The following is a 288,358-nucleotide window of genomic DNA, read 5'->3' as shown; positions in this document are numbered from 1 at the left end:
GAGGTGGCAAAACTGTTTGGATCCAAATCCAGTCTTCAGTGACTTAACTACATTTCCCTGTAGCTTGCCACACTTTCAAGAATAGCCCGTAGTTTCACCTTTTGTCAGTAGATGGAGATATTTCTGCACAGGTAGATGTCAGGAGTGTGTTAGACCTATAAAACTGAAAACTAAAAGTCTAAATGAGTGTACTTGAAATAAATGGAGTTAGAGAATTAGAATCTATCAAAGGTGACACTGGCTTTTAATGAAAATCCATATTTTAGGATAAACTTTCTTATATAAACTATGTTACACATGTCCTACTTGTGTTATAGGAGTAGATACAAAAATTCTTTTTATTAGAATTGCAAACATAAGTAGCTAATTTCAGTTTTTTAAAAAAATTTTTATTATGTTAATCACCATACATAACATCATTAGTTTTTGATGTAGTGTTCCATGATTCATTGTTTGTGCGTAACACCCAGTGCTCCATGCAGAACGTGCCCTCTTTAATACCCATCACCAGGCTAACCCATCCCCCCACCCCCCTCCCCTCTAGAACCCTCAGTTTGTTTTTCAGAGTCCATCTTCTCTCATGGTTCAACTCCCCCTCCGACTTACTCCCCTTCATTCTTCCCCTCCTGCTATCTTCTTCTTTTTTTTTTCTTAACATATATTGCATTATTTGTTTCAGAGGTACAGATCTGTGATTCAACAGTCTTGCACAATTCACAGCGCTCACCATAGCACATACCCTCCCCAATGTCTATCACCCAGCCACCCCATCCCTCCCACCCCCCCCACTCCAGCAACCCTCAGTTTGTTTCCTGAGATTAAGAATAATTCCTCATATCAGTGAGGTCATATGATACATGTCTTTCTCTGATTGACTTATTTCACTCAGCATAACACCCTCCAGTTCCATCCACGTTGTCGCAAATGGCAAGATCTCATTCCTTTTGATGACTGCATAATATTCCATTGTATATATATACACCACATCTTTATCCGTTCATCTGTCGATTGTCATCTTGGCTCTTTCCACAGTTTGGCTATTGTGGACATTGCTGCTATAAACATCGGGGTGCACCTACCCCTTCGGATCCCTACATTTGTATCTTTGGGGTAAATACCCAGTAGTGCAATTGCTGGATCGTATGGTAGCTCTATTTTCAACTTTTTGAGGAACCTCCATACTGTTTTCCAGAGGGGTTGCACCAGCTTGCATTCCCACCAACAGTGTAGGAGGGTTCCCCTTTCTCCGCATCCCCGCCAACATCTGTCGTTTCCTGATTTGTTAATTTTAGCCATTCTGACTGGTGTGAGGTGGTATCTCATTGAGGTTTTGATTTGGATTTCCCCGATGCCGAGTGATGTTGAGCACTTTTTCATGTGGCTGTTGGCCATTTGGATGTCTTCTTTGGAAAAATGTCTGTTTGTGTCTTCTGCCCATTTCTTGATTGGATTATTTGCTCTTTGGATGTTGAGTTCGATAAGTTCTTTATAGATTTTGGATACTAGCCCTTTATCTGATATGTCATTTGCAAATATCTTCTCCCATTCTGTCGGTTGTCTTGGTTTTGTTGGGCTTTTTATCTTGATGAAGTCCCAGTAGTTCATTTTTGTCCTTGCTTCCCTGGCCTTTGGCGATGTTTCTAGGAAGAAGTTGCTGCGGCTGAGGTCGAAGAGGTTGCTGCCTGTGTTCTCCTTTAGGATTTTGATGGACTCCTGTCTCACATTTAGGTCTTTCAACCATTTTGAGTCTATTTTTGTGTGTGGTGTAAGGAAATGGTCCAGTTTCATTTTCTGCATGTGGGTGTCCAATTTTCCCAACACCATTTGTTGAAGAGACTGTCTTTTTTCCATTGAACATTCTTTCCTGCTTTGTCAAAGATTAGTTGACCATAGAATTGAGGGTCCATTTCTGGGGTCTCTGTTCTGTTCCATTGGTCTATGTGTCTGTTTTTGTGTCAGTACCATACTGTCTTGATGATGACAGCTTTGTAGTAGAGCTGGAAGTCCGGAATTGTGATGCCGCCAGCTTTGCTTTTCTTTTTCAACATTCCTCTGGCTATTCGGGGTCTCTTCTGGTTCCATACAAATTTTAGGATTATTTGTTCCATTTCTTTGAAAAAAGTGGATGGTATTTTGATGGGGATTGCATTGAATGTGTAGATTGCTCTAGGTAGCATTGATATCTTCACAACATTTGTTCTTCCAATCCATGAGCATGGAACTTTTTTCCATTTCTTTGTGTCTTCCTCAGTTTCTTTCATGAGTATTTTATAGTTTTCTGAGTACAGATCCTTTGCCTCTTTGGTTAGATTTATTCCTAGGTATCTTATGGTTTTGGGTGCTATTGTAAATGGGATCGACTCCTTAATTTCTCTTTCTTCTGTCTTGTTGGTGTATAGGAATGCCACTGATTTCTGTGCATTGATTTTATATCCTGCCACTTTACTGAATTCCTGTATGAGTTCTAGCAGTTTTGGGGTGGAGTCTTTTGGATTATCCACATAAAGTATCATATCATTGGCAAACAGTGAGAGTTTGACTTCTTCTTTGCCGATTTGGATGCCTTTGATTTCTTTTTGTTGTCTGATTGCTGTGGCTAGGACTTCTAATACTATGTTGAATAGCAGTGGTGATAGTGGACATCCCTGCCGCATTCCTGACCTTAGGGGGAAAGCTCTCAGTTTTTCCCCATTGAGAATGATATTCGCTGTAGGGTTTTCATAGATGGCTTTTATGATATTGAGGTATGTACCCTCTATCCCTATACTCTGAAGAGTTTTGATCAAGAAAGGATGCTGTACTTTGTCATTCTCTGCATCGATTGAGAGGATCATATGATTCTTGTTCTTTCTTTTGTTAATGTATTGTATCACGTTGATTTGCAGATGTTGAACCAGCCTTGCAGCCCAGGGATAAATCCTACTTGGTCGTGGTGAATAATCCTTTTAATGTACTGTTGGATCCTATTGGCTAGTATTTTGGTGAGAATTTTTGCATCCATGTTCATCAAGGATATTGGTCTGTAATTCTCCTTTTTGATGGGGTCTTTGGTTTTGGGATCAAGGTAATGGTGGCCTCATAAAACGAGTTTGGAAGTTTTCCTTCCATTTCTATTTTTTTTTTTAAAGTTGATCAGTTATTGTTTTTTAAAGATTTTTATTTATTTATTTGAGAGAGAGAGAATGAGAGAGAGCACGAGAGGGAAGAGAGTCAGAGGGAGCAGCAGACTCCCTGCCGAGCAGGGAGCCCGATGTGGGACTCGATCCTGGGACTCCAGGATCATGACCTGAGCCGAAGGCAGTCGTTCAACCAACTGAGCCACCCAGGCGCCCTTCCATTTCTATTTGTTGGAACAGTTGCAGAAGAATAGGTATTAATTCTTCTTTAAATGTTTGGTAGAATTCCCTTGGGAAGCCATCTGGCCCTGGGCTTTTGTTTGTTGGGAGATTTTTAATGACTGCTTCAATTTCCTTAGTGGTTATAGGTCTGTTCAGGTTTTCTGTTTCTTTCTGGTTCAGTTTTGGTAGTTGATACACCTCTAGGAATGCATCCATTTCTTCCAGGTTATCTAATTTGCTGGCAAATAGTTGCTCATAATATGTTCTTATAATTGTATTTCTTTGGTGTTGGTTGTGATCTCTCTTCTTTCATTCATGATTTTGTTGGTTTGGGTCATTTCTCTTTGCTTTTTGATAAGTCTGGCCAGGGGTTTATCATCTTGTTAATTCTTTCAAAGAACCAGCTCCTAGTTTCGTTGATCTGTTCTGTTCTTTTGGTTTCTGTTTCATTGATTTCTGCTCTGATCTTTATTATTTCTCTTCTCCTGCTGGGTTTAGGCTTTATTTGCTGTTTTTTCTCTAGCTCCTTTAGGTGTAGGGTTAGGTTGTGTCTTTGAGACCTTTCTTGTTTATTGAGAAAGGCTTGTATTGGTATATACTTTCCTCTTAGGACTGCCTTTGCTGTATCCCAAAGATTTTGAACAGTTGTGTTTTCATTTTCGTTTGTTTCCATGAATTTTTTAAATTCTTCTTTAATTTCCTGGTTGACCCATTCATTCTTTAGTAGGATGCTCTTTAGCCTCCATGTATTTGAGTTCTTTCCGACTTTCCTCTTGTGATTGAGTTCTCGTTTCAAAGCATTGTGGTCTGAAAATATGCAGGGAATGATCCCAATCTTTTGGTGCCGGTTGAGACCTGATTTGTGACCTAGGATGTGATCAATTCTGGAGAATGTTCCATGGGCACTAGAGAAGAATGTGTATTCCGTTGCTTTGGGATGGAATGTTCTGAATATGTCTGTGAAGTCCATTTGGTCCAGTGTGTCATTTAAAGTCTTTATTTCCTTGTTGATCTTTTGCTTAGATGATCTGTCCATTTCAGTCAGGGGGGTGTTAAAGTCCCCCACTATTATTGTATTGTTGTCAATGTGTTTCTTTGCTTTTGTTACTAATTGCCTTACATAATTGGCTGCTCCCATGTTAGGGGCATAGATACTTAAAATTGTTAGATCTTCTTGTTGGATAGACCCTTTAAGTAGGATATAGTGTCCTTCCTCATCTCTTATTACAATCTTTGGTTTAAAATCTAATTTGTCTGATATAAGGATTGCCACCCCAGCTTTCTTTTGGTGTCCATTAGCATGGTAAATGGTTTTCCACCCCCTCACTTTCAATCTGGGGGTATCTTTGGGTCTAAAATGAGTCTCTTACAGACAGCATATTGATGGGTCTTGTTTTTTTATCCAATCTGATAGCCTGTGTCTTTTGATTGGGGCATTTAACCCATTTACATTCAGGGTAACTATTGAAAGGTATGAATTTAGTGCCATTGTATTGCCTGTAAGGTGACTGTTATTGTATATTGTCTGTGTTCCTTTCTGGTCTATGCTGCTTTTAGGCTGTCTCTTTGTTTAGAGGACCCCTTTCAATATTTCTTGGAGGGCTGGTTTCGTGTTTGCAAATTCCTTTAGTTTTTGTCCTGGAAGCTTTTTATCTCTCCTTCTATTTTCAATGACAGCCTAGCTGGATATAGTATTCTTGGCTGCATATTTTTCTCGTTTAGTGCTCTAAAGATATCATGCCCTTCCTTTCTGGCCTGCCAGGTCTCTGTGGATAGGTCTGTTGCCAATCTAATGTTTCTTCCATTGTAGGTTACATCTACATCTACATCTCTTCTCCTGAGCTGCTTTCAGGATTTTCTCTTTGTCTCTGAGACTCGTAAGTTTTACTATTAGATGTCGGGGTGTTGACCTATTTTTATTGATTTTGAGAGGGGTTCTCTTTGCCTCCTGGATTTTGAGGCCTGTTTCCTTCCCCAAGTTAGGGAAGTTCTCTGCTATAATTTGCTCCAATATACCTTCTGCCCCTCTCTCTCTTACTTCTTCTTCTGGGATCCCAATTATTCTGATGTTGTTTCATCTTATGGTATCACTTATCTCTCGAATTCTGCCCCCGTGATCCAGTAGTTGTTTATCTCTTTTTCTCAGCTTCTTTATTTTCCATCATTTGGTCTTCTATACCACTGATTCTCTCTTCTGCCTCATTTATCCTAGCATTTAGCACCCCCGTTTTTGATTGCACCTCATTAATAGCCTTTTAGATTTTGACTTGGTTAGATTTTAGTTCTTTTATTTCTCCAGAAAGCATTTCTCTAATAACTTCCATGCTTTTTTCAAGCCCAGCTAGTATCTTTAAAATCATCGTTCTTAACTCTAGGTCTGACATCATACTAATGTCCATATTGAGTAGGTCCGTGGCAGTCGGTACTACTTGTTCTTTTTGTTGAGGTGATTTTTTTCTGTCCTGTCATTTTGTCCAGAGGAGAATAGATGAATGAGAGAACAAAATGCTAACAGGGTAACAACGTCCCCAGAAAATATACTCTAAACAAATCTGAAAAGACTTGAAGCTGGGGGAAAAGAAAGGGAAAGAAAGAAAAAAGAAAAAAAAAAAGATAAAAACAAAAACATAACAAAACAAAAAAACAGAATATGATCAGATATGATCAGGCTGGTGCATAGATCAGTGCCACACACTAGAGTTGGGGTGTATTTTGGTCTGTTAGAAGAAAGTGCCTCCTAAAATTTTAAAGAAAGAGAAACTTATATATGTACGAAAATAAGGGTTGATAGGATGAAGGGATGGAATATGACTGTAAAGATGAAAATTATAAAAAATTTTATAAAAGGAATTGATAAGTTGTTTGAAAAAAGAAAGAGGATTTAAAAAAAGGAGAGAATGTGATCAGGCAGGAGACTAGAACAAAGTCATACACTAGAGATTTAGGGTATATTTTGATCTGTTAGAAGAAACTGTATCTCAAAATTTTAAAGAGAGAATAACTTATATATATGCCAAAAAGAAGGGTAACTACTATGAAGGGATAGAATATGACTCTAAAAATGAAAAATAAAATTTTTTTAAAAGGATTGATAAGATGGTTGAAAAAGGGAAAAATAAAACTAAAAAAAAGTTAAAAATTAAATTAAAAAATTAATTTTTTTAACTTTGAGAGACTAAAGAATCATGGTAAAAAAGCCATGAATTCTATGTGCAGTATTCCCCTAGCTCTGGAGTTCGACCGTTCTCCTTGATGGGTAAACTTGGTCTTGGCTAGCTGTTCTTGCTGATCTTCTGGGGGAGGGGCCGTTGCTGTGGTTCCCAAATGTCTTTGCTGGAGGGGGAGTTGCCCCAACGTAGCGGGTCTGGGCTAAGTCATCTGCTCAGGTTTGCTCTCGTGAGCTTTTGTTCCCTGCAAGCTTTCTGTACAGCTTTGGAGGACAAGAGTGAAAATGGCGGCTTCCCACTCTCCCCCCCACCCACCCCAGGAGCCGAGACCCACTCGGGGTCCCGCTCCTCAGCCCCCAGAGAAAAGCAGTCAGTCATTCCCGTCTCCCCGGTGTCGGGCTGCACTCCGTGCTCACCCGGCCTGTGCCGGAGCGTTTCTATCTCTGGCACCTGACTGGGTGTGGAGTCTCCAAACCCAGCAGATCCTTGCGGTTTGCTCCTGCGGCGTTCCTCCCGGAGGGAGTAGGGGGGAAGAAGGGGAGTCTCCCCGGATCTGCCGCTTGTTGGGTCCCTGCTGGAGAAGCAGGGGCCCGACTGTGTCGCGGATCACAGTTTATGGTAACCCCGAGCTGAGGGCCCGCACCTCGGCTCCGTCTCTGCAGCCGGCTTCCCCGCTCCGATACCTGGGAGCTCTGCTGCACTCAGGCACCCCCGGTTTTTCTGTGACCCCGAGGGTCTTGAGACCACACTGTCCGCGAGGGTACCCCCCCACCCCCCGCTTAGCCACTGGAGCGACGTCCCTCAGCGGAGAGGACTTCTAAAAGTTCCGATTTTGTGCTCCGCGGCTCTATCACTTGCCAGAAGCGGCTGTAGGAGGCCCCCTCCCCTGTCGTCTATCCTCCCGAATATCGCCTCGGATTCGCTTCTCCGCACGTCCTACCTTACAGTAAGTGGTCGCTTCTCTGTTCAGAGAGTTGTTGCTATTCTTTTCTTCGATCTCCTATTGAGAATGGTTTGATCCCTATCCAGCTGAATTTCTGAGACCAGATGAAATCCAGGTCTCCTACTCCTCCGCCATCTTGCTCTGCCCTAATTCTTCCATTTTTATATGTGATCTTATGTCATCTGCCTTTAAATCTAACTATTTCTCTAGTGAAGAAAGTTAAGTTACTGATTGGTCAGATTATTCAGAGTCCTATGAATTTACTAAAAAACTTGAAATTTTTTAAATTTAATTTTGGGAATTTTGTAAAGGAATAAGGATGAGAAAAAAATTTTTTTAATTTAAGAAAAGTGAGATGGCATTTGATACATGTGATACATTCAAAATACCCTGAAGTAATACTTGATACATAGTATACATTCAGTATTTGTGAATTAAAGAATGATTGAGGGGGCACTTGGGTGGCTCAGTCGGTTTAAGAGTCCAACTCTTGATTTTGGGTCAGGTCATGATCTCAGGGTGGTGAGATCAAGCCTTGCATCTGGCTCTGCACTCAGTGGGGAGTCTGCTTGGGATTCTCTCTTTCCCTCTGCCCCTCCCCACTGCACTCTGTTGTGCTCAAGCTCTCTCTCTCTCTCTAAAATAAATGTTTTTTTAAAAAAAGAATGAGGAAATTGAAAAACTTACCTGGTCTTTAGGACTTCATTTGAAACAAATAATAGGATCTCTCTTTGTGATGTCATTTCGAATTAACTGACATGTTATCTTAGTAATTTTGACAGAATTTATAAAGATACAGGACTGAAGTATTCATTCAAGTTACTATTTGACTTCGTGAATAGAACTCTTACCAGAACTCTGCAAAATTTTTTTTTTTTATTTTTATTTTGGGGGCACCTGCGTGGCTCAGTTGGTTAAGTGTCTGACTCTTAGTTTCAGGTTGGATCATGATCTAAGGGTTGTGAGATTGAGCCCTGCGTCAGGCTCCATGCTGGGTGTGGAACCTGCTTAAGATTCTCGCTCCCTCTCTCAGAAAAAAAAAGGGGGGGGGGAGAAAAAAGATTTTATTTTTAAGTAATCTCTATACCCAACAGGGGCTGGAGCTTACAACCTGGAGATCAGGAATCACATACTCTACTGACTGAGCCAGTAGTTGAGCCAGGCACCCCCAAAATTTACTTCTCAACAAAGTAAAGATTTGTCTGATGCTCACTGCAAAAAGATCTGTTTTTGTAGCATCACCTAAGAAAATTCACATATATAACTAGTGTCAATGTTAGGGAGATAATTAATTTTTCAGAGTTCTACAGTTCTAACTACTACTCAGATCCCAACTTTGTAAGTATTCTGAACCAATGATAGTGAAATGAGAATCTTTATCTTACGAATTTTTTTCTTAAATCTCATGAAATCTTAAATTTTAAATCTTTTTTTTTCTTAAATCTTACTAAGAGAATAGTAATAGATTTTTGAGGAAACAATTGGTACAACTATTCCAGTTCTATAGAAATGAGACTAGTTGAACCAGAAGTCCTTTGTAATGAATTATGAATCCTTCTAGAGGCGCCTGGCTGGCTCAGTCAGTGGAACATGTGACTCTTGATCTTGGGGTTGTGAGTTTGAGCCCCACGTTGGGTGTATAGGTTACCTTAAAAAAAGAAAACACAGATACGAATTCTTCTGTATATTTTCTCTTTTTTAGTTTTGAATTTTTCTTTTTTCTTTAAAGATTTTATTTATTTGAGAGAGAGACTGAGAGGGGGGAGGGTCAGAGGAAGAAGTAGACTGCCTGCTAAGCAGGGAGCCTGATGTGGGACTTGGTCCTTGGACTCTAGGATCATGACCTGAGCCAAAGGCAGTCACTTAACCAACTTGAGCCACCCAGGTGCCTGAAATTTTCTTTTTTCTTTTAGGTAGGTAAGAAAGCTTAGGTAGGAAACCAATCTTTTTAGTACTTAAAAATGGCATTGGTGATGACATTTCAAATTTCTTCTGATTTCCAGTTTGGTTAACTTTTTTTTTTTTTTAAGATTTTATTTATTTGTTTGAGAGAGGAGACTGAGGTGGCAGGGGGAAGAGCATGGGAGAGAGCGAGTGTGTGCATGAGCAGGGGGAGATGCAAACAGAGAGGGAGAAGCAGACTCCCCACTGAGCAGGGAACCTGATGCGGGGCTCAATCCCGGGACCCTGGGATCATGACCTGAGCCGAAGGCAGATGCCTAAACAACTGAGCCACCCAGGCACCCCCCAGTCCTTAACTTTCAGCAGTTGAAGGACCCAATCAAGTTGTTAGCTGATGATTAAAGATAGTTTTCATAAAAAAATAGAGATGTCAAGTAATGCCATTATTTTCCAGAAAGTTAAAAAAAAAAAAAAGATAGGTTATTGTGGTTTTTTTTTTTTTTTTAAATATAACTCAGGCCAGGGATTGATTTAGTACGTAATAGATAGCTACTATCTTTAGAAGGATTATAATGCAAGACTCTGAGTTGGCTGCTTGGTAGCCTGGTAAGTATATTTATGCACTTTCTTTTGCCATAGGAGAATCATGATACAGGGCAAAAATCTGTAGGGCTGTAAGGCTAATTATGTTAACTTCAAGAAGAATGTGACTTATTAGACTTTCTGTGGGTTATGACATAGCTTTTTCAGATCTCTTAAATATATGAAAGCTGGTCTCTATCAGGAAAATTCTTCCTTATTGTTTGCCAAATTCTCTCCCCCAATTAGTTGAACTAATTATCATATTTGCTATAAAGACTTGTTAGAATTGCTACACAAAAGATTACTGCAAAACTTAGAGTCCTAAAACACAAAGGATAATTTTATTATCTTTCACGGTTTCTGTGGGTCAGGAGTTTGGGAAGGGTGGTTTTGGCTCAGAGTCTGTTGTGTTTTATTCAGATGGTGTTTGAAACTGGAATAGCTGGGGGCAGGCTGGGCATTTACCTCTCTTCAGGTCATCAGAGAGCCTCTCCATGTGGCCTGTCTACATGGGCTAGTTGATGGCAGTTCTAGGGCAGTTATACGGCCAGTATGACTGACTCGGGGCACCAGCAGTTGTTGCCTGAGGATCGTCCGAGGAACAAGGTGAAAGCTATGTCCTCTTTTCTGGAGTAATCTAGGAAGTCCTTGCTACATATTATTGGTTACAAGCAAGTTAGTTCATTACAAGCTCTTCTAGATTCCAGGGGAAAGAACATAAACCTTATCTGTTGATGGAAAAAGTATCAAAGAATTTGCAGCCATTAAATAATTGTCAGAGGTGGCAGTTGTGGCAGCCGCTGCTGCTAGTTCTGTTGTTTTGTGGGTTGGACTACATATTCTTTGGTATCCTAATCTAATAGAGACCATTTTTCAGTTTTTATAATTTATTTTATGTTCTGTCTTTGAAGTTTACGAGAATTTTATTAGAGTACTTAACAAGTGGCATACAAGTTTTCAACAGCTTCTAGAAGAGTTATGATAATTTGTTTTTAAAGTATAAAAATCCAGGGGTGCCTGGCTGGCTCAGTAGGTAGAGCATGGGACTCTTGATCTTGGGGTTGTGAGTTCGAGCCCCATGTTGGGTGTAGAGACTACTCTAAAATTGAAAAAAAGTATAAAAATCCATAAATTTTGGTAAATTATAAAAAAGATACTCGGAAACAAAAAGGCTGGTGAAAAGAAAGAAGGCAAATACTGTTTGAAGGAAATAATTTATGCAAATAATAAAAATTCTTTGATTCTCTGGAATGATTTTTATATTGAAAAAATATAGTTCAGGGCTAAAAATCAAATAATTTTAGTGTTCTCCCATCAGATCTGTGTTGTTTTTCTTTAACCCTTTTTAAATCCATTCTCCACAGAGCAGCTTCATATGTTTAAAAAAAAAAAAATGAATTGGGTAATTTTGCTCCCTTCAAATTCTTCAGTGGCTTTCCATTATGCTTTGAATGAAGTGGACATTATTTGCACATGATCCTGTATAATCTATCCCCTGGTGTCTTTCCTTTGTTCATTATGTTATAGTCACATTGATTTTTATTTTCATTTCTTGAAAAGGTCAGTCAGTCTCTTTCCTATCTTAGGGACTTCATGTGTATTTTTTTTTGTGGGGTTGGGAGGTGGGGATCTTTTTTATCTTGTTGCTCCTGATTTTTCTGTGTCAGTTTATCACCCCAAAGAATTCCTACTCTGTCTAAAAGTAGCTTCCAGCCTCATTGTCTATCACAATGTCCTGTTAACTTCAGAGGCCTTAATACAATTCATTTTTATATTCATTTATTTACATGTTTATTGTCTTTTAAAAAGTCCTTGTAATTTTAGACTAGTTTTAGATTTACAGAAAAATTGGAAAGATAGGACAGAGAGTTCCTGTATATTCCATACCCAGTTTCCCCTATTATTAACTAATCTTATATTAGTATGGTTCCTTCATCACAATTAATGAACCAATAATGATATATTATCACCATTATTATTATTTTAATTTAAATTTTGTTAACATATAGTGCAGTATTGGTTTCTGGAGTAGAATTCAGTGATTCATCACTTATATACAACACCCAGTGCTCATCACAAGTGCCTTCTTCAGTACCCATCACCCATCTAGACCATCCCCCACTCACCTCCATCAACCCTCAGTTCTCTGTCGCTAAGAGTCACTTGTGCCTTGAATGATACATTATTTTTTTAACTAAAATCCATACTTCACTCAAGTTTTCTTAGATTTTACCTAATGTTCCTCATTGTCTTTCATTTTTACTAGTTTGGGAGCTCCTGCAGGCAGGGACTGTGTGTGTTTCATTCACCTAGGGTAATACTAAGTAAACACTTGGGAGGTACTCTAAATATTTCTTGAAAGAATGACTATTAGATGTCTCAGAGTTTATAGACTAACATCTTTCCCATTTGCTGATGGACATCATGTGTGTCTTTCTCAGTTCCTTGACTAGTTTGCAAGATCCAAGTCTCCAAGGTGGTACTAGAAACCATATCTTGTTATATCTAATTTGCTATATAGAGGGGTGAGTTTACTGGGAAACTCACGAAGCTGGTGAAATTCATGAAACTGATAAAGCTTAACTTCCAGGATTCTATCTGAGGGCCTGGGAGGGACCATAGCAATGAGTTCACATGGTCACTTTAAAAAATCTTTTATTGGTATATAGTATATACATGCAAGAATGCAAAGATTATAAGCATCCAGCTTAAGACTTCTCACAAACTTAACACACCTAAATAATCAGCACCCAGATCAAGAAACAGAACATTTCCTGTACATTATCACATACTTACGAAGAATTTGCAAATATCCTAACCACCATCAGTTAAGATTGCTGTTTCTTTTTTCACTGACTTCCCCTCTATCACACTTGTCCTCATGTTGGTGGCACTGGAATGGCTGTAGCATTTTGGGCATCTGGTTATGGGGAAACTGACATTGGGGATACATTTAATTGGGTTTTAGCAGGATATGTTTATTTGGTTCATAGTCCATGTATTGTCAAGGTATTGTTAGCCATCCAGTATAGGGAGAGCTTCTAGGAGTACTACACATTATGTTAACTCACCTGGCATTGTGACATAAATGCGCAGAACTAAAAATAGTAGAGTAATATGGATGTGTCCCATGGTACCTGGCACCTGAAGTATGTGGTTAGTGGAGGAAAAGCAGGGTTTGATGCCAAAAGCCAATCTGTGAAAATTCTTCCAAATCTTAAAGCTTCATATGAAAAAGACTTAAGAGTTTTCCCAAGTTTGACCACAATCCTAAAAGTTTACATAACATTACCAATAATGGACCTGTACTAAAAGAAACTTTTCGAAGCCAACAATAACAACAAAAACAACAAGAAAAATACATTCAATTATGCTAGAGAAAGGACTAAATTATTTTTCTGTTGTCTCTATAGAAATGACATTATAAAACTCGTGAGAAGGTGCGGTACTGGCATAAACGTTGACCGATCAATGGAATAGAATCGAGAGTCCAGAAATAAATTCATATACCTGTGGTCAGTTGATCTTTGACAAGGGTGCCAAGACCATTCAGTGGGGAAAGGTTAGTCTTTTCAACAAATGCTATTGGAAACAACTGGATATCCATATGGAAAAGAATGAAGTCGAACTGCCACCTCACACTGTATATAAAAATTAACTCAAAATGGATTAACGACCTAGTTTAACAACTAAAACCATGAAAACTTTTAGATGGAAACACAAGACCTTGAATAGGAAATGATACCAAAAAGCATGGTAACCACAGGAAAAACAAATTGGACTTCATTGAAACTTTTGTGTCCCTTTGGCAAGGACTCTCATATACTGTTGGTGGGAATTGAAAATGGTTCAGCTCCTGTGGCAAAAAGTTTGGCGGTTCCTCAAAAAGTTCAACATGGAATTACCATTTGACTCAGCAGTTCCATTCCTAGGTATATAAGATAATTGAAAACCTAGGTTCACACGAAAACTTATACAGGAATGTTCATAGCAGTGTTATTCGTAATAGCCAAAACAGTTGGGTGGGAACAACCCAGATGTCCATTAACTGATTAATAGAGAAACAAAATTTGGTGTATCTGTACAATGGAATATCATTCATCCATAAAAGGGAATGAAGTACTAATAAATGCTATAATATCACTGAACCTCAAAAATATGCTGTGTGAAAGAAGCCAGACATAGAGGGTCACATGTTGTATGATTCCAGTTGGCAAATCTATAGAGACATAAAGTAGATTAGTGGTTGCCTAGGTATGGAGTTTCTTTTTGCAGTGATGGGAAAGTTCTGGAATTAGCAGTGGTGGTTGTACAGCATTAGAAATATACAGAAAAAATGAATTACACAGTTTAAATTTCTGTATTCATTTTTTGCAGCTTTAATCTCAATAAAACAAATGGCAAAAATTCTGTTATATGGGAAGAGATAAAGTATGCAGCAGGAACACTAGGACAAAAGGTATCATAGGGCTGTGTCATTTAACAAAAACATTATTTTCTGTTTTGATGTATTTGTCAGCTTGTTAAAATTTTTATTTTCCCATTCTCAATTGACTTATCTGCTTTCGTACCTCATTTTATATTCGTAAAGTGGGACCCTCAAACTATATAAACTCCGGGCTTTGCAAAACCTGGATGCACCCTAGTATATGTATTAGCATCAAATAATCATTCAAGAACCATTGTCTTTTTTTTGAGTAAAGATTTTATTTGTCAGAGAGAGCGAGCAAGCAAGCGACAGGCAGAGGGAGAAGCAGGCTCCCTGCTGAGCGAGGAGCCCGATGCGGGACTCCATCCCAGGACTCTGGGATCATGACCTGAGCCTAAGGCAGACGCTTAACCCAATGAGCCACACAGGCGTTCTGAACTATTGTCTTTTTAAGCATGGGGGACTGAACAAACGTTTATTTCTGTTCTCTCCCCAAACCCCATTTCATGGGAGTAAAGGGATAAAAACAACATATCCCTACAAGAGCAAAAAGAACAGAAGAGACAGCACATAGTGATGTGAAAAAATTTCAGGAAGCTGGAAGGTGGTTGGAGTAGGTAATTTAGCTAGGAAAGTAGAATATAAAGTATCTGCAGACGGGTATACCAGATTTCTTGCAGTATTCCAGCTAGTTCATGTCGCAGATCTCTAGAAAAGCCTCAGGAATTGGAGGCACTCTGTATCTCTGAGGCTGCAGGTGGGATGTGAGGCAGCAAATGGGAAATGGTTTAGTCCATAAATGGTTCTGTATGTACTTCATCCCAGGCAGCCAGGTGACTGGTCGTCCTCAGCCCTCACAAATAGTGTCTTACTTTGTGGAGAAAGTAAACCAAACTGGTTCTGTCCCAGGGATACCTGACACTGTGGAAGGTGGGGGAGAAGTCCTCTCCTGAAAGTGAGGGGACTGGCAACACCTTCAACGGTGAAACTCCCAGCCCCCTTACACTGCTCATCTCCAAGAACACTAGCAGCCAGTTGTATCTTTTATCCTTTATGCGGAAATCTCTTCTGGAAAAAATTGGACAGCTCCAGAGAAAACACGAATACTAAGTCTCTCCGTGGAACAGCTAGGTCACCCTGCCAGACACCCTACAGTGAAAGCATTAGTTGCCAGTAGGGGGAGGGAGGTCTCACCACTCAGTCCTTAAAGTTTTAATTTCACATGAAGAATTAAACATGGCACTGACTTCTCAACAGCAATATCAACTGTGAAAAGAGTTGAGCAATGCCTTCGGTATTCTGAGGAAAGATGATTTGCAGCCTAGAACTCAAATTTGTTCCATCACGTATGAAGGCAGACTAAAGCTATTTGGCGTGCCAGATCTAAAAAAAAAAAAAAAAATCCCGTCCACTTACCCCTTCTTAAGAAGATACCGATAGATATGCCACCAAAGTGAGGGAGCGTGCTATGAAGGAGGAAGATACCTTTATAAGGCAGAGGGAGGCAAAAGAAAGTCCTAGGGCTGTAAACCTCACGTCAAGGGTAGGAGACTCTGCCTTGAAATTGTATGCAACATCTTGTGTATTTTTTCTTGAGAGAGGGTCTATACTGGGACCCTTGTTTATAAATGACCAAATGCATTGCCAGCCATGAACATTATCACTTTTTTAGTGTTTTAACAATTCTGTAGGTGAGAGAGATGGTATGTTTAAAAATTTTTGAGTTTGAAAGTCTTTTTTTAAACTTTTAAAAAGAGATGTATTTATTAGAGAAAGAGTGTGCAAGCATGTGTGCGTGTGCGCCCTCGAGGGGCAGGGGTTGCGGGAGCAGAGGGGGAGAGAGAGAGAGAAAAACTTAGGCCGATTCTGCACCGAGTGCGCAGCCCATCTGCGGAGCCCACCGCGGGGCTGTATCTCACGGCCCTGACACCATGACCTGAGCCGAAATCAGGAATCAGATGCTTAACTGACTGTGCCACCCAGGCGCCCTTGAAAGTCTTTTTTATTAGTCAAGTTGATCACTTTTACTGTCAGAACTGGTTTTTTTTTTCTGCTTTTGTCAATTATATTGTGGCTTTATTGCTAAAATACTTGGTAATAGAAACTCAAGTTTTAAAACTGGCTGAGAACCAAGTAATTACCTTAACCTGTGATATGTAGATCTTTAAGAAGTCTGTGGATTGGTTTCGGGTGAGTACTGTGAATCCCTTGGGTTGTATGTAAAATTGTTTACGTGGACGCTTTTTTTTTTCCTGGCATCGGGTCCAGTTTCATATTATAAAAAGTATCTTAGAGAGGTTAAGTGACTTAATCAGCAGTGGTCTTCTGACTCCTGTTTTGGTGTGCATTCCCCTGTTATGTCATGCTGTCTGCAGAGTTCTGAATTAGTGTACTTTAAAAGTTTTTAACTTTGCTATATAGTGAGAGGGGGAAAGTTCAAAGTTGCCTTGGAGTGGGTAGTTAGCTTGAACTATGAAGAAGACGACTTGGTACTTTTTCTGCTCTTGTGATTGACTTGAGGTGAGTGGTTACCCGGTTTTTGTCTATTTTGTATATGATTTAAAACTAAAAAAAAATGAATTAGCTAAATGTATATGCATGGCAAATTTAGCTTGTAGAAAAGATTATACAGTGAAAAGATTAATTTCCATCTGCTTCCTACTTTCTGAATGTGGCTTCCCCAGATGTAATCAGTTACCAGTTTTACCTACTTTGTAAATTGCCTACTGCTGAACTAGAGGATGCTTGCAGTTTTGTCCCCTTCTCTTAGTAACTTATGCTGCTATTCCTTTTGGGAACCTCTTTTGTCCGCTCTCAGTCCAAGTAATTGCAATGTGCTGAGCCCATCTCTGGACTCCAGCTGGTCTTATCTTCAGATAGAGAATATGAGCAAAAGCAGAGGATATAAAATACCAAGTTATATGTGTTGGAGTAGGGTAGGGAGGGGAAGAAAAGGAACACCTGAGATCAGATTGTACAGTGACTTAAATGATAGACTAAGGAGTCTGGATTTTATCCAGTAGGTAGTCAGAAGTTAATAAACATTTCCAAACAAGGGAGAAATTTTGGCTTTATAATTAATTCCCCGTTCCTCCCAACCCTGACTGTAAAGCCCTGCCTTTTCTGCTTTGGAATCTCTCTAGACCCATCCTTTCCTTTTCCATTCTTACTCATTCTACTACCATAAGTCAGTCTTTATTACATCAGACTGAGATTGTTGCTGTAGTTAAAAAAAACAAATGGTTTCTCTGCTTTGAGTCTTCTGTCCTGCAGTCCATTCTGGACATCACTATCAGATTCATCTTACCTAGAGCTTCACTTTGATCATGTCTTTTTCCTGCTCAGAAAACTTTAGTATCTTCCTGTTGTTGACAGGATAAGATCCAGTCTTCTTAGTCTTTCAAGCCATTCCAAAAAATAACCTAGTCTACCTTTTAAGCCTTACCTTTTTTCCTTCATTTAACCTAGGTTCTAGAGAACTTGGAATATTCCTTTTTACCCTCTCATTTATCTTGCCTCCTCCATTTTAAAATTTAGTCTTTCTTTCTTCCTCCTGGGTTATCTCTTCTCTAGTCTCATTTCTACTGATTAAAAAATCGTACCCATCCCTAGAGTTCAGTTAAAATTATACCTCTCTTGTACAGCCTCTTCAGATAATTGAGAAGGTAGTTTGAGTTCTTTCCTCTGAAATCTCAAAATTCTTTGCGTGCATTTAAGGCACTTGTTACTTAATGCTTTATACTGTGCTTGTTTGTCTTAACTGCCTTGCTAGATGATAGAATTTTGTTATAGTGTTTATTTTCCCCACACAGTGCTTCCATGCTTCCATATGCTTATGTGCTTGATAAATATTCTGTTAGATTTTCCTACTTTGGACTGCCTTTTGTGCTGATGTGTTTTGGTAGTTCAGTTTGGCACTAATTGTTTAGCACTAATTTGATAGTAGTTATGTTTCTTAGTCATGGTTTTCAACTAGACTATAAAATTCTTAAGGGCAGGAAATAGTCTAATCTGTACTTCAGAATCCTTTCATAATATATATATAATGTTTCTCGTTTTTTATTTTTTTATAAGATCTTATTTATTTGACAGAGAGAGACAGAGAGAGAGAGAGAGAGAACACAAACAGGGGAAGCGGGGGAGGGAGAAGCAGGCTTCCTGCAGAGCAGGGAGCCGGATGAAGGGCTTGATCCCAGGACCCTGGGATCATGACCTGAGCCGAAGGGAGCCGCCTAACGACTGAGCCACCCAGGTGCCCTCTATTCTGAATTTTTTAAATTGATTTGTAGAAGCTCTTTATATGTTCTGGATATTAATCCTTTGTTACACTTTGTTTTGTTTTTATTTCTTTTAAAACTTTGTTAATGGTAACTTTTGTCATACAGAAGTTTTTAAATGGTTGATTGTTGTGATGAGATTCATATTTAATATTCCATAAAGATTAAGTTAGTATGCTAGATTTTAACTTCTTAAGAAAAGTTTGATAAAAACTGATTATTGTTTCATTTTATTTTCTCGCTGTTATATTACATGGACACTTAAAAATCATACTTCTAAGTGTAAAGTTGTATACAGGCCTCCTTTTCCTAATTTTAAGTAATGACAGCAATTTAAATGGTTGGATTATGTCTGGTGATAGCCAAACTTTTTTTTTTTAAGATTTTATTTATTTATTTGACAGAGAGCAGACACAAGCAGGCAGAGTGGCAGGTGGAGGGAGAGGGAGAAGCAGACTCTCGGCTGAGCAGAGAGCCCCATGCAGGGCTCCATCCCAGGACCCTGGGATCATGACCTGAGCTGAAGGCAGATGCTTAACTGACTGAGCCACCCAGGTGCCCCCAAAATGACTTAACTTTTAAGGCAGTAGTTTCTGGATAGATTTTTTTTTTTAAACTTTTTTTCCCCACACAGTTGATTTCCTTTAGAATTGAGACATTTTCCTGAGAAATGAAAGCCTAGAAAACCTGTTTATTTTCTGTTAAAAAAAAAAGTGAAATCTTATATCACTTTGGGCTGAAGTCTCTTTTTTGATGTTTTAATAAGCATGTAATTACGGTACTTGAACAAGAGATTGATTCTAAGCATATATACAAATAGAATGTATGGTCTCCAACAGTTTTGAGCATATTTTCTGTAAGAATACTGTGGAGGAAGTTCTGTCCTGAATAAGTGATTAGTAAACTGATTCTAGCAATGTTTAACCCCTTTCAAAATATGAAATAATTAAAACTAAAAAATAATGACAAAAAATTTATCTCGACCAAGTAGACATTTTCCTAAAATGCAGGGTTATTTAACTATAGAAGACATGCTAAGTGATCACCCATTAATAGAATAAAATGGGAAAAGGTATTTTCATCATAATTGATGCAGGAACAGATTTTAACACCCACTTATGTTAAAAAATGCTTAGAAAATTAAGCTTAGAAGAAACTTTCTTGATAGTGGGTTACCTACTAAAATCATAAAGGAAAAATCATACTGAATGATCAAATGGTAGAAGTATTCTCTCTAGGATAAGGAATAAGTTCCGAAAGTCCAGTATTACTGCTTTTATTCATCACTGCATCATTGTAAGGAAATACTTACAAGACAAGAATAAATATAAGAATTAGAAAGGAAGATACAAAATCACAAATGGCAGGGGCATCTGAGTGGCACAGTCTCTTGGTTTCTGCCCAGGTTGTGATATCAGTGTTGCAAGATGGAGCCCCATGTTGGGCTCAGCGTGGAGTCTGCTTAAGTTTCTCCCTGTCCCTCTGTCCCTCCCTCCCACTCTCTCTCTCAAATAAATGAACCTTTTATTTTTTTTATTTTTTATTTTTTTAAAGATTTTATTTATTTATTTGAGAGAGAGAGAGAGAATGAGAGACAGAGAGCACGAGAGGGAAGAGGGTCAGAGGGAGAAGCAGACTCCCTGCTGAGCAGGGAGCCCGATGCGGGACTCGATCCCGGGACTCCAGGATCATGACCTGAGCCGAAGGCAGTCGCTTAACCAACTGAGCCACCCAGGCGCCCTAAATAAACCTTTTAAAAAAACAAAACAGAAATGGCATAAAAACGTAGGGCTAGAGACAATACCCTGCAATAATGACCACCATATTTAAGGGAAGAATAAAGGACGCAACAAGAGTTGCACTGAACGAATTTTTAAATTTAAATGTGATAAACCTATTTCTGCTACTTGATAGTTTGAAGTTTTTTTGTTTTCTTTAACCCTCAAAAGTTGTTTACCTCATTTGGGGAATAAAGCACCAATGAGTCTTTTTGTGTCTCTGATGGTCATTTTTAGTGTTAAACAGAGCAAACTGCAAATAATTTCTGAGATTACTTCAGGATGTCATTACACTTCCTTGGCAAAAAAAGCTTTCATATTGGTATTCACAGTAATTGGTGAATTTGTAGTTCTCAGTTGATTCTGAGGTAAATTATCCTCATTGTGCAAATTCATTCATTCTGTTGCCTGCTTTGTTAGAATAAGGCCCTGAATGTGGTATTACGGCTGTATGGATGGATGGAAGCATGGATGAGGCTATCTTTCCCTTCTGGAGATCAGTTATAGCTTCAGTGACAAAAATCATGTAAACAGATGTTTCATTTGTTCATATCCCAAATAACTCATTTGATATATGTGCGATTTGTATATAAGGGATGTATATCAAATATATTATGGGAAAATAGTGAAGTAATTGGGTCTGTTTTTGGACTTTCTATCCTATTCCGTCAGTCTGTTTATTAATGCACCAACGCCTATGTCTATTTATCTGTTAGTGGTTTTAATTATAGAGGCTTTGTAGTTTGTTTCAGTATCTGGTAGGACTGCTCTCCTCTACCTCATAGCTTTTCCTTTTCTCTGTTTTTCTAGCTATTTGTGATATTTTTCATATGTAATTAGGTATCTGTTTTTCCAGCTCCAGAAAAAAGTTGCTGCTATTTTTATTGGGATTTCATTAAATTAATAAATTAACATAGGGGCAGTATTTTAATGATGAGTGGAACTTTTTTTAAGATTGTATTTGTTTTGAGAGAGAGAGAGAGAGCACACACACAAACGTGAGCAGGGAGAGGGACAGAAGCAGCGGGAGAGAGAAAGTCCCAAGCAGACTCTATGCTGAGCACAGAGCCCAACTCGGGGCTCAATCTCATGACCTGAGCCAAAATCAAGAGTTAGAGGCTTAACTGACTGTGCCACTCAGGTGCCCCAATGAGTGAAAAATTCTAATCAATAATAAGGGATTTCATTTCATTGATTACATTTTTCAGAGATCAGAGAGTGTAATGTTTCTACTTTATAAACATTCTGGGGGTGCCTGGGTGGCTCAGTCAGTTGGTTAAGCATCCAACTCTTGGTTTCTGCTCAGGTCATGATCTCTGGGTCCTGAGATTGAGCTCCACGTGGGGCATCTTACTCAGTGGGGAGTCTGACTGGGATTTTCTCCCTCCCCCCTCCCTCCCCCTCTGCCCATCTCCCTGCTTGTGTGCGTGCTCTCTAAAATAAATAAATCTTAAAAAAATATATAAACATTCTGATTTTTTTGGGGAGAGTGGTCCTAATATGATCAGTTTCTATTATGGTTCTATGTGTATGTGTGCTTAATATCCCCTGTTATCAGGGTATTATATATAAAATCTGTCAGAACACACAATATTCGTATACTGTGCTTTTACATGTGTTCCTGTCTTTGTCTTCTTTGTAATTCTTTAAATAGATATAATAAAATGCTCATCCCCAATTCTTAAGTTACCTCAGTTATTACTTGGATGAAGCTCATCTTGCAGTTAGACTGCTCAGAAGTGTCCATGGATAGAATATTTCTTGAGTTCTTGTACATTTGAAAACAACTGTTTCTTAAGTCTTGATACTTGAAAGATCGTTTTGCTTGATGTGAAACCCTTGGCTCGCCCTTTCTTTCCTTAAATTTCTTGAAAATGCTTCTCCACTGTTGCCTTCCTATGTGTTGTTCTTGAGAAGTTTGGTATCAGCCTGTTTTCTTAGGAGTACTAATGTGATCTTGCCTGGAAGCTCTGGGGATTTCTCTTTGTCATTAAAGTCTAGTTTTACTAAGATAATGTCTCAGAATTTATTGCTTGAGTCTGTGTTCCCAGGGATACGATGGGCCCTTTTCAAGATGTAGATTTGCTTTCTCCAATTTCTGGAAAGTTGTTTTGTATTGTGACTTTAAATATTAAAAGTTCTAAAAATCTTTTATTATTTTGTTTTTCCACCCTAGAGACTCCCAATTATATGTGTATGTATTGGCCTTCTTTGTCTCCTTTCCATTTCAGTCTCTCTCTGCCTCCTTTTAACTCCTCTTTATTCTCTGGGTTGTCTTCTTGCCTTTCTTCAGTGATCCTTATTAGCTTTTCATTTGATTCTTTTCTCCCATGGACACTTTGTAATTTTTTTTTTTTTCATTTCTGCAGTGGTTTTATCTTTCTTCAATTTCTGTCCTGAGTTTGGTCAATTATTGTTGCTTTTTTCCTCCTCCTCCTCCTCCTCTTCCTGATTCTTTTCCGCCTTTCCTTTTCCTTCTTCCCTTTCTGCTCTTCGTTTTTGTACATCTCTGAACTTTTGTTTGAGCATATTTAATTCAACTAGGAGTGTTTGTCAAAGGGTTTTTTCCATCTTTTTTTTTTTATGGGGGACGGTTTTTAACAGCTGAAGTGTTTCCATTTTCTGTTTTTATAGTATTTTCTGCTTTTATAGTATCTTTGTATGGAGAATATAAAATTCTTCATAGTTTTTTTTCTAATCTCTTGGTAGTTGCCTGTGTTCTTCAGTTACCTCTAAATATAGTATTTAGCATAGTATTGAGAGCTGTGTACAGTGTTTTAAGCATTGAAGCCTCAGATTTGTAGAGATGAGAATTTTACTGATACCTATGATGCCTCTAATTGAATTTGTGAAATCATTCATGTTATGTGAACAACAAACTAAATGCAGGTAGTTGAGTCCTGGAATTTAGACTTTGACATACGGTGACTATGACACATTTAATGGTTATTCTTACGTTGTTTGGTAAATATGTGCTAAGGGGTTTATGTAGATGACTGTTTTTACTAGCTAATGCAAACATTTCACCTGGGATGGAATGATACTGGAGTGGGTGTGGAGGAGTCCGTGGAAAGGGCATTTCTTGCCTCTGCTTCTCTTTTTATACTGCACTTTCTCTTTGAAGTTGTTGTTCCCTCTCATTTTAAGGGATTCTGATCAACTCCCATCATCCTGGTTACAGAGGATCTCTTGTTAGGGATGCTGCCTTTTTTTGTAATAATAAATACCATGTACCTGTGTTGCCAAGTAAGGTTTCCCCTGCTTATCCAAAAGTACAGCATTGCAATGACACCTTTTGTAAGCTGAAATTGCATATAGCAAAGAAGTAATCACTTCTTTTGTAGAATCAAAAATCTTCAGATTTGGGCAACTTGGGTGGCTCAGTTAAGTGTCTGCCTTCAGCTCAGGTCATGATCCCAGGGTCCTGGGATCGAGTCCCACATCCGGCTCTTTGCTTAGCGGGGAGCCTGCTTCTCCCTCTCCCGCTGCCGCTCCCCTTGCTTGTGCTTTCTCTCTCTGTCAAATTAATAAATAAAGTATTTAAAATATTAAAAAAAAAGAAAGAAGATCTTCAGATTTCTTTTGGTTAGTGAAAACAGGTACTGATATAGGTCTGTCCTAAGAGCGAAGTGGCGTAAAGCAAACTTTCAGAGGGTGAGGGAAACCTGTATTAAGAAATTCTTTACCTAAATCTTCTCATCTAATTCTCAAAGTAATTCTATGAAGTAGGTGGGTACAAATATTATAACTATATCATCCTCAGAAAACACTGATGATTGTTAAGTCATTTGTACTTGTAAGGGCTTAAAGCTAGTAAGTGTGGGGGAGCTAGAATTTGAACACAGATGTGTTTTACTCAAGGTTCTGTGTTATACTGTCTTCCTAAACTTTAGACCTCTTGACAGGTCTGGAGGCCTTTGAAGTTTTCCCCCTCCCCTTCCCCAGGCAGTTCCTTTTTGTCTTTTCCCTTGAGCCAAAAAAAAAAAAAAAAAAAAAAAAAAAAAAAATGGGGGGGGGAGGGGGGACACAGAAGCATTTAAAACCTTTAGAACCAGGTTTTAGGTCAAATAGGCCCGGTGAGTGTTTCAAATTAAGAGATTTTTTTTTTTCTTTTTCCTGCCCATGTCTCTTTTTGACAGCTGACTGAGTGTAATCAATTGGGGATTCATTTCATTTAATTGGCGAACATTCCCTGGGAGGATTAATGTTAAGAGTGTGTTGGGACACAGTGACTTATTAACCATGTGGTGTGGATTACAGAGGACATTTTAGCCATCCCTCAGACATCTGAACTAATGGAGAAATTTGTGATCAATGTGTCAAAAGTAAATTAAGTTAAACTTCTGGAGATTGAAGTACCCCCCCCCCTTTTTAAGATTTTATTTATTGAGACAGAGAGCACAAGTTGGGGGAAGGGCAGCGGCAGCGGGGGAGGGAGCCCCGTGAGGGAACTCAATCCCAGGACCCTGAGATCACGACCTGAGCTGAAGGCAGATGCTTAACTGACTGAGCCACCCAGGCACTTCACCCTTTTCCACCTTTTTAAAAAGAGAGGCTTAGAACACCAGAGTGATGGCTGGCTAATGGACGATCTGAGAGGCAGTATATGATAGTGAAGTGCAACTTCGCAGGGTAGCTGTATGTTGATCTTCTCTAAACTTTCATTTTCTTCTGTAGAATGGGAATAGTATTAATCCAGAGAATTTAATGAGCTAATCCATGTAAGTGTTTAGCCCAGTGCCTGAGAAGTAGTAAACACTCAGTGAATATTAGTCATTGTGTAAATACTTTTTATACCCAATAAAGAGGGTATGAAAATGAGTTCAAAAGTAGAGTTTAGGATCTTGTCACATTTCACTGTTTTGTTGTTTGCGGGCAGGCATTGGTTAAATGCATTTTGTCTCATGAAACAGTAGATCGAGGAGCTGGTGTTTGAAGAAGACGTGTCAAGGTGTGTTCCTCATTCATCCAGGCCGGTTAATTTTCCTTTTGAGATCTGAAACTTGACCTGTCAAGTCCCCTTTTATACTTCTTTCCGAATTTAAATATCCATATGGGCCTCTCATATTAAAAAGTCTTACTTTTGCTCATTTCCTTTAGTTCTTGTATTCTTTTAAAAAGTTTGACTTTTAGATAAGAATAGTCTACTCTCATTACTGTTCACATTTTCACCTTTCATTATATGCTAGTACAGTCTTTGCTCAGCACTCTTCCGGAATTGCTCTTGGTGAGGAGACTGGTGCCCTCATTGATACAAGGAATGGAGACTTTTCTGTTTTAGCTTTCTTGACCTCACAAATTCATTTAAAGGAGGTAATGTTAAGGGTACCCTAGAGCTAGTTGAGTGCTGATGAAAGTAGGGCCTCTAGGGATGTTTAAGTTCTCTTCAGTCCTATCCAAGGAAAGCTCTTAGCTGGAGCCGTCAAGAAGTTTGTAAAAGCAGCTTGTTCTTCGTCAGTTTCAGCTGAGTGGCAAACTGGTTGATACTTACGGTTTTCTAAAGGACAGTTTAAAAAACCTATTTTGGGGGCACCTGGGTGGCTCAGTCAGTTAAGCGTCTGCCTTCGGCTCAGGTCATGATCCTGGGATCCTGGGATGGAGTCCTGCACTGAGCTCCCTGCTCAGTGGGGAGCCTGCTTCTCCCTCTCCCACTGCTGCTCCCCCTGCTTGTGCTCTCTCTCTTTGTCAAATAAATAAATCTTAAAAAAACCCAAGCCTTTTTGGGGTAAATTTGTTTGAACTCTGGATGGACCATCATTTATTTTTTCTCCCCCTTGTCCTAGAGCCTTTAAATAGAAATTTTTAGGTCTGATAGTATTAACAGACAGTTCTCCTGCCTTACTGCTTACACCAACCTGTTGTACCAGTTTGGGTGTGGTGGCAGGAACTCACGTCTTGTGTTTTGGCAGATTAGTTCTCTGCATGCTTGCAGAGTAACAGGTTCCCTTTCCCTTTCTTTTGTGACATTTAATTTGAGCAGGATCATATAATTTTAGAGATTCCCAATTGACTGATAATCTCTCAAATGAAGTGGTTTTCTCCTTGATGCAGACAGGACTTTCGAAGCCTCTTGTAAAAAAAAAAAAAAATTCTTCTAGGATCTTTGGTAACCTATTAATCTGCATTAACTTTATATTTCACAACCTAGGGGCGAAAGCAGATGATTATTTCCTCTAGTCACCTCAAGTGGCTAGTCTTTCCTGTCATTCATTGTCTCCGTTTGTAAAACCACCCTGTTCACTGAGCTCAGGTTTATAGCTAATCTTCATACATATTATGAGAGCATTTCTGGGTTCAGATGACGTATAGTTGAAATACAAGTAGTTTCACGTCTCTCAGCTTGAAACTTGTTTAAAATATTAAATAGCTTCTTCCAGGAATCTTTTGTGATGTCCCAGGTCGTTCTTTTAAACCTTACTAACACTAAGGGTTATTGTTTTTATAGGTTTTCTCTTCATCTTCTGGGTCTAAGCCTTTATTTTCACCACCAGGAGCCTATGTTTTAGGATAATTTTTTTCTTGCAGTCAGGTCACCAGATTCATTTCCTGTAGACTTTAGGTCAAAACTGTTGTCTCAAGGCAGCCTTCTTTGGTGGGTATTCTTCTAGGCTCTTCCTGTTGGAGGTTTCTGAATAGGCTTTCTTTGGTTCTGAATAGTTTACCTGTGTATTATCATGATCGTTTTTCCTGGCCTCTGTTCTCTTAGTTCTGTTTTTCTGTTTGCTTTCTGTCTCCTTTTGCTATGTTGTTTTTAAAATTCTATTAACGTTGCTCTTCTTAGCCTCTTTTCTTAAGATTGTTTGTCGTTCTTTCTAGCCTTTCTTTCTCCTGCTGTGTAACTAAAAAATCTTCTTTAAGATTCTGACCTAGGAAATCAGTCCCAGTCTCCAAGATTCTTTTTCAGGACCTCACTTGGTTCCTCTGGAAATTTGATCTATTTAGAAATTTGTGGCTTACTCTGGTCTGGTTGTCCCTTTAATTCTAGTGCAGTGAAAATTGCTCTAACTTAAGGATTCTTACATACTCTTTACAATTTATAATCATGTTTTGGGGAGGGATGAAGTTGCCACAGTAGATGAGAGGAGGCTATTTTCTCTTTAGATTTTATCCATAAGTAAGCAGCACAATGTGGTAGAAAGAGTATGAATTTTGAAGTGAAAAAAGAATTTGGGTTTTAAGTCTTCCTTTTCGCTGGTTTTTTTTTTTTTTTCCTTTTTTGTTAAGAGAGAGTGGGGGGGCGGGGGGGCGTGGAGAGGGAGAGGGAGAATCAGCATGGAGCTCCATCTCACAATCCTGAGATTGTGACCTGAGCTGAAATCAAGAGTCGGACGCTTAACTGACAGAGCCACCCAGGTGTCCCTGCGTGGTATTTTTGAGGCTCTGGTCATTTTTTTCCTCATCAATAAAATTATATCCATCTCCTACGATTGTTGTAGGACTAAAAGGACAGTTTCTATAAAATATGATACCTAGAAGATAGTATTTACATACCAAAGGTTTTTTTTTTCCTCCTTAAGGAGTAGACCTCAGTTAACTAACCTTATTGTGGTAATCATTTTGCAATATGTATAATCATCAGTTGTAGGGCCCCTGGATGGTGTAGTCGGCTGAGTGTCCGACTTGATTTCAGCTCAGGTCGTGATCTCAGGGTCTTGAGATTGAGCCCTGTGGTGCGCTCCAAGCTCAGCGTGGAGTCTGCTAAAATTTCTCTCTCCCTCTCCCTCTGCCCCTCTGTGTGTGTATGTGCTCTCTCTCTCTCAAATAAATAGATAAATCTTAAAAAGAAAATCATCAGTTGTGCACCTTAAATTTACACAGTGTTATGGGTCAATTATATCTTAATAAAGCTGGGGGGTAAAAAAAGAAACAGACCATTAAAGTAGTGAAGTCCAACATACTGAGACCATCATTCATTCAGTAAAGAAATATTTATTGAGCATTTGATCTGTGTCAGGCACTGTGGTAGGAGAAGAGGTGTTAAGACATCTTTGTTTCTAAGGTAGCTTACAGTGTGGTATTTCAGTTTATTTTGGTAAATGCTATGGTAGAGATAAACACAGTACCAGGAGAAGACTGAGAAAGAAAAATCAGACTTGGTCAGTAACTCAGTAGGTGTTAAGGATCACTTTCTGTTGGGAAATGATGATTGTCCTCAATTTTTAAGGATTATTAGGATTTAGCTACGTATATAAGCTGGGTAATAGTGAAGGAGGTATTCTATATTGATGGAGTATAGTGATATTAGGCTGGAGGAGATGGTGTTCAGGGACCAAATTATAAAGTACCATGTGTGCTAAAGTGTTTTGGCAAGCCCTTGAAGGATTTTAAGCAAGTAAGTGATACAGTATGAGGTCTGTTTTAGAAAGTTTACTCTGGAGGGTGTATAGATGATGGATAGAGATTAATTTCCAAGCTTTCTTGATGACTGTGTGGATTGGTGATGCTGTTAAACTTGAGGGGGAGAGGGAAAGATAAAATTTGATAGTGGGGAGAACCCTAGAAACCATTACCAAAGAGAAAAATAAAGACTATTAGAGATCCACATTGGAGCACCGAATGAAGAACTTTTATTGCTAAGCAGGGAACCTGATCTAGCACAAAGTCTAGGGAGGAGTGAGAGTCATTTGAGGAGTGAGAAATGAAGACCTTTTAAACCCAAAGACTATGAGACAGTCTCTGTTTCATATTAGGAAAGCAAAGTGCTGTTGGTAGGCTGGTGACATATGGATTTGTTGGTCAGATAAGCCATTGACTGGCCAGAAGTAATCTGTCTTGAGTGTATATGGATGTTCCTGTCTTGAGATTATGGTGTATAGCTAGCTGCCAATGCATAGGCTATCCTGTAAACATATGTTTTAACTGTACAAGGAACTAAACATAGTTAAACTCAGTCTCACTATGCCAAGACAACACAGTGATCACTTGGTATTTGATTTAAATCCCCAGAAAAAATACTAGAACAATAATTTTTTTTTTTTTTTAAAGAACAAATCATTCTATGTTTTCCTCCAGTATCTTGTTAAGAAGTTGTCTATATATGTAGTCATCAGCTTGATCTGTGGTTCTGGGGCAAGTTGTATATTTCTTGGAGTTGTCTGCTTCTGGAGTTATTTTAATAAATCCACTGGTCTGGATTGGTTTCACTGTGACACATGAACCCATGCATCAACACCTTAAAGCTTGACTGTTGTAGGGGTGCCTTGGTGGCTCAGTTGTTAAGCGTCTCCCTTTGGCTGAGGTCGTGGTCCCAGGGTCCTGGGATCGAGACCCGCATGGGGCTCCCTGCTCCGCGGGAAGCCTGCTTCTCCCTCTCCCACTCCCCCTGCTTGTGTTCCCTCTCTTGCTGTGTCTCCCTCTGTCAAATAAATAAATAAAATATTAAAAAAAAAAAAAAAGCTTGACTGTTGTAGCTGTTGACAGGAGGACTTGAAAAGGTCCCTTGAGGTGAGGTCCTTTCCAGAGGAAAGATCATTTACACTTACTGGGGATAAGACTGAGTAACTCAGGTTAATCTCTCACAGTGTTTAGCTAGATTTGCATGTAAGAGTACAGAATAAGTTTTTAGTGGATTTAGGGCCCAGTTGTGTTGGGCATATTGTAACGATTTCATATGGAGAAAGTCTGTATGAGCTCTGAGGAAACAATTGCATGGCCATTGATGCTTGTGGAAAAACTTTAGGCTAGGAAGAATGAAGGGTTTCTGAAACATTAGGGATAATATGAACAGTGGAGTTTCTATGTTAAGAGAAATACATTAAGGAGTTTCTGCTTAACTCCTCCAATGAAATGAATTCCTTGATCATTTGACAGGAAGGTAGGGGTTCCTCATGTTTCACTAAGCAGTGAACCTGCTTCAGTGCCTACATGTTCATTGGTTGCAGCATATCCTGTACGGGGAATGCCTTTGTCATTTTTAAGATAAGTCATTCCACAAACAGTATTAAATCAGAATTGACAAAAGCAGGTATCTGTAGGATCAGAGCTGGGCATAATTAGTTTTTGAATTATTGTTCAGCAATCATGTAGTTTCCCATTATCTGAGAAGGAATTGATGTTGCAAGAGTAAGTTTTGAATAGAGTTGAAGGGTGATATAAAAAGTGAACAAAAAGGGATTTCTTAAGAGGTAAAATGGTTGACAGAAATGTCAAATGTTGCTTAGAAGTAACAAGAATTGGGTAGCATGTGGGACCCATCAAATGCGTAGAGAAAGTGCCACCAAATGCAGACAGGGACAGTATGTCTTAGCAAGATAAGCAGTAGGCTTCTGGTGTGAACAGTGCTGTTAGATTACTAATGGAAGGAACTGAGGAAAGTTAGGTGTTTCATTAAGAGCTACTGTGAGGGGCGCCTGGGTGGCTCAGTCATTAAGCATCTGCCTTTGGCTCAGGTCATGATCCCGGGGTCCTGAGGTCCTGGGTTGGAGCCCTCCATCGGGCTCCCTGCTCTGCCGGGCGCCTGTGTCTCCCTCCTCCACTCCCCCTGCTTGTGTTCTCTCTCTCGCTGTGTCTCTCTCTGTCCAATAAATAAAATCTTAAAAAAAAAAAAAAAAAGACACTACTGTGATTCTAAGGATCACAGTTCCATTGATGCCCTGAGATCTTTAACAAATCTGTAGTCCTTTCCATTAGTTTTCTCAAGGGGCAGTCGGGGAATATTAAAAAAGACAACACATCTTTGTTCTGATAAAGGCTCAATATGAGATTTGTTCTTGATAATCACTTCAGGTTTAACTATTGGAGTGACTGAGGCAGAGTTTTGTAAGGATCAATTTGAACTCTTTTTTTTTTTTTTTTAAAGATTTTATTTATCCATTCATGAGAGACAGAGGGAGAGAGAGAGAGAGAGAGAAGCAGAGGGAGAAGCAGGCTCCCAAGGAGCAGGGAGCCCGATGCGGGACTCGATCCCAGGACCCTGGGATCATGACCTAAGCCGAAGGCAGATGCTTAACCATCTGAGCCACCCAGGCGCCCCAATTTGAACTCTTAATGGAGTCAGCAGCATATATTCTGCCTGTGTCAGTAAAATTCTTAGTTCCAAGAGTACAGGTATCATCTAACAGTGGGTTAGGAGAGGCCAGAAGGCACAAGACAACAAGAGTGTCTAGGGCTGTGATAATTTGGTTTTGTGCACCCTTTTCATTTGGGATCTCTAAATATATGCCTTCTGCAGAGCATTTAATTTGACAGTGCTATCTACAGAACAAGCCTCAACCTAGCAAATTATACAGGGCAGAGGTCATACTAATGGACTAATTAAAATTGGTAAAAGTTGGGAGACTGGGAAGATACTAGTTATTGGTGATACCATCACTATTATTCTTTTAGTACAGTGAGGAAAAGTAGGAAGGAATTTAAGGTAGAAACAGAAGACCCTATACCCACTAGGAATTTGTAGGTCTGTTCTTTTTAAGTTTATTTTTTAAATAATTTTTATTGTTATGTTAATCACCATACATTACATCATTAGTTTTTGATGTAGTGTTCCATGATTCATTGTTTGTGCATAACACCCAGTGCTCCACGCAGAATGTAGGTCTGTTCTTGAACAGAAAATTATCTTCATCTTGTCCGGTAACAGCAGACAATATAAATAGAGTATTATGGAGATTTTCAGAGGTATATCTGTACTGTATCTCTAATTTAGATTGTTGGATTCCTTTCTTGTTTTTTAAGGGACAGTGACTTTTCTAGTACCTGAATTTTTCATAGATGCAGCATCTCCCCCAGGACAGTTCTTTCTGTCATACGAGGGAAGGTTGGACTTTAAGTTGTTTAATTTAAAGGGACATGTGGGCCTCCCCTCCCCTTTCCATTGTTTCAGAGTTCTTTGATAATATTCTGTTGTAATTCACCTAAATAATCTGTTTGCCAATCTGGTTATTTTTGGTTTTAATCTGTTAAAGGGGTGAAAAGACCTTGTGGTGGTCTGCCTCCAGGTCTATATCAAAATATTTTCTAAAATTCTTAAAATCTTCTAATTATGAATGATTTTGCTTGTAATTTTAGATTTTGGTCCAATCTACTTTGGTAAGAAAGGCTTCTGGGATAGCCAGAAGCACTTTTCTGTGTCTTTAGCATTCTTTAAACTTTCTCCTGATTTGGGATATCTGATCTGCATTAGGATCCTACCTTGTTTTTTTGAATCATCTTTGACATTCTGTTGGGGAAATTAGTAGTCTGTACAAGCTTGTGAAGTTCTGGAAGGCCTGGGAGTATAAGTGTCTAAAAGTATTCTAAATTCCTCAGAGAACCTTTGGTTCTTAGTGGGTTTGGGGATTCCCTCAGGTACTAAAGTTTAAAAACAACAGCCTGACCTTCTTTTGAAGAGTGATAAATCCTTAATGGAAATTGCATGATTGTCTGTTCCTCACTATGTGGGTGCTCAGCAACAAGGGAGGAGATAGGATCATTATATTTAAGGGAGGAAGATATTACGGAAACCCATGATGATAAACTGAGAAAAGTATGAGGTCCTCATCTGAAGAATCAGAACATTGGGATTCTAGAACACTGGATAAAGGCTAAGCTTTCAAGGCAGGAAGTTAGGCACTGAGAATAAGCTGCCTTTTCTTTAGCTTTTGCCAGGGAATCCTTCAAGGAAGTTAGTTATGAGCTATTGAGGCATTTAGATGTCTTGGTGTACCAGTTTAGAAGGTAGACTATTGTCTTGGGGGTTTTGCCTCCTTTGGTTCTAAAGTATTGCAGAAGTATAAGTCATTACTGAAATCATGATTTCCCCAGAGTGGCTACTGCAATTATAAACTATCCATGGTGTAATTATACCATATTATTAGAAATGTATATGAACTTGGACTATAATGCATATACGTATACTTGGTTCTTTGAATTGACAGCCCCTACAACAAATATCAAAAAGGAGATTCCTTTACTATGTGGTAGACAAATGTATACACAGAGTACCTAGGCAGTTGAGAGGGAGCCAGTAGTCTAGTGCCTTGAATCTGGCCCAAACCATGAGTTTTCTGAGACACAGGTGGACTACAACAGACATACACAGAATGGATCTTCTCTCTGTGTCATTCAAGAAAGAGATTGAATTTCCTCTCCATCTCTACCCATGAGAAACCAGATGGCTCTGAGCCAGAATAAACAGAAACTTGTGGGACAGAACGGAACAAACTCAGAGCTGAAATCAGCTGAATCACTATCAGAAGGTGCCAAAACCCTGCTAAATCCAGGGCTCAGTAGGTTCTTAAGTGTCGGTGGTCTGTCAGCTTCACTGGTAGCTCAATCATATGATCTCTGTGGGACCTCCAAACTGTTAAAGAAAGCAATAACGACTCTTAGAGACCAAAGACTGAGCACTAAGTGAAAAAGCTTTATTGCCAAGCATGGAACCTGATCCAGCCAAGAGTTTAAGGAGGCTCTCAAGGATGAAGTTCAGGGCAGGAGAAATGGGGTTGGTAGGTTTTTTAAAGCCAGAAGACCATGAATTATCTTTATTTCATATTAGAAGAGCCAAATCTTTGAGTGTTACTACTGATTGGTTGGTGATATCTGCGTTTATTGGTTGGTAAGCACTGGACTGGCTGGAGATAGTCTGTAACATATGTGTGGTACAGAGTTATGTCTAGCTGCCTCTGTTTTGTACATAATATGTGTGAGGATATGTCATCCATCTGCTTCATTGGCATCAGCAGGCCAGGTGGCCAGGTCAGGGTTTATCAAGAGCTTAGTAGTTTATTGGATATGAGGGGATGGGTTTTAGGAGGGAGGTCTGGGTATGGTTCTATAGCTATATACTTTGAAATGTGGTCTAGTACAGAAAAGTACCAGCTTTAATGGGTCTTAATCTGTTCTTAACTTACGTAATAGTGTTCTAATTGTTGATGTACAGTAAACCACCCCAAAACTTAGTGACTTAAAACGACATTTATTTTATTTGAGAAACTGCAGTTTATACAGGGAGCGACAGGCTCAGTTTTTTTCTCTTTTACTCAGCATCAGCTGGGGTGGCTCAAAGGCTGGGACCTATGTTATCTGAAGATTCACTAATATTCACTGGCGGCTCAGCTGGCTGTCAGCTGGGACCTCAGCTGGAACTCTCACTGAAATTCCTACAAGTGGTCTCTCTATGTGGCCTAGCTCAGTTCCAGGCTGAGTACTCAGAGAACCAAATCACTTCCAAATATCATACATTGGGGTTAGGTTTCAACATACGAATTTTGGAAGGACACAAATACTCAGTCCATACCATACTTATTTTCCAACTATATCAAAATTATATACCTTAATTTCCATAAAAGAACACTTTACTAAAAATAAAACATCTGAGATTTTCCAATTGTGGGTATAAAGGTTTATGAACTACAAATAGTGAAGCGTTTTTTACAGCTTTTTGTTTTTTACAGATCTTATTACAGGGCCTGTCACATTTTAGTTGCTAAATAGATGCTCTTGAGGATACAAAAACCTAATAATCCTTTGAAACAAAACTACTAAAAATTCTGCCCTTGCAGGATAAGTGATAAAATAAGTGATATTCAAATCATTATGTAAAAGTGCTGTGTGTCTGAATTTTTCTAGTGGCCCAGAGAGCTTTCAGAGAATGAGTTTCTCAAGTTTTGTCCAGATATGGTGGATTTTATGCGTAGGTCTCAGTGGACAACTTCCTTTTTAGAGTGACTCTTCATAGCAGAAAATGTGTACATTAACTCTAATCTAGAGTTTTTTTTTTTTTAAGGAATGCAGGTATGTCTTTCATGTGATAATTAAGGTCTTAATCTGTTACTCCTGAATGTTTTTTTTCTGTTTAATTAAATCTAGATACAGATTTTGTCTATTTTAAAGATAAAATTTTGTCTATTTTTTGTGACAAAGAACCAGGTGCCCCAAGCCTGGCTCTTTTGAAAAAACAAACAAGATGAGGGAGGTTTTCCTGCTGCTTCCCCTGCTTGTGTTCTCTCCCTCTGACAAATAAAAAAATCTTTAAAAAAGCCCAACAAGATGAATGTGAAAAAATATTAGGTAAAACTTCCAACTGTACTAGAAAAATATAAGTGTATAAGATCCTTTGTTATTATTTTAATGAGTTTTTTTTTAAGATTTTATTTACTCATTTGAGACACAGAGATAGCATGAGCAGGGAGAGAGCAGAGGGAGAGGGAGAAGCTGGCTTCCCGCTGAGCCAGGAGCCCGATGTGGGGCTCAATCCCAGGACTCTGGGATCATGACCTAAGCTAAAGGCAGACGGTTAACCATCTGAGCCACGCAGGTGCCCCTTTAATGAGATTCTTAACCTAGAATTATCTCGAAGAGGATATGGATGACCTTCTAAATTTCCATAAACCATTTAAAGTGTGTGTGTGTGTGTGTGTGTGTGTGTGTGTGTGTGTATAAGTACATAGTTTTCATCAGATATTCATAGTAGCCCTTTACCACCACCATTTCATCCTTCAGAAGTTAAGAACCATTACTCTCTGTGGTTCTCAAAGTGTGGTGTAGAGACCAACAGCATCAGCACACCTGGGAACTTAGTCCTGGGACCCTACTCCGAACAACTGAATTAGAAACTCTGAAGGTGCACCTGTGCCCACCCCATCTATTTTTAATAAGCACTCCAGGTGATGTGATGCATGCTACAATTTGAGAACCATAACTTCAAGGTGATAGAGTAGATATACTCAAACAAATACTACAGTAGACCCCTTTGTCCCATTACTGTGTCAGGTGCAGTCTGGAAGCATATAATCCTGCGCCTGACCTATCATCATAGGCTTAACCCTATTTCACAATGCCTACATGATTCACCTGACTTCATCTCATCATGTAGGCATTTTATCACACTATCACAAGAAGAAGGGTGAGTACAGTACAATAAGATATTTTGAGAGAGAACACATCCACATAACCTTTATTACAGTTTATTATAATTGTTCTGTTTTATTTTTATTGTTAATTTCTTACTGTGTGTAATTGGTAAACTTTATCATAGATATGTGTGTATAAGAAAAAATCCTGTATATACAGGGTTGGGGACTGTCTACCACTTCAGGCATCCACTGGGGGTCTTGGAAATGTATCCCCTGTGGATAAATACGGACTATTGTAGTTTTATGTATGTTGGCCTATAATCTGTACTAATCTACACTAATGTTAATTTGCTGATCTGTTACAGAATAGAGATACCTGTTGAATACAAAATTCTGTATTATAAGCATGTTCATATGTTCTTGTCTGCATAGCAGTTTTTTGAACACAAATATTTTTCTTGAGATTTAAGATTAGAACTAACGTTTGAAAACATCTTGATAAAATGTTAATGACTTTTGGTGAAGCACATTTTGGTCTATAACAGTACTTTGGTAAGCACTGTGGATTACCTTTATCTTAAGACTTTTTTTAAAGATTTTATTTATTTACTTCGAGAGAAAGAGAAGAGAGAGCGCATGCGTATGAGTTGGGGGGGTGGGGAGAGGGGCAAGGGAGAAGCAGACTCCCCTCTGAGCAGGGAGCCTGATGCGGGGCTCCATCCCAGGACCCCGGGACCATGGACTGAGCTGAAGGCAGACACTTAACTGACTGAGCCACCCCAGGCACCCCCATCTTAAGACATTTTTGGTTGCAAGTAACAAGAAAACCCATTCAGACTAAAGTAAAAAGAGACATTATTGGAAGGACATAGTTTTGGCACCCAGATGGGAAAGTCCTGCCTGACTTTAGATGAGACAGGATCAAGGAAATGGAAAGCCTCAGGAACTGACACAGCTAATCCCAGTGGCCTACTAGGGGCATTTAGTACTCTTGTCTCTGAGTGCTTCCTAATTTTAGTAGCTCTGACTCCCAGTGCTAGTTTCACAGGAGAGTGGATCTGACTGGCTCATTGTGTCTGGTGGCTGCTCATCCAATCAGCTGTGGTCATTGGGTCAGGATCACACTACGAATACAGCCATGGATACCTCTGTGGTTTAGGCTGTAGCTGTAGATTACTCTTAGTTGAAGGTAGAATTTTGATATCCTGTTAAGGTGAAAGTAGGGCTACCTGACTTGCCTGTTAGTAGTGAGTAGCTTTCTTTTTCCTTATAATAACTGTCTTTAAAAAATAAGGCATTACAAATTATTTAGTGAATTTGGAGTTATATCGTAGATATAAAGTTGCTTAGTAGAATCATCCCATTATAATCATGGCTTATTTTTGCATGTGTTTGAATAGGGTGTGGGAACATGTCTTCACCTTATAATCAAACCATGTAAACATGAGACTGTATATGTTTAGTTTATGCTTTTTCTTTTTTACATACACTTATAAATCTGTAAAAATTGGTATATTACATAAAAACCTACATATTGGTAGGTTTCAGATGCTTTATTTTACATATATACTAGCTGAGTGTTTGAGGGGGCATTGTATATAAAAAAGTATGAGTAGATTTTTGGCAGTTTCATTGTCAGTAATTTTTCTTCTGCCACTGTTGGTAAGGATTTGGCATTATGCCTTTCATTTAAATTCTACAAAGTTAAACATGATCATTTGAATAGAACTTGGAGAGGCAGTATGGCAATATGCCATTATAGAAAGAATCTAGGAAATGTGATGCATTAGTCCTTTGCACTGGAAATTTTACTGGGAAATACTTAAACTTTTGGCTTGCAGTGGAATAAGAGGGAGGAACGGTGGAAAAAGGAAGCCTTTTGTTTACTGTAAAACAATGCAGTGAATTAGCCATAGTGATGTTAGAACAGGAGTCTAAACATGACACATCTAGGCAGATTCCATTGGAATGGGAAGTTATGTTGTGATTCAATCCTGAGCCCTCCTTTGGAGCTTCAGAATTTGTAAGACTTCAGTATTTGTGGTAGTTATTGAAGGCATACTTTGCACAATTTTCTAGGCTCTGGGGATGTAGTGGAGATCAAAATTAAGTTCTTGACCTCATGGAGTTTAATGTTCTAGTGGGGGGAACTAAAGGGTTAGTTGGCTTAACTGTTTATGTTTGAAAAATGTGGGTCTTTATGGATGTTTAAAACTGGTAATTCCCAGGGCTTCTTGGAGAAATGAATGATTCTAGGACAGGGGCAGGGAACACAGGATGAGCCTGGAGCATTTTCTAGAGTCAGAAAGGATGCAAGTGTACCCCGCTCCCCACAGTTAGGTGTGTATGTCAAAGGAACATGGGAACCAACTGAAAGAACTCCCAGTGGCCAAAGCTGGCATAGTTTGAGCAACAGAGTAAAGTAATACTGGATTATAACCCAAAGTATAAAATAAATATTTATGAGTCCATACTGGTATAAATAAATGATTGAATAACTAGATAAATGGAGGAGGATAGATAACGCTCCCATGCAAATTCCAAATAATTTATGTGGACATTCCACAGTTACGGAGGGGAAAAATAACTCCCTGGTTCTTTAGTGTGGGCAGCACATAGTGATTTCCTTCCAAAGAGTACAGTATGGAAAGGAGGATAAAAGAGTACCTTAGAGTCGAGAAACTCTACAAACACTCCTTCAGCCAGGTCAAGGTTAATATCAGTAGTGATAAGTCATCCTTGACATGATATCATGAGAATGACACCTTTACCGTGGATTTCCTCCCAACAGCTCATAAACCAGAATAATCATGAGAAATCAGACAGATTGACTTGAGGGGCATTCTACGAAATACCTGACCAGTATTCTCTAAACTGTCAAGGCCATGAATAATAAGTCTGAGAAACAATAACAAAGTCTGAGGAACTGTCATAGCCAAGGGAAGCCTAAAGAGACATGATGACTAAATGTAATATGGCTTCCTCAGTGGGATCTTGGAACAGAGTAAAGCCCTTATGTGAAAATTAAGGAAATCTGAATAAAATATGAACTTTAATAATAATTTATATTGGCTCATTAAATTGTGACAAATGTACCATACTAATGTAAGATGTTTTGGGTAATAGGGTAAATGGTTGTGGGGTATATGGGAACACTATACTATCTTTGTAACTTTTCTGTAAATTGAAATTATTCTAAAATAAGTTTATTAAATTTAGTAATTCCCTATCAACCCAGGAAATACCTCAAAAGCATGAAGTTATAAAGAAGTATTGTTATAAATCACAGTGCTTTTTTTATAGTTGCAGTCTTCCTTCCTGTTTGTATTAGTGGCTTGTATTTACAAATATGGTCTGTTTCAAAAACTAAGTATCTTTGGCACTTTGCTCTATTAGAGTAGATCATCAGGTATTTGACTACAGTTTTTAGAGACTGGAAGGATGCAGAATGAGAGCTTATCCTTGTTTGCACTGTTGTAGAAATAAGGTTAATATAATTGGTGATAATAAAAGGTGATAATATGCTTTTTTATTGTATATGAGAGAAGGTTCAGTGAGATTTTTTTATTTTTTAAAGATTTTATTTATTTATTTGAGAGACAGAGAACAAGATGTGGGGGAGGGAGAAGCAGACTCCCTGTTGAGCAGGGAGCCTGATGCAGGACTCAATCCCAGAACCCTGGGATCATGACCTGAGCCAAAGGCAGATGCTTAACTGACTGAGCCACCCAGGCGCCCCTGGTTTTTTTTGTTTTTGTTTTAAGATTTTAAAGCAATCTCTATACCCAGTGTGGGGCTTGAACTCAACCCTGAGAACAAAAGTCACATGTTCTACTGATTTAGCCAGCTCAATGAGCTCTGTTTTTAAGGGCTCCAATAGGTAGTTGGATAAGCAGAGTGTTTACAAATAGTTGAGGAGGCCACCGTGATTTGACTTGCTAGGTTAAGGAAAGCAAAGAGTGAATTTTATTATTTACCCTTTAGTTTGGTCATACCTTATCTTGGTTTTCTGAGGATTTTCATTGATTTCAAGAAGTATTTGAGTACATATTATGTTTAAGATATTATACATATAAACAGTAGGAGAGATAAAAATAAGTCATGGCTTTGTTTTTAAGAAATGTATAGTTTAGTGGGACATTGAAGGACAGATAAGATATCACGTGAATAACTTTAATACAAGCTTAGTGAGAAGGGACATACGAAATAGAGTCAAGGTGGTGGTGAAAGTTCATAGGAAGGGAGAGAGAAAATCAGATATTGAGAAAGGAGGAGATCAGAAAAGGTTTCACATGAAGATGAGATTTGAATGGATAAGATTTTGAAGGTAGGTGGTTAGGATAACAACACTTGAGATGGGAAGGATATTTTGAATGAAGGCAAGGCAGAAAAGTCCTGGGTTTATTTCAGGGGACGAGGCGGCTGATATTCTTAGTCTAGGGGTTAAGGAGAGGGAAGGCTAGTGTGAGTGAGCAATCTATAGAAAAAGAGAATAGAGCCTGGATTCAAAATGCCTGATAAGCTCATTTACTAGATGACAGGTTAGGGCAAGCCATAACCCTTAGTTGTAGTTTCCTTTTCTATGGATATTAGAACATAACTCACAAACTTTTGTAAGGATCAAGCAAGTGACACTGTATGGAAGTTTTTTTGGCATATTATAAAATACTCTAGATGTATTGTTTAAATGTGAACATCAAAAATGGAAATAGGTGGAGAGAGAGGTATGTGATACCCGATACAATTTGGCAACTGCTTTAGATATGAAGTGGTCAGGGAGAGATAAGAGACAATTGCTTTCTAGATGATTGGAAGCATGTGGTGCAGTTCACAGAACTGGGAAGGTCAGAAAGAAGAACAGCTGCTGGTTCAGGAGGAAAGCTGTTGGATTCAATTTTTTTTTTTTTTTAAGATTTTATTTATTTATTTATTTGACAGAGACACGGTGAGAGAGGGAACACAAGCAGGGGGAGTGGGAGAGGGAGAAGCAGGCTCCCCGTGGAGCAGGGAGCCCGATGCGGGGCTTGGTCCCAGGACCCTGGGATCATGACCTGAGCCGAAGGCAGACACTTAACGACTGAGCCACCCAGGCGCCCCTGTTGGATTCCATTTAGAATAAATAAAATTTGAAGTGCTGGTGAGGTTTTCAGGTGGGTATGTGGGGTTAGGCAGTTGGAAAGTGGGCTTGGAGCTTGAGAGAAGAGTGATGCTAGACATACACATTGAGACTCAATATTTACTGAAAGCTAAGTACATAAACTTTGTTACTGACTTCATATTTGTGTCCGCCCTCCCCAATTTTATATGTTGAAGCCCTAATTCCCAATTTGATGGTCTTTGAAGGGGGGGCATTTGGGAGGTAATTAAGTCATGAGGGTATAGCCCTCATGATTGGGATTAGTGTCCTTAAAGAGACTTAAGAAAGATGATCCTTCTCTTGGCCATGTCACCGTACAGCTAGAAGGTGGCTGTCTGCAAAACAGGACGACAGTCCTCACCAGACATCAGATCTGTTGGCACCTTGATCTTAGACTTCCCGGCCTTCAGAACTGTGCAAAGTAAATGTGTACGCCACCCAGTGTATGGGATTTGTTACAGCAGCCCAGGCTAAGGTTCCTCATCAGGTTATGAGAAGACCCCTTTCTTGCTCTTTAAAAAAAAAAAAAAAAAAAAAGCTTGCAACTTGATGGTTTAATTTTATTAGAAAGTTTAGAGTAGAAGGGACAATAATAGCTAATATGTATTGAACACTTGCTGTATGTGAGGTCCTGTTCCAAATACTTTATGTGTTTCAATTTATTTAATCTTTAAAATACCACTTCAGGGTGGCTCCTAGTATCCTCCTTTTTACAGGTAAGATATGAGGTAAAGAGGCATTAAGTAGTTGTTTGGGGTCACAAGTTAATAAGTAATAGCACCAGATTCAAACTCATATAGTGCTTATAGCTTTATACTATGCTGGCTCTATGAGTGTCTCTAGAAAAAGTTAAGTAAGAGAAACTTTGGAGTGGACAGAGTGATACAACCTTTTCCCAACATACAGACTAGTGTTCAGGCTTCATTGCACCTATATACTTGTATTTTATAATAAGATTTTCTTCTCTTGGTGTTCTGATGAAGAAGTAAATTACCACGTGGTTAAATTTAGACATAGCTATATCCATCACTTTGAGCGGCCCTCTGTTGTGTCTGTCTGAATGAAGGTGTCCAGTAGAGAGGAGGCAGTGGTCACATCTCCAGTGACACTAGCCAGGCGAGTGTTCAGTCTGCAGATAGCGTAGGAGGACCTTAAGTCATAGTGAATTTACTGACCTTATAAGAGGAGACAGTACTTTCATTTTCATCCCCAAATTTTGGAGAAAGGAATTTCATGGACGTAATGATTGAAGATATATAGCTGAAATGCTTCCAGAGAGTTTCTTACAATAATACCTTCTATCGTGCGCCTGTTATGTGCCGGGTGCCTAGACTACATGCTTTACATTTCTCAGTGTGCTGCTTGGCTTTAGCTGAACCTTACTTATTTTTTAACATGTGAACTTACACCAGAATTTAATTACTGTGTTTGTAAGAGAAGTTTTATTTTAAAATTACCTCACTATAAGGCAGATGTTTATAGTTGTGGCTAAAACAAGTACTATATCTGCATTTATTATGTCAAATAATTGTTTTTGTACTGAAGAAGTTAACAAGCCTGCACTTAAATTTTTTAAAAGCTTATTTGTATACCCTGATCTTGTTTCAGTTTTATTCGGTTAAAATATACTTTTTTAGGAAAATTTTTTGACCCAAATCTTTATATGTTTTAAGTTAAAAAAAAAACAAAACTGTAGTTACTTAAAAGTTGTTTGGTATGAGTGAGCTAGAAAGGTCACTTTTAACTGATTAACTTAACCCATTTTGCCTTTGTTGAAATATTTAAATGCTGATAGTTTAGGTTTTTGCGTGTGTGTGTGTGTGTGTGTGTGTGTGTGTGTGTGTTTTAGTAAGAATATTTACCTCATTGTGATAGAACCTGTATCTTTTAATATAGCCTCTAATATGCTAATTTAATCACCTGCCTGCCAGGTACTAAATATATTAAGTTAAACTTAGCAGCCCAGTTTGTTTTGTAACATGCATAAAACAAATGGCCTAAAATTATTAGATTAAATGGCACTTTGGCAAGATACTTAGTTAAAAACAGGTCTAATATGATTGTAGGGGTAAACTGTTACATCTATTGAAAGAGGGAGATTGCTCATTTTTTGCAGAAGGCCCTTTTGCATCCTAGGTTTCTGTTGACTATTTTGTGAACTTGTATCAGACCGATAATTGCTTTAACCAGTATGAGTTCCTTTATATAGGAAGAGCTAACCTGAGAGACTATGTTTCATTTTATGTATGATGGTTCAAATTTTGGATTCTGTAGTTAGTCTGTTTGAGTTGGCATCTCAACTCTAGTACTTACACTGTAAATCTCTGGCAAGTCTTTAATGCCTGAATCTCCGTTTCTTCATCTCTAAAATGTAGGTAGTAATACCACTTACTTCACAGAGTAGTAGATGTACATTTGCACATAGTATATATTCAGTAATGTTAGCCAGTCTTCTTATATTCCCTACTAAAATTACATTTTATTAAATGTATTATTTGTAAATGGACTTCTACTCTTAGCATTTAAAGAAATATTTTCTTGTCAATAAATATATTCACATAATTTTAATGGATGTGTAATAATATTTCAACATGGTACTTGTCATCCTTAACCGTTTCATTATTATGCACAGAGAGTTGTAGTTGATACTTCTCATTGCAACATTTTGTAATCTCTTGAATGTGAATTATGTATGCTCCCGTTTCAAGCAACAGTAACTAAAATATGTACGTATAAAAATTTGTGTATGAGTTTTCTGTAGAGCTTACATTTCATTTTCATTCCATGTGTAGGAGTTGAGGTAGTGGTTATTTCTTGGAGCAGAAAGATCTAAATTGCTGTCATGTGCCAGTGATCAGGAAGGGTGCATATTAGTAGACATTTTTAAAGCACTAGGCCGTCTTGTTGGAATATGTATAGGAATGTTATCCTGAACTTCAGTTTTATTTTACAATGATAATATAAGTTCAAAGAAAATCCAGAGAAATCTACTCTTTTCAAAAATAGTCTATGCAACTTTTGAGTTGCAGGAACAGTGTTATAAAATCTGTTTTCATGGGGCGACAGAAGACGGGATGTCTGAGTGGTTTTTTCTTTCTCTCAAGCAGTCTCATTCCAATCAGCAGTGTAATTGGAATGCAACTCCAATCTGGAGGAGGAAGGGGAATTTTTGGCAAGAAGATACTGAACAGTTGGGAGTTTTATTCAGATTAAGCATAGACAGCCATTCATTATGAGTACAACTCAGTAAGAACAGCAATACCATTCTGTTTCTACAGCTGGGATTTACTCTGATATTACTACATGGTGTGTTGCAATTGATAACTCTTATCCAACCATAAAAAGAAATTACTGACTGAAATGGTAATATTTATTTCATCTGCACTTCTGCAAATGGTTTTCTCCAATCACCTCAAATTGGTTGCCTCAAAGATACTAAAGGAGATTTTTGCAAAATTTAAAATAGTTTCTTGAGAAAACAACAACAAAAAAAGGTCATTAATGGCATAATATTTGAAGTATACTTGACCTGCAAGCTCTGAGGGCAAAGTACTATTTAAATACTAAGTACTATTTATTTATTTTTTTAAATTTTATTTATTTGAGAGAGAGAAAGAGCAAGCAAGCATACGAGCAGGGGCAGAGGGAGAGGGAGAAGCAGACTCCCCGCTGAGCAGGGAGCCCGATGCGGGGGCTCGATACCAGGACCCTGGGCTCGATACCAGGACCCTGGGAACACGACATGAGCCGAAGGCAGCCACTTAACCAACTGAGCCACCCAGGTGGCCCACTGAATACTATTTAAATACAAAGTATTTATCCCTGTGTCTGCAGAATCTGTTATAGTACTTGGCACAAAGTAGGTCCTTAGAAAATGGTGAAAGAGTGAATGATATAGGGGGACGCCTGAGTGGCTCAGTTGGTTAAGCGTCGGCCTTCAACTCAGGTCATGATCCCAGGGTCCTGGGATTGAGTCCTGCATTGGGCTCCTTGCTCAGCAGGGAGTCTGCTTCCCCCTCTGCCTGTGCTCCTCCCCTTGCTTGTGCTTGCTCAGTCTCTCAAATAAATAAATAAAATCTTAAAAAAACAAAAAACAATGATGAACTTAGAAGCCAATCCAGAACAAAGGTGGAAGGATAGTTCTGAGGAATGTTTTAAGGATATTTTGGAATGGTATTAGGAGGAGGGGAAATGTATGGAAGGACTTAATCATGTTTGTAAAGAGATCACTTTGGATCCATTGTGGAGAACTGATTGGAGAGTTGAGGCTTCAGGCAGGGGACTGATTGGCAGGCTGGTTGTAATGGCCTAGACTAGTTGATGGTGGCCTGGACAAAGGTGGGGTCATTGTTAATAGAAGTGGACGGATGAAGGCTATTTGAGAGGCAGAATTGATTAGAATTGTTATTTGCCAGGAGGTGGGGAGGGGGAAGAGTAGTGAAGGTTGCTGTTAAGATTTCTGACTGGAGCAGTGGAGTCAAAAGCAAGGTTATTTATTGAAAGAAAGTGAACTGGAAGAGCAGTTTTTGGGGAGGAGGAGATGATTTTATTTTGGGGGCATATTTAATTTAAGTTTAGGAGAGAGTTAAGATTGGGTCTTTATATTTAGGTGTCACCAGAATGGTAAAGGCCAGGGAGAATGTATGAAATGTAGCTCTTCATATTTATTTTTTGAGAGGGGAAGAAGAGCTTTGTCAGTCTGTTAGGCTGTGAATTTTCTCCTAGGAAAAATGTGTGTTCTTTCCCCAGAAAAGTACACATGCTGCATATGACAGTTTACGTATAATTCCAAGGTTTGCAAAGATGGGCTTCTGTGCTCCTCAGGTTATAGAGTAAAAGAAGAGGATCTAGGCCACAAATCCTGAAGAACCCCAATTTCCATGGATGGAATATAGGAAAAAGATCTAGCAAGGAAGATTTAGAATGCATTTTATGCCTGGTATAAAACCAGGTGAATGTGGTATTGAACAGAAACCAGAAGAAAAGAGGGGTTCCAGAGGAGGCAAATGCTCCTCAGGGGTCAAGTGTGATAATAATGAAAGATGTCCATTGGATGGATTTAGTAATTAATGTCCCTGGCGCTTTGGAGAAGCCATGTAGGGGCAATGGTGAGAGAGGAAAACAAATTGCAGTGAATTAAGGCATTAGTGGGAAGTGAAGAAGTGGAGTCATTCTAAATTTACTTTGTTCAGAGTATTTATTATGTATGGATATTGTACTTTGTCAGGTGCTTTTTCTGCATCTATTGAGATGATCATATGGTTTTTTATCCTTTCTCTTGTTAATGTGATTAATCATATTGATTGATTTGTGAATATTGAACTGCCCTTTGCATCCTGGGATAAATCCCACTTGATCGTGGTGAATGATTTTTTTTTTTAATGTATTGTTGGATTGGGTTTGCTAATATTTTGTTGGGGATTTTTGCATCTATGTTCATCAGAGATATCAGCCTATGGTGTTCTTTTTTTAAGTGTCTTTGGTTTTGGTATCAGGAGAATGCTGGCCTTGCAGAATGAATTTGGAAGCTTTCCTTTTGTTTTTTTGGAATAGTTTGAGAAGAACTTTTCTTTAAATGTTTGGTAGAATTCACCGGTGAAGCTGTCTGGTCCTGGATTTCTGTTTGTGTTGGAAGCTTTTTGATTATTATCGAAATTTGATTATTTTGATTGTTGTCAGTTTTATCAGTACTTGGTCTGTTCAGATTTTCTGTTTCTTCCTTATTCAGTTTTGGAAGGTTCTTTGTTTCTAGGAATTTATCCATTTCTTCTAGGTTGTCCAATTTGTTGGCATAACATTTTTCATAATAGTCTCTTATAATCCTTTGTATTCCTGCGGTGCTGGTTGTTATCTCTCCAGGATTTCTGATTTTATTTATTTGAGTCTTCTCTTTTTCTTGATGAATCTGGTTAAAGTTTTGTCCAGATAAAATAAAGTAAAATTTTGTTTATTTTAAAGAACTTGTTCCCAGTTTCGTTGAGCTTTTCTCGCGTCTTTCTTTTTTTTTCTTTTCTTTCTTTCTCTTTCTTTCTTTCTTTCTTTCTTTCTTTTTTTTTTCTTCTTCTTTCTTCTTTTTCTTCTTTCTTTTCTTTCTTTCTTTCGTTCTTTCGTTCTTTCGTTCTTTCGTTCTTTCTTTCTTTTTTCTCTTTCTTTCTTTCTTTCTCTCTCTCTCTCTCTCTTTCTTTCTTTCTATTTCATTGATTTCTGGTCTAAACTTTATTTCCTTCTTTTGACAGGCTTTGGACTTTGTTCCTCTTTTTCTAGCTCTTTTACGTGTAAAGTTAGGTTGTATGTTTATTTTTCTTGTTTCTTGAGGTAGGTCTGTATTGCTATAAACTTTCTTCTTAGAACAGCTTTTGCTGCATCCCAAAGATTGTGGACCATTGTGTTTTCATTTTCATTTGTCTCCATGTATTTTTTGATTTCCTCTTTGATTTAGAGGTTGACACATTCATTGTTTAGTAGCATGTTATTTAGCCTCCAAATATTTGTGTTCTTTACAGATTTTTTCTTGTGATTGATATCTGTTGTAGGAAAAAGTGCATATGATTTCAGTCCTTTTGAATTTATTGAGACCTGTTTTGTGATCTAACTTGTGATCTATCCTGGAGAATGTTCCATGTGTACTTGAAAAGAACATGTATTCGAATGGAATGTTCTGTATATACCTGTTAGGCCCATCTGGTCCTGAGGGAGAAAAAATTAAGAGCTTTTACTCTAAAATCAGGAATAAGACAAAGATGTCTACTCACCACCTTTATTCAGTATAGCACTGGAGGTCCTCCTAGCTGCAGCAATCAGACAAGAAAAAGAAATAAAAGGGTGCCTGGGTGGCTCAGTTGGTTAGGCGACTGCCTTCGGCTCAGGTCATGATCCTGGAGTCCTGGGATCGAGTCCCGCTTTGGGTTCCCTGCTCGGCGAGGAGCCTGCTTCTCCCTCTAACCCTCCCCCATCTCATGTACTCTCTCTCTCTCTCTCTCTCATTCTCACTCTCTCAAAAATAAATAAATAAATCTTTAAAAAAAAAGAAAAAAAGAAATAAAAGGCACCCAAATTGGTAAGGAGAAAGTAAAACTTTTGACTATTTGCAGATGACATGATAATATATATAGAAAATCTAAGGACTCCGCCAAAAACTACTAGAACTGATAAATGAATTCAGTAAAATTGCAGGATAAAAAACCAATATATAGAAATCTGTTGCATTTCTGCACACTAATAATGAAGTAGGAGAACGAGACATAAAACAATCCCATTTATAATTGCACCAAAAAGAATAAAATACCTATGAATCAACTTAACCAAGGCGGTGAAAGACCTGTACTCTAGAAACAGTAAAACACTGATGGAAGAAATTGAAAGTGACACAAATAAATGGAAAGATATTACATGTTCATGGATTGTAAGAACCAATATTGTTAAAATGTCCATACTACCCAAAGCAATCTACAGGTTTTATGCAGTCCCTATTTAAATACCAACAACATTTTTCACAGATCTAGAAGAAATAATACTAAAATTTGTGTGGAACCACAAGAGACCCTGAATAGTCAAAGCAATCTGGAGAAAGAAGAACAAAGCTGGAGGGGGTATCATAGTCCCAGATTTCAGGATAAATACACTACGAAGCTGTAGTAATCAGAATAGTATGGTACTGGCACAAGATAGACACATAGATAAAAGGAACAGAATAGAGAGCCCAGAAATAAACTCACACTGATAAGGTCAACTAATCTGTGACAAAGTAGGAAAAAATATATGGTGGGAAAAGGACAGTCTGTTCAACCAATGGTACTAGGAAAACTGGGCAGCCACGTGCAAAAGAATGAAACTGGACCGCTTTCTGATACCATACAGACCTAAATGTGAGACCAGAAACCATAAAACTCCTAGAAGAAAACATAAGCAGTAATTTTAACCTTGACAGTGGAAACATTTTTTCTAGATACGTCTCCTCAGGCAAGGGAAACAAAAGCAAAGTTAAATTTTTGGGAGTATACCAAAATAAAAAGCTTTTGCACGGCAACAGAAACTATCAACAAAACAAAAAGTCAACCTACTGAATGGGAGAAAATATTTGCAAATGATATGTTTGATAAGGGGTTAATATCCAAAATATATAAAGAACTTATACAACTCGACATGCAAAAAACACAGATAATTCTATTAAAAAATGGGCAGAGGACCCGAGTAGACATTTTTCCAAAGAAGACATGCAGATGGCCAGTAGATCCATGAAAAGATGCTTGATACCCCTGACCTTCAGGGAAATGTAAATGAAAACCATAATGAGATATCACCTCATACCTGTCAGAATGGCTGCAATCAGAAGGACAAGAAATAACAAGTGTCGGTGAGGATGTGGAGAGAAAGGGGTCTTCGTGCTCTGTTGGTAGAACGCAGCCATGGTGGGGGGGGGGGAGGACAGTGGTAGGAGGGTGGACACCAAGTGGAAGGAAGGCAAAAAGGATGAGTATCAAAACAGAAGTTTGTAGGGTTAGTGATAAGAAGTTGGGGAATTCACATATATTTTCTGTTTCTCTAAAGTAGCATGTGAAATCATTTCACTCTGGAATCATAGGCTGATGATTAAAAAAGCCATTACCTCGTCAGGACTGAAGATTATAATTTGGATTCATGTATGTGTTGTGTATGTATTGATCCTGAGTGTTCAGTTTATAGGGTGATAATCAAGGTTTAGGGAGAAGTTCTTCTAAATCCAGTTTGTGGTTTGGTACTCTTAGTTATGGCCCTTAGTTTTCATGATTGAGTTTTTATGTTTTTAAAAATAAAACTGTTTCTAAGACAGGGCCTAAGAAACTGACTAGTAAATCAGTATCTCGTGCTTACTTAATAATTTTATTCATTTGCCAATGGCATCTGTCTTCAAAATTATTTTTATTTGAACTTTCAAAGTGAATATATTTTGACTTATTGCTGAGGTTTGTTATGTTAAATGAACTTTATACACTAAACTTTAAATAGTTGTGATTAATTGAACAGACCATTTAAACCGAAGTGGGTAGAAATTAACCAAACATTACATTTACAGATATTTTATAAAATAGAAACATATGGAAATTGATGTTTTCCTCTCACTTGTAACAAGTTTGAATTAAAGAAGTTAAGTTTAGGGGCGCCTGGGTGGCTCAGTTGTTGAGCGGCTGCCTTCGGCTCAGGTCACGGTCTCGGGGTCCTGGGATCGAGCCCCGCGTCGGGCTCCCTGCTCCGCGGGAAGCCTGCTTCTCCCTCTCCCACTCCCCCTGCTTGTGTTCCTTCTCTTGCTGTGTCTGTCTCTGTCAAATAAAAAAATAAAATCTTAAAAAAAAAAAGTTTATGACTACATAAGCAGTAATTTTTAAGTTAACATATAATCACATACTATAAAATTCACCCCTTTAGAGTGTGCAATTCAATACTTTTAATATATTCACAAGGTTGTGCATCCATCACCATAAAAGTAGTAATTTAATGCAAGGTAATACAGAGAATGTGGATTTGGGATATCTGTCTCAATATTATTAACTTTCAGTTTTTGGTAGATACAGTAATCTGTCTTGTCATTGAGCTGATGATTTAGGAGAAGGTAATTTATCTCCTGTAAAATTCTGTAGAGTTAGATGAAGAGTATATAACAATGTTATTTAAAAAAAAAATCTCATCTATATCAAGAAAGTTCGAATTTATGATCAGTACAAAAGTATTTCATTTAAAAATATATTTATCAACCTAAGTTTACATATTTTCTTCTTAGAACTGTTTTCCCTTTCTCACCAGGCTACTCTGAGGTAAATCTTGAGGGAAGATTGATTGGAAGTCGATTCTTATTAGAATACCAGATTTATAAACTTTCTGGCCCTCAGCTGTTACTGTGATCATTGCTGAAGTTGCAACCACTGGTTCAGCTGTCTTTTGCTAGTCTTTAATAAAAATTTGTGATCATATTTCATACTTTGCTGTAGTTATTATTATTATTCACTGGTGTTTTCATTGTTTTAAAATGAATCTTTTGACAGTGCAGTCTTACCGTTTTAATTCTTTCCATGTATATTTTTTTGTTTCCTTTACAGTACTCTGTGCAAAAAACTTGGTGAAAAAGGATTTTTTCCGTAAGTAAATTAACTTTAAATCTTGTATGTTGTGTGTAGACTTTTTGGATAACACTTTCAGAATTGTCTGGCTAAGTGAGTTCTCTATTCAGAAATCTACTCAGTACTGTTTTATGAATGCTTTGGGTCAGAGCCTTTTGGCAACACTGTTTTTTGTTTTGTGGTTTTTTTTTTTAGAGGATTTTGTGCCTTTTTAGCTTTAGTCCCTTTCCTTGTATCCACTCCTCCCACGTATTTGTGTGAAACGTGTGTGGTAAGTGTGTATATGAGATGTGCGTGGAGAATACTGAAGGTGTGCATATACTACTAGGTTTCTAGAAAAGTATAGATTATTTTGTAAACACTTTTTTTTTCTTTTCTAACATTTTATAGGAAATTTTATTCAGGCAGTCATGATTCCTTGGAAAGTAGAGAAGTCATTCAGCCTGCTTGGAATTTCCAGAGTGTAGGAAAGAAATCTCTGCCACATTCAATCATAGATGCTCTTATGTCTCAGACTCCAAAGCAGACATTTGGTTCCCATATTTGCAGTCTCTTTGCCAATAAGTTGTCAATTTTTTTTTTTTTTTGGTGGCTTTATTTAGGATTAAGTTTTGTGAGGGAGGATTGGGAAGAACCCCTCACGTGTGTTTAGAATCTTTACCCTGTAATATCATATTTCATGATAGCTTTAAATTATTGAGTAAAGAAAATTTAAAAATATATAAGTGAGGAAAAATGATATAACTTTTGGTAAGGAACTATAAGCCAACAAAATTTTATATGTAAAATATTTGAAGTTATAAATGAGACATTTCATTAGATTTTAAAATTCAAGTTCTACCAGCCAGGAAAAACTAGCTGTAAGTGCTAATTTAATATGATATTACTTAATTTTCAGGGGTTTGATTAAAAGAATAAGCTCTTGATGCATTTTTTAAAATCGTACTTAATTCTTTTCACTTGAAATTTTCTTTTAAAATTTCCGGAGAGAACCAAAATTAAAGTTTGTAAAATAACATCTTATAAACCTTTATATAATTAGAAAATTTTCTGGTGTCTGTGTTTATATGGGAAAGGAGTTAAATAGGATAATTGGGGGCATAGTTAAAGTTTTAAGCAGTTCCAATTTATGTACTGTGTGCTCTCCACCCTACTACTGCATGTTGCAGTAGCAGAGGCCACTGGCCTGTCTTCATGCTGCCACCAAATAATATCTTCACAGGCTTTTGCTGAACTACTTATCTCATCCTTGTCACTAATAACCTAGTAACCAATGTATACTCTTTTACCCTTAAAGGTTGATTTGATGTAGAATTTATTCTAGTAGGACTGCAGAGTGGCAAATAGGATCAGATAGGCAAGTGACAAGGAAAAAAGGGAGGAAAGTGAGGAATGCATACTCTTAAAGTTGCTTCTGCACTCTCCAAGACATCTGCTCTGGTTTTAAAGATAAAATCTTCCATTTTGTCTCCCAGCCTTCCTTCCCAAGTTCATTCTTCCCTCCAGAGTCCCAAGATACAGCTTCTCCAGTAAAATATCCAAATAACCTTGTCTCAGTTTTCCTAGAAAATCTAGGGGAATCTTACTTTAATTTTTGATAAACCTCGGAGAGCCCATTGTTATCACTTATATGACCTTTATCTGCCCTTAACTTGTAGTTAGGAAAAAAAGGAGTTCCTTCTTGAACTCCTTCTCTTTTTCATTGGTGTACGCGTAAAAATTAATAAAAATTCTTAAGAGTTGTGAGTTTGCTCCAGGGATAAGAAAATTAGGGGAAACTATGTGATTATGATGGCTCTGGAAAGGGAAACAGGAAAGCCAATCGTGAGGCCTTCCGAAGGCACTCAGCCAGGGATGGACTATCTCCCGGGTTCACAGTGAGAACAGCCTCTGCTGTGGTAGATTTACATCTGTCTTTGATCCGCTTATAAGTTGAGGGTGGCCCACATTAATTCCAGAGAAGGAATTAGAGTACTTCTTAAATCTTTTAATGAAATTTGAGTGAGAATGTTTATTGATCAGAATGCAATTATCATTGATACCAAAATATAAAGTACTTGTTTGTAATGAGGTTTAAAGCATGTTGAATGAGAAAAGTAAATTTTAATATCAAGCATGACTATAGGCTGATGAAATATGTATGTGTGTATATATTTAATTATAGGAAAAAATACAAAGCCAAGTGTTGTAGAGTAATTTGTATAATTTGAGATAATACTATTTATTTTGGGTAACTACCCTTCCTGAGAAAAGTTTTGCTAATTCACTTTTTAGAATTGTTTGCAAGCTTATTGGCTTTAAAAAATAAGTTACTTCCCTTCCCCCAAAATTTTAGAAGGAAAAATTTCTCACATATAGGAACATGTAGAGAGTTTTATAGTGAATATCCAATCTAGATTCTCTTTGTCACATATATGTTTATCCATTATCTGTTTTTTAAAGACTGTTTTTTTAAAGATTTTTTTTATTTATTAGAGAGAGAGCGCGCAAGAGAGCACAAGTAGGGGGAGTGGGAGAGAGAGAAACAGACTCCCTGCTGAGCAGAGAGCCCGACGTAGGGCTTGATCCCAGGACCGTGAGATCATGACCTGAGCCAAGGGCAGACACTTAACAAACTGAGCCACCCAGGTGCCCCAAGAATATTTTCATTAGCGTATTTTTTTCTCTTTTATGCAACATTTAAATAAAAGATTTGTGTGTAAGCTACTGTGTTAAGGTGCTGTATATAAGGGCCAAATTGAAGTCACTCAGAACCAAGATGGTTGGTGAAAGATTTTTTTTTTCTTCCCCCAATCAAAAATAAAGCTTTAGGGGCACTTGGGTGGCTCATTTGGTTAAGTATTAGACTCTTGATCTCAGGGCTTGATCTCATGGTCATGAGTTCAAGCCCTGAGATTGGGCTCCATGCTGGGCATGGAGCCTACTTAAAAAAAACAACAACAACAACAACAAAAAACCCACAAAACTTTTTCTCTGGACAGTAGCACACTTCTAAGTGGAAATTTTTGTTTCATTATCATTTGCAGCCCAAGTACATTTGTGTAGCGAAAAAGTCTTGAGCTTTAGCTATTTTTATATGACTCAGAAATGATGGGGCTAATTGAGAAATTTTTTAAAAATACAGAAAATACCTTAGCCACTTTATGTTTACCACTAGGGGTCTCACTCACTTCAGAAAACTTGATAGCTTTTGATGACATCACAGTAACTTGGCTCTCAAGTTAAAGTTTTGTGGAGTAATAGAATCAGGTAAGTTGAAAGTTAGGTATTTTTATTGTTGTTAGGGTGTAGAGCTTGTATTTTGTATTATTTAACAGAAGAGAAACGTAGGAGGCTGGGACTGATAATTTCATACTTAAGGATTTGAAAGCCATACGTAGTGTTTTTGTGTGGAAAAGTTGTTTTCCTTAGTCCTTAATTCTATAACTAAACAAAATCTAAAAGGAAAGCTAGAAATGTGATTTTTGTTTTTGTTTTTGCTTACAAACATACTTATGTGTTTTTTTGAGATAGTAGAATCAAAAGAACAAGATAGAATGGAGTCCTTCAGGAGAAAATACTTAATGTTACTGAAGGCAGAGGGAAAAGTACTCTTCCATTAAACACAGTTAAAAATGATTAGGTATTAGGGGCGCCTGGGTGGCTCAGTCGTTAGGCGTCTGCCTTCAGTTCAGGTCATGATCCCAGAGTCCTGGGATCGAGCCTTGCGTTGGGCTCCCTGCTCAGCATGAAGCCTGATTCTCCCTCTCCCTCTCCTACTCCCCCTGCTTGTGTTCCCTCGCTCGCTCTCTCTGTCAAATAAGTAAATAAAATCTAAAAAAAAAAAAAAATGATTAGGTATTATTGAAATAATATGAGTAGCAGTAAACTTCAAGAATATAGTTAAATAGGGGCGCCTGGGTGGCTCTGTCAGTTAAGCGGCTGCCTTCGGCTCAGGTCATGATCCCAGGGTCCTGGGATTGAGCCCTGCATTGGGCTCCCTGCTCGGTGGGAAGCCTGCTTCTCCCTCTGCCTGCTGCTTCCTCTGTGCTCTCTCTTTGTGTCAAATAAATAAATAAGTAAATCTTAAAAATATATATATAGTTAAATATATCAGTACCCTAACTTCCAAGTATGTTCTTAAATACTTAACACTCGTAAATTTTGATCTTTTCTTATTTGAAGTTGACAGATCACAGAATCATAGAATTGGGGAACTGATGACACAGTTTCTGCCTGGCCTTGAGTCTTGGCACATTGGTATCTTGACTTAAAAAAAAATTAGATATCAAGGTGTACAAGTTCTTCACTTATCAAGACTTAACAACATTTTGTTCTAGTATTTTCAGCTGTCCATAGGAAATCTTTGCTATCCCAATATGTCTAATGCCTAAATTGTCATTTTTGTCTCTAACATTTTTAGTTTTACCTTGTAACTTTTCTTTTTCAAGATTTTTTTATTTTTTATTTGACAGAGAGTACAGGCAGGGGGAGTGGCAGGCAGAGGGAGTGGGAGAAGCAGGCTCCCCGCTGAGCAAGAAGCCCGATGTCGGGCTCAATCCCAGGACCATGACCCGAGCCGAAGGCAGATGCTTAACTGTCTGAGCCACCCAGGTGCCCCGACCTTCTAACTTTTCTTTCCCTGCAAAAGACCACTCTTCTCATTGTTACTTAGGGCTGAAAACTGTAGTGTCATTTTTTACTTTAGTTTCTTATAAACTCAGATCTTTCAGAGTAGCTTATTTCACTGTTACTTTCCTTTTCATGTGACTTCCCTAGTGCAGGGTCTACTCATCTTACTGTTCTTTTATCCTACTCTTTGGAACTTAGAACAGCTTCATAGATGTTCTCTATACCAGTCTTTCCTTCTTCCAGTCCACCCTGAATACCACTAGTGGGAAAATAGGACCATGTATTTACAGCCATGCTTAAGAACCTAGAGTGGCTCCCTGTTATCTATTTCAGTCATTTCCTGACTTTTAAGCCTCTCTTACCAGCAGTATTTACTTTTACACATTAGCACAGAAGATTTGGTTAGACTCCTCAGAGCCCTTCAAATATTGTCAATATTGCCATACCTTTCTTGGCAATCTTCCTGTTTGTCTTTAAAGCCCAAATGAGTCCCATCCCCTCAAGAAAACAAAACAAAAAAAACACACCTTGATTTACTGTTCAAACTTCAACTGTTCTGTTTTTCTGAGCTCTTACTTGTGCTCACTGTTGAACTGCATAGTAAGTGAGAGGTATAACATAGCATAGTGGTTAGGAGCATGAAATCGAGAATCAGATTGTATGTGCATGACTTTAAAAATCGAAACTTTAGACCCTGGCTCTGTCATATACTGTTTGTCCTTGGACTAGTTAATTAACCCTTTTTGCCTTAGTTTCCTCATCAGTAGAGATTATAGTAGTATTTACTGGATTATTGTGAAGAATAAGAGATTCAATATATGTAAAGCATTTAGAATAGTGCCTGACAGAGTATTAAAAGTGTTTTCTTTATAGTCAGTACAAACCCTTCTTTATTCTCAGGGTCCCCTCTCCCCAACAGCATTTTTTAAAAAAGATTTATTCACTTGAGAGAGAGCATGAGCTGGGGGAGGGGCAGAGGGTGAGAGAGAATCTCAAGCAGACTTCCCGCTAAGTGCGGAGCCTGATGCAGGGCTCAGTCTCAGAACCTTGAGATCATGACCTGAGCCGAAACCAAGAGTTGGAGGCTTAACCCGCTGAGCCACCCAGGCATGCCAACCCATCCCCCAGTCCTCATGGCATTCTTATCTCCCCAATTAGATAGAAAGATCTTTTAAGGCAGGGTATTAGATTTTTTATTTCAGTTTCTCATCACTCATGGTAGCTATTGAAGAAAACTTTTTGGCTAATTTGATTTCTCTGTAGCCCATGTTCTTGTGTGAAAACCTTTAATAAGCTGTTTCTTTAAATGCTACTAAGAGAGACCTTGGGAAGGCTCTAAGAGAGCCAGGAATGTTTTAAGCTCCCTTGGGTCAAAGGGCTGGTAGATGTATAAAAACTTCCACATTCTGAGGTAACCTCTAGGCTTTTGTAGTTTAAGCTGAGAATGTTTTGAGGTAGGAGCAAGAAAAAAACGTAGCTTTTGGTATTTAATATAGAATTAACTTTAATCTTAGTTTTAAAATGGACCACTTTAATTTATAGCTGAATGTTAAACTTTTTATAAAGAATGGGAATAATCTTTTGTAGTAAATAGTAAGCTTTATACAATTAATCTTCTATTTTCCATGTTATAATATTCTTTAATAAAAAAAAAATTCTTCCCCTTTTTTCACAGGACTTCCTGATCCATTTGCTAAGGTGGTGGTTGATGGATCTGGGCAATGCCATTCTACAGATACTGTGAAGAATACACTTGATCCAAAGTGGAATCAGCATTATGACCTGTAGGTTTAAATGATTCATTTGAAATGAAACCTAGAATCAGTATTATTTGATATAGTCTTCGAAAAGAATCACTGAAAATGATCAGAGTTTGATCTGTGGTATAATTTGGTCTTCACAGAGGGACACAAAACCTAATGGGAAGGTACTTTGGCTTATTGATAGCTGGTTTTGAAAGACTAAGTGCCCTTAATAAGCCTATGGAGAACAAAATGTATATGCAGTTTAGAGCAGCCCCACCCCATCTTTTTTCAGTTAAATAACGGTATTAATTTACTTTCCACCAGTTATGAGTATAAAACCAGAAGTCATAATTGGGATGCACTCATAGGCATTCTTTTTGCTTTTGTAGGGATGGTTTTATTTTAATCACAGTAGTATATGTAACTTCTAAAAAGGCACATAATACTGTAAGGCTTTTAATGGGAAAATGCAGTTTGCTGTCCCATTCTTATTCCTGATTCCCATTCTCAAGGTAACTACTTTGAGTACTTTGAATATTTATTCTGGTATTTTCTTGTATTTCTAGATATCATGCTTATTTTATACACCTCTCTATATGGGGTGGGGGTGGGAGGAGAGATGCAGAGAGATTCAGTGTCTACATACTTGTAGTTTTAGGTATTATTTTTACAGTTCCTACCGTACAAGAAAATTCAGCTTTTACAACTGATCTCTCTCATCTTACTCCCCCAACATCCATAACACCCCCATAGCCCTTCTTTCTCCCAGCCCCTAGTGTAGTTATGTGAACCTTTTTGGTTAAATCATTGTGCTGTATTTACATTACAATGGTCATGTAACTATTCATAATTGAGTCATGTGGCATGTAATGATTACATTTCCTTTCTTGACAACTTTTTTTTTCTGGAGTTCTAACTGTCTTACTTTGCCATTTGCTTAGTTTTCTGTCTCATTGGTTAATTCCCAAAGTCTCCCACAGGACTGAACATATCTTCATATATACAACCACATATACAACCACAAATTGGCTTTGTTTTCTTCTTCGAGATATCCCTCCTGAAACCTCTGTCTTTTTCCTCCAGTCTGGTCTGGTAGTCTAAACTGGTCTAAGACCTGCTGCACAGTTGTCTGGGAACTTGCCTTTATCATTACATTGGGGATTTCCTTTCTCTCTTCTAGGTTCAGTGACTTCCCATTTTTTGTTTATTCCCTGTTTTGGTGAAGTCTGTCTTTCATTGAGAAAGAGTACAAAGATAGGGAAAATTCCTTTGATATCTTATCCTGAGAATACTTTGTCTTCTCACTTGATTGTTTGAGTGTAAACTTCTAGGTAAGACATCACTCTCTTTCCAAATTGTGAATACAATGCTCCATTGTCTTCCAGGTGTAGATCAGCACTGCTGAATAGAAGTACAATGTGAGCCACAAACGGGAGCTTGTCTGCAATTTTAAATTTGCTAGAAACCACATTTATAAAAGCTAATAAAAAGGATTAGGCTTAATAAATATATTTTATTTAGTTCAGTATATCTAAAATATTCTTATTTCAACATGTAGTCAATATCAAATAATTGTTTTTTATAAATAGAATTAAAAAATAAATATTTTAAAACTAAGTCTTTGAGATCTTAGGGGAGTTTGTTTTGCACTTACAGAGTGCCTCAATTTGGACGAGCCTCCAGTACTCATTAATAGCTCCATGTGGCTGGTGGCTTCCGTTTTGAACAGTGCAGTTTTAGAGTATTGCTAATGGCATCCTGATTTTGGTCTTTCTTGATTATTGTTTTCTACTGGAAGATTTCAGGGTATTCTCTTTATGCCTGATACTACATTTTTTTTCTGATGGTCTTGGTATATGTTACATAGTGCTAGATACTTATTGGAAACTTTTAATCTGGATAATGAAACTCTTTAAAAATTTAATTTCAGTATTGTTAACATACAGTGTTATTAGTTTCAGGTGTACAATATAGTGATTCAGCAGTTCCATGTGTTACTCAGTGTTCATCAAGATAAGTGTATTCTTCGGGTGTCTGGATGGCTCAGTGGGTCAAGCATCTGACTCTTGATTTCAGCTCAGGTTATGATCTCAGGGTTTTGCGATTGAGCATCGCTTAAGATTTTCTCTCCTTCTCACTCTGCTCCCCTCCATCCCACTCCCTCCCTGACTCTCCCCCCACCTCCCAAAAAAGCTAAGTATACTCTTAATCTCCTTCCGCTTTTTCACGTGTCTTCCCCCCGCCCCATAACCATCTGAACCATCTCTGTGTTCTCTATAGTTAATCTGTTTTTTTGGTTTCTCTTTTTTCCCCCCTTTGTTCATTTGTTTTATTTCTTAAATTCCACATATGAATGAAATCATACGGTTTTTATCTTTCTCTGACTGGCTTATTTTGTAGCATTACACTCTCTAGAGCCGTCCATGTTGTTACAAATGGCAAAATTTCATTCTTTCTTATGGCTGAATAATATTCCATTCTTTATCTCTTCATGTCTCAGTGGACACTTGGGCTCCTTCCATAATTTGCCTATTGTAAATAATGCTGCAATAATCATAGGGGTACATATCCCTTTGAATTAGTATTTTCGTATTCTTTGGGTAAATACCCAGTAGTGTAATAACTAGATTGTAGGATAGTTCTAGTTTTATTTTATTTTATTTATTTATTATTTTTTGAGAGAGAGAGAGAGCGAGCGAGCCAGGGGAGGGGCAGAGGAAGAGAATCTCAAGCAGACTCCATGCTGAGGGTGGAGATGAACATGGGGCTCGATCTTATGACCCCAACTGAGATCACAACCTGAACCGAAATCAAGAGTCGGCTACTTAACTGACTGAGCCATCCAGGTGCCCCTCTATTTTTAATTTTTTAAAAAATTTTATTTATCATTTGAGAGAGAGAGCAAGTGCATGAGAGCAAGCAGGGGAGATGGAGAGGGACAAGCAGACTCCGCACTGAGTTCAGAGCCCAACATGGGGCTTGACCTCAGGACCTTGAGATCATGACCTGAGCTGAAATCAAGAGTCGGATGCTTAACCAAATTAGCCACCCAGGTGCCCCGCTATTTTTAATTTTTTGAGGAACTTCCATACCGTCTTCCATAGTGGCTGCACCAGTTTGCATTCCCACCAATGGTGCATGAGGGTTCCTTTTTCTCCACATCCTCACCAACACTTGTTATTTCTTGAGTTTTTGATTTTAGCCATTCTGACAGGTGTGAAGTGATATCTTATTGTGGTTTTGACTTGTATTTTCCTGACAATGAGTGTGAGCATCTTTTCATGTGTCTCTTGGCCATCTGTATGTCTTCTTTGGAGAAATGTCTGTTCATATCTTGTGTGTTTTTTAATTGGATTATTTGCGGTTGTTTGGTGTTAAGTTCTTTATATATATTGGATACTAACCCTTTACTGGATGTCATTTGCAAATATTTTCTCCCATTCAGTAGGTTGTCTTTTAGTTCTGATTGTCCTTTTCTGTGCAGAAGCTTTTTATTTTGATGTACTCCTAATAGTTTATTTTTGCCTTTGTTTCCCTTGCCTCTAGACATATCTAAAAAGATGGCTGATGTCAGAGAATTACTGCCTGTGGTCTCGTCTGGATACTTTTTAGTTATGGGACAGTTATTTATTTAGTGAGTAAATAATTAAAAGATCTTAATTTTTAAAAAATTATTTTTTTAAGATTTTATTCATTTACTTGACAGAGCACAAGCAGGGGCAGCGGCAGGCAGAGGCAGAGGGAGAAGCAGACTCCCCACTGAGCAGGGAGCCTGACACAGGCCTTGATCCCAGGACCCTAAGATCATCACCTGAGCCAAAGTCAGATGCTTAGCTGACTGAGCCACCCAGGCACCTTCTCTGTTTTAATAAACTATTTTTGTTTTAGTAAAAAATTAAAAACTGTGATGAAATGTCTGGGCTGTTTCCCCAACTTAATTTTCAAACATTCCTTTTTTAGGATTTATTTATTTATTTATTTGTCAGAGAGAGAGAGAGAGAGAGAGCACAAGCAGGGAGAGTGGCAGGCAGAAGGAGAGGGAGAAGCAGGCTCCCCTGCTCGAGCAGGGAGCCCGATGTGGGACTCGATCCCAGAACCCTGGGATCATGACCCGAGCCGAAAGCAGTTGCTTAACCGACTGAGCCACCCAGGAGCCCTCAAACATTCCTTTTATTGTAATTTCTGTTTTCACATTTTTAGTTTCCAAGATCGCTTTGTTTTTTTGACTATCTTTTTTTTCATAATTTCCTCTTATTTCTTGGATGCAATATCTTCTCTAATAAGAAGTGAGTTTTCTTCTGTTGTTTGTATTGCCTTTCTTTTGTCAGAATTCCTTTTTTTCTTTTAGTTTGATTTGGGTCTCTGTCTTTTTATATTTAAGGGGAGGCATTTAAATGTTGATTGGAAATTCTTTGCCCATGGGTAGAGCTGGTCTACTCACTAGGGTAATCAGGTGTGACTGTGACAATTCTCCCCTTTCCTGCTTGGGGGCTATATATTCTTGGATGCTAGTGTTCTTGGAGCTGAAGAGTGTAAGGATGCTAGGGAGTGTCTTCTGTTGCCTGTATTAACCTCTTCCTTATATGCCTGCTTTTATTTAATTAATTAATTAATTAATTTTTTAAAGATTTTATTTATTTGACAGAGAGAGACACAGCAAGAGAGGGAGCACAAGCAGGGGGAGTGGGAGAGGGAGAAGCAGGCTTCCTGCAGAGCAGGGAGCCCTATGCGGGGCTCGATCCCAGGAACTGGTATCATGACCTGAGCTGAAGGCAGACACTTAATGACTGAGCCACCCAGGCACCCCAGGATCCCTGCTTTTATTAAGGACTTTTATCTCCTTCCTCAGCTGTGCCTCGTGTCCCTCAGTAGAGAACTTTTCCGAGTATAAACCTTAGGTTTCTTCCTAGGGTTGAGGATGAACTGGATCAGGGAGGGGATTCAAGAGGGCCTTCCATTCCTTTTTAGTACTTTCACCAGTCCTTCTGTTTTAGCCACACCATTGCTGTCAGAGTATCTTGGGCTTAGAAGTTCAGGAATATTTCAGGGATTTGATGACCGTAATAGTCTTGTTTCTTATTTGTTCCTCCCTGAAACCAGGTGTAGGTTGCAGTTTTCTCCAGGTCGTTAATTCCATTATCACATGCTTTCTACACCACTACCATTTTGTCAGCGTATCTCATGTTATAAACATGTTGACTGCCTTGATATCCTCTTTTAAGTCTTTGGTCTTTTAAGCTTTGGACTGCACCCTTCATCAATTTCAGTTTTTCTTCAAAGTGTTCCACTTGACTTACCTATAAAAATGAATTTTAGATCTCCCATCAAACCCTTCTGCCTGACATCTTTCCTACTTACTTCAGACAGTTCTAGAACCACCCTAGAGTACCCACCTCAGTCAGGACTCTGGTCAGTTACTTAAATTTGACTTTCTAAACCACATGTGAACAAATGTCCTGTCTCTACTACTGAAACACTGAGATACCTAGAGACAACTCAGAATAAGGCTTCTGTGTATGCCCATCAGTGCTATGGCTCAGTAACTCCAAGTTAGTATGCAGATGAATTGGAACCAAAAAAGTAAGCGATAGAGAGAAGTGAGAGTACGCAGCTTCCGGCCTCCACCACTTGCTTGTGTGATCATTAGCTCAGTGTTTAACCCCTTGTGTGTCAGTTTCCATTGACTACAGCAACAATGCCTACTTTAGAAGACTGATAGGAAGAGTGAGACAGATAATACCTGTAAAGTGCTTAGACTAGTACCTGACAGGTAATTCTCAAATGTTAGAGGCTTTTAGTAAAAGTATTATATTAGGTCACACATTTTTTTCTATTACTTGATTTGACCTTCAGTGAATTTGAAATCACAGCTCTAATAAGCTACTATCTGTGTAACTAAGCTTTTGAGTTCTTAATCAGATTGTTTTAAGCCATGTCTTTAAGTTTCAGTGAGATTTAAATTCAGCCAGAGACCCAGGTGCAGTAGTGAACAAGATGTGGTCCTCCAGTGTCCAGCCAAGTGGTGTATCAGCACAAGTAAATAGGAAATTATAAACAGTGTGATAAGAAAATGGGGAAGTATAGGGTGCTCTGGAAATACAGAGAATTTCTTTATATGAATTTAGGAGTTAAGGACAGCTTCCTAGAAAAAGTGACATTTAGGCTTTGACCTTAAGTGGGAGTTTACTTGAAAAAGAAGTGGGCCGGCTCTAAGCAAAAGCAGTCTGTGTGAAGATCCAGAGGTGAATAAGATAATGACTTTGAAAACAGTTTGGAGGGGCAGCATTAGTGAATTCATGTAAGGGGAGTGTGGCATAGGACAAGCAAAGAGAGGTAAGCAGGAACCAGCTCACGAAGGTCCTTGAAAGCCTATGAGTAAATTTGAATCCTCTCCTAAAAGCAGTGGAGAGCAATGAAAGGGTTTTCAGTGGGGGGAATACTATAATCGGTTATATCCAGGAGTGGACACTTGGGCTATAATGTGAAAAATTGCTTAGAGGGGGGCAAGGATGTCCAGGAGACTAGTTCCTACACTGGAGTGTGGGGCAGCCTGATCAGGTGGAGGCTGGCGGAACAGGTGCTGAGAGGATCACCGAAGGCAGAACGAAAGAGAGAGAAGTTTACTGAATACACTGGGAGGGAGCAGTGGGCAGGACAGCAAAGTGTAGAGACTGTCCACCAGGAGGCAGTGGTGGGGGGCTGTAGTTCAAGGGGCGGGGTGAAGAAGTATGGGAACATAATGGAATTTTCCTTTTTTGGTACCTGTGCTGGTTGTAAGTAGCCCATTGGTCAGCTAAGGCCTATGGATATTTTGAGGTAGGTCTCTTAATGAGCTTGTTTGCATTCAGCCCGGTGGTCACCGTGGCCCCTTTGACCTTACTCACGTTTCCATTGCTCAAGCCTGTTGTTCAGAAGTAGCCTCTACATTCCCCCCCGCCCCCGAGATCGACAATGACAAATCTTTGGCATTTGGGCAGAGGTCTCCTCTTTAGTAGTTGCTTCATGCTGGACCTGGGGGAGGGGGTGTTCCTGCCTAAACTTGTCTGTTTGTCAGGGGTTCTGTGCAAGTTACAGACCAGAGCTTGGTATTATACTCATGTGCTAATAGGTAATTTGAGTGGGATTCTCTGGTGGTCAGGTCCATGGGATTTAGGGGGAGGGGACTCTGCCTGTTGGATCCAGCCCATAGAAATGATGACTTTATGTTAGAAAAGTGGTAATGTGAATGAAGAGATGTAGACTTTCTGATTATTTATAATATGGCCTTAAAAGTTAAAAAAAAAATTTATCCTTGAAGAAAATGAAATCACACTATACCCTATGCTCTGCTGGATTTGGCTCACAGGCTGTGGTTTGCTGACCTCTGCCTTAGACTCCTTGCTTTCCTAGCCTTGCTTCTAAGGTCTTTCTCAACACAGCAGCTAGGGTGATCTTGTTAAAACATATTTCAAATCTTGTTACTCCTCTGCTGCACATCTCCCATTGGTTTCCAGCCTTACTTGGAGTAAAGGCCAGAGTTCATACTATGGCTGACAAGGTCCTTTATGATTTGCCTTCTGTATTGGTTAGAGCAGACTAACTGATATAATATTCAACTCCAGATTTTCAGTGACTTCATACAGTAACAGTGTATTTTGTATAAAAGTTTCATTTGTCAGGGAGGCAATTCACTGTCTCAAAGTTGTTCAAGGACACAAACTGACGGAATCTCCCCTGTTTTCATAGTATGTGCCTAAGGTCTCTGGGCCTTGACAGCCAGCCACCTGACAGGATGCTTATGCCAGTGGTGGGCTAAGGGCATGAGGGGATCAATATTTTATCGTACTTGTACATCTGGCTTACCAGTTGGGAAAGTGATTTAATGTGATTTTTTTCTTTTAATGTTGGTTTGGGGTTATTTAGCTGTTTAATAATTGATTCTGGTCTAGAATTTTGACGTATCACGCAGGAGATACTTGCCAAGTTAGGTCTGTTAGGTATATTTAAAAATTCTAGTTCAGAGTTTTTCATTTGCAAGCAACAGAAATGAAATTCAAATTGGCTTAATTTTTAAAAAGGGAATGTATTGATTTGCATAATTAAAAGTCCAGGGGGTAGGCCTGCTTCAAAGCACAGCTGGATCCAAGTGTGGCTTTCCTGTTTCTCATTTAAAAGTTTTAGTTCTCACTTAAGTGGTTTTGGCGTTTTTATATATTAGGTGAATTTTTCTGATATTATTGCTTTACTGAATGACACTTTAAGATCAAGGTTGCTGGACCAAAAATTTGACCACTCAGAGGCAATGAAATAGGGTTAGGTTTCTACTGGTATAATTATGTTATTTTATTATATTTTTGCATGGGATGGCACCATGTGAACAATTGGCTGTGGTAGAGCTTTTACATACTTGCAGGTATATGCACAGACAAGTATAGTAACGCTTTTCCCTGCTCTGCTTGTCTGCAGGCAGTGAAGTGAAATCTGCAAGAGTCCTGCTCGCTCAAGGCCTGCATACAGGAAAGAAGCAGGGGAAAAGCGTTACAGTCAGCTTTTGTTCTACAGCAATTTAAAACATAACAGGTATGTCAGATTTTTGGTCTGTCAGCCTTGACGATGCCCCTTGAAAACTGACTGCTCTCTGAGATGATAGGTCATGTCATTGAAACGTTTTTAAAATGTGACTGATAAAAGTTCTTGTAACACTTTTGTTCTTGGAAAGAAATGTCAGAAACTCCTTTAGTGTTAATTGACACTAGCTACTAAAATAGTTTTTTACTAACAAAAATTGTTACCCAGCCTGAGAGTAGCAGATGTGATGAAGGATATATTAAAAATTCTTTTTAGATTTTACTTTTAAGATTTTTTTAAAAGTTTAAATTCAGTCCTGTGGGATTGATTGAACTCAAAACATATTTTGCATTATTTAGTCATACTCTGAAGCATTTGTGACTTTAGACTACAAAAGCAAAAGAAAAATCTCACACTAACTACTTGTAGTTGCCAAGTTACTCATTCAGTCATGTTATGTTTTAGGTATATTGGAAAGTCTGATTCAGTTACGATCAGTGTGTGGAATCACAAGAAGATCCATAAAAAACAAGGTGCTGGATTTCTTGGTTGTGTTCGACTTCTTTCCAATGCCATCAACCGCCTCAAAGACACTGGTTGTGAGTAGACACTAGTGCTTTTTAAAATTTAAAAAAAAAAAAAATATATATATATTTATGTGTGTGTGTATACACACACACATTTTTGGGGGGGAGGCAGGGATTCAGAAACTTAACTTCCTATGTGTGTTTGAAACATTGGTAAAAGTTCTTGGTTACATTTATTTTATGGACTTTATAAAAAGAATGAAACATTTAAAATATGTGAAACTTGAACTGAATCAGAGCTGATGCTTAGTATCCAGTGAATTTGTAAGTGTTAGGAAAGGTTTGATATCCAAGAGTAAAAAGAAGGGTGTCAAAGTATATATGCCTTTTTTTATTTCTTGGTACCCTTCTCTGGTGTTGGTGGATTTATGAGATAAAGTGAGTTTTATTTAGGTGATTGGAATGTTTAAAGGGGAATTATTAGTGAATAAGAGTGATATATAAAATAGGGTGAAAAAAATTAAAAGTTCTGGAAGGTAAGACATTGAGTGTAAGACAGCTGTATTAACTACTTAATTATAGCTTAGTTTTCCATCATCCCGGGCATTTATAAGATCAGGCCAACGTCAAGACATAAGAAATGATTTCCATATTGGATTGACAAGTTTAATTAGCATATGCATAATTCATGTAACCAGGTGACAAAGCATCTTTTGGGGGATTATTCCCATTGAGACATAGATGAAAATGTCTTTTTCAACAAATTTTTTTTGTTTCTACAGGATTCTTTTTTATATAATATAAAAAATATTGCTAGTCATTCATCATCATGGGATTTTAGCCCAGATGTCTCTGCTAAACAAAAATTCACATAGAATCTAGCTGAAGAAATTGATTAAAAAGAGCAAATTTATCTTTGAATATTAGATATTGAGATGACCCCTTTTAATGTAGTATGATATCATAGTCCAGATATATAAATACTGATCTGTTAAAAAGGGAGAAAATTGTGCCAGAAGTCCCGAGTTGGAGGAATTTAAAGGCACTTGAGAATTTCTTGTATTTCTGGGTTGACAGGGTGACCCAGCAGGAAATAGAGGACGTTGGGTTTGGTAAAGGTCTAGCATATAAAAACGAACTGTTTTATTACCCAACCCAGCAGGCACACTGAAGACTTACAGGCCATATGTACGACCTTATCTCTGCTTCAGTTTAGCCAACATATATTGAACCTTTAATGTGCCAGGTACTGTTCAAAACCCTGGTGATAAAAGGTGAAAAAGGCATGGATCCTGTCCTCTGAGAAGCAAGGGCAAGGGCCTGCTGGCAAAGGGAGGAGGACTCACTGGAGAGACTGAACAAGAGAAGAGGAATTGCTTTGCAGAAGTCCACTATGAAGTGGATTTAGCAGTGTCCGTTTATTTTGCGAAGGGAAAAATGTCTATTTTTGGCTGGATAACCAGGTGCTGTAGTTTTGGGACACAGAGTTTTCTTTCTGCTGCCGTGAGTGTTTCATTGCATTAATTTACTTGACTCTTTTGATGTGCCATAATATTTGATTTATCAAACATTTGTTGAGCACCCTGATACAGTGTGTGGAGTGGAAAATACAAAGACTAATGTGTTGTCTCCTCCTCTTATCAATTCACAACTTCTTTAAATAGACAAATGGCATATAGCTGTACAAGAATTCAGTTTTAAGTGCTATAATCAAAAGCAATGTGCTGTTGGATGACACTGTTCCTTATTATAACTGACCAGGTCAGTGTGATGTCTGTTCTATAGATGAGGCATAAGAGAGTAAATGAGTTGCCCCTAAATGCGTTAGTAGCCAAACAGACTCAAATCCTGATCTTACAGTTTATACTCAGGTTTTTATTAATATTTAGTTTGTGTGTGTGTATGGAGCTCATTTGAAATGGTTAGATAAAAAATAACAGTGATAATAACTAACATTTATTGAACACTTATATGCCAGGTACTGTGCTAAAAGTTTTACATAATTACCTAATTTGATCCTTAAAAAATATGAGGTAGATACTACAGTTGTACGTGAGAAAATCAAGATTCATGGATAAATTGCTTAAGAACAACTGCTATTAAGTGACAAGCCAAGACTCAGACAAAGTGGTCTGAAATCTTTGGAGAAAAAGTAATTGCATGTTGGTAATGTATACACCAGTGCCTTATGGTTTTTGAAATCTGAATTTATCAAAACTTTGTTACGACATTTATACTAATTACATACGTAGTTAGAGATTTTAAATATTTGTTTCATCTTTAAAACATTATTATTTAAATGATAGGCCTGATTGCCATTGGATTATGGAAATTTACCATCACTCTATAGAAGCTCTGATACCAGCTTATTTTTTAATTGCTTTTTTTTTGTTGATTTGAAATAGATCAGAGGTTGGATCTGTGCAAACTTGGGCCAAATGACAATGATACGGTTAGAGGACAGATAGTAGGTAAGTGTGGAATTTAAAGTCATGTGAAATTTTGGCATCATTCAGACTGACCTAAACTCTAAACATCTTTGAAATCCAAGTACACTAATGATAGCTTCATTGTATTGGCTTGAGTTAAATGAGTCACGTAAAATGTTTCAAACAGTGGCTCCATGTTCCAGGCTACCTTAATTTAAAGAATTAAGAACAAACAAAACCCCCAAACTATAAATAATGTTAAAAAAAAAAAAAGAGGCTCCTAATGTTGTGAAAAACTATTGATCCTTTAGGCATTCTTTTAAAGACATATTTTATGTGTGGTCTGAAAGTTTTCTAAAAATAATTTCTCAGCTGGTTTTTGAGTAAGAATGTTCTATTGAACTTTGTTTAAGCTTTACAGTTTTAAAATAAATAATCTGTGCTAATTGAAAAGAATAAGAGGAATGATAGAATACTGATTGGAAAAAGGGAGAGGTTGTAATCTTACTCATAAGGGACTCGTGGGCTATCTTGAATTGACTCAGAGGAAGGGCTTTATACAAAATTTCCTGAGACTCAAGAATTGATGGATTGAGCTTTGATGAAGATACATAGTATGTGGGGCGCCTCGGTGGCTCAGATGGTTGGACATCTGCCTTTGGCTTAGGTCATGATCTCCAGGTCCTGGAATTGAGCCCCACATTGGGCTCTCAGCTCCGTGGGAAATCTTCTCCCTCTTCCTTTGCCTCTCCCCTGCTGTGCTCTCTCTGTTTCTCTCAAATGAATTAAAAAAAAAAAAAAATCTTAAAAAAAAAAAAAAGATGCATAGTGTGGTAGGACACCAAGATGGGCTCCTTTGAGGCTTCTTAAAGAAGAAAACATAATTGGAATCTTACCAGTTCACTGTAGAGCAGAATTTAGGATAAGTTGATTGCTTTATGAACCTATCAGAGAGGTTTTAGTTACTGAAGTTACTTTTGAGGGGCTTCATTTCCCAAGGAAATGAATTGGGTTCATAGTGAATTGCTAGAGTAGCAATGTAACAAAGCCCTATGACAGTTATCATAGGGAAGTATCTACACTACAGCCTTATTGAGAATTCCTGTCATTCTTAGATTGAGAAGGGAGTAAAAAACTCAAAAATAAATGCTGGCATATAAGACCTTTAAATGTGATTGTTCTTACTTTATTTGATTTGCTATGTTATGTAATGTTTGCCAACTAATGTCCATTAGTAACAAGATAGTTTTACTAGATATAAATTGGCATTTCTAAAAACAGACTTTCCTTTGTCAGCAATTAGAAATAAACCTATGGAGTATACTATATAAAAAAGGAAAGCTTTACTTTAAAATGTGTGTGTGTTTAAATTTGAAGCTTTTGTGTGAATTTGGTTTTCATAGTAGACATATGTTGGATTCAAACATTATGCTTTAGGATCTGCCATTTAAAAACGGAATAAGTTAAAAAAAAAAACTAAGTTCCAGTTCTTGCTGAATTAGACCTTTACAAATAATCATGTATAGATGTATATAAAATCCTTTTGGGAAATGGAGAAAAGTACACTAGAATACTAACTTTAAAAAATATATATCCCTTTCTAATTTTATATACATTTATATGTGTATTTTTATGATTTTGGTTCACTGAATATAAAATTTTTGTTTTCTTTCACTTACTGTAACCATTATTAGTGTTTACAATTGATTTTAAAGGATGAGTTATATCAATATATCATAACTTAATTACTGGACTTTTAAGTTATTTTTTTGCTATTGTAACATTGAAACTTGTAAGCATTTTTGGACACTTGGCATTATCCTATTTTTGGAGTATTACCTGAAAGAAAAATCTTCCAAATTGAGATGACTGATTCAAGGTTATAAATCCTTTCTCTTGTTTTTGAATCTGTTACTCAATTCTTTGCATCTCTTGTGAGGTTTTTATTTTTTTGTTATAAAATCAAATCAAATTAAAATATAGACAGAGAACATAAGGAACATCCATAATATGCCATCATTGTGATTACCTTGATATATATACCTTTTCTGTTTTTTTTAAATGATATTACACTGTGCAGAATTTTAAATAACCTGTTTTAATTTGTCCTAAACATCTTTTGTTGTTGTTCATGTATACATTTCTGTAACATTTTTAATGTATGGCAGTCCATGGTGGACAAATAATTAATTTAGCTAGTTCATTATTGCTGGATATTTAGATTGTTTCTGATGTTTTAATGTTATGAACAGTGTTCTTATAAACATAGTATTTCTATGATTCATTTTATATATTGCTAGGTTTAGGCCATTTAAAAACACAAACCCACCTAAAAATTGCTTAGGTGTTTTGTAATATAGTAGTCTGGAGTTGAAGCTCATGAAATCCTTAATTTTGAGCCTTAATATTATTCTAAACAAAGCTAATGAGAAAACACATAGTGTTTACAGTGATTATATCTAGATAAGCATTTCACTTAGCTTTTCTGTGTAAGAACTGGTTAATACTGTTTTTTAGTACAATTTTCATATAACATTTTATGTTCACTGAGGAGAGAGGTTACAATGTTACCTATAAATGAAATTCATATAAAGGAGTAATGTGTTGAACTTTCTGATTTTTCAAAATTTTTGCAGAGCTGGAAAATTTCAGAATTTTGAGACTCTTCCTAGAATGAAGGGTGTTAAGATGTCATACTTTATATGTAGTAACTGATTAATTCTTTAAAAAGTTGGGTTATAGTCAGTCACATTTGCCTGTTCCTGTTTTATCTTTTGGGAGAATTGCCAAAAATAGAGTTAAGGAATATTAGAGCAGCAAGGAAGGACTTCAGACATATCAGTTAGTCTAACTTCCTCGTTATTTAGATTATCTAAACTTTAAGAATGTTAAGTGTTTTGTTGAAGGTCATTGTGCCAAACTAGATTTTAGAGCCTGGTCTAAAGCTTACATCTCTTGCTTCCAAATTTATAGTGGTAGTTTTATACCACACTAGATGATTATGTACTGTTTTAACTCATGGAATCTAAGTATTGCCTGATTGCCAAAATCCAGTGTTTTTTGTTTTTTTATTTTTTATTTATTTTAGAGGACACCTGGTAAGTGTCTGCTTTTGGTTCAGGTCATGATCCCAGAGTCCTGGGATCCAGGCCTGCATCAGGCTCCATGCTCAGTGGGGAGTCTGCTTCTCTCTGCCTCTCTCCCCCCACTCATGCTTGCTGTCTCCCTCTCATAAAAATAAAATCTTAAAAAAAAAACAACAACTTATTTTAGAGAGCAAGAGAGGGAGAGGGGGAGAGAATCTCAAGCAGATTTTGATCTCAGGACCCAAGATCACAACCTGAGTCCAAACCAAGAGTTGGACGTTTGACCAACTGTGCCACTCAGGTACCCCTGTTTGTTTTTTAAAGATGTGTCAAGAATTAAACCCAAATTGATGTGAACTTTTCCAGTTCCTCCGTGTGTGAATATACCTTTCGTGTGTTATGTCTCTTTTGAGTGTAGTAGAGGCCTTGCTTTGCCCCATTACAATGGGCAAAAAGGATTTAAACTCTTCTCCATGAACACAGTAAGGCATTGAAAATCATAAAATTGAATGTCACTCCTAAAGGGAAAAGTCTCATGGAAAAAGACATTACAGAATTTATTAAAAGCTAAAGAGGTCATTCTAAAGTATTAAAATAAGATAAGCTAGATGTCTTTTAAAGATATATATTTTAAATTGCAATAAATCTTTCTAGTTTTACGACTCTTAGTAATTTTTTTGTTGTCTTATAGTAAGTCTTCAGTCCAGAGACCGAATAGGCACAGGAGGACAAGTTGTGGACTGCAGTCGTTTATTTGATAATGATTTACCAGATGGGTAAGCTGAGATCATTAGAGAAATATGTTGATAACATCCTTCAAATAATGACAGATAAGTTGGTGTTTATTGTATACTTAACTTTAGAAATTTGCTGATCAGTTCCAGAATCTAGATTTTCCTTGTACTTGGAAAATTAGCAAGGAATCCTGTCAAGACAAATTTATAAAATAAACCATGAATTAGATATGTTAAATTTGGTTTTTAAGAGTTTTGACTAGGAGACAAATTGCTTGACAAATACAACTTTCCAATAAATATTATGTATTTAAAAGAACAACTTTTCTGGGTGATAGACTTTGGAGAGGGTATGTGCTATGGTGAGCGCTGTGAATTGTGCAAGACTGTTGAATCACAGACCTGTACCTCTGAAACAAATAATACATTATATGTTAAAAAAAAAAAAAAGGGGGAAGAATGAAGGGGGGTAATTGGAGGGGGAGACGAACCATGAGAGACTATGGACTCTGAGAAACAAACTGAGGGTTCTAGAGGGGAGGGGGGTGGGGAGATGGGTTGGCCAGGTGGTGGGTATTAAGGACGGCACGTTCTGCATGGAGCACTGGGTGTTATGTGCAAACAATGAATCATGGAACACTACATCAAAAACTGATGATGGAATGTATGGTGATTAACATAATAAAAAAAATAAAAAGTTTATCTCCAAAAAAACAACTTTTTTGTTTGTTATTCAAAACGATATATATACGTTATATAAGTGCTGAATTTGAGACATTACTCCATTTAGAGGGATGGGATAGAGATTTGTGGAGTAAAAATTTTAACAACATAGAAACATTTATTGAGCATGTGTGTGTCATGTACTGTTAAAAGCACTTTTTGTGATACATTAAATCATTTAATTCACATGTGTGTGATTCTGGAATTACACCATCTGGGTTCTAATCCTTACTCTTTACAAGCTTTATGAATTAGTTTATTTAACTTCTGTAAGCATTGGTTTATATTTATTTACTTACAGAAGAGGATCGTGATAATAGTATATATGCCATAAATTGTGAGAATTAAATGAAATCATTCATGTAAAGCACTTAGCACAATGTTTTGCACATACTAAGTGCTTAAATAATTAGCTACTATTATTACTCCTGCTGCTACTGTTGTCACCCTCATTCATTTCATAGATTAAAAACAGTGGGACTCAGAGGAGTTAAGTAAACTTGCCTTGAAGGCCGCATAGTGAATGGTAGAGCTGGAACGTAGACTTAAGCCTGGATTCCAAAGCTCATACTTTTGATCACTGCTCTCTGTTTGTTTGACACTAGTGCTGACACTTTTCTGACTTTATTTTTAACTTTCAAACTATGTTTAATTAACACCAGTGAGGTGTAGTTTATATACAGTAAGTTATTTAAAGTATATAATTGGTTGAGTTTTGATTTAAATTATTTTTGATAATGAAATTTTACATCCAAGCCAGGGTATTTGCTCATTTTGTTTAAACTCTTAAAAATCGCCATAATTTTTCATTTTAGCTCCTTGATATATATGTTAACTTCTATGGATGTGAGGTAGATTATGGTAATTTTGAATGGGAAGTTTAGTATGAAATAACTAATCAGTATTAAGAGATTACAGCAACGTGAGGCTTATTCTAAGCTTCCTCTACTTTATAGTACTTTTTCTTCCCCATTTGTTTTTATATCACATCATTTAAAAATTCCAATCTGGGCGGTGCCTGGGTGGTTCAGTTGGTTAAGCAACTGCCTTCGGCTCAGGTCATGGTCCTGGAGTCCTGGGATCGAGTCCCGCATCAATCCCGCATCAGGCTCCCTGCTCAGCAGGGAGTCTGCTTCTCTCTGTGACCCTCCCCCCTCTCATGTGCGCGCTCTCTCTCTCATTCTCTGTCTCTCAAATAAATAAAATCTTTTAAAAAAATAAATAAAAATTCCAGTTTGGTCTACATTTTATAATACAGTTGTACATGTATGTAATTTATAAATTAATTGATAAACACTACATTTTGTGCTTTAATTGTTATCACAGGGCAAAAGACCCCTTCAGCATCTCTTTATTTCCCATTTTTTATGGCTTCTACATCTCTGCCAGGGTTTTGGTGGAAATATTAACATTACTACATTTCTGTGGTCATTTGCCTATTTTTTTTGTTGTATATTACATGCATTAAAAAGTTACCGAGGAGGAAGTACCATTCTTTAAAAAAAAATAATTTGGGTAGGCTAAATGCTTTAAAAATTCTTTTGTATGCTTTTATGTTAATTTTAAAAATTAGGTGTGATTTTTAGTATGGTTTTTCTCCCCCACTAAATTCTGGAGAAATGAGTATAATTTAATTGAGTGTTGACGTTATTGAAGAATTCAGAGTTTGGCTGATGGAAAATATTAGTCACACCTCAGTGTAAATATTTTAGAAGGTTCAAAATTCCAGAAGATACATTGTACAGTTTTAAAATAAGCTGACAAAAATTCCGGTATTCTATTGATTTTTCAGTTGTCATTCCTGATTTATAATAGCAGATGTCTTCCTGGCTCATTTATTGTACTAGAAACATTCTGTATCCACCTTCCTATTGATGCCTTATCTCTCAATTTTTATTTAAGCTGGGAAGAAAGGCGAACTGCCTCTGGAAGAATTCAGTATCTAAACCACATAACAAGAACTACGCAATGGGAACGCCCAACACGGTAAGAACATACAAATGTCTTCCCGGGGTCTGTGCTTTTTGCTTTCTTGAATTCGTCACTTTCTGTTTATCTGTCAGCTTTACCAGATTTCCTTTCTTGGTTTATACTGCTCAAGATCAGTAGATCTTACAGCAAGTGCCAATATTATTTCCAAAAGTAATTCTCAAAAAAGATTGTTTAGCAGGTCATCCTGTTATTGTAGCTCTAGGGCCTGTGATGGTACTTAATAAATATTTATTAAATGAGTTAACTGAATAAATTGAGAAGTCATCTTATTTCTGGGACTCTTAAAAAATTTTTTTTGAGTCTGTTATTGAATGGCTGTAACAAAATATATATACTGGATCTTTATTTGTTTAGTCATGTCGGGGTATGATTACATTATTATATTGCATTCAGTAAGGTCTGTGATCAAGATAAGAACCAGATGCTCTGAGACCATATGGAGAACACCTAACTTAGAGGTGGGGGGGTAAGGGGATGTTAGAATCTGCAAAGGAAAACCCTGAAGGAGGAGAATTTCTGAACTAAATCTTGAAGAATGTTAGAATTTAACCAGGTAAGGGGAAGGTGATGAAAAGTATTCAGAGTAGTGGTAACAGCTATCATTCAGTTCACCAAATGGTTATATGCCAATTACTATGGTCAGCATTTACACTGTAACAGTGAACAAGGCAAAAGGGCCTTCATGGAGCTTAATGTATAAAGACATGGGGATGCAAGATAATTTTTGGAAACTCCAAGGAAGTACTTTTTAAAGTATTTTATTTATTTGGGGCACCTGGGTGGCTAAGTCTATTAAGCGTCTTCTTTCAGCTCAGGGCTAGCACCAGGTCCGGCTCCCTGCTCGGTGGGGAGCTTCTCCTTCTCTCTCTGCAGCCTCCCTGCTTATGCTCTCTCTTTTTCAGTCTCTCTCTCTCTCTGTCAAATCTTAAGAAAAAAGATTTTATTTATTTATATGAGAGAGAAAGCGTGTGCACGTGCCAGGGATGGGGGTGGAGGGGCAGAGGGAGAGGGAGAGACATTTTTATTGTATCTGAGCATAAATGAATGTGTACTTGTGTCAGTGCTTTAGTGAAGTCCCATTTCATTCTAACTCATTTAACTGATGAAACTGACTTTAATTTCCACATGTATAAAGTTGATTGTGGTTGTAAGTGTTAGTTTAAAAATTAACTCTTGATTATCCTCTTATATTTTGGATGACCTGTCAATATACCAGAAGTTTTTTGAAGAGTCACACCATCTTCTTTATTCATTCAGTAAATATTTATGGGCTACTCATATATATACACACATATATATATATATTCTAGGTGCAGGGGATATATATATAGGGAAACAAACTAGGTGGACTTTCTTCTCTCAGTAAATATTCTAGTAAGGGAAAACAAACGAGGGTACGGATAAAAATTGCTATGCTGGGAAAGTAAGGTGAAGTACTTACCAAATGCCTGGGTGATTACTTTTGAATTGAAGGTCTGGAAGGACCTCTCAGACATTTAAGCTTAAGCTATGATTTGAATGACAGAAAGGAGCCCTGCCTAGGGAGAGTAGGAGAAAAAAGCATTCTGGGTGGGAGGAAGAAGTCCTTTCCAGCCCTAAAGGTAAAACAGTGTTGGCAAGTCCAAGGAGCAGGAGGAATGTCAGTGTGGCAGAGGTGGAGTGGGAGAAAGGTGGGAAGTCGGGTCCGAGAGGTAGGCTGAGGCTAAGTCAAGTCTTGCTTTGTAAACTAGTGCTCACATCTACAAATATATGTGGATTTCATATAAAATATAATTCAAATCAGTATAAGATGATTTAAGTACATAATTGACAGTCTGCCTGTAACATGAGTTTGTTTGGTGTTTAGAGGCATCAAGCTTGCTTTTATTCAGAGTTTTTGAAATCATTATATTTGTATTGATCATTCCATTCTCTTGTGATTGTTCCTGCAGTACATACATTGTCTGGAGAACTCTACCTTTGGTATCTGAGTTGAGTAACTTTTCTTCCCCCTTACTTTTCAACAGACCAGCATCTGAATATTCAAGTCCCGGCAGACCTCTTAGCTGCTTTGTTGATGAGAACACTCCAATTAGTGGAACAAATGGTGCAACATGTGGACAGTCTTCAGATCCCAGGCTGGCCGAGAGGAGAGTCAGGTCACAGCGACATAGAAATTACATGAGCAGGACACATTTACATACTCCTCCAGACCTACCGGAAGGCTATGGTATGACTAGCAGAGGAAAAATAAAGTGTGGCTTACTCATTTCAGCTTGCTAAGAAAGCCAGAAAATCAGCTGTAAAGAAGTTATTAATCTGGGTTTAGGGATTCTACATGAAAATAAATGTGTAAAACCTCCCAATCTGAAGTGTCTTTGAAGTGGTAGAGGACTACCTACCTAACCAGCGGTTTGACTTGGGCTAGTCATTTAACCTCAGCCTTTTGCTCTTTTATAATGAAATGAGATGAATGATGCCTCTCCTTGTCTCAGAGGTCCCGTGAAGAGCATATGTAACAATGCGAGGGGACTTGCAAATAGGCACTCTATAAAGGTAAGATGGTATTGTTAGTGATCATGGTAATCTGAAGTCAGACCTGCGATGTATTTTCCAGACCTACATATTTAGAAATGCCATCAGAAATATGCTTTTGAAGTTATTTGTATCTTTGTATTGTCTATAATTTTGGATTATCTGCACGATATGGGTTATTATAAATGATTTAGTCACTTCTGTGTTTGTATAAAATTATTATAATCTTATATAATTTCTTAAATTGTAGAATTTCATGTGGAAGATGACTTGAATCTTCTAGTTGGATACAGAACTTTCTAAATTAATCACAACCTGTGAATACTCTTGTAGATACTAGGAACTCAGCTGTCTTCTCCTCTTGCCAAAAGTTAACCAAAGTAATTGTATCCTTGCCCTCACAACAGCCTGTAGATAAACCATATCTGGGCTGATGGTGACACCTAATGACCAACATTGGGAATCGCCTGATCTAACTTGAGTTTTATTTTTCCTCTACAGTGTGTTTTAAACTGTTCTGCAAATGCATGATTCTAGCTTTATTTTTTAAATATATTCTAACTCTTTTAAGATTTTATTTATTTGAGAGAGAGAATGAGAGAGAGAGAGAGAGCACATGAGAGGGGGGAGGGTCAGAGGGAGAAGCAGACTCCCTAATGAGCAGGGAGCCTGATGCAGGACTCGATCCTGGGATTCCAGGATCATGACCTGAGCCAGAGGCAGTCTGAGCCACCCAGGCGCCCTATTTTAACTCTTAAATTAAAAATTTGTTAACTATGCTGTGCTGCACAGGTTAACCTAAGTAGCACAGTGATGAGAGCATGGCCTTGGGAGACAGACAGACCTGGGTTTATATCCTGGCTCATTATTTAATTTCTCTGAGCCTCAATTTTATCTTCCATAAAATGGGGAAATTGGATGATGATTTCAAGTGTTGGTTTCATGTGAAGTGCCTGACACAGTTTCTAGCACAGAAAGCACTTAGTAAACTTTGCCTGTTGTTATTAATGTTCAGACCTTAGAATAAAGTATTTTCTGTCATTACTGTTTGAAATTATAAGGCAAGCTGTTTGGAGGTGGGGGTGATTATATTTTTATAATATTTTTGTGATTTGGATTAAAAACAAATTTTGTACAATGAAAACCTAGGAGTAAAGTGGGTACCAAGGCTGAAATTATTTCAGCTGTCATCTCTCACCAATTTTAAACACTTATGTTTATAATTTTAAGAAGCTTAAAGTTTAAATTGACTTTATTATAGGTTTATAAGCAAATTTATACTAATATTAGCAATAGTTGTATTTTATATGTTGGAATTTTTCATTAGATTTTGTTTAAAGACAAGTGGTTCTGTTGCTTAAAAGCACAATTAAGACTGAAAACCACTGTTGAAGAAACTTTTCCGGAGATTCCTTCCCTTTTGCCCCAGCTTCCTTATTCTCTTCCCAAGGGCTGAGAGTTAATTCTGCCTTTGACCTTTTCCTCCCCAGAATGCATGTTTGTTCTCTGGTCTTCCTCTTTCTAACTTGCTTATTTTTGTATTTTGTCTATTTTTGGCTATAGAGTCTCCCCTTTTAAAATGGCAAAAAAAATTCCATCTTTTTTGCCTTTGTTTGAGTTTAAATGGTAGTCTTGAGAAAACACCTTTCTCAAGAAAAAAACTTAAGTTTTGATATAAAATTAGGCATAATAAACAAGCATTAGCAGCCTGCAAACCCTTTGACAGTTTTTACAAACCCTTGCAGAATCCCCCCACGGTTGGTCAGCCTCTTCCTCTGAGCTTTCTGTTGTTTCCCCTCAGGCTCCACTTGAAGACAAATAAAAGATCATTTCTTCATGTTTGTTTTGTTGAAATATCCGTACTGTGACAATCTTGTTTTCTGTTTTACATAGCAACATGTTTAGTATTTGAGCCACATTATAAACGTAGTTGGCTTTCAGATAGCTGGCCTCTCTAACCCTCATCACCATTTATAAGATTGTTTCCCAGAGAAAATGTATTGAGTTGAAAAAGAATGATTTATAAAGCATTTTTTGGTAATGCAATAGATTGGTAATTTGGAGAATGTAACTATTGATATAATTATCATCCTAGTGTCTGTAGCTGTCTTTGACTCGGACATTCTGAATATGTTTTTATTAGTGTTTCTTAATTTTACAGAACAGAGGACAACACAACAAGGTCAGGTGTATTTCTTACATACTCAGACTGGTGTGAGCACATGGCATGATCCAAGAGTGCCTAGGTAAGAACATATCCAAATACTTTTCACACTGATGGATACCTTTTTACCTAGGATTTCTTTGATTATTTAATCTTCAACTTACAATGGTTTATGTAAAAGTTAGGCTCTTTGTGACAGTCATTTCAGTTGACGTTTAGTAGAAAGGCTTTCCTATTTCTCTGCAGTCTCACCCCAGTGCCCTGCCCCCAGCCAGCCCCCAGTCTTTCTACCCTCTCACCCTTAAGAAAAAAAAAATCAGGGTGAAAATGTGGGTCTTTAAGGAATTTGAAAATTAACCTGGAGAAGAACATAAAAACCTTACAAAACATACATCCCCTCCCCCCCCTTTTTTAAGGCTAATAAGTTGATATTTTAATTTTTAGTTAGACCTTTTAAAAAAAAGGTTTATTTATTTTAACCTAATGTGAGAGTATTCAATGTTCTTTTATGTATTCCTTAATAAAGTTTCATTTTAATAGAAAAAAGAAATAACCTAATCAAATCTTATTTATTTAGGACGTTTGTCACTTTTTTTTGCTTCAGCTGGTACTATCATGTGATTTTTCTCTTTTATTCCATTAATATGACATTACATGGATCAGTTTTCAAATATTGAACCGGTCTTGCACCCTTGGAATAAACCTCACTTGGTCGTGGTGTCTTATGAATTAAATTTCTTTTAAATACCGGAACTTGTACATTTAAACTGTAGGCCTTGTTGAATGCATTTACTAACCCAAATATCAGCTCTCTTTTAACTTGAAGAAGATGGAATGACATACAGATCAATTTAGTAATTTAACATAATTTTTGATACATTTTAATATCAATAAGTTTTTCAAACACTGTTTAGCTCTTTTGAGTTATTGAACAGATGCAAAGTGTCAGGTTCCGTTGAAGCTACAAAAAAGGTTGAGTTCTAAATTCTGAATCAACTTGGTAAGCTGCATATATACCTTTATGAGACGAAGATATTTTATATTCTAAGTGTACCATTCTTTTCCTCCAAAAAAAAGACCATGGAGTGTGAAGAGATCTTTTACTGCCCTAAGCTTATACTCACAGTTCTACTTGTCAAGAGTCTTGCATTTGAATAAAAAACAGATGTGACTAGCTGATCGTGGATTGCTTTGATACTCTGTATTTACAGTGGACCCTTGAACAATGCAGGGTTAGGGGCACTGACCACCCACACAGTCGAAAATCTGTGTAACTTTTGACTTCCCCAGAACTTTGCTAATAGCCCCCTGTTGACCGTAAGCCTTACCGATAACATAAACGGTTGATTAACACATATTTTGTATATTATATGTATTACATATGTATTCTTACAAAAAGTAAGCTAACAGAAAAAACATTAAGGAAATCCTAAGGAAAGGAAAACACATCTATAGTTAAGTACTGTTCCGTAAAAAATCTGCATGTAAGTGGACCCACACACTTTAAACTTGTATTATTCAAGGGCCAACTGATATTTATAAATGAAGCTATTATAATGTAAATGTTTTACTTTGTGATAAAATAGCTTAATTAGAATCTTTTGAGGGTGGCAACCAAGGAATGTGCTATCATTTTCATTATTGTATCAAGGTTGCCATTTCTGTTTCTTGATAATATAAACTGTTTAAAAAGTAGTGGGGAAGAAATTTTGTTTTATTAATAAGCTCACTGAAAACTAAGGGCCTAACTTTTTTAGAAACATGAGTTTTGTTAATATAAATTAGGAAAAGAAGTGTTTTGGATTCTGTTTATCAAATTGTAGGTCAATAATGAACTTCTCTATAAAATAATTTAAAATTTATATAAAAAAATGATTTTTTTTAAACTAAATGATTTACAATAGTGAGAAAGTTGATCTTGAGTTATCCGTTGAAAGAATAGTATGTAAACTGGCACCAGAAGTTGAAATTGAGAGAGATTTTGGGACCACCTTTGATAATGTTTCTTATTCCTAAGGAAACATGTCAGTTTTTCATTTATGAGTAAAGGGTTTCTTCTATACACGTTTAAGAATATTTTATGTTGTGTATTGAATAATGACTTTAAAATAATGCTCTGGATTATTTTTCCTTAGTCTCTGTGTTCCAAATTGTTAATGTAAAAATGTGTATCATATCTTTTGGAGGATCCTGTAAGTAAAGATGCCTTTTTGTATGGAGGACCTTTTGTCAAAGCAGACCATGAATACTTAGATTATATTAAAATATCATCACTGTTCAAAGACATTTATAAAATAGTGTAGCTCAGACACTTTAATTTTATAAGATATCCAATAAACTTAGATTTATCTGAGAAGTCCCATTTTTGCCATCTTTTGCATTTCTCTTTAAAACCATGATTAATGCCTTGTTATTCATTACATTTCACCCTGACTCTGTAGTCTTGTGGTACAGATCTGTATCTTTATGGCTGTATAACATTCCATTTTTAATCTTTTCCTAATTGGGCATAAAGATTGCTTCCAGTTTTTTGCTCTTTTAACCCATTCTTTAGAGCTCTCCCACATATGACTATAGATTTATAAAATTCTAAATAAAATGATATAAAACCAAGTTCTGCATTATATCAAAAGAATTATTCATTCTTTGATTTCCATAATCGCTTTTCAATTCTAAAAGTTACATTTAAAAAATCCATCTGTTCATTTTTTTTTTCTTTAAATATTTTATTTATTTATTTGACAGTGAGACACAGTGAGAGAGGGAACACAGCAGGGGGAGTGGGAGAGGGAGAAGCAGGCTTCCTGCCAAGCAGGGAGCCGATGCAGGGCTCCATCACAGGACCCTGGGATCACGACCTGAGCCGAAGGCAGATGCTCAACGACTGAGCCACCCAGGCGCCTCCATCTGTTCATTCTTAATAATCTCTCATTGATAGTTTGTCTTTGTAATTATTCCCCTCCCCCCCCTTTTTTGACTTGAATATCATAGCCTTTCTGTTTGATCTCTGACAGTATTTAGGGATCTAATTCTGTGGTTTATTGTTTCCACTCACTCTCAGTCATCATGACTTTTCTTTCTGGAGTGTGTGGTGATCTTTGGGAGTTTGATCTTTAATTGGTTGGAGTTTTGTGGGCCTAAAGTGGGAATTTAGGAAGTTTTCCTGAATCATTTCAGCTTCCCTTTGAGTTCTCGGCTTAGTGGGGAAGTTCCAGATTTCCTTTCCCAAACTTCCTGCTGGCCTGGGGCTGAGTTTCCCAGTTAACAACTACTCTCTGGCAGCCCTACCCCTCTGCCTGCCCACCTGCCTGATGCCATCAGCTCCAGCTCCAGCCACCCGGTGGGGGGGGGTGGGGTGGTGTTTTTGTTTTTTGTTTTTTTAATTTGAGGAGGATTCTTGGAACTTTTTCTCTCTCCTCTTTTGAGACTAGCAGTGTATTTTCTAAGCTTTAGTTGTTCTGTAGCAGTCTCTTGGACCTATAAGCAGAAGTCAAATCATTGTTTCAACAAATCTGTGGGTGCTTAGATGTGTCCATCATTATGCTTCACCATGACCAAGAAGAGGTTATTTCAGGAAAATCTTTTTCTAGTTTAACTTTTAAAACAAGATTTCTAGTTTAACTTTTAAAGCATGAGATTAATCATTACAATTATCTGTTACAGTTTAAGTTTACATTAGACATGTTTTTATTCTTTAAGGTTCTGTAAATCTTTGTCTATATATAATAGTATTTTAATAATGTGTAATACAGTAACAGTGGTCTTTGATCCATTAAAAGTCTTTTTGCTTTTTTTTTTTTTTTTTTTTTACTGTAGTAGTAAGCTTTAGAGCATTTTTCCTTAGGTGTCTTAAAAAGGTTCTTCATTCACTAGCTTTATAGCTTTCAAAATTCAAAGTGGAACATTTTTCCTTTAATATATATACTGTGATTATTTTCAGGGTCTCTAAATCAATAACATTTCCAGTGTTGCTTTGTTGGAGAGTTTAAGATTAATATGGAGTGAACATTTAGTTACACAAATTTTATGTGTAATGAAAGTAATAATTGAAGGGAAATTTTACAAAACATTTCATTCCTTATGTCACTGACATTTGTAAAACGATTTTGTCAGACAAGTATTGAAGCACAGTTTATGTTGGCAAATGTTGTGATTGCTTTTATATTAATTTAAAATCTGTATTACATTAAAGCCCAGGAATGAACTTACTAAAATAGTAGACTATGTGATAAGTTCCTGAGCCATTTATGAATTGGGTTTTGAATATGCAAGTTTGTTAAACTATTGGGAATTAAATATTCTAGCTGAACATCTCAGGTTTCTGAAACAATACATTTTCTCAGACTTCATGGAATTGTTCTGTGTCATTTACACTTGCCTGGCCCAACAGGCCCAGCAATGAGGTATTTTTTTATTTTATATTTGTTTTTGCAGGGATCTTAGCAACATCAATTGTGAAGAGCTTGGTCCACTGCCTCCTGGATGGGAGATCCGTAATACTGCAACAGGCAGAGTTTATTTCGTTGACCATAACAACAGAACAACACAGTTTACAGATCCTCGGCTCTCTGCTAACTTGCATTTAGTTCTAAAGTAAGTTTTTGAAACAATACATGTTAAAATGCAAGCCAGAACAAGAAAAGTCTAAAGATGCTTTTTGTAATGTAATAGAATTTCTGCTCTCTTCAATTATAAATTACTTTTGTTGGATGAAATTTTATGTAAGAATATGACATGTTTTGGGCACCTGGGTGGCTCAGTTGGTTGAGCGACTGCCTTCGGCTCAGGTCTTGGTCCTGGAGTCCCAGGATCGAGTCCCGCATCGGGCTCCCTGCTCAGTGGGGAGTCTGCTTCTCCCTCTGACCCTGCCCCCTCTCATGCTCTATATCTCATTCTGTCTCTCAAATACATAAATAAAAAAAAAAATCTTTGGAAAAAAAAAAGAATATGACATGTTTTATTCTCATACATGAGTATTTTAAACCCCTGTGCTTAATTAGGAACCTATCCTGGAGTGTTAAGGAAAGGGTATGTACCAAAGGTGCATCATAGCACACTTGAAGAGACAAGATGCTTTACAGGGTAGATATTTTTTATTTTTTCCATGAGTGCATCAGAAATAGCTCCAGGATAGCTGAACCCATCCCAGAGGATTTTTTTTTAAATCATCTTTATTGAAGTGTACATGACATACAATAAACTGCATATTTAAAGTGTACAATTTAAGTTTTGACATATGCATCTATGAAACCATCACCACAGTGTAAATAGTGAACGTATCCATCATCCCCCCAAATTGCCTTGTGCTGCTTTGTTAAGTCCTCCTCCTGGAGGGGGGCTACCCCCTGTATTCGTTTCCTAGGGCTGCCGTAATAAAGTATCACACATAGGGTGGTGTAAAACAACAGGAATTCGTTCTTGCACAGTTCTAGAGGCTAGACGTTTAGAATCAAGTTGTCAGCAGAGTTGGTTCCCTCAGGAGGCTCTGATGGAGAATCTGTTCCCTGCCTCTCTCCTAGCTTCTGGTGGTGGCCAGCAAAACTGCCTCTTCCTTGGCTTATAGACACATCATCTCTGTCTTTGTCTTCAGTTTCACATGGCCTTCTGTGATCTGTTTCTACACACAAATCTTACCCAAATATGTGGGTTTTCCCCTCAAACCTTGCAGTTCTCCAGATCGCGGGATACCAACTGAGTGTGCAATGATTGAGTTCAGGTCTGACACTACCTGCAGTCAGCATCAGATCCCACAGGTTAAGGGCTCAGTCTCACAAGAGCATCACCACTTCAGAAGCCAATCCCAAGTACCAAGTCATCTGTACTTCTTATTGACTGGCTGTAAATTGGGGAGTTCCCATGACTCCTTTGGGTTCAGTAACTTGCTAGAATGGTTCACAGAACTCAAGGAAATACTTTATTTGCCATTACATTTATTATAAAGGATACAACTCAGGAACAGCCAAATGAAAGAGGTGCACAGGGCAAGGTGCGGGGATGGGGGAACTTAGAGCTCCCAGGCCCTCTCCAGGTGCTTCACCCTCCCAGTGCCTCAGTGTATTCTCCAGCCTGGAAGCTCTCTGCACACCGTCATTTGGAGGTTTTTGTGGAGATGTCATACATAGGCATGATCAATTACTAACTCAAACTGCAGTTCTCTCCCCTCCTCAGAGGTTGGGAAGATGGGGCTGGAAGTTCTAGGCTTCTAATCAAGCTTTGGTTTTTCTAGCAACCAGGCCCCATCCTGAAGATATCTAGGGCCCCACCAAGAGTCACCTCATTAAAATGAAAAATGCTCCTATACCCAGGAAATTCTAAGGGATTTAGGAGCTCCTGTCAAACTGGAGGCAAAGACCAAATATTAGAACAAAGGACACTTCTGTCATGTCTGTCACTCCAGAAACTGCAAGGATTTTAGGAATTCTGTGTCCGGAACCGGGACAAATGCCAAGGTTTATTTCTTATTCTACACCTTTTGGTATGTCTGGATCCAAATTTCCCTCTTTTTATAAGGATACCAGTTTATTGCATTTAGGGCCACCCTAATGCAGTATGACCTCCTCTTAGTACATCTGTAAAGACTCTATTTCTAAATAAGGTCACATTCACAGGTACCAAGGATTAGGACTTCAGCACATCTTTTTGGACACAATTCAGTCAAAACACACCCATCTTCAGCTAACCACGGATCTGCTTTCTGTCACTATATATTAGTTGGCATTTTCTAGAGTATTAAATGCATTCCTGCAGTATGTGGTCTTTTTTCTTTTACCCAGTGTAATTATTTGAGATTCATCTCTCTTGTGTGTATAGTTCATTTATTTTCTTTGCTGGTTGGTATTCCATTATATGGATATACTACAATTTATTTATCCGTTTACCTATTGATGGGCATTTGGATTTTTCCCAGTTTTTGGTCATGACAGATAAAACTATGGATGTTTATGTATAAGCTTTTATATGGACGTATGCTCTCACTCCTCTTAGATAAATGAGCGCCTAGGAGTAGAATGGCTACATCATATGACAGATTTATGTTTAACTTTAAAAAAACTGGCAGATTGTTTTTCAAAGTGATTTTATCATTTGACATTCCCCGTAGCAGTGTGAGAGTTGTAGTCACTCCACACCCTTGCTAACATTGGGTATGGCTAATCTTACTAAATTTAGACCCTCCAGTAGGTGTATAGTTGTATCGCATTGTAGTTTTAAGTTGCATTTCTCTACTGACTAATGACGTGCATCTTTTCATGTGCTTATTTACCATCTGTGTATCTTATTTGGTGAAATATTTTGCCTCCTTTTAAAAAAGGTTCATTTATTTAATTTTTGAGTTTTTAGCATTCTTAAGATATTTTAGAGTCCTAAATATCAGACACATGCTTTGGGAAAGATTTTCTCCTAATCCATGACTTGTCTTTTCATTTTCTTAACAGTATCTTTTGAAATTTTGATGAAGTTCAATTTTTACATTTCTTTTATGGCTTGTGCTTTTGGTGTCACCTCTAAGAAATCTTAGGCTAACACGGGTCATGAAAATTTTCTTCTGTGTTTTCAGAAGTTTTATGACTTTCAGTTTTACATTGAGGTCTCTGATCGATTTTGAATTAAATTTTTGTGTGTGGTATGAGGTATACCCAAGTTCATTTTTTTTTTTTTTTTGCATAGGATTAATTTAGCTGTTTAGGGAGTATTTTTAATATAATATTCTGTTTTGATTTTGTTTATATGTGTGTATAAAAAAACACCTTTAATGTTTACGAGAATAGTGTAAATAATGATTTATGATTTTCATTAAAGCTGTATTTTCTCTGGGAAGTTACATGTTTCAGGAATAAAATTTGGCCTGGTACATAAGAATTACTGTATGTAAAATAAGTTTGGGTCGATTTGTTAGAGACCTTAAGGTTACTTTTGTTTATTTTATCATAGCTACCACTGCCCTTTACCTTTAGGTTAGGAAATTGTGCTCCTGTCTGTTGTGTGTAAAATTAAACTCCAAAATGATTCAGTGTGTGCATGGGCATCAATAGTGAATTATTGGATTTTTTCTTTCCTGATGGGTTATTGGAATTAAGTAGTTCATTATAACATCAGGTTTTTTAAAAAAAAATTCTTAGGTGTAACTTAATATATTTTTGCCGGGAGAATAAAAATATCTGTAGGCAATGTACCCTTTTAAAAGTATTCTATTTATGCTGTCCTTGGGAGATTATTTTCATGTATTTGTGGTAAACCATATATGTGCACATTTGGAAATCACTTTAGCACAACAATGTGTATGTGCTTAATGCCACTGACTATATATTAGAAAAAGGTTAAAATGGTAAATTTTATGTGTTGTATATTTTACCACAATAAAAAGAAAAGTAGTCATTTTATAAGGCATTTAGACATGTTTGTAATGTGTTCATTTCTCTCTGCCAGTAACTTACATGTGACCTTCCACATTCTTGTGGTCTAGACTTAGCACGTATAGGAAAAGGGGCTCCTGCCAAACTACTGGCTCAAACTGTCTCTTCCAGAGAGACAGACTCTAGATAACGGGCACAGGGTTGGACATGTGCCTGAATTTTAAAATGGGTGATGGTCAACTAAGCAGAAAAAAATGGAGAATGGTATTTGAGAAATTTATTCTCAGCAGCTGTATAAAGCTGAATGGATACAACTCTGTTGTTTGATTCTATAAATTTGGGTTCTGAGAAATAAACTTTGGAGGTAGTTTATCATCATCAAAAATGTCAAGCCAAGAATATCACAAGGCCTGAAAATTATACAGGTAGATTTACTTTCTAGTAGGGTGCTTTTTTAAATGTATAATTGCAGTCTCTTTTATTTATAATAATAGCATTTCTGTTTACTTTTAGTCGGCAGAACCAGTTGAAAGACCAACAGCAACAGCAAGTGGTATCGTTATGCCCCGATGACGCAGAGTGTCTGACAGTCCCACGGTACAAGCGAGACCTGGTTCAGAAACTAAAAATTTTGCGGCAGGAACTTTCCCAACAACAGCCTCAAGCTGGTCATTGCCGCATTGAGGTTTCCAGGGAAGAGATTTTTGAGGTAAATTTACAAGTCTTAAAATAGAGAAAAATTAAATTTCAGTGTTTCACTGTTTTATAAGAATACTTTCTGGAATTCCTATCTCTCTAGAGTGGGAGAGTTTTTATTAAGTTCTTTTTTAATTGTGGGGAATAAAGGCAGTAATATCAGAGATTTAATCTAGAAGGTAAACATTTAAATGGGATGAGTGTGAAGGAAGAGTGTGAAATATTCCAGTTGGTTCAGCTTGATTCTCTGCATTGCAAATACTTGTTTGTTAATGAATTTTAATATATATATATTTTTAAAGTAAACTTTACACCCACAGTGGGGCTTGACCTCACAACCCTGAGATTAAGAGTGGCATGCTCCATCACCAGCCAGGTGCCCCTGCCCTGTTAATGAGTCTTAAAAGACCACAAATATTATCCATCCCTTACTTTCTAATTCTTCCAAAAGACGAGTGACTTCTAAGTCAAAAAATCATTTTGTTTAATGCTTTTTATTTTTATTTATTATTTTTTTAAGATTTTATTTATTTATTTGACAGAGACACAGCGAGAGAGGGAACACAAGCAGAGGGGAGTGGGAGAGGGAGAAGCAGGCTTCCCACCGAGCAGGGAGCCCGATGGAGGGTTTGATCCCAGGACCCTGGGATCATGACCTGAGCCGAAGGCAGACGCTTAATGACTGAGCCACCCAGGCGCCCCATTTTGTTTAATTCTTTTTGGACTACTTCCTTAATTTATTGAAAATCTTCCTTTCTCGTATATTCTTTTATCTTTGGTCTTTATAGCCCTACTGTCACCTTCAAAGTTCTTCCATAGTAAGTGGCAGAGGTCCAAAGCAGGGGTTTCCCACTCATTAGAAGATTCATGGGTAAAAGCTGTTTGGGGATTTGATAACCTTTTTCCTAAAGGATGAACTTTTTTCTCTCGGGACAGTTCTGACCTTGTTTGTAAGTTAGTCATTTGTATTTTAAAATAATATGAAGATGCCAGTTTAATGAGGATCACATAAATGATTACTTATGTTCTTTTGAACTTTCTTTTTCTCATCTTTACTTTTTTTTGGTGCCTGTGACCTAGAATTAGGTCAACCAACTTTTAAAAATTTTTGGTACTTTTATCAAATGCTATAATGTGAGTGTGTAGTCATTGCTGTGGTTCATAGAACTTAAATATGGAGTTTTGTACTTAGGTTGTTAATATAATATTTATCAAGTGAATTAATTTCAGTAGTATTAAGCTATAGCCATCTTGTTTTTATAAGTTTCATGAAGTTTCAAACACTTGGAGTTTATCCATTGATTTGATTGTTGAACAAATTTCATCTTATTTCAATAAATGTATGTTTTGTAGGTAGAATGCAAGGGAGAGTTTAAATAACAAGTTTAAAGCACCTAGTACCAATAGTATGTTAATATTTTTTTCAGGAATCATATCGGCAGGTCATGAAAATGAGACCAAAAGATCTGTGGAAGCGATTAATGATAAAATTTCGTGGAGAAGAAGGCCTTGACTATGGAGGGGTTGCCAGGTAAAGACTTGCTCATGAGTAAATGACATGTGGTTATATTTACAGGTTTAAGGTACTTCCCCTGGTGAACGTTCTCACTGATACTTATTTTCTAGTGTAGCATTCCCTAATTTTTGCAATACAGAGGATATCCTAATAGGTATGTTCGTGATGAGGTTGAAGCAGTACTGCCACAGAGTAATTGAGAACTCCCTACTGGATTATCCAGCTCAGCGAGACTTCCTCTAAAAGTAGCTGCAGCCCTACATGGGCAGTGGTGGGCCACACGGGCCCTGCATGCTCACCATGTCTCTCCTTCATTATGTGTTACTCCCTCTGCTTTACATTGTTAGGAACTGTCTGGAGATTTTAATGACGTTTTCCTTTGCTCCCATTGCCATGCTTTTTAACCTTGTTAAAGTGACGTCTGTGTGTGCGTGTAAGTATGGAAGCGGGTGTGTACATATGTATATAAGTGGTCTTTAAAATATTTCAGTACAGAATGTAATGTTTTTATGCTACATTCAAACATACATTTTTTTTTTTACAGGTGTAAAAATTTACTTTATGTAGATGTAGCAGAAACATTATAACTTCTGTACTGAAACGTCCTAAGGACCATCATGATAATTCTGCTATCCCTAATCTAAATCCAGCCTAAATTAAATTTGTGTTTCCACCAAGTCCCATTTCTGGTTTTCACCTGTAGGCTTATTTTTGTTCTGTGGCCTTTTTACCAGTAAACAGATAGTTTCTTTAGTTTGGAATTTTAGAATTGATCATGTGTACATCATACTTAGGGCTTGATAGTTTCTGTGGAATTCTTACAATTTGCTCATAACTAGATTTGAATGCTTCTTGGGAAAACTTGTTAATTATCTGCTGATGGAATCTAAATGCTGTAACTATATGTATAGTCAAGTAAGTAGTCAGTTTTTTATTGTTTATTTCTTAACCTCACTACTGTCAAGGTTTGGGCAGGCTAAGTGCGATGTGGCAGTGAAATGCTTTTTCTGCTCTTTGTTACATAGTAGAACCCCAGAGTAGCTGGGATCTGCTTACCATGTGTGTTCTAAATACTTGGTAAAACAAAACAAATATTTGGGTTTTCTTTAAAATAGTGTATGAAAAAGCATGGAAGACGTGTCAGCTGAGTTTGTTAAGTGTGTTGACAAGCTTGCTTATACGGAGACCTCCCGCACTTCCTTTTCTAATCTCTAGAGTTTTTCCAGTATTACATAAATGGTAGTGATTTGATTTAGACTCCATCACTTACAGAACTTTGAAACATTTTTCTTTAACTGCTTGTCAGTAGTGTTTCACTGCGTTTCCTAAAAACATTATTCAGTCTGTTTGTTTGTTTGTTTTTTAGGTTTTATTTATTTGACAGAGCGAGCGCACGCATGAGCAGGGGGAGGGGCAGAGGGAGAAGCAGACTCCCTGCAGAGCAGAGAGCCCGATGCGATGCGGGGGATCAATCCCAGGACCCTGGGATCATGACCTGAGCCAAAGGCAGACGCTTAACCGACTGAGCCACCCAGGCGCTCCTCAGTCTGTTTAATCCATAATACCAGAACATATTTAAATACTTTTCTAGTGGAAGAATGACAAGAAATGAGACTAGAACTACATCTCTTTAAGTCCTAGACTAGTGATTTTGTTTTACCAAGATGAATAACAAGTTAACCTTTCATACTTTGAGAAACATGAAGGATTTAGTAAGTTTCAGGTGATAGTACTGTTTATTATGTGGTTTTTAAAACACTGATGTACACTTGAAACCAATTACTATGGAAGCAACCCCCCAAATGCAGGCTTGCTCTTGTGTTCCTACCTATACCAAATGCCTTGCAGTGTCTGATCACTTCATACTTTTATTATGGTATATCTTAAGGTATATACAAAAAAAGATGAAATGGGATAATTTCCTTGCTAAACAAAATCAACAACAAAACAGAGCCTTGTCCAAAAGTGAGAGTAAATCAATGCTATATTATTTATCAGTATAAACCAGTATAAATGGGCCATGGTGGGAATGGACCAGAATAGTACAGACCACATGGATGTTTTGAAACAAAGCCATATTCTTCCCTTCATTTTATATTTATCCTGGATTAGAAATTTATTTAGTAATTAAGTAGGTAACAGACCACTAGGCTGCAGCATCTAATGAGTAGTTGGCACTTCTGGATAATACCTTTATACTCTCTTGACACTGAAATGTCATAAAATTGCCCTAAATAGAGTGAGAAGTAACTTCAGTATAACAAAACAAGAGTTCATTTGCTTTTTTGGGCATGGTAGATTTTTCCAATGTCATTTTATAGAACTAGTTAGTGCTGCTTTATTTTCTTTTATTTAAAAAATTCCTTGCTAAAATAATAGCATATCTTAATGAAAATATTCATTAACAAAAAAATTCCTGTGTCCTATCTTGCTTTCTAGGGAGTGGTTATATCTCTTGTCACATGAAATGTTGAATCCTTACTATGGCCTCTTCCAGTATTCAAGAGATGATATCTATACCTTGCAGATCAATCCTGATTCTGCAGTTAATCCGGTAAGATTGGTGGTTATTATGATGTGAATTAACTTGTGACCTATAATGCTTTTCATTTGAAATGTCAGTGTAGTTTATGATACAGGATTACTGTCCATGTCCTAGTCACAACCTACCTAGCAAGTCCTCTTTTAGAAAATTTTCCCAAGTAAATGATTATGGATATATGTGGTAATTTGTGCACAGAGATGTGCACTGCATCATTTAAAGTAGCCCTTATTGGAAATAACATCTTTGTCCGTAAGAGAGGGATTGAATAAATTATGAAATGAAGCAAAATTACATTAACGGTTAAGAGCATAGGTTCTGGAATTAGAAAAACATGAGATCATATATCCTGGTCCTGTTACTTACTGGCTTTATGATTAAGCCTCAATTTTATCGTTGTTAATAATAATAAACATAGTTTGAACCTCAGAAGGGTTGTGACAATTAAGTGGGACCCTGCACAGTAGGTATTCAGCGTAGTGATGTACATTGTTAGCCCTATTATATATTATTAAGCACTCAACAGAAGTTAGTAGCTGTTATTAATATTTTGTTTTTATATTATGTCTATTAGCTTTCCATACAAGGGCATACTATATAGCCACTAAAATGACACTATGGGACAGTAGTTAATGACAAAGTGTTCATGATATATTAAGTGAAAAGAAAGTTACAAATAATAAGATGATACAGTTTTGGTAAATACATATATGTGTAAATCAGTATAATACTGATGGGGGTTATCTCCAGGTATTAGATCAAGGGTGATTTTTTGTTTTTGCTTGTCTATTTTCTAAATATTTTCTTAAAAAAAAAAACACCTATTTTCAAGATAAAAGGGAGATTTAAAGATGAGCTTAAAGATTACTTATTAACTAGAGAAGTAAAAAAAAATTTTAAATGCCAATAACAGTTTATCATGAAAGACCAGATATATCCAAACATGGTAGAAATGTTAGGTTCATTGCAGAGAAATTTTATAAAGGGAAGATTTTTAGGTGAAGGCTGTGCTTGGGGAGCCCATTACTGTCATTCTATTAATAATAGCTTGTGTTTGTTGAATGTTTACTGTATGCCCGTCCAGTGCCATGAGCTTCATCATCTCATTTTACTCCTTGCAGGGACCTATTTGAGATACTGTTATTACCCTCATTTTTCCAGTTGTAGAAAATGAGTCCTATAGGAGTGAAGTAATTTACCCAAATATGCATGGCTAGTAACTGGCAGAATTAGGGCTCTGGTCCAAGTTAGACATGAAATCTGTGCTCATAAATCTGTGGTGTTTTGAAGTTCAGATTCTGGTTAGGTCAAGGAAATAGGGAGGTTTAATATTGAAAGCTTTTTTCCCACAACAGAGTCAGGATTGTTAAAGGGCTCAGCAGGTAACAAAAGGAGAGGAAGAGTGATCTGAGTGGTTTCATGAAGCTACAGTAGGGAATGTAATTTGGACTTAATTTCTAAAGATAATTTTTACAAAGTGACTGTACTCTCTGGGAGAAGCTTGTCCCTGGTGTGAGATTTTAGCAATGGAGAGAATTTTGAACATGCCCTATAGAAACTCTCCCTATTGATTATTGACCTTTGATATGACAGCATTTTCCACTTAAATAAATTGTAGAGTATAAATTGATACTTATAAAAAAGATGAATGCTGCTTAATTTTTATTAAAAATTCCCTGCATGTGTCTAACTTGAGTATTTATATAAACTTTTCTCGATTTCAGGAACATTTATCATATTTCCACTTTGTTGGACGAATAATGGGAATGGCTGTGTTTCACGGACATTATATTGATGGTGGTTTCACATTGCCTTTTTATAAACAGTTGCTTGGGAAGTCAATTACTTTGGATGACATGGAGTTAGTTGATCCAGATCTTCATAACAGTTTGGTGTGGATACTGTATGTATTGAGTCTTGTATCTGTTCATTATAGTTAGAATCTGAGCCTTAAAAAAATATACATGTTTCAAAATGGATGTACTTTTTAAAAAAAATGATGCACAGAGAATATTGAAAGAGATTATCTGAGTGCTAGGACCACTTAAGACTTCACTCTTTCTGCTGCTTTCCTGTATATTTCAGATTCCTAAAAGTTAGTCCTACTATTTTAAAAAGAAAAAAAAAATCTAGTATATTCTGTTTTAAAGAGTAGCACATGCAGTGATTTCCTCAGCATGATGCAAGTGCTGTTCCAATCCTGCATGTGTGAGAATAGCGAATTCCTGTTGAAGTAGTGATTGTAGAAACCATACTTTGGAAAGGGTATCTGTAAGATTCAGTTCTATTTTGTCAGAGGTCATTTGTTTATGAATATACATTGGCCATACTTATTTTTACCGTATACAAAAGTAGCTTTCTCACGGGACACTCAGGCGTTTGGTTGCAAGGGGGTACCCAGATTCAAATGAGCTTCTTACTTAAAAGCCAAACGTAATTGAAGTTTTCCTTATGCAAAGCCTAGCTTTGGCCCAGGGGGCTTTGTCATTAGGAAGTGAAATGTTTCCTGAGGTATGGTAGCACAAGGACTAGCAAAAGGAATCTGATCTTGTATTTGTCATGTCATAAAACTATCTTAGTTTTATCTGTCTTACCAGTGAAGACATCTATAGGATCCGTATTTTAGATTTTCCAGTTAAATATCTTTCTCTTTTTTCCTTTCTAGTGAGAATGATATTACAGGTGTTTTGGACCATACTTTCTGTGTCGAACATAATGCATATGGTGAAATTATTCAGCATGAACTTAAACCAAATGGCAAGAGTATCCCTGTTACTGAAGAAAATAAAAAAGAATATGTCAGGTAAATACTTTTATGTTCGCAAGCCTGAGAATTGTTTTGATGCTCTAGAATGGCAGTACAGAAAAACATTGAAGTATTTAGGTCGTGTTACTTACTGCTACAAAATAGGCTTCTGTAGAATTTAGTGGCTTTAAAAACCACCACCATTTTGTTTTTTTCTCACAATTCTGTGGGTCAGTAATTTGGATAGAGAAGAGTAGGGAGAGCACACCGCTCCTCCGTGTGGTGTCAGCTGGGACTGACACCGGGACGGCATCTCACTCAGCTAGGATGGCTCAAATGGCGGGGGGCTGGCTGGAGTGGCCCCTGGGTCACCGTCTGGGGTCCGGTTCTCGTTGGTTGGGCTCCCTGGTTATCCCCATGTGGTATCTGAGGCTTCTCGGAATTCTCCCCATGGCCTCTCTCTTCCCAGCAAGACAGCTGCACTTCCTGTGGGGCAGCTGGTTTCCCAGAGCACACAAGCAGAAGTTGTCTGTCCTTTTTAAGGCCTAAGCCTGGAACCGGCCAGATCATCCCTACAGTGTTCTTTCTGTTAAAGCGAGTCACAAGCCAGCCCAGGCTCAGTGTGGACGAGGGGCTGCACAGAGGCACGGACAACAGGAGACGTGGTGCATGGGGCTGGTCGTAGGGTAGCTGCCGTGGCTAGCCGTACAGGACGCTGCCATGCTGTGTGACCAGCACCCTCCCTGTCGTGGGTGTAAGGGATAAATACAAGAAAACGTTCTTCGGATTTTCTGTAATCACCTGATGATTGAGGAATTTAGAAATAGGGTTAGATCATTTGGCCTATGGTAACTAAAGTTCTTTTAAACATAAAACTATGGCAGTCCAATGTAGGTGTTTGAACTTGACCACATGGACACAGAAATGTGCACACTGTACTTTTGGTGTAGATTATATCCCTAAGTCTTACTGGCTAAATTGTCCTGGTTGACATGCAAGGCCCATCAGTCTCACAGACTGTTCATGGGAGTAAGCACTGGAATAGCTTTTTTGGAAAGCAGTTTGATAACAGCTATCAAAATGAAAATGCCTTTCAACCCACAGCCCTGTTTTTAGGAATCTATTCTATATAGAAACACATGTAGTTAAAGAAATATAAATATGGATGTTCACTTAAATACTATTTGTAAAAACAACTGAAAACTGATGAAATGTTTTTAGAGGAGAACGATTTACATATATACATAGAACAGAATATTATATGGATGTTTAAAAGAAAGAGACTATATAAGTTGTCAGAGTTAAAAAAGTTTTAGGGGCACCAGGATGGCTCAGTCGGAAGAACATGTGATTCTTAATCTTGGGATCATGAATTCAAGACCCACATTGGGTGTAGAGATAATAAACTTTTCTTTCTTTTTTAAAGGTAGGTTTTAGGGGTACCTGGGTGACTCAGTTGATTAAGCGCCTGCCTTCAGCTCAGGTCATGATCCCGCGGTCCTGGAATCGAGTCCCCATCGGACTCTGTTCAGTGGGGAGCGTGCTTCTCCCTCTCCCTCTGCCTGCCCCTCTCTCTCTCTCTCTCTCTCTCTCTCTCTCTCTCTCTCTCTCTCTCTCTCTCTCTCTCTCTCTGTGTGTGTGTGTGTGTGTCAAATAAAAATCTTTCCAAAAAAAGGGGGGGGCAAGTGTTAGGAATTATATGGGAACAAAGTCCGTGTTGTTGTTTTATAATTATTCGGAAGTTGTCCAGGAGGACTGTATACCAAATAAAGTATTTGGCTAGGATGAGGGAGTACTGGTGCTGGGCCTGAAACTAGACAGGGAGAAGGGTGGTAATAGAATGGACTACCTAGCATGGACTACTCAGTTCCTAGACTCAGTCATGTTTTCAGCACATAGTCATGTCTCCTACCAGATACAGTTTTGACAGAAAAAAGTTACAGAGGGGTGCCTGATCTGCTGCCTTCAGCTCAGGTCATGATCCCAGGGTCCTGGTATCGAGCCCCATGTCAGGCTCTCTTCTCAGGGAGCCTGCTTCTCCTTCTCCCTCTGCTGCTCCCCCTGCTTGTGCTTGCTCTCTCTCTCTGGCTCTCTCCTTTCTCAAATAAATAAAATCTTTAAAAAAAAAAAAAGTTACAGAGAAAAACTTTTGTAAAGATGCGCAGTTTTGCTGTCCTTTTTAAGCAAACAAAAATGAGGTCTGCCCAAGGATCTAATGTTAAGTAACTTCTTAGAGATTGGTTTCCCCACGTTTGGAAGAGGAAGTGTTGACATATTTGGAAGGTGAATAGTTCTGAGATTTTTGAGGTGGGGAAGTTTAGGTAGATAGGGTAGATAGATTTTTTTAAAAGGCAATTTGGTTATAAGTCCAAGTCAAAAATATAAATAAAGCTCCATGTTAGACGTAGTTTGGTGTACTTTTTGTCGGTAAAATTACATCTTCCATGTTTTTTTTAAAGCCTCCAGGGAACAATGAGTATTTAATCAAAAAGTGTTTACTATTGGCTTTTACTGTTCTCATTCTGGATATGAAGAGACTCTTTACCTCCTTCCCTACATACCACCTCCAAAATATAAACGAAACACCCAACACGTTCAGATTAGACTTTGAAGTGAAACCAGAAAAATAGTTTGGTTGAATGGGCTCTTTTCTCTGATTGGTGGCATGCATGCTAGAAGTTCAGGAAGAAGTTTTCCTCCAGATTTTAACTTCAGACCCATCTAATCTCTAGCTGCCTTCCAGTTCACTAGGAATTTCTCTGATTTGCTTTATTCATGCTGCTTTTATTAGTGGAAGGTCACCACTTTTTAATTTACAGTGAACTATCTCACAGCTCAGGGTCCAGCACCCTCAGGAATCTGAGATTCTTTAGACTGTGGCCTAATTTTTTTTTGGATTTTATTTATTTATTTGAGAGAGAGAGAGCATAGGGGCGGTTGGAGATGGGCAGAGGGGGAGGGACAGGAAGAGGAAAAAATCCCAAGCAGACTCTGTGCTGAGTGCAGAGTCGAGGTGGGGCTTAATCCCATGACCGTGAGGTCATGACCTAAGCTGAAACCAGAGTCAGACCCTTAACCCACTGAGCCACCCAGGCATCCCAGACTGTAGACTAAATTCTTAATGCTAGGTGCTTATAAAGTGTATTGTTGCTAAAGTAGAGATTCATAATAGTTACCAAATCTGAATATATTTGATCATATGAAACCCCTGCCCAATGTTTACAGGCTCTATGTGAACTGGAGATTTTTACGAGGCATTGAGGCGCAATTCCTGGCTCTGCAGAAAGGATTTAATGAAGTAATTCCACAGCATCTGCTGAAGACATTTGATGAGAAGGAACTAGAGGTCGGTGTTATTAATGTCATGACATCATTTAGTGTCATGAGGAAAGGTTGGGAATTTTCTGTTTTAGAGGAAAGGCATATTGCTGGTGCTTTTGAAGTTTTATGGTGCAATGCTATGAGAATTCTTATTCACAGGAAAAGTCTTTCCTGCTTTGGAAAAACCTTTCATGCTTTGGAATTTCTACAAGTAAGCCATCTCTCTTATATTGTGAACAGTCTTATTTTTCCATATTATCCTTTCTTGTTTTCAACAGATTTCATATCTTATGTGTAAATGTTGTTTTCTATTCCCTAATTAAGTGGTTATTGATTTTTTTAAAGTCTTCATTATTTTTATTGCCCCGCTACCCAACAGAATATGATTTTGACCTTCCCCTTTTATTTTTTATTTTTTTTATTTTATTATGTTTATGTTAGTCACCATACATTACATCATTAGTTTTTGATGTAGTGTTCCATGATTCATTGTTTGCGTATAACAGAGTGGTTATTGATTTAATTAAGTTTCGTTACTTAGTCTCCACCATATTGAAATTTATTTGAATTAAAAGCCTAGGTTCAGTTGGATTTACACTAAGCTTTGCAAGAAAGCATTTGATGGGCAAGATCATAGAGAAATAATTAAAACACTTAGGATGGGGCGCCTGGGTGGCTCAGTCGTTAGGCGTCTGCCTTCGGCTCAGGTCATGATCCCAGGGTCCTGGGATCGAGCCCCGCATTGGGCTCCCTGCTCGGCAGGAAGCCTGCTTCTCCCTCTCCCACTCCCCATCCTTGTGTTCCCTCTCTCACTGTCTCTCTCTCTCTCTCTGTCAAATAAATAAGTAAAATTAAGAAAAAATAAAACACTTAGGATAAACTGTATCTAAATATATTTCCTCTCTTTGGAAATATTTATTACTAACAGTAGCAGTAACAACCAACCATTTTTTTGGTGGTGGTTTTCTTTTAAAAGCTGATTGTTAAAGCACCTTTAGTCTGGGTTTATAATTAAGACCTTTAAACAAATACATCTGAATTTCCACTGAGCTTCTTTGAAAAACAATGAGGTTTTATTCTACTAGAGGCCCCAAATTTAATTAGTGGCTAGGAATAGCATAAATATTTGAAATCTACAAATAAATGTAAAACATTTTATTCATTAATGTCAGTGTCCTTTCTTTTTTTAAAAATATTTATTGGGGCACCTGGGTGGCTCAGCCGGTTAAGTGTCTGCCTTCTGCTCAGGTCATGATCTTGGGGTCCTGGGATGGAGTCCTGCAGTGGGCTCCCTGCTCAGCGGGGAGTCTGCTTCTCCCTCTCCCTCTGTCCCTTCCACTCCCCTGCTTGTGCTCACTCTCTCTCTCAAATGAATAAATAAAATCTTTAAAAAAAAATTATTTAAGTAATCTCTACACCCAGCGTGGGACTTGAACTCACAACCCCATGATCGAGAGTCACACGCTCTTCCACCTGAGCCAGCCAGATGCCCCTTCAGTGCGTTTCTAACTACAGCTGTTAACAGACCTGTTAGTGAATCCAAACAGCTTGGTTTGACTCAGTACCATCCCCCATTCCTTTTGTGCTTGAACTATTCAGTAGTGAAATGGCCAGAGGGAAGTGGTCAGGAGGAGGCAGAAAACACAGCAGGAATGGCAATAACGCTGAAATGCAGTGCATTTTCATCTGTTCATAAAATGAGTGAGGAATTTGGTTGTATAATTACCACTCCTCTGAAGAAAAGAGGAGATATCTTTTGTGTTAATAATACTTCTGTAATCCTATTTGGATAACCACCTCCCTGTTTAGTGTGGCTATGATTTAGTAATCTTTCCAGAACCCTGTCAAAGCTTTGGTGGAGATTTTAGTCAGTAGGGTTAGGGTTTATTTTACATAGTTTCATTTGGTAATGAAATTAAACTTTTTATTAAAAAAGGCATAGTTTCTTTTAGTGTTATATGGGATTAATAGAACTAATTATAACGTGGGATTTGCAAGTTACATCATGCTTTACGCTGCACATGGTTATAATTCACGGTTATCAATGCTTGACTGAGATGAGTTACTCTTGGAGCCTCAGGAGATGTGTCAGTGGTATCCCAGTGATTTTGATGCGGCTTATGTGTGCTGCCCGTGCAGAAGGATGTCCAGCAGAGCTCTCTGTCCTGTATTTCATACTTTGCTATAACTTAAAGATTATCAAACAGATAATGTTCTCACTTGTTCAGTACCTATTTCTTGCACAGGATGGAGTGAGGTAGGCGTTACTCACAGCAGGGGAAACTGCTGGCCGAGGGAGTGGACCAAATTGCCCACATCCCAAAGCTAGTAAGTGTTGAAACTCAATATGATGCAGGTATTAAGGAAGGCACATATGAACTGTATTTACTCTGAGTCTTTTTTCTGTCCATTAAACAGAAATTTAGAATTCTCTGAAAATATGGGACTTTCATCCTGTCATGTTCACCACAGTGGTGGTTCTCAGACCCTGGGTAGGGAGCCTGCCGTACGTAGGTCCATGGAGCCTTTGAAATACAGATCCCTAATATCACCCCAGACTCACAGAATCAGAATCTCTGAACATAGGACCTGATGATGTGTCTGTTTTGAAAAAGCTTTCTAGATGATTCTGATGTGTATCTTTGATTAAGAATCATCATATGAGAGCCGACACTACAAATCTAAAGTTCTGTTTGAGGGATTTGGGGCTTAACTTGGATTTCCATTGGCTCATTATTTGTGCAATATTTTAACAGCTCATTATCTGTGGACTTGGAAAGATAGATGTTAATGACTGGAAGGTAAACACCCGGTTAAAACACTGCACACCAGACAGCAATGTCGTCAAGTGGTTCTGGAAGGCTGTGGAGTTTTTTGATGAAGAGCGAAGAGCGCGGTTACTTCAGTTTGTGACAGGATCATCTAGAGTGCCTCTGCAGGGCTTCAAAGCTTTACAAGGTAGAACCCAGATGGCCGGCCTCAGAGGTTTGGGGGGCAGGGCATCAATATTTGTTTTATATATATAGTTTACAAACCGTGGGCTTCATTCTGTTTCGTATCTGTAAGTCTCTCGTCTTGATACCTTCATCTCCTTCCTTTCTTTTGTTCCCCTCCCAAGAGCCCTTTCCGCTGGGGTCCTCTGTGCTTGTGGTGAGGGCCGCATGCTCCAGGCCATTGGTCACGATGCTCTGCCTTTTCTGGTCACCTCGCTTTTAGCCTGTGGTGCACATTCCCACAGGGAAAGCCTGTCTGTTTCCACCTTCACACCTCAACCTGGCAAAACCTGCACCCACTTGGGATGCCTCCTCCCTCAACTTTTTTATTCTTTTACTAGAAAGAGGCAGTGTGCGTTTGTGGAAGCCGTTTGTCTGGCCCGAGTGCTTTCCTTACTACATGGTGTCAGACCATTTGTTTGTTCTTCGGCATAGCTGTTGACTTTGGGGATGAGTTGGTAGTATCGCCAAGGACTGTGGGGCTTCCCGGGGTGGCAGCTGCTTCCTTCCGTCTGAAGCCATGGCTGAGAAGCGCACAGCAAGACTGGCACAGGATCCGGCGCGTTACCTGCAGCGCCCGTGGCAGGTGTCCCGGGGAGAGCGGCCTGTGAGCTGTGCTTACATTCCCTATTTGGAGAACTCACTAACAGACTACCAAGATGTGTAAAGTGAAGCTATATTTCTACATACACTTTTATGGAGGGTCTTATGTTAACTGAGATTTATGCCATGGACTGCTGATCTTTTGCTGTTGGCCAAGTTTGAGGCACGAAACCGTGGTTATCTTTTTGAATGTGTGTATATATATTTGACCTTGGATTTGTCCATTTACTTTTCTTCTCATACTTTTGGCATATCAATTTTTTTAATAGAAGATAGAAGTTGGCAAAGGATTTCTAATCCTGGACTTTTGAAACGCTAGCATATTAAGGAATCCAGTGTTACCCAAGGTCAATTCCAATTTTCAAAACCCAGATTCTTTTCCTCCTGCCCTTGGTGGCTGGTAGTGGAGTCACCAGTAGCCGCATCCTTTAGGCCCCGTGGTTTATGTACCAGTGTTTTTCTAAGATTTCGGGGACTAATACAGTGACGTGACCCACACTGACTTCTTCGGCAGGTGCTGCAGGCCCACGACTCTTCACCATTCACCAGATTGATGCCTGCACCAACAACCTGCCCAAAGCCCACACTTGGTGAGTTATTTTTGGAGCTTTCCCCCTCATTCCATGTCAATATGTGTTAGTTTTAAACCAGTTTAATGTTTCATTTGCTGTTCTTACTACTAAAAGGACCTCTAAAAGGAATAAGCCACTTTTAAATGATTTAAGATTATTCAGAAATTGGTAGGAAAACCTGAAAGTGGCACGTCTCTGCTTTAGAGAAATACAACTTTTAATTTTTATGTGTGTCATGAAAAGTGATGTGCCTGAATTAGTATAATATCACACTTGCTAGGCTAGGCCAGTTTGCTTATTCTCAGTGAACTCTGTCCATCTGATTTGCTTATTTACAGCTTCAATCGAATAGACATTCCGCCCTATGAAAGCTATGAAAAGTTATATGAAAAGCTGCTAACAGCCATCGAAGAAACATGTGGGTTTGCTGTGGAATGACAGACTTCAAGGATTTCCCCAGGACTCTATTTATACCCCGACCGCCAGCCTCCTTTCAGCAAAGTTTCGCGGAATGCGGAAATACAGGAAAATGCCCACCCCCCCCTTAAAAAGTTTTTTAGGACACTGTGAGGGGAAAGGACAATTTTGAAATTCCTTTTCAAGGAAAAAAAAAAGAGGTCTTTATGCTTTGCCATGAGGCCATACTCAGCTGCTATTTAAAATTAATATCTTGAACCTAAAGAATGCTGACTTTTCCTACATATCCAGAGTTAGGCAGTATTCTACACTTAAAGACTACTACTATTTTTATAAAAGGTAATCTATTCAAATCGCTCCACAGATTTCAAGTCTCTCAAACATCAAGACACCTTCAGCAGTCGGTACACATCACATTTCATTTTGATTGAATACATGATTTTGAACAGCTCCTGTACTTGCTCTTTGTAAAAAAAGAAATAAAATTATTTTGAATTATTCTACCTTTGTAAACAATTGGCTAAAGGAATCATTATCTTTAAAAAAAAAATAAGCCATTTACACATTTAATTACATTTTTCTATAGCAAAACGTATTTTAAAAGCATTATATGTTTCAACCTAGACTAAGTGAGTCTTTTGTATATTTTTCAAGTACGAACTTCCTGGAATACAGCCACATGATTTTGGTTGTCAGATTCCTAATGCAACCATTTAGTCTAAACTTAGAAGCTTATTGATATAGTCAGATGCATTCAGGGGCTCCTTGTTTTTAAGAGACTTTTTAAAAAAAAATCCTAATTTTTTATCTTGAATCAATATGATCAGGTATTTTGGATTTACTTCTCATCTTAAATGGAAATACTGCATTTTTATAGCTCCTCAGATCGTGTGGTTGGGATGGGATTTTCATTCTTTTGCTGGGTCAGTTTATCTTTAATATATATAATACTATTTCTGTAAACCAAAGTCTCCTATGACAAGTGCACCTAATTTATATTTTAATTACGGTCTAAGTTTCTATCAAGTAAACCATCCAGAATCTTCGTTTAGCTGCTCATGAGTTAAAATTTTTACAAAGGAAAAATTTTATTCAGGCAGCTTAGAAAATCCTGTTTTTACCTAATAAAATGAAGGTGGGGTGGGGGGTGGGGTAGGAGAGGGGGTAGGATTACTGAAGAAATAGTGATTCTAAATCTCTGGTATAAATTACTTTATAACTGAAGAATTAACTTGGAGGTAAGGGAATCCCAGTTCCCTTGGTGTTGATCAGCATCTGATTTTGAAATATCCAGATTTAGCTTTCAAGGTGTGTGGCATGTTGCATAATCCAGAAGGCAACCAAAATTCTGGAGTTAAGGATTGAAAAACTCTGAAATCATGGATGGATTTTTAAATTCAGCTGTCAGAAATCTGCACTATATATATATATATTTTTTTTCTTACACTGACGTGAATCAAGAGGGGCAAATTTTGATGATAGCTCTGTTGAAATTTTGCAGCTTAATTATCAAGTGAATAGGTCCTTTGTGTTCTTTCATTTGATGGATTGGTTTTCAGTCTGTGTTCATGAGCCAAGGGGTTCCTCAGAGGTGCCTCAGAAGTAATGGTCTAAGAGAGGAGGGACAGAAAGGGAGAGGAAAGGCCTAGCTGGTATTTGAGCAGGAGCCTCTAACTACCCCCCCACCCCCTTTACCAGAGCAGCTCCCAATTTCTCTCTCTTGTGTATTGGAATTCCAAGTAAGCTTTCATGGGGTGGGAGGTTGGGGCAGGGGATATAAAAGAAGTGGAAATTTTGCTGCTTAAAAAAGTTGAGAACTACTTGTGTAGTTTCTAAGTATTTGAATTTATTTCATTCAGCCAAATTGGACTGCTACATGCAAGCTAGTCATAGTCATACCGTGCAGTGGTAAATGTGCTTCTGCTGACCTTTTCCTTCCCAGACACTTTGTGTTTTCCTACTGCATTCTTAGTAGTACCTAAGAACATCTTGAAACGTACAGAAAAGGTTTCTGAACTATTTGATTATCAGCTTTCAGCTTTCACAATAGTACCATATTGGTTGTAGGTCTGTCTCTTTTATATTATATTAAAGCACTAGTGCAGTGTAATTGTGCCTACTCTTAGAACCTTCCAAAAAGTAAGTACATGATGAACACTTTAGAGATGTCCTAACTGACGGATGCAGTAATGAATGCGGCTATCATAATGTACAATAAAGCAGGCTAATACCATTGCTTTTGAGTGCCTTTTTAACTTTATAATAATGACTTAATAGAGCTTTAAAAGAAATCGACCCTAATAGTCTATGGTATCACCAACGTGATTTAGAAAGACGTGATTTAGATTTCATTTTCAAAATTATGTTCCCTGATGACTTCCAAACAGGTGCTAATAAGCAAACAAAACCCCCACCGTGTCATTGAATCTGGGACTTGCACCTCATATGTAATGTGAATATTTATTTCCACATGTCCCTCTTAGCTGGGTTTTTTCTAATCCCTCCTTCCAGTTGTGTTATTTCAGATACGTGATGTCACGTTTCCATACACCGCCTCTCCACCATGAATGCTTAATTACGAACAGTGATTATTTGTAGAGCTCATATGCAGTACAGAGGTGAGTTCTGTTTCAGAGGGTCTAATTTGTTGGTGTAAAGAGTTTTTAAACAGTGCTGTGTATAGTGTACATTTTGTTTTGCACATAGTTTGTTGCCCTGAATGGGTTTTATTTTTACTTTTTTTTTCAATTGTTAGCATTTATGGTTCAGAACACAGAATTCCTTCCTTTTAAGTACAATGTAATTCGCTTTATTTTACAACACTAAGTCCGCTTTGAACTTCCAGGGCGTTGAACTGGTTGCATTGTTGGGAATTAGAGACGATTCTAGTCGTCTGTAGTTTGATAGAGCGGCGCGCTTCTGTATTTAAGCAGCAGCGCACGGTCAGCGGGCGCCGTGTGGGGCCGGATGTTCTTCTGTTCGGGTGATGAGTGTACCAAATGCTGAGTTGTTTTCTTACTAGATGTAATTAGTTCACTTGATGTAATATTCTTCTTTCCCTCAAACTGACTTTAAAAGCAAAGTTTTATCATTTTCATTGTATTTGTATTTATTACAGAGTGTTTTAGCTTTGATATTCTTTGTATTTTCACTCAGTTGTTACATGAGCTTTATCAATAACATCTGTATAAATGGTTTTTAAAAAAATTAACTATGTATGTGCCCATGCCGCAGTTGAGCAATAAAATGAATGCTGTTTGCACTGTCACAGCATCAAAGTTTTTAAAGAATATTGAGTTTATAATGAATTGTTTTGATAAAACTTTGTGATTGGCTTTGTGGAGAGTGACAGCCGATGAGCCATCAAGTGAGAAGTTTACGAAGATTCACGTGCCTGCCTCAGTTGTTGCCTTGTCACACCACAGAGCCTCAGGGAGCCCGCCCCCCGCCCCCCATCCCGGGCAGAGCAGATTGATTGGCTTGATTGGCAGCCGGCAGCTGCTTGGGAGGGGGAGGCTGTGTGGGGATGGATTTTGGAGGCTGCTCTGGGCTCCCTGGGTCCGCGCACCAGGCCTGGAACCGTGGCGGTTGGGGCTCTGGTGGCCCGAGCAGTGGTAGGGGCCGCCTCTACTATCTTGGTGTCGAGCCGTAAAATCCTCAAAAGGAGAAACCAGTTACATTTTTCCAAGAAACCAAGACTTGAAGGGCCATGATTCACAATGGTGAATGATCGTGGATAGTGGATGAAAGTCCAGCTAAATACACGGGTCAAAACAGGAGTGGCTACAAGGTTTCTTCATCCAGAGCACAGCCTGTGTCAGTCTCCTGTGGCACAGGCCGCCCAGAAAGGAATGTCGGGGAAGTGGAGGGAGGTGGGAGCGGGATAGTAAAGCCCAGAGAAGGGGCGTGCTGGCTGTTCTTTACATCCTTTTGAAGTTTTTTTGCTTGGTTAAAGCATTGCCATGTTTACTGGTTATTATCTAAAATTTGTAGTGTTAGTATAGTAAGGATTTTAGTTTTTTTATAATCTATGAATTATCCAAAAGTTTGATTTGATACATTTTTCTGCTGTGTGGCGACCTGGAAGGTTTGTCTCTTTGTTATAATGAAGGTTAACCTTGGTACCCACTGCGTTTATTTGTCTTGTGTATCCCAGATGCTTACAGTTAGGATCCATACAACAGAACAAGAGCCTTGTAACAGGATAGAGGTAATTATACAGGAAAAAGGGATACATTCCTACATTAACACTCTTAGCAAACCAGACAAACCAGCTTTTAATTTTTTAAAGATTTTTAAATTTTTTTTAAAGATTTATTAGAGCGAGCATGGAGGGGAGGGGCAGAAGGAGAGGTATAAAGAATCCCGAGCAGACTCCACACTGAGTGTGGAGCCCAGTGTGGGGCTTGATCTCATGATCCTGAGATCACAACCTGAACCAAAACCAAGAGTTGGGTGCTTAACCGACTGTGCCACTGAGGCACCCCGAGATTTGTTATTTTTAATCTCTACACCCAACATGGAGCTCGAACTTAAAATTCCAAGATCGAGAGTCACATGCTCTTCTGAGCCTGCCAGGCACCCCAAGGGTTAAAAATTATTTATTTATTTATTTATTTATTTTTTTAAAAGATTTTATTTATTTGTTAGAATGAGAGAGAGAGCATGAGAGGGGGGAGGGTCAGAGGGAGAAGCAGACTCCCTGCTGAGCAGGGAGCCCGATGCAGGACTTGATCCTGGGACTCCAGGATCATGACCTGAGCCGAAGGCAGTTGCTTAACCAACTGAGCCACCCAGGCGCCCAGTATTTTTATTTTTTAAAGTAATCTCTGTATCCAACGTGGGGCTCAAACTCACAACCCGGAAATCAAGTCACGTGTTCTACAGACTGAGCCAGTCAGGTGTCCTGCCGAGCCAGATTTTAAAGTTACCTTTTATCAGGTCTTTGCCCTATGACTTGTTCATTCAACAAATAACCTGTGCTCCTACTGTGTGTCAGGCTCTGTATTAGTTGCCAGGGATACAGCTTCTTCCTTGTTTGTGTTCATTATATAGTTGGCTACATTTCCAAGGTGATAGGCTCAACTCTTGCTGATCAGCATACTTTCGTGGATATTTGGGCTATGATTTATCTAGGGTAACAATTAGTCTATGAGCTGTAAACCCCACTTCTGTCTCCCTTGAAGTGTTTTGTAAGTGGAGAAAGTGGAGAGGCAGCTGTAGCAGTCCACGGGGTGGGTGAGGGACCCTTCTAAGGTACTTCTCCTGCCTGCCCAAATGTTCACAGTGTTCTGACTTTTAGCACAGGAACTGGGCTTGAAGATGGAGACACACGTCAGACTCAACCTTTCAGACCACTCACTTCTCCCGGACGTGATGGCATGGCAAGAAGGTGGAGAACCAGAGACCAGAAGGGCAAAGTTCTTTTTAAAAATTGAGGTATAACTGACATACTGTTTCAGTTGTACAATTTAATGATTTGGTATGCATAGATGTTGCAGATTGATCACCACAATAAGGTCTAGTGTAACATCCAACACCATATATAGTTACAACTTTTTTTCTTGTGATGAGAACTTTTAAGGTCTACTCTATTAGCAACTCTATCAAATATGCAATATAGTATGAACTGTAGACACCAAGCTGTACCTTACATCCCTGTGACTTATTTTATGACTGGAAGTTTGTACCTTTTGACCCCTTTCACCCATTCCCCCACCCCCTCACCTCTGGCAACTGTAAATCTTTTTTCTGTATCTATGAGCTCCATTTTGGTTTTAGATTCCACACGTGAGGTAATGGTATTTGTCATTCTCTGACATACTTCACTTAACACCCTTATGGGGTTTTTTTGTTTGTTTTTACTTCCTTTTTTTTAATGGTTGAATAATACGGCATTGTGTATAAACACCATGTTTTCTTATGGACACTTAAGTTTCTGTATCTTGGCTATTGTAAATAATGCTGCAATGAACATGGGGGTGCATATATCTTTGCCAGTTAGTGTTTTCATTTTCTTCAGATAAATACCCAGAAGTGGAATTGCTGAGACATAATAGTAATTCTTTAAAAAAAATTTTTTTTAAAGATCTTTTTTTTAAAGACATTTTAGCGAGCAAGCAGGGCAGGGACAGAAGAAGAGAGAAAAATCCTTAAGCAGACTCCCCACTGAGCAAGGAGCCCCACGTGGGTCTCAATTCCAGGACCCTGAGATCATACCTGAGCTTGAAACCAAGTCAGACACTTCACTGAGCCACCCAGGTCCACCATCTACATTTAATTTTTTGAGGAACCTCCATATTGTTTTCCATTTTGATTGCCCCAACTTACATTCCCACAAACAATGCACAAGGGGTTCCCTTTTATCCACATCCTCCCAACACTTTTTTGATAATAGCCATTCTAACAGGTGTGGGGTGGTTTTGAGTCACATTTCCCTGATGATTAGTGATGTTGAGCACCTTTTCATGTACCTGTTGGCCCTCTGTGTGTCATCTTTGGAAAAATGTCTATTCAGTTCCTCTGCCTATTTTTTAATTGGATAGGTTTCTTTTTGCTATTGAGTTGTATGTTTTTTTTGTTTTTTTTTTGAGATGGGGAGAGGTGGGGAGAGGGGCGGAGGGAGGGAGGGAGGGAATCTTAAGTAGGCTCCACGCCCAGCACAGAGCCTGATGCGGAGCTCGATCTCACAACCCTTGAGTTATGACCTGAGCCAAAATCAAGAGTCGGATGCTTAACCAACTGAGCCACCCAGGTGTCCCGAGGTATATGAATTCTTAATATATTTTGGATATTAACCCCTTTATAGTATCTCATTTGCTAATATTTTATCCCCACTTGATAGGTTACCTTTTCATTTTGTTGGTTTCCTTTGTTATGCAGAAGCTTTTTAGTTTGATGTAGTCCCTCCCACTCATTATTTTTACTTTTGGTATCAAATCAAAAAAATCATCACTAAGACCGGTGTCAGGGAACTTACCACCTATGCTTTCTTCTAACCTTATGGTCCCAGGTCTTACGTTCAAGATTTTAATCCTTTGGAGTTAATTTTTGTGTGTGAGATAGTGGTTCAGTGTCATCTTTCGCATGTGGCTGTCCCGTTTTCCCAACACCATTTGTTGAAGAGACTGTTCTTTTCCTATTGTATATCCTTGGCTCACTTGTCGTAAATTGACCACCTATGTGTAGGTTTATTTCTGGGCTCTCTATTCTGTTCCACTGATCTGTGTTTCTATGCCAATACCATACTGTTTTGATTATTAACAGCTTTGTCATACAGTTTGAAATCAGGGAGCACGATGCTTATAGCTTTGTTCTTCAGAGGGCAAAGCTTTATTTTTAAATTATTTTTCTTCCATATTTTTATATTCTAGTTAACATATAATGTGATACTGGTTTCAGTAGAATTTAGTGATTCCTCACACATAACACTCAGTGCTCATCCTACAAGTGCCCTCCTGATTATCCTCCACTCGTTTAGCCCATCCCCCCACCTACCTCCCCTTCAGCAACCCTCAGTTTGTTCTCTATCTATCTTTAAGAGTCTCTTATGGTTTGCCTCCCCCTCTCCTCCAGAGGGCAAAGTTTTAAAGGCAGCTTAATGTTTTTTTAAGACAAGAAATTGGTCATAGCAATCCAATGAGCTGGGTAATATAGTCTGAACGGCTTGAAATGCCAGATGAAACATGTTCATATGCTCATCACCATGCTACTCTCTCCCTGCCCTAACGGGAGTGTCTCCTCTCCCCTTCAGTCCCTCCCTGGTACCCTGTGCCACTCTCTGGCTTTGATCAGCAAAGTCCCCATATCCTCAACTGCTCTTGGCCTTTACTAAAGCTGAAGCCTCCCTTTCCATGGAAGGTGCCACACCCTGCTGGGTTTGTGGTCCTCCCCCCCCCGCCCCTCCATACCAGAAAGAGGGTCGGTGTACTTGTTTACTCCAAGTCCAATGTGCCTCCTTTCCATGCACTAGTGCTCCTTGAGGCCCACACCTTCCACCCTTTGCCTCTTCTCACACTGTCCTCTGCCAACTAACAGAGGCCATATACACAAACTCATTTTCCAGTCACCAGATGAAACGTCTACACAGTACCTTAAAGATTTAACCCCAGCTCCCACCTCTTAATACAAGCCCACACTTCTGGTGCTTCTCTGAATTAGAGACTTTTATTGTTTTTACTGAACTACAGCAATAGGCTTCGGAAGCTGGCTGCTCAAGCAAGGCTTGTTAATTACGTTAGTGCAACTCTGACCGTGAGTGTGTGCCTTTATTCCTCCTCTGAAGTCATAAATTCAAAGCGGTATACTTCGAGAAAATGATTTTTATTTAAAAAATTGTCATAAAAAGTACTGGAATGCATTAGGCATTTAGAAACAAGTCTCCTGGTTTAGACTGTTTACTGGCTCAGTTCTAGATCTGTCCTAGTCAAGTCCTCCAGAAACTACTTATAAAATTGGGCCTCAGAGGAAGGGATTTTTACTGTACTGAAAAGAAGCCAGATGAAGCCGAGCTCTGAAGCGCTCAGCTTCCAATTCCCGGAAGAAAGAGTCGTCGTCATCCTGGGTTATCATGTGCTGCAGTTGCTGAATTTCCTTCTCCATCTTTGATCTCAGCTCCCTCTTCACCTTATACAGTGTCTAAAAGATAAGGCTGGTCACAACACTGGTCTGGGCCCCTGTCAATTTTTATCCCCCCTCCTCAAGCTCCTGCCATTGTCGTAATTGAGCAGTCGCTCTTACAGAGACTTAACAGGTAAAATTAACACAGAATAAATCCTCTTTATAGGATTAACCATAGGATAAATGTTCTGGGTCGTAGATGTAATACAATTGTTTTCTAGTTCTTAAAAATGTAAATCAATGATTTCTATCCTGTTAATTATTACCTGGGCCTGGGATTTCTCTCTGGCTTTGAGTTCCTGACGTTCATGTGATATGGCTTCTGCCAGCAATGAAAACTGTGTACAGAGAGGAAAAAAACCCAAATGTTTATCTGTAGCCCAAATTTAACAATTCTGATATAGAATGTTCACAGACTTAAAATCTTTATTTTAATAGAAATGGGGCAATATAGAGAATCTGTACTGTGGTCAAGTTCTAGCTTATCGTTAATAATCAGTCTAACCAGCAGTGTGACAGGTTGAGTTAATATGTGGAGGTTTTTTATTAAACAGAGTAAGCTGTTTTTTGACACAAGGTGGCCGGGATTAAGTACATTAGAGTGTGAACCAGCAACAGTGAGCTCACCTGGTCTTTATAGTAGTTCTCCATTGAGTCCAGTTCATTCTGGTGCTGTTTCTTTTGTTCGGCTCGCTTTTCTTTGGCATAGTTTCTTAGGTCTCGTAATCTTTGCTTTTGAATTTGTAAACCTTCTTCAAACAATTTCTTAAATATCTGTTTGGTTAGAAAAATAGTTATGCTGAACTTTCATGGAGGAACAAACATTTTGTACTGATTGTATTTCACAGTTTTAAGTAACAGCTTTATTGAGATAATAATCCACATACCACAAAATTCACCCTTTTAAGAGGTAGAATTCAGATTTTTGTATATTCAGAGTTGTGCAACCATCACTTCAGAAAGCCACCCTATACCCAGTAGCAGCCACTCCCCCACCCCCTGCAACCACTAATACACTTTCTATGTCTATAAATTTGCCTATTCTGGATTATTTCATATAATCACAAAATGTGGCCTTTTGTATCTGGCTCCTTTCACTTAGCATGTTTTCACGGTTCATCTATGTTGTAGCAGGTATCAATACTTCATTCCTTTTTACTGCCACATAATACTACGATATGGGAATATCACATTTTGTTTATCCATCAGTTGATGGGCCTTTGGGTTTTTTCCCTTTTTTGCCTATTATAAATAAAGCTGCTACAGGTAATCGTACATAGATTATTTGTGTGGCTATATGCCTAGGAGTGAAACTATGGAGTCACAGGGTAGGAAGCCATGTTAACCTTTTGACGAACTGCCAGACTGTGATCTAAAGTGGTTGCACCATTTTGCCAACCTTGCATGAGGGCTGTAAGTTCTCCATATCCTTGCCAACACCTGTCTTTTTTATATTTTAGTGAGTAGTTTCCCCTTGTGGTTTTGATTTGTACGTCCTTAATGACCAGTGGTGTTCAGCATCCTTTCCTGTATCCCCAAAATTCTTTTTTTAAAGATTTTATTTATTTGACAGAGACACAAGGAGAGAGGGAACACAAGCAGTGGGAGAGGGAGAAGCAGGCTCCCTGCTGAGCAGGGACCCTGATGTGGGGCTCAATCCCAGGACTGATTGAGCTTAACGACTGAGCCACCCAGGCGCCCCTCTGCAAAATTCTTTACTGCTTTCAGAAAACAATTCTCAAGCAGCCACATATATAGAAAAAGAACCGCAGCCAGAGAAGAAACAAATGGCACATTTACACAGGTGCACAACTAAGGGGGAGGTGGTTATCACTGAACGGGGCCGGAGGAAAACAAATTTTTCAAAGGATTTAGATATGCCCGTTTTCCTTATAGTCATGCATTCATTAGTCAAGTTACTTAACCTCTCAAAGCCTTAGTATCCTCTAGAAATGAGCATGATAGTAGTAGCCCAGTTAACTGTAATGACCTTAATGTTTTACTCTAGAGATGTAATTTACTGCCAGTTTGGAATCCCAAAAGATTAAGCATTTCAGCTTGATTAGGATAAGACAACAAATACTGTGGAGAAATACTTCACAACGCATCTGTCCTACATTCCTTTCCCGTTTTTATGTGGAATCCAGGTCATCTAGTCACTTTAAATCCCTGTCCCTTCTAAACACACTCCCAAAACTCTTGAAGCAATTGTACTGGGAAACACATGCAGGGGGTCAGAGGGAATGAGGGCACTGGAGGATGTACCACACAGGTAATAAATTGAGGCACGGACAAGTTGAAACTCTGAGAGCCGGCACTTTAGGACTTGCATTTGGGTTTTGGATTCAAACTGGGACAGGAGTCACAAAGAAGGTAGTCCTGAAAGCTAACAGATAAAATTCACCCGTTTGACAGGGTTGCATAAAAAGCTACATTTACGGGGCACCTGGATGGCTGTCGGTTAAGCGTCCAACTCCTGATTTCGGCTCAGGTCATGATCTCAGGGTCGTGAGATGGAGCCCCATGTCGGGCTCCGAGCTCAGTGAGGAGTCTGCTTGAAGATTCTCCCTCTGCCCCTCCCCACCACTCGCTCCCTCATCCTGTCTCTAAAATAAATCAATCTTAAAACAACAAACAAAAAAACCTGTATTTACCATTTCTTCCCGGGTCCTCATTCTCATCATTTTTGCATGCAACTGAACTCTGTAATCATCGTAGTATTTTCGGGCACGGACAATCTGTTGCCGATTCTCTGTTATCTTTGACTGTGTCAGCTTCTGCCTATGAATGCGGTCCTTGAAGTCTTGCTGGGAAAGGGAAAAAAAGGTAAGGCCAAGAGGAAGACAGACTGGCATTCTTAGCTGCCCCACTCCCCATCACGAGGTCTTCAAGGAGTAAGCCAGGCATGCAGGGCCAGTGGCCTACTACCTGGGCATAGACTCTGAAAAACTGTCAGCCCCCAGAAGCCTTCCAGCCTTTGGTAGGTTCGTCACCAGTCTGAAAGGATGCCCCAACGAGCCCCGACTGCTGCAGCTGATCTCGGTGGAAATGAAGATCTCCTTTCCCCATGTCCCCTAGGGGGTTGCCTAAGCCACACCCAGATGCTTAAAAGGAGTAGAAAAAAGGCATTCTGACTTTTAAGCAAAGCTTGAGTCACACCAAGAGTATTTATGTCAAAACTAAGGAAATTAGTATCTTACAAAGTAGTGAGGATGAAATGAGGTCATGTACATAACGCCCTCAACAAGGTGTCCAGACTGATAACTAGTTTTCTTTTCCCCAAAAGTACCATATGTAGATTTTCAGCTGGCTTCCCCTTCTTTCTCTGAAATTGTTCACTGCTTATCTCAACCAAGAGTTTTAAAATCCCTTCTTCTGACATACTGTCTTTGACCTCTGTCCTCTCCATTATACTCAACAGAAGATGTGCTATGTATAATTCTCAATCCAAATCAGAAGGAAGGGAGGGTGGTAAACTAGCTCAGTTCTCTACTTACGACCTTAGATCAGAGAGGACAAAAAGCACTAGCTTACAACCACCTGGTACCTCGAAGTTGCTGTGGAGGTAGAAACAGACCTGAATTAAAATCTCAACCTTGCCCCTTGCTGAGTACCGTGGGACCAAGCATAAATTAGCACCTCAGAGAAAACATCTCCATTATGTTACTGTAAAGACCAAATGAAACCGTATATATAAAGTACTCAGCACCTTTGCCCCTCATCAATTTTGGTTACAGCCTTAGATGCTTCCATAGGCAAGTGTTAGAGGTAGAAGTCTGTGGACCTATTACCCAGTTGTATAAATATAAGTAATTAATAAAACTTACAAACTCAAAATCATAACACTCAACTTGCTCTTAACATACCAGTCTCTTGTTATGTTCATATTCTTTCTTGACCAGTGCAGTAAGGAGGTCATGCCTTTTTAAGGCTTCTTCTATCTTTAGGAGGGACAGAAAGGAAGGAGGTTAATGCTATTCACTAAATTCTGAAGGATAAGCTCTTCCCTTTTCTGGTTTATATTTCTAAGCTTGTAATTGACAGTTAACTTACTTCATCCTGGAGTTTCTTCTTTGATCGATTTTCTCTATATGCCTCTTTTTTGAGCTGTTCAACCTGTGTAATCTGCTGTTTCCACATTTTGCTTAGTGTTTGGCCAGAAACATTGAGAAATGGAAACTGCTCCAGCATAAGGGGCAGGAGACTGTGTTCATTTACTTTCACTGCAAGGTAAAACAAAACCACCATAAAATCCCTCAGTCTGAGAGATTTGCTGATAACTTTTAATAAGAACTCTCATTCTACCTTCCTGGTAGAGCAAAGCTTATCTAAGTGATGCAGTTCTGATCCTGAAAAGAATAAATCTCAAAGTATGTCGATCACTTTCGCACTCCTTCTTTGATCCGAGTACACCAAATACCAGTAAGGACGAAAATAAGCTCAACAGTTCTGACTGATGCAGAAGTCCTTCCTAACTGCTCAGCTGACTCAGTGACTGGGGTGGACACTGTGCGTGTGGTCAAACACCTCTCAGCTCTACTGAGAGGCAAAGTCTCTGATGGGATGTCGTTAGAAGGCCAGCAGTGTTTGAAACGGAACCCTGGCATTTCACATGACCTTGTTTTCCTTATAACAGGACTCTAACATTCACTGGCACCGACTGTCAATATAACAGGAGCTGGACGGGACATCTGCTTGCTTTGGAGCATCCCGCGGGTTCTACCAACTTCCCAGAAACAAAGAAAAGGCAACTGGTGTGAGTGAGCAGAGTGAGGCTACAGCTGGAGCAGCAGGCAGGACTGCCCACTGGTGCCGCCGGTACCAATATATAGGCCTCCCGAAGGTATTAAGAGTTTTAAATAAATGCCTTATTTATGAGTTTTATCTCTCTTTATAGAAATCTAGCATATGGCAGTGATAAAAGAGGAACTTTCTCCAGCTAACTGGTTGATGTTAAGTTTTCAGTGCTGTGTCCTTGGAATGTAGCACACGCTTTCAAAGGATGCCAGTTTTCCATAAAGTACAATTTTGTGGTTCTTACTTGGAACTGGTTTATTTGGCTTTGGCAAGCCACCTCTTGGACTTGGAGTTGTGGTTTTTCTAGAGTAAGTCTTCCAGGGCTGACTACGTTTTGGAGTTCCTTTATGAACAGCTTCTCTGTATATTTTTTCCTTAGAAGCAGACATAAAACAGAATAGAAATAAAAGTCTAATAACTCTCTCATATATTATCTTAAATATTACACATTGACAAAAATAGCTAATCCCCAACCAAACACCTTACTTCCAATTTCTAAAACCTGCTTCGTGTTTATCTAAGTTAAAAGCATCTTTTGGCTTCTGGCACCCCTTGGAATCTGAAAAAGCACTGAATCTTTTTTGAGTTTCAGAGTCACCATAGTCCCACACCCTAAACACAACCACTAATAACGTTTTGATGTACTGGTTTGACAACTTTTTCCATGTAGATTAAAAAAGTGCTTAAATAACGTTTATTGCAGCCATATTGTATTTTATATCCTGTTTTTTTGTTCATGAACATTCCAGCACAAGCACTTTTCCAGTTTTTTTTTTTTTTTTAAGATTTTATTTGACAGAGAGAGACACAGCGAGAGAGGGAACACAAGCTCAGAGAGTGAGAGAGGGAGAAGCAGGCTTCCTGCCAAGCAGGGAGCCCGATGTGGGGCTCGATCCCAGGACCCTAGGACCATGACCTGAGCCAAAGGCAGACGCTTAACTGACTGAGCCACCCAGGCGCCCCTCCAGTTTTCACTTAGTTTCTGTAACCATCCTTTTGAAAAGGCAATGGGCATGTCTGTTTTGGGCTTCTTCCACCCAGGCACAGAACAGGTGGGAGCTCCTCACTCCCCTTGAACCTGTGAGCCTCAGCTATCTTTTAAACCCCTGGTGAACAGAACCCCCTAAAAACTGATGGACGTTTTGGACAGGAAGGAAAAGTGCTGGTATCCTTTGGTACCAAGTGTCTGCCTTCAGCTTGGGTCATGATCCCAGGACCAAGTCCCACAGGGGGCTCCTTGCTTGGTGGGGAGTCTGCTTCTTCCTCTCTGCCACTCTCCCCCCCTCCGCCTTGTGCTTGCTCGCTCTGACAAATAATCTTTAAAAAAGTTTTTTTTTAAGTAAAAAAAATCATCTCTGTATTTTCCACTGATCTGATCAAGTTGCATTTATTACAGTAGAGACTTTTACCCACTGTTTCCTCCTCATTTATTCCGAGAGATCCAATATTCTCTTGAACTTTATTTGTTCTTAGTTCCCTTTCAAATGCTTCAGTTATTGCCTAGAGCAGAAAAAGCCATATAACATTAGTTACTAAAAACATACACAAAATGAAAATGTAGGGAAAAAAATTAACCTAAGATTCTGCCATTCCATTTTTTTTTAAGTTCCCTTCAGGCCCCCACTATCATAAATATACATTATTTAACAAGCATGCAATTGGGACATAAAATTTTATGTCCCCCCAAAAATGCATTTTGTTTTTTGTATATAGGTTTTATAATTATTTTGACAGTCCGTTGAGTAGAAGTTACATGTTATTATAAGACACCTGAATTAATTTCAGTTTTTCACAATCATAAAATATGCTATAGCAAACAATGTACGTGTTCTAAATTTATGCTGCATTTCAAAATCCCTATTCCACAGCGGAAAGCCTTCCTTGGTAATCGTAATTCTCCGTGTTGAATCTTAACCACTTCCTCTCATTCCTGTCTTGGGCACTTTAATCCTACCTGTAACTCAACTAGTCTATCACTTTTAATCCACCTCCAATTCTCATCCTTTCTGAAACACTCTCTGAAAATATCAACCCACACTGATCTACTCTTTTTGAATCCACCTGAGCACTGGGTTATATCTGACAAGGTTAGTTTTCTTAAGAGTATCACAAGTTTTATGTTCCATAAAGGTGGGGGGGGGACGACAAAAAGCTATGTCACATAATCTACCATCCACTCAGTTCAAGAATATTAAGTGCATTTTAAGCCTTTAATCAAGAGTACGTTCACTGTAGTATTTGGTTGAGGGTAAAAGGTATTGCCGGCTACCCAATCTTAGTCAAAGATGGGATGTACCTTTGCTTGGAATTGCCGAATATCTGTTTCTTTTGGCTTTCGCTGCCGTTTTCTCTCCTTATGGAACTGTGTGTTTTTGTTAACTGGAGATGGAGAGAGCGAATGAGATCTGTAGGGTGGCCTTCTATGCGTGGAAAGTCCTACAATATGACATGTACCATTAGTTCCTATATAGCCAGAAACGTTAAGTTGAAAATCAAATAGTTGATTTTTACCAAATCCAAAAAGAATGACTGTGAATGTGCTAAACGTACTCTCTCCTGTAACTTTTTTTTTTTTTTTTTTTTTTTTTGAGAGAGAGAACACACGCACGAGTGGGGAGAGGGGCAGAGGAGCAGGGAACCAGACGTGGGGTTCGATCCCAGGACCCTGGGATCATGACCTGAGCCAAAGGCAGACACTTAACCAACTGAGCTACCCAGGTGCCCCTAACTAATTTGTATTTATCTGTATGTTTAGTCAGATCAATACACAAATGTATATAGTCTCAAAAAAGTACTTAGGTTCTATATTCAACTTTGGGTTGAAAATGGAGCAACACGTGGAATTAAGTGGAAGGAAGTGGTGGTGGAGAAAAAAAATGTTAAACCATCCAAGCTGTATGTCTGCTATCCTTTTATACCTACCTAGGTCCTGAGGAGGTAGGAGATAAGTATGTACACACCTTACCCTTATAAAGCAGCATGCTTAGAAGAAAAAGTTAACGTAATTCAGCATTTTCTAGGTAGTCCCAATTTTTCCTTATGTAGTTAAGTTAGCCCTAATTCCACACTGCCTAAGAGATCTAACAAGTCACTTCATAAACGTTTTTATGTTCCACTGTTTTTAGTTGTACTTGGGTATCTGCTAGTTGTGTGGAGGTGGACTCCATGCCTTTTTCAGAAAAGTGAGTAGTTCTAAGGTTAAGGAAATTAGTTGGTATCTTTAAAACCTTCTCAGAGAATTCAAATTTCCCTAAGCTTTTATTTTTCTCACTCTCTTAATTCAGATCTTTCAAATGTAAGATATTTAGGGGGCGCCTGGCTGGCTCAGAGGAGCATGCAACTCTTGATCTCGGTGTCATGAGTTTGAGCCCCATCTTGGGCACTGAGATACTTAACTGAAAAAAAAAAAGTAAGATTGGGGCATCTGGGTGGTTCAGTCAGTTGGACATCCGCCTCTTGGTTTTGGCTCAGGTCAGGATCTCAGGGTCCTAAGATCGGCTGGTGTCGTGCTCCATGCTCGGGGGGAGTCTGCTTGAGATTCTCTCTCTCCCTCTCCCTCTGCCCTTCCCCTCGCTTGCTTGCGTGTTCCCCAAAATAAATATATAAATCTTAAAAAAAAAGAAAACTGACTTGCACAACTGATTTTAAATGATGTTTTTATGACATCTTATTACAACCATAATGTATTCTTTTCATTAAAGATCCAATGAAAATAACATTTTAACTTAGAATGAGTTTTCAAAATGGGATATGATGTGTATGTGTATAGAAGGGAAACATGTAGGTTACTAGGTGAGGCTTACCTAGCAATTAATTACTTGGGAAAGTTTAAGGGGAGAAAGATGAAACAAGAGAAAAAAAGATTATTTTTTGTAGTAAAAAGCTGTTCTACTAGATGTAGAGCCTACGGAAACTTTTTTTTTTTTTTAAGTAAACTCTACTCCCTACATGGGGCTCAAACTCACAACCTACAACCCTGAGATGAAGAGTCCCATGGTCTATGCCTCAGCCAGCCAGGTGGCCCAAGATTCTAGAGAAATTTCTGCACGTTACAGGTTGTACATTGTTTCCACTTTTCATAACTACACTTATGCAATCTGTATGTCCTGCAATAGAGGAAATGGTGATATATATATTTCATACAAATGGAGTATTATTCTATGAAGTTAATAAAAATGCTGGATCTGTAATCAACAAAGATTTCCAAAACAACATTAACAGAAAAAAGTTGCAGAGTAATACAGTATCTTTCTAAGTTTAAAAACATAAAATAATAGCATTTACAAGTAAATATGAGCTGTTACCAGTATAAAAACAGGAATGAGAAGGTTCCAGTTTAAGATGGCAATATAGAGGCTCCTGAATGCACCTCCTCCCAGGGATGCACTGAATCTACAGCTACATATGGAATAATTCCCTCAGAAGGGAATCCAGAAACTAGCTGAATGACTCCTATACCTCAGGTGAATGAGAAAAAACCCTACATTGAAATGGGCCTTGGCACACCCTCTATCTATTGGGAGCCATTAAGAACACAGAAGGCAGTTTGGACAATCACAAAAGTTTGAGACACCCAGGAGATAGGGACAGGCACTACTCCTTCAAGACTGGACGAGGTGGCTGTTTTTCTTAGTGCACGGAGACCAACAGAGACAGGAAAATGAAGAAAAAGAATACGTTTTAACAAAGAATGAGATAAACTCAAACAGACCTTAAGGAAACAGAGATACGGACTTTATTTGAGGAAGACTTAAAAATGGTGGTCATAAAGATGCTCACCAAGGTCAGGAGAACAATGTATGCACAAAGTGAGAATCTCAACAAAAAGAAAATATAAGAAAGTACCAAACAGAAGTCACATAATTAAGAAATATAATAACTAAATTGAAAAATTCAATATAGGGGATCAACAGCAGACTAGATGAAGCAGAAGAAAGGATTACAAACTCAAAGAACTGTGGAACTTACCCAAACAGAGAAGCAAAAAGAAAAATGAATAAAAAAGAAGACAGCTTAAGGGATTTGTGGGACACCAGCAAGTGGATCAATATTCACACTATAGGGGTCCCTTTAAAAGCAGGAGAGAGAGAAAAAGGCCAGAAAGCCAATTCAAAGAAATAATGGCTGGAAACTCCCCTAACCTGGGTAAAGGAAACAGACATCCAGATCCAGGAAGCCCAGAAACTTTCAAATAAGATGAATCCAAAGACCCCCACACTAACACACATTATACATAAATTGTCAAATTTGAGAGAATCTTTAAAGCAACAAGAGAAAAACAATTTGTTATGTACAAGGGAACCCACATACCACTATCCTTAGATTTTTCAGAAGCTTTTCAAGCCCGAGGGAATAGCACAATATATTCAAAGTGCTAAAAGAGAAAAACTGCCAAGAAAAACTATTTTACTCAGCAAAATTGTCCTTTGGAACTGGAGAAATAGTTTTCCACACAAGCAAAAGCTGAAGCAGTTCATTAATACTAGAACAGCTTTACAAGAAATTTTTAAGATGCTTCTTTAAATAAAAGGGTGCTGTTTAGTAACAGGAAAGCATATGAAAGTACAAATCTCACTGGTAAAGGTAAATATATAGTTAAATCAGAAAAGTCTAATGTAACTGGTGGTGTAACTGGTGTGTATGTGTGTGAGCAGGGGGAAGGGCAGAGGGAGAGAAGCAGACTCTCTGCTGAGTGCGAAGCCCAATGCCAGGCTTGATCTCACGACTTGAACCAAAACAAAGAGTTGGACACTTAACTGACTGAGCCACCCAAGCGCCCCTGAATTCAACCATATAGAGAAAAGATCACACACCATAATGAAGTGGAATTTATTCCAACACAAAGATGGTTCAACATCCACAAATCAATGTGACTCACCACATTAACAAAATGAAAGATAAAAATATGATCATCTCAACAGATGCAGAGAGAGCATTTAACAAAATTCAACATCTATTCAGGATAAAAACTCTCAACAAACTGGGTATAAAGGGAATGTACCTCAACATAATAAAGGCCATGTTTGATAAGCCCACAGCTAACATTATGCTTAATGGTGAAATGCTGAAAGTGTTTCTTCTCATTTCAGGAACATGACAAGGATGCCTACTCTTACTACTTTTATCCGCCATAGTAGTGGACATCCTAGCCAGAGCAATTAGGTAACAAAAAGAAATGAAAGGCATTCAGGGGCGCCTGGCAGGCTCAGTCGTGGAGCATGTGACTCTTGATCTCAGGGTTGTGAGTTTGAGCCCCCCACGTTGAGTGTAGAGATTACTTAAAAATAAAATCTTAAAAAAAAAAGGCAATGAAATTGAAAAGGAAAAAATAAAACTTTGTATTTGTAGATGACATCCTAGTAGTTATAGAAAACTTGAGACCCCACCAAAAAACCGTTAGAATATAAACGAATTCAGTAAAGACACAGGATATAAAATCAATATACAAAAATCAGTTGCTTTTTATATGCTAAGAACTGTATGTTAAGAGAAATTAAAACAATCCCATTTACAGTTGCTTTAAAAAGATACTCAGCCATAAAAAAGAATGAAATCTTGTGATTTGCAACAACATGGATTACGCAGAGTAGAATGCTAAGTTAAATAAGTCAAAGAAAGATAAATACCATATGATTTCACCCATATGTGGAATTTAAAAACAAAGACGACAAAAAAACAGACTCTTAAATACAGAGACCTGGTGGCTGCCAGATGGGAGGTGGGTGGAGTACGGGTAAAACAGAAATTAAGAGTACACTTATCTTGATAAGCACTGAGATGTGTATAGCATTTATTAATTATTGAATTATTACATTGTACACCTTAAAGTAATTAACACTATGTTAACTATACTTAAATAATTTAAAAAAGAATAAAATACCTACAAATAAATTTAACCAAGGAAATAAAAGACCTATATACTGAAAGCTGTAAGACATTGATGAAAGAAGACACAAATAAATGAGAAGATATTCCATGCTCAAGAATTTAAATATTGTTAAAATGCCCACACTACTCAAATTCATCTAGACTCAATGTAATCCCTATCAAAATTCCAATGGTATTTTCACAGAAATAGAACAATCACAAAATTTGTATGGGACCACACAACACCTCAAATAGGCAAAGCGATCCTGAAAAAGAACAAAGCTGGAGGCATCACACTTTCTGATTTCAATCTGTATTACAAAGCTGTAGTGTCAAAACATAGTACTGGCATAAAAGACACACAGATCAACGGAACAGAATACAGAGCCCAGAAATAAATCCACACATATATGGTCAATTAATTTACAAGTGATCCAAGAATATATAATGGGGCAAAGAGAGTCTAATAAATGGTGCTGGGAAAACTGGACAGCCACATGCAAAAGAATGAAACTATAATTTATCTTACACCATATGCAAAAATCAACCAAAATGAATTGAAGATTTGAATGTAAGACCTGAAACCACAAACTCCTAGAAGAAAACAGTGGGTAAGCTCCTTGACATTGGTCTTGGCAATGATTTTTTTGGATTTGATACCAAAAGCAAAGACAACAAAAGCAAAAATCAACAAATGGGACTATATCAAGCTTCTGCACAGCAAAGGAAACTATCAACAAAATGAAAAGGCAACCCACCAAACAAAAGATATCTGCAAATCAGATATCTGATACAGAATTAATATCCAAAATACATAAAGAACTCATACAACTCAATACCAAAAAAAAAAAAAACCCAAAAAACTATCCAATTAAAAAATGGGCAGAGAAACTGAGTTTTCCCAAGATGATCTACAAAGGGCCAAAAGGTATATGAAAAGGGGCTCAACATCACTAAATGTCATGGAAATGCAAATCAAAATCACAATGAGATGTCATCTTACAGGTTCAGAATAATGGCGATTATCAAAAAGACAAAAGATATCAAGTGTTGGAGAGAATGGAGAGAAAAGGGAACCCTTGTACCCTGTTAGGTGCAGCCACTATGTAATCCAGTATAGAGGTTACTCAAAATATTAAAAATACCAAATGACCCATTGATACTACTTCTGGGTACCCAGCAGTGAAAAGAAATCACTACCTCAAAAAGATACATGCACCCCCATGTTCACTGCAGCATTATTTACAATAGCCAAGATAGAGAAACAACCTAAGTGCCCACCTACAGATAAATGGATAAAGAAAACAAATACATAAAAGATTATTCAGCCATAGAAAAAAAGGAAATCCTGCTATCTGTGACAATATGGATGGGCCTTGAGGGCGTTATGCTAAGTGAAATAAGTCAGAGAAAGATAAATAATGTATGACCTCATATATATGTGGAATCTAAAAAAACCAGTCATAGATACAGAAAACAGATTGGTGGTTGCCAGAAGTGTGAAGGTGGTCAAAAGGTACAAACTTCTAATTATAAGGTAAATAAGTTCTGGGGATATAATGTCTAGCATGGTGGCTGTAGTTAACAAAACTATACTGCATATTTGAAAGTTGCAAAAAATCCCATCTTAAAAGTTTTAAGAAAGAAAAAATTTGTAACTATGTGAAGTGATCAATGTTAACTAAACTTACTGTGGTAATCATTTAGATCAGTATCAATATATAAATAAATCATACTGTACACCTACAGTGAATACAATGTTATATGTCAACTGAATCTCAATAAAATAAAAAATATCAATAAAAAAACAGGGATAAAAAGATACAAACTTTGACAGCATTGTTCTTTGAAGGAAGGGGAAAATGGACTGTGGGGAGTACAGAGGGGATTTCAACTCTTATTTTTAATCGCAAAAGGTATAAAGCATCTGCTTTTAGATGGTGAAGATATAAGTATTATTATTCTTGCTCCTTCTATATATTTCTGAAATATTTAAAATGAGAAAGCCAGTCATAAACAATGGATCCCTGGGACATCCTTATCCTGGCTTCTCTGGGATAAGTACCTGGCCTTCGATTCTTCGGCCCATACTCCATGATGCTGTCACTGTGCTGAGATAGTGTTTCATCCTTCCTACTCTCCATCTCTTCGTTTCCAATACCGTCTTCTTCATAGTCAGTCTTTTCTTTAATTCGATCACCCAGGGCACTTTTTAACATCTACTGAGAAAATACTTTTCAACACTTTGATTTCAGCAGAATGCAAGTTGGAAGAAGTAGACAGAATCTTTAAAAAGCTTCTCATAATTAGGCACTAATAATTTTCAGATGCTTATGCATATTTAGTTTCTGAAGGGTGTATATATCAGTGCTATGGACTATGCAGTTTCAATAAACTTCAGAGTAAATCTCAGAAGGATTTAATACATGTATTCAATGATACCCCCAAACTGTAATACTGGATTTTATGAGAATCAAGAGATCTAATTTTATACCAAATGTCTTAGGTGTATCTAAAAGATTTTAATGTAATCACTTAAAATGATTAGTTTTCATCAGAATTCAATAAAAATCAGGATAAATCCGTACCAAATTTGGTTATATCATGAAAGGCTACGTAAGAGATGACTTCTCATCCTGTGTCCTACCTGCCTGATTTATGGAACATTTTCACAGTAAATAAGACACAACTAATTTTAGTACCTTAGCTTAGCTTTCCTCTTCAATTAGAAGATCACTTAAATACTCACCAACTACGGCAATCTCAATATAGATAAAAAACAAGACTTACCCAATCTAGTTCAGACAGCCGTTGAGAGAGTTTCTTGGAAACTGAATGTAATTCTTGTGCTGTTAACCTCTTTCTTGGCCTCTGGGAGATGGCTGAATCCCAGGATGAGACTGCAGGTCTGCTTTCATATCTGTAATAAAATGACCATGTGACATTTAAGTAGCCAAGCGTGTGGTAATGCATGCTTTAACAAATATTTCATACTGGTCTTCACAGCTAAATCTGGAGAGTATACCCCTTTCTTCAAATCCCTTTGCAAACGGGCTGAAAACAGACTGCAATAAATGTTACCTTTTTCCTTTGGGAAACTTCCTTGTCCTAGGGCCTTGGATCTGAGCTGAACACATTTCCTCTTTGCTATCTTTAGGCAACTTAGAAGTTAAGGGAACTTTATTATCTGATTCCTATTAAAAACAAAAGAGAGTTGATTTGAAAAAGCTACAAAAGATGGCACATTTTGGGTGGGAGGATAAGGGAGGACCTGTGGCACAAAGCTCAGTCCCTTTATTCTCCATGTTTTACCCTTTTTTTTTTTTTGAGGTTTTTTCATTTATTTAAGCAATCTCTACACCCAACATCTGAGCCTGATGCAGGGCTCAAACTTAGGACCCTGAGATCAAGAGCTGCATGCTCTTCCAACTGAGCCAGCCAGGCACTGCTGTTTTACTTTTTAAAAAACACATTTGGGGGCGCCTGGGTGGCTCAGTCGTTAAGCGTCTGCCTTCGGTTCAGGTCATGATCCCAGGGTCCTGGGATCGAGCCCCACATCGGGCTCCCTGCTCCGCGGGAAGCCTGCTTCTCCCTCTCCCACTCCCCCTGCTTGTGTTCCTGCTCTCACTGTCAAGTAAATAAATAAAATCTTTAAAAAAATAAATAAAAAATAAAAAACACATTTGTCAGGGTGCCTGGGTGGCTCAGTTGGGTAAGCGTCTGACTCTTGATTTCAGCTCAGATTATAATCTCAGGGTCATGAGATTGAGCCTCGCTTCAGGCTCTACACTGGGAGTGGAGCCTGCTTAAGATGCTCTCTCTTCCTCTTCCTTCGCCCCTCCCCCTCCACACCCTGCTCATGCTTGTTCTCTCTCTCAAAAAAAAAAAAAAAATAAAATTGTCAGAATACTCTCTTGATCCTCAATACCAAAGCAATGGAAGAGCAATGTCTGTAAACTTGTACTCAGATAAAAACTGTGGGTCAGGATGCCATTCAAATATAAAGGCAGGTGAGATGTTCTCAAATATGAAAATTTAGGGGTTACGGCTACACCTGAACAATGAAAAAATGATCAAATCACAAGTGGTATTAAAATCATTCTCTTTAGTATTAAGAAGTCAACAGAAACTGTCCAAAACTGTAATAAAGATAAAATCTTCTAAAATATGAATATAAACTCAACATTTTTAACAATTTTTTTTTTTAAAGATTTTAGAGAGAGAGCAGGCGCAAGTGCGTGGGTTGGGGGGGACACAAGGAGAGGAAGAGAAATCCCCAGACTCCCCGCTGAGTGCAGAGCCCAATGTGGGGCTCGATCCCAGGACCCCAAGATGATGACCTGAACGGAAGACAGACTGAGCCACCAAGGCACCTCACTGAATAATTTATTTCTTAATCTCAGAGGAAATCTTATGAAAAAACAAAAATATTCGATGTTTAAGAATCTCTTCAATTTCACTTATCTTTTTCTTCTACCAAAGTAAAATTAAACACTTTTTAGTAAATAACAACTATAATACAAAATTCTTAAAAACTTTTTATTGAAGTTTAAGTGTCCTGCTCAAGAATTATTTCAAAATGAGTATTCTCACTTACATGCCACTCAGGTTAGGAAATAGAGTATTACCAGCAACTCAGAAGCTCTTCTACCATCCTCCCCTAAAACTCCCCCATATGTAACCATTATCCTATGATCCCTTTTATATATCTATCCACCCTCCCATGTGAACAGATGCACAGAATGTTAGAAGAATGATGGCCACCTAATGCTAATGATGCTTATTTCATCTTTGCACTTTTTGTGCACTGTTTGAATTTTTAATAACGAGAATGTATCATCATTTACGAATTCACCTTTTGCATATCCCTAGCTGTTCATTTCTACGAGGACAGGGACGAGATAACTTTACAAAAGGGATTTTTCAAAGAGTAGAAGCAAACAGGCCATGGTATTAATAGCAGTTCACACTGTATAATAGGAATATGAACGAAAGACTGTTCCTCATACTTTTTTTTTTTAAAGATCTATTTGTCAGAGTGAGAGAGTGCATGCATGTGCACAAGCAGGGGGAGCAGCAGGCAGAGGGAGAAGCAGGTTCCCCGCGGAGCAAGGAGCCTGACACAGGACTCGATCCCACATGACCTCAGCCAAAGGCAGACACTTAACTGACCCAGGCATCACCCCCCCCTTTTAAGATTTTATTTATTTATTTGAGAAAGAGAGAGTGCGTGCACAAGCAGGGTGAGGCAGAGGGAGGAGAAAGGGAGAAGCAGACTCTCCACTGAGCAGGGAGCCAACGTGGGGCTCGATCCCAGGACCCTGAGATCATGACCTGAGACAAAGGCAGACGCTTAACCAACTGAGTCACCCAGGTGCCCCTATATTTTCTTATATTTATAAAAGTTTAAATAATTTAACTAGGGACACAGAATATGGGCTCTGAAACTAGAATACTGAGTTCAAATCCTGACTCTACAGTTGCTCTGTGACCTGAGACTAGATATTTAATCTCTTTATATCAGCTTCCCCATGGGAAATAAAAATCATACCCACCCCACAGCTGTTATGAGGAGTAAATTATTCAATATCTGTAAAATACCTATAACTGCACAGGACACAAAATAAACACATAATGCGTGTTAGCTCTTAATATTTTCCTTTTTATACATTCATCCCTACTGTCTTAGAGTAAGAACATGTAGGTATATGCAGAGGTAAAATTTCAGAAGTACAGTGCTCTAATTAGTGGAGTATCCTTTACTACAATTCTAGCAGAGATCTCTTTAAATGTATAAACGTCTACCTAATTGTAAGCAAGCTTTTCCACTTACCACAGAAAATGCTGTGCCCTCTCCAGTAGAATTCACGGCAGGGGAGATGTGACTTGAACGCAAGTATTCTTTTCCTATGGGGCAGGGTGCTCGAGGCTCTGAAGGGTGGTAGGGTGGATGTAAAGGAATAGCTGATCGAATAGGCTCCCCTAGCTTCCTAGCACTTGGAATCACATCCACAGAAGGAATCTCCACTAGTTGGCAAAAATAAAGTGGACATATTAAGATGAAACTCTAAGAAATACGTCATTTAACATATACACATACCTATAGATACTAAAAACCTAAATGACTTGAAGAATAGCTACATAAATTATGGTTCATCCATGGGTTATAAATATCGTTAGCCATTAACAATGATTTTATGTAATACTAAATAAAATCCCAGAGAGAACAGTAAGAAATGAGAATATTTTTCAAATTACTATATTTTATCATTCCCTAATAATCTGAAGACCACCAAGTGATATACTAATGTATTAGAGACTCATATTGTCCTAAGTCTTTAAGAGAAAAACTTAAATAATAAAACAGTGGATGTAAAACATGCAACCAAAAACCATTTTAAGAAATGAACTCATAATTAATAGCAAACATTTAAAATATGATCATGTAAAACCAAACAATCATATGAAGTATAGAGCAACAAAAGCAAAAAGGCTAATAGCAACAGAAATTGTCCCAGGAACTAACTATTGTCTCTAACTCACTAACAACACCTTACTACTCACTGTCTTCAACAAAAGATGTCCTGTTCTTGGACAAAAAACTAGATAAGGGAGGGTGCGGCACTTCTTCATATGATATGGTTGAGGCTTTTTTGGACTGCATTTCATTAGGGCCTTCGGCACCTAGAAAATAAAATATTAGAGGTAGAATTTTTTTGTTGCTGAATATTATACTAAAAACCAGGAGTTTTGTACCCAGAAGATAAAAATCTCATGAATGACATAATCATTGAACTGTGTTGGTCTGATTGCTCAAACTGTGCATTATTTTTTTTTTTTTACCACGCATTACTTTTTAATAACTACCAGAGAAGATCTGGAACCACTAAATACAAATTAAAAGTAAAGATTTACATCGTATTACTTTTCTTTAGAAAAACAAGTGCCATAAAAATAGATACAAAGATCAAAAGAACAGAATAGAGAGCCCAGAAATAAACCCATGCTTATATGGTCAATTAATCTACAACAAAGGAGGTAAGAATATACGATAAGAAAATAGTCTCTTCAATAAATGCTGTAGGAAAGTCGACACCTACATGCAAAAGAATGAAACTGGAGTACTTCAATACACCATACACAAAAATTACCTCAAAATGGATTAAACAACTAAATGTGAGACATGAAACCATAAAACTTCTAGGAGAAAACACAGGCAAGTAATCTCTGACGTTAGCTTTAGTAATGTTTTTGTGGTATGTCTTCTCAGGCAAGGGAAACAAAAGCAAAACTAAACTATTGGGACTACACCAAAATAAAAAGCTTCTGCACAGTGAAGGAAACCATCAACAAAGTGAAAAGGCAAACTACTGAACATGAGAAGACATTTGCAAATGATATGTCTGATAGAGGGTTAATACCCAAAATATATAAAAAACTGATATAACTCAACACCAGAAAAACCCAGATTAAAAAATGGGCACAGGACCTGAACAGACGTTTTTCACAAAGAAAACATACAGATAGCCAACAGACACAAGAAAAGGTGCTCAACATCACTAATCATCAAGGGAAATGCAAATCAAAATCACAATGAGATATGGCTAGATTCAACAAGACAAGAAATAGGGTGCCTGCGTGGCTCAGTTGGTTAAGCAACTGCCTTCAGCTCAGGTCATGATCCCGGAGTCCTGGGATCGAGTCCCACATCAGGCTCCCAGCTCAGTGGGGAGCCTGCTTCTCCCTCTGACTCTCTCCCCTCTCATGCTGTTTCTCTCTCGCTCACTCTCTAATAAATAAATAAAATCTTAAAAAAAAAAGACAAGAAATAACAAGCGTTGACAAGATTTCACATGAAGGGAAAGGAATTCTTGTGCACTGTTGGTGGAAATGAAAACTGGTATAGCCACTATGGAAAACAGTATGAAGGTTCCTCAAAAAAGTAAAAATAGAAATACCACATGATCCAGTAATTCCACTACTGTGTGTTTACCCAAAGAAAAAAACTAACTTGAAAAGATATATGCATCCCTGTTTATTGCAGTACTTATAATAGCCACGATACGGAAATAACCCAAGTGTCCCTGATAAATGAAGGGATAAAGCAGATGTGTACACGTGTACATGTACACACACACATACACACACACTACTTAGTCATAAAAAAGAATAAGACCTTGCCATTTACAATATATATAGACTTAGGAGTATGCTAAGTGAAATAAGTCAGAGAAAGACAAATACAATTTTACTTACATATGGAATCTAAAAAACAAAGCATATGAACAAAAAAAAAAAAAAAGAAGAAGAGACAGATCCACAAATAGAGACTGATGGTTTCCATGCAGGAAGAAGTAGAGAGAATGGGTAAAGTGGAGTGAGAGGTACACAGGCTTCCAGCTATGGAATGAATAAGTCACAGGGATAAAAGGTACAGTAAAAGGAATATAATCAATGGTATTATAATAATGTATGATGACAGATGATGGCTATACTTGTGGTGAGACTAGCAAATATACAGAGTTGCCAAATCACTATGTTGTACACCTGAAACTAATGTAATATCGTGTGTCAACTATACTTCAATTAAAAAAACTATTAATATGTACTATACGGTTACATTTTAAAAGATCATGAGATACACATTTGCATATCTGTAAGGAAAGAAATCAAAATGTTAACAGTGGTTTTCTCTAGGTCAGAGGTTGGCAAACCATGGCCCAAGGTCCAAATCTGACTCATCAACTGTTTTTGTAAATAAAGTTGTTTTAAGATTTTAAGTAATCTCTACATCCAACGTGAGGCTTGAACTCACAAACCGGAGTCACAAGAGTCACACACTCTACTGACTTGAGCCAGTCCTGCACCACTGTAAATAACTTTATTGGAACACACTCATATACAAAGAGGTGCCAGAATTGTAGGAACGCTGTTATGGGGGTATATCTCTGAGCTAGGAATCTTGGCTGATACAATAAAAAAATTTATAGGTCAAATTGTTTTGTCTAATTTTTGAATGCTTATTTTTTAAGATTTTATTTATTTATTTGACAGAGAGAGACACAGCGAGAGAGGGAACACAAGCAGGGGGAGTGGGACAGGGAGAAGAGAAGCAGGCTTCCTGCCGAGCAGGGAGCCTGACGTGGGGCTCGATCCCAGGACCCTGGGATCATGACCTGAACCAAAGGCAGACGCTTAATGACTGAGCCATCCAGGCGCCCCTGAATGCTTAATATTTTTAATCGCCTTTATAATATTACATATAGAGCTGTATTAAAATATTCCTGAATATCCACTTTGTTCCCTTAGAAATCTACAGTACACAAACTCTCCACAAACAAAATGGATTGATGACTCCCCCTCTCCAGATGACTATTTATGCCTTCTTCAATTTAATGAAAGACTTCACCATAAACTTATTCCTACTTTGAAGGCATTGTTACCAGATGGTCATTTTCAAATGACATAATCACTACAAAGAGAAAAATTCACCTTGCACAGATCCCAAACTCCATGCAATTTATTCCAAGACACTGTATACTTTAAAATTTTTGACACTCATTTTATGTCTTTTAAAAACCAGCACACACATCGTTTTGTGCTTTCCTCTTCCACAATCCAATCCAATATGGCCATTTTCACATCAAAATGTTAAAATATGTGAGTCTCCCTCCATAACTTCCTATTACACATGAAGAGTATCTGAGATCTAATGTTCAAAATTCATTAACATGGTCCACAATTTCTCTACTACCCAAACTGAATTTGTCATCAGCTTGACCCCAGGCTAATTCACTTTTACCCGGGTCCATTTTTTTAGTTTCTAGATGACCAAGAAACTCATATGCTCCTTATTTTTGATGAAATTTCTCCTAAAATTTCATGCTTAGTTACCATCTGGAATTTTTGTCAGACTGAAAGTGACACACTCAAATCTCTCTCCATAAATTTTAGATTGTTTTAAGGATGTACTGTTTAATTACTGGAATGATTCTGAATTTGTCTACTGTAAGCATTAAAATTCAATTATATATCTATATGATAAATGTATATAACATTTCATTTTTAAAAAGGGGGCGGGGCGGTCCTGGGTAGAAAAAAAATGGGTGAAGATGGTCAAAAGGTACAAACTTCCAGTTAAATAAGTCAGGGAAATACAATATACAAAGAGGACAGATCTTAAAAGTTGTCATTACAAGAAAAAAAAATTTCAACTACCTGTACTGACAAATGTTAACTAGACCTTTGTGATGATTATTTCACAATATATATAAACATAAAATCATTAGGTTGTACATCTGAAACTAACAATGTTACATGTCAACTATATCTCAATTAAAAAAAAAGATTTGGGCGCCTGGGTGGCTCAGTCGTTAAGCATCTGCCTTCAGCTCAGGTCATGATCCCAGGGTCCTAGTATCGAGTCCCGTATCGGGCTCCCTGCTCAGCGGGAAGCCTGCTTCTTCCTCTCCACTCCCCCTTGTGTTCCTTCTCTTGCTGTGTCTCTGTCAAATAAATAAATAAAATCTTTAAAAAAAAAAAAAAGATTCATAGCCCAGGAACTGAAGCCTAAATTAGACCCCATGAGTGTATATGACAGTTATAACTTAAATCCAAATATAAGAGGAAGATACCATAGCCCTTTATTTTTTATTTATTTTAGAGATCTTATTTATTTGTCAGAGAGAGAGAGAGCACAAGCAGGGGGAGTGGCAGAGGGAGAAGCAGACTCCCCGTGGAGCAAGGAGCCTGATGCGGGACTCAATCCCAGAACCCTGGGATCATGACCTGAGCTGAAGGCAGCCGCTTAACCGACTGAACCACCCAGGCGTCCCACCACAGCCCTTTATGACACCAAACACCTTAACCCTAGCTTTTCTTTCAACCTTTTCTCTTTTGCCTTAATTGCATTATAATCTGAATAGTTACAATCTGAAAACAATTCACTTTTTATAGATGCAACCTTTCTATGTGGCAGTTGTTACCACAGCGCACCATTTCTAAAATCACCATCCCTTCCACCTTTTGTCAATCCATCTGACTCTCTTCCTTCTAGAAACACTACCTACACTTGACTCTGGTCATTCCCTTACTTTGCTCCTCCTAGTAGCAAGTACATGTCTTTGGTCTACTGTCTAACCTTCCAGACTTAGGTTCTTTGAACATTAATTCCTTGGAATTCAGTGTCTAGTCTTTAGAATAAAAGTATTAATGCTGAAAGGGATTTCAGAGATGGTTTGTTGAATTCTCTGATTTAAGGCATTAAGAAACTGAGGCTCAGGAAAGATAAAGACCTTGTCCAAAGTCACACAGCCAGTAGCAGAGTCTGGATAAGAGTTTGGCCACTTGATTCCCAATTTAATATACTTAGTTCCTCTCTAGCATTCCTGTTCTTCCATTTAAAAAAACTCCACAACTTATTGTGGGCCTGGTGTTTTGCAAAGTTTTGGAATACTAAGATGAATATAAATGATTTTACTATATATTTCACTTATTTGTCTTACTTATTGGCTGCCTCCACAAGTAGAATGTAAGCTCCACAAGGGAAGGGATTTGTGTCTATTTTGTTTACCACTGTAACACGACTGCCCGGCACATGGAAGGCACTAAATATTTGCTGAATGAATATGATGTGGCTACTATCCCTGAGACTCAGTTTACCTAATAGACACACTCAAAATTAACTATGTGATGTGAAGAATGCTACTACCAAAATAAGGAGACAGGGCCACACTGCAGAAATATAGAATCTCAGAACCTGAGGCACACAGGAGAGACTGGGCTTTGCAGGGTAAATCTGCCAGGAATAGAAAGGAAGGAAGAGCACCCCAGCAGAAGAAACAATATGATGCCAGAAAAGAGCATGTCAACCAAGGTAGGCAGGACAGGGAGTGGGATGTTGGAGGACAGCAATGTGGGAGGCTCAAAAGGGGTTTGAGAGATATTCAGGCTTACTGTGTATAAGCAGCAGACTGTTAGAAATGTGGCCTGACACCTGGCAGAAAAATTGCCACTGGATATATAGACTCGTTGGTTGAAACCATGAAAAGAGCACCATTTAGGAAACTACACTTAGGGGGTAATCTGAATGTGAGTAGACTATTAAGTTATGAAGTTGCATCCAGAAGTCTCTTCCCAGAGTATCAAGTCCCACATATTACATGACAAACTTGCATCCACCTGTTTACCCATGTGCCTGCCTGTGGCCCCTACTTGACTGATTTCACATTAACCATTCATATTTAGGATAATGGTGGTATACTCCTAGAAATTCAATTCTAATATTGAGTTACAGCTCTCTCTGTTCTTCTCAACTACAAACATTCCTAAGTATAACTATTTATACTTTCATAGTTATATGATAACAATAACTGGTATCTAACAACTTACCATTACTTCTTAGAGAAAAGGTGTGTGCCGTGTCTCCCAGTCTAATTATTTCACCGGTGGATTCTGTTTCATCTCCATCCCAAGAGGGGCCCAAAGCCTCAGATGACAAGGAGCACCTGAAAGAGTTCCCTTACTTACTTGGGGCCCAGCCTAACCATAGAGGACCCCTCCCAAGGACCCCAAGAGTTCCTCCTAACAGCCTGCCTACGGGTATTCAGACTGCTCGCTGTTATGTGCAGAAAAAGGGCAACATACTCCCTTCTGCTGCTTATCACTTCTTGCTGCTTGTCTGTTTTGACTGATACATGTATGGGGGAACTAACTGTGTTCAAAGTGTCAAGGATTAAATGCATAGGAGAATCCACACGGAGAACGATAAACATTGGATATTCTAGGGGTGTGGGAGTGGAGTCTGGGTAGGGTATTAATTTTGCACTAAATATTCTTGTATTGTTTTACTTTTGCACTTTTTAAAAAAAATCTAGTAATAAGAAATAAAGTCAGGAAATTCATTTTATGGTGGTCTCCTTTAAGATATGTTTTCCACAATGTACTATACCTAAACAGGAAAGCACAGCCTGTAATTTTCAAATCATGACAAACTCCATAAAAACATGGAGAATCAGATATTTAAAACAAAGTCATAGCATCATATTCAACCTCTAGTTATAACTACCATCAAATCTGTAATGACATTTTTTCTATAAAAGTCACAGAAATTTTAAAAACTCTGATATTTGTCAACAATATTGATTCATGAAAGTGCAGTAACCCAGCAATTTTATACTGCCGGTGAGTGTATAAACCGCCACCACCTTTTTGGAAAGTGACTGCTTTTAAAAGCTTTATAACATTCATTCTCTTTGAGTTTAGCTTAAAGAATAAAGAATAGCTTAAAGAATAAGTAAAAGTATGTATCACACTTTTAAAACCATAAAAAAAACACAAGAACGGCCACCTCCACTTTAGAGGAGTGGTTTAGCCAATTATGAAGCACACATATGAATGGTCTGTTGTATGATGATTAAAAATTATTACAAAGATTTTAACAACTTCAAGACTACTGATGTGTAAAATCTTAAAATGCAAAAAACAAAATTATATAAATATAACTAAATCCAAAAAACCCTTGAAACAGTAAAAAAGACTAAAGTATAACAAAACATCAACAGTATTTATTCAGTTTTGAATGGTAGAGTTCATCTTTTTTTTTTTTTAAATTTCTCTGTACTTTCCAAGTTTTCTATAAGGAACATAAACTCTTCTGATGACCTAGGGAAAAATTTAAAAATAAGTAGGTGCTTAATACTGAGAATTAAGTACTACATATAGCTCATGGTTCTTAAAACTCCCTCAAGAAGGTTTAAAATATGAGAAGGTAGTAAAATTTTCACACTCGTTTTTTTTGTTTTTTACTGCCATTCTGGTATATTGTGTGCCATTTCAATTCTTAGTAGAAGGAAAAAGCATAACTTGTTATGATTAAATTCATAGACATTGAGTGCTACCTCTCAAAAGAAACCCTTTTCCATGGTGACTTGGATTCCTTAGTACTTTCTGGCTCTTCCAAAGGTTCTCCTTGATGGGATTCTTTAAAACTCTGTCCAGTTTCACCTGTTCAGAATAGACAAAAACAATACCCAACTCCCCCCATTAGTAATGCTATTTTTATACAGGGATAGGTAGAGGTAAGAACAGTAAGGCACCCTCATCCTCTCCTGGTAAACTCGGCTCTTCTGAACATGAAATTAGAAAGAACCAAATCATCACCTGTGATGAGCATATTACTTGGGTAACAAACAAAAGTGTTGCTTTAAAAGCAGGGTCTGCAGTTGTATTAGCCACGTTTTATTTTTTAAGCTAGGTGGTAGGTTCATTTTCTATTGTTTATAAACACGTTTCTGTCTACAAGGGATGTCTAAGGTAAGAGGACTAGGTTGTGGCTTCAGAACAACATGACTGTGTCAGCTTGCCTCAGGCTCCAAGACTATCACTCCCCCTAACCTAAGAGTCAGACTACGTTAAGGCTTGGATGGAATTTTCCTTAAGATGATCACTCTTTTCTTCTATCCCAACATATCTGCGGATTACACTTTCACCAGTGGCAGCAACTCACTAGCAAGGTGATTTCAGGAGGTATGTGGGTGAACCTCCTATGATCCAGATTTATGGATATTCCCATCTCCATTTCTAGAGATTCCCTGTTTGGACATCCACCATCATTTTTTCCTATTTCTGTATTCAACAAGCAACATTTTAATAACATTAGTTAACATTCACTGTGCATCTACTCTAAGCTTGGCTCAGTGCTAAACTATTTATGCATATCTACTTATTCGACCTTCATATAGCCACGAAAGAATTTCAGATGAGAAAACTGAGGCTTCAAGAGCTTCAAACAATGAGGGGCATAATGCAGCACTGACTCAAGGTCTCCTTTCAAATCCTTTGTCCTTCAGTTTAAGTAAATGATAATGCTAGCTCAGGTAACAGGAAAAAGCTGCTCTGTATACCTGCTGTGACTCATGATAATAAAGATTTACTTCCCATTATTAACTGGCATTTTGAAGAATCTGCTCAGCTCTAGGTAATATTGCCATATCAACTTGGGACCTGCAAAGGTGAGTATCAGACTTTAGAAAACACTGTCCAATTCAGGTACTACCGCACAGGGAGGCCCCATCTGTGCAACTACCTCCTAGCAGCCCTAAGTTCACCACATTCTACTGACCTCCCCTTGAAAGATCCCTTCTCAGCTCTGCCTCAGCATTTCACTATGACCAGACTCCCATGTAAATATCTCTCAGTTCTGTGCTCCTCTCTCCATCCCCACTGCCCTATCCGTGGCCAAGCCACCATCGCCCCTCCCCTACTTACAATCAAGCACTGCATTGTAAAAACTGCTGCTGTCAGTGTAAAATTTCAAATTAATCTCCATCTAAAGGTAGTTTTCTACCTCTTAATCTTGCTTCTAGAATGACTAAATAGTCACAGAGCATCAAAATACCTACTGGTAACCTTGAATTAGGTGAGTTTCATATGTCTTTCACTCTCCCCCAATTCTCCTATAATGTTTTTATTGTACAACAGTACCACTTATCCATGGGGGATATGTTCCAAGATCCCCAGAGAATGCCTGAAACCACGGACAGTACTGAACACTATATATACCCTTTTTCCTGTACATACATACCTATGATAAAGTTTAGCTTCTAAATTAGGCACATTAAGATAAACAATAGCTAATAAAAAAATAGAGCAATTACAATATACAACAATAGTTACAGAAATGTGTTCTCTCTGTCAAAATATCTTATTGTATTGTACTCACTCTTCTTGTGATGATGTGGGATGATAAAATACCTACGTGATGAGATGAAGTGAGTGAATGACATAGGCACTGCAATACAGCATTAGGCTATTATGACCTTCTGACAGTATGTCAGGAGGATCATCTGCTTCTGGACAGAGGTTGACTGCAAGTAAAATGAAACTGTGGAAAGTAAAACTGCACATCTGGGGGGAACTATTCTATGTATTTATGGTTGTCTTCCTGACTTGAGTATAGGTTTCTTTGAGAGCAATAAACATGGCATGCAATTCTGAATCCTCCCAGAGTACTTGGGCTGGTACATATTTAACATACATTAAACACTCAAAATACTCCACACTCAGAACACTCAAAGTTTTTGAAATAAGAAATACCTTGTGTGGCAATTTTTCCTTCCTACATGATTTTAAATCTTTTCAACAATGATGATAAAAGGTAGAAAACTATCATTAAGAGTTTAAGGTTAATTTCAAATGTTATAATCACAGCACAGGTCTCACCATCAACGGTGTGAGAAGAATGATAAGCCTACCCATACTTTTGTCTTCATTCATATTAGAATTTATGTTGATTGCTACTACTGCTAAAAACTTGTTGGGTAACTTTAAAATAGTAAAACCATTCTTACATGGGTCATATATTACTCCAATCATGACACAGCATTATTTAATCAACCAATCTCAAACTGTTAAGACACACAGGCTTTTTTTCTTTCTTTTCAATTACATTGCAATAAAGACCTTTAAGCCCCTTTCTTTTATATTACTTCCTTAGGATAAATTCTTAGAAATGAGATAAATTGAGCCAAAAATTATAAATAGCTCTTATATACTGCTGATCCACTTTAAATAACCATAAGCCTTTTGGAAAATAATATGGCAATATTAATCTTTATAATTATCATTAAAAACCATAAAATAAAAATTTCACACAATAAATTGTTACAATTTGGGAAACTGAGTTACTGAAGACTAAAATAAAATGTTCAGGCTGTCACAAACCTGTAGTTTGAAGACAAAAAACACACCAATTTTTCCTGCTAATGCTTTAGCGATATCCAAATTGGTAACTAAAATAGCAGTTCTGACAGAGAAAATTATAGTCAGTAATTTCATGCAATAAGAAGACAACAGGCAATTTTAGCCAGAATTTAGCCATTACAGATTAGCCTTAAAGTTATAAGCAATAGCCAAGTTGACAAAGGACATGGTGACAGTCTAGGATAATTTTTCTCAACCACTTAGAACAGTTTAAGAATTGAGATTTATGATTAACTTTACCAGGTATACGCATTAGTGATTCCAATTCCTGTGAAGAAAAACAGGCAAAAAGAAAAAAGGCAAAAAGGGACAGGATGTAGAATATAAACCAAATCAAATTTCTATTTTTAAACTTACTTTTCTCATGAGATGTCTCACTGATGTGTTCTGTAAGATACTCCAGCAACCCATCAAATATTTCTAGCAGATTCTTAATAGATTCTTTATCTCCTTTCACTATATTTTCTCCTAAACACAGGATAAAGAGCTAATTAAAAATATTAACCAAGAAATTGAAAGCCTCATAATTTTGAAAGGAATAAACCACCATGCACTGTTCTAGATAAAAGAATTATAAACTAACTCAGGAAAAACAGTAATATAAATATTAAAAATATGAATTTTCTTTTTTTTTTTTAAAGATTTTATTTATTTACTTGAGGGCGTGAGAGCAAGCACAAAAGCAGGGTGAGGGGCAGAGGGAGGAGCAGACTCCCTGCTGAGCAGGGAGCCTGATGCAGGGCTCAATCCCAGGACCCTGAGATCATGACCTGAGCTGAAGGCAGCCGCTTAACCAACTGAGCCACCCGGGCGTCCCAAAACATGAATTTTCTGATGCCTAATTATATTTGAAGAAACAAAAGCAGCAGCCTTGAATATGTTTGATAATTAACTGGCATATTCCTTCCTTTATCAAAAAACAAAGTAAGTGAACTTAAGAAAACATTCCCTAGTAATATTTATACCAAAATATAAAGCATCTAAGGAGAACTTTATTAGGCTGGTGAAAAAAAATGGCATGAGAGAACAGTTTCAGATTGTGAGATCCTACTTCTAGATGGTGGTTTGTTCTGAAGATAAGAGCAGCAGAGTAATATAAAAACAAAACAAATCTGTTGGGATACTTTCATCAGGAATCTCTCATTTTTTCTATTTAACTTCTGTTCATTTCGTATGCATCATGTCATCTTCTTAATTAAAAATTGCCTATGCATACAAACTTCCAATTTGTATAACTTTGTATACAGTTTGTATTAACTTCGTTATAAAACAAGTCACAGAGATAAAAAGTAAGGCATAGGGAATAACGTCAATATTGTAATTAGCATTGTATGGTGACAGATGGTTAACTAATCACAGTGAGTACTGTGTAATATACAGAACTGTTGGATCACTATGTTGTATACCTGAAACCAATATAACTTTGTGTCAACTATACTTCAATAATAAATTTTCTTAAAAAAACTGTCCATGCATATAAAACCCTTTTTAATTTCACCTCACCCCCAACTTCTCTAGTCCAATCTCCCACCGCATCCACTTTACACCCAGAAGTTAATCTTTAAACAATCCCTAGCACAATACCTGGCCCATAATAAATTTTTAATAAATGCTAAATTGAAATATTGACAAGAAATGGGTTGGTAAAAGCATGGAAACTTGGCATGCTTAGTGTCACCTAAAATGGACTCTACTCAACATCAGGTATGGACGGAATTTAACTCAAGACACTTAGGTTGTCCTTCAGGAGATCATGCAAGCAATTCTCATAAGTTCAAACCAGTAAGGGAGAGGCAAAATGGAAATTTGATATTTGAGAGAATCTAGCCATTCAAAAGTTCATTCATGACGCAAAACAAACCTAAACCAGAAATGTGATGTTCAACACTACTACTACTACAGATGGACAACATTTGACAATTTTTTTGTTTAAAGCAAATATTATTCTTAAGCCTTATGTTTTTCTGACTTAAGATACACAAGTATACCCCAAGGGCATACTCAGAAATTCTCAGTTGCCAGGATGGGGGAGCATCCTCTGCCAACCCAGCAACTAAGATGGCATGTCAGAGTGAAGTGCTTTGTGGTATAGGAGATATTGCTTTAAACAGAACACATGGAGTAAAAAGATGCTGTACAGTATACCACAAGAGGTGAACAGTTTTGCAACTTTTCATGGGGTGGGTGTGTGCTGTCAGGAGCAGCTCTGCGTTCAAAAGTTATATATGCAGATACAACCTTGCTATAGTAGGTTTTAAAAGCACAAATACCAGAAATTGCCCTGTTCAAGTGATAAAGCAATTCAAAATTGCAAAAGAACAAGAAAATCCTTGGATTACCCTTCAAAATGAATTATCTCCAAACAAATTTACATTTACTCACCTAGAACTGAACTCAAAAATTAGAGTATCTTCCTAAAAGTTTGTCATCAATATTAAATTGAGAGATGTAAATGACCTATGCTGATTAACATTTATCTCTCTTAACTGTCAAAGAACAAACCAATAGTGTAAGCCTTCTCTTAGTGATTCATCAAACCCACTGGGGCGCCTGGGTGGCTCAGTCGTTAAGCGTCTGCCTTCGGCTCGGGTCATGATCCCGGGGTCCTGGGATCGAGCCCCGCATTGGGCTCCCTGCTCAGTGGGAGGCCTGCTTCTCCCTTTCCCACTCCCCTTGCTTGTGTTCCCTTTCTCACTATGTCTCTATCAAATAAATAAATAAAATCTTTAAAAAAAAAAAACAAAAACCCACAGATTCCCTCTCTTCCTTAGCTTGAAATAATTTACTTGAGGGCGCCTGGGTGGCTCAGTTGCTTAAGCGACTGCCTTCGGCTCAGGTCATGATCCTGGAGTCCCGGGATCGAGTCCCACATCGGGCTCCCTGCTCAGCAGGGAGTCTGCTTCTCCCTCTGACCCTCTTCCCTCTCATGCTCTCTATCTCTCTCATTCTCTCTCTCTCAAATAAATAAATAAAATTTTTAAAAAAAAAGAAATAATTTACTTGAATAATCCTCATTTTCTTACTATGTAAAATATAGGGATTTATAAATATATTTGGTAAGTCTGGCTTCAGAATATAAGCATGATATACTTTATCCTGGAAAAAGGTTCACAATTTTTTTTATTTATTTGAATACACAATATATTAACGGGGTTTAAAATTCAAAAAGTGCAGGGTGCCTGGGTGGCTCAGTTAAGCATCCGACTCTTGATTTTGGCTCAGGTCGTGATCTCAGGTTTTGAGATCAAGCCCCATGTAAGGCTCCACACTGGGCGTGGAGCGTGCTTAAGAATCTCTCTCCTGCAACCACTCTGGAAAACAGTATGGAGGTTCCTCAAACAGTTGAAAATAGAGCTACCATACGATCCAGCAATTGCAGTACTGGGTATTTACCACAAAGATACAAATGTAGGGATCCGAAGGGGTACGTGCACCCCAATGTTTATAGCAGCAATGTCCACAATAGCCAAACTGTGGAAAGAGCTAAGATGTCCATCGACAGATGAATGGATAAAGATGTGGTATATATACACAATGGAATATTATGCAGCCATCCAAAGGAATGACATCTTGCCATTTGCAACGACGTGGATAGAACTGGAGGGTGTTATGCTGAGTGAAATAAGTCAATCAGAGAAAGACATGTATCATATGACCTCACCGATATGAGGAATTCTTAATCTCAGGAAACAAACTGAGGGTTGCTGGAGTGGTGGGGGTGTGGGAGGGATGGGGTGGCTGGGCGATAGACACTGGAGAGGGTATGTGCTATGGCGAGTGCTGTGAATTGTGCAAGACTGTTGAATCACAGATCTGTACCTCTGAAACAAATAATGCAATATATGTTAAAAAAAAAAAAAAGAAGATAGCAGGAGGGGAAGAATGAAGGGGGGGAAATCAGAGGGGGAGACGAACCATGAGAGATGATGGACTCTGAAAAACAAACTGAGGGTTCTAAGAGGGGAGGGGGGTGGGAGGATGGGCTAGCCTGGTGATGGGTATTAAAGAGGGCACGTTCTGCGTGGAGCACTGGGTGTTATGCACAAACAATGAATCATGGAACACTACATCCAAAACTAATGATGTAATGTATGGTGATTAACATAACAATAAAAAAATTAAAAAAAAAGATTCTCCCTCTGCCCCTCCCTCTCATTTGCACATACACATTCTTTGTCTCTCTCACAAATAAAATAAAAAGTAAAATTCAAAAGTGCAAAAGGTATATAATGAAATCTCAGCCCACCCTCATCCTGTAGCCCTGAAGTTCCTCTTACTGGAAGCAATCAGTATTACAGGTTTCTTGCACATGCTTTGAAAGAGTCCTTCTGCGAGCAATCAACTGCATATTTACTCTCACCTTTGTTTTCTACAGTAGCACCACACTCTGCACATTATTATCAAGTGCACATTTTTCTGACACTATATACACTGGAGACTGTTGCACTAATATGGAACATTTTACATAATGAGGATCATCAAAAATCTTTTACATTGGCAGAGTAATTCTGTGTATGGAGCAATCGTTAACTTATTTAACCTGTTCCTATTTAGTGGACATTTAGATGTTGCTAATTTTTACCTACTACAAACAAGCAGCATGTTAGCTTTAAAATAACTAAATAACAGGGCACCTGGGTGGCTCAGTTGGTTGAGCATCCAACTCTCAATCTCAGCTCAGGTCTTGATCTCAAGGTCATGAATTCAAGCCCCTTAAAAAAATAACAAAACAGGGCGCCTGGGTGGCTCAGTCATTAAGCATTTGCCTTCGGCTCAGGTCATGGTCCCAGGGTCCTGGGATTGAGCCCTGCATCAGGCTCCCTGCTCAGCAGAGAACCTGCTTCTCCCTCTCCCACTCCCCAACTTGTGTTCCCTCTCTCGCTGTGTCTCTCTCTGTCAAATAAAATCTTAAAAAAATATATCTATAACAAAAAAAATAAAAAAAAAGAATGAAAAACATACTTCAAATGACCAGGATACTTACATCTCAGATCCAGGTCCATCACAAACTCAGTGTTTGACTCTCCTAAAAAACCTCCCAAGGATGGGTGCCTTAATTCTACCAGTCAATTGTCTTGGCTCAGTGTTGTCGTTTGGTCTACTTCATAAGCTTACTCATTTGGTTAACTAAACAATGTATACGGTTCTACCTAATAAATCATTTTAGTAAAATGCAAAATTATTTGGTGGTTAAGTATACACCAACCTGTTATGTGAGACAAGCTGACTTGCAGGTAATCCAAGGCCAGTGAATCAATTACTGCTTGTACATTATGAGCTTCATCCTCTTGACTCCTGGGAATAGCTATGAGGTCTGTGGGAAAAAAGCCACATAATTTTTCATCTGAGGGTCCAGGTTGTCATGGTCTCTGACCAGGCTTCTAAGTGAAGTTAACGGCTACAAAAGCAAGCTCCACCCAAAGAGAAGAGGCTTTTATAAAGTACAGATAAAGCTAACAGAGCCTGATTTCTATATAGCACCTTTATTAGTTGACTTAGTCAGTTAACATATATGTAAACATGCTCTACAATAAGCACCATACTACAGAAAGATTAAGATAAATTCAAGGAGATGCTAATACTCTAATAAGGGAAACAATACGTGAAGTGAGACTTTAACCCATAATCGTGGGCTGCTTTCCATGAGAGAAAAAACCCACAACAGGTACGAAAGGAGAGTTCTTGTAAGTCTTGTTAAAGCACCCTAGTAGAAATTACTGGCATAATGATTTAAAAGGTCAGTATAGACCAGACTGAGGAGAGATATTAACATCAACTTATACGTGGAATTTCTCCTCTAGCACTGAGGAAGGTGAATGTTTTGGAGAAGTATGAAAAAAGTATTTTAAAAGACTGACCAGGTAACTCTATGCCTCTGCACTCAAAAGGTTAAGACTAGCATCAAAGATACCAGCTGGAGGCCATCTCCGTTATTCCAAGTGATGAAGGCACTAAGTCAAGGTAACAGTGGGAACGGAACAGAGACTACACACAGTTTTAGTACTTGATGGTTGTAAGCTACACAGAAACAGCAGAGGAATCTATGGATAAGGACTCTGAGATACTTAACCAGGGACGCAGGACAAACATCAACTCGTATCTGTAATACTGGTTAAGTAACAAGACCCAACAAGTTTCCAAGTTCTACTCAATTTTAGAACCTTTGAAGATAGATTTACAGAAAAGGTGTAACTTTCATGAGGTATTAGGCATAATTAAACAGAAATGACCAAGACCACTTGAACTGATTTGACCAAGGGTGTTACTATGTGTGGGTCTCATTAAGGTAATGAATGCAAGTTGGAAAGAAATAAGATATAAAAGAAAAAAGTCAAGATTTTATAAATCTCACAGGATCTAACTGAAGGCTCTCAAAACTCCTGGCCTAAGATATAGTCACTATTACTCCCACTTTTTAGTACCCTTACCTGGTACCTTTTCTCCCAAAATGGATTGGTAAAGAGCAATAAAAACATTAGCATCACAATCTTCTAGTTCTCGTATCCTCAGGTGTATGTGACATTTCAAAAGAAGGTTATTGGCAACGGTTATCCACTCTGTCAGGAATGGAAAAAGATCAGCCTTAAATAGCACTAGAAAAAGTCAACCCCCATGAAGACAGACATTGAATGATGTAGAAGATAAAATATTTGATTACTGTAGAAGTTCAAAGATCCTCTGAGGCACGAATTTTGAAAATATTTAATTTCTTGGGATGACGTCCAGAGTGCTAGAATTTTAATGTAGTCAAAACTATGATGCAAATCTAACTTTTACTATTGCAACCTAAAATCTTAAGTTATTTTACCCCTGTTCTTATTTTACCAGCCATACCTAATGTTTTTATTTAAAACACACAAGTAAACGGGAATATATATCATAAACGAGTTTGTTAACGATAGTCTGAGGTTACCAGAAACCAATTAATAGAAGCTGCTTCAAATTCCCAATGGTATTAGTCATGTTTTTACACAATTATCTTGTGCAAGTCAGAATTTCTCTGGTGCCCAAATAGGTGGTGATTAACTTAGGCTGTTAAAAACTGAAATAATGACACCCAACACTACAACATGTTAGTTTTTTAGAAAATTACATTTAATGAATAAGAAATAAAACATAGAAAACACACAAAAACGTCCCTAAATTCAGAACTAGCACGTTACCAACACAGTTGAAGTTTCCTGTGTACCACCGCACCCCACCCACAGATACGGTAGGAATTAGCAAGGTTATTTCAAGACTTTCTCAAACAAAGGTAATTTAGAAAGCCTGACCTATTTGATCCCTGATATAACTGGCGATTAATGAGAAAGTCCTTTTGTGTTCGACATATTCAGTATGTTCTAGGAATAACGATGTCTGTGTGTTCAAGGCACGTTATCTCCCTCTCCCCACGCCCACTTCTCACAGCTGACCAAACCACGACAAGCAGTCTGAACGCTGTCCTGAGGAAAGGGATGAAAGCGTCCCAGACAACCCAACCCACTCGCTTTGCAAAAGCGGTTGCTAGACAAAGCCGGTAACTCCAGAGGGCAATGAGGAGAATATCCAGGAGCATCAGCAAATCTTAAGAGTGCCGTTCCCCCAAAAGTTCAATGCACATGCAGGTACGGCCTCAGTCCCCACAGTTCAAGAACCAGAGAACACGCTGACAGGGGCCGCATTCCCCACAGAAATACAAGTCCCGGGAAGACGCTTTCTGACTGCCCTTTTTGCAGCCAACTTGCAGACGTGCTGCGGGACTCGCCACGGGATCCTTCTCTCCACACCCCAAAATCGCGCTCGATGGCCTCTAAGCCGACCGAGAGCGGGGCTAAGAAACCCACAGAAACCGCCCACTACGAGGGGGTGTCTGTCACCAGCCCTGCGGACAGCCCAGACCTAAGGAGTGCATCCAGAGGACTCAAGATAAAAGGGGAGTTCGGGGACTTAAACGGCTTCAGTTCACACACACCGGGGCTCCGAGCCGAGACTCACCAGCCTCTGAGCCCGCCATGTCACGGAGGCAGGTCGCCGCCGGACTCCCAGCTGGGCGCGCGGTGGACGGCGTCCTGGAAGGGCCGCACAGCGCAGACGCACCGCCAAGGTTGGGGGGAGAACGAAACTAAAGGGCAGGGGTAAAAGAGGGAGGGACGTTAAAACGGCTTCTCGCTGCTGATTGGCCATCACAAGAGCACTTCCTTTCGCTGCACGCGCTGAGGCGGCGGTTTGTGGGCTCTGGATACCATTCTTCGCGGGCAAGATCCCGCTAAGGAATTCTCAGGTGGGTGGGCTTGACAAGCCGGGTCACCCAGCAGCCCAGGCCGGTCTCCCGGGGGCATTAGTACGGTACTTCCGGTGAGCTCTTTCGTTTCGTATTCCTCCGCCGACGCCAAGTGGAGAAGTAGTGCGGTCCGCTTACCGGAGGGGCGGGAGCAGCCACGTGACAATGTCAGGCTCCGCCTTCCTGTCTCAGTTGGTTGGGGGCGTGAAGGCTCTTTGGAGACGTAAACATCTCCAAGTGGGCTGAGTGGGTAGGCCTGTGCTGGCCATTTTGTCGGCTGGGCTGGAACTGAAAAAGGGCGGGGTGGCTTCCTTGAGGTGTGGAAAGACGAGAAAAAGGTGAAGGAGTGTAGGCTGAGATAATCTCAGTGTAGGTGGGCCCAGCCATGAAAGGGCCCCCAAACAGGCGACTCTGAGGGAGAGGGAGAGGGAGAGGGAGGGGGAGGGGGGTGGGGGTGGGGGTGGGGGTGGGGCGAGAACATGGCGGATCCCGGAACGCCGGCGGGCGTTGCGGCCTCTGCGCAGGGGCGGGGTGATTAGGTCATAGAGCGGCTCCCAGCAGTCTCTGCGGCGGAGGAGGCGGTCCAGGCTATAAAACCGGCTGCCGGGACACGGCCGGTACCTCATTCATTTCCACCGGTCTCTTGTTGAGCAGCTCCGGCTCCTGTCACCGCCGCCCCTCCGCCGCTGCCGCCCCCGCAAGGCTTTGCCATAGCCAAAGCCACCTGCAGCGACTCGTCGCACCCGATTCTCTCCACTTCGTTCCCCGCCAACCGCAACCATTGACGCCATGTCGGGTTATTCGAGTGACCGAGACCGCGGCCGGGATCGAGGGTGAGTGGGGGAACGGACTTGTCAGGCCCGGCAGTGGGGGATGGGAGGCCGATGAAGGTGGCGGCGGGCGGGGGCGGCGGGAACTTGGCTTTTTTAGCCTATTATTAGGTTTTATCAATCGAAGGTTTGCGCCATTTTGATATTTGTCCAAAACTGACTGAGGGATGTTTTCCTGTTAACGGTCCTCAACCTCGCCTTTTGTTGGCGGGGGTGGGGGGAGGGGGCGTCGAAGCCGCCCCCCCCCCCCGACGATAGAGCAGCTGTTGGGAGAACCCGGGAGAGCGTATTTCGATGGGAGAAAAGCGCGACGTTTCGAGGAGAACGAAGTCAGCGCTGTTAGGTGCATCTTCTCGGGAGGTGTTTTAGGGGCCCCAGGAGTTCTGTGATAGCCGAGGGGGTCGCCTCCGAAGCCATTGATGCGGCGGGGGCAGGAGGGTGGCTGGCACCGCGGGAATCAGCCATGTGGCTGAGTCGCGGGTACAAAATGCCGGCGTCGGACATGGCGGCGGCGCCTTTGTTACCCCGCCCGGCGGAGGAGCTCAAAATGGCAGCGTCGAGAAAATGTGGCGCAGAGAGAAATGCGAGACAAAGGGGGAAGCGCCGCCCCAGCGGGAACGCCGCCCGGTCCGGGACTCCTCCCCCGGTAGTTGCCAGCTCCTCCTCCTCTTTTTCTTTGCGTTATATAATTTTGCTATCTCGATCGGGAGTCCTTCCGCGGGATCCCCCCATTCGATAGGCTTGCATAAGTGTCTCTGAGACCAGCGTCCTTGTTTTGTTCTCGTTGCTGTTGCTGTCCCATTATTCCCTTAAAACCAAAGCTGCTTTGGTTTTAACTGTTGATAAATAACGTTGTTAAGCACCTCCCTTGTATTGTCTTTTTCCCAGACATTTAATTCCTAAGTTCAAGGGAAAGACTAGGAGCTACAAGCTGTTGTCTATCCTTGTAATTTGAACTTCAGGCGTTCGGGCAGCCAGTTTCCGACCCGGTAAATCCCGGGCTGTTGACTTGGCTTCAGTAGTGTGTATTTGGGACAACGGGAAGTGAGAGAGGTGCTAATTGTGGCTTTTGAGAGCATGACCGGTGCTAAGTGCTAAGCCTTAAACCTCGAAAAGTCTCTTGTTTACGTGAAGTGTATGCCAAGGGAGAATGAGTTTGTATATAAATTTCTCTGTAGACGTTTGAAAATATGAGTAACAACTTTTTTGCTTTAATTGCAGGTTTGGTGCTCCTCGATTTGGGGGAAGTAGGGCAGGGCCCTTATCTGGAAAGAAGTTTGGAAACCCTGGGGAGAAACTAGTCAAAAAGAAGTGGAATCTTGATGAGCTGCCCAAATTTGAGAAGAATTTTTATCAAGAACACCCTGATTTGGCTAGGCGCACAGCAGTGAGTAATTTCACATAGCTTCATTGGGCTGTAATTCGATAATGGTTTCTATCTAGTAAGTAAAAATATGAACAGAGACCTCGTGGAAATGACCAAATTTAGGGAACTTCGCACTTTCTCAGTTAAGAGGTGGTACTTTGGAAACAGGTGTCTTCAAATTTTTCTGCAGAGTGGTTAAACATAACTGCAATCGCATCTTTTACTGTGTAGGTTTTCCATATGTGTATATAGGTTTTAAATGGTCCCATTAAAGTTTAAATAATAGTTCATAAGTTTAGGGGCTTGCTGGCTGCGTATTAGTGAAGGTTGTCATGGTACTTAGTAGATTATTACAATTTGTTTTATAGCAAGAGGTGGAGACATACAGAAGGAGTAAGGAAATTACGGTTAGAGGTCACAACTGCCCAAAGCCAGTTCTGAATTTTTATGAAGCAAACTTCCCTGGTAAGTGCTAGTTTTGAACCTCCCTTTTTATTATTTTTTTTTCTTGGCTTTACTAAATTTTACATTTTACTGAATTATTACTAATTACAGCAAATGTCATGGATGTGATTGCAAGACAGAATTTTACTGAACCCACTGCTATTCAAGCTCAGGGATGGCCCGTTGCTCTAAGTGGATTGGATATGGTTGGAGTAGCACAGACTGGATCCGGGAAAACATTGTCTGTAAGTGTGGGAGACTTTGAGTTTTAAATCTGTGGTCATGTGCTAGAGAAAATGGGTTAGGAATATAAAGAAATCAGAAGCCTTTTAATTTAACTCCTGTTGTTTGTTCCCCCACCACAAACAGTATTTGCTGCCTGCTATCGTCCACATCAATCATCAGCCATTCCTAGAGAGAGGTGATGGGCCTATTGTAAGTATATATCTGTATTTTTTCTTAATTTTTGCTTAGGAGTACAACGCAGCGATTTGTAGAACACATAGCAAAAAATAATCCTTGGGGTCTTATGTAGAGACGTTACTTGTATCATGTTAATTTAGCTGCTGACAGAGCTGCCTTGATTATATTTGAGTATTGGACAGCAAAACCAGTGACCTGCCCATTTAATGCCAATCAGTTAGTTTAAAACTAGGATCCAGGAGTTTGCTAAAACCTGTTCCACTTTTTGTTCTTTAGTGCTTGGTGCTGGCACCAACTCGGGAACTGGCCCAACAGGTACAGCAAGTAGCTGCTGAATACTGCAGAGCATGTCGATTGAAGTCCACTTGCATCTATGGTGGTGCTCCTAAGGGACCACAGATTCGTGATTTGGAGAGAGGCATGTAACAAAAATTGTATTTGTCACTGTTGGTGCTGGAAGTTCTAGATGTCATAGTTACATCTGTGTGTTTAATTGAAGGTGTGGAAATCTGTATTGCAACACCTGGAAGACTGATTGACTTTTTAGAGTGCGGGAAAACCAATCTGAGAAGAACTACTTACCTTGTCCTTGATGAAGCAGATAGAATGCTCGATATGGGCTTTGAACCCCAAATAAGGAAGATTGTGGATCAGATAAGAGTAAGTGCCTTTAAAAATGTTTTATTTTCAAACTTAGCTCTCAATTTATTCTTGAAAATACAATGTTTTTAATCCAAAATTCTTTAGCCTGATAGGCAAACCCTAATGTGGAGTGCAACTTGGCCAAAAGAAGTAAGACAGCTTGCTGAAGATTTCCTGAAAGACTACATACATATAAACATTGGTGCACTAGAACTGAGTGCAAACCACAACATTCTTCAGATTGTGGATGTATGTCATGATGTAGAAAAGGATGAAAAGTAAGTTTCCTATAGAAGTTATAAAGATTTTGCCAGATAAACTTTGGATTAACCCTTTCATAGGTTATCTTAAAAGTGACTTTATTGGGTGGAACCTGAATGTGTTCATTTAAATTTGTCTTCCTGAAAAATGTTTTCCATCATTTACATAATTGGTTATCGCTATATAGCATTCCTTCAGGTGAAAGAACACGCTTTGTGGCTTAAGGACCAAGGGCAGTTGCTTGATAAGTGTTCATGCAGGTGTTTTTACTTGTAGCTGTGTAACTGAAGGTAGTGCTTCAGTGACCTTAAATGCGTGGCCATAACCATGGACTACTTTTTAAAATTCACAATTTTTTTTCCCCAAGACTTATTCGTCTAATGGAAGAGATAATGAGTGAGAAGGAGAATAAAACCATTGTTTTTGTCGAAACCAAAAGAAGATGTGATGAGCTTACTAGAAAAATGAGGAGAGACGGGTATGTGGGCTTCTTCCATTGAAGCAGGTGTATGAGAGCTGAGGTTAGGGGGAGGGGCAAACCGATCAAGAGTAATGATATAAATGTTATGGATGACCATTATTTGATGTAAATAAAACTTGTTTAGGTGAAATCAAAGGAATTGGTGACTAGATAGGTAGTAGAGTAAAACCTTTCATGTTTCAAATGTGAGTCTACTGATAACGGTTTTTCTTTAATGTAGGTGGCCCGCCATGGGTATCCATGGTGACAAGAGTCAACAGGAGCGTGACTGGGTTCTAAATGGTTAGTTAAATGAAAATTTTTTTTTTCAAAACCTGGAATTCGCAGATTATTGATGATCCTTTCTTTTTCACAGAATTCAAACATGGAAAAGCTCCTATTCTGATTGCTACAGATGTGGCCTCCAGAGGGCTAGGTTAGTAAAAACTCGAATTCATGGCTTGGTTTCCCAGAAGATCTCCATATAACTTTTTTAAAGAAAGTTTATTGCTTTCTTTAACCTCTGCATTTTTTCTAAGTTTTTTTCATATAAAGGTGCAGTCTTTGTGGCAAGGCCTAGGCATGACAATCGGAGGACTCGAGGGGGATGGAGGACTAGTGATCGGCTGGCTGCTTCCAGTCGATTAGAGAGGTGAAAAGCTGAAAGTGTGCCAGTAATCTTCAAAAGGCAGAACATACCACCTCTGCCCCGTAAACTGTTCTCTCCGGGGGAAAAAAATGGAAGTTATCCTCACAGTTCACTGCCGTGGTATTTCTTCTGTCCCATGCTTTGCATGACTGCCATGGTACAGCATTGTTTCAAACTGTTTACTGTGATCTGTGGGTCTTTGAGTTTCAGTGAGTTTGCTGAAATGTTGAAGAAATATTTCCAAACTTCAATGTTCAATGAAATTTTTGTTCAAGTTTGAAATGGAGAGAGCAGCTTTAAAAGGTACTAAGCCTTTTACAAATTGGTGAGTACTGGCACATGAGATCTAGATCAGGAGCAACTTCTCACACTTAGTCAGTGGGAAAAGAAAGCAGTGCTTTGAAAGTTCCTCCCTCACCTACACAGTAGTCGTCATGTCGAGACCTGCCAGAGAGAGACACATTCTCAAGTGAATCCTGGCTTCTTGGAAGCGCTTGCCTAGACGAGACACAGTGCATAAAAACAACTTTTGGGGGACAGGTATGTTTTTCTTGCAGCTGCGGTTGTAAGGTCTTGGCAAGACAAGCAGTGTGGCCAGAATTTTGAACTTCTGATGAGTGTGTAATGCAAAGGACCATGTACATTTTTGTTTAAAGGTCCTCAAAATGAGCACATGAAGAGGTTGCTGTGAACCTTTAAGTGGCCCTACTGCGCAGAAGCATTCAGATGTCACTTGATGATCTGTAAGGGGACTTGGCTGGTTTGGGAATATGTTAGAGAATACACGTCCTTTTGACAGGCTCTCTATCATTGGGTGGGTAATGAGACAGGTAGATGGTGTGTGCTTTTTTTTTTTTCCTCCCTTCCAACCTCAATGGTATTCCTACAGAGAATGGATAACCATTTTAACTGTATTTTTTGCAGCCCGTACCTTCTTGGGAATACAATTGTCTAACTTTTTATTTTTGGTCTGGCTGTTGTGGTGTGCAAAACTCCGTACATTGCTATTTTGCCACACTGCAACACCTTACAGATGTGGAAGATGTGAAATTTGTCATCAATTATGACTACCCTAACTCCTCAGAGGATTATATTCATCGAATTGGAAGAACTGCTCGCAGTACCAAAACAGGCACAGCATACACTTTCTTTACACCTAATAACATAAAGCAAGTGAGCGACCTTATCTCTGTGCTTCGTGAAGCTAATCAAGCAATTAATCCCAAGTTGCTTCAGTTGGTCGAAGACAGAGGTTCAGGTAAGACCAACCTTCATTAAGAAATGTTGGTGATTTGGGGTCACATGATTGTCTACAAATCCTTTAAATGGGATTGGCGGGTGAGTAAAATCTTCAATATGAAACTGAGAAAACACTTCACACATAGAGTGAATAGAGCTTCCTAATTCCTTCTGCGTTCATAATGATTTGTGCCATGGAAATAATCTGCTTGCAATTTTTTTTTTTCTTGACAGGTCGTTCCAGGGGTAGAGGAGGCATGAAGGATGACCGCCGGGACAGATACTCTGCGGGCAAAAGGGGTGGATTTAATACCTTTAGAGACAGGGAAAATTATGACAGAGGTTACTCTAGTCTGCTTAAGAGAGATTTTGGGGCAAAAACTCAGAATGGTGTTTACAGTGCTGCAAATTACACCAATGGGAGCTTTGGAAGTAATTTTGTGTCTGCCGGTATACAGACCAGTTTTAGGACTGGTAATCCAACAGGGACTTACCAGAATGGTTATGATAGCACTCAGCAATATGGAAGTAACGTTCCAAATATGCACAATGGTATGAACCAACAGGCATATGCATATCCTGCTACTGCAGCTGCGCCTATGATTGGTTATCCAATGCCAACAGGATATTCTCAATAAGACTTTAGAAGTATATGTAAATGTCTGTTTTTCATAATTGCTCTTTATATTGTGTGTTATCAGACAAGATAGTTATTTAAGAAACATGGGAAATGCAGAAATGACTGCAGTGCAGCAGTAATTATGGTGCACTTTTTCGCTATTTAAGTTGGATATTTCTCTACATTCCTGAAACAATTTTTAGGTTTTTTTTGTACTAGAAAATGCAGGCAGTGTTTTCACAAAAGTAAATGTACAGTGATTTGAAATACAATAAATGAAGGCAATGCATGGCCTTCCAATAAAAAATATTTGAAGACTGAATTAAGTGGAAATTGTACTTTATTTTACATATATAATGTCATGTAAAATTTTGCTTAGATGGTCTTTTTTTTTTTTTTTTTTTACCATAAAAACTCAAATTGCTCCTTTCTCTAATTTTGGTTTGGGAAGTGGGGAGATCAGAAGGCCCTTCTTAGAATGACCTATTTATAGTGCAAGAATTAAAATGAGATTATACAGTTGTAGGCTAAATTGCATAAAGGCTCTCTGTCCGTACCTCATCAGGTGAGTCATTTAAAAGCCTAATGGTTAGGATGGTGAAGGGAGATTAAAATAGGAAATAATCAACTGTATAGCCCCACCCTCAAACTTAGTGTGAGAGCAACATGGATGACTTTATTCCTTTGCAAAATTTTATCATTTGAAAAGCTCCAAATAACTTTTTCGGAATAACTTTTGGCTCTATTATAAATTACCAAAACGGTGAACAAAGCTAAAAGACTTTACACCTGTTAAGATCTTTGGCCAAGAGCTAAGTTTGAATTTAATATAGATTGTAGTATTCAGGCTCTTGGGGCACTTAACTGTGGTTACACTGGGAATCATGAATGTCTTTGATAATTCAGGGAACTCTAGAGCACTTCAAACTGGACGGTCTATTCATATTCAAAGAAAATCCTGTCGAAGTTAATGATTAACCAAGAGGAAGCAACATAACCAAAAGCACAGTGACTATTGTACAAGTCATCTTGTTAGGTCAACATGGTTTTTTATTGCTAGAAAGGTCAGGGGAGGAGGGGGATTTGTTTTAGATTTAACTTTGGCTCACCAACCTTTCTAATACTTCATTTCAGTAATGACTAGAAATAGGTCTGGATGTCTTCCCAGAGTCTGGTATATATGTTCTTTTTTGTCAGGAGAGGAGAGGTCTTCATGAGACTTCACTTAAATTCTGGTTATTAAACTGAGGCTTTAATTGGTGTCAATGCCTTATCTCTAAAATGTAAAACTTACCTAGAATTTGCTTGGGGTAGGGAATGGGGAAGTGGTATTTTTAGGACTAATACATTGAAAACTGATTCAGCCTCTAGTGACTTGAACAGTTTTCAATAGCATGGTTAGTCAAATTCATTATGACTTTTAACTTATAAGAAGCTTTTGGGGTAGGTTGGAGTATTTATTACATATTTTACTGTTTAATGTCTAACGGCCTTTTAATTTGTAAACATTTATTGAAATGATTGTGGGGCTGTGGAAAACATTTACCTATTTACCTTTGAAGTAAGTTTTAAGACAGTCCACTTTTTAGCATGTGTTGTGTCCAGCCTGTGGTTGTCTGAACTAATAAATGTGATTTTTCTCCCCATTCTCGCTTTTATTTATTTGTGTATAGGCCTCTTCCCTGGTGTGTGTTTCCTGATTGGAAAACACGATAATAGAGCCCAGCTTTTAATGGAATTAAAATTTTTTTTAACAATTATTTTACAGCAAAACGATCTTAGCTTTTTTTTACACGAACTCCTGCACACGTGCTTGTATAGAATGTTTTTGAGCCTGTCCTGCAACATGTTACACATAATGATGAATTAACAGTTAAAATTTAACTGCTAGGCTGTCACCCTCCTTTCATAAACTGCCCCTTGGTAGTTTAATAGAATCTAGTAGTACTTTGATCTGCATTAATCTTTCAAGGTTATCCTAACCACTTTAAGGGAAGCTAGAGGTAGGAATTACGGGCTTTGGAAGCAACCATTTTTCTCTGGGCTGTGCCAATTGACACTATTTGGGCAATTTTTGAGGGCTGAGTGTAAATGAGAAATTGTGAGGTCACAAGTGCCTTCTAGGTTAAAACAGGTTATCACATTTTGCATGTTTTGATGAGCCTGTAGAAAGGGTTCTGATAGAAGAACTTGCCTTTATATTAGAGATTGTCAATGTGCTTCCACATTCACTCGGGCGGCTTGTTTAAAAAAGCTGGGCTCCTCTTCAAAAATGTTCCCGGGGTGGGGCGGGGGGGGTGCAAGCACTGCTGGCTGAGAACTCCACCATGTAAAAGCTTATCCCGGTTCGCAGTCACAGCCCCATCCTCACTCCTGTAAATAGGCAGCATGGCGGCAGCGTTTACAATGAATAACAGCTAAGACCTGGGTCTCTAAACCACCTCGAAAGTGGGAACTAGTTTACTTTCGCCAAAGCTTAAATTTGAAAAGGTGTATTTAAATGGTGATTTGGGGAAAGCCTGAGTATTTTGATGGGATTTGCAAAAAATTGAGAAGCAAGGCTGACTCAGTACCGCAGGATAGTGAAAAAGTAGACGGGAACGACCTTTATGGGTGCTGAAGACCTAACAATTAGGCAGGGCTTAATGGCGAAAAACGGCAGGAGGTCTGCATCGGCCTTAGCAACAGGGCCCGGCCCTCGGCGGCAGGAGCGCGTACACGGTGACGCGCTTCCGCGGGTGTGGCCGGCCGCGCTTCTGGTCACTTCCGTCGCGCCTGCGCAGTTGGCTCCCGGGCTCATGGTTGTGGCGGTTTCCCGGATCGACCAGTTAATGGGAGCCTGGGCTGTTTAACTGCCGCCGGCGATGCGTTCTGGTGCAGCGGTCAGGGCCTGCCAGAAAGTCTGCAGGTGCCTGTTGTCTGGGTTTGGAGGTCGAGTAGATGGGGGGCAGCCTGAGCCGTTATTGGAAGGGAGTTGTTCCTTCGGAGTGCCCGTGAGATCACACGCGGAGCTGCCCCGGGGGAGCGAGCCGACCGGAGCCCCCGAGTCCGGTGAGGGGAGCGAGGAGCTGGTAGACATCTGTCAGAGAAGGCATTTCTTCAGTGGTAGCAAGGGGCAGCTTAGCCGACATTCTCTTCTGAGCGGGTGCCACCCCGGCTTTGGCCCCTTGGGCATAGAGTTGCGCAAGAACCTGGCAGCAGAATGGTGGTCCTCAGTGGTGGTGTTCAGGGAGCAGGTCTTCCCGGTAGATGCCCTCCATCATAAGTCTGGCCCTACGCTGCCTGGGGACAGTGCCTTCAGGTTAGTTTCCGCAGAAACTCTACGCGAAATCTTGCAAGATAAAGACCTGAGTAAGGAACAGCTAATAGCATTTCTTGAAAACTTATTAAAAACTTCTGGGAAACTACGGGAGAACCTTCTTCACGGTATGCATCACGATTTCATGCTTCAAAATAGATGGGGGTGGAAAGGCAGACTTGCTAGATTTCGCGGATTGCAACTGGTCCTTTATTCACGTGGAAAGGAAATTATCTGGTTCTCATCTTTTTGAAGTAATTGGGTATATTGATGATGTTTCTACCAAGGAGAAAACTGGTCTATGGAATAGTTACTCTTCCTTAAAGAATCTGGCTTGAAGGACCAGGTGACGCTCTCAATTTCCTGCGGCAACCCTACAGTTCAATTGAGCAGCCCTAGGATTGGGAGTAAATTGAATCATTTGTTCGTCGTTACCAAGATGTTGGTAAATACTCCCACAGTTACTCTTTAATTTTACACATAATAGGCTAATCAAGAGCTCGGTCTTCTAGAGCAAAAAGAAAATCCCCCCTCTCCCAAATTTCCCTACTGAAAACCTATCTACACTCTGTTGTTTGAAGAGCCCTTTAAGTGATTTTTGTTTTTAAAGATTTTATTTATTTGACAGAGAGAAAGACAGCCAGAGGGAACACAAGCAGGGGGAGTGGGAGAAGGGGAGGCAGGCTTCCCGCGGAGCAGGGAGCCTGATGCGGGGCTCGATCCTAGAACCCTGGGATCGTGACCTGAGCAGAAGGCAGACGCTTAACGACTGAGCCACCCAGGTGCCCCCCCTTTAAGTGATTTTTGAGTCGACTAAAAAAAATAGAACTAATCAAGCTTTATAACATTCTTGAGTGAATACACAGAAATTTGTGGGGCACCATTTGCCTTTAAAGTTTATTTTTGTAATCTCACACTCAAGGTGGGGCTCGAACTCACAACCCTGAGATCAAGCGTCACCTGGCTCTTCTGAGCCAGCCAGCGCCTCCATCATTTGCCTTTAAAGTCAAATAGAACACAATCGCAGAGATTCTGAAGAAACAAAAATTCAAGTTCTTTACAGGACAGACTTGCCACAGCATCTCCGCAAAATGCTATCCGTACTATTTTAATTAAGTGGCACTACAGAGTAATTTAACCAATGTCCATGGTTCTCTGAAAATTAGTACCCACATTATAGCTTTTTAAAATTTTCCTTAATAATTAAAGCAAACTAAAGCAAACTGGTGAATATTTGTGACAGTTTTGATTTGTACTACTTTAATTATTCCATGATGTCTTTATTTGGGGCAAGTTAAATCACTACTTATTACCATGTCCAAAACAAATCAATCTTTTCATCCCTATTAGAGAATGAAACTTAGGGGCACCTGGGTGGCTCAGTCAGTTAAGCATCTGCCTTCGGCTCAGGTTGTGATCCCAGGGTCCTGGGATTGAGCGCCGTGTTGGGCTCTGTATTCAGTGAGGAGTCTGCTTCTCCTGCCTCTAAACCCCCCTCCCCCCCGCTCATGCATACTCTCTCTCTCTCTCTGAGATAAATAAATAAATCTTAAAAAAAAAAAAGAATGAAACTTAGCTCACTTAGATTTCCATTCATCAAAACCTCCATTGATATACCAGACATTTTTCCTTTATTTCCTTTATTTGCAGAATCCTTTAGTTGACTAGTATTTTTAGCTTAGAATTACCCAGTTTACCACTTCTTTCTATTCCTAAGGTCCTTGCTCTCTTTATTTCATGTCTGAACTACTTTGGTAGCCTCTACTTACGAACAGTTTTAAAAAATCTTTAGCCATTATATTTCCAGATATTGTTATTGTCCCTTTCTATTCTGTCCTTCTGTGACAGATTACCTGTTAGACCTTTCCCCCATCTTGTCATCAACTTTCTTGAACACAATCACATTTTATAAAGTCCACATCCAATAACTCAGATATATCTATTTTTCTCTGGGCCTTTGGTCAATTGGACTTTTCTCCTGATATTCTGTGTAATTTGTGTATAAACTCTAGACATAATTTGAGCTTCTGGGTGTTGTTTTCTTCCTGGGAGGATTTACTTTTGCTTTTGGCAGGCAGCTAGAGTGGGAGCATATCTTTTTTTTTATTTAAGATTTTATTTATTTGAGAGAGCGAAAGAGCACAAGCAGGGGTGAGGAGCAGAGGGAGAGGGAGAAGTAGGCTCCCCACTGAGCAGGGAGCCTGTTCAGGGCTTGATCCCAGGACCCAGAGATCATGACCTGAGCTGAAGTCAAGACACTTAACTGACTGAGCCGCCCAGGTGCTTCAGAGAGTGGGAGCGTATCTTCTTAATACAATCTGGGATTAAGTTTATTGGAGGCTGGTCTTCAGGGTTTTCATCTCTACTCCTACAGTGTAGCCCTTTGAGTGTCCCTAGTGAAAGGCTGGAGTGTTTACCAGGGCCCCTCCTCCTTGAGAAGCCAGGAACTACAGTTTTTGTACTCCCCAGTCCCTTAAGATGTCAGGAAGCTTCTCAGCTCTGCTACTTGAGATTTAGAAAAGCAACCCTAAATGTTGGGTTCACCTCTCTGCTCCTCCCTTTTTCCATATTTTGGACCCTCAAGTCCTTACTGCCTTGATAGCTCAGTCTTTAAGCAGATTTTTTTTTAAAGTTTCTTGACCAGCTTTTCTTATCTTGCTGATCTACCAGAAATGGAAATCTCAAGTAGCTTAAACACAATGCTGTCATTTAATGGGACATAATCTAAGTGCATAAAGAACTACAACGAAATCTTGAGCTTAGATTTATTCCAAATAGAAATGTTGGAATTATAATTCTGAAGCTATTTCATATATGTTATAAAGCAAATATATGGATAGATAAATATTATTAGGAACCAAAATTTTCACTGTGAGAAAAATGAGATACAAATATAAAAGACAAGGATAAACTTTGCAATGTTAAATTTGAATCAGCAATATCAGTATGACCTCATAATTTTAAAAAACATTATTCTTAACTTTCTTCATTGAAAGGGCCTAGAAGTAATGACACTCAATAGCAGTGAACACACCTAGTACCCAGATTTTGATTTCTAAAATGAACCAGTGCTTGAAGAAATGGCTTATCCCAGGTCTGGGGCAGGGAAAGTACAAGGTGAGTTTGGGACATTTTATGGTGCTAGGAAGCAAAGAATTACTTGAAGACTGGTGAGGTCATGTCAAAAGGACAGATGGTGGCTTGAACTAGACTCCCACTGGCTAAATTTGAGACAAACTGAATATTAAGTATTGATGGTAATAGATCATAACACATTAAAATTAAAAATTTATAGTGTTAATCAGAAAAGTAAATAGTTGAGGTTGCTGGTAGGGGAAGGAGGTGGAGAAAGTTTACTTTTTTTACAGAAGCTATGAAATAAATGTAGAAGGAAAGACAGAAAAATCACCATTTTGTGATTTTTGTAATCCCCAGTATAATAATTGATTCAGGCAGGATCATCAATGGATTCTAAAATGTTGGGTGGAAGATTGTTGAGCAGGATATTGTTGGGGAATGGATATTCACTGCCTAACCAGGTAATCAAATTCAGTTTCATTAATATGGTATAATTTGATATTATTTTCCTCCTGTTAGAATGCAAGAAGACACATGCATCAACTGTGTAGTATTTATTTCTGCTAAAAATGACTTACCCGAGTTAATGAAACAATCAGCCAAATCTCGAGTATGACTGGTCTGGACTCAAACCAAAAGTCAATATCATTAAAAGTTAGATAAGAGGGAGGAATCAGGGGAAATGTTCCAGATTAAAAGAGACCTAATCAAAATGCAGAGCAGGAGCCTTAATTAGGGAAAGAGAGAACAACAATAAATGACATTTTGAGTGACAATTGGAGAAAATAGAGTATCGACCATATTTTATATAAAATTACGGTATTATTAATCTTATAATGGTATAAAGAATAATTTTAGGAGACACGTGCTGAAATGTTTTGGGGTGAACAAGGAGAAAAGGTGGCAGAATGTTGACAATTGGTGAATCTAGCTGAAGAGTGTACAGGTATTTATTGTACTATCAACTTTCTTATAGATTTGAAACTCAAGTTAAAAAGTGGGGAAGCTAAGTAGTAATCAGTTAAGATCTGCCTGAATAGTTCCGTGCTACTTGTACTGCTGTGTTAGCATTATTATATTAATTTGTTTATAAATTGACCTTTAGGACTTGGGTTTATAGAATAGATTTATACAGTGACAGATTTATCTTTTGACAGGTGCTTTGGAGCACTATGTTAATTGCCTGGATCTGGTAAACAAGAGACTGCCTTATGGCCTTGCTCAGATTGGAGTGTGTTTTCATCCTGTTTCTGATACTAAGCAGACATCTGATGGTGTTAAAAGGTACCAAAAAATGGCAAATAACTTGGCCTTGTATTTAATCAAGAACCAGTCACTTTCACTTCAGGATAGATTATATAATCTTCACGTAAGTAACTATCTGATATTTCTGCTATCCAAAGAATCGGTGAGAAGACTGAGGCTTCACTGGTTTGGTTTACTTCAGCAAGAACTGCAGGCCAGTGGCTTGATTTCTGGTTACGTCATCGACTCCTGTGGTGGAGAAAGGTATACCCTTAATTTACTCATTAATAGGTGAAGTGTCTTAGTGTGTCAGAGATAATACTTCTCTACAATAAATGAAATTTTATTGATGTGGGGCTGTTATGTTTGTAAGAGACAGCTCTAATAAATCAGTAAGTACAAATAAAAGCCTCTTTGTAATGATTTTCATTGTTCCATATAAAAAGTTACTTTGTTAAAAAATATCTGTTGATGTCTCTCTTGCTCAGAAGCTTTTGTCGATAAGGCTTTGCATTCGAGCTAGAGTTCAGATGCCTTACTTGGCATTCCTGGCTGGGATAGAGTTTGACCTTTGCACACCCTTAAAGCGTCAGCCTTTGCTCCCTGCCTCTGTCCATGAACTCTCCGTATTTGTCAAGATGATTCTGTGATTTATCATCAAGTTTTAGTACATGCTGAAGAGGAAAGAGTAGGTATTTGTGGTTCATCATTGTCTTGCTTTTCTCCAATTCTTAAAAATCCCCAAACACCCACTCAATTAAGTGGAATAATTACAAATAATCACACTCTTCACAGAGGATAAGAACGGTGAGTATACACTTTCTTCTCTATCCCTCTTAGTTTATGGTCACCTTCCCTTCTTATTAACTGGCCAAAAAAAGCTAGATCACTCCAGCAGTTTTTCTCTGTAGTTCTTTCAGGCTAAAAACAGTATTTTTAGCAATACATTTGCTCATATTTAATTGAACTTCATAGTTTTTATATGGGACCTGACCAGTTTCATTCAGTTGCCACATAAAAGTCTCGGGCAACTTTACTTTTTAACATTTAGTTTCATAAATTAATAAAACAAACTTTCTTGGGGCACCTGGGTGGCTCAGTCGTTAAGCGTCTGCCTTCGGCTCAGGTTGTGATCCCAGGATCCTGGGATCGAGCCCTGCATCGGGCTCCCGACTCTGCGGGAAGCCTGCTTCTCCCTCTCCCACTCCCCCTGCTTGTGTTCCTGCTCTCACTGTGTCTCTCTCTGTCAAATAAATAAATCTTTAAAAACTAACTTTCTTTTCCAGTTTGCTGTGAGTCCATCTAACTTCAGCAGCAGCGATTGTCAGGATGAAGAGGGACGAAAAGGAAACCACCTTTATTACAATTTCCCATGGGGAAAGGAGCTAATAGAGACCCTGTGGAATCTAGGAGACCGTGAACTTTTACACATGTGTCCTGGAAATGAGTCTCAATTACACGTATGTTTTACCTTGAGCTCCTATCCATCCTTTACGCATATTCTCTAACTGATCATTTCTGAAACCATTTGAGAACAGGTTGCAGACTTGAGGCCCCATGACCTCTTAATGCTGCAGTATGTATTTCTGAAGTGCAAGGACAGTCACCTGTGTAACCACAACATGGCCATCAAGATCAGGAATGTGCCAGTCATCCATTAGGACCATCCAATCCATGTAATCCTTCAGATATAAGTGATTATCCTAATAATGCCCTTTATTGGTCCATTATCCAATTTAGGATTTCATGTAGTTGTCATGTCTCTTTAGTCTCCTTCACAGGAATAGTTCATTTTATCTTGTCTTTCATGACCTTGACATTTTTTTTTTAAGATTTTTTTTTTTAAGTAATCTCTACACCCAGTGTGAGGCTTGAACTCACAACCTGGAGATCAAGAGTCACCTGCTCTACAGACTGAGCCAGCCAGGCAGCCCATGACTCTGACATTTTTGAAGGATGCAGGCCTTTGTAGTTACTTTGTAGAATGTCCCTCCGTTGGAGTTTCTGACATGTTTCCTCATGATTTATGTATTTTTGCTTAGAAAACCATAGAAATGATGCTGCCATCATATCACGAGGCATATGATACCATATTTGTTACTGGTGATGTTAACTTTTATCTCTTGGTTAAGATAGTGCTAAATAACCTGTTTCTGACCACGTTTTGACTGAACGAGTTGCAGCATACATTGGTGATTCTTGTGCAAATCAGTGATTACTATGAGGGTAGCCAAATGGTATCTTTTTTTTATTTTATTATTTCATTATTTCTTTTAGATTTATTTATCAACAGTATACTGTGGGGTTGAGCTTTTCCCTCCTCTCTTTCTTTTTATGGGCTTACAGATTCCTGTTTTTCTCAAGGAGTTACCATCTGTCACTAGCATTCTTTGATGCTAAAATTGTCCTAGACTTGGCCAGTGTCCTTTTGACATATCCCGATCACTCTCTGAGCACTTCCTATTTTTTGTAGCAACTAATTGTTCTGGGATCATCTTGTTTCTTGGTCTAGCTGTGGAGTCAGCCATTTCTTCAGGGAAACTTAGTTCTTATTAGAGGAAAATGTATTTAAAATTTGAGATTCTGCTACTGGGTGTACTCCTTGCAACTGGGTATCATTGCTTCTGGGCCCTTTATGTGGACACAGCTAGTAAATATTTTGAGGCAATTACGTACATTTATGTTTACACACTTATCTCTATTTGTGTCTATATTTATCTATTATTAAAAACTAGGAGTTCATACCAGTTCTTCAGGTTCTAGTCTAATGTCACAGGATTTATTCTAGCTTTACCTCTTTCCACATTTGTAATTCTCTTCTCTGACAGTGAGAAACGTGGTTTCCAGTATCTTTAGTGTATTGATTTTTCATTTCTTGTATATAACCAAACTCCCTGCCGTTATTACGCAAAGATCAGCCCTGACACACCCCTTGTCCCACCGCACCAGGTTCTCTAGATGAGCTTCTGAACCCAGGGGAAGGAAAAAGGAAGAAAGACGTTAGAGAACGTGACCGTGGACATGCTGCTTCCCCCTCCCTTTAATAGCCCCCCTCACTAGGTGCTCTGACTAGAACATAGAGAAGGAGGAAAGTTAGAAAGCCTGGCCTTCAACCTCAGTGTCCCCTTTTTCACTAGTCACACTGGCCAAAACTTTGGCCCTGGGTCAACCCCAGTTGGATGCACTAGCCAGCTGACCAAACTCAGGACTGGCCAAAGGAAAAAGGTGCTTCATTTACTTCCTAAAATAAACAGAGTTTTCAAAAATTTAAACAGGTGATAGAATTTTTTTAGAGAAGGAATTTTGCCTTTGCATCCCACAGGGCACTTTGTAAATAGCTGTAATATTTTTCAGGGTGCCCAGTGGGTGCAAAGTTTTAGAAGCCATGTGGATGGATAGAATTGTGGCTGAGCCCTATGCTGACCCTCTCTTGAGTGGTTCCAGATTTGAATGTTTAGATTTTCTGACTGGCCGCAGCTGGAGTTTTATGTGCTATTTGGTGACAATACAGTCTTCTCAGTGAGAAAAGGTATTTGGAACTTGAAAATAATTAAAACATAGTAGTTCTCATCTTATTAGAGAAAGTAGATTAATCTTAAATACAAATAAGATAACTAATAAAAAATTAAAAAGGTTATGGGGCACCTGGGTGGCTCAGTTGGTTAAGCAACTGCCTTTGGCTCAGGTCATGATCCTGGAGTCCCGGGATCAAGTCCCACATCAGGGGGCTCCCTGCTCGATGGGGAGTCTGCTTCTCCCTCTGACCCTCTTCCCTCTCGTGCTCTCTATCTCTCATTCTGTCTCTCTCAAATAAATAAATAAAATCTTTAAAAAAAATTTAAAAAGGTTATTTATGAATATTTTCCCATAACCTCAACACCACCACATTTTATTTTGCGATATTCAGCTCTCATATGAAACTTAACTTGGTTATCATAGTCATTATAGTTAAATAGTCATTATCATACTTAAAAACCAATCAATCTTGTGACTAGGAATTTAATTTTAAGTTCATTAATTTTTTTAGTAATCTACACTGAACTCATGACGCCAAGATCAAGAGTGGTCTTCTTGGTCTTCTGACTGAGCCAACCAGGCACCCCAATCTTATGACTAGGAATTTAAAGACAATCTCTTTGTCATGGCTGTTAGTCTCTTATTTAGTTCATTATTGTGGTAACTTTCACTGTCTCAATGAAAAACTTTATTTTGCAGAGTTTTACTCTCCATTAAATTGTTGCTCTTCCATTTTCACAGTTCTCAAAATTGTTCATCATTAGTTGACATAAAGTGTTATAAAATAATAAATAGAATTCCTGCCATTTAATATGCTTTTTTGAAAGGCTTCTTAGGCTATTTTGTATTTGTTTTTAGTAAATTTTACAGTTAACATCTAAATATATTCTTGGAGGGATTTTTAGAGTGGTAAAGCAGATCAGTAAAGTCTGAAGAACAGAGTTAGGATAGAAATTCATTCTGGATGGTATGAGAAATCAGGTATTTTAGCTAAGAAGAGTTGCCATTGGATATCTCTACATCCTTGGATATGAAATTTTCAAAGAATTAGAAAACAATAGGCGCACCAGCCTGGCTCAGTCTATAGAGCATGTGTGTGACTCGATTGATCTCTGGGTTGTGAGTTCAAAGCCCCACACTGGGCACAGAGATTACTTAAAAATAAAATCTTAAAAAAAAAAAAACAACATTAAAGTCTTCTTAATATTTAAATATGATTTAGTCTTTTTTTATATTCAAATGGCACCACAGTAGCTTGCAGCGCCTGAGTTATATTAAGTATCAGTTCTATAAATGTATAAAAGACATCAACTAATAAAGTTAGAATAGAATCCCAGATTTCAGGAAGTGTACTGCCTTTTTTAAAAATTTAAAATCAATTAATTAACATACAGCGTATTATTAGTTTCAAAGGTAGAATTCAGTGATTCATCAGTTGCATATAACACCAGTGCTCATTACATCAAGTGCCCTCCTTAATACCCATCACCCAGTTACCCCATCCCTGCACCCACCTTCCCTCCAGCAACCCTCAGTTTGTTTCCTGTAGTTAAGAGTCTCTCATGGTTTGTCTCCCTCTCTGATTTCAGCTTATTTTAAAAGTATTGCCTTTTGAGGACAAATTTACATTAATCTTTACAGTACCATATGCCATTAAAATGGGTTTAAAATGCCAATACAGGGGTGCCTGGGTGGCTCAGTTGTTCAGCGTCTGCCTTCGGCTCAGGTCATGATCTCAGGGTCCTGGGATCAAGTCCCACGTCAGGCTCTCTGTTCAGTGGGGAGCCTGCTTCTCCCTCTCCCTCTGCCCCCCACGCATGCTCACATACTTTCTTTCTCTCTGTCTCAAATATTTTTTAAAAAGGGGTGCCTGCATGGTTCAGTCGTTAAGCATCTGCCTTCAGCTCAGGTTATGAACCCAGGGTCCTGGGATTGAGCCCCGCATCGGGCTCCCTGCTCCGTGGGAAGCCTGCTTCTCCCTCTCCCACTCCCCCTGCTTGTGTTACCTCTCTTGCTGTCTCTCTCTCTGTCAAATAAATAAATAAAATCTTTAATAAAAAAAGCCAATACATATGTGTTAATGAAGACTGTGCTTGATCATGGATAATTAATAGAAGGTGAGGATTGACAAATTGTTTTTTTAAGTATTAGAGAATTACATGAATGTTCAGATGACTGTGATGATAGTAAAAAAAGAATGAAGGTAGAACTGTTTATATGCAAAACCTTTTAAATTTTTAGGATTGACATTGAAAAAATTTGAGGTGATTATCAGTTTAAAAGAAAGGCAATAATAAGTCTGTTTATCAATCCCTGATTTATATCATGCATTACAGTATATTTTATATTCTTAATTATAGCCTTAAAGTAAATACCCCAAACCGGGTTTTTAAAAGAGGTTTGCTTAATATAAAAACCTTTCATTTCCAGAGATTATACTCCAAACCCCTATCCCTAACCATACCAGTTTTTTTCTCTAAGGGCCCTGCTGAACTTTATTATAATATTATCCTCTTTATTATAATGCTCACCTAGGGACCATTGGAAAAATAGTGATGCTGAGGTCCCACTCCCATCCAGGTAGTTCAGAATCTCTGGGAGTGGGGCCCAAGCATAAAACCTTTACGTTTTAAAATTCAAGACAGTTCTAATACGTAGCCAGTTGAGACTCACTGATCTGAACCCTGATCTCCCTGAGAGCGGGGAATAGGTCATAACCATTTTTGTGGGCCCAGTGCATAGCACAGGGTTTGCCCAGAGTGGATGCTTTGTAGAATGAATTTGTAAGTTTGTGTTCTGATTCTATAAGTCTATAGTTTTAAGAGAGAGCTCTGCTAACAGATTCTGTATTTTTGTTCTACTTTTCTTTGAAGGGCCGAGATGGACGAAAAAATGTGGTTCCACATGTTTTATCTGTTAATGGAAATCTGGACCGAGGTGTGCTGGCTTACCTCTACGATTCTTTCCAGCTCACAGAGAACTCGTTTACAAGGAAGAAGAATCTTCATAGAAAGGTGCTTTTGATATTTCAGAGATAAACTTGGGAAACTAAAAATATATGTTTTTCCATCATATGTTAGTGGGCTTGGTTTTTTAACACAAACTGTGAGTAATAAATTTCTTTCCATGCAGGTTATTTTACATTTTTCATTTTTTAGAATCTGGCCACAGAAGTAATAAGCAGGTTCTCACAGAATAGAACAAGGCATTCCTATTGGGTAATCTCAGAGGCATTTCTCTTTGATCCTGGCAGACAGGTAGAGAGTAATCTCTGATTCTTAGCCCCTGAGCCTTTCCCTCGGTGGCTTACATTTATTTGTATCACAGAGTGTTAAGCAGGACTATGTCAGACTAGCAAAACTTGTGAGATTGACCTCTCTGCTTCTAGTCTGACCCCAAGTGGCTATTCACTAGATCACAGGAGCTATCTTTGGGCCTGGGTCAAGGACATGTTTATGGGCTCACAATCAAGAGAGAAGAGGGACTGAAGCTATAGGAAAGAAAATAAATGCTTAAAGGAGTGAGATTTTGGAAGAAACATTAAGGGTCAAAACAGGATCAAGAACACTAGTGGAGGGATTGGTCTTGAAAAGGAGTTACTTGAAAAAGCACAGAGGAGAAAAATGATGGTATAGATATAAATAGGCTACCAGGGCTGGTTTAGCCTTTGAAGGAAGTTTTCCTCATATCCTCTATTTTCTTAGGGAATTAGAAAGCAGGATTATTAGCTTAAAATGTGGAGGAGTAGAGGTTTAAGTGGCAAGAATTTAGAGTATTCATATTCCCCTTGAATGTGAAAGGGAGCTGCCCCAAATCAAAAGTTTCAACATGTTGAGTCCTCAACTGGGTTTGGAAACCATGAATTTGTAGTACCACTTTGCATAGCTGAATGATTTATTTATTATGCAGTGTTCATTTAGCCTGATATGCCCATAAAGAAAGTCGCATTATAGAATTGTTCTAGGGCTTGGAATTTATAGGATATATAGCAAACGAGGGATCCTTTCTATCTCTCATACCCCACATCCAAATCATCAGCAAAAACCATTTGACTCTGTCTTCAAAATATATCCTGAATCTGACCATTTCTTACCACTTGGCCTCTTTCCACTCTGCTCTAAGCCACTACCATCCCCTCCCACTAGCACTGAGTGGCCCTTTTAAAAGGTACATGTTACTTTGCCCCGCTGCCCAGAACACTCCACTAAGCTCCTTGTTTCCTTCAGAGGAAAAGGCAAAGCCCCTAAAGTGTTTTACAAAACCCTTCCCTTTTGACCTCCTCCACCCCCCACCTTACTCATTCTGTTCCAATAGCACAGACCCCTTTGCTGTTTCTAGAAAATGTCAGTCGTGCTTCCAGCTCAGAACTTCGTCATTTGTTCTCCCCTTTGCCTGAAATGGTCTCCCTCCAGGATCCAGAACCACCTTTTAAGTGTTCGGTCAAATGTCACCTCAGAGAGACCTCTTACCACCTTATTTAAAATTGCAAACAGTCCTCTCCAACCCACCCCTCTCCAGCACTTCCTATCTCCTCCCCCGCTTTTTTAAAGCACTTAACCACCTTCAGATATATTATTTACTTGTCTATTATCTCTTTATCCCCACCATGAGGGGCAAGGAGTTTTGTCCCTAGTACCTAGAACTGTTTCTGGCACCAAGGAGCCATTCAAATGTTTGTTGAGTGGATGGATGAATAAGAAGAGTGGTAGGTTTTGGCAAGAGAAAGTTCAATTGATGAGTCCCATGGCTGGGGCTGGGTAGGGAGGGCAGTGATACCCAGAATTTGGATTGAGGGAAAATGGAGTTGTCAGAAAACGGGAGAGTATCAAGTGAAATTACCTCTGCAGAATATCTAGTGGAGAAATCAATGAGCAGCTAGATAATAGCCAGCTGAATACATCATTACATGATTGATGATCTCAGCTAGCTTCCATTTTCACACAAAATTTTTATGGTTTAAGAAGTTCCATGTTTGATGATGCTTGTGTTACACTTAAACAAGATGTGCTATCCTTTCCCCCCCCCCATCTCTTTCAATTGCTTTAGGTACTTAAACTTCACCCTTGTTTAGCCCCTGTTAAGGTTGCTTTGGATGTGGGAAGAGGCCCAACGGTGGAATTAAGACAGGTGGGTTAAATGAGTTTTACTATCATGATTTTAATTATAACCATTACTTCAAATAAATGAGTAACTTTACTGTTTAAATTTTTGATTCATTTGCTTTTTTAAAAATTTAATTAAATAGCTGTGGATAAATACTGTGGTTTATTATAGATAACTTGAAGCATAGTATATAAAAGAAGCTGCATACAGCTCAGTGATTTTGCTGTTAAAGTCATACTTACTCATAGTTGCCTTTTTCAAATGAGTATGCATAGTTTTGTTAATCCAAGTATTCATACAGATGTCTAGTGAATTATTTCTTGCTCACTTAACATTTTTAACCTGATACTTATTGGTATAAGCACAGGTTCTAGATCTATACCTTATTTTGGTTCTTCTAATCTATCTGGTCTAATTAAACACTCTTGAGAAGCCACGAGGGTGGTTTTAGTTTCTTTCCAGACACCTGTTCAGCCGTCATGCTGGGTCCTGGGTGACTCATACCCACCCAGCACCTGAGTGAGGACACTAGCAAGATTCACCCAGCTTTCTTAGGCTCCTGTGGAGAGGTGTGGGAAGGTGGGGATAGTGCACTCAGGGGAAGGGAAGGTAGTGGTTTAATTTCCACTTTTCCCCCTGGGGTTGTGGCAGCCTCCCCAAGACCCTTGTAGTAGAAGGTCCTTGGGGTTTTGTTTTGTTTTGTTTTGCTTGAAGGACAAAAAAGTCTGCTCCCTAAATTTTTGTCATTGCAATTGCAGGTCTTGTTTTGTTTTGGTTTTGTTTACATATAAGAACATAGTAGTATTTTGTCCCTTGTGTGTTTTTAATTTACCAGAAGGGAGTATGTTGTATATCTCATTCTGTTTTTAACTTTTTTTCCCTCAGTGGTAGCACAGAACTTTCTGGGCTATGCAAGGGGTTTTGCTGGTTATATACATGGAGATGGAATTTCTGGATAAAATGGACACATATCCTTAATTTCACTATTGTCAGTGAGATTGTCTCCAGATTGGCTGCACCTGTTTGTATTCTCATGGTGTGAGGGTTCTCATTTCCTTAGGCCAGAGCTACTTCTCTTCTACCTCCCAACAGGAAGAGCAGATGTTTTTGTTGTCAACCACTAACTTTTTAAAATAAAATCCACAATGATGTTTATTTTTCTCTGTTAACTTCTTAGACTTATTAATATTTATATTCTCACCTATCCCCAAAATATCAAGTACCTTCACACTCATTGGTCTTTCCCTGGGAACTTGTTAGAAATGCACATTGTTGGTCCTCACCCCAGAGCTGCTGAATCAGAAACTCTGGTAATGAGGCAGAGCAACCTGTGTTTGACGAGCCCTCCAGGGGATTCCAGTTTGAGAAAGTTGGAGAAGTCTGAGAAACAGTGCTGTAGCTCAGGCATGCCCTCCCCCACCCACCACGGCCGCCCTCCCCTGCTGGGCCATTTGGTGTTGTCTGGAGACATTTTTGGTTGTCACAAGTGGGAAAGGGAGTGCTATAGGCATCTCAGGGAGGCCACGGATGCTGCTAAATATCCTAACGTCAGCAGTGTGGAAGGGGAGAAATCCTGCTCTAGAGTTTTAGCTCCCAATTGTTAAGGGTTAAAATTTTTGCTTTGGGAGCGCCTGGGTGGCTCAGTCGTAGTCGTTAAGCATCTGCCTTCGGCTCAGGTCGTGGTCCCAGGGTCCTGGGATCGAGCCCCATGTCGGGCTCCCTGCTCTGCGGGAAGCCTGCTTCCTCTCCCACTTCCCCTGCTTGTGTTCCCTCTCTCGCTGTCTCTCTCTCTGTCAAACAAATAAAATCTTGAAAAAAATAAAAATAAAATTTTTGTTTTGTTTTGCCTCACCATTGCTTGTGAAGAAAACAGTAAAATTTATTATGTAATATTACTCATTATTCTGTATTTCCAGTCAGGCTTTGTGTCCAGCATTCCCACTTAAAACCAATCATTCTCTTCTTGAAACGTTTTTTTTTAGTTGGCTTCAGGAACACCACTCTCCTCATTTTCTTCATACTTGTCTGGCTACTCCTTTGTTTCCTTTACTGGCTCTTTCTTCTCTTCCTGAGGTGGTGGTGTAACCCTGGGGCTCAGTTGCCAGCTCTCAGATGAGCTCACAGTTAGCACGGCCCTTTGCACTTATGCTTTTTTCTGACAGAATCTGTTTCGGTTTTGTTCCTGTTTTGAAGGGTAATGATGATGATAAAAATGCTTGTATCTGTTATAAAATTTTCTCTTAGGGAAGATTTGCACTTAGTATTTAGCTTTGCAGTGCTTAATTTCATTTTCAGAGGAAGTATGCAATTAGTAAGTATACAGTGTATGAATTGTAAACAATATGATCACATAACTATAAGAATTTATGCCTCGTGTTAAGGACTGGAAAAAGTGATTTGTGGTTTCACAAAAACAGGGTAGTCATTCTAGCTACTTTTACTTCGTTATATTTGAACTGTTTGTATTTTTTTCCTCAGGTCTGTCAAGGGTTATTTAATGAATTACTAGAAAATGGAATTTCTGTGTGGCCTGGTTATATGGAAACTGTGCAGTCCTCATTTGAACAACTTTATTCAAAGTAAGATTGTCTTGTCACTAAAATATGTATGTCTGTTCAGTTTTTTATCATATGTGTCTTTACGAGTAATAGAAATCTCTTCTAAATATCCTTCTAAATAAATGTAAATATATATATATAATTAAAAATATTCCTAACTTTCCCATTTATACCCCATACCCCTAGTTAATTGCTACAGCAGGGAACAATATTCACTGGTATATTTGAGCACATATTATGTGCAAGTTCAACACTTAATGTCATGTAGTATGTGCACCTGAGTTTATCATTTTATCAGGGATGCAGTTATGTGTAGATGCATTTATTGAATCAGGATTGAGGGAACACGAATGGAGTGCCTTTTCCTTGTTGGTGCTGTGGTTCATTCTGAGGCTGAGTGGAAGATAATTCCATCCCAAAGGACAGAGAACTAGTTTCAGTGATCAGCACCTCTATTCACCCAGTTGCTCCAGACTGATACCTGGATTTATCATCCTTAACTCCTTCCTCTTCCTTACTCTCCACCACCCCCAGTTCATCACTAAATGTTGTCAGCCTGCTTCCTAAATAGTATCAGATCCATCTCTTTCCATCCTCACTGCACTACCCACATTAAAGTCACCGGTGTCTTTTGGCTGGGTTCTTTTTTTTTTTTTTTAAGATTATTTATTGATTTATTTGAGAGATAGAGCACAAGTGGGGGGGGGTGCAGAGGGAGCGAGAAGCAGGCTTCCCGCTGAGCAGGGAGCCTGATGTGGGGCTCGATCCCAGGACCCCGAGATCATGACCTGAGCCAAAGGCAGAGACGCTTAACCGACTGAGCCACCCAGGTGCTCCTTCTGGCTGGATTCTTGTAGTAATCTCCTGATTGATCTTCTGTCTCCAGTCTTAGCCCCTGCTATTTCATTAACTTCCATTTTTAAGGTAATCCATTCTTCCCTCCTTTGCATTTGTTACCTTCGTAGCTTTTTGTGTTGAATATCTATCTTTTGGGTGAAAAGTTGGGAAACTTTATGTTTTTCTCTTCAGTTCTCTAGTAACTTGTTAAAATCACCTTTCAGATGATGTCAGAGGAAAAATAAGTTTCTATAGTAAAGCAGTTAATGGTTTCATATAAAAGTGGTGGTGCTTGAACTCTCCAGTCCCTGAGTTCTAAAGTCTTATCCTTTGAGTCATTTAAGGATAATTGAGTGAACATTATCAAGTTAGAGTGGTCTTTTGAATGGTAAAGTCTTTATTATCCCAGAATATTTTTAATGAAATATTTATTAAGCGTACATACTATGGTTTTTTAAGAGGATTTTTTAAAAAGATTTTATTTATTTGGGGAGGGGGTTGTGTGCACACGCATACGCAAATAGGGGAAGGGAGAGGGAGACAATCTCAAGCAGACTTCACACTGAGTGCGGAGCCCACTGCTGGTTCGATCACACGACCCTGAGATCATGACCCAAGTCAAAACCAAGAGTCAGTTGCTCAACTGACTGAGCCACCTAGGTGCCCCCACAGTTAACTATGTTTTATGCACTTTGATAACAGCAGTAAACAAGACAGAAAAATTTCTTGTTCTTATGAAGCTTATATTCTAGTAGGACAAAGTAGACAATAAACAAGTAAACAGATAAATAATTTCTGATGGAGTCCTATAAAGAAAACAGACAATGAGAATCATGTGTCTTGGGTAAACAGAAAGAAGGCCAGTGTGGATATATTCAGTTATTGCTGAACTAGAAATGATAAGTTACCATTCTAAGTTATATATTAGGTAAGCATGATTTTGGTATAATTTGTTGTATACAAGATCTTTATCAGAGTAGTATTATAAGAGATTTAGTCTAAAGTAATGTTTCTTGGATTGTATAAAGCATCAAAAGGCTGAGATTATTCTGAGGTTCATCCATAATTTCACCCCAAATGATGTATTGAGGACCAGTGTTTATTTCTTAGATTTTATTTTCTTTTATGATTTTTCATCTATTACAATAAGTCAGAGAAACTTTCTGAGAAATTTACTTTGAATATGGTTCAGAAACTTTAAAAAAAGTGTTTTTTTGGTCCAACTCTCAAGCCCTGCTTTTGAGTTTTATGACTCTGGAAAGTGGCTGGATTCTAAAGTAATTAAAGCTGGTAATATGGTGAATTTACAATTTGTATTTGTGCTCATATATTTTGTTTAACTACTTTTTTCCTTAGATACGATGAAATGAGTATCCTGTTCACAGTTTTGATTACTGAAGCTACTTTGGAGAATGGGTTAATACATCTGAGAAGTAGAGACACCACAATGAAGGAAATGATGCATATATCCAAAGTAAAAGACTTTTTAATCAAGTATATATCATCAGCTAAGAATGTATAGATTTTAATATTTGTGTAATAAATATTCTCCTTTCCTAATTTGATTGTCTTATATTAACAGATTTGTTTTTAGCCCCTTTACTTTTATGATGTGGACATTTTTGTTGCTTTTTTAATTCAGTTTTTATTACTTATATTTCTTAATGGATTACATTCTATCAGAAATATGTTCAGCTACAAGAAACAAAAATCCCACTATATTGGATTAAGCAAATTGTAGTTTGTTTTTCTCGTAACAAGAAGTCTAGGAGGGTAGACTGTCCAGAGCTAGTATAATTGTTTCCTCTATAGTTAGTGACCCAGGCTCTTGATACCTTTCTGTTCTACCATCTTGGGTATGTTGGCTTTTATTTTTATACTTGCTGCTTTGTGGTCACAGGGTGGCTGCTGTATGTCTAGCCTTCTTGTCCACATTCTAGTCAGGAAGAAAGTAAAAGACAAGAGCTAACCAGCCAAAACTCTTCCCTTTTTAACTGGGAAAGTAAAAACTTTCCCAGACATCCCAATCAAAGGACTTGTTTACATTTCATTGGTCAGAACTGGGTCACCTGGGCATCCCTAGGCCAGTCACTGCCCAAGGGAATGAGAATATCATGATTTATTTGGATCAAACACAACTTCTGCCTTAGGGCTTTGGTGGTGTCTTATCCTCTTTGAAATGGGTTTTATTATCAGGGAAGAAGGAGTCTTTATAGAATCTGCCACATGTGTACTGTCAAATATTGAAGATTAACCTAAAACTAAACTTTAAAAAATTAGAACACTTACTGATTTTTGAAAAGCAAGATAAAATAAATGTTAGATGGTATAATCTAATATTACGGTGTATTTTGTGTCTGGTTCTAATAGGTATATTTAAAAGAAATCTTTGAACTTTTATGTGCTGGTTATGTTTGTGTTAATTATACTATCATTACTCACCTGACAAAAATTCCAAACATAAGAAGAATAGTATAATTAACCCCAAGTGCTATCACCCAGCACCAGTAACCATCAATCTGTGAACATCTTGCCTCATCCACCCAACAACCATCCTTCCATATCAGTTGGAAGCAGATTGCAGCTCTCCCTTCATTTGTGAGTATTTTAGTTAAGTGTCTTTTGTTAACCATTATCACACCTAAAAAAAAATGAACATTACATGGTATTAAGGAATTGTTGACAATTTTCTTGGATGTGTGATAATGGTATTATGACTTTTTTTAAAAATGTCCTTATCTGAAAGAGACACATACTTAAATATTTTTGAGTGAAATTATATGATATCTGAGACTTGCCTTAAGATTCTCCAGTTTAAAAAAGGTGGTGTATTATAGATAAAAAATAATAATATCTCTCAGTTGTTGAAGCTGGGTGATGAGAACATGAGGGTTCATTGTATTGCCTTTTTATTTTTGTGCATGTTTGAGAATTTTCATAATAAAAAGTTTTTAAAAACCATTTCTTTAATATCAGATATCTACTCAGTTTTCAGTTGTCTTATAATTTCATAAAATTGAAGTTGATTGTTAGGTCTTTTAGTCTCTGTTTTTTTTTAAGAAATTGGGCTGCCTATTATGGGGTTTGTTACTCTTTGGATTTTGCTTATTGCATCCCCATGATGGTTTAACCAGTTCCTGTCTATATATAATTTCCTAAGGATTTGGAAGTTGAATCCAAAGGCTTAATCAGTTTCAAGTTTAATTTTGGGGGACAAGATTTTTCCTAGGTTGTTGTGTTCTATCAGGAGGCAGTACTGTCTGGTAGCTTCTCTTTTGGGGATGCTAACAATCATTGATCAAAACGGTAATATTCTGATTCTCTTTCTTCCTCATTCATTAGCTAGAATACTTCTGTAAAAACATCTCATCTATTAATTGCTTAGAGGTGTGAGAGAGGTAGGATAAATGCAGATTTGTTTCCTTTAAAGTTGTTCTCTTTGATGTTCAAATTGTCCTATCTTTGGCCAGTGGGAGCCTCTTCAAGTTGGCCTGGAGTCATTTTGACACAACTTCTGTAGTCTTTAATAGCTTGTATATTTCAGAGTTTCTGTAAGAAGTCCTGTTTCCTTTTAATGGGAAATGGTATTTGGAAGCTGTATCTGAGTACTGGGGATACTCATTGTTAGAAGGTGGTCTTTGTTTCTAGGCTTTTTCAGTGTTCAGTACTAGCAGATATGTAAGTGTGTGTGTGTGTTTCACCCTGAATTTAAAAAGTCATGAATTCATACCAGTACTTTATATTCAAATTCAGCACTGCAGTGTGGCGGGGGGTGGGGCAGGGTTGTTAATCAGCTTTGTTGGGATAAAATTTATATTCAATAAACTTATTTTAAATGTACAAATTACGAATTTTGACAAATGTGTAACCACCACCACAATGACAATATAGAACATTTCCATCACCCCAAAAATGTCCCCTCAAGCTTTTTAGGACTGCAGGGCTTTTACTTAATCTCTTTTATCATACATCTGTATCTCTTCCATTCCAAAATCCCAGTTCTCAAGAATACTGAGGGGCTGGGGCACCTGGGTGGCTCAGTCCATTAAGCTTCTGCCTTTGGCTCAGGTCATGATCTCAGGGTCCGGGGACCAAGCCTTGCATCAGACTCCCTGCTCAGTGGGGAGTCTGCATCTTCCTCTCCCACTTCCCCTGCTCATGCTCTCGCTCGCTCGCTCGCTCTCTCTCTCTCTGGTAAATAAAATCTTAAAAAAAAAAAATACTGAGGGTGATAATTAGAAAGCCATGGCCTACAACTGCTCATTTGCTTGATTTCACCTTAATTGTGGCAATCTCAGAATTACCATACCAATATGACCACCATATGTCAACTTAAAAGTTTAAATTTCAGGGGCGCCTGGGTGGCTCAGTCAGTTAAGCAGCCCACTCTTGACTTCAGCTCAGGTCATGATCTCAGGGTCATGAGATTTATATATTTATAAATATATAAAATCTTTTCTAAAAAAAGTTTAAATTTCATTTTTATAATTTAATGATAAGAGTGTTCTTTTAAAAAAAAATTTATTTTAGAGAGAGAAAGAGCACAAGAGGCAGAGGGAGAGGGAGAAAGAATCCCAAGCGGACTCAGCACTGAGCACAGAGCCTACTGCTGGCCTCGATCTCACAACCCTGAGATCATGACCTGAGCTGAAGCCAAGAGTTGGAGGCTTAACAGACTGAGCTACCCAGGCACCCTGCTGTGAGAGTATTCTTGAAGGCATTTGTTTGCTCTGTTATACCACGTCTTCCTGTAAGGAAGCATGGGAGAAATTTCTCTCAGTTGTGCTTCTCCTGGCCTGTTATTATATGTGTTATATATTTGTTCATTTTGTTCATTCAAAAAAGGCTTTTTTGAGCACCTAAGTCCTGGGGACTGTAGGTACTGGGGATATAGTGGTGAACAAGATAGACCTTTCTGGGGGTAGAGAGGTGGGAACAGATACTAAGCAGGTATGCTCATGGACAATTTCAGGTAATTTCGGATAGTGATAGTGTTGTAGGTAATAGAACAGGATGATGTGCTAGATCATGGGTGTAGTTGTGTGCTTTGCCTAGGTGGTCAGGGACGCTCAGAGGATGTGACCTTCAAACTGAGGCTGAATGATACAAAGGAGCCAGGTATGTGAGGATCTGGGGCAGAGCATCCTGGACAGAGGGACTAGGAAGTGCCAAGGCCCTTAGGAGGGAGAAGGTAGTGACCAAGGAGCAGAAAGCAGGCCAGGGGGGCTGAAGGAGGTGAGCGGAGGGGAGATGAGTAGAAGATGAGGTCGGACAGGTGGTCAGGACCCACATCACTTAGAGCCATGGTGGCCCCAGCAAGTCTTCCGGAAGCCACTGGGGCAGGAGGGGATGGTTTAAGTAGACAAGGGACATACTGTTATTTTGAAAAGATTACTGTGGGAATGGGATGCAGAAGAGTAGGAGGGAAGCAGGGAGACCCGTTAAGGAGCTCTGACAGGTGATGGCGGTCAGGAGAAGACAGGGAGCAGTACCCTTCTTAGACCTGGCAAGAGGAGCCCCTGCACTGGGCCCTTTCTCGAGCATCCTGCTCTGGCCCTTCTCCATCTGCCTCCTTCCCCACAGGATGTTTGAGGGGCCAAGAAGGCATGCTTGGAGATCACTGTAGTCCTTAGGTGTCTAATTTTTCTAACCTGTAAATCAGTTACAGCCTCTGGTACAGTGTATTGTGGAAGAGTTGAGGGCACAGTCCGTGTCCCTCAAAGGTGGAAAGAAGAAAGGAAAAAACATTGAGCTTCAGGCATCACAGAACTGTCGATCATTCCTCCGGTTAGGTCTCCTTTACATCCTTCCTGAGAAGCATCACTGAGAGAAGGCAGTCTCCTCCGGTTGTAATCCACCAGCCCTGGGAGCAGAAGGGGCAGACGGTCCTCCCCGCAAGGCTTTTGTGCTGCCTGGTATTACCCTGCAGGTACCACCTTTTCCCATTTTTCTATTGGATTATTGGTGGGTTGGTTTTTGTTTTTCAATAGTTTGTAAGAGCTCATTATATATTATGAAACTTCAAATTTTATCTGAGATGTGGGTTCAAAGTATTTCCCCTATTTATTCTTTCGGCTTAGCTTATGATTTTTAAATGTAATTTTAAAATGAGTCATCTAATTAAATTTAGCAGTTCTTTATATCTTCTGAATTGTGAGTCATACCTAGAAAAGCCTTCCCCTCTTAAAGATTATTCTTAAATTCCTCCTGTTTTCTTCTAGCACTTCTATGGCTTTATTTTTAGGTATTTTAACATTTGACCTATTTGACTTTATTTCGTTGCAGAGAATGAAGTGTAGGGGATCCACCTTTTGTTAAATGTGATTCTAAAGTTTTTACACTATATTGAATGATCCATCTTTTCGCCACTGATTTAAAATGCCATATTTTTCATTCACTGAATTCGCACGTGTGTTTAGATTTATAGCTAGACTTTCGGTCCCGTTCCATTGTTCTACTTGTTCAGCCATATGCCAATACCACACTTTAAACATCATGGTAGTTTTATAATGTTTCCAAACCTTACATATACATCCCTGTCCCTCGCCCCCGCCTTCTGTCATTTATGTTTTCTATATGCTTCTTAAATCCTACACCCTTTATCTGTGTTCACTTTTCGTCCTCAAGTACATCATGTAGTTCTTCAGTGAGAACACAGTTGGAAAAACCTCTTTCTCTGTCTTTGTCCTAAAATGTCTTTATTTCACCCTTAGTCTTGATTGAAATTTTGGCGCATGTAGAAGATATTTTGAGTGGCCCTCTTAAACCTCATCATAACCCTCCTTCCATTTGGTGGGGTCGGAAATCTAAAAGCATTACCATTCTCTTACTGCTGGGGGACGTATGGTGGTGAATATCTTCTAATCAGATGCGTATGCTCGGGATCTAGAAAGAAGGGAGGTGGTGACGGTCGCTGAGAAGCAGGTGTCTGCGGCAGTGGAGCTCCATGTTCTGTGTCGGGCCTGAGGCTGTGGTGGCAGAGGCAGCAGTGGCAGGTAGCTGTCTGGCTCCAGATAGTGAGAAAACCTACAGATAAATTATTAAAGTGGAAGAGAGAGTTTAGTGAGGTTGCTAAGGGATACAGAATCAAACACAATAATATTGTGTTTCTGTATATCAACATGAAACAAAAACACAACTTATAGCATCAAAATATCAAGTACCTAGGAATAAATCTAACGAAAGATGTGTAAGATGTTTATGCAGGAAATAATAAAAACACTCTTGAGAGAATCGAAGAAGACATAGACAGTGAGTTATTTGTAGTTCGGAACATTCACTGTTCTAAAAATGTTAATACTCCCCCAGTTGACCTATTAATTCAATGCAATATCAATCAAAATCCCTATCATGTTCAGGGTTTTTTTTTTTTTTTTTCTTTAAGAAAATAACACGCTGACTTTTTTTTTAAGCTGACTCTCAAATTTAACTGGAAATGCAAAAGGTCAAGAATAGCTAAGACATTCTTAAAAAGGACAAGATAGGAAAATCTGCCTTTCCAGTTATCAGAACTTATTGAAAAGAGTATGGTACTGACACAGGAGAGATAAGTAGAACAATGAAACTGAATCTAAAGCCCAGAAGGAAAGCCACATGTATATGGACATTTGATTTGTGACAAAGATGATACAGCAGTTTAGTGGGGAAAGGACAGCTTTTCAGTGGACAGTGCCAGCATTGGTGATGCTCATGCGTGGGAGCAGGGAGAAATAGGGTGCTCCTTTCATACCACACACACAAACGGTTCTGCGTGGTTGTAAACCAAAATATGAAAGTAAACGAGAAAAACCTCTAGTAGATAGTAATATAGAATAATTCTTGCATGCCCTCAAGTTGAGGAAATGCTTCGTCACCTGGACACACATACACAAAAAACATTAATCGTCAAGGAAAAGGTAGACAAATTAAGTTCTTAAAACTTCTTTTTATCAAAAGGCAACACTGAGAGAGTGAAAAATTAAGCATCAGAGTAGGAGAACAACTATTAAAAAATAAGAAAAAGTTAAAACACCTCCTAGAAAAACAGGCAGAGAGCCTCAAACAGGTATTTCATTAAAAAAGGAATCCAAATGATCTCTAAATATAGGAAAATGTGTTTGTTCAACCTTATTAATCTCAGGGAAATGCAAATTAAAATCACAATGAGATATCACTATATGCCCACAAGAATGGTTAAATTAAAATGACAGTGCCAGTGTTGGTAAAAATGTAGGGGGGTGAAAACTCACATACTGCTCAAGGGAATGAAGAGGTGATAGGACCACTTGGGAGAATATTATGGCATCGTCTACTTAGGCTGGGGATAAGACCCATGACCCAGACATTGTATTCTGACACATATTCAGCACAGTTGCATGCAGTTGGGAAGCAGCAGACATGTTCCTAGCTTAAGAGTGGTCACAGCTGCATAATCGCAATAGCCCCACGCTGACAAAAGCCCAAATGTGTGTCAGCTGTAGAATAGATAAATTACAGTAGATTCAAACAATGGAATACCATTTAGTAATGGAAGATGTAATTACAACTACATGCAGCAACACGGATAAATCTCACAAATATAATGTGGTTTTTTTTAAGTTTTTTTTAAAGATTTTATTTATTTATTCATAAGAGACAGACAGAGGCAGAGGGAGAAGCAGGCTCCCCGCTGAGCAGGGAGCCCGATGCGGGACTCGATCCCAGGACTCTGGGATCATGAGCTGAGCCGAAGGCAGATGCTTAATGACTGAGCCACCCAGGCGCCCTCACAAATATAATGTTGAGCAAAAGAAGCCTGACACAAGAATAAATGCTATATGATTCCATTTATATGAAATTCAAAAACAGGCAAAACTAAAGACAGTATTCAGGAATGCATACTTGGTGGTAAAACTATAAAGAAAAGCAAAGAATCGATCCCCTTAAATGAGTAGTGAAGGGCGGGGCGGTGGGTTTGTGAGTGGGAAGAGGCATGCAGAGGGCATCTGGGCCATGGGCAGTGTTCACTCCGTATAACTTACCAAGTTGTCCATATCCATTTTAATGCATTTTCTTATAATGTGTGCTCTATTTCACAACAACAAAAAATGTAAAGACCCTGGATTTGAAAAAGACCCAAAGTGAAGCTGAAATAGATATGACAAAAATGTAGCTATTGAAAGGAAAACTCAGTAGACCTTTTCCCTTTCCTTTTTCTCTTCTCTTCCTGAACAATTCAGTCCAAAAGCCTGAACATCTGTGCGGGGGCGGGGGGGGGATCAGGTAGAGTGGGAAGCCACAGGAAGTCGCAGCTGGGTGAGGACAGAGTCATGAGGACTACACAAGCCTAAGTACACAAAGCACTTCACAGCACCTGCACCCTGGTACGTGCTGCACACGTGGCAGCTATTGTTGTCACAGAGGAATTCTTGGGAGATGGCGTACCCGCCACCTCTGTATCTTGCGTCACATCCCCTGGGCCTCACCTCCGATTCCCACTGCTCCTGAGACTTCATTCACTTTGTGTCGATAGCATCTTGCTTCAAGTGTACAACACATACCCCCATTTTCTGCCCCGATGCTTTGCAGCGCCCTGGGTGAGATGCCAGCTTGGAATGTCCACATGCACAGCCTAGAAGTGGGGGAGGCATCACCTCCTGGGACAACCCTCAGCCAATCAGGGATGAAAGCCAATGGATAGGTCCTCAAGCAGACAGTTCTGAGAGAGTTTCTCGTTGCTCTGAAGGTTCCAGTGGAATCAATCCCCAGTTGTCCATAGAAGTGCCCAGCTCAACGGTACTCCCTGGTACTGGCTTTTCCTCCAGTCCCTTATGCTTGTTCCCTTGGGTCACCTCCCAGATAAATTAGTTGCACCGAATCCTTATCTCAGGCTCTGCTTTCAGGGCCAGTCCAGGATAAGACAGGGTATCAGAAGACCCTAGAAAGCAGCCCTAGGAAACGGATTTACACCTTGGATGGATAGCAACAGGCGATGTTGTAAGGGGGTGGTAAGGAGGGTGGTGATAACCTTTACATGCCATAGCTTCACAATTACTTTACAATTATTAAGACCTTCCTCTGCAGTGGGGAAGGAGGCAGAGGTAGAAAGTGAAGCACTAGGCTATGCAATGGTTTTAGCACTTGAAAGGCACAGGGCAATGGTAATTATATGGATTGTGGAGTTGGTTGGCTTCTACTAACTGCTTTAAAAGCTTTGCAAGGAGAAAATGAGAGACTATTGATTCAGGGCATGCTGTGAAACCCAGAGGCATTCTGGGCTTCAAAACTTCAGAAGGTCTTAACTGGATCAAATCCAATTACCATTATGGTCTGGAGCTTGCCAGCCCCTCCCCACCCCAGTGTTGACTTTTCCTCCCTGTTTTACTGCCCTGCTCCCTCACTCCTGCTGCCTGAAGTCACGTGCCATATAGGCTACCTGCATTCAAGTCCTTGTCTCAGGCTCTGCTTCCGGAGGGACCTCAAGACAGAAGAAGCAGCCAATGGTAACCAAGTTACGAAGTTTAAGACCTCAAAGACTTAAAGATTTCTAAGGGGAGCAGCCAATTAGTAGGACGCAGAGTAAGCACCATACCTAATAGCCTTTTTTTTTTAATTATATGCCTGGCCCTGTTCCAAGCCCTTTACATTCATTACCTGAGTTAATTATCACGGCCCCTCCATATGCTGGTGTTATTTGCCCCCTCCCTTTCTCCGTCCCCCCAAGTGAATAACGCTGAAGCCCATAACTTATCCACAGTTAAGACACAACTGAGCCTGAATTATGTTCGGTCTGTCTGACTCTGGAACCCTTATTTTCTTAGCCTCTATGACACACTGATTTTCCCCCAAATAAAAATGTCAACAGAGAAAGGGCAGAAATGCTCATGAATGCTGCTTTATGGCAACAAAATCCTCAAACTCATCTGGACCTATGTGCACAGTATCCCTTCCCAGCCTGGAGAGGCATTCCCATGGCCAGTGCTTCTGCTGATCTTTGCTAGGATTTAACTCCCGGTTCAACCACTACTAATCTGTGCGTGATCTTGTGAAATCACTTACCCCATCTGAGTCTAAGTTTCCTTACCTGTAAAAGCAAAATAATAATATCGCCCTGTAGGATGCTAGACAGTTAGTGTCTAATAACTGGTAGCTATGATTTTTCTAGTCAGAGGTCCACTGTTGGGAACTATTAAGACTGAGTTTCAAGCAACCCCCAGAAGAAGAGTAGAGCAGAAAAATTTGGGCCAAGTTGTTTTGTTCATCTAGAACCCAACAAATGCCTCTTGGCTTTTACTGGACTTGACTAATAACGCCTAGGATGAGAGATTTAAACCAGATATCATTTTGACCCACCCCTGTAGTGGTCTGAATGGTGGCTCCCCAAAAAAGATAAGTCCATGTCCTAACTCCTGCATCCTGTGAACGTCACCTTATTTGAAAAAAAGGTCTTCAGAGGGGTGCCTGGGTGGCTCAGTTGGTTAAGTGGCCAACTCTTGATTTCGGCTCAGGTCATGATCTCAGGGTCCTGGAATTGAGCCCAGTGTCAGGCTCTGCACTCATGGGGAGTCTGCTTGAGGATTCTCTCCCTCTGCCCCTCCCCCAGCTCTGTCTCTCTCATAAATAGATCTTAAAAAGAGAAAGAAAAAGGGGGCGCCTGGGTGGCTCAGTAGGTTGGGCATCTGACTCTTGGTTTCAGCTCAGGTCATGATCTTGGGGTCCTGGGATCAAGCCCTGTGTTGGGCTTGCATGCTCTTCTTGTCCCTCTCCCTCCCCCTCTGCTTCTCCCTGCTCTATCTCTCAAATAAATAAAATCTTAAACAAAAACAAAAAAGTGTCTTTGTAGATATAATTAAGGATCTTGAGATGAGGTCATCCTAGGGGTCCTAAATCCAATGACCAGTATCCTTATAAAAGAAAGGCACAGGAAAAGAAGTCCATATGAAGACAGAGGCAGAGATTGGAGAGATGTTGCCACAAGCTCAGGAACACCAGGAAGCATAGGAAACTGAAAGGGACAAGCAAGGATTCTCCCCTAGAGTCTTTGGAGGGAGCACAGCCGTGCTGATATCTTGATTTGAGATTTCTGGCCTCCAGAACTCTGAGAAAATAAATCTCTGTTGTCTTAAGCCACCAGTTTGTGGTGATTTGTGAAGACAGTCAAAGTAATCCATTCTCCTGTCTCCCACAGAACACTATCCTCTCTACAGAACGCCAATGGGAAATGCAGCACATAAAGGCATGCCTTTGCCATTAGCTAAGTTTTGAGGCCTGAGAACGTCCACGAAAATCAATATAAATATTTTTGCGGGCTTCCAAAATCTGAGAGCAAATTGAATAGCAATGGATAATAAATGTGTCCTTGGTGAATAATCTCATTTTCCTCTCGTAACTACGGGGACTCTTCTCTTCAGACACGTTTTCAAGGTCACCAGTTTTTGTTTTAGAATTTAGACATGGTTTTTTTCTTCTGAACCTTCAGTGGGCATGGTGGTGGGGACCCTGGAAAGGTGATCGCTATTCTGCCTCCAGGATGCACTTAATGAAGAGCACAGTGGTCTGGCGATTTCTCTTTTTTCAGTGATGTGGCAATGGGGAGAATGGTCCATGCCTAAAAATGGCAGAAGCATTTAAAAACTGTCACCAGTCAGGATCCCACCTGACAAAACTGTTGCCTGATGACAGGATTGGGTGTACACAGGCCAAAGGAATGGTGTTTAATCATGAAAAATAGTAATTCACTTTAGGTCACCAGTGAGATATTTTTGAGTATCGATCACATTTGCCTTTTCTTCATTGTAAATCAACTTTATAAAAAAGGATCTTACTCTGAGATGTAGCTTGTATCTTTTTTAAATTTCAGAAGATGAGTTCTGAATAGATATATCCAGTTTTACAATCACTACAGGCTTCTGAAATATAAGAGAGAAAATAATTCAGTAAAATTAGGATATATATCCATAGAGACTCTAAAACGAACCCCCCCCCCCTCCACAAAACCTCATTTTAGTAGCTGGGTGGTCTGAAAGAACCATGTGTTAACTGTTTTTTTTCCTAGACTATATAAGAATAATTATGAAACTCTCAGTGTCACATCCTTCCCTCTCCAACCCCGCCCTCCCGTCTCCTAATGAGATTTGTTAGGTTGTTACTGGCTTCCTGGGGTGTGCATGTTGCCTCCATCTACCCCATCCTTGGGCTTCTAAAGCCCTGGTGGCCTTATGTCTCATGTTGATAGGATCCTCTTATCCCAAACTGTGGCTTACCATGAACTCTTGGTGCCACCTCCTGGAACACAGGGGTAGCATAGTGTATCTCCTGGGAGCGTCCAGTTCCTGGGCAAAAGACAAGGAACAGTTATTGGGCCTATAATCCGAATCTCTGATCACGTGAGGGCAGTGGTTTAGCCAGCCACCCTTGACATGGTGTGCAGCCTCTGGACTTTGCAGAGAACACTTACCATCTTGGGCTGTGGGAACACACTGCCTTGGTTCTAAGCCTTGCACGGATTCCCTACCTGTAACATGGGAATAACATAAATTGGGAGTTAGTGGTGCTTGTGTAGGACAGGGTAGGTAAATTGCTTAGCACCGTGCCGGCAACAGGGTCAGGGTTAGTGTGGGCTGGTTTTGTTCTCATTGTTACCAAGGCCCTGAGTCTATTTACCATAAAGCAGCATATGATGCCTGCCTTAAGAGGGGATCATAAGAGGCTCTGGAACACAGTGTGGATCGTTCCAAACTGACATTAAAACATCTCCAAGATATGTTGTTAAATGAAAAAAATCAAGGTGTAGAGTGGCATATCTATGACCTGCTACCCTTTGTGTAGATGCTAGCATCCACGTAGAGGATCTATGTGAGGATTTTAAAAATTGGTTGTTGCCCCTGTAAAGTAGGACTGGATGTCAGGGGTGGGAGGAAGACATTGTATTCTAATTCCTTTTATTTTTTTTATTTTTTATTTTTTTTTTACCCCGGGTCTGTACAACCTTAAAAAAAAATAAAAAAGACAACAATCTGAATCCAACCAACCACACCAATCAAAATACCCCAAAAAATTCTCTTACCTGCTTGATTTTCACAGATATTTGCATATATTCTTACTTCCCTGGCCGTATTTCCATAGTCTCCGGGTGCTTTATCTCTTGTAGCTTTTACTACATAAAGTGAATCATTTATGTAGAATCATTAAATTAAACCAGTTCAGCCACATTTTCTCATTTCCTCTGCCAAGGAGTAGAATCCCCCAAAGGTCCGAAACAAAGAATAACCTGCTCCTATGGCCTAAACTGTTGTCTATTGAAGGAAAACCATGGACTCAGCAAGGAATCCATAGCACCCTCTTCTCCAAGCCAGAAGCCCTTCTGATTTATTTTTCTGGGTCTGCGAGAGACATCCTTTGCTTATGCCAGAGACACATCACGTTTTCTTTCCTTCACTGAAAAGAACAGTCTGTAAAAAGCTTTGTAATATCTGCAAGAGACAGTAAATTACCCAGCTGAGTTCTTTTTAGTCCTGGCCAGTAACCAAGAACACTAATTCTACTTTTGCAAGACTTTTTGTAGGAAGGGAAGACAGGTTTTAAAAAATGTATAAGATGTATACTTTTTTTTTTTAAGATTTTATTTATTTATTTGACAGCACAAGCAGGGGGAGCAGCAGAGGGGGAGGACGAAGGAGGCTCCCTGCCAAACAGGGAGCCCAATGCGGGGCTCGATCCTAGGACCCTGAGATCATGACCCGAGCCGAAGGCAGACATAACCAACTGAGCCGCCCAGGCGCCCAGACGTATACATTTTGACATCTATTTTCAAGTCTTGTGTCAACTAAGTTTCTGACTTGTCTGAATGATAACTCTCTAGAGGAGGCACAGGAGGTTAACAAGTATCTTGGTTCTCTCTATCTTAACAAGAACTTGGTTCTCTCCCTAGCTATGACAGTATCTCCCCGTTCTACAGGTCAGAACACTGAAGCTCAGGCAAGTGAAGGAGGCTGCCCGATGCCCCTCAGCTCACTGCTGGGATGCTGATGCTGAGACATGCTGTTCTTTGTGCATATCTTGATATTCCTCCATACTTGCATGCCAAGTGAAAAGGCCATTTTGAAATCATAAGTAGAGGTGGTCATAAGAGGTGAATAATGAAAAGCAGTGACTGGGGCTTGATGCAGCACTGAATGTAGGCAGAGGACAGTGATGCTTTTGTTGGTCTTCTTTGAGCTTCCTCTGAGTGTCAGAGCTAGACAGCATGCTGACAGATACAAGGCAAAGCTCTTGCCTTTGCGGAGCTGCCAGTTAGAACCCACCAGCTTGTTTGCAGGGCCTGGTGCACAGCGAAAATGCAGGGCCTCTGGTTAAAAAAGTATGAAGATCTGTGCACCTATGTTCGTGGCAACAGTATTCACAGTAGCCAAAAGGTGGAAGCCACCCAAAGGCCTATTGATGGATGAGTGGATCAACTTAGTGTATATATGCATATGTATCTATGGATCTGTCTGTAATGAAGATTCTTCAGCTTTAGAAATGGAGGAGATTCTGACACATGCACAACATGGATGAATCTCGAGGACTTCTGCTGAGTGAGATGAGCTAGTCACAGAAGGAGAGATACCATAGGAGTCCGTCATCCGAGGTCCCCAGAGTAGCCAAATTCATAGAGACAGAAGAGAGAGTAGTGGTTGCCAGGGGTTGGGGGAGGGGGACTGAATGGGGAGGGCATAATGGGGACAGAGTTTCAGTTTTGCAAGATGAGAAAAGTTCCATGCGTGGACAGCGGTGATAATTGCACGGCAGTAACAATGCACCTTATGCCATTGAACCGTATACTTAACAATGGTTAAGATGGCAAATTGTATTGGTCTGTATATTTCACAAATTAAAAAATAATTTTAAAAAGAGTTAAAAAGAAAAAGTATTCAGAATTTCAAGACAGTGACAGCAGAGCACGAAACCCAGTGTGGGGCTCTTCTCAGTGCAGGGGCTCCGGGTGACCGCACAGGTCACGGACCTCCAAGCCATCGAAACAAGAAGGGCTTTCGCCAGAGAAATGAGAACCAGCTTAGGTGTGAGCTGTGCGGGAAGCCGGCTTCATTTACCTTCCCCTTTTGCCTCTTTCCCTTCTCTTTGTTCCCCTCATATCCCATTTTATATTTCCCTTTCCCTTCCTCTTCACCTTCTCTTCTGCTTTCTGTACCCAACACCCATAGCAAACAATGCAAAAGCTGCTGAAGAACTTACTTGCTTTGTACTTTGGTAGTATCCAAAATGCCAGAATCAAGATTATTACACTCAGCACCAGCAATAACCCCGGAAGCAGTAGCTGCAGGCAGAAAGGACAGCCGTCTCCACCTGGAAGAAGACAGCATTCACTGGTCACCACACAGCTTTCTTTTCCAATGGTATTGAACTGTGGAATGTTCTGGAAAGGGCAGTCACCACCGTCTCCCAGGCTAACTAATGTACTGTGTACCCCAGTCTCCAGACTGCTATGGACACCTGCCACTCTTGAGAATTAACTTGTTAGTGAAGTTCTGGAAGTCACAACCAAGTGCATCTTCCACATGGGCTCATACAAAGAAGAGAAAAACAGCACAGCATTTATAACAGATGGATTCCTGGCAGCGTTGTTAGGATCATAAGGCTCAGAAAAGCCTGGTCATTTATTGGGCAAAGCCCTTAGTCATTTGGTATGATTTATGTCACTTAAACAGCTACCATTCATTATTAACTACACCCCAGACACTGTGTTAAGCGCTTTACATGCATTGCCGTATTTATCTCATTGCTATCATTCCCATTTTACAGATGACTAAAGTAAGGCTCAGAGGGGTTAAATGACTTTCCTACAGTCACACAGCTAGTAAATGGAAGGACTGTGACTGTAGGCAAAGCTTGACTCTGGGGCCTGAGTCCTACAGGCTGCCTCATTTGTTAGAACTTACTGAACACCAGGGCGTGGGCTCTGTTCTGAGGATGAGGCTGGGTGAAGTGTTCAATACCTAAGCATGCCTACTGCCTTAGCTAACCTTTTTTGTTCTATCCTTCTCCTACCTCAATGAGTGTCCCTTTGTAAGGTCCTGGAAAGCCAGATTTGAATCTAGAATTCTCAAACTCCTCAGCGTTCTGCACTAGAACATGGCAGCATGCAGAGAGCCAGCCCCAGCCCCAGCCTGGCCCACCTTTCCACTCAGGCTCTGACCTGCACCCTAAGGGGTCTCGTGTGCACATGGACCCTCCAGCTTGCGTGTACAGATGTTGTCCATGCTCCCCACAAACAGCCCCCTTAACTCAGGGCCAGCGATGCTCACTTCCTTTCTGTGGGACAGCCTTGGGAGGATGAGCTGGGAATGAGACTTGTGTAGGCCCTGGAAGGTGGGTCCCGATCTGATTGGGTAGGGAATTCAGGTCCAGGTACCTAGAATATGGTTCAGGAAAGTGGGGATACAGGGTCCAGGTGGGTATATTCTCCTGTTTCCCCCTGAGCTCCTCAGCCGAGGGGAAGATGCATGGCGGAGAAAGCACCAGAACAGTGCCCTCCCAAACACAGCGCTGGGACAGGAGCTCTTCTCACCCCAAGGAGGGTCCTGGAGGTCTCCACTCACCAACCCCTGGCAGTGGGCAGTAAACAGCCAAGCAGGCGGGCACAGGTGTTAGAAATCAATGGAAAAGCAAAAGAGAATCAAAACCCGGCAGCTCCAAGAGATGCAAAATCTGATGTGATTGCTTAGAACCTGGGCCGTGGAAGATCAAGGCAGGAAGCAGGGTCAAGTTAGGAAGTCTCCCTACAGGATTGTAGGGATGTAAGTCTCCCTACAGGATTCCTGACCTAGCTTCTAGGCTCATCTTCTTCCTTTTAGTGGCAGAAAGAAACCCCATCGGGGTTTGTGTGGAACCTCCCAAAGGAAAGGCATTTGGATGCAGATGGCCAGCATGGGAAGTGGGTGGGCAGAGAAGCTACAGTTTCTGGAAGCAAATGCAGACCCTGTGGAAAGAGCTCAGGTAGCCCTTACCTGGTGGGGGATTGATGGAGACTGGCTGACTGTATCTTTCATGGTCAGGCAACCTGTTTTCACTTTTGCACCTGTACTCTTCCCTTTCTCCAGTGTTGTTCTTGCTTACGTTGAATTCAGCAGGCTCCCTTACATGCTTGAAATTAGGTGGTGATATGGCAATATCTTTCTCAAAGAAAGTATAAGTGATGGGCAGAGAGCCATTGAGCTACAAACGTAGTATTATATGTCGGTCTGTTTCTATGTTAATGACATGAATGTTCAACACTGGTGTGATCACTGGGTCTAGAAAAATGGAAGTGTGTGTTGAATGATAAGGTTGGATTCACTCAGTCCACAAACGTGGATTGAACCCCTACTCTGCTCCCGACCGTGGACCAGAAGATGAATGACCCCCTTCTTGAGACGTCAGGCAGCTGGCTGCCCAGTGAGAAAGACCAATGGTAAGTGGTTGGCTGCACTCAGTGCAGCACAAGCCAGGTGCTGAGAACGCCGGAGGGTGGAAGGCGTCTCTCTTCTTTGAGGAATCACAGCACAAACTTGCCTTTCATCAGAAGTCTCAGTCTGTTCATTGTTGAGGATGAGTATAATTTTGTCAAAGATCTAGTTTCAAGTATGAAGTTGAGAGGTACTTTTATTCCTAATCTTTATAAGGCTACAGGGGGGTTTTTTCTTTTTTTAATCAAAGAAATCTAAAAATATCATCTTTTCTAACTTTTTATTTATAGAATTCAGCTGTACAGTTATCTTCTACTTCCTCCCACAAGCAGGAAGTAACCCTGGTAAATAGATTTAAAGGAACTTTTCAACAGGAAGTATGTGGGTCTGCTAGATTCTGTCAGGTCATACCCTATTTTGTGGGAGAATCCAGCTATATTATTGATTTTATAATTCATTTATAGGGGCACCTGGATGGCTCATGTAGTTAAGTGTCTGCCTTTGGCTCAGGTCATGATCCCAGGGTCCTGGGATCGAGCCCCTTGTGGGCTCCCTGCTCAGTGGAGAGTCTGCTTCTCACTTTCTCCTCCCTCTGCCTCTCACCCTGCTTGTGCACGCACTCTCTCTTTCTCAAATAAATAAATAAAATCTTAAAAGGGGGGTGGTGATGCCTGGGTCAGTTAAGTGTCTGCCTTTGGCTCAGGTCATGATCCCAGGGTCCTGGGATCAAGCCCCTTGTGGGCTCCCTGCTCAATGGGGAGACTGCTTCTCCCTCTCCCTCTGCTCCCCTCCCCCCGCTCATGCTCTCCCTCTTGCTCACTCTCAAATAAAAAAAGAACTAATTCATTAATAAAGCAGAATAATAGGAAAGGAAGGAAAATTGTTGAGTATCCATCATTGTCAGGCTTGCTATTCACATTACCTCATTTCACTTCACAATAGTACTACAAGGAAGAAGTTTCATGCCCATTCCACAGATGAACAAGCTGTGATTCAGAGAGGTTAAGAAACTTGCCCAGGGTCACTTAGCTAGTAAACAGCAGATCCAGTTGGCTTGGGCTAACGCCCCAGCAGAATTTTTCTTTAAACAATATCAGTTTGGCACAGAAACAGTGAAATACAGGGACCAAAGTATAAGTAAAATCAAAGAAAATAATTTAGAGTCTCCTTACTCCACCCCTCCCCTGAGCAGGAATCCCTGGGGAAGCATCCTTGACAGAGCAGTACCTGGTAACAGTGGCCTCCAAGAACAACTTTGGGAATAGTAATGGTGGCATTGGAAAGCAACTTGGGTAACAGCACCAATAGGACATTCTTCCTATGGAACTGAAGTCTATATCCTGTAATTTTCAGGAAGGGGCCGTTGAAACATTCATGAGGAAGCAGAGAGCACAGACTCCTCTCTGAGATGGGATGATCCAAACTAGACCAAGGATTGATATCTCAAGTGATTGGAAAAATGTATACTTCCCTGAGAGTTTGTAAAAAGGCTGGCAAAGCGCATCACAGCTTCATGGTGATCAGAGTAAGGGAATAGCTACTCTTCACTAAACCAGATATTTTTTTACAAATTTCAGGGAGCCCTTTTAAGACTCATTCAACTGCCACCTTTCCCATAAGACCTTTCCTAAATCCTCCAGGCTGATGTGGTTCCTCTTCTGCCTCCCATCATGATCCACTTGGATTTCTCATGGTCCCCCTCATATGGAACCTGTTTGAAACTGAACTCTAGCTAATCTGCTAATTATTGAATAATCAGTAGGTAGATAAACATATACTAAAACCCTATTATTTAAGAAATGTTTTTATTTATATATTCATTCATCCATCCATCCATCCATCCATCCATTAATTCACTTATTTTATCATGGTAAGAAGAGTTAACATGAAATTTAACTTAAAATTTTTAAGTGCTCAATACAGTATTATTAACTGTAAGCACAATGTTGTACAGCAAGATCTGGAGAACTTATATATCTTGCATACCCACAACTTTATACCTATTAACAACTTTCCATTTTCCCCAACTCCCCATTCCTCCAGTTTTCCCCATCTCAATAAATGCACCACTCATCAGCTGATTACATTAGATACCTGGAAGTCATTCTTGATTCCTTCCTCACCTTCATGACCTGTGAATCCAAATCTAATCATTAACAAGTCCTGCTGTTTCTTCCTCCAAAATATATCTTGAATCTACCCACTCTGTCCATCCTCACCATTGTCTCCTAGATGACTGCAAGAGCCTCCCAACCAATCCCCAACTTCTACTCTTGCCCCACCTCACCTAGAGTGGAATAACTTTGCAGATGACAGTTGGGTCACAGGCCCAGCCTGCCTCCAGTCTCGCCTGGGGCCACAGTCCCCTCATCTGACCTTCAGCCATACCAGCCTCCTATTAGGTCCTTCCCAGCCAGCCAAGTTCTTTCCCAAGTTGGAGCCCCTGCACAGGCTATTGTCCCTTGACTAGAGCCCTCTTTCCCTGTCTCCTCACCTAGCTAATGCCTTCTCATTCTTCAGGGCTCTTCTTAAATGTCATCCCCTTTGAAAAGCTTTACCTAACTACCCTATCTAAGTAGAATGCTCCACCATCCCCTGCTTCTCTCCATCACTGTGCCAGTTTGTTTTTCCTTCCTAACAATCAACAAAGTTTGTGATCATGAATTTGGGTACTTGGGTTTTGTATCTCCCCAACTAAGACTGTAAGCTCCACTAGAGCAGAAATGAATGTATAGCCAGGGCTTGGGACATTTGGGATATCAATAGTATTTGATGAGTGAATCAGTGATCGTTATTCATGGCTCATATCCCTACTAGGCTGGGGACAAGAACATGTCTTAGGCATCACTGAAACTCCAGCAACGCCCAACATAATTACTTGCACAGGGTAAGCACTCAATAGATACCTATTAATCTGATCTAAATGAAGAGGAAACAGTTTTATAACCTATCAAAACAGTTCTACAGGACAGTGTAATTACTGTAACAAATTGCAGGAAACGTGTACATTTACCTGGAAGGCAGGATGTGGGAAGATTTTCTACATATCTGTGGGACAGAAGCTCAGCAAATGAGTACTTGGGGTTTGGGCTTTTAATCAGCTAATTTAAGGCTTCAGCCATTGAGTTCATAAACCATCTAAAATCGGGCTTATTCCTTGCAGGAGTGTACGCCCCTGTTATTCAAATGGAGGAGACCCACACCAGTGGTGGGTCTTGCATCCTTTCTCACACTGAACCTTGGTGATTTGAAGGACATTTGGATGCTTTCCCTGCCAATAAGTGCCTACTCTCCTCACCCCATTCTGCCCACAGTAGACTGAGACTCTCACCCAGAGTTAAAGCCAATGTTAGGATTATACTGCCTATCTTCTCAATTCATATTTTAATGATTGAGGACTGGAGATATATCAAAGGTGTAGCCAAAGGGAATATCTAAGGTTGCACAGGAAGCTCGTGGTACACAGGTCCCCCAGTGCTCATCCCATTGCTCTTTCTGCAATACCAGGCTGCCCAGTCCAGTCTGGTGGCCTATAATGACCACTAGAGAATATTTTCAGCTGGGGGATAGTTGGACGCTTAACTGAGTGAGCCACCCAGGGGCCCTGACTATCATTGATTGTTTTGGGTTTTTTTGTTTTTTTTTTTAAGATTTTATTTATTAGAGAGAGAGAACATGAGCAAGGGGGAAGAGGGAGAAGCAGGCTCCCTGCTCCGACATGAGGCTTGATCCCAGGACCCTGGGATCAAGACCTGAGCCAAAGGCAGATGTTTAACTGACTGAGCCACCCAGGTACCCCTATCACTGATTGTTCAGATGGTTATAACCTAAAAAGCTAAGAACCATTGAGCTAGAGCAGTGGTGCCCAATGGAACTTTCTGTAATGATGGCAGTGTTCTTTGCATTGTCTAATACAGCAGGCACTGGTCGGCTCTGGCTATTGAATACTTAAAACATGACTAATAAGACTAAGGAACTGAGGTTTTTATTTCATTTAATTTTAATTAATTTGGATTTAAATGAAAATAACCGCATGTGGCTCGTGGCTACTATGCTAGAGAGCACAGACCTAGGGTCACTCAAAGATTTGGTCAGTAAGTCAGAGCTCCTATGTTTAGAAGCCTCCAGGTACAATGCACACACATTAGCCGGGAAACCCTATCTCCCTCTCCTAGGAGTCCACTATCAAGGTCATGAGACCATTAATGCTAGGTTGTGAGAGGCTTGGGGTGGGAAGATGGGAGAGAAAAATACAGTAATAATAAGATGTGTTTGGGCAAGGAGAGCGCTGGCTGATGGAGCACCTGGTGGGTAGTCACTGCAAAGGGGAGAAGGTGTGAAGGGCCTGGGGCTTTGAAGACCCTTGCCGCAGTATCCACTACTGATTCTAAGACTTCTCGAGTCTTCAGAGAAAAAGTAATTTTTGCCTACATGATGGGGATCCTAGAGTAAAGGATCTAGAAAAGATCTCAACAATTTCCCAAATTGTTCATGTAAGATTTTTGTCTAAGGCAATCAGGCTACTATTATCTGAAGTAGGCAGAAGTCTTTGGAAGACGTATTCGGGACTGCCAAGTTGTCGTTCCCCAAGTGCCAGCCATTGAATTTGGCCCCTCTACCCGCTCCCCTGCACCCAGCTGAATACGACTTATCTCTGGAAGCTGGGAAGGCACAAGCTGAACGGTTGGTCATATGAGCTCACCCTCTTAAATGGGAGTACTTGCTTCAGTCAACAATCCCAGCCACAGAAGGCTCCACGAAGATCCTGACCTGATTCGTTTGACCTCTGCAAGATCAGCAAATATCTATCCCAATTTCAAACCCACTCCCAGGACCTCACTCGTAGGAGCTCTGTTTGAAATTGGGTCCCTCTTCTTCTGGTATTATGTTTTCAAAACTGACAGAGATAGGAAAAAACAAAAACAAAAAACTTATCCAGGAAGGAAAATTGGATTGGACATTTAATGTTTCATATTAAGTCTGGCAACGATGACTCTATGTATTATTGTTTAAACAAATCTTCTATTAATCATTTTTAAAAAGTCTTTAGAAGAGAAAGTAAAATGGAATTAATAAGAACAAAGACCTCAGTGACATACTTTCCAGACTCTTGAGTATTTGTAGGGAAGCAAAGAGCCCACTGTAGAACAGGAAGGAATCCCACAAATCACAGGGCGCCCCCAGGAATGAGTGCCCTACTTACCCACAAATGTGAAGTTGAACTCGTGACTGTATTTGACCAATGAACAGTTAGAAACTTGGGCTTTGCATTTGTAGGGGCCCAGCTCATGGGCTTCTGAGATGCTTAGGTTAAAAATCATGGGTTCACCTTTTCCATCATGGGTTCTCAGGTGTTTCTCACGCCGAAACAAAAAATAGGTGATCTGTAGTGATTTGTTCTGGTTGGAACAAATTAGCGATACATTTTGACCCCTCGTGACCGCTTTTGCTTCTGAGTCCAAACTTGGAGAAAGGAGTTCTGGAAAAGAGAGTAACACGAGAAAACGTCTTTGTGAATGTCCCTTAATAACTAAATGGTAACCTGACCACATTTTGTGGGTCAAGGTGGTAGAGACACTGGTTCCTGGAGAACTTTCTTGCTGCACAGCCAGGCTGACCAGTGTGTGAGGAAGCCTCAGCACCTACAGAAGCTCCTTCCAGTGATGCATGGGGGGCCTTGACAAGCTCTCTCATGCTTGCCACCTCTTTTGCCACTGAGAGCTTGAAGTGGACACTGTTTTTTTTTTCTCTTTTTTAAAATGTAAATTCCAGTTAATTGACATACAATATCAGTTTCAGATGTACAATTTAGTGAAGTGACCTCTTAAAACTGGCTATGCTGACTTAGAAATATTAATTGATGCTTTGTATCTCTAAAAGATAAAGACTTTTTTGGTAAACACAACAGTACCATTATCACACCTAAAAATTAATAATGTTTTTAAAATGTCATCAAACGGGGCGCCTGGGTGGCTCAGTCGGTTGAGCATCTGCCTTCGGCTCAGGTCATGATCCCGGGGTCCTGGGATGGAGCCCCACATCGGGCTCCCAGCTCTCTGGGGAGTCTGCTTCTCCCTCTCCCTCTGCTACTCCTTCCTCCCCCACTTGTGCTCTCTCTCTCTGTCTCTCAAACAAATAAATAAAATCTTTAAAAATAAAATAAAATGTCATCAACATCTAATTAGTGTTCAAATTTCCCTAATTGTCTGTTGTTGTTTTTGGATCCAAAATGGCCCACTGTAATTAGTTGATATGTTTCTTTCTTTTTTTTTTTTTATTTTTTTTTTAGTGTTTGTTTTTTTTTTAGAGTTTTTTTTATAAGGTTTTATTTATTTATTCATGAGAGACAGAGAGAGAGAGAGAGAGGCAGAGGGAGAAGCAGGCTTCCCGCGGAGCAGAGAGCCCGATGCAGGGCTCGATCCCAGGACCCTGGCATCATGACCTGAGCTGAAGGCAGACGCTTAACCATCTGAGCCACCCAGGCGCCCCTAGTTGATATGTTTCTTATGCCTTTTTTAATCTATAGACACTTCCATCTTTTTTTTTCCCCTCCCCCTACAGGTTATTTGTTGAAGATAGCAAGCTGTTTATTCTATAGTGTTTTCCATGGTCTCAGTTTTGTTGATCACATTCCCATGGTATCTTTTACCATGTTCCTCTGTCCCCTGCCCAGAGGCTTAATGAAATTCAGATTAGCTTTTATTTAGCAAGAACACATGGGGTTAGTATGCACTTCCATGAGGAGGCACATAATGTCTGATCATCTCTCTTTTTGTTTCTTAGTAGGCTTTGACAATAACCACTTGGAAGCATTATTTCACTAGAGGTTGCAAAATGGTGATATATTAATTCTATCTTTCCTTTTTTATTTATTATCTGAAATAATTCTATAAAGGGAAACTTGCCCCCGTCAACTCTTTAGTTCTACTGAAGTATGGTTTGCATAGAAAAGGCAGGATAAATGCTTGGTTCTCTCCCTTTATTGACCAGTTCTGAAAATAATGAGTTTGTTTTCTAGCATCTTGTAACAGTAGGATATTTTTCTTTCATTGTTGTTATTTTTTGTTTAAGAATCATTATGAATTCATAGTTTAAACATATTTGATGTATTTCAATCCATTGCAATTATTATTTTTATTGTCCCATTTTTTGACCATGGGAAGCACCTCGGAACCAGGCCTAAGTCCTTTTTTTGTTTTGTTTTTGTCTTAAGGTTTTATTTATTCATTTATTTGAGAGAGAAAGAGAGTGCATGCGAGAGAGTGAGCAAGGGGGGAAGCAGAGTACATGCGAGAGAGTGAGCAGGGGGGAAGAACAAAAACAGAAGTTTGTTTTTAAGTAAACTCTCTGCTCAGTGTGGGGCTCGAACTCACCACCCTGAGATCAAGAGTCATATGCTCTACCAACTGAGCCAGGGGGCACCCCTCCTGAGTCCTTTTGACACTACCCAGCAGTCTTTGATAGCTTGTATGTTTGTATTTTTTTTATTTTAAAATGCCAAGGGAAATAATAACCCTCATCAGAAAATCTAATGTAAGAGAATAAAATTATTAAAGAAGAGAAATATTAGAAAATGTTTTTATGGGCACTTGGGTGGCTCAGTTAGTTAGGCGACTGCCTTCGGCTCAGGTCATGATCACAGAGTCCTGGGATCGAGCCCCACATCGGGCTCCCTGCTCCATGGGAAGCCTGCTTCTCCCTCTCCCACTCCCCCTGCTTGTGTTCCCTCTCTCGCTGTCTCTCTCTCTCTGTGTCAATTAAATAAATAAATAAAATCTTTTAAAAAAAAATGTTTTTATATCACCCGAGAAGAAAAGTTCTTCCAAGTAAGGCACAAAAATTGAGAGCCACAAAGAACTTAAAGCTTTTCTATGGCAAAATTAAGACAAGTGACAGCCTAAAAAAAAATACTTAACACATAAATGAAAGCAGAGGGTTCTTTTTATACATATAAGTCAATGGCAAATGAGTAAGAAAAAGACAAATAAATGGACAAATAATATGAATAGGTAATTCCCAGAAGAATGAATGCAGGGGGCCATTAAATATGGTAGGGCCAGGGGATAGCTTGGGTGGAGGAGGGGTTTAGGCCCTTCAAAAATGCCAACAACTTCCCTTCCACTCTTTGGTCTGGACAACTAACATTTTCTCAGTCTTACGTATAAACTCAGCTTCAAGACAAAGCCTCTCCTCTCTTCCCAACCATATAGCCATCCCTAAATTTCCTCCCCATGGAACTGAGTGTTCATGACCAATAAACATGAAAAAGACTCAGCCTCATGAGTAATGAGGCAACTACAAATCACAACAATACTGAGATATTGGTTTTTACTCATCAGATTGGCAATTTACAAACATTGTCTCTGCTATTGGAGAGGGGTGGGAAACATTCGCCCATGTGAGTGGTCACTGTTGGTGAAGTTTCAGGGTATTGGGAGGGCAACTTAACAATTCAAATGTACTTGACCTTTGACCCAGCAATTTCACCTTAGGATTTTATTTTATTTATTTATTTTTAAAGTTTTTTTTTTAATTTATTTTTGAGAGAGAGAGCAAGAGAGAGCGCAAGAGCCGGGGTTGGGGGACAGAGGGAGAAGCAGACTCTCCCCGCTGAGCAGGGAGCCCGATGCAGGACTCCAACCCGGGACCTTGGAATCAGGACCTGAGCCGAAGGCAGACACTTAACCGACTGAACCACCCAGGCGCCCCAGTGGCCTAGCATTTATTGACAGTTCACCAAATGTCAGGCGCTGTGCTGAGGGACATGGCTTGTCTCACTCAGTCCGCCTCATAAGAACCCTCCCCGGTAGGTGCTTTTATTATCCCATCACAGAGGAAAGAGATTGTCAAGTGGTTGCATCATCCACCCAGGCTGCCTGCTGGAAAACAGTAGAACCAGGGTTAGGACCATGACCCTAGCAGGTCTAGTTCTATGATGATAAACTGTCTCCCAATACATATTTTTTATTTTGTCGCTTAAATTATTTTACAATGATTATGTGTTGATTTTGTACATTAAAAAAAACAACAGCAGGGATGACTGGATGGCTCAGTCGATTAAGCTGCTGACTCTTGATTTTGGCTCTGGTCAGGATCTCGGGGTCCTGGGATGGAGCCTTGCAGCTGGCTCCACGCTCAATGGGGTGTCTGCTTGAGATTCTCTCTCTCCCTCTCCAGCCCCTCTCTCCCCCCTCCGCCCCTCTGCCCACTCTCTCTCTCTCAAATAAATAAATAAATCTTCAAAAAAAAGCAGAAAGAAAAATATTTCATTATAAAAACAATCTCAATATTTTATCTCTAAGTCTCAGGAAAGAAGCTTCAATTCCCGGCCTCACATCGCTTCATTTAAACTGTAGGTGATGGAAAAGACTCGACTCTTTGGTTGCTCATCTAAAAGCACAGAAAGACTTAATCATGAACGGTCGCGTTGGGAAAGCTGACCATCCCCACGGTGTCGGTGAAAACGGTTTTGGTAAAAGAAGAGAAGGAAGTAAATGAAACTTACTGTTTATTCTTCTTGTGTCACAATCCAGGGCAGCTTTTTGTACTGAAAGAGAGAAAAGGAACGTAAGAAAACTCTTTCTCCACATCACGTTTTGGTTTGGAGATGCAGGCTTCAAAATGGCAAATGGGCCTTACATATGAGAGAAGAAAAAAAGCCCCAAAAGAACAGTTTATTCAAATATCTGCACATTCTCTCAGAAGAAATCGGATGGGAGGGAAAGGAGGCGTGGTGCCCCCATAGGGGTGAGTCATTTAAGGACTTCCTCCTTTTCTGACCAACTTAAAGAAATTGGAGTTGCTGGGGCAAGCTTGAAACAATATGACTGGTTGGTTTGACCAGCGTGTGTTCCCCCAGTGAGTTCTTGTACGAAGAGAGAGATGTGGTAGGTCGCCGTAACTCTGGCTGCCTGGGAAGCTGGACAGTGGGAGGAAGAAGGAAAGACAGGACTGTGATTTCGTCTTTGCAAAAACCCACCTGATCATCTCTCTCTGGATTCGGCCTGTATCGAAAGGAATTTGACGGAAGTTGGGTCCAGCCTTGGGAAGCAAATACTGACTGTCTGGAGTAGATACACACAAATGAGCCATCAGAAATGTCTGGTTGTGTTACATGCGGATTCCTAGGCCCCACTCCAGACTTCCTAGGGATAAAATTATATTTTATATAATTTTATTATATAAAATGGGACTCTGAATTATAAGAAAGGGTCCCAGCAGTCTCAGAGTCTCTACCATACAACCCAGAGGGGCTTGTGATTCACTTCTACTCGATCTAGAATCCTCCTGGCTCTGTGAACTGGATGTAGGAATAAACCCCATGTTCCAGTGTCACCAGTCTGCGGTAGGGAGTGGGATGTGTTGAGGGGCTTTCCAAGTGGAGGGAGCTGTGACCCAGCCAGGCCCCTTTGGCGCAGTGATTTCTGTTGCCATTAGCGGGCCTGCCCGATAGGTCTGGCACTTTCCTGTGGACAAGCACCCAGTTCCCTGCCCAGGTACATGTTCTTCTGGGGCATTGTCCAAACTCCTGTATTCACTCACTCCGGGTGCTCCTTGCTTGGACTCCCCAGGTCCCATCCTATGGTGGTCAGTCATTCCAAGTCCCACACGTGGCCACCACGGGGGGACTGAGCAAAACCAGAGTCTGCCGCCTGGCTACCACCATCTGGAAGCAAATCATGAGTTAATTCTCAGTGCCTGGAAGGCCTTTATTCCCTTCTGACAGTGAAAGTTAATGTTTCGGCACCCACTCTTCTAAAAAACACGACCCTCAGGGATTGACAGTGATTTTTCATTCGGGGATATTGGCGGTCATGTCTCTCACTAAAGAGAGGGAGGGGAAGAAGCTTACCAGCTTAATCTCTGGTGGGATGATCCTTCTGTCAGAATTTTTGCCAAAGGAAATTGGAAGTTTTGCAGGCATTGCTGTTTTGACACTTTTCCCCCCAACATCTCACGCATCCTTGCCTGGGCAGGGTGGGGGTTGGGCTAGTTCCTGGGAACTTTCGTGCCCAGGGGGAACTGGGAAGGGGGTGATACTTTCAGAAAAGCTGGTGTGTCTGGGGCATTTTCCCCATGTGAAACTCAGCTGGGTCAGGAAACTTGCAGGCCACAGCTTAGACACAAAGACTGTAAAGGAAACCAGAGGAAGTGCAACTTGCATCTGTTAGCAAACACTGGTTGCTAGGAGTGCTTTAGCGAGCCTCCAGAAAAGGAAAGTAATTTGTCCAGGGTTACAGGATAAATCAAGAGTGAAGTCTCAAATGGAAAAAGAAAAAGTTTATCCATGGACCTGTCACATTTACTAACAGTAAATTTAGTATATTCCTTTCTGTTGTCTAAGAGCTTCACACTGATAATCTAATTTAATCCTTATAAAATCTCTATGAGGTATGCAGAGGTATTAAAAATATTTAACAACCACAAAACAAAACAAAACCCACAGAAAAAAAGACAACAAAAAAATTAACAACCAGCAGAGTAATGTAAATACATAACTCGATGCACAGATCAAAAATTTTAAAATATATCCCATCACCACCCCTCTTTTATCTCTAAGTAAACAAGCCATGTTCTAAAGCTACTTAACCAGTGATATAAGTTTGTATGCAAATTGTTCATCAAATCATTCTCATAATTTCCAAAAATTTGTTGTTGTTTAGAAATGGTTGGTGCAGTCTTTTGATATAGGGCTCACTGTCTGGGATGATATGATATGGGGAACTACCTTGAACTTTTCCAATGAATTCCTTGAAATAGATGGCCATTGGATAACGTGTAGTCTCAAATAAATAGAGAATTTCTCTTCACATCAAGAATATTGTTCATGGTAGACATTTCTGCAAAGAAGACATACAAATGGCCAACAGACACATGAAAAAATGCTCAACATCACTTAACATCAGGGAGATACAAATCAAAACCACAATGAGATACCATCTCACATTGGTCAGAATGGCTAAAATTAATAAGTCAGGAAACAACAGATGCTGGTGAGGATGCAGAGAAAGGGGAACCATTGGTGGGGATGCAAGCTGGGACAGCCACTCTGAAAAACAGTATGGATGTTCCTCAAAAAGTTGAAAGTAGAACTACCCTACAACCCAGCAATTGCACTACTAGGGATTTACCCTACAGATACAGACATAGTGATCTGAAGGGGCACCTGCACCCCGGTGTTTATAGCAGCAATGTCCACAATAGCCAAACTGTGGAAAGAGCCCAGATGTCCATCGACAGATGAATGGATAAAGAAGGTATATATATGTATATATATGATGGAATACTACTCAACCATCTAAAATGAAATCTTGACATTTGCAATGACATGGATGGAACTAGAGGGTATTATGCCAAGCGAAGTAAGTCAATCAGAGAAAGACAATTATCATATGATCTCACTCATATGTGGAATTTAAGGAAAAAGAACAGAGGATCATAGGGGAAGAGAGGGAAAAATAAAACAAGACAAAATCAGAGAGGGAGACAAACCATAAGAGACTCCTAATCATAGGAAACAAACTGAGGGCAAACTGAGGGTTGCTGGAGGGGAGAAGGGTGGAGGGATGGGGTAACTGGGTGATGGACATTAAGGAGGGCACATGATGTAATGAGCACTGGGTATTATATAAGAATGATGAATCACTGACCTCTACCTCTGAAACTAATAATACATTATATTTTTACCAACTGAATTTATTTTTTTTTAAGATTTTATTTATTTATTTGACAGAAACATATACACACAGAGAGAGGGAACACAAGTAGGGGGAATGGGAGAGGGAGAAGCAGGCCTCCCACTGAGCAGGGAGCCCGATGCGGGGCTCAATCCCAGGACCTTGGGATCATGATCTGAGCTGAAGGCAGACGCTTAACGACTGAGCCACCCAGGCACTCCTACCAACTGAATTTAAATAAAAAAATTTTTAAAAAGAATATTGTTCATGGTGTTAAATCTTCAACCCCTGGGGAGCAATAATAATTACAAAATTTTAAAACCTTCCAGCCCTTATAATGATGTTTGTAATTTTTCTAAATCCAGTATTTCTATCATCTTATATTTCTAAATCACAAAAGTCATTTAATCTGTTGGTATAATATCTCTCCTTCCACGGAACTTTACAAATACCATTTGGTAAAGTAACAGGATTCAATAACTTGTAGAATTCACTTATTTTCACTTTTGCCCACAGAGAACAAATGCATTTTCGTATAATAATTATTTTAAAATACTGCAGTTTTCCTCTGGGAATTGATACTTTATTTTGTTTTGTTACAAGTGGTGTGCCATGTTTTCTACATTTTTCTAGTATCGTCTACTTGTCTTTCATCAAACTAATCTTATAAATCTAAAAGTAATATCTCGGTTAGACTATCACTAAGGATACAGCACCCCCACAATGTCTCCTTTTCCAAAGATTTGGCCATCTCCATCAACATGAACATGCAAGACTCCATAGTTCCCAAATCGTTTGTTCTGTAGGCACTACCAGCCTGCACAGGGCCAAGAAACTTCCAGTTTTCACGTCTTCATTCCCAAGTCTTGAGATAATTGCTTAACTGTCTCTGATGTTTATTTGATGCAAGATGGTAAAAATAAATTTCATCGGGCACACACATTAAGTCATCAACGTGATTCACATCCTTAACGACATCACCCAGAAATGACTCTGAAGAGTTAGACACCCCTCACCTGCCCCAGGACAGGCTTCTGAGCCACAGAGTCTGAGATGGGATTCATGAGTATGTGACTTATTGAGGGAGTGACAGAAGGAGAAGGGAAGGGGACGGGGAAGTAGGGCAGAACAAGGGAAGAAATGAAGGAGAGGGGTTCAGCTGAAGTTGACCCCACTGCCTGCTCCCACAGGGAGAGACAGGGTATGAGTTGTATCACTGGGTTTGATCCTTCTCATGACAAGGGAGCTGGGTTTTTACACCCCCTGCTGATCATTCAGTCCTTGGTCAAGGGCCTGGAGGGAGGTAGGAGGTTGTGCACCTGGGTAGAACTACCCAGGTGTCTCCAGATGTGCTGTCCTCCAGAGAGGATGAACCGTTCTACTCAGTCTGGAGGAGGGGAGCTGGGCTTGCCCAACAGCCCATACCCACCACCAAACTAAAGGGTCTAGAAACAGCTTCTAAAATCTTGGCTAGATTTGCCAGGTTTCCTCTCTATCCTGCTCCGGTACTCCAACACTGCACAAAATCCAGTAAGGTTTTCATGAAGCATCCCTGAAACCATATTTCTCAAGTACAGACAATAATATTTGGGTATAGTATTGCAGTTCCTTCGCCTCTAAGAGGTGAACAAAACCAACAGACTATTTTCAGAGTCTTGAATTTTACATTTTAAGTAATCTAAAAATACATATTATGGAAATAGTTGGAGCTTTGGGGAAAATGATGGAAATTTTATTGTCTTAATTTATAAATTTTCCAAAATTAGTTTTCTTATTTAGATAGTTATATTTTACAAGCAGGGCCATTGATATGGGTCACAATGATACACCCTGTTTTTTATTCTTTTTGAGATGCTATTAATTTTATGCCTAAAAATAATTATTTAAAACTACACATTAAATTGTTTTAAAAATTCTGATAGCGTTTTGTGAATATCCTCACTTGCTTTATAGGTACAATTTTGATTTGAAAATTTCCAGAATTGTATTATTTCAGATATATGTGTGAAACAGATTTAAGGTAATCTTTTCATTATTTTGCTAAGATTGTAGGATTTATTAGAGCAATGAACTTTGTCTGCATATGATTACCATTCTGAGTAAATATATTTAGCATTTTCAGCTTTTCATAATATAACTTCTGAGCCCCATTTATTCACAACCTCTGAGCGCTATTCATGTTTTTTGTTATGATAATCAAATTGTTTTTCATTACAGAGATAGAAATCACTTACTTTATTTTGTACTTCTCTTGTACAGTGTAATAAAACATTCTGGGCTGTTCAGATTTGGGCCCTCTAGCAGATGATCTGGGCTGCAATTCAGGATTCGTTTCATCTCTTATTTGTTCCCATGGATTATATTTGATTGAATAGTGCTCCCCAGACTTCATGTCCATCCAGAACCTTAGAAAATGGGCTTATTTGGAAGTGAGGTCTTTGCAGATGTAATAAGTTAAGATTCAGTCAGACTGGTGTCCTTACAAGAAGGAGGCCTTGTGATTCCTCACAGAGGCAGGGTCTGGCAGGGGTTCCGGGCATTTTGCCTGTTCTCCAGTTCTCTCTCCCTCTCTGGGCCCTGGAGTGATGTCAACTGACCCCCTAGCCCCTTTCAGGGAAGAGTCCCTTGAGGATTCTGGGGGGATAGGGTCAGTTCACAAGGTCAGCTTTTGGCCTTGCCTTCCTTCTCCTGATTCTTCTTGGGCCTTGCTCCATCCGTCCACAGCTGGGAATAAGTGAGCTTTGGCATCCATGCCTGGATGGGCTGGTGACCTCCCACTTGTGGGGTTCACCGCTCAGGAACTGCATCGTGTGACTGAATACACCAGGGTCTGTCCTGCCTCTCAGAGTTTGCTGCACATCTAGAGTCTCGTGAGAACCAACGGGAAGGATCTAGCATGCCCACGGTCAGTGCATGAGATGGGCCAGCTCCCTGCATCTGCGTGATAATCCTGTGAGCTGTTCTGTTTCAGAGAGGGAAAAACCGCTCAGGAACAGACAGAGCAGGATGCCTGGGTGGCTCAGTCGGTTAAGCATCTGCCTTTGGCTCAGGTCATGATCCTAGGGTCCTAGGATTGAGTCCTGCGACCGGCTCCTTGCTCAGCGGGGAGCCTGCTTCTCCCTCTGCCTGCCACTCCCCCTGCTTGTGTTTACTCTCTCTCTCACTGACAAATAAATAAATAAAATCTAAAAAAAAAAAAAAGGAAAAAAAGGAACACACAGAGCTAAATCTCCAGCAGGTAGAGGCAGATCTGGGATACTAACCAGGATGCCTGGCCCTACCTAGCTATGGGAGATTGTCATGAGAAGACAAAACCACATCTCCCGCCTCCTCTACCTACAATCACTGGGGAACACAGGCCCACCCTCAACAGAAAACTTACTTTAGCACGTGTTAAAAGCTTTATAATTCTTGGAAGAAATTTGAAGTGGCTTTTACCACACCAGCTAACATCAGAATCCCTGCATCCAGAGCTGTGTCCTGTAGACCTAGCATTTTCCCTCTAGATCTACAAGTGTGCAAAGAGAGGCACAGAGCATCCCTGTGGTTTTGCTGGTCATCATGAAAAACTGCAAATACTTACATGCTCATCAACTGGAAACAAGTTATTTAAATTTCAGGTGTTTCTTATAATGGTATTTTTTTGACATCTTGTTCTTTTATTAAACAGTTTTATTGAGATATACATACCATAAAATTAAAGGTGTGCAGTTAGCTGGTTTTCAGTATAATCACAAAGCTCTGCAACTGTTACCACAATCTAACTTTAGAATCTTTTTATTACCCCGAAAAGAATTCCTATACACAATGAGATTTTTTGGAGACATTTTTTAAAAATGAGGTAGTTCTAGGGGCACCTGGGTGGCTCAGTTGGTTGAGTGTCCAACTCTTGATTTCAGCTCAGGTCATGATCTTGGGGTCAAGAGATTGAGCCCTGTGTTGGGCTCCATGCTCTGCACGGAGTCTGCTGGAGATTCTCTCTCCCTCTGCCCCCCCCACCTGCGCTCTCTAAATAAATAAATAAAATCTTAAAAAATGTTTTTAAATGAGGTAGTTATTTTTTTAAAATATTTTATTAATTTGACAGCGAGAGAGGGAACACAAGCAGGGGGAGTGGGAGAGGGAGAAGCAGACTCCCTGCCGAGCAGGGAGCCAGATACAGGGCTCGATCCCAGGACCCTGGGACCATGACCCGAGCCGAAGGCAGCCGCTTAACGACTGAGCCACCCAGGCGCCCAAATGATGTAGTTCTATATAAACTGAAATATATTCATGATGGGCAAAAGGTGCAAAAAAGCATGTTAAAGAAATATATAACAAATTACCCTATTTATAGTAGTATATATGCACATACATATCTATATATATTTGTGTTTATTCAATTTATTTGTATATGCATAGAGTACTATGTCTGGGAGTTTTATTTTATTCTATTTTTTTAAGATTTTATTTATTTATTTGACAGAGAGAGGCACACGAGAGAGGGAACACAAGCTGGGGGAGCGGGAGGGGGGGCGGAGAAGCAGGCTTCCCGCTGAGCAAAGAGCCCAATGTGGGGCTGGATCACAGGACCCTGGGATCATGACTGGAGCCAAAGGCAGACACTTAATCAACTGAGCCACCAGGCTTACCTGGGAGTTTTATTTTAAGTACGTTTTATAGATTATTTAAACATTTTTTTATTTAAGTAATCTCTGTACCCCACGGCGGGGGATGGGGCGTGGGGGGGTGGGGAGGCTCAAATCACCACCCAGAGATCAAGAGCCTCATGCTCCTCCAGCTGAGCCAGCCAGGCGCCTCTATATACTATTTTTGTGCTACGTATTTTATAAAATTTTTACATCAATGACATATTGTTACTAGAAATAACAACCAAAAGTGCAGTAAACAACGGGGGTGTCCAAAGCTGATACACAGGTGCTTAGGAGTAGCTGCAGCTGATAAATTTGAAAGTAAAAGAAACGATTTTTGTATCTAACCTAATCTTTCATTAGATGGCGCCATTGTCAAATTTTTGTAGTTTCAAATGGGCGGGGATGGACACGTGGACCGCACTGTTTCTGCCTGCAACGACTAATTTTTATTATTGTTTGCCTTTCTTTAAGTCATGGGGGGCGGGGGGACAAGTTAAATCGCCCTTCAGAAATACCCTATTATTTCAAGCCACCGGGGTAAATGCTTAGTAAAGGAATTTAGTCATTAGAAGAAAAACACAGCCAAAGGCGTGTAAAGATGTACAATAGGGAACTAGTTACTCTCCCCAAGTCCTGTAAAAATTCACCACTGATATCCTGATTATCAGAAGTGCAAAATGCTGTTTGCTACTTTGGAATTTTCCTTAATTCTGAGCAGGCTGGGATTCCTACCTTTTCACCATCAACAACCCCTCCAATTATTTTTATTTCTCAAACCTCATTATTGGGATAATTTTACCCAAAATGGCATTAACTAAGTAGTTAGCGATTTTTCTATTTTGTATGGATTTGACTGATTAAAGTTCCTAATGGACAAGGGACAGCCTTGCTAAGTTGATGTAACTCCAGCTAAAAGCAGAAGGAACTTGAACTGGGTGGTAAGAACAAAGGTCCTGGGGTCGGCCCCTGACCAGCCATGGCACCATGGGCAAGTTACTGTCGCTGCACTGACATAGGACTGAGACACAGTGCATAAAAAACCACTTAGCCCACTACCGTAAAGGCCAGTTACTATTACTGGTTTCTTCGTTGGTGTGTGCTGCTTCATCCACAGGCAGCCACTTGGAATCCCGTCCCCTGACCCACTAGCCACTCACCCTGAGAACTCCCAAGCTGGGAACCCTTAGTCTAGATTGACCTTTGGGCTAACAATGAGAATGCCCACAAGAGCTTCCATCCCCTACTCAAAATGCCTATCACCCTGTTTATATAGTTGGTGAGCTAAGGAACGGGATTCTTAGATTTATAGGTGTACAAACGGCCACTGCCCCACTGTTTGGGGGCAGTTTTTGTGAAATCCTCTGGGACTGAAACAATACCATGAAAGTAAAGAGTACGGAGTGGAATGTTGAGAAGTCCTTTTCATTCAAGAAAAGGGTCAGTTCGTAGATCTCAGATGGGGCGCATTTAAAGAACAGATTATCATTTTGACAGTGGGTCAGAATTTGGTACTTGGATGGCTTGAAGCCAGACCTCCCAGCAGGTGGTTCTGTGTTTACCATGAGGAGTGCCACTCTCCTAATTCTAAAAAGATAATACTCTATCATTGGTGAGAAAATGCAATTCTATCAGCAAACTCCACAGATACAGGAAAGCTCATTTTATTGGAGGAAGTGAAAAAGTTTCTCTCCCACAGAAGGGAGAGAGGAGGAATTTTTCTTTTTGGTTTTGATGCCGATGCTGATGATGTGTGTGTGTGTGTGTGTGTGTGTGTGTGTGTGTGTGTGTGTGTGCAGACTGCTGGTTGCCTGGGAATTGGGGAGGAATCGGGGACTGACTGAAAATGGGCAAGAGGAAGCTTTGGGGATTATGGAAATGTCCTAAGACAAGATTGTGATGGCAGTTGCATAACTTTACGTATTTACAAAATATAGCAAATATTTACATACGTATAAATATAAACATAGTTGAAATTCCGCAAAAAAACAAAAACAGGACATTCAGTGAAGTTGGAATTACAGCCGGTATTTTAACTGGATGAGTTGTCTCTGGCCCATTTTTCTCCCTCCCCAGGCCTGTGCTTCTGTTGTAAAAAGGCTGATAGTAACTGTGCTGTGGGGCTCACATCATAGAGCATGATCCCACGCGGGGCATACTGTGAGGTAATGAAACAGAATGATGGATGGGGCATCCATATTAAAGAGCTTTAAAGATGGCGAATGGCCACCCAGGTGTGATGCAGTGTGGGGCCTGCTGGGTGGTCCACACACCTGTGCCCCGTGTATGCCTTTAAGAAGAGCCCAAGCCCCTTCTCCGGTGCTCTCGGGAGCAGAGGATTTTCGGTGTGGATTTCCATTTGGCAGAGACCTCCTCTTTCTTCCTCTACCTGTGTGGTTCTGGAGGCTCAGCTTGGCGAGGCGCCAGGCATCTAACCAACTCTGGAGTTGGGAACGTGTTTGCAGGGAACCAGAGGAAGGGAAAAATCGTCCTGCCGACTATCCCTCACTGGCTTCCTCATGATTTATCGCTATGGAAACTGAGCTCTTTTCCTCTTTGCTGGCGGCTGGTTGGGGGCGCACATTGTTGATGCCATGGCTCACAGTTCACAAGTTCCTTCCTCTTTCCTGTTGCAGAAATGCCACAGTAACTGTTGTCCAAGAACTGCAGCTCACACCTGAAGAGCTGGATCTTGGGAAAAACAATCTCATTTGATTCCCCAGGGGTTGGGGGGGCCTTCTGGGTAAGCAGCGGCCAAAGAACAATGCAGCCTCCAGGGCTGAACTGGGGCCCTGCTTTTCCCCTTCCTTCAGCTTTCCTAGCTAGGAAAGTTTTAAAAATGGATTTGTAGGCAGTCTCAGGTAGCATTGTGTTAGGGGGCCCAAAAACTTCAACTCAACATCCCTCTGTGTGGGCAAAGCCAAGGGCAGGGCAGAGGTGATTATGGGCAGGGCACAGCCCACCCACTTATGGAGACCCCCAAGAGAAATCTGTCGCTCAGAGGGTAGGGCTTGCCAATGGAGGGCAGATGAGGATAGCGAGAGGGGAGATGCAAATGCCCTGGGATTAGCATTCAGGGCACAGGCCCACTGTGTCATCATCAGTCACTTCCACATTCATGTGAGTTTCAGAGGATGTCAGCTGGGGCCTGGTGAGAGCTGTCTCTGCTGGGGTTGGCCCAGCCCTCGGGTCACTCTTGAGAAGCCAGTGCCTGGGTCAGAGCACCCTGGGCCTGCCATCACACATGCCATGCCAGGTCCTGGATGTGAGGACACAGGAGGCACGTAAGTGGGGATCCCAGAGACAGTGAAGGAAGCTCGCTGGCCAGGAAGTCTTGAGACACTGCCAGGCTCAGCAGACCCCATTCTGGCTGCTCGAGTAAGTCACAGCCAACCTCAGGGACTGTCTCTATAAGCCAGCCTAAGGGGTGGCTCTTTGGTCTCATCCTATGGGGGAAGAAGGGACTAAGGACACCTCACATTTTTCCATTTTCCTGTCCCAGAGGTCCACATGAGGTTAATTTTCTGATGCAACTGATCATGAAATTATCTGGGAGGGAAATATTCCACTGAGGAGCTGGGGCATTTCAATGCATCTCTAGAATAATGTTCAAAAAATCCTCCTTTACCTCCTTGAACATCCAAGATTTTCCTAGGTCTCAAAATGTTTCTGTTCACTTTCCACCAGGAATGTCCCTTTATTTGGAGCATGTTTGCTCCTTGTCACCCCGGGGGAGTATTTCCAAGTTGTTTTCAGGTTCTAAGTAGCAGTGTGAAGATTCATGTTTTCTGTCAGTGGAGTGGCCTGAAGCCCTAGATCCCAGGGGAGCCCCAGCGTTAGGGAGAAGCAGATGGTGACAGACATGGTCTTGCCAAATGCAGCTCAGATCCCCTCTTCCTCTTGGAACAAGAATAAGCCTCTTTGAGGAGGGCATTCTGGTCCTCCCTGATTCACTCTGTGCCTGTGGGACCAGCAGAAAGAGAGGGCTTTCGCATAAAGGACTCCCCCCTCAACCACCTTGAAGGGTGTCACTCCCCATAAGACATCAGGAAAATTGGAGGGCTGGAGGCCAGAGGGGCCACCGAATGCAGTCATCCCCCAACAACTGTGTCAGAACAGACGACCAGAGCTTCAGCAGCAAGGACCTGGTCCATTTTTTAAAAAATATTTTATTTATTTGACAGAGAGAGAGAGAGAGAGGGAGGGAGGGAGCACAAGCAGGAGGTGCAGCAAAGGGAGAGGGAGAAGCAGGCTCTCTGCTGTGCAGGGAGCCCGATGCAGGACTCGATCCCAGAACCCTGGGATCACGACCTGAGCCAAAAGCAGACACTTAACCGACTGAGCCACCCAGATGCCTCTGGTCCATTTTTTAAAAACAGAAATTTTGATTGATGTAACAGTAGATTCACATGCATTTGTAACAAATAATTCAGAGAGATCCCTGCACACTTTGCCTGGTTTCCCCCAGTGGTAACATTTTGCAAAACTGTAGTATAATAGCACAACCAGGACACTGGCATTGATACAACCCATGATCTTATTTAATCTTATTTCATTTCCCCATTTTCACGTATACTTTGTGTTGGTGTGTGCGCAGCCAGCACCTCTGTGGGTTTATGTATCTGCCGCCACAGTCCAGATGCACGTCTGGCACAACAGGGGCCCACCCTCTCATAGCTGTACCCACTTCCTTCCCGGCCCCCATCTGCAGTCTCTGGAAGCCGCTAATCTGTCCTCCGTTTATAAAATGTTGTTACTTTAAAAATGTTAGCGAAGTAGAATCATATTTGGGGGAATTGGCTTTTTTCGCTCAGCATATTTTCCTGGAGATTCATTCAATTTGTTGCAAACAGTTTGTTTCTTTTTTAAAAAAGATTTATTTGTTTGTTTTAGGGAGAGCGAACGAGTGCATGGGGGTGGGGCAGAGGGAGAGAGAGAACCCTCAAGTAGACTCCCCACCAAGAGCAGAGTTGGACACAAGGCTTGATCCCAGGACCCCGGGATCATGACCTGAGCCGAAATCCGGAGTTGGCCGCTTAACCAACTGAGCCACTCAGGTGCCTCCATTTTGTGCCTTTTTATTGCTGAGAAATATCCCATAGTATGAATGTACCACCATTTACCTAACCCTTCGTCCACTGAAGGACATCTGGACTGATTCCAGCTTTTTTGGGGAAAGCTGGAGTTACAAATAAAGCTGCTGCAAACATCAATGTGCAGGGTTTTGTGTGAACCCATGCTTTTTATTTCTCTGGGCAACTGGTGATGTTTTAAACAGCTCTAATTAAAGCAGATCCTTGAGGTTTGTGAGGGATCCATTTGGAAAGCCACATGCATCCTCACAGTCTCAATATTTGAAAATTTATACAGGCTCCCAGCTTGGTTCTAAATCACATGGATCTCATGTCTATCTAGAAGCACTGTTTCCTATGCATGTTCTCATACCCCAACTTGGCTGCCTTTTTTTATTTGTATGTATCTGTCCAGGTAATGAAGCTATAAAGAAACAGGAAGCGTTCAGACAGTTGTATAGAACAAATTGAAGGATTACATCCTAGAATAACCTTGGTGAATAAATATTTCATACTCTGTGTTTTTCACCTTTTTCAGACTTTGACCCCATTGGTCTTTGTTCAAAGCCAAAGATTTTCCTATTTGAGGGGGGGCATTTCAAGAAACCCTGAAATGTTTTTCCTCTAGAGGTGTTTGCTCAAGGAGTTCAGGCCTTGGGAGTCAGGCATCTGAGATTCCAACAGGCTTTACCACTTAAACTGGCTGTGGGAGCTTGGGCAAGTGTACTAAGCTCTCTGAGAGTCTCGTTTTTCTCCTGTAACATGAGATTACTAGTAGCCTCTGATTCACAGGATTCAACGAGACGGTCAATGAGACATGCTAAATGCTCCATACATTTTAGCAGAAACCTCTCTCCAAATCGATTTAAAATAATGCAGGGCTTGGGGCCCCTGGGTGGCTCAGTCAGTTAAGCATCTGCCTTCGGCACAGATCATGATCCCAGGGTCCTGGGATCGAGCCCCGCATCGGGCTCCCTGCTCCAGGGGAAGCCTGCTTCTCCCTCTCTCACTCCCCCTGCTTGTGTTCCCTCTCTCGCTGTGTCTATGTCAAATAAATAAATAAAATCTTTTAAAAAATAAAAAATAAAAAAATAAAATGATGCAGGGCTTCACTGAAGGTTGTTTCAAGGAGACTCTGAGGGGAGAATTATATCTCATTTTGCAGAGAAAATCCCAGTATGGAGGCTTCGCCCTCAAAATCAAGTTCGGGCCAGCCCTCCCAACGTTAGCCAGTCTTGCTCACTCCCAGATGGGCCCCTTTCTTCCTCAATCGGGGGGGTGGGGGCTTTGTCATTCTGCCACCGCCACCCTCCGCCCCGCACCCCACCTCCAGGGAATGAAGACTGGGAGCTCCTAGGCTATGTTTTGTTTTCCTTTTTGTTTTAGTTCCTGTCGTGCTTGCTGTTTGAGTGGTCAGACTGATCTGCTCAAGTTTCCACGACATTTTCTTGCTGCTGGCTGGTCATCCATGAGCTCCTCGAACAACATCATGGTCCTTCTAGCATCGAGCCAGAACTGTGATCCCAGCCCATGAGTAACAGAGGCCCCTTACCCACCTTTGGGATGACAACTTTCTTCTTTCCTTTTCCTTTGTCTTTAGCCCTGGTAATCAGCAGGAACACTGCTCTGACCCATGGCGTTGGTTTTGACCAGTATTTGCCATCTTAGTAGTATATTTATGAGTAAGATGAAGAGATGTTCAGGGGGCACAATTTCCCCCTAGAGAGAGGAGGTGTGGCCTACATGGCTGCCGGAGTCCTCAGGAATGAGCATGCACACTTGCCCTTGCTGGGGGCTGTATTTGCCCAACATCGGCCCAGGGGAGTCTCTGAAGCCATCTAGAAACACCTCCTTCTCTCTCTCTCAGCTGTCTTTAAAAACCCTCCTAAAACTTGTCCTCACTGGCTGGTTGCACAGTTCTAACTGGAATATACCTCCCTGTAATTTCTACCCGGAGGCAGAAAAAAAGTCCAATTTCTCTTTCACATAAAAACAATGCAATTATTTAAAGATAATTATCAGATGCTCCCCAGATCTTCTTTCTTAATCTTAACATTCCCATTTCCTTCAAATGCTCCTCTCAGGATGTGGTGTGAAGCTCCTACCTTAGCATTTTTGTCACGTGTCTACATGTGTCTGGGTGTCACCCATGTAACCGAGCTTGCGTGACAACTTGCAGTGGGGCTGTCTCCTTCCCTCTTCTGAACTCCTTACCTCTGTTCATGTGGCCTGCAATGTTGACGGCCAGGCTCCTTCCAACTCATCAGTCTTTCCCATGCACTGTTCTGTTAATTGACATTTCCCTCATCCTGTGTTTGTAAAAGTTCCACTTTTTTTTTTTCACATAAAAATTCATTTTTTTACATAAAAATTCATTTTTTAAATTTTAGTTGTTCAGCATGAAACAAAAAATTGTAATTCAGAAAGAAAGTAAAATTCAGTTAACTTAGTCACATCCTTCAGGCAGCAAAACAGAATATTCATGTGAAGTGGTCTCTGGGAACTAAGATCAGGAGCTTAACTTTCTATGATGGACCATAGCCTGGCCCATCGCTCCCTCCTAGTGACACTCTTTTGACCACTGAGTCTGTCGGTTGGCCCCTTAGCTATCCCTCCCAGTGCTGTGTCATCCAAGCAGCATGCTCTCGAGAGTCAGGTGTGAGCCAGCCATAAAGTTGACCAGCAGTGGGAGGAAGACACCTGTCTTTTCAGATGTCTGAAAGTGGCATCTTCAGTCCATTAGAGATGCCCTTTGAATTGCCCTTGGTCAAAGCTCTTTTGATTTAATTGTCCCATACGTTGCAGATACCAACACTTCTCCACGAGGACCCCAGGACATACCTGGTCAGATGTCTTGCTGAAATTCAGACCTGTACCTGCAGTATATTACTGTTGCAACAATCTCGTAACCCTGACAACAAAAGAAACCAGGTTCGCTTTGTCCTGACTTATTTTTAGAAGATCCTGCTGGTTTCTGGTCATTTCCACCTCATGCCTGGAAGCTGCAAGTGCCCTCTGCCAGCACCTGGGAGAGTTCTGCTCTGATCTGCACCTGCCTGTTGGGTGCCAGGCGCCCCCTCTCAGTCCCTGCACTGAGCACTCCTCCTCTACTCCCGACCCAGGCCGTGTCTTGTCCTTAATACCTGGCCTGACCTTTCCTGGGCGTGACCCTCACAGGCAGCTCTGTCAGGCCTGGCCCCGACTCCCCGTTCTCCACCCTTCTCTAACTCCCAACAGCAGAGGTCTGGGTCCCTTTCATAATTTTGTTTGTTTGTTTCAACAGCCTTTATTGAGGTTCTGCACACTGTGTGAGCCAACATCACTCGCTAGGAAAAGATTTTAGAGGATGCTTAGACATATCATGAAGTTTTCACATACCTATTAAATAATCTGCTGGAGTTTTGTAGAGGGTAGATATCAAGGCCCCTGGGATCTGTGGCTTTGGAATTCCCTATCTCCCCCACCTTCTTTTTTTTTTTTTTTTAAGATTTTATTTATTTATTTGACAGAGTGAGAGAGAACACAAGTAGCCCGAGTGGCAGGCAAAGGGAGAGGGAGAAGCAGGCTCCCCACGGAGCCGGGAGCCCGATGCAGGGCTCGATCCCAGGACCCTGGGATCATGACCTGAGCCATAGGCAGATGCTTAACCGACTGAGCCACCCAGGCGCCCCTCTCCCCCACCTTCTAAAGTCAGAACATTTTGGGGGCTTAAGAAAACAGGTGAGAGAAATGGCCGCCACCTTTTCCCAGGCCAGGTGAGGCTCTGGAACTCTATAGGTGGGAGTCTACAGCCGCGGATGGGGTGATGTGAGGGATGGGGACACTGTTCCTGCTGGGAAGTCCCCCAAACGAAGGGATTATGCCCGATTAACAATGTCTTTAAGTTATAGACTGTGGATTTAAAAGTAATCCCTGCATGCAGGCAGCTCCCTCGTGGGTCCCACCTGCAGGGAAGGGAAACAACCAGATCTTCCCCTGGAATTAAGAGGGGCTCAAGCCTGGGAGCTTGAAGAGACCTGAGGCCCAGTTATGATTTCAGCCTCATTGTGGATAAATGGCTTGTGGGTGCCGAGCAGAGAACCTAATCAGTGTTTGTCAGACTGTTTTCTGACTACAGTTAGCATTTGCTCAACAGCCAACATAAAAACAAACTCCTGGATCAAAACCATCTGATGATAAGCTGGAAACTGCTTGTACTTTAAACCAGTCACTTTTTGTATCTAAAATTCATTTTGCTGATTTCTAGATAAACCATGACCGTTTCCCACCCCTCCCCTGCAAGAGTTGTTCCTGGCAGGGTAATTCCTCCTTGAACTTATGATAAACCAATTAAGGTTTCCTCTCATTTTAGCCAAGTTTACTTCATCTTGGATAGAAAGGACAGAAAAAGGAGAGTGGAGACAAAAAAACCATTATTTATTATTGTTATCTGCTGCCACTGCTGCTAGGATAGTATCGAGAGTGGCCGCCATCTAATGGATGTATAGTTCGCTAGTACCTCTGGATTTGATCAAGCACCTAGGACATCCTCACAAAGAAGCCTCACATCCGGGGTGCCCGGGTGGCTCAGTCGTTAAGCGTCTGCCTTCGGCTCAGGTCATGATCCCAGGGTCCTGGGATCAAGCCCCACATCGGGCTCCCTGCTCGGCAGGAAGCCTGCTTCTCCCTCTCCCGCTCCCCCTGCTTGTGCTCTCTTTCTCGCTGTGTCTCTCTCTGTCAAATAAATAAATAAAATCTTAAAAAAAAAAAAAAGAAGCCTCACATCCTCATGGAGATGTGTGGGATACATGATAGCAGAGGAAGGGAATTTGTAGCTTGTTAAACATTTATATCAAAAGGATTTTTTTAAAGATTTTATTTATTTATTTGACAGAGAGAGACACAGCGAGCGAAGGAACACAAAGCAGGGGGAGTGGGAGAGGGAGAAGCAGGTTCTCCGCTGAGCAGGGAGCCCAATGCGAGACTCGATCCCAGGACCCTGGGATCATGACCTGAGCCGAAGACAGACGCTTAACGACTGAGCCACCCAGGGGCCCCAACAAAAGGATTTTGATTAAGATCAGCCCAGGGCGGGGGTGCCTGGGTGGCTCAGTCGGTTAAGTGTCTGACTCTTGATTTCGGCTCGGGTCATGATCTCAGGGTCCTGAGATCGAGCCTGGTGTTGGGCTCCACACTCAGCGGGGAGTCCACTTGAGATTGAGGCAAATTTCTGGTAGAGTGCCATAGGGCTCTATCTTAATCTACCGAATATTTTTATTAATGACTTGGATGAGGACCCTGGTGACCATCTGATAAAATCTGTGGATGATTCAAAACTGGGAAGAAGAAGTCAGAGGATAAAATCAATTGTCAAGAAGACGGATAAAGGCACTGGTCATGGAGGTAGATCTGGTTTTCCACCTTAGACTGATGAGGGAAACGAGAGAGGAACATCCAGGGGAGGCCACCTCTCATCTTCTCTCTTCTAGGGGGAGCTTCTCTCAGCATGTCTGACTCTTTGCTAAATAATCTGTTGATAAATCAGCCTCCAGACCCCTTGAGGGCAGGGCCAGGCCTTTGTCTTTCCTGGTGTTTAGTGGGGTGCCTGCTAGGGAAGAGAGAGGCCATCCCTCTGCAGCGAGGCGTCTTTGCTGACCTCCTGGTCCTGGGCCGGACCTATGTTTCTGACACTCCCTCCCATCTGCAGCCCCATTTAGTGCCCATTTTCCATTGTGTCCCCTCAAATCACCTGAAAAATTTAAAAAATGGGGAAATCCACTGCTAACGCCCCAAACGTTCTGGTCTTTCTACACATGACTCCAGTTTAGCAGAAGCATTCCTGAAACAGAGGGGTCCTGAAGTGACAGCTATCAGATAAACTACAGGATGCCCACTTACATCTGAATTTCAGGGAGACCAAATCCTGTTCTGGTATGTCCCGTGCAATACTTGGGACCTACATCTACGACAAAATGACTTGTTGCTTATGTGAAATTCAAATGTAACCGGCTGTCAGGTATTTCTATTTACTAACAAGGCAGGCAGAGGTGATTGCCAGGGGCCTCTCAGGATGCCTGGCCCAGCCCACTTCCAACCCAAACCGCCTCTCATGCAAGAGGATGTGCTTCCTCCCTCACTCCTGTGGACTCCTCAGGCCCTGGGCACTTGCATTGGCCTTGGGCTTGCCCTCCCTTCGGGGCCGTATCTTGCCTCACAGGACTAGGGGCTGACACTGGCCTTCCATCTGCCCCCCAGGAGTCCAGCTCAGTGCTGAGGCCAGCCATGGAGAAAGAATCCGACGCCATGGTCCAGGCATCACCATTGCACCTGATGACTGTTACATCCCAGCTGTCTTCCCAGCTCTTGAACTCATTTAGCAAAGATTCATGCAGGGCTCACTGTGTCACAGGACACTGCAGTGAGCCCAACAGACCCACGCCTGCCCTTGCTGAGCTGATAGCCTACTAGGGGTTACCCTTCTTAAGGCTCACGCAGACAAATAGAGGATTACCAACAGCGACAGGTGCTTTGAGAATATGCAACCAGAACTCTGCTCAGGGCTAGGAGTCTGCTTTGAGCTGAGCCTGGGGGCGAGGAGTTAGCTAGCTGGGGTTGGGGGTCAGGAAGAGCTCCAAGCAGAGAGGATAGCTGGTGGGGTCAGGGAGCCTGGCACTGAGGGGAGGCCAGAGCACAGGGCAGCCTTTCCACCCACCTCATCTCATTGGCTCCTTTTCCTGCCCAAAGTCACATGCAGGGCCAGTTCCATAATTTGCAGATCCAGTGCAAAATGAAAATGCAGTGCCCCTTTACCAAAAATGATTAAGAATTTCAAGATGGTGGGGCACCTGGGTGGCTCAGTCGGTTAAGCATCCGACTCTTGATTTCAGCTCAGGTCATGATCTCAGGGTCATGAGATCGAGCCCCATGTCTGGCTCTGCGCTCAGCATGGAGTCTGCTTCAGATTCTCTCTCTCCCTCTCCCTCTGCCCCTCCCCTGTTCACATGTCCTATAAATAAAAAAATAAAATAAAATAAAATATAATGTCAAGATGGTGACAGCAGAGCATTAAACCAAGCATGGCCCCTTCTGAGCACAGGCCCTGTGTGACTGCCCAGATTACATACCTGGGAAGCTGGTCCTGGTCTTATGATTCATGTGTGTCAGGTACAGGGCTGGATCTTTTTCTGTCAGGAAGGTATTCTTCAAGGCCAGTGATTGGAGGCCTCAGAGCAAGCCAGACAGACACAGCCTGGCAGATGTGACCCTGAGAACTGGTTGATGCTTCACCTTCTACCTCCATTTCCCCATCTCTGACAGCGATCCTGACCCCACGTGTAGAGGGCTGATAGCAGCCCCCACAGATATCAGGTCCTAATTCCTGGAACCTGTGAACGTTACCTAACATGGGAAAAAAAGGTCTTTGCAGATGTGATCAGTCAGAGATCTTGAGATGGAGAGATTATGCTGAATTATCTGGGTGGGCCCTAAATGCCATCACAAGTGTCCTTAAAAGAGAGGCAGAGGGAGATTTGACACACAGGGGGAGAAGGCAATGAGAAGATGAAACAGAGGGACCTCTGAAGATGCTGGCCTCGCAGATGGGTGTGATGCGGCCACGGCCACGGATGCCGGCAGCCCCCAGAAGCTTGGAGAGGCTGGAGCTGGGGCCTCTGGAGGGAGTGTGGCCCTGCGGACACCTTGGTTTCGGTCCAGTGGTACTGATTTTGTATTTCTGCCCTCCAGAACTGTGAGAGAATAAGTTTGTGTTGTCTTAAACCCCCAAGTTTGTGGGGATGTGTTACAGCAGCTCCAAGAAACTAAAACACCTGCTTCCTAGGGCTTTTAAAATAACAGCTTTATGGAGATGTAGTTCCTACACCGTACCATTCAACTGTTTAAAGTGTACAATTCAATGGTCTTTAGTCTACTGACAGAATTGTGCAACTATTCAAGTATTCACACTCGAGTTTTAGAACTTTTTTTCAATGCTTTTTCTTTTTTTTTTTTTTTTAAGATTTATTTATTTGAGAGAGAGCACAAGTGGGAGGGGCAGAGGAAGAGGGAGAGGGAGGATCTCCAGCAGACTCTGCGCTGAGCATGGAGCCTGACTCGGGGCTGGATCCCAAGACCCTGAGATCATGACCGGAGCCAAAACCAAGAGTCGGGCGCTCAACCGACTGTGCCACCCAGGCGCCCCGACTTTTAGAACTTTGTAAGCACCCCTACAAAGAAACTCCTTTCCCATTATCAGTCACTCTTATTTCCTCCAACTCCCCTGGCCCTCTGAAACTACTCATCTACTTCTGTCTCTAGAGATTTGTCTATTTTGGACATTTCGTATATATAGATATAGAGTCATATAATATGTGGCCTTTCATATTTGGCTTCTTTCACTTAGCATGACATTTTCAAGGTTCATCCATACTGTAGCAAGTTTCATCCATACTTCATTCTTTTTTCTGCCAAATATTCTAGTGTATGGATATACCACATTTTGTTTATCCATTCATCAGCTGATAGACATTTGCATACCTTCTACTTTTTGGATATTATTAATAATGCTGCTATAAACTTTTGCATATAAGTATTTGTGTAAACATGTTTTCATTTCCTTTGGGTCTATACCTAAGAATAGAATTGCTGCTGGATCACATGGTAACTCTATTTGCAACCTTTCCAGGAATTGCTGGACTGCTTTCCAAAGTGGCTGCATCATTTTGCAATCCTTCCACTCACGTGTGAGGGTTCCAGCTTCCCCACATGCTCACCAACACTTATTATTGTCTGTCTTTTTAATCATAGTTATTCTACTGGGTATGAAGTGATATTTCATTGTGGTTTCGATTTACAATCCCCTAATGACTAATGATGTTGAGCATCTTTTCATGTGGTTATTGGCCAAATATTTATTCAAGTCCTCTGCCTATTTTTTAAAAAAATGGTTGTCTTTTTGCTGTTGAGTCATAAGAGCTCCTTATATATTCTGGATCCTCATCAGATATATGATTTCCAAATATTTCCTCCCATTCTGTGAATTGCCTTTCAACTTCTTGATGGTGTCCTTTGCCACACAAGTTTGTAATTTCAACGAAGTCCAATTCATCTCTTTTTTGTTGGTTGCGCTTTGGAAGAGAATGCACAAATACCTGTAGAGTGTTTTCATTTTGGCACCTGAGACATGGTAGTGCTCTTGGTCCTATTCCTAGGCCAGTGCCTGGGCAACTCAGAGCAGAACGCAGCAGACTCCTTGGCCCCTTAGGCTGTTGTGTGGCTGACTGCCATTAGGGCCAACTTGTCCATTAGACACAGGAAGCACAGTGCCAGGCTCCATGATACTTTTAGGGGCCCATGAAGAAAGTTATTTTGTAATCTGAAGAATAAAAAGGAACTTTAAGTCAAAGAAGTGTTTTAATATAAATATAACTCTAATACATTCCTGCTTATACAATGGAGTTGCAAAATATAATTTTTTTTTTTTAATGGAGGAAGGTGCCTGTGAAAGACAAAAATGCCTACAGCCACGAGTTAAAATACAATCTTATCCCCTGTCACTGGAGGGGGGCCTCCAGCAGGGGATGAAACAACATTGACCCTCTCCCCCTACCCTAAGTCACCCCCCACACACACACAAGGCTTCCCCCTGCCTCCCTTTGGCCTAGCTGCCCATCTCTGTGAGGCAACTGGGGCTGCGAGAACAGCACCTGGGTGGGCACTGAATTAGGGCCTTTGGGCTCCTCCCCTTGAGCTCATTAAGTTAAGCTGAGTTAAGTTGAGTTGAGTTGCCGGAGCAGTAATTCAGATCAGGTGAGCTGGGGGCCAAACGAGACCTCTAACTATTGCTACTGTGTTCTTAGTGTGCCCTGCTGGTTACCTGTGCTTTGACCTCCGTAACAAGCCTGTGAGATGGGTAGAATGGGCATATTATCAGCATTTTACAGGCATGGAAAGTGAACCTCAAAACACAGAAGCCATTAAACTGCAGAGAAGGGACGGAACACCAGGCTTAGTCTTCCATTGCAGTGACTTCCAAATTCAGCGAATGGTGGCTTAGTCCTGCTCCTGGACTCGCCAAGTTTCCTGCGGCAGAGCTGTAGCCACCGGCTGGGGGAATGGTCAGTACCTTCTTGCCGTGGCCGTGAAATAGATGGGTGGTCAGCCCTGCCTGGTGCTGTAGCTCTCCGACCTGCCGCCTCCTCCCCAACTCTTTCCCGATCCCACCCCTGGCTTCTCAGAAAAAGCACTTCCTGAGGTTTATTACAGCAGTTTCTTCCTGCAGTTAACGAATTGCTGTTTTCCAGATTTGTGTGACTTCCCTGGCGTTGGAAGGTAGAAGACAGCATGCAGAAACCGCTCTGTTCTCCTTCAATTCCCTCTCACCAAGAAGAGGAAGAAGGGAGCAAAATCATTTGAGGAACTTCTTTCTTTCTTTCTTTTTTTCTATTAAGGAGTCCACTCAGGACAAAGGGCAGGAAGGGGAGAGCTATGTGAGGGCCACACACATATAAAAAGCCACTGAATTTATGATTTTTTTTAAAAAGTGAATTAGAAAACCTTCCGTTTATACATTTTTAATTTTTATTAAGACATTCATACTTCACAAAGAGTAAGGAGCCTGATCATCTTTTCAATGAATAAAATAAATGAGGGAGGATATATACTTCTGTTCTTACATCACAGCCAGGGGCAAGAGAGGAGGAAGAGATTGCCTTGAGAGCTAGAAAGAGGGGTTTCCGCAGAAAGAGAGAGGGAGATAGACCCCCAGGGGATGGGGGGGGCCTCTCCCGTGAAGGATCAGCCCCGTGTGGACTTGGCTCCCGGGCCGTGGGGTGGACACAGCGGACATTCCAAATGATTTCTAACACCTGAGGCACAGCTTTTATTTTAGAATTTAATTTCCTAATTCGATTTTTAATAGGTAGTACATTAACGTGACTTAAAAAAACTAAAAGAGACATAAGGTTTCTAAGGAAAAATACACTAAAACTATACAGTATTGTTGTGTATGGAGAGAGATGCTGGGCCAGAATACTCTCGATCAGGTTAAAATGTCACTGCTCCTCAAATTGGTTTGCAGATTCAATGCAATTCCGATCAAAATCTCAGAGGGCTTTTTTTTTTTTTTTTGGTAGAAATTGAGAAGTTGATTTTAGAATTCATAAGGGAAGGTCAAGGGGCCTAGAATAGCTCAAATTGAGACAGACCAAGGGACAGTACTCCAAGCCCTCAACCCAGACCGCAAAAGTCCAGCGTTCCTTTTTTTGTTTATTTTTTTAAGATTTTATTTATTTGTCAGAGAGAGAGAGAGAGAGAGAGAGAAGGAGCAGGGGGAGGGGCAGAGGGAGAAGCAGGCTCCCCGCTGAGCAGGGAGTCCCACTAGGGTCTCCATCCCAGGACCCTGGGATCATGACCTCAGCTGAAGGCAGACGCTTAACCCAATGAGCCACCCATGCGTCCCTCCAGCGCCCCTTGATGGCTGAATCCCTGTGCGAATCCTGCAGGAATGTGGACGCAGGCTGCTCACTAGAGGAGGGACTCCACTACCAAGACTGGTGAAGACTGAACCAAACCAGTCTGCGCTCAGGTGGGCCCCAGCACTGACCTTTCACCGACTTTCCCCCTCATCACAGGACTAAAAATCACGCCCTGGGTGGAGATTTAACAGCCAACCAGACGAGCGATGCATGACAAAGCACGTCCTGTCCAGTGCCTGTGCTCCCCAGTTCCTGCATCTCTCCCCCCCTTTACCTGTTCCAGCCACTCCTTTCCTGCCTCAGCCTCTTGACAATCTTTCCCTGGCCTTTGCTCAGAGAGCCAGCTGGAGGGACCCTTCCCTTTGTGCTGTCTCCCTGGAGCTCTAACATAAGCCCAGTAAAAGCCTTGTCTGGAACTTCCAGTTTGGGCTCTCTGTTGCTTGGAGAGCCCCAGCACCGAAGCTGGTAACGTGTGGAGCCACCGGAACTCTCAGTCATCGCTGACGGGAGTGTAAGATGCTGTAGCCGCTTTGGAAAACAGTTTGGCAGTTTCTTGAAATGTTAGACATACACCTACCATACCATTATTTACCCAGGAGAAATGAAAGTGTATGTCCACACAAAGGCACGGTCAAGCAGCGCTCTCTCTGAGCTCAAAATCGGGAACAACTCAAATGTTCATTAATAAATAAGGATAAGCAAACTGTGATATATTCATGCAATGAAATACCACTCGGCAATAAAAAAATTAATAATTGACGACGCTGATTGAAAGAAGATAGACACCCCCCCCAAGTATGTACTATATAATTCCATTTTTATAAAATTCTAGGAATGCAAACGTAACTGTAAGGACAGAAAGCGGGTAAGTGTTTGCAATGAGGGATGGTGGCTGTGGGACAGCTATTAGAGAGGTTACACGCTAATTTACATGTTAGAGAGGTTAGCTCCTTGCCTATGATATAAATTGCAAATGTTTTTACCAGTTTGTATTTTTTCTCTTGACTGAACTTTTTTGGGGGCGGGGGAGAACTCTTTTTTCATGGAGTATAATCTGGCAGTCTTTTATAATTTCTGGATTTTAAGTCAGAGTTAGACCAGCCTTCGCCATTCCAGGGTCATGAGGAATTCCTTCACGTTTTCTCATAGAACTCCTATGGCTTCATTTGCCCTTTCAGATGGTTGGTCCATTTGGAATTTATCCTGGCGCATGGTGTGAGTGGTGGGATACGGTCTTTTTTCTGCTTTTCTTTTAAAATATTAACACTTATTTTGAAATGAAGTTTTATTTTCTCATGGTGTTCTAAAACGATTAGCATTGTATAAGAAACAATGACTAAGTCCTAGAAGTTTACTTTGGGACTTAAGGGCATCGGGTGGGGCATTTACCACCGTTGCTTGAACATCACTTTGAGAAGCAAAAGTTGGTTAGTCTGCTGTAGGTGAAGGTTATCTTTGAAGTGCCCATCTATTTTGGGACTCATGGTGTTCCTTTTATCTCGAGAAATAGAAATTTGGTGGGTGGGTGGGGGTGATTTCTGGTAGGTTGCTAAAGGAAAGAGTTTACAGTGGGGAATAGAGAATACCAAACACCAAAAGTAAATGACACAGTAGAAAATACTCTTTTATGCGGCATGGCTCTTCAATAGCTCTTCTCAGAACTTCCACTGAACCATAGATCAGAGAGAGGAGTTGTTCTCTAGCTGGAAGCCATCAGTTCTTGGTATTTGCCCTAGGGCAGAGAAGTCTGGTTTCTATTTGTCCGCGTTCCAATCTGACTTAACTTTACCCGTGGCGGTATCAGAGGGTAGCGTTTCAGAAACAACAATGCTCTCTGACCTCAAGGCAGTAATAATCTAATTCAGACAATACTGTTAACTTATCTTCATTCACCCAATCATCCACTGTACTAAAGTATTTTTGTTTTTGTTTTTTTTTGAGAGAGAGAGATAAAGAGAGAGGGTGGGGACTCACCATGTGGGGGGAGGGGCAGAGGGAGAGAGAGAATCCCAAGCGGACCCCACACCCGGCTCCCGCTCCAGCCGATACAGGGGTTCGATCTCATGATCCTGAGACCGTGACCTGAGCTAAAATCTAGAGTCAGTTGCTTAACCCACTGAGCCACCCAGGTGCCCCCTACCAATGTTTTTTGACCACCTACTGGGTAGCAGGCACTGTCCCTGTTATCATGCAGCCAGCAGTCCACTGGGGGAGGACAGGCCATTATGGCACACTATAGAAAGTGTCTCACAGAGGGAAGGCTAGGGAGGTGAGGAATGCAGAGGGGGATGCAGAGGAAGGGCAGCTCAGTGTGGGGAAGACAGGAGAGAATTCTGGAAGAGTGGATGCCTAAACTGAGTTGCGACGCATGGGTAGGAAGAGGCCAGAAAAGGAGAGGGGGCAGAGTCCTCCAGGCGGGGGAGTAGCATATAGACAAAGGCGCAGACACGTGATGTGTCCTGGGAACTATAAGTCCTAGCAATGAGGGGCCAGGAAAGAATTGGTGAGAGACTTGGCTGGAAAGGTAAGCAAGGGCTGGATTGTGGAGGATTATAAACTGACTTTCTCTGGAGGACAGTCGGGAGCCATCACAAGGTTTCAAGCCAGGGAGTGAAAGGAACTGATTTATATCTTAGAAAGCTCCCTGTGGCCTGATAACACTCTGTGTATATTTAAGGGTAGAGGCTGGGGCTGCCTGGTTGGCTCAGTCCCTAGAGCCATGCGACTCTTGATCCCAAGGTCGTGAGTTCAAGCCCCACACTGAGCATGGAGCATACTTTAAAAAAAATAAATAAATAAAATAAAGGTACAGGCTGGAGGGGGCCACCAGAAAACATACATATCTCACAGAGCTGCCTTTATCCACCCTGAAACCCAACTGCAGAAGCCAGGACAGCCTCCTAGGTACAGCAGGTACCAAGCTGAGTTTGCCCCAAGGCAGCTGGTCTGTCTGATGAACCTGCAATTTTCTGGAAAATTCAGCCCTGTCCCAGAGCATTGCCAGGAAAGACAGGAGCTCCAGACTTAACGCTGTGTGGAGAGAGGCCCCTGGGCGGCGGGGAGTGGGGGTGATGTGCTCAGGAAAAATTGAGAGATCTTGTTGGGTGTCCAAAGAGAGAAGCCCTTTGGGTAGAGGTTGGAAAGAGGGAAGAACCCTCTTACCTTGCCATGATAAGGGGCTCCAAACCCAGGTGAGACAGGAGAGTCAGGGGCACTAGAGGCAAATGTCACTTGTGCCTTTAAAACAAAGAGTCCGCGTTCAGTGGCCCCTCAGGAAGGCCAGTCATTTCCTGAGGAGATATCAGGCTGGCCCCTGCTTCATTGTTTCCAGTTTCCAGCAATGGCCGCCATTACCTGACCAGCAGTACAGCCAGTCTCTCTGTGGCGCCAGAAGTTACCAGAGTGGTTTCTCTACTTTCACAGGGCAGATTTATCTGGGCCACGGGGGAAGCGTCTTCTGCCCCAGGGGCATGGCCCAAAGGCAGAACTAACTGCCCTGAAGTCTTGGCTCTCATGATGCAGTTGGCGTGGGCCCAAGAGGGCAAGATGTGGCTAGGACTTCTGCTGATGCTTCTGCTTTGTGAGTTTTTATTCTCTTCCCACATTATTTAAACTTCACGAGAATCGGAGCTAATGGAATCAACATATTTCTTCTGTCTTTTCCAGGTCCAAGCCTTGAGGGACAGGAAAACTGTAAGTTACCAAGTTTTTACCTAGCTTCGCCGTGTCTTTCGTTCAGGATTCTTAAAACTCACATCAAATTGCTTGGGTTTAATGTTTACGACAACTGAGAAAAATATTCCAATTGAGAGCTAACGTTTATTCCCTTCTGGCATTTTTAGAAGGCTTTTGGAATGAAACACTCGTTCTAAGCCAAGTTCTAATCAGCATGTTCTAGAAGTTGCATACATTTTTTTCTAAAAACTAGTGAATTGCTATTTGTTTGGATTGGAAGCTGATAAAAAAAATGAGTGGTTCCATATTTTATTTTTTTTGTTTTACCATAAATTTCTTATTTTCATAGTCTCCCCATCCCCCATTGTTTTTTAATCACAAATGAATGTAATTAATTTGTTAGATTCATGAGGACAGACCGTAATTTAAGTTGTTATGACTTTTTCTTCTAAGCGATCTAAAACAGATCCTGGATTTCATTTCCCATTGACCTGTGAAGCTATGATCCTATCTGTAATATTTTGCGCTTGTGCACAGGAAGGGGGCTTCTGCCTACCTTTAAAGTTTGGTTTATCATCCCCTTTGGAGCTAGTTTTGAATCTTTAAGATGCTTGTTTGCGTCTGGAGGCTAAATGGGGCAGAGCCCACAGAACAGGATCCCCTTATCAGAGGTCACTTCGCTCCACAAAAGGAGGGGGGTGACCGGCTTGCGGACAGTTGTAGAGCCCTTTGCAGATGATGTACATGGATGATGCTGGTTTGCTGAGCCCAGGCTCTGAGCAGTGGCTCCAGGATTGGGAGGGCTAGCGCGGCTACTAGCAAAGCCAGTCTGCGGGTCTCCTGCCCCAGTGTCCATGTGCTTTGGCGGGCATTTGACCCCCACAATAACCAGTGGAGGCAGGATATCTGTTACCTTCCTGCCATCCTAACAAGATGTCTCTGCCTCAGAAAAATAACTGACTGGACCAAGTGAGAGCCAGTTAGCAGGGCATCAGCGCTAGAACCTCCGCAGTCTGAAATGTGGCTCTCTGTCTGAGCCAGAAGCCCAAACTCAGATCTTTAAAGCTGCTTTCACCTGGCCTCTTTGAGCCTTTTTCCCAATCTGTAAAATGGGGATGATAAGAGAATTGATCCCATAGAGTCCGTCTGAGGATAAGATGAGATAAGAGGAGGCGGCTCACCCACCACGGCGTGCAGTGACTGACGATAGTTGACCATCTGGTCCTCGCCCTCCACAATCATGGCCCCTGCGTGCCAACCGCCCCCCTTCTGTCCACTGCTGCCCATATACCCCACTCCCCTCCGCACCATGCCCTGCAAACGCACAGGCTGCTTCCCAGAACCTTCAGTCTCTCCCACCTTCCCCACCTCACATGGAAGTAAATGGCTCCCTTCCCAGGGTTCCTGGCGAAAGGCCCTTGTACATTCAGGCTCAGAACTGCAGGACTGTTGGAGCAGGGAGACTCTCCCACTGCTTCCTCAGGCCTCCACCTGGTTTTACACTGGAGGAAACTGAGGCGCAGAAGCCATGAGGCACTTGTGTGTGCAACTGGGTGTTAGCGGTGTGGGGGCCAGGACAAGGCCTCCCATTCCTGTGGTCACCCACGGCCATGCTGATGGCACGTTTGACGTGCAGGACCCACCCTCTCGCTCCACGTTGCCGGCTCTGTGGTTGAGGTCCTTGGTCAGCCCTGGCCCTTTTCTCTTCCTAGGCTCTCCCACCCCACCCCAGCCCTACCACCTCAGGAGATGACCTCAACTTCATCTTCACCTAGAAAACACTGCTGTCTGGGGGGAACTCCCTCTACTTCCCGCCCTGCCCCAGCCACAGGCTTATCCGCCTCCCCACCCATCCTCCCGGCTTCCCTCCCAGCTTCAGCGACGTCGGCCCTCGTGGCTGATGGGGAGGTGGGGGGGGCAGCCCATCACTCAACGGCACTCCTACCTCGATCTCGCTCTATTATTTATTCAGCCCCTACCCCACTCTTAGTATCTCTATCCCCCGCCCCCTTCTGGCTCTTTCTCCTCAGTCTACAAACACAATTGGTAGCTCTTGTTCTTTTAGGAAAAAGAAAAATCACAAACAACCCACCTCCCTCCATTATCTTGTGTCCCCCTATGAATCCACTCCCTTCCTCAGACTTCTCTCAAGGCTGGTTTATGGTTGCTGTCTCTGCTTCTCTGCCCTCACTTAGTACTCTGGCCTTAGTCCTTAGCCCCCACACCTCCCTGCCATTGGAATCCTCTTGCTGAGGGGTCATCAAGGACCTTGTAATAACAAATGCCACGAACACTCCCAGCCCTTAGCTTTCTGGACCCCTGTGCTGCCTCTGCACAAAGCCTCCTTCCTTGACCTTCTAGACTCTTCCTTGGTGTTCTCCTACCCCCTCTGACGAACCTTCTTCCCCTTCTCCCAGGGGAGACTTGAACTTTCCCAGGGTCTGAACCCCGTTCCCTGGTCTCTTCAGGCTCCATGGTCTCAAACCCTCTGGAGTTCAACACACTCCTCTATGCCTCCGCGTCCTCTCCCTTGAGTGTCAGGCTTCACAGGGGAGCCAATGGCTGACACCTCCTAGCGGTCCCTTCGGCCCCTCAAACCCAGCGGCACCATCGGGACTTTGTCCCAGTCCTTTATCTTTTTCTGGCATTCTCTACTTCGGTCGGCAGCACCCAGACCCTCCTGGGTACCTAACCCAGGAAACTTCCACTCTTGGCCTCAACCCCCATATTCAAGCACACAAGTCTTTTCTTTATTGTAGTGAAATACATACATCAAATTTTGCTACTTAAGACAGTACATTCATAATGGTGTGCAAACATCTCCACTGTCTAGTTCCAGAACATTTTCATCACCCAGAAAACAAGTCCTTTCTCATCCACTCAAGTCTCCCTTCCCCCAGTCCCTCCGTGCCTGCCCTACCACAGGCCTCCTGGGCTATCACCTGAACCATGGTCCAGGATGTTTACAGTCCTCTGGTCTCTCTCTCTTTCCAGCCCATGGTAATCTTTCTAAAACTCAGGTGGCATCCTGTCACCACCCCCCCCCCAAATACTCTCAGGCAGGTCCAGCTTGTCAGCACCCCAGGCAAGGCCCACTGTTTGTGGCACCTCCTACCCGGTCTGCCTGTCCCCTCAGGCCCCAAGTCTCGTTCCTGTAACTGCACATGCCCAGAATGCATTGATTTCTTGGTTCTAGGTAGTTTTGCCCTGAACATCTTTGCTGTAAGCATTTTCACTGCGTAACTAATGGGCCGTAAGGCAATTTTGCCATGAAAGGTTAAATAACCAGTTGACAGTTTGTTGGTTTTATCAGCTGGTTGAGTGTGGTTTCATTTCTCCATTGACATGTGCTTCACTTTTATATTATAGAAATCTTAGCCCTCATGATGGTCTATACAGTGGTGCAGAGTTTTGAACCCACATTTGCCATAGAACTGGGAACAGCTATCAATGGACCTGTTAAAATATGCCAAGAACAGACAACAGCGTAGGAGGTAATACATCTTCATGATGTAGTACAAAGTTCTGTTACAAATATGCGTCCTAGTATTTGGAAACTCTACCTCTCTTTTATTTTTATTTTATTTATTCATTTATTTATATATTTTTAAGATTTTATTTTTGAACTCTACTTCTCTTCATGAGGAAGAAACTTTAGTAAAAAAAAGAATGAGGAGACCCATCAGCAAGAAAAAGAAAAAAAAATGTATAATTCTCTGAACGAGAGACTTTGGAGACAAGTGCTTAGGTGCGATCCATGAAATATAATCAGTTATTTGCACATGATTGCCATGAATCTCCACACATTTGAAATGTACTCAATTATTTTGCGTTTTACAATAGCTTTCTAATTTTGTTATTCATTTCTCATGTTTTATTATGTCCCCTTTAATGAATGTCCCTCTTTTATATTTTGTGATTTTATCTTTGATGGCCAAATGGCTTTACAGCAAATAGTTACGTGGTGAAAACGCTTGCAGCAAAGACGCTCCCCGTGAAAATACCAAGCCTGAGATTTCTCATGCCCCTGTGCCCTGGTACATGCTGATCTCCTGCCCGAAGTGCCCCACCAGGTCCAAGTTCAGGGGGCACTTCCTTCAGATTTCCCTTGGCCTTTCCTGGGCCTCTCTTCTCACCTCTCCCTCGGTGTGTCTAGCATTATACTTCAGTTATCTAGGTCCCCCCCAGCCTCTATAGTGTAGGACAGCAGGGATGATTTCTTATCCACCTTGTAATCCCAGCATCTGACACAGGCGCTCAATAAATGTTTCACTGAAGGGGACCCAAACTGAACTTAGAGATGCTTGGGATTCAGATGAGATGGGTCAGCACATTCTCTGCTGAGCAGCAGAGTTCATCAGGGGCTCCGTGCTAGCTGGCTCCCTGTAATTTTCCTGACAATGGTGGGAGGGGGCTCCCCTCCCTCCCTTTATGAGTCATTTCCAGGTTGCCCAAGAGGCTGGCTGAGTCATGATGCTTCATCTTCCCAAGGAGCATCAGCATCCGCTGACTGGTGGCTCAAGGTACAGGGAAGCAGGCCCCTTGTTTTAGGGTCTGGGGATTTGGCACAATGCTCCATGGGTGCCTTAATCTGTGCTCTGGTGACTTTGTTACGTGGATCCCCCTCTGTCAGCCTTCATCTGTCCAGGTTGAAAAGATCTGACCTCCTTAGGCTGCTGCCTAGCACCAAACTTTCATCACATTTGGGGCTCAGTAAAGAAAGCTGTGGATCCTCTCCCCCCACCCCCCAAAAAAACACACACTTGCCTATACTTGAAGGTTGTTCGTGGGCCCCCTACCATCCATCGGTGAACCTCCAGGGGGCCCAGCTGTGAACACTCTATTGTGTAAATAGTGAGAGCCATACGCAGTAATCCAGCTTGGCTTTTCCTGAACAGTTTATTCACAAAGACGACAATATTTTCTATACTATCTTAATAATCAGGTAGAGATTTTTGAAGATTAGTTGGGTGGCGTATTGCTGCTTAATAAATTACCCCAAAATTTAGTGGCTTAAGATAACAGTTTATTACTTCACAGCTTCTGAGGGTCAGGAATCTGGGAGTTCTGGCTCAGGGCCTGTCAGGAGGAGATTGCCCATAGAATGCTGGTCAGGATTACAGTAAACAGAGGGTTTATTTGGGGCTGGGGGATTTGCTTTTAAGCTTCCTCATGTGACGGCTCCTCACCATGTGGGCCTCTCCAGAGGGATGCTCATGACTTAGCCCAGAGTGAGTGATCCTAATAAAGGAAAAAGTGCTCAAGACAAAAGTTGCAACGTCTTTTATAGACTAATTTCGGAAGCAACAAAACAGCACTTCAGTATTTTTGGTCACAAGACCAACCCTCGTATGAGGTGGGCAGATGCAGGTATGGAGAGCGGAGGACAGCCTCCCTGGGGGCCATTCGAAGGCTGGCTACCGCAAGCGTGGAGGTGGTGGTGGTTTTGAAAGCGGGGTTGCTGCTTTTGTTGCCTCCCATCGGTGAGGTTTTGTGTTAGTCAAAGAGCTGGGTTTCATAAATTTACAGTAAAGTTATCGATACATTTTATAAAATCCTTTTCCTCCCACTTTGCCTTCCTTTCTCCTCCCTTGTCTGCTGCCATTGGCCGTGGGAGTGTGATGTTTCTTCCAGTGAATCGACTGAGTTGATTTATTAAGCAGATGTGTGTTCATTGCTTAGAAAAACCAGTTGGCAGAAGTGCCCCATGCCTAGTGAATATCATCCTCTCTAAAGAACCACCACCTGATGCTTTAGCCAAGTTTGCTGTAGGGCTCCTGTAAAAGGGATATGAATTAGGTCTGGTCAGTAGGAGGCCCAAGCAGGGATGATGCTGAGGCTGGAGGGTCTGGAATAGAGAAGTCATGGGACTGCACATGGTGAGCCCCAGGGGGGCAGAGACCGTGCTGATCTCACTCTTTTGTGAACCCCTAGTACTAGATGCAGTGCCTGGCCCAGAGAAGGCCCCTGGAATGGTGCTAAGGAAGAGGGAAGGGAATGTCAGCCAGGGGCCAGGCTCTGCCCCTCAGGGCTCACGGCCGCCTCGGTTCAGTCACTGTTCAAGATTGAAATACAAGGGAAGGCAGGTACTAGGGTTCCCGTTCTATAGGAGGAGAAGTGGTAGCTTAGAGGGGTTAAGTAACTCCCAGCATCACCCAGCTCAGGGCTGTGGACCCAGGCATGCCTGACTGGCTTTCTTCCTGTACCCAGGTCTGGGTCCCAGTCTGGGGCCTGACCTGCCACGGGTGTGCACTTCATCCAGGATGATGACAGGAAAGCAGCCTAACACAGCGGGGTGACAAATGCGGGGAGTCTGGAGAACTCAACTGTCAGTAACCTGGGAAATTAAGAAACGGTTTTCTTTTGAAAAAAAAATTGCTAGAAATAGGGAGTGGATATAGAGTTTCAGCGCCCTCAAGACTCAAGTTTGGTTCTGTATCTGTGACTGACAGAACCTGGCTAACATTTCTTAAGCACTTCCTCTGTGCCAGGAACTGTGTTTCTAGTCCTTAAACTCGGGTTCCCATTTATACTTACTATCAGTATGTCCATTGTACGGATGAGCAAACCGAGGCTCAAAGTTCAGGAACTTGCCAAAGCCACACAGTTTGTTGACGGAGGTGGGATTTGACCTAGACAATCTGGCTTTGCACTTACCTTCTTATCCTGTTAGAATCACTGTGCTAAACAGCATGTTTTATTTTTTAAAAAGTTTTTATTTATTTATTTGACAGAGAGAGACACATGGAGAGAGGAAACACAAGCAGGGGGAGTGGGAGTAGGAGAGGGAGAGGCAGACTCCCCACTGAGCAGGGAGCCTGACGTGGGGCTCGATCCCAGGACCCTGGGATCATGACCTGAGCCGAAGGCAGACGCTTAACCGACTGAGCCACCCAGGTGCCCCTAAACAGCATGTTTTAAAATGAGGAGGAGGTCCTGAAGGGGGAGTGAGATTGCCTGTCCCTACCCCGGAAGGGACCATATTAATTGATGGGAAACTAAATATGGTCCAAAGAGATTTCATTCTGAGAGCTCACTGAGTAGGCTCCTCAGATCAAGAACTAGTAAGGAAAGGAATAGACAGACAACAAAGGGAGCTCTAAAGATTTTAATGCTGCAGGAAATAACTTGCATTTAAACATTCACCTTGTTTCATCTTGTAGAACTGATCAGATGCCATTTTTTTGTTCATTTAATTGCTCGGAAGAAAGGGACAGGTGTGAACTGTTGTATTCATTTTAAAACCTGAGACGTATTGTAGCCAAATTCTAAATTGTTCAGAAAGATTTGACTTTATTAAAAGAGAGAGAGAGGAAGATGATATTTGTCAGTGTCTCTGGCTAATTAGCTAGCTATACCTTTTCTTATCTGAAAAATGATTTGGGACCACTTACAAAATTATGCATTGTTGTTCAATAGGAGATAATAAATGAGGAAATCAGAATGGGAAGAAAGTAAAGGCAGACAAATAAAACTGGGGGGTCTTTTAGCACACAGAAACTCATCCCAAAGTTTGCTAGAAGCAGAGATGAAATTTTGGGTTTATACTTCTTAGCAGTCAAAGCAAACAGGAAAACAAGATCCATTAGAAAAATTTGGGAATCTATAAGGTAGAAATGAATAAACACAGCTTTTCTTTTTTTTTTTTTTTTTTTAAGATTTTACTTATTCATTTGTGAGAGAGAGAGGTTGAGCCGGTGGGGGGGTGAGGAGCAGAGGGAGAAGCAGACTCCCCGCTGAGCAGGGAGCCCAATGCAGGACTCGATCCCAGGACCCTGAGATCATGACCTGAGCTGAAGGCAGACGCTTAACTGACTGAGCCACCCAGGCGCCCTAAACACAGCTTTTGCTGATGCAGTTGAAACACAGTGAAATCATGAACAATGTCCTGGTGGCATCCTCGACTTAGACAATATCAGGTTCCATAAGACAATTTCTTACCAGCATCTATTAGTTTCCTAGGACTACCACAACAGAATACCACAGACTGGGTGGCTGAAACAACAAATTCATTTTCTCCTAGTTCCGGAGGCTGGAAGTCCAAGACTAGGATGTTAGCAAGTTTGGTTCCTTCCAAGGCCTCCCTCCTTGGCTTGCAGATGACTGTTTTCTTGCTGTGTCCTCATATGGTCATCCCCCTGTGCACACGTCCCTGGTCTCTTTTTGTCCAGATTTCTTATAAGGACACTATAGTCAGATTGGATTAGGACCCATTTTAACTTAATCACCTCATTACAGGCCTTATGTTCAAGCACAGTCACATTCCGAAGTACGAGGGGTTAGGTTTTCAATATGTGAATGTTGTGGGTGGGGGGGGTGGGGGGGGTGGGACACAATTCAGTCCCTACCTAACAGCATCCTTTGATAGAGTGCCAAACTTAATTTGCTTAATACAAGTCCGTGAGGGTCCATAGCAGAGTGGTCCAAGCTTGCAGGTTTCTGCAAGATCTTCCTTTGTCCCAGGATAAGGAGATTCAGGATGTGTAGGAGACTCAATAAATATACATTCATCAAGCATGGGCCATGAATATTTTTCTGTTACCAAAGTGTCTGAGAAGAACTGATCCTTAGGAGCCTTACTTAAGCCACGTGGTCCTGTTTTGCTTGAATAACACCTGGTGCCCACAGTCCCACACTATCTCTGGCCCCTGAAGGCCATATAAACTTTAGGTAAGGTGCTAGACTCTGCATATGGAGATCTTGTGCAAAAGATGGTGGGTGGAGGGAGTAAGTAAGACTTTATCTTTGTATTTGCTGGAAGAAACTAAAATCAGGGGTTACTTCTGCAAGGGGAGGTAGGAACTGGGTGGCTAGGAAAAGAATGGGAAAGAGACTTTATACAGTATCTTTTTCTCATACAGAAAATACATTCTCTTTTGGGGGCCTCAGGTACACAGAATTGTATTGATTGTAATCCTTGGTTCATAACATGCCCTCATCCTTGATCTGTGCACAATTCCTTTTTGTTTTATTTATATATGCATGTTTTAGTAACATCATGAATTCACGTGAGTCCGCCACCCAGTGCTAAAATGAGAACATCACCAACACTCTATCTTACTGTGCATTCCTAATCCTATCGCCCTCTTCCCTTCAGAAGTGACCACTATCCTGATTTTTTGTATATTAATGATCTCCATCCACCTTTCTGAGCTTGCATTATTTCAAATGACCTATCTGTAGGCTCTCTGGGATTTTCACACAGACGTCATATCCTCTGCCTTTGGGGGTTTGGAAACATTTAACTGCACTGGCCACTCACAGATTTCAATAAAATGCTTCTAATCTCATGATTCATGGAAGCCAATGAGACAGGAGGCTCAGAGAGCACACCAGACACAGTAGCTCCCAACCCCAGGTCCCAGTGTTGGAGAGATAGCCTCCTTGAGAATGGGCACCACACATAAGTCATTGCCTGCCTGGTCCCTGGGGGCCTGGGGACCCCTGGATGCGACACTGCAGAGGATGTGATCATACCAATCTGATGTGGTAAAGGACCCTGGGGTGATGTTTCTGAGATAACAGGTGTGTCTGCCTCTCCTTCCCTTGTCATTTAGCTTTCACCATCAACCACGTCTACATGGAGATCCTGCCAGGACAGGAGGTGCAAAATGGGGAGAACCTGACCTTGCAGTGCATTGTAGACATCAGCACCACCTCGCACATCAAGCCTCAGCACTGGGTGCTCTTCTATAAAGATGACGTGCTATTTCACAATGTCTCCTCCATGGAGACTACCGAGAGTTATTTTATTCCCCAAGCCCGGGTCTATGACGCAGGGACATATAAATGCACCGTGATTCTGAACAACAAGGAGAAAACCACCTCAGAGTACCAGGTGTGGGTGAAAGGTGAGTCCCTGCATCTGAACGGAGCTCAAGCAGATGCGCTGTCGCACACGCGGTAGCAAGAATAGTAATTGAATGGTTGGTAGCATAGGCCTCAGCCCTCTCACTCCCCTGCCTGGAATTTTCCTAACCTGAAAATGTAGGCGTTAGACATGCTCCCAGTATGCCAGGCTGTATCTCCTCTCCTTGACTTTGCATGTGCTGTTCTCGCTCCTGGGAATACCCTTCTTCCTCTCTTCTTCCGAACTGCTTTTCCTCCTTCAAGACTCGACTTGATGATCTCTTCTCTGACACTTTCCCAAGCAAAATCGATCACCCCCAGGGTCCTGGTCCTCACAGCTCCTGTGTAATCTTGACTTTCAGTGGTATTTGTAGGAAGGCCATAGGCTGAGTGTTGACATTGGCTGCCACAGTCACTCTGTCTGGAGTCCAGTTTGGGCAAGTCCCTCAGCCTCTCTAAACTTTAAAGTTCTCATCCGTGAAATGAAGATAATAGTAATACCCAGCTTGGGGAGTTATTGGAAGGATGAAAAGGTAAAGTGCTTAGTATAATTTCCAGCACATAAGTTCCCCATAAATGGCAATCACTATTCACCGTATTGGAAGTGTTTCTCGCCTACCCGTCTGCTCTTCTGGAATGTACGATCCCAAGGAAAGAGACGGGGTTTGGTCCACTTTTGTATCTTGAACAAAGAATCTGGCTCATAGTAGGCACTCAATAAACGATCGTGGAATAAATTAAACAAATGGAAAAGGGAAGTACAAATGGAGAAACGAGGGAAATCATGGGGAATTTGGGTTCAGAGATACAGGATTCCATCCATCCACTCATGGATTTACTCCCTCAGGAAGCATTTCCCAAGGCTGTAAGTCAGGAAGAAAACCAGGTGCAGAACGTGACAAGGCATCAGGTCGGGGCCGGCTCTGGAGGCAGTTGCTGTCTGGTGGGGAAGAGAAACATTTACAAAAATAATTACAATCTAATAGTCATATGATCTGAGTGCCATAGGGAGCACAAAAGTGAGAGGAAACAGTTCCTCCTGGGGAAATTAGGGCTGGCTTCCTGGAGGAAGGGACACTGGGTCCTGATACAGAGGATCGCGTAGGAGTTTGCTCGATGATGAAGTTGAGCAAGGGCAGAGAAGTGGAGTGGAGCATGGTGGAAAGCGGAGGCTGAGAGAGAGCGCAGTATCCCAGCAGAGTGCCCCTCAGTCCGATCCCCCAATCTTTGGAGTCTTGATGTGACGAGGAAAGACTGGCAGGGCTGAATTTGGGTAATGTTGAAAAGAAACGTGCTGGCAGGCTTTTGAAACTTGAGGTAATTTTTCTTACAACTTGGATGAATGAATGGATAGTTAGTGAGGTGAGCCCTGTACTTCCTTGACAGCGGCCACCATCACTGTCATTTCTGCCTTTTTGTGTTCCTGTTGGTCATCAGAGCAGTCATTCACATTCTTGTCACTTCCCGTGGTAAGAACTGCCCCCTTATTAGGTCCTTATGAAGTCAACAGTTGGAAGTGCTTTACGCACATTTCATTTAACCCCTGCAGTAGCGCTGGGAGCCAAACGTGGTTCCCCCCATTTCCAGGGGCAGATACAGGCTCAGAGAGGTTGAGCGGCATGTTCATGCCTCAGAGTTGCTCCAAGGCAAAGCTGATTAGAACCAAGAGCTCTTGGACTCCAGAATTGGCCTCTCTAACTCCTAATCATTATTAAGGTCTTTGAGGTAGACGAAAGGCCATTCATTTGTTCATTAAACATTTATTGCGTCCCACTCTGAGCCAGGCTGAGGGCGCAACAATGAGGAAGACATGATCCCTTCCTTGGGGGAGATCAGCGTGAAGCAGGGAAATACTTTCTCGTAAACAGCTACCCCCATAAGTGACAGTAGTGGTATGAATACAGTATAGGTCACCTTCCCAAGAGGACGGCCCTCATCGGTATAGCTCTAGGCATCGAAACAAAGATTCATGAGTCACCAGCAACTGAGTGAGGTGGCAGGTTTACAATATAAGCTAGTCTGTTTGACTCTTAAGGTGTAAGGTAGAACTCACGACCACCAGGCCACAGAGCCCGGACAAGACATCTAGTCCCAGCCAGACCCTCCTAGCTCCCCCTCATCGACCCCGGCTCACCACTTAATATACCTCCCTGCCACCCTCTTCTTTGCTCTAGATGGCCCTCTGGAAAAGTCCCTCACATTCCTTGTCCCCATGCACGTGCACCCTGAAATGCCTGTCCTTAGTCCCCATCCAATCTCGTCTGCCCAAGTAACACCCTTCCTCCAAGATTGCTCTCCGGCCCTGTTCCTTCTAGAACCACCTCTGATCCCCCAGGCAAAGAGGGCCTCCTTTTTCCTGACTGCTCCATCACTCATTATCTCTGCAACACATTCTGATGCGTAGTTACTTTCAGCTTTGCTTTTTTGAACTGGGAGGCAATGTATCCTTCCTCTCTTCCACCTCCCACGCCCACCCCAACTTCTGGCTTTGGAGTCAGACAGACCTGGAGTCGAATCTCAGTTCTGGGGCTGGATGGCTATGAGTTTTTGGATGAAATTTCACCTGTCTGAGCTTCACCTTCATCTGTAAAATAGGCACAATTTTATCTTTCATGCCTACCCAGGAGATTTATTAATGAGAATGGACATGAAGTCATGGATATAAAGTCAGTCCTAGCTTGTGGTTGGCAGTCAATCAATTATAACAACAACCACAGTAATGCTAATAGATACTGGCTGTTTTGTTTTGTCTTTAATTGTATCAGTTGGGAAGACTTGTCTTCCCAATGGGTTTATTAACTTTGAAAGCACCAACCACCTCTTAAACATACTTCATATTTTTCATAGTAGCTGGTGTAGCTCTAGGCGCATACAGGGTCGGTAATTACCTGGTAGGTAGCACTGAGGGTTCTGGGAACAAAGCAAAAGACCCTCAGATGGGCCCACCACAGTGACCCAGCTGAGGGAGGCTTGCGTATAGCTACAGCAAACAATACTAACGGACTTTTTCTTCCCTCCAAGGAGTGTCTGATCCCAGAGTGACACTGGACAAGAGAGAGGCAATAGAAGGCGGGGTCGTGATGGTCAATTGTTCTGTCCCAGAGGAAAAGCCCCCAATACATTTCACAATTGAAAAACTCAAACTACATGCAAACGGTTTCAAGCAAAAAAGAGAAAAAAAAAAAAGTTCCTATAACCAGAATTTTGTGATGCTGGAATTCTCAGTGGAGGAACAGGACCATGTTATATACTTCCAATGCCAAGCCACGATCTTTTCTGAGAACCACATGGAATACTCGAGAGCCATCAAGAGTGAACTGGTCACCGTGACGGGTCAGAGTCCTAAACTCCTTTTTTTAAAAAAAAATCACTCTTTCTGGTTTGCTGGTTGGGGATGGGGAGAAAGAGCCCAGAATTCAGAAAGGGGGTTGGGGCCGTCTGGCTGGACTGCTGTTCTCGGGACTGTTCTTAACCACTTAAAGGCTATGTTTATTGTTTAGCGTGTGTGTGTGTGTGCGTGCGTGTGTGTGTGTGTGTGTGAAATTTCCCAAACAAAAGTTTCACAAATCATCTTAATATATGGGGCGTTTGGGTATTTTCTATTCTATTCTACTTCAGTGTTTTAAACCACTGGCCATGACTCAGGGAAGCGATGCATCATAGAAACCAGAGCTTTGAGCCAATGTGGGTCAGACGCCAGGAGGTGGGGTCTGGAGGGGATCGGGAGGGAAGGGGGTCCAGGTCCTCGGTCTTTGCCTCCCACATTCAATAAAGGACTCCCCTCTTCTACCCGCTCCTCATCACCGAGGCGTTGGACATATAAGAAACCAATGAGGTGGCCTGAGGCATGCTTTCCGTAGAGAAAGGCCATAGCAGAGGGAAGCCTGGGGGCACGTGTCCAGGATGAAGGGAGCTCCAGGACGGGCAGCCTGCAGGACGGGACAGGCTCGCGAACCGGGAAGAGTCAGGGGAAGGCACACTGTAGTGCAGATAGCCTCCAGTCTTATCGTAGGAGCCCCAAAGTTTGTCATAAATACCCTTCTGCTTGTGGTACCTATGTCACCCCCACTTGTGTGTGGATACATGTACACATATATACAGGGATGATATGTATGTATAATATTTTTCTGATTATAATACATGGTGTGGGTTCAGTTTTCAGAAAATACGGTACAATATAAAGGGTAAAATGACAATCATTCATAGCACCACTGCACAGAGAAAATCACTTGTATGGTCCCAGACTTGCTCGGCTTATATGCTCACGCACACACACAATTTTTGTTTTGTTTTCCTTTGTTTTGACAAAAAAATACAACCTGCCAAACATACTATTTTATGACTTTTCCTTAACAGTATGTTACAGACTTTTGTCCATATCAAGACATACAGATCTTGGTCATTTTTGTAGCATCTCAGAATCCTATCATAGGGATGTACCATGATTTACCTCATTTTTCCAATGATAGACAGGTATTTGCCCAGTTTTTTTTGCTATTAAAACAATCCTGGAATACACACATTAAAGCTTATCATTTATGTACTTTTGCGAGTATTTTGTTTCATTATTATTTATGAGGTTGATTCCTGGTGGTCAATTTGTTGATTCAAATGTTTTGTGCATTTGAAATATTGATGTGAATGGCCAAAGCACTCCTCAAAATGAACATTTCCATCAAAAGTGATGCTGGTGTTTATTTTCCCACATCCTTACTCTCACAGAGTATTATCTACTTTCATTATTTTTGCCAGTCTGATTGAGGCACACACAGTGTTATATCATTGTTCTTATGATTTGTATTTCTTTGGTCTTTCCTGAGGTTGAGTATGTTCTTTGCAGTTATTGGCCTCTTACATTTCCCCCTATAAACTGCCTGTTCATATACACTTGGCCCATTTTTACTGTTTCTGATTGATTTGTTTGAGTCCTTTATAAATTAAAGGCATTAGCTCTTTGTGGAGAACTATGCAAATATTTCCCCGAGTTCGTCATTTGTCTTTATGATAAGTTTTTTAGGCAGAAATGTTTCATCTTTATTTAATCGAATCTATCCATCTTTTTTTTGACATCTCGGTTTCATGATTCACACTTAAAGCTTATCAAAGATTATTAAAGTTGGGGCGCCTGGGTGGCTCAGTCTGTTAAGCGACCGATGCTTGGTTTCAGCTCAGGTCATGATCTCAGGGTCATGAGATCGAGCCCCCTCCCTCTCCCTCTGCCCCTCCCCCCTGCTCTCGCTCTCTCTCAAATAAATAAATCTTTAAAAAAATTGTTAAGGTAAAAATGAACCTATGTTTATTCTTATTGTTTTCAACGTGGGGTGTTTTTTTCCTGCATTTAGATCTCTGGTGCATCTGGAATTAAATAGAGTATAAGAAAAAAACCCTTTAGTGATTATTATGCTTCTCCAGAGGGCAATTGTTGAGTGTCCTAAAAGATGTCCTCTCTCTTTTGACTTTTGTTCAGGACAACAGACTTTTTTTTTTTTTAACAATAGCTATTTATTGTGAAGTTAAATGACTTTGCAGTAAAAAAACTAATGAATTAAAGTATTATCACTCTAAATCCACTTTTGGCATTTTTAAATGTCCCATTTGATTTCGCAGAGTTGGCAGTCTGTGTGTGCACTCTAACGCTCTGCAATTTGTTTTGCAGAAGCAAAGGTTTGTCCCTACTTCTCTAACCATCTCCTGAAGATCCCGTGCCCTGGCATCCGACCCATACTTTATTAAAGCAGTGTTTTTCAAACTGCATGAGTCATGAAATCAATTTAGTCAGTCAAGGCTAGCATTAAACAACAATAGAATAGACTATAAATCACTTTTGGGTGGGGGCATATCGTTATTTAAATGTACATTTCCAAGAAGTGGCACAGTCTATATCATTGTCACTTTTGAAAGCTATGGAATACTTATACTGAAATGACATAGTTCTGTGAAATGGTGTGAGAAGAGCCTAGACAATTCTTAGTGGGCAGGGGCAACGGTCTGTTTTTAATGCTCTGATTATTTTTGAGGTCATTTGAAGAAGATTCTGCAGATGAGATCTAGAGAAGTTTGTTTGGCCTTTGGGAAGCTCAAGGGAGGATTGCAGTTAAGGCTGAAGATTCGAGAATGAGTGAGAAGGGAGAAGCTATCAGAGCAACTTAGAAGGTTTTTGGGAGGAAAGATTAAATTGTTTTTAGTTAGTAAGGAAGAACAGTGGTTGGCAACAAAAAAAGCAAAAAAGGGAGGACGTAAGTGCCTCTTCCCCTCACCCAGGTTTAAACCCGAGTCCAACCAGCTTGTCCTCTTCTTATAGAATCCTTCTCTAATCCCAAATTCCACGTCAGTCCCGAAGGAGTGATCACAGAAGGAGATCAGCTTCACATTAGGTGCACCATTCAAGTGACGCATCTGGTCCAAGCGTTTCCAGAAATCATAATCCAGAAGGACAAGACAATTGTAGCGCACAAGAGCCATGGCAACGAGGCCTCCTACTCAGTGATGGCCATGGTGGAGCACAACGGCAACTACACGTGCAAAGTGGAAGCCAGCCGGATATCCAAGGTCAGCAGCATCGTGGTCAACATAACAGGTAGGGCTGCTGCTGGAGGGTGTGGGAATATGGCAGGCTCAAGCAGCCACCATGCTGGAATCCAGAATGGCCAATGAGGGCCAATACTTCTGCTCCTGCTTGTTTGTCTGATGTGCTTAGGTGGAGGTGTGGTGCTCAAGGGGGAAGTCAATGCAGAGCCAGTAAGCAGTTAGCTGTGGTGGTTGAGTGTGCAAGTTCTGGCACCAAATACCAACACCGTCACGCGCTACTTTGGTGACCTTAGCCAAGTTACCCAACACCGTCACTCACTACTTTTGTGACCTTAGGCGAGTTACTGAGCTGCTCTGTGGCACAACTCTATGAGATGGGGGAAAATGACAGCACTCAACGTGTAGGACTGTTACAATGACTAAGTGACCTGACTCTGCTATAAAGAGCCTCATACAGAAGAAGCACTCTGTGAATATTAGCTAGTATGTCTCTTATTATACTACATTTATCTTTCCTCTGTGCCAAGCACTAGGCTAAATCCCAGACACAGGTCCTAAGACAGGGTCAGGAGTGAGAGAGCATTAATAAATTCAAAAACAATAGTAACAATTCTTTTTTGTTGAACAGTTTGACTGGTTTACCTACATTTTCAGTTCATGCTTGTAACAATGCTATGAGATAGGTATCATGATTCTGCATTTATGGATATGGAAATTGAGGCTGAGATGTTAGGTCACTCACCCAGCAATCACAGGGTTACCAGGTGGCAGAACAAGAGTCATTCCCAGGCCCATTTGACTTCCAAACCCATGCACTTAAAAGTTCTATTGGACTCTTTTCCCCCTTTCCTGGATTTACATCTCTCCATAGTACCTATTGCCAAAAGAAATATACTCTGCCTCTTCCTGTTTCTTGTTTGTACCCAGGCACTAGAATGTAAGCCAGTGAAAGCAGGGACATTACCTATTTTATTCAGTGCTATGTCCTTAAACACCTAGAATAGTGCCCAGCACATAGTAGGACTTCAATGCATATTTGTTGGATGAATGAATGAACATTGGATGACAGGGTTTCTGAGGGTAGAGAGAGTCAGCACTTCTTGGTTCCCAAGTGAAGATGTTAATTCATTCCTTCATTTACTGAAAGCCTTCTGAATGTCAAGCATTGAGTGTAGAGTCACAGGGACAATCCACAGTATCACAGGTAGGCTGCCAACCTCCCAATTGGGTGATTGGCAAATGTGTTGGATCCTGCTAGTCTTCAGTGTATACTAGCAATTTATCATTGATAATGACAAATATCTTGATGGTACGTGATGTTTTTCATTGATAAGACATATTATCTCATTAGAGAAAAGTATTCAATTCAACATACATTGAGCGCCTTCTGTATGCTGGGCAACTTACTGAGGATAGATAGCTGTCTAAGGTCAGGCTTTGCCCTTGAAGAATTCACAGACATAAATAGACCATTCAAATGCAATGTCATGAACAGTACAATAAAGGGATGGGCATACTGCTGTGGGAGCAACAGGGACCAAGTGGTGAACCAACTGACTCTTGCATCAGTCAGAGCAGCATCCTCACCCCTCGGGCCAGGCTACTTGAGGAAAGCATAAAGCATAATTGGTCCCTAAGATACTACTGTTGTAGGTGATCACCTACACCCAGAAGTCTGTATCATGTCGGGTATGCAAGTCATTCAGTAGATCAGTCTCCCTGGCCCAAGATAGCAAAGTGTTACACTCAGGCCTGCCCTTCCCATCCCTTCAGCCTGAGTGCTCTGTGATCCCGAGCTCTGCCCTTTCCACATGGAGCTAACTGAGCCACACCAGGGCTGGCAGGCAAGCATCCTCATGTTCAAGTTCTACCGGGCCTTTGGGAATGTTTCCAGGCCCACTTAAACATCCGGTTATCCACACCCCTGTTGCTATCAAGCCTCATTGTCAGTGGCTCTATATAGTGACGTTAGCAGCTCACAATAATTTTATTAGATTTGTCTTCAGATAGAAAAGACACCTTTGCCCGCCCCCCCCCGCGCCCCCCACTGTCCACCTTTTCAGATCTAATCTGTCGCCAGGGGTTGCCAGGTCTCTCAAATCCGTCCTGTCTTCTTATCTCTGTAATCACATCCTAACACTGGCCCTCACACTAGGATTATCTATTGCAGGGGTGTCCTGGAGCATCTGTGTTCCAGTTCATTCTTCAACCAGCTATAGGAGAAGCCCTTCTAATATGGCCCCTATTTGACATCACTATTCATGGGCTTAAATTCCTGCGTGGTCATGATCCTTCACTTTGACCCCATCCCCTTCCCAACATCCCTCCCACTCTGCCTAGACTACCCTTTCCCCTTGGCCACTGAAAAACTTCTGCTGTCCTTAAAGACCAAGCCCCAGATCTCCCTCCAGGCTCCCCCAGGAGAGTCCTATGGTCACACCTCAGTTCCCACCACACTCGGTTCCTGTCTTTATGTCAGCAGTCCCTGCAAAGATCTAGCATCTGCCACTACCACTCTGAGTGGGGTTCAATTCACCTTACATCGTTGATACTTAAAACAGAGCCTGGTACATTGTAGGAGCTCAATAAATATTCATTCAGTGAGCAAGTAAAAGACTAATCTTTATTAGTCTACATGATGGTCCTGCCAGTCTGTTACATTATGTCCTTTAGAAATGGACTGTTGTTCCCTAATATTTCATTCCTGATTCTAAACCATCTTGCACATTGGGCGCCTGGGTGGCTCAGTTGGTTGAGCAACTGCCCTCGGCTCAGGTCATGGGACGGATCGAGTCCCACGGCGGGCTCCCTGCTCAGCAGGGAGTCTGCTTCTCCCTCGGACCCTCCCCCCCTATGTGCTCTCTCTCTCTCTCAAATAAATAAATAAAAATCTTTTAAAAAAATAAATAAATAAACCATCTTGCACCTACTTCTGCAGGATGGTTTCTACTTTTTACATTTTTGTTTACATATTTTTAAACAGAGAGTTGTTTCTTTGGGATTCTTGCTGAGTCATTTTTTCACATTTTTTGGTAAACACCCAATGAAATTGTAAGGCATTTTAGGATGTCTTTCTTTGGTTCCTTTCCTCACTCCTAAGCTAGAGCTTTTGATGGTGCTCTGAAAACAGATAAGTCAATGCTTATATGGAAGGAAGGATGGAATGTGTCTTAATAAAATATAAATTAATTATTGGGCTACCACCTTACTTGAAGTTTTATTTGATTTTATTGAGGAAACTAGGAAAGCACTGGGGACTGATTATGATGGAAATGACTTCCATAGCTATGTAACATCAATAACAATGACAGTGTTGATTGGTGTCCCCAGACCTGTTAAATTTAGAACCAAAGGTAAACTTTGATTCCCTGACTCCTGGCTGCATTCTCAAACCTGTAGTCCAAAGAAGCTTTCCTAAGAGGAACTTTGGGTCTCTGTTCTTTTCTCAATGTGCAGATAGTCTCAAAAATTACCGATGCCTGGGGTGCCTGGGTGGCTCAGTTGGTTGAGTGTCTGCCTTTGGTTTGGGTTGTGATCTCAGGATCCTGGGATTGAGCCCCATGTTGGGCTCCCTGCTCAGCTCCCCCCCTCCCCAGCCCCGCCGCTCATGCTTGCTTGCATGTGTGCTCTCGCTCTCTCTCTCAAATAAATAAATAAAATCTTTAAAAAAATTACTGAGTCCTTCCTTCTGCTATCAAAGGCCATAATCTTGAAGCCAGAGTGCACTTGCTTACACGAAGGACCAAGTCTTCACAGCGGCTAAGTAGTTAATTAGTAATTTCCCAGTATCTGAAAATAAAAACGTATTCCATAACTACAAAATCTTGATGTATTTCAGGGAATATTTAAATAAGGAGATGCCAAGACTTCTTAAAAGTCAACTTGTATCTTTACTGTTGTTGACACTCAACCTGCATTATGGTACTAGTGACTCCTTAAAGTGGCATAGAATTCTAGCTTACGAAGTACTCCACCTCAGGAGGCTTCAGGTGTCACCTTCATCTTTCTCTGTGGGAAGTTCGGGAGGGATGGAGGCCAGCTGCCACTTCTCCCCAGCTTCACACTCTCACTCTGCTTCAAGCCTGCACTGCATCCCTCCTGCTTCCAGTCTGGGCCCCTTCAACTCCATCCCTTCTCCTTCCAGATATCTCCCTCTAACACATGTCTAATGCCATTCCCCTGACCCAAACTCTCCATGGTTCCCATTGCCCCTAGGATACAATTCACATTTCTTTAGGTGGTTCCCAGGGTCCTTCAAGATCTATAGGTCTTCCTTCTGCTCCCACTATGTTCCAGGATGCTTGAACTTTCAGGTGCTCCTTCCTGCCGGGCCTGTTCCTTTGCTTAGAACACTACCTGTTCACTTGGATAGCTTCCTGCAAGAGTCCCTTCCTGATTCCCTCTCTTCCGTCTCTGTAAGGGGCCCATGATTTGTGCCCAGAAACATCTCACCCCCTTCCACTCACTGGTTTTTCAGAGCTATTTTCCAAGCCGAAGCTGGAATCTTCCGCCACCCGTCTGGACCAGGGAGAAAGCCTGAACCTGTGGTGCTCCATTCCAGGAGCACCTCCAGCCAACTTCACCATCCAGAAGGAAAAGATGATTGTGTCAGAGTCTCAAAATTTCACCAGGATCGCCTCAGCGAGGGACAGTGGGACATACACCTGCAACGCAACCATGGGCAAGGTGGTCAAGAGAAGCAGTGAAGTCCAGATAACCGTGTGTGGTGGGTACATCCTCCCTGGCTCAGAGAGTCTTGGGTGGGATGAGACAGAGACAGTTTATCACCAGCTGTACCTCTCCAGGCTGAAGGCAGATCACACTGAGGCAGGGAAAGAACTTGAGGGAGAGAGAGCGGTGAAATCAAGAGACCAAACAAGTGGGTATTCCTGCTCCAAGTACAGGAAGAAGGCAATACAAGGAAAGCGTAGGTAAAAGTCAAGTTCATGGCTTTATTGTGGCTGCATGCTGATGATGTGGCTGAGCTGGCAAGATTCTGGCTGCTGGAACAGGCTCCTACTCCAAAGGTCAGGGAGGAAACACTCCTTATTCAACACTAAACTTTAGGATCTGAGTTCCTGGTTTTTATCCATATTCTGTCTGACTAGTAAGCCCAGGTCTTCTGGTGGGCAGAATGTAGCTACTGGGACCACCTAAAGCCATGCTTCCCGGAGCTGACTGTGCATACGAAACCGGGTTAGAATGCAGGTCAAGATGGAGCCAGAGTCTACATCTCTGACTAGTGCCTGCCTTGGGGATGTTGGGCCCTGGGCCACCCTCGGAGTAGAGGGTCTCTAAGTGACAGTGGAACTCTGTTCAGGCTGTCACAGGCTCTGCTGCAACTCAGTCACCGTCCTTCAGTTTAACCCATGGCTGTGGTTTATGCAGCCAAGATTTTAGTCTCAACTCAACCAGGGTCGTAGTCTCTTGTCAACTCACTCGATATGGAATTCCCAAGGAAATAATACAAGACACAAACGCGGGTCTTTACATTTCATAAGCTTTACAAATAAGCAAACTTCTGCGTAAGGACCTCGTAGAATTCTTGCTTCTCGAGGCATAGGTGCGGTTTACTCTCAAGAGAGGCTGAGGCACTGAGAATTTGTTTTCAAATCGAATCCACCTGGGTGCTTGTTATATTTCTTATGCTTTTCCTGTATCTTTTCTCAACGCAACAGCAACATACAGATGTGTGAGCATGTGTAGGTAAGATATACGAAAATATAAATGGATTTAGGGGGATGTAGTGTTTTTCTTGTCATCCTTTTTTGTTTATAGCACTCACTTCCCCTCTCCCTCATCACCACACATGCACACACACCTGTCCCTCTTAAAATAGTCCTGTGAAGGTAGGTAAGACAGGCAGGTAATTATGGTAATGCCAGAGAAGCAAAGAGCAGAGTTTGGAGAAGGACCCTTTTGGGCTGGATGTTTTGTTTCTGCCTTGAGTGTTGTTCAGGTTGTTTCTCTGTCATTCTAGAAATGCTCTCCAAGCCCAGGATTTTTTATGACTCCAGCTCTGAGGTGATAAAAGGACAGACCATCGCAGTCAGCTGCCAATCCATAAATGGAACAGTGCCTATTTCTTACCGCCTTTTAAAAGCGAATAACGTTTTGGAGAGCCGTGACATGCCCTCAAATGAGCCTGCAGTATTCAAAGACAACCCAATGAAAGACGTAGAATATCAGTGTGTTGTGGATAATTGTCATTCCCATACCAAAATGGTCAGTGAAGTTCTGCGGGTCAAGGTGATAGGTGAGTTGCTGTGCTGTGGGAAGAAATCCTGTGGTTTGGGGGCTTTACTTCACATTTTCAAAGGTTTGGGGTTGTCCTAGGGGGTTGTATGCACAAGTGAGTGGTACTTGTGCAGAGGCCATAAACGTGTAGCGCGGGCCCAAGGCCCAGGTAAACGGGTCCAGAAGGTATCTGGCGGTTCTTGGTGTGGCCAGTGACATCTTTTTGCAGAACCTTTCAATTGAACTGCTAAAATATCAGAGCAAAGTGTCCTGACGTCAAGAAGCACTAAAGTTGTGTTTTGGGGCTCCCTTAACATTTGCTCCTTTTTAGATGAACTGACAGCTGTCTCTGAGAATTGTAGACCAGAGTTCTTCTCCACTATGGACTCTTGGGGAGGCAGATTCCATCATGTGCAGAACCTGCAGACATCAGAAGTTCAGGCTGTAGTCTCATGGGACTTGTGCTGTCATACTCAGGAAAATTATACCATTGTGCTGGGGTGGATGTTTTTCCTTGAGCCTCTGTCTTGTGCCTCTCAGGAGGCCTCGGGAGGCCATTGTTTGCATCTCTGAGATATTCCATATCCTTTTGTAAAAAGTTTAATATGCTTCTCCTTCTTCCTCCTCCTCCTTGTTTAATAACTGCCTATCTGCAGGTACCACTGTGGACCTCTTAAGCAGGATAGAGATTCCTGCTTCTATTAATGTATGGTCCAAAAGGAGCCATACTTTTCAAATTAATATCAATATATATAAAGCATCTAATGCTATAGGGCATACAAAAAAAGAAAACATGTTCTTTGTTTTCAATGACATAACAAGAAACACAGGATGTCCTGATTAAATAATGGAGAAATATTTTAGTATATTTGAATGACAGTGCAAGTAAGCATAGAAAAAAATGTTACTAGGGAACCCATGATTGTCACTTACAACAATGGTGATAGGAATTCAGGGCATGAAAGATATCATCTAGCTTGAGTTAGAAGAGCTGGGTTAGGAGCCAGGTCTTGACAATGGGTCAAGAAAGGGCTGGAGATGGCCTACCAGTTAAATACATGAGCAGAATGTCTCCATGGAGCAGTTCAAAAGACTGGGTAGATCAGATGGCTGGAAACAAAAGATTGGGATTGGATATAAACTGAAAAAGTGACTGAGCTCAACTGTGAAGGGCACCGAATGCCAGTCTTCAGAGTTGAGAATTTGTCCTGTGTGCAATAAGAGCCAGAAGAGGAAAGGAGGTCATGAGGAGGATGGAGCTTGGGGGAGATTAACCGGGGGGGCTCTATCAGTTAGAAGTGGGGGCCTCAAACCTCACAATACCTTAAGAAGCCAATGCAGAAGCCCACATGAAACTGTTTAAATTGGTTTAAATGGGGTCAATATAAGTGGTTAACATTTACTGAGCTCTGACCACGTGGGCATCCCAGTGTGAAGTATTTTAGCAAATTATCTCCATTAATATTTACAATAGCCTTGTAAGATGCATTAAAATATTATCCTTATTTTATGATGATGCACCGAAGGCTTAAGATGAACAGCTGGTGGGCAGTGGGGCTGCGAATGGGAGCCGGGCAGCCTGGTTCCTGAAGCTGGCTTGCCACCACTCCACTGTGCTTCAGCAGGAGAGAGGCTCTTGAATCAGGCTGTACCCTCCAGGACTCTGCCCTTGTGGTTGAAGTCCACCCTCCCATCTCGGGCCTGGTGGTCCCTTTTGTGGGACTGGCATCTCTGTGGTTGGGCCACCCACTGTACTCTCGAGGAGGTGGTTTATAAGTCAGATGCCGGGGCACCTGGGTGGCTCAGTTGGTTGAGCATCCGACTCTTGGTTTTGGCTCGGGTCATGATCTTGGGGTCGTAAGATGGAGCCCCACATCTTGCCCAGGGGGAAGCCTACTTGGGATTCTCTCTCTGTTTCTCTGCCCCTCCACCTGTTCTCTCTCTCTCTAAAATGAATGAATAAATCTTTTTTAAAAATGAAGTCAGATACCAGTCTGCTGACCAGTCCGTTCTCACACTAATAGGAAAGTCTGCTTGGGAAGACAATTGAGGATCAGAATTTTGGTAGTTAAACTTGTAAAATCTATGTGGGAGGAAATTGAGTTCTGCTTGGATCTGCTGGGAATGCAAGGCTGGCAGGGCCTCCCAGTGGAAATGCCCAGGTCAAAATCGAGACCTGGAGTCCAGGGGAGTAATCGGACTAGAGCTGTCTATTTCAGCATTGAATGCTCTATGTTTACGTGTTAAATGCACAAACAGAAGCTATGGTGTAGGTGAGATCACCAAAGAGGAGAATGGAGATGGAAAGCTGAGGACCAAATTTTGCAGAAAGTCCATATTTAAGGAGCAAAACGAAGACAAACTAGTGAATAAAGAGGGTGTGACAGGTGAGGAGGTTAGAGAATCTGGGCTGGGATGCATCGGAGAGGCCGCAGAGGAAGCCGCACTGGTTCGGGAAGGCCGCAGATGGGAAGACTGGAAGGACGCCTATGAAGACTGGAATTAATCTGCTGGGGACTCGGGGATGGGAGAGTCGGGATCGGGTGACCTTTGGCGTTTCTTCAAAACCAGAGATGGAGAGCAGTTTCCAAAGCGGAGGGATGGAAGTCAGGTGACAGGGGTAACAAGAAGGGGGGAAATGAGGTTGTGAGAGCATTGGTTTAGAACATTCGTAAAGGAAAAGGGAGAAGAACAGGAATAGCTAAAGATAGTGGGTCAAGGTTATTCATAAGATCTGGAAGTGCCATACATCTTTGTAAGCACAGGGAGGGAAATCTCACACACACACACTCACTCACACTCAACAGGGCACAGAGATGAATTGTATCATCAGGCTGAGTGGTCAGTAATCCTTGAGGTGCTAAGTGAAGGGAGGTGTCCCTAGCATCTTGTGTGTAAGCAACACGTGGGCACAGGAGGCTTCAGTTGCTGTCCTTCTGGGCTAAGGAGAGGAGGGGAGATGTGAAGGACGTGGGGTGGGGGTGGTGCATTGAGTAAAAGGCGCACACAGTCCCAGTCCCAGTCCCGGTCTCTGTCATAGGGCGGCAGGAGGCTGGCCCCGAGCGGCACTGTGTCGTGTTCCCTCCCTTGCACCTCCCCCTTTCCTCAGCGCTGTCCCTTTCACTGCCTTTCAGCCCCAGTGGATGAGGTCAAGCTCTCTATCCTGCTGAATGAGGATGTGGAGTCTGGGAAGGCCGTCGTGCTTCGGTGCTCCGTGAACGAAGCATCTGGTCCAATCACCTTCAGGTTTTACAGAGAAAAAGAGACCAGTCCCTTCTACCAAACCACCTCGAATGACACCCAGGCCATTTGGCACAAGGCGAAGGCTAGCAAGGAGCATGAGGGACAGTATTACTGCACAGCCTCCAACAGAGGGAACCGGCTTAAAAGCAGTCCCCAAAGCAACATACTGACAGTCAGAGGTGAGTCAGGGTCTGGAACAGTGGGATCTAGTGTGGCCTCCAAGAGCAGAGCAAGGCCAAAGCCTTATCCCTTGTAAGAGGAAGTGGGCAGCTGTTTAGCTCATTTCACTGAGGGTTAAGAAACCAATGTCCTCCAGGCTCTTTTGCTGCAAGTGACAGACATGCATCCAAATTAAATATAAAAGAGGAATTGGTTATTATAAAAAATTAGAAATTTCTCACATAGTTGTAATTCCAAATTCTTGGTCAAGAGATACCAGTTGGCCCATCTTGGGTCAAATGTCCACCCATGGACTACCAATGGCCAAGGGGATTGGGTCATGAAGAAGGGACATAGTTAGGGGAGCCCACACAAGTGGGTAGAAGCTGGTTTCCTAGTGAAGGAGAAGGGCTGAATAGACCCCAAAAAGGAGTCTACTTCAGTCCAATCGTCCTTTAAGACCATAGCTGACTCTGTAGCAAACAAACAAACAAACAAACAAAAAACACACAAAAACATTTCTCCACCAGCTATGAACAGTGTCCTTCAGAGGTTGATGCTCATGTTAGATGCTGGTTACAAGGACTATAAAAATTAGACTTATTTGTTGCTTAAACCTGGTATTATTTCTTGCTGGCAGAGGAAAAACCTATGTGTGTGTGTATGTGTGTGTGTGTGTGTGTGTATTTTTTTTCTTCGTTTCCAGTCTTTCTTGCCCCATGGATAAAAGGACTTATTGCAGTATTTGTCATTGGAGTGATAATTGCCATCTTGGTACTTGGGGCCAGATGTTATTTTCTGAAGAAAGCCAAGGGTAAGTACAGTTCTTTTGTTCCATTCTGGTAGGTTGCCCTGTCCAGGAAACTGGCCCTGGACATGAGGGGCTAGTGCTCTGCCCCACTGGGAACTGAGGAGATAACACTGATGACAGTTGCTTTTCTCCTTGGGGTGTCACCTTGATAACCAAAGATTTTGGCTTTGATGGGCATAAAGCTTTTATTGCCCCCTTGGATTTAGTTAGTCACAAATGAAAGAAATTGCTTTCCTAGTTGGACGACCCAGAAAAGATGCATCTGGGGGGAGGTTGCATCTACATGTGGTCAGAAGATGCTGTTTCTGTGGATTTGGCCACACCTAGTCCTGCACTTGGTAGAGTGCTATGGAGACCCACCTAGCCCTCCCCCCCCATCCACTGAATGCCTCCCAATTGATCTGCCATTTGTGCCATGATTTCTAACCTGTGCTTGAGGTTAACCACACATGGAAGGGAAGCCAGGATCACCCACTGACACTCAGGAATCAGAGTCAGCTAGCATGAACTTAAGGAAAAGGGCACGGCCCCACTAAATTCTGCAAAAATTTTTGTAGAGTAGGGCAGGTTGTTTTGGAGCCCCAGTGCTGCTGCCTGGGATGGGTGGGGGCAGACGGGATGAGGAGGGGCCCTGGGTTTTTCTAGAACAAGAAAGCTGCAACCCTTCTGGGAAGACAGGCTCCAGAACCAGCCCTTTCCTAAGGCTGACCCTGGCCTTGGTCTCAGGCCAGCTTGGAATTAAAAGTATAAGGACTGATGTAGCCTTTAGTTCTTGGAATCATCTTGAATCAAAGATAGTTGCCCGTTTATCTGGCTTACCTGGTTCCTCTCCTGTTGACTTCATCTCTATTACATTCCACTAAGGAAAATTGCTCCTGGCTAAAACAGTCAAAATGTCCATATTTCTGGAGGAAATGATGTGAAATCTCTCGGTATAAGACCAAGAGAAGACCTACTTTGTTTGTTTATTTGTTTGTTTGTTTTTTTCTTCTTTTTTTTTTAAAGGAGGAATATATTTGGCTTTCTTTTCTCTTTTTATGGGTATTGAATCTTCAAGAAAGTCAAATATGGTTGAGATGAGTCTTCCTATCTGGTATAGACGTGGATACTTTATACTAACTTTGGATTTTCTCTTTCTCTTTTAAAGCCAAGCAGACACCAGTGGAGATGTCCAGGTCAGTGTGTGTACTTGGGAGAGAGGTGGCTACTCTGTAGATGTGCATCAACTATAGGGAGATTCTGGTCCTTAGAGAGTTTTCAGTGTCTCTTGGAAAACTCAGAAAAATAAGGGTCTTAGGTGTGAGTAGCATAGGGATGCATGTGTCTTTGGCTCCTTAGAAGATTGCCAACTGTCCTTCCATGGGAAAGAATGGCTTTAGTCTGAGGTCATGTCCTTCTTATATTGTTCCTTGTGAGATCCTCTTTTCCTTATAAAATTATATTGGTAGTAGATGGAATTTTTAAAAATTGCTTACTTGGGGGGCACCTGGGTGGCTCAGTTGGTTGAGCGACTGCCTTCGGCTCAGGTCATGATCCTGGAGTCCTGGGATCGAGTCCCACATCGGGCTCCCTGCTCAGCGGGGAGTCTGCTTCTCCCTCTGACCCTCTTCCCTCTCGGTGCTCTCTATCTCTCATTCTCTCTCTCTCAAATAAATAAATAAAATCTTTAAAAAAAATTGCTTACTTGGCAAAATAGAGTTGGCCTAAAAAAAAAAAGGTGGTAATATTTTTACTGTTCTTGAAATCCAAAATTCAAAAGTATGGAAAGAGATAGCTCTGTCCTGGAGAAAAACAGTAGCACGGGACGAAGAATTCAGAGGGGTGGGATTCACCTTGGCCCTGACACTTCTTATTTTTATTGTACAAAAGCCAAATATCCAATTTTTATTTCTCAATAAAATACATAAAAAGCTTCACATATTATATATAAATTAAAATGAGTTATGCGGAGTCCCATGCAAAATATTAAAAAGTGTCATTTTCATTTCTAATTTGATGCTAATATTGACATGTATGAGAAATTGTATAAGAGCAAATAAAACTCTTGATCAACAATAATGAAATCATACGTATTGCTTAAGGCAAAATATTTTGTATTTTAATATACAATAATATTCAATTTGGCAGACATAGTCTTTATCTGAAACGATTTCTATAAATACATACCAGAATACATTTCTAACAGGCCATTTATATGTAAGTGAAAGTAACAAGGATATATGTGTGTATATATTTGACTAATATAGGATAATTCTGGTATGTCAAATATTTATGAGATGATGGACTATTTAATGAATGGAATAATGAAATAATCAAGCAATTCTGGAAATAAATGAAGACCGTCCAGAGAAGGACAAGAAAACGCTACTTCTTCAGAGCTTGCTATAGCCAGGAAGGGCCCTCACACTTTTTTTAACAGCAAAGAGTTTTTGTCAACATTTTGGAAAAAATGTTTATTTTCCACAGGAGAGGGTAAAGTTTTCCTCACTTCAGAAAACTCCCCCTGGTTTTCTCACATCTTTCCTTGATTGTTTTCGTGGTTTGAAGTTAGAGCCAAAAAAAGTCATACTCTTTCTTTCCTCTTGAAATTTCCTTTTAAGGCCAGCAGCACCACTTCTGAACTCCAGCAACGAGAAGATGTTGTCAGATCCCAATACTGAAGCCAACAGACATTACGGTAGAGTCATGGTTTCCTGCTAAGTGTTTTCCCCAGCTGGGTCACACACTCCCTCACCCCTCTTAGAAGCAGAATCTGTAGATGACGAGGTTCAAGTTGGGAGGGAAGCCCTGTCCTCAAGCAGGGGCACTTCATCTAACCAGTCGTGGAAGGGTGAGTTGATAAGCAAAACAAAAACTTAGGAAGAAAGGCAGAACATTCTACCCTAATCTTACCACCATCTAAACATCCCCAGGAATTAAGGTGGAGAATAATTATAATGCTGCGAATACCCATCCTGGGTTATCTTCCAAAACTTTGAACATGGCCCAGGTATAATCATTATCCTTTTGTTAAGAGAGCGAGAGACCAGTTATCAGATGAAGGCATTGGTAAAAGATCTTCTCAGATGGAATTATTTATTACAAGCACAAGACAGTTTCCATTCAGCTTTTGCCACAACTGATTTCAATATTTCTCTGTTAGTGGAGGCATTTAAAAGAAAAGAGTGGTACAAAGAGTACCTGGTGATAAGGCTTTAGTGCAAGCTTGGAAGTCCGCTCAGTAGGGTGGGAAGCCAATCCCCGTGCATTTCTTAATCCCATTAGGTCTCGGAGAAAATTGCTGCAGTCTTGGAGCTGGGGTGGTGGCCGCTTCCCAGCGGGGTGGATAATTTTATCACGTGCAATGTCCTGTCCCAGACCAGGTTGGGGGCAGTTTTCTTTATCAGCAGTTCTGGGAATAGAACGCTCATGTTCTTTACTAAATGTGTGAGTGTTCCACAAAATGAGAGTTTTAGGATATGCCTCTTGCAGGGCGTACTTGAGGCATATGTTTTAAGAACTGAGCAATTCTTGTAACTACCAAATCATCAACCTTTAAAAAGTGAATAAAACAGTGCCTGGTTGGCTCAGTCGGCAGAGCACGAGGCTCAGTCTCAGGGTGGTGAGTTCAAGCCCCACACTGGGCATGGAGCCTACTTAAAAAAATAAACATGTAAACAGACAAACAATAAATAAACAGATGGAAGAACCTGGGAATTCCTGAAGTCCATCAAATAGAACAGGAGCTAAAGAAAACATACAATGTGGTACAATCCTTACTAAAAAGTGAATAAAACATCTGTAATAACAAGAGGTGCCTGGGTGGCTCAGCCATGTAAGCGTCTGCCTTTGGCTCAGGTCATGATTCCAGGGTCCTGGGATCGAGCCCCGCATTGGGCTCCCTGCTCGGCGGGAAGCCTGCTTCTCCCTCTCCTCCTCCTCCTGCTTGTGTTCCCTCTCGCTGTGTCTCTCTCTGTCAAATAAAGAAAATCTTTAAAAACAAACAAACAAACAAAACATCTGTAATAACAAAAGTAATGGACCAATAAAGAAAACAGAGTATCATGTAAGAAACTACCTTCAGAAATATTTGGACTATTTAGCAAAAAGTAATCCAGTGTTATACCTTTTTGCGGTATAAGGGGGGTTCTTTTGGTTATTTGTATTATACATAAATATGTAGACACTTTAAATTGAATGCTAATATAGACTTGGATTAAAATAGGATTTCCCCCAAATTTCTAAAATGCAAGAAATATTCTAATTCTTATATTGTCTCTCCATGGATTATTTCACTTTATAAAATATTTTAGTAATCACAATAAGTAATTAGCTTAAATGCATGATGGAAAACCATGTGTTCTTCAGAAGTATTTATATTATTTATAATCCATAAAATTATTTTTAATAAAGAACAACTTGATAAAAAAAAAGTTAAGAAGTTCTTTTTGCCCACTGAGGTGGCAGCCTAGAGGTACCACGATTTCTTTAAACCATGTTCTCCTGCATCTAGCTCTCTGATTGGAGAGGGTTAGTTTGCTAGTGTTCTTCATGTTTCTGGTTACGGGCCTATCCCTTTAGAATTAAGCTTAATTTCTTTTTTTTTCTTTAAATTTTTTATTGTTATGTTAATCACCATACATTACATCATTAGTTTTTGATGTAGTGTTCCATGATTCATTGTTTGTGTATAACACCCGTGCTCCACGCAGAACGTGCCCTCTTTAATACCCATCACCAGGCTAACCCATCCCCCCACCCCCCCTCCCCTCTAGAACCCTCAGTTTGTTTTTCAGAGTCCATCGTCTCTCATCGTTCGTCTCCCCCTCTAATTTACTCCCCTTCATTCTTCCCCTCCTGCTATCTTCTTCTTCTTTTTTTTTTTTTTTTGGAATTAGGCTTAATTTCTAATGAGCTTACTCAAAGTGAACAATTCTGAGTCTTGAACAATTCATAAGCAGAAGTATCCCACCCATGGGATGGTGGGCATCACTGGTATTAGAAAATGACCACACAGAGGTCGGATGGGGCCATAGGGGGACGAAGAAGGAATCCAGAGTCTTCTACACTGCTGGTGGACCACTACACTGACGAAGTTAGGCCAGACTCTGTGTGTTAGTGGCACTGAGTTTTTTACAAGTTATATAGGAAACTAGGATTTCTGTTGCCACTCATCCTCTTTGTTATTTTTCAATTAGGTTACAATGAAGATGTTGGAAACCATGCAATGAAACCAATAAATGAAAATAAAGGTAATGGTCGAACTAAGTTTTTTTTTTTTTAATTAGAAACATTTACAGAAAAAAGACCCCTAGGAAAGAACTAAAACTGTTAAGACCTGAGGATATTACCCCCCACTCCCCTGCCACCCCAGTGACCCTGTCCCCAGCTGCTGTGTAAAATGGGGGTGGCTGGTCACTTGCTCCAAAGATGCTATCTTGTGTTCTTACTGGAAAGTAACCTAGGGGCCCCTGGGTGGCTCAGTCGGTTGAGCATCTGACTCTTGGTTTTGGCTCAGGTTATGATCTCAGGGTTGTGAGAATGAGCCCCACATCGGGCTCCGTGCTCAGCATGGAGTCTGGTTGAGATTCTCTCTCCCTCTCCCTCTGCCCTTCCCCCAACTTGTTCTCTCTCTCTAAACTAAATAAATAAATCTCTTAAAAAAGAAAGACAGTAAACTAAATTCCAGTAGGAAAGACCTGGGTTATACCTAACATGGAACTGGGTACTGGGTACTGTAGGAGGATCTCCTTTCTCTTGGATAGTAGAGGTGGGGGCGTTTTCTAAAATAGCGTTGTGGTAAATCATCAGGTTGTACACCTTCACTTATACAAGGTTACATGTCATTTATGCCTCAATAAAGCTAGAAGGAAAGTATTAAGGGTCTGGGATGGGGAGAAGCACACAGGGTACGTCAGGGGTAATAAAAATGTTCTTTTTCTTAAAAAGGTGATGGGTACACCGTTATTTATTATTATTATCTGTATTTTATACCTAACATAAATATTCTTTGAAACCTAAGTATTTAATAAAAAGGAAACATACACTATAAAAAATATAAAATAGCATTGCTGCTAATTTTTAAAGACAATGAACAATAGATTGCTTGCTATGGCTTTTAAAGCTCAGAAGGATCGGGCTAACTCATTTTTCAAAATTCCCTTCCCCTCCAGCCTGCTATCACAGGAGCTAAAGATATAAAGAAGTAAATACCGGTGTCCTTGACCACACATCAGTTTTTAGTGCTGGTGAGAAAGACTCACTCTGAGACTTCAAAAACAAAACGATAGGGTGCCTGGGTGGCTCAGGCTGTTAAGCGTCTGCCTTCGGCTGAGGTCAGGATTCTGGAGTCCCAGGATCGAGTCCTGCATCAGGCTCCCTGCTCAGCAAGGAGTCTGCTTCTCCCTCTGCCCTTCACCCTTCTCTCTCTCTCCCAAATAAATAAATAAATAAAATATTTTAAAATAAAAAATAAATAAGTAAACAATAATGTTACTTTGAGTTAAAGACCAACTACTTTCCCAGATTTCACCATAGCGGCCCGACTGCTTTCATTAACTTGTTTTTCGATGCATATGGCTTATATTCTCAGAGCATGTTTAGGCTGGGGAAACCTGTTCCCCATTGCCTGAGATTCTTTCCATCTTGGAGATAGCTTTCTATGCCTGTGGCCGTGGACTAGGCTTCCAGAGTTAACTGCCGTGGCTAATCCTGAGCTTTTATAAATCCTTCCCCAGTAGAAACAAGGGGACCTGGGCAGAAGGGTTCCTCCACATCCTGGGGAGAGCAGGACTCATCACTGTGTTCCCCAGTCTGAGGTGTCCCTCTTAACCCTGAATGGCATTCAGCCTGTGTCTGGCTTCCTCCTTGAAATAGGCACTCCTTCAGTCCTTTGAGTGGAAATCTCTAATGCAGGCAGAGGCCCCTGAAGGAGGTTTTGTCTAACTGTGGGGTGCTGTGGTTCTTTTGAGCAGAGCCTCTGACCTTGGATGTGGAGTACACAGAAGTGGAAGTGACCTCTCCTGAACCTTACCAAGGTAAACAGCATTACTGGCGTGGCCCCCCAAGCTTTGCTGTCTGCTTGGGTGTAGACACCAGGCGGAGCTATGCTATGACCCAAGGACAGGGGTCCCTTTGGTCAGTCAGAAGGGAGGCAGTCAGCAGACCGACCTGGGCATGCCTACGGCGGGAGCAGGGACCCCTGCCTAGGCTTTTGAGGCATTAAATTTCATTATTATTTACCATACTATTAATAACGAGTAGGTTTTACTGAGCAATTACTAAGTGCTAAGAAATGTGTTTGCTGAGAGACCTTTTGAGGGCCGCCTCACTCCTGGGTGTTTTGGGCTTTCTTCCAGAGCTACATTCCTTGCCAACACCTAGCATCTTTCTTAAAGAGTTGCTTGCACCTTGAGCTTGGGGAAATGAAACACGTTTGAAGGTAGTGAGGGCTTGGCTCGTTAAAGGGGCTCTTGGGTAACTGCTTTTGAAAACACAGAGCCCCCTTCTGTGTAAACAGTGGCACTAGCTTCCCACTTCAGGTTTTGTTTTTCTATGTGTGGTTATCTCAGGGGCAGGCTGGCCTGGAGGTCCCTGGCTCTGGTGCTGTGCTGGGGACACTGACTCAGCCCGGGACGCTCCATAGCGAACACAAGAGCATCAGTTCCAGTTGCTTTTGGCCCCACAAAAAACCATGCATCTCCCCATAGCTTTCCTTCACCCTAGCTCTCCCACAGGCTGCGCTCAAAAGGAGCCTCCCAGAGCCCTCTGGCCCTGCTGGGAAGCTCTTCAGGGCTATAGCCACGCAGCCCCCTTCCCACTGAGCCTAAGGGCTACAGCTGTGTCCACTCAGCCTGGCAAGCTGAGGGCCGTTTTCCAGACCGGGCACACATAGCATTAGCCAGAGTCACCGGGCAGTGGCATCCCTTTATTATCTCTGGCTCCATGAGTTGGGAGGAGTTTTGGGTTCCTTCCTTCTTCCTTGCTTAGGTTCTGGGTTCCATGTCAGCAGGTATGTGTGCGGAATCTTTAGGTGAGGCTGTCCCCTACGGCTCCTAGGCTGTGTGCTGCCCAGTGGGGCACTGTTCCCACAGTCTGCAGTCAGAATGGTCCCTAGAGTTGATACTGCCCCATCTGCATGCCTACACTGAGCATTCTACTTCTTTTTTTTTTTTTTTAAGATTTTATTTATTTATTTGACAGAGAGAGAGACACAGTGAGAGAGGGAACACAAGCAGGGGGAGCGGGAGAGGGGAAGCAGGCTTCCCGCTGAGCAGGGAGCCCGATGCGGGGCTCGATCCCAGGACCCCGGGATCATGACCTGAGCCGAAAGCAGACGCTTAACCGACTGAGCCACCCAGGCGCCCTGGGCATCCTACTTCTAAGACTGGACTGGACCTGGGAAGGTGGGGGCCATGACAGGCCTAGAGTTCTCTTCCTCTTTATTTTATTGTAAAGAGGTTTGCTTGTTAACAAAGTAAGGGTCCTTGATGGGCCAGCCCCTGTGCAAGCAGCAAAGGTACATATATGATACCCACTCCCCAACCCCGACCCATGGAGGTAGAGCCTGTGAGGGAGTCCGGAAAACAAGGAACCGAAGAATAGATAGATAGCATCAGGTTCTGGTTAGTGCTCGGAAGGAAAGGAATGGGGAGCAATGAGAAGGCATGAAAGGCAGGTTTGGGGGCTGGCATTTAAGCTGGGGCCTGAAGGGCACAAAGAAGGTGGCCCCACTAAAAGGAGAGAGGGTTAGGAGAACGCAGGAAATGGGAAGGACAGCATGAGGTGGCCCAGAGCTTGACTCCTCTGAGGATCTGGAAGGAGGCCGATCAGTGTTATCACCAGGGGAGAGGGGGGTGAGGGTGGAACCAAAGTGCTGCCAGTGGAAGGACTCGAGATAGATTTCAGAGACATGACAACACTGGATGAGATTTTATGGCAAGGATCGGGGAGACCGAATCACTGCAGGTTGCATGACTGACTAACCGGATGGACGGTCAGGATGCCTGAGGCTGGGAGGAACAGGTTCAGTTAGGTGAAACATGAGATGCCCAAGAGGAGACAGACAGCACAGGGGGCCGGTGCTCAGAAGCAAGTCTGGGTCGGCTGGGTCAGCTGTGGCTAAAGGGACTGTAGGGGGCTCCCCTCCAGCCTTCTCTGGTCCTGCCAGAGCCTGCCACAAGTGCCCCCCCCCACCACTGCCCCGGGCACTGTGCATCGTGGGCTCAGTCCCCTTCCTCTTAAGGGGACTTCCGGCCGGGACGGAACGGGGAAGCCTAACAAGAGGGCAAGGCTGCCCAGAGATTTTGCATATGTGTAGAAAAACCCTGCTGTCCCCTGACCCTCCAAAGTCTGCTGGGCGCTCAAGCAGACAGGGCGTCCCCGGGCTCTGGCCCTTGAGGTTCTCATGCTCCCCTTGCAGAGGGCCAGGTCCTGCCCCCTCCTCTGCTGCCCGCTGGGCCAGGACGAGGTGGGATTGTGAGCGCTTTGCCCGATGGCCTCAGAGCGTTTGGACTGAAGGAAGCTGAAGGACAAAGGATGCAGGGTTTTGTCCTTGGAAAAGGGTCCCTTTTCCACTCTTTTGGGAATGTTCCACGTTAGAGCGTCTGGTTTAACTTTTTTGTGCCTGAAGGTGGGGTAGGCTCTAAAGGGAAAAGAGATCCTCAGACAGGCTGACGAGGGGTGCTTTCCTTGCCAGGCTGAGCACAACAGCAGTCATCTTTCCCCACGTGGCCACAAGGGTCTCGGGAGAGCTAGAGAGAGTGCCAAGTGGGTGGAAATGGAGTTTCTAGAAGATTCAAGTTGAGTTTTCTGGACCCAGCGTCCTGGGTGCTCAGGGACAGCAGGGTAGGGCAGGCCTGGCCTAGGACGCTGTCCCCTTGCTTTCTCATGGGTGGTGGGTGGGGCGTCACTAGGGTGAGGAAAGGGCTTTGTGGTTTCAAGGCCAGTGATGAGTAAACTTGATCTGGTCTTGGCCAACCCAGCTCCCTGTCCTCAAGGCTACCTCTTCCACAGCTGGGATGGGGGAAGGGATGAGGATCGTGCCCAGCTCTGCCTCTGACTGGCAGCTGGCCAAGGAATCACTGCAGGGTGGAGGCAGGGTGGGAAGGAACTTGTTAAAGCCAGTCTGTTGCTTGTTTGCTGTGAGGCAAATTGCTGGGAAAACCCCATGACGTTGAAGCCATCTCTTTCTCGGTTAACAGAGAAAAACAGAAGCCAAAATAAAGCCCCATGTGGAAACATCCTTGACAGCAGAGACAAACAGCCTGTTGGCCTGGGTTACTCATTAGCAGGCAGCTGCCAAGCAGAGCAAGGTGGCCGTGTTGAGGTGCCAGCCCCCACCCATCACAGCGGGCAGAACCACCAGGGGGCGGGGAGGGGGCAGCAGGAGGAATCCCTGGGACAGCTGCAAGGGTAGCCGCTCTTCCAAGAAGTGGAAATCACCCTGCTGCCCGGGCTGATCCGCAGTTATAAGGAGGAAGGGGGTCAAGTGCAGCTCTTGAATCCAGAGGGTGTTAGAGTGTCCCCAAGGTGACCAGAGAGGTCTACCAGCAAGCCTGGGGGCTGTCGCTCTTACACGGGTGACCAGCCCCCAGGCTGGGCCACCCCACCTCATCCCTCCATTCCTTCCCCACGGCCCCCACTCCCACTGTGGGACAGAGTCTGAGGATGAGCTAGCAGGGACCCCGGTGCACCTGACACACAGCAACCTATATTGTTTCTCCCAGCGTTGTCTGCTCCACAGCCTGGAGCTCCCAAAAGCTCCAGGTCCGAGTTACCTTTTCCCTTCCTTGTCCATGGTGCCCAGCGCACAACAGGTGTTAGGATCATACTGAATGCGTGACCTGCCCAGGCCTAACATGGTGCAGAATCCCTTGGGGATGCGGTAGATCCCCAGGAGATGTGGGAATCCCTGGAGCCTCCCTGTATACCCCCAAATCTGGTGCCGCGGAGGGAGCGTGGGGAGTGCCGTAAGCATCTCTGCTGGCCTCTTAGAGAAAAGCAGGTGTCCTGGCAGAGGGGTGGTTGGTATCTCAGCCATGCTGGTGAGTACCAACTCCTGTTTGGTGCCTTGGGGGAGTCATATGAAGACTTCTACAAGGCTCTGGCCACCCCAGATGTCCCAAGTTCACCTGTTGGGGGATCTGAACCACCCCCCACCTCCAGGCTTCCTCCTGGTGTTCAGGTCCTGGCACAGGAACCACCACCATTCACCATTCAGTGTCTAATGAATGACCATGGTTTTAATCCTAAGATCTAAAACCTCAGGGAACAGGCTGATTATGCCAAGGCCTTCCTGAAGCTCAGGGTCTGAGACAGAAACCCTTGCAAGGACATTGACTGGTGCCTTCACTGTCCTATCAAACCTCTCTGGCTGCCTCCAGGTAACTGTGCAAGGCCTGGGATCGGGAGGTGCACCGGACCTCAGGTGCTGCTCTGGAGGAGCTCCGGGTCCACCAGGGAGCCGGTCGTGGGGACAAATAATGTCAGTGTGGTCATGGGCAAGTGTCCCCAAAGTGCTGTGGGAGCACAGGGGTCCTACGTAACTGCCCTGGGCACAGGGAAGAGGTGAGTGTGTTAGGGAGTAGGTAGGTGTGTGAGGGTGTGTGAACCCAGGCGTAGGAACAAAGCTTGTCCTGGGACTTGGAGGAGGAATGGGGCAAAGAGAAAGGGCCATGCGGGCAGTGAAGGGGGATGTTCAGGGTCTGGGGCTCCCTGGAGCCTAGTGAGTCAAGGGTATCTTGGTGCAGTTAGAGTGCGTGGGCATGCCCTGGCCATCTGCCACCAAGGAAAATAACACCCACACAGTACTGAGCATGGTGGCAGGAAGCATCTTACCCTGTCTGGGGCTTCATTTCCGGATCTGTAGAAGGAGAATGTTGGCCACATGTAGAAAGCTACCTTTCCACAATGAAGCTTCCTGGTCCTTTGTGCAGGTGAGAGGAGGCGGGGGTAGTGGCCGGGCCCCATCCTGTCCCCTGAGGTTTGTGGGTGTGTATGTATGTACATATGCTGGGTGTGTACACACGGGGTGTATGAGTACGATTCATGTAGACACAGTACGAGTGTGTGTACAAGTGCGTGTATACACAGCCTGTACGTAGACGTCAACTTAAACAGATGCCCGTATGGGTGTTTTGTCCCCCAAACCCTGAGTCTCCTCTGGGCGTAATCCATACCCTGGTCGGTCATCTGTCTGCTATTCCGAAAGAGTCCAGACCAGAGGATCTCAACCCTGTCTGCGTCTTAGAATCTCCTGGAAGCTCTTTAAAAAACCCCAGTGCCAGGGCCACCCCAGACCAATCAGAACCAGAATGAGGCCCCGGTGTTGGCATTTGAAATCAACTAGCCAGTTGACCAGCTGTGACTCAGTCACTGCTGATCCTTGAAGTCACAGGTGATGCACAGGCTCTAACCCAGGCCTCAGATGATCAGGAGCCCATAGCCCTGCCTCCTGGGAGGGGCTGGAGGAGCAGCTGGACACGGGGACACCCTGGCAGGGGAGCAATGATGGGGCCCCCGAGCTGGAGGCTGCAGGTGGATACTGGGGACCTCTCCAGCTGTGGCCTCTCAGGTCCAGGGTTCCCCTAGAGCAGGTGGACCTGCCCCCGTAATGGCCTGTTGACCTCATCCTTCCAGGCTAAGAGTGACACTGGTTAGACCGGGATCTTCTAGAGCCAGGAAATGGCCTGAGCTTTGTGGCAACCAGGTCTCCAGGCCCTGCTGGAGACGGGTGCTTGTGGGGTGGGGTCGTGGGCAAGCAGGGAGCCTCGGACATTCTCCTGCTTCAGGAGTGGGCTGAGCTGGTGCCCAGAGACAGCTGTTGACCTGTACCTGGTCACTTTCCAGGTCTGGAATCCAAGGGCACAGAGACGGTGTACAGTGAAATCCGGAAAGCTAACCCTGGTGAGTGAGGGCCCCTGACTCCCCCAGCCTGGGGGCTGCTTCCCCCTGAATCATCCGTAGGCTTGGGAGTGGGCAGGGAGAAGGAGGAGCAAAGGAAGACAAAAAGGAGTACTGCCCCTTACACCGAAGTTGGTGTATATATAATATACAGACATGCCACCCCTAAAAAGTAGCCATGTGTTATGTGTGCTGCAATTTAGTCAATGCACGCATATTAAGTGCCTACTGCATGCCAGGGAAACAGGACCTCACACATTCATACCCAGCTAATGGGCAGCTGAGCTGGAGTGTGTCCTGGCACCGCTGTGTGCTCACGTGACCTCAGGAGAAGCAGCATGGCCCCACCTGTGCTCAGGTGCCACCCAGGGTGCCTCACCTGCCCTTCTCCCCGCCCTGCCGCATGGGCCCTGGTGCGCGGTGGGTGCCCAGAGTCCGTAGACTAAGTCAGGGCTTTACTTTCAAGACGTTGGGTAGCTCAGTCTTTCTGAGAACATGCTGCCTGGGGGTGGGGGGTGGATCTGCTCCTTGGATTCTCCTTTTCTTTGATGCTGGACCCCAGTTCAGTCCCCATCTCCACCACTTGCCCATGAAGAGCTTCCCCCAGGACTGAGCACAGTGCCCAAGCAGACGTGGAACTGGGGAAGCTCCCAGCAATATCATTTTTTGTATCCCTATTCTATCCCATTCTGGGGAAATGAGTGGAATACAAAGACTCCTTTTTAAATTCTGAAAATAAGTCACAACCCAAAAGGCATGATTCTGGGGGAAATAGTCACTACGTGGATATCTTGCCTCAGACCTGTATTTAAGCGGATTCTCTGGGAAGCATTACAACTGGCCGGGCAGCTTCGGGACAGCCCGGCGACTCCGAGCGGGCTCCACGACCAGTGGCTGTGGCGGTCTCAGGGGGAGCCCAGACCCATGAGAATCTGACTCTTCAGAATCTGACCTCTAACAGGCTCCCAGATATTGCTGACACCACCAACATTTGAGAAGCACTGTCCTAACTGGAGGAGACGCACTTTTTAGCTGAAACAGGGATCTCCCCTTAGTATGTTTTTTAACCAACTGAGCCACCCAGGCGCCCTCCCCTTAGTATGTTTTTTAAATGTATTTGCATGGGTAGAGCAGAAACTCAACCCCTTGTGGAACTTGACACTGACTGACTGATTTTTCAGAAACCATTTCCTGGGGCAATTTTTGGTTTCAGCATTTCATTTTGCACTCTCAATATGTTCAGAGGTAGCAAAATGCAAATTGAGAAATAAATAGACCTCTATTTTTCCAGGGTAACAAAAAGCTAGAGCTCCAGTAGGGTTCACACTGGGTGCTGTTGGGTAATTGTGTAAAAACACTCCTGCTTTCCTCGAGGTCCCTGAGATTGTTCACTTTTAGTTGCTTTGGTTATGCAAAAGGATTGAGCGCTTACTGTTACAATATCTCTTTGAATCCTCACAATAAGTCCCATTTTACAGATGAGGATACTGACGCATAGAGCGGTTAAAACACTTGCCCAGGTTCACACAGGAAGCACGTCCCCAAACTGGCCCACCCTGGAGCTGGATTTCCACGCTCCTGATCATGGGTCAGGGAACTGCGCTGCCTTTGGTTTCGGGGAAAGGAAGCTGATGGTGTGTGGAGCCCGCAGGGATTCCCCCCAGAGGGATCCCCCACACAGGAGACCCGCAGGAAGCCTCGGGGTCTGCTGTGGCCTGAGGCTGCTGCTGGAGACCCTTTACAGCTGGAAAAGGCCACATCCAGTGTGCATCCCGAAGGGTCTGTGTTAGGCGCCCTGCAAATTAGACTGACAAAAGACAGATTAACAGGAGAAAAACAAAGTGATGAGAAACTGCAGAGTGGTTAGAGTTGGGGGCTTATTTAGCAAGTTAACCAAGAGCAATAAATTTTTTTGTAGATGCTCTCTGCATCCGTTGACTCATTTGGCTCCAGCTCGAAATAATCCTGTGCCAATGTGGCATATTTGCGGGTGGTGTATTGTGGTTTCCTGTATCTACTTTAAGGCAGCTGTTCAGATGGGCTCCCTCAAGGGCCCTGGGCTGGTTCTCCAGGCCCGAATCCTCAGTCCCCGCGCTGTGGGAACCCGACGGCTCCCTCTGGCCTAAGGCGGGAATGGACCACAGGACCCAACCCTGTAGGGATTCAGGACGGTATTGCATCTATTTTGCTGGCAGACACCTGAGCCCCAGTCCCGGTGCTGCCACTTGGCAGTTGTGTGACTTTGACCAAGACGCCTAACCCCTCTGAGACTCCAGTTTCTTCCGCTGAGATTAAATGAGAAAGGGGGGGAGCTGGTGCGAAGTACGCCTAGCACCAGTCCTCATAGCATCTCTATCCTACAGTGAGTAGCCCAGGCCTTTTCGCTGAAAGATGCCAGAGAAACTTGAGCCCAGGCAGAGACCAGAGCCATATCCCGACTCCCCCCACCCCAGGGCGCTCCCCCTGCCCCACCTGGGCCATCAGGAGTCCACTGGGGCTTGGGCATCTCTGTCGTCTGGTCTCTGACCTGGCAGCCCGTTCCTGCCCAGAGTTTGGGGGTTAGAGAGAGCCTGGGTCTTGTAGCCAAAACCACAGTGCTGCCTTGGAAGTCTGTGCTGGACCCTCAGTAAAGAGGCTCTGTCCTGGAAACCTCAGGAGCTACTATTCCTGTTCTGCAGATGGGGAAATGGGCCCAGAGGTTAAATAACTTGTCACCGATCGATCCCAGGGCCAGTGGTTGGCAGAGCAGGGCTTAAGAGGCAGGGGCCTGGCTGCAGAGTGGTGCTCCTCACGTTTCCTCTCCACGCTGCCGAACCCATGGACCGCATGCTGCTACATTTTCCAGCTCTCTGTTCGGCTTCCCATTATCATTGGTTTCCTTAGAGGAGTCACCTCTATTAAGAGTAATAGCCTGTATGGTCTGGGTGACCCTGGGTGAGTCGTGGAACTTCTTGGGACCCTGGTCACCACCTCTGTGAGATGAGGGGCACGGGCCCGAATCTAGATGGATTGTTCTCCAGGTCTGTTAAAACACAGATGGCGTGGCACTACCCCCCTGAATTTCTGATTCAGTAGGTCTGGAGTGAGGCTAATTTGCATTCCTCACAAACTCTCACAAAGTGAGGCTATTGGTCTGGGGACCACACTTACAGAAGCCTCTTCTAGATGCTTCCGAGTTCCCTTCTGATTATATCACTCCAGTTATGTTCTGCTTCTTGTTTGAAGAGGTAGGGTCTTTCTCATTCTTAGCAATCTTGGAAGGATCACTCAGGGTTGGCCAGCAGAGAGAATCCTCCAACACGGGTACATGCATGCGGGCGTGTATGTGGGGGGCCGGCGTCGGGGGGCAGAAGGGTGACACCTAATAAAATAAAGGCCCTGGGGAGGTGGGTCTCTGGACAGGTCAGTGAACAGGCTGCGTGCAGAGCTAAGTCTTCTCTAACCTTTCCTTCTTAGGTTTTTATTCTTCCCACCTTAATTTCTCAGTCCTCACCACCTTCCCACCAACAGCACTTCAGGGCTGGCTATTTTGGGAAATGGCTCACAGGGCGTAGTTCTGGCTCTTAAACCCCCTTTTTTCCCCTGAGTGATACAAAGGAAAACTGCTCCTCTAGATAAGCTAAAGGGCATGGGGCAGGCCTGCCTCCAAGGAGCAGCCCCAGGGTGGGGCTCTGGGTAGGACCAGTGCCCTGGGGAGAGGGTGAGGAGTGGCGGGCATCTGTAGGCTGGGGGAGGAGCCAGGTCTTCGCAAGCTTGGCTTTAGCTCTAAGCTCCTCGCACGCCTGCGTTTTAGCTGTGACAAAATATACATCACACTTGGCACTTTAATCACTTTTAAGTGTACATTTCGGTGGCATTAAATACATTCACATAGTCGTACAACCATCATCACCATCCATCTCCAGAACTTTTTCATCTTCCCAAAGTGAAACTTCATACCCAGTAAACAGTAACTCGCGACTCTCCCCAGCCCCTGGCCACCACCATCCTACTTTGCATGTCTGTGAATGTGACTAAGCTCAGTGTTTTTATGTCAGGTGAAGTGGTTGAATGGATGCTTAAGTTGCCTTCTAGTTAGAACATTCAGAGAGTCTCGTTCTGGCAGTTGGAAGTAACAGTCATTTGTCTATGCTTTGGTTCATCCTGAACCATTCCCCAGGACGTGTTGGTACTAAGTAACTTCTAAGAGTTACTTCCTAGGTCCCTTGGAGCCAATCCTAACTCTTTACTCACCCTTGACTCCAAGACCCTCTAGGTATTTGCTTCTAAGCCTGACTTGTCCCTCAAATCTGAATTAAGTCATGGATCTCAGAGGCCAACTCACTGTGCTTCTGCCGTGTTTGTGTTGGCTGGAGTCCACCTGGACGGTTCTTTGCACTGTAATCCTAAGGGGAACACCCTAAGCAGGAGATAGAGGCCTGGGGTTGGGTCTCAGCCCAGCCCTTGTCCAGTTGTATGACTTGGCTCCTGCCCCTCATTTCTCCCTCAGTTGTTAATTTTCTCATTAATATTCAATAAAATGCCCCTCACCCTCGTGGAACTGCTACAGAGCCTTCAGTGTTCTCAGGAGGGTGTGTTGGGGGGGTGGGGCTAAGCGCTGTAGTGGGCGGGTGGGTTCAATAGAATGGGTGTGAGGGGGCATCTCTTCCAACTCAGTGTCCCCTCCTGGGTCATGGCTGTGGTTAGGTCTGCCCTTCTGTTGGGAGCCTACTATTTTGGTGACAGAGAGCTAAGCTAACATCTTGTCCCAGCCATTAATTCAGTCCGGGCAAGAAAACCCCTGATCTTGGAGGTTTCCCCTTTCTAGCTATTAGGTGATTCATTACAACACATTAGGGGAAGAAGGAGAGGGGTTCTCAGTACTAGGAAATTTACTTCTGAAAGAGACCACATTGAGAGAAGCCTAAGGAGGAGGGAAAACAAGCCCTGGAAAATAGCCAGCATGGGGTTGAGAAAGAGCTTTTGCATCTACGCAACCATCAGCTGGCTTACGTAATAAAGACCACGCAGATAATTTCTCATAATTTAGATCTTCAAGCTTAGCACTTGAGGTTTTTTTTAAAGTACTTATTCCTTTTTCAGTGATTTGCCTAAGGTCAGATTTGCAAATCCCAGTCAGCAACGGTTGCTCTGGTTATGGCTTATGATCTGGCTTTCCAGAAACGGGAACAAAGTCTGTTTTTATGTCTTTTATTAAGCAGTAATGTAGGTTGTCCTAAGAAGTGAGTGTTTAAAGAAAGCCATACAGGTTACAGGGAAAGGTTTGATTTTCTTTTGTTCCCCTTGCTCTCCTAGTGACAGGAACTAAAAGGGAGGCATTATAGCTGGGCGGGGACCGTCTCCATAAAGGCATGACATCCTCTGGCTTTCTCCACAACTTCACTCTCAGCCTGGCTGAGCCTTGTGTGAACTGCAGCTCCTGGCTCACCAGGAAAGTTTGTATCTTTACTCTGATTCAGTGCTTGACATTTTCTAGTGCTCCAGCTTGTTCTAAAAGTACTTCATAAAATGGCTTGCAGCTCATCCAAAGCAAAACCTATTAATGTATATTTACACTGGATTTTAAAACAGAAGAGCGAAGTGGTTTACTACAATCAGCAACACAGTCAAGTTCTTCCCTATGAAAGAACTCAGGTCTAGGATGACATTTCCACAGCTGGAGCACTGGTTCTCAAGGCAGGAGACATTTTGGTTGTCATAATTTGGGCAGGGAGCAGGGGGTAGAAGGGGTAGTATAGCGTCTAATGTACGGAGGCCAGGAATACTGCTAAACATCTTACAACGTACGGGACAGCACCCCCAAAGAAGGATCCAGCCCAGGGGCGCCTGGCTTGCTCCGTTGGGAGAGCATGAGACTTTTGACCTCAGTGTCATGAGTTCAAGCCTCACAATGGGTGTAGAGATTACTAAAAAACAATAAGTAAACTCAGAAAAGAATGATCCAGCCCAGAATGTCAATAATGCCAGTGTTAAGAAACCCTGGCTTATAGGAATTTACCTCCTGTGAGTCTTCCAACAGGAGAGCTGGTTTTCCTCTCTAGATGCCCGTGCCCACCTCAAAAGGTGTCCTGAGCACATCCCACCTGACAACTCCAGGCCCTGGGAAGAGATGCCGAGTCCTGCTCCAGGGACTAACCTATGCCTTTTGGGTCAGACACTAACCTATACCTTCACATCCGAGTATCTACTCACTCAGCCTTCACCTTCTGTTCTCTCTTTTCCTGGTGTTCCAGATGTTTCCAAAGGGGGTAGAAATTTAATATACTGAGAGTAGCTGTCATCAAGAAAGAACCATAGAACAGAGGGCCTCTCTGTTGTAAGCCCTCTGGGAGGGAGAGAAGAGCACTTGGGGGTCAGTCCCCACCCATCCTGTTTGGTCCAGAGCCAGCCAGGCCAGCGGGCACTGCCAACCCGGCCCCCAGGGGACTGTTTCCTACTTCAGAACCCAAGAGAGTAGAGAAGTACTCTGAAAAAAAAAACAAAAAAAAACAAAAACTGGTACTACCCACCAGATTCTATTTTTTTTTTTTAAAGATTTTATTTATTTGAGAGGAGAGAGAGAGAGAGAGCAAACAGGGGGAGGGGCAGAGGGAGAAGCAGGCTCCCCCCTGAGCAGGGAGCCTGACACGGGGCTCGATCCCAGGACCCCAGGATCTCGACCTGAGCTGAAGGCAGACGCTTAACTTAACCAACTGAGCCACCCAGGTGCCCCCACCAGATTTTAGTTTTGTGGTGATTGCTCTATTACCAAAAAGAAGCAGAAACTACAAGTGTGCATAAACCTAGGTTTCCTTCAGTACTTACCAACATATTCGAAGTTTTAGTATTTTATATTCATATTGCTTTAGGAAACACAGCCTGAGGCTCTTTCTTTCTTGTGTCTGATTGCAGAGCGCCTGGGGCTTTGGGGGAGTGGAAGCATGGGGTCCTTCGGGTCCTTCCAGGTCAGGTTTGGGTTGGAGGTGGGAGTGCTGCCCGGGCCTCACCTCAATGCGTGGAAGTTTACACAATGGCTTGACTTCGCGGTCAGGCTGATTCATCCATTTGGCCGTTGACGTCTGCCTCTGGCCCAGCCAGGACAGAAAGGGGCCCCTTAGGAACTTCTGGCCCTGTTCCCTCTCAAGGGGACGCACAATAGAGCTGTGATAAGACAGGGTTTGAGGGGGGAAGTGGACTTTTGGAAACAGGATATTTTTAAATTAGAGAAAGAAACAGAAGGGTTGTAACTCCCGTTGTGACAGGTGGGCCCTGAGACTTCCCCAAACTCAGAAGGGACTGGGTTTGAGGTTGGGCCGCTGAGCAGAAACTGAGGCCCCTTGGAGCACATCCCTCTAGTAACACTGAGGACTTGGAGGGCATGGGTGATGGCCCTCCTGCCATTACCGCCACCACCTTCAAGAATGGCAACCATCCCCCACACCCACATCTCCCTTCCCCAGACAAGAAGTCCCCATGGTTTCTCTGTCTTTGGGTCTGTGTCCATAGGGGTTGTTTGGGGAATCAGTCCCAGACATGTGGGCCCCTGCCCATTTAGAAACTGCTATTAGTGGGGGCCTGGTCCTTTCCAAAAGGGAAAACACAGCCCTCTCTTGCCCGTGGTAGCAAAAACCATCTCTTAACACAGGCGGGGACGGCGCACCCTCAATACGTCTTCTGTTCTCGGTGGCCTTCCTTCACCTCCCTCTGATCTTCCTGACTTTTGGGCAGGCCCATCTAAAGCACTGCAGCCTGGCAGGGGCAGCCAGTCCCTCTGGCAAGAAGCCGGTGTTGAGGCTCTTCGGGGGAAGGGGGAGGCGCTGCTATCCCAGACAGCCCTTGGGCCCTTGGGCGATATTTCCCAAGAGCAGCGGGTGATGTTTATACCTTCTGCTCCCTTGATCCCACTCCTGGGAGTGGACAGATTAGTATGAAATATGGAAATAGCTTTATTGTCAAAGAGGATATGGCAGCACTATTTAAAATAGCAAAAACTTGGAAAGAACCTAAATTTTTAAAGTAAGGAACTGGATAAGTAAACAATTGCACATCTATTGAATAATTACGCAGCTACTACCAGTTAGGTTTAAGAAGGCGCCGGAGAATATTTGTAAAATCGTGTTATGTAAAAAAGATAGGCTATAAAATGGTCTCTATTGTATATCAGAACTCAGAAAAAAAGCCTCTTGAGAGCAGAAAATCACTGGAAGACAAAAGCTCCAGCAGGGTTTGAACTGACTGAGTCACCTAGGCACCCCCACCAGATTTTATTTTTTTGGTGATTGCTCTATTACCAAAAAGAAGCAGAAACTACAAGTATGTATAAACCTAGGGTTCCTTCAGTATTTACCAGCATATTCGAAGTTTTAGTAAAACAGAGATCATGTTTATCTGCTACTTTTCTTCTCCATAGTTTTCAGGGTTTTTTTCCTGAAATAACATGTACTAATTTAAAAAACAAACAAACAAACAAAAAACCTCTTTAAGGAGACCCTGGCTGGTTCAGTGGAGTGTGTGACTCTTAACCTCAGGGTCATGTTCAAGCCCCACCATGGGTGTAGAGATTACTTAAAAAAAAATAATAAAATCTTTAAACTGTTTTAAATGTCCAATGAGCTGCCAAGGATTTTATATGCTTGTCACATGGGGTTACAGGGTCCAGAGGAAGCTGTCTTGTGGGCAAAGGAGCCATCCAGCTGAGCACCCGGTGAGCCTGTGGCTCAGAGGTCTCCTTCTGCATCCCCCCAACCCCTTCCTTTTACCACGGAGTTCCTGAGATGTGTATGTGGGGAGGGGGGGAGTGGCGCCTAAGGCACTCTCTGTGTGTTCTCACCTCCATTTTATCCTTTGTTTTGCAGATTTCATGGAAAACAGATATTCTGTAAGTACACATTTCATTGACATTTTTTAAATAGTCCACCTAACAGTGGAATATTTCCAAACTCACCCAGATTCTGCTTTCCCACTAATTATACCCCTACACCTGCCTTGTCTGTTTTAGACCAGGAGCCCCAGGCAACTCGGAACTAGCCTAGGACAGTGAAGGTTTGTCATCAGGCTGTCTGGGTGTTCTGGGCCTGTTGTGATTTCGAATATTCTCTCCCACTGTTCCATCATTACATTTCAGCCCTCCTGTGAAGGGATACCCCCCCCCCCCCGCCACCGTCACCACCACCATAGGACTGGGAATCTAGGGCACTTAGCTCCCCACGAGCAAAGTGCACATTTCCTCCTAGTCCAGGTTCAGGCTTTGGAAGTGAGGCAGAATGGGGAGTGGTGGGGGAGAGTATGCTTGAGGAGGGGAGATCCAACAGCTCACTTAAACTTTGAACACTGAGAGCCTACGCCATCACCCCAATACACCAGGTCCTCTGCTGTCAAGGTCCTTGACCCAATGAGGGAATTAGATGAGTTAACACTGATGAGAGAGCAAGGTGATCATAACTCATGGGACACTATGGAAATGCGGAAGAGAGACTGGCCTGGTTGGTGGTCTCCTTTCCAAGGAAGGCGTCTCTGGGATGGGCCATGAGGAATGAGTCTGACTACAGCAGGCCAAGCAGCTCAGAATGGGAGCAGAAAGGGTGTGGGGTACAAGTGCTAGGAAGAGGTCCGTTAGGGCTTGCACGCAAAGGACTCCAATGCCTTGTTAACGAGGTTTCACTCTGTAGGAAATTGAGGATTTATGAAGCTGCTACTTGGCAGAGGGATATGTTTTTTCAAAAATGTAGAGGTCCAGGTTCAGATTTTGCCAAGACCTGTCTCCTCCTGTCTTCTCCTGTCTTCCCACTCCCGACCTCTTTACGAACTACCCAGCAGTGCAGGGGTTAACTAACTGGGCAGCTAGTACCTTGAGAAATGAGGAACTGCTTCTTTAAGGTCTGGGAAGAACTCTCTGCAAAATTGCTGGTAGCCCTTCCAGTGGGGCCCCTGGCTTCCTTTGTTTTGCTGGAGTCTGAATTCTTATAAAATAGGGAACTCATTACGCCTTTGCTGGCAGGAAACCACTGACATTCTTTTTATGGAGGAAAGCTATCAATTTGAGGAAAAGGGGAATGAAATGAATGTCTTTTTCTAGCCTAAACCCACCCAGACTCCTGAAACCAGAGACTTGCATTGGAAGGGCAGGGGGCCCAATTTATAGGTGAGAAAACTAAAGGCTGAATGAGCAGAAGAGCCTGGCCAGGGTCACCGAACTAGGTCATAGCAGAGCCAGGACTAGAACCTACGTCCCCAGACTCCCTGACCAGTCCACGACACAAGACTCCCTTGAAGAAGTGACATCACCATTCCAGCCATCACAGCCTTGAGAGAGTGGAAAGTAAGAACTTTGCTCCACAGGCAGTGTGTGACCCAGATAAAGAGATGCTCTTCAGCTACAATAAACAGAGCTGTGTCCACACAAGGCAGGTCTGCTGGACCTGCAGGACTGACTTATTTACTTTGTCTTCAATCCAAACGGTCTCTCTGGACAAAGGCTCTGAGCTCTGGGACAGATAGAACTTTCCTTTTCCCCAGAAGTTGGCCCGTGGGTCCAGAAGTCTGCTCCCAGGATGCTCCTGAGAGCTCACCCACAACTGGACCTACTCTCCCAGATAATAAAGCCTTTTGGCGGGAGCTCTGGGGTGCCCAGCCGTTGGGAGAGAGATTTTGAATCTTTAAGCAAATGCATTTTGTTTATAAAAGCGGCAGGTATAGTTTTGCTAATAATCAGCTGGTGAGGGTCAGGAGAAAATTAATTCAATTGCCCAGCAGGGAAATGGGAGGGGATTTCCTTCCTGAAATCAAACCTGGCGATCATTCCCAGTTGTTTAATGGCCGTTGCTTCTGAAAACACATTGGAGGAAATATCTTAACAATGAGATAGCCACTTAGCCAAATACTAATTTAGTATTGTTTGACTTGCTTCAATGGCACATTCTGACTTCATTTTTCCTCTGCCATTTTTGCCTTGTTTATAAATTGTGTTTGTGGCCCAGGCAGACAGATAACGCAAAAGAGAACACCTTGTACTTAAATGAAAGGGGGTGAATCTGGACCTTCCTTGGGCTCGGGATCTTGCAGACAGCCTTGCCTTCTTATTGCAAAAAGGCGGCCCCCAGTCACAGCTGACCTCCTTCCCTCTGGGGAGCCAGCCGGCCCCTGGGCCGCGGTGGGAACTGGACTATGGGCGCTGGCCCTCCAGCTGTCTTTGGGGTGATCCTGTCCTCCTCAAACTAAGCTTCCCAATCTGTAGAACGCTGATGGTGAGACCAACAAGAAACACTACCAGCCACCCATTAGTCTTAAGGGTAAAATGAGAAACACGTGTGCAAAGTAATTTGTCAACTACCATATAAATGCGGCTTGGTTATCTCTTTTTTAAAGTCCTTTTCATCACTCTGGCAGTATGAGATGTGGATGGGGGATTTCTATCACTTAGCCCTGAAATGCCTCTTCACAGGATTCAACCAAAGCCAGGCTTTGACTTAAGAACCAGAGACCCCCCCAAGCCCCGAAACCTAACCTTTCCCTGATGAGCTATTCGCTAGCCATGTCGCTTTGGGCAGATTTCTTAACCTCTCAAAGCCTTGGTTTGTTTCATCTGTAAAATGGAGGTAATAACCAACCCCCCCAACCTGGGTGTTGCAAGGATTAAATGAGGATCTAGCACAGACTTGGTTTATTGGAAGCGCTCTATAATGGGCACATTCTAGAAGCAGGAAGTAGAAATCCCAGGGGTGTTAGAAGCTAGATGATCTTTGAGAGCGTCCACAGCATGTCCTGGCCAGAAGCGGGCCAATTTCATGGCCGTACTTGGGTGGCTGACAGCTGGCCTCTGACTGAAGCACCGGGAAGGACAGGTCTTGGATGTGAGCATGTTAACCTTTACTTCAAGGTCCGGTTGCTGGTGGCCCAGCCCTTTCCATCCGCAGTCCTCGCCTCGCCTGGCAAAGGAGGACGGAGGCGTCTAGGGAGGGACTTGGTCTGGGGCCTGCAGGAAGGCTGGACACCAGGGTCACCCCTCTGGGCAAAGCGGAAGAAATGAAGTGAAGGGAGCTGCCAGGGCTGGCAGGCCTCCAGCCTCCTGGAGCCAACACTGCTCTCTTGGCCCGCTTGCCAGGGTCTCTGCTGGCAAAGGAGGAGGCAGAGCCTGGGCCTACCAGCTGGAGCCCTTTGGACCTACATCCTGTTCTGAGAGGCTCCTCAGACGTGGCAGGGCCAAAACAAAACAGGGACTCGACCTAAGCGCCCCCCCCCCCCCCGACCAAGGAGCCCACCAGCCTGGCCACGGGCTTCCCAGGACCCTGGCTAATCCCCACAGCTGCCCCCACGCTGGCCTCCTTGAGGTCCTCCTGTGGCAGGGTGCCCTGTGCTCACAGAGAGGCCAGAGTCAGGGACTCATTTGCCACCTGCCCAGGGCCCCTCTACTCTAGCATTTCCCATCTGCTCCACTCTTCGCACGCTTGCTTCATCCGTTCGTCCAAATCTGCCCCACCTTGGAGGCTGGCTCCATGACACCTTCTGTGAGTCCCCGGGGAACTCGTAGAGATTGTTGGGAACTCTTCCACGTGGATATAATATAAAATTCATGCATCCTCAGTAGAAATAACAGTGTTTGTGTCAGAGGGGGTCCAGTCCCTGGTGGATGTGTAGGTATCAAAAATACCATACAAAGCAGTTAGAGAACACAACAAGATGGCAGGTGGAATCTTTTTTTTTTTACTTTATTGTGCAAAATATACACAACAAAATTGGCCACTTTAACCATTTTTAAGTGTCCAGTTCAGTGATATGAAGTACCTTCGCATGGCCGTGCAGAAGCTACCACCACCCACCCACAGAACTTTTTCATCCTTCCAAACCAAGAGTCTACCCATTCAACACTAACCCACTTCCCCTGAAAACTAGAGTTTTCCCCTCTGTCTCTGTCAGTTTGGCGACTCTGGGTACCTCATGTAAGTGGAATCACACAAAATTTGTTCCTTCGGTGTCTGGCTTCTTTCCCTTAATAGTGTAGTGTCTTCAGCGTTTATCCGCGTTGAAGCCCTTCGACTTTGCAATTAAAAAACAGACCTAGAGAAGTTTCATCTCGTGGGAGAGGCAGACCTGGAACAAGAAGCCAGGTCTCTCTTAACTGTCCTTGTCTTGCTCCGTGGGTAAGGGGACCCCCTACCCGGGCCACAGCCCCAGGTGTATGGTGGGTGCTTGATGGATCGGTGGTTGTTCAGATGTGTGCCATGCCTCCAGGGAGCAGAGCTGGTGTGGACAGAAGGGCAGAAGGGAACAGCAAGTGTGGCCAGGAGCCGGGCCCACAGGGTGGAGGTCCCAGCTGAAGACATCACTGCTTTGGGTTTCCTTTTTGAAGGGCTCTCTGCAGTTCTGCATATCTTTCCACCAGGCCTGTCTTCAGTCCTGAAGGGTGTGACCGTAGCTTGTCTTCCTTCTTGTCTCTACAGAGAACGGAAGGTTCCCTTGATGGAACTTAAGGCTGTGGATGCAGACACTCCTCCCCCGGGGGACATCCAACATTCCAAGAAGAGCAGATGATTCCTGTATTCCAAGAGCTCTGTGCACTTATTTATGAACCTGCCCTGCTCCCACTGAACATAGCAGTTCCTCAGGCCACGTCACCAGTTCTTCATCCATCTTACGACCTTGATGTGGGGCATAGAGAGATACAGAGGGGCTGGTGAATTCCCACCCGCCCTCCCCCCACCAAGTTGGAGCATCCTCAGGAGTGGAGAGCCGCAGAAGGAGGTTCAGGGTCAACAGGCCATTGGGATATTTTGAAACTTGAATATTTTATCTTGTACGGAGATAAAGAACTTTTCCAAGTATCTTCACATACAGAAACCATTTTTATTTTGTAGTCAAATCACTTCCAGTGAATGGCCTGGCTTAGGGGCTAATTTTTCTCTTTGCCTTTGGTCCTTCAAAAGCCTGTGGTTCTGGGTAGTCCCTGTTCCTTGGAAGGTACACAGCACTGACCAGACAGCTGCACCCTGTTCCCTCCGTGACCTCGCCTGCCACAAACACGAAACCAAAGCTGCCTGGGAGCGAGCACTTTGAGATGCCAACTTGAAGCTAAGGTTCATTCCGGGCAATGCACAAAATAGAAAGTGACATTGGACGGAGCACAGATGTTCTTAAGCTGATCTTCTATACCCTTTCTTTCTTTTCCTCTACCATGCTGAAGGCCGCAAGACAGGAAGATGTTGGCCTACAGCAGATACTGTTTTTAATAGAAAAACGAAATGCATATTTTTCTTACTAATTTTTTTTTATTTATTCCTTGCTAAAGAAATGGTCTCCTGAAGTCTTAAGATATTTCTGACGGTGTCTTGAGTGGGTGGACAAGTAGCTGTGGCCATTTTGCGGTGGGATTTCACTAGGGAGCAGACCTAACTGAACCCATTTCCCCCAGCCACCTCAGTGACACAGCTGCAAGGTTTTGTATTAAATAAATTTGATCTTTACTCTTCACGGACCTGTGACATGTTACCTTCTAAGAGGCTGCACGCCTATAGGATATCTGTAGTGCTCGAGGACTCCAGGCCTTCTGAAGTCACAAAGCACCAAGCAGGTCTTATCAGCTGGTTGTCTCCCACGGGCCCAGGGCCTCTGGCCTCCGTTGAAGGCAGGGCCAGAGGTAGTCCGAGTGTCAGTCATTGAGTCATTAATACCCATTGGCTGGTGCTTCCGTGTTTGCTTCCCAAGCCAAAGCCTGCCACGCTGTCCCTGGCAGTTGGGGTTGCCAAGTTGAGCAAAAACAACAAAAGCCAAAAACATTCAGAATGTTCAGTTAAATTTGAATTTCAGATAAACAATGTATTTTGAGTGTAAGTATATCCCATGTAACATGTGGGATGTACTTAACACAGTAAAGTATTCATGTATCTGAGATTCAGATTTAACTAGGCATCTCATATTTTACCTGGTAACCCTACTGGCAAAGCACCCTCCTACCCCCCTAAGCCAGCCTCAGTGGCCTCAGACCAGATGTCACTGCCCCACAGGCCGGGTCCCCATCAGAGTACCCCACTACTGGGCCTGAAGGCAGAGGGAGCCATGGAGTGTGTGTCCTGTCTCTGCCACGTGGCAGCTGCAGGAATGTGAAGGAGCCTTTTAACCTCTGAGCTTCAGGTTCTTCATCGCCACAATGAGGAGATTGGAATCATGGTTCTTAACAGTCGGAGGGTTTAGACTCCTTTGAAAATAAGATGAAAGCTATGGACTCAACGCACACATGCATGTACACACACACAAAGTTGTATCACAAAAATGTCATGTAATTTCCCGGGTTCCAGGGCCATGGACTCAGGTTGGAGGCAAAAGGATGAGATGGTCTGTAATGAACTTCAGGTCTGATAGTTGAAGTATTGATGATCCAGGAAAAGCCCAGGGCCACCATGTCAACTCCCCTGCTGTCACCAGAGCCATCGCCCTGGAAGCTGGGATGATCCTCTGCCTATTGCTTATGACTTCTTTATGGAGCATAAGTGGGTTTTTAATTGTTTTTCACCTCTTACCTATATTTCTGAGAGGGAAACCACACACACACACACACACACGGATCTTTCATAGTAGATTCAGTAGCTAAAACCTGAGTCCAAGATCTTGGTTCAGCTCTCCTAACCTGATGGCATAACCAAGCATCTAAGCCACAGATCCTCACTAAAAGCCTCAGTCACCCTTTCCAGAAAGAGGTTGGTTTTCCTCGGCGGTCAGAGCTCCCTCTCGTGTCCTCACATTGTAATAGGTCATTAAAGGACTTAGCACTCCTTTGCAAACACGTGGAGTTTTTTTCCCCTCTTCAGAGGATCCTCAAGAGGCCAGCCCCCCACTTCAGGAGCATACACTGAGCACCCCATCAGCATTAACTGATCAACTGTATTCTCACCCCCGACGTAGACGCAAGCTGGGCGAGGTGACTCCAAGGTCAGCATCCATCAAAGCAGTGGTTTTCTACCAGGGAGATTTTGCCTCCCAGGGTCGCTGGGCAGTGTCTGGAGACATTTTTAGTTGTCACAACTGGGTGGGGGTGCTGCTGGCACCCGGTGGGGAGAAGCCAGGGATGCGGCTGAATGTCCTACAATGCGCAGGACGGTCTGCCATCGCAAAGAATGATCCAAGTCGAAAATGCCAGCAATGCCTGCACTGAACCAGCCAGTTATTCATTTATTTTGTCTCCGTCATGCTCTGTTTTCCCAACACTGTTGGAAATAGGCCAGATTATAAGAATCACTTGGCTCCTGCTCTTCCTGGAACATACAATCCAGTAGAGATACAGAAGAGGAGAGCACCAATGTCAACAGGTGGGACAAAGACAGCAATGGAAGGATGAAGAATAAGAGCCAATGAGGGCACCGAGAAAGGGCTCCTAACTCTGGCTGGGGAATCAAAGTGTCCAAGAGGACATTGGGTCTAACCAAAGACCTGAGGACAGGTAGAGAGGGTACTGGGTGGAAGAGGCGGGGTGGGCATGGCTGACTAAGGGGGAAAGTGTGCTAAGGCCCTGAGGCAAGGGAGAGGATGGTGTCGTCAAGGAATAGCAGGAAGACAGCCTATTGGCCCCAGGTCCTTTCCAGCCCAAGGATCAGTCAGTCCTCTTCAAACAGCCCCCATTGTCCTCTGAAATTTCTGCTGGGCACCGCACTGGCCTG

At 41.3% G+C, this 288,358-nt stretch overlaps 6 protein-coding genes and 1 pseudogene across 33 annotated transcripts in view; 5 read left to right on the top strand and 2 right to left on the bottom strand.

The window, feature by feature from the left end:
• The window catches only part of SMURF2 (SMAD specific E3 ubiquitin protein ligase 2), a 115,479-nt gene extending 10,720 nt beyond the window's left edge, over nt 1-104,759 (top strand). The window contains exons 2-19 of the mRNA XM_027625411.2: nt 51,397-51,435; nt 57,704-57,812; nt 66,786-66,919; nt 69,253-69,318; nt 73,054-73,138; nt 75,722-75,805; nt 77,818-78,020; nt 80,487-80,571; nt 84,924-85,082; nt 89,354-89,549; nt 90,964-91,067; nt 93,492-93,606; nt 95,319-95,497; nt 96,260-96,397; nt 99,566-99,686; nt 102,418-102,619; nt 103,772-103,847; nt 104,168-104,759. Of these exons, the coding sequence (XP_027481212.1) occupies nt 51,397-51,435; nt 57,704-57,812; nt 66,786-66,919; nt 69,253-69,318; nt 73,054-73,138; nt 75,722-75,805; nt 77,818-78,020; nt 80,487-80,571; nt 84,924-85,082; nt 89,354-89,549; nt 90,964-91,067; nt 93,492-93,606; nt 95,319-95,497; nt 96,260-96,397; nt 99,566-99,686; nt 102,418-102,619; nt 103,772-103,847; nt 104,168-104,267 (2,195 nt within the window). The 3' untranslated portion in view covers nt 104,268-104,759. The remainder of the gene's footprint in view (nt 1-51,396; nt 51,436-57,703; nt 57,813-66,785; nt 66,920-69,252; nt 69,319-73,053; nt 73,139-75,721; nt 75,806-77,817; nt 78,021-80,486; nt 80,572-84,923; nt 85,083-89,353; nt 89,550-90,963; nt 91,068-93,491; nt 93,607-95,318; nt 95,498-96,259; nt 96,398-99,565; nt 99,687-102,417; nt 102,620-103,771; nt 103,848-104,167) is intronic.
• Nucleotides 104,760-112,524: 7,765 nt separating this feature from the next.
• Nucleotides 112,525-149,828, bottom strand: CEP95 (centrosomal protein 95). Of its 9 annotated transcripts, none has more exons than XM_027568352.2 (21): nt 149,692-149,828; nt 149,268-149,394; nt 147,719-147,847; nt 146,497-146,604; nt 141,648-141,758; nt 138,428-138,533; nt 136,920-137,035; nt 131,094-131,213; nt 130,363-130,556; nt 127,611-127,723; nt 127,320-127,449; nt 126,595-126,748; nt 119,959-120,098; nt 119,076-119,162; nt 117,907-118,036; nt 116,919-117,088; nt 116,732-116,806; nt 115,520-115,672; nt 113,493-113,639; nt 113,132-113,203; nt 112,550-112,883 (listed from the first exon to the last, which is right to left on the bottom strand). In XM_027568352.2, exons 2-21 carry the CDS (start codon nt 149,284-149,286, stop codon nt 112,707-112,709), a joined length of 2,451 nt encoding a protein of 816 aa, XP_027424153.2. In that variant the 5' UTR covers nt 149,287-149,394; nt 149,692-149,828; the 3' UTR covers nt 112,550-112,706. The 9 variants fall into 9 exon arrangements, with proteins under 9 accessions (XP_027424155.2, XP_027424153.2, XP_027424154.2 ...); XM_027568353.2 differs by having other exon boundaries at nt 119,959-120,041; XM_027568354.2 differs by lacking the exon at nt 113,132-113,203 and having other exon boundaries at nt 112,525-112,883.
• On the top strand, nt 149,528-156,808 carry DDX5 (DEAD-box helicase 5). Of its 3 annotated transcripts, none has more exons than XM_027568364.2 (14): nt 149,528-149,553; nt 150,208-150,386; nt 151,605-151,770; nt 152,118-152,214; nt 152,305-152,438; nt 152,563-152,628; nt 152,893-153,034; nt 153,116-153,276; nt 153,364-153,536; nt 153,887-153,997; nt 154,221-154,282; nt 154,356-154,415; nt 155,662-155,886; nt 156,102-156,808. In XM_027568364.2, the coding sequence occupies exons 2-14, from the start codon at nt 150,343-150,345 to the stop codon at nt 156,503-156,505; spliced, it is 1,845 nt and encodes a 614-aa protein (XP_027424165.1). In that variant the 5' UTR covers nt 149,528-149,553; nt 150,208-150,342; the 3' UTR covers nt 156,506-156,808. The 3 variants fall into 3 exon arrangements, with proteins under 3 accessions (XP_027424165.1, XP_027424164.1, XP_027424163.1); XM_027568363.2 differs by lacking the exon at nt 149,528-149,553 and adding an exon at nt 149,760-149,891; XM_027568362.2 differs by lacking the exon at nt 149,528-149,553 and having other exon boundaries at nt 150,097-150,386.
• A 2,459-nt stretch (nt 156,809-159,267) lies between these two features.
• On the top strand, nt 159,268-204,217 carry POLG2 (DNA polymerase gamma 2, accessory subunit). Of its 8 annotated transcripts, none has more exons than XR_003525157.2 (10): nt 159,268-159,912; nt 164,020-164,146; nt 164,266-164,371; nt 165,394-165,567; nt 170,497-170,637; nt 172,670-172,750; nt 175,205-175,305; nt 177,478-177,595; nt 178,492-178,719; nt 181,914-182,017. XR_003525157.2 is itself a non-coding variant. In XM_027624821.2 (10 exons), exons 1-10 carry the CDS (start codon nt 159,351-159,353, stop codon nt 204,165-204,167), a joined length of 1,284 nt encoding a protein of 427 aa, XP_027480622.1. In that variant the 5' UTR covers nt 159,268-159,350; the 3' UTR covers nt 204,168-204,217. The 8 variants fall into 8 exon arrangements, 6 of the variants coding, with proteins under 6 accessions (XP_027480622.1, XP_027480616.1, XP_027480617.1 ...); XR_003525158.2 differs by lacking the exon at nt 181,914-182,017 and adding an exon at nt 180,652-180,672; XM_027624821.2 differs by lacking the exon at nt 178,492-178,719 and adding an exon at nt 204,056-204,217 and having other exon boundaries at nt 159,268-159,537; nt 181,914-182,050.
• Nucleotides 182,136-204,254, bottom strand: MILR1 (mast cell immunoglobulin like receptor 1). Its single transcript, XM_027624822.2, is given in 10 exon segments — nt 182,136-183,147; nt 188,904-188,987; nt 189,342-189,410; nt 189,536-189,592; nt 190,145-190,234; nt 192,313-192,423; nt 194,085-194,369; nt 199,726-200,001; nt 204,028-204,069; nt 204,162-204,254. Coding segments are annotated over 9 exon segments (1,038 nt in total). The 5' UTR covers nt 204,217-204,254; the 3' UTR covers nt 182,136-183,147; nt 188,904-188,934.
• Nucleotides 194,469-199,703, top strand: LOC113939799 (annotated as a pseudogene).
• A 10,722-nt stretch (nt 204,255-214,976) lies between the features above and the next one.
• Nucleotides 214,977-286,180, top strand: PECAM1 (platelet and endothelial cell adhesion molecule 1). 11 transcript variants are annotated; one of them, XM_027624811.1, is made up of 17 exons: nt 214,977-215,114; nt 231,776-231,932; nt 232,019-232,045; nt 241,585-241,878; nt 244,898-245,209; nt 248,178-248,453; nt 252,882-253,130; nt 254,385-254,660; nt 257,776-258,063; nt 258,750-258,857; nt 260,002-260,029; nt 261,455-261,531; nt 264,032-264,085; nt 265,808-265,870; nt 271,683-271,739; nt 280,571-280,593; nt 285,152-286,180. In XM_027624811.1, the coding sequence occupies exons 2-17, from the start codon at nt 231,866-231,868 to the stop codon at nt 285,179-285,181; spliced, it is 2,229 nt and encodes a 742-aa protein (XP_027480612.1). In that variant the 5' UTR covers nt 214,977-215,114; nt 231,776-231,865; the 3' UTR covers nt 285,182-286,180. The 11 variants fall into 11 exon arrangements, with proteins under 11 accessions (XP_027480612.1, XP_027480610.1, XP_027480614.1 ...); XM_027624809.2 differs by having other exon boundaries at nt 214,988-215,110; XM_027624813.2 differs by having other exon boundaries at nt 215,031-215,208.
• Nucleotides 286,181-288,358: the final 2,178 nt, after the last annotated feature.

This window comes from Zalophus californianus, chromosome 16 (assembly GCF_009762305.2).
Source record: "Zalophus californianus isolate mZalCal1 chromosome 16, mZalCal1.pri.v2, whole genome shotgun sequence".
Classification (NCBI taxonomy): Eukaryota; Metazoa; Chordata; class Mammalia; order Carnivora; family Otariidae; genus Zalophus; species Zalophus californianus.
This window is presented reverse-complemented; position numbering and strand designations above follow the sequence as displayed.

Coding starts and splice junctions, on each gene's coding strand:
- PECAM1 (XM_027624809.2), top strand. CDS start 215,075: ATGCCATGCCAGGTCCTGGATGTGAGGACACAGGAG. Junction 215,111..231,775: donor TGGATGTGAGGACACAGGAG/GCACGTAAGTGG, acceptor CTACTTTCACAG/GGCAGATTTATCTGGGCCAC. Junction 232,046..241,584: donor CCTTGAGGGACAGGAAAACT/GTAAGTTACCAA, acceptor CTTGTCATTTAG/CTTTCACCATCAACCACGTC.
- DDX5 (XM_027568364.2), top strand. CDS start 150,343: ATGTCGGGTTATTCGAGTGACCGAGACCGCGGCCGGGATCGAGG. Junction 150,387..151,604: donor GACCGCGGCCGGGATCGAGG/GTGAGTGGGGGA, acceptor CTTTAATTGCAG/GTTTGGTGCTCCTCGATTTG. Junction 154,416..155,661: donor TGTGGCCTCCAGAGGGCTAG/GTTAGTAAAAAC, acceptor AACACCTTACAG/ATGTGGAAGATGTGAAATTT.
- POLG2 (XM_027624815.2), top strand. CDS start 159,351: ATGCGTTCTGGTGCAGCGGTCAGGGCCTGCCAGAAAGTCTGCAGGTGC. Junction 164,147..164,265: donor ACATCTGATGGTGTTAAAAG/GTACCAAAAAAT, acceptor TGCTATCCAAAG/AATCGGTGAGAAGACTGAGG. Junction 164,372..165,393: donor GACTCCTGTGGTGGAGAAAG/GTATACCCTTAA, acceptor TTTCTTTTCCAG/TTTGCTGTGAGTCCATCTAA.
- CEP95 (XM_027568352.2), bottom strand. Junction 146,605..147,718: donor TTTGGGAGAAAAGGTACCAG/GTAAGGGTACTA, acceptor TTTTTCCCACAG/ACCTCATAGCTATTCCCAGG. Junction 126,749..127,319: donor GGCTGTCTGAACTAGATTGG/GTAAGTCTTGTT, acceptor TTTTCTCAGTAG/ATGTTAAAAAGTGCCCTGGG.